Source organism: Thunnus maccoyii, chromosome 5, assembly GCF_910596095.1.
Source record: "Thunnus maccoyii chromosome 5, fThuMac1.1, whole genome shotgun sequence".
NCBI classification, from domain to species: domain Eukaryota; kingdom Metazoa; phylum Chordata; class Actinopteri; order Scombriformes; family Scombridae; genus Thunnus; species Thunnus maccoyii.
In genome coordinates, this window is record NC_056537.1 from 17,398,258 (window position 1) to 17,686,615 (window position 288,358).

Sequence of the window (288,358 nt, forward strand, 5' to 3'; positions counted from 1 at the left end):
CGAAAGAAGAAGAAGAAAAAAAAAACACCACCATCAAAAAAGTATTTGAGTAAATGCCATAAAAGTGTGGCAGTCCTTGGTGGAATGTTATGTGTCTGATTTACCTGTTCCTCACAGGGCTGAGAACATCACTGTTCTCATTAGAAACTGTTTCTGTGCTGTCTCATAGCAACCTAAAAATAGAAAATGTCCCTATTAGGTTGTATAGCTGTGATGGCTGCTACAAGTTTTGGCCTCTTTAATTGTGCAGTAAATATATATATATGAAACATTTATTGCTCCATCTCTTAATTTATTGAGCAGTGAAACATGACAATCAGACTCACATGTGGCTGGAGGTTTGCAGCTTATTACAAATGAGATCAAATTATTAACTGATTGTTATGTTATAGGAAAAATATGATTTCTGATTGGGATCTGTAAGGAAGCCCATGAATGCACCATTCTGGCATTTCCTGCAGGGATAGCAGTGTGATGGTGATCCAAAACAGATTCCTTTGTCACATTTGTCACAGCTGGATTGTCTTCGCTGTGGCAGATAGGAAGACTGCCTTTATTCTCACATAGACACTGATGTTCCAGACTGCAGGAAGATTAAATCTTATTTATAGCATTGACTTACTATCTCAGGCATTGATTCACAAATAGAAACTGCATAAGTAAGCTATAACCACTCTCAAAATCTAAATTCAAAATTACCTCATTTACATCATGTGTATGGCTCATAACTGCATGTCCAATGCTTTCATTTACAAGTTGTCCTTTTGAAATAATTACAACAAAATACACACACGCGGAGCATTTACATGTATTTGACTGGTTAACACTCGTTTTGTTTGTGTCCTGCAGATATGAAGATCAAGACAGAGGTTTTTCATCAGACGCAATTTATTTTGGTCGACTCTGACGTCAAGAGAATACACGTTTCATTCAACAAGCAAGGAAGTAAGTTATTTATAACCCGCAGCATCTCCAGGTTATGATCCTTGAGTGCGCAGTGAAAGGAATACTCCCTATTGGACTGATGTAGTGTGCCTTCATAACAAAAGCCACACAGCTCATGTGCTATGGTGCCAGAGAGGTACGGCACCCTTTACCCTAAACTAGGACGCATCCATGGGAACAGTCACGGCTGAAAAATAGGAATATTGCGAAGAACAGCAACAAACTTTCTGTTTTGAATCATAAATTATCCCCGATTTTTCCCCCCCTCGTATGACAAAGCACCGAGTACTTTGAGCATGGAGAACCTGTCCTCTGACCAGGTAAGATAATTAGCAGACACAAAGTTGCTCTGAGAAATTATTAGCAAATACAAATTTATTGAAAATTAAGGTTAATTAATTGAACTTTATGTCGTTATCTTGCGTCGCTGTTTTCTTCATCTTGGAGAAGGCTGGTTAAGATAGATGAGCCTACTCCTTTAGATGTGTGGTTAATGTTTGCAAATGAATCTTTACAGTATAAATATATTTATAGGCAGGATTTAACGAGAAATGAGACGACCAATTGAACAATTTGTAATGGAGCGCGTCTCTGTCGCCAAGTTCTCCAAAATGAGAACCATGGACAGCGACTCTTACATCTCAATGTGCTGTTATTTAATGTCGCCTGTCCAAACGAATGTTTTTATTATCCCTCTTTTTAATTTAGATATCACAAAAATGACATTGAGGTGCCATGACTTAGACATATTTTTGTTTTGAGAAAAAATGGACACATCTGGCGTCACTTGCGCACTTATAGGTTCAGGGTTGCTTTTGTTGATCGCTTCCATAAATATGGAAATAGACACAGACAAGCTTATGTCTTGGCGAGACTAAAAAGAGAAACTTTAAATTTTAATATCCAAATATCACCGCCTAAGCATTAATCCATAGTGTTTGTGAATGTAACAGGTGTAGTTACCATTTTGTCTCCTCTGCATGGATGATTTTTGAACATGGGCATGACATGTTCCATTTAGAAAATTACATTTTGTACATTTTATACACAACCTTCATCTGAGTTATAATGTATTTCATATGTCAGAAATCTGTAGTAATAAGTTGAATGAATAACCTTTATGTTGTAACAGACTGCCACCTGCTGGTGATTATTTAGAAAAACAGAGGAATAAACACATTATGAGTCTTTGATTATAGGTTATAGATTTTGCAGTGTAAGCTGAACTATTTCCATGATTTGTTCAAAGGGCTGTGAACTGTAAGTTCAACGCTGAGAAGATCTGTGATTGGCTGGGAGATGGCAGATATTCTGGAGTTGCGGACAGATGGAAACTCACTCCTGAAGGCAGTATGGCTCAAACGCCTGAGACTCACCAGGCTCCTGTTGGAGGGAGGCGCATATATCAACGAGAGCAATGAACGTGGAGAGACGCCACTTATGGTGGCCTGCATGTCCACACACACTGACCAGCAGAGTGTAAGCAAGTCCAAGCTGGTGAAATATTTACTGGACAACCAGGCGGACCCCAACATCCAGGACAAGGGAGGTAAGACAGCCCTAATGCACGCCTGCATCCACAAGGCAGGACATGAGGTGGTGGATCACCTGCTGAGCAACGGAGCTGATCCCAGTCTGGAGGACAGGAGTGGGGCCTCAGCTTTGGTCTACGCCATCAATGCAGATGATAAGCAGACACTGAAACTGCTCCTGGATGCATGCAAAGCTAAAGGCAAGGAGGTCATCATAATCACCACAGACAAGTCACCATTTGGTACTAAAACTACCAAACAGTACCTAAATGTCCCCCCTTCACCAGAGCTGGATGAGAGGTCCACCCCGGCATACTGCACCTCTCCTTCTGATATTAATGTTACTGCATCTCCCACACCTGAGCAAGAGCAACAAAACACAGTCTTCAGTTTCCAGACCAAGCTGAAAACCTCTAGTTCAGCTGCGAAGCTCGCCAACGGGCCTTCATCTCCAACACGTCGTCCTGTGAACCCCAAGCGTGCACGTTTACCTCAGCTGAAGCGGCTGCAGTCAGAGCCTTGGGGGTTGATTGCTCCGTCCGTCCTGGCTGCGGCCACCGCCCATGAGGAGAGCAAGAAAGCCAGCTCTGATGAGGACGTTGTCGCAGGCGTAAACGGACTCTCTCTGAGTAAGAGGTCGGCTTTATCTCGACAGAACAGTGTGGATGGTAAAGACAGCCTATTCCCATTAGTGGGTGAACAACCCTGCAAAATGACAACTTCACTATCAATTCCTCCAACATCTAAAGCATCATATGAGAGATCTCTAGGCCAGCACCAGCCACTAGCAAGGCGCAGCACTGTGCCCACAGAGCAGGAGGGTAGCAGCTGCAACAGTGGACTAGTCGGTTTGAGAGACACAGTGCACAGGAGACGTCTGGGGAACGATCACTATGACTCAGACTCACAGCTCTATTCAGACTCTGGCATGTTAGACTCTCCTAAGGTCCCAGTGGAGCGAAGGAAACTAAACACCTCTCCCCTAGCAATGCTGACCAGCTCCAGAGAATCCCTCGACAGCAATGCCAGCACATCCTCTCCCAGCACAGCACGCAGGCGTGCACCAGGCCTCCTGGAAAGGAGAGGCTCAGGCACCCTGCTGCTAGATCACATCTCCCACACCAGGCCTGGCCACCTGCCCCCTCTCAACGTTAACCCCAACCCTCCCATTCCTGACATCGGGGCTAGTAGCAAGCCTTCCTCACCTCTGGCCACAGGTATTAGATCTATAGCTCCAGTGGCACCAAACACACCAAAGAGAGGCGGCCTCAAGTCCAAGAAGAAACTAGTGAGAAGGCACTCTATGCAAGTGGAGCAGATGAAACAGCTTTCTGATTTTGAAGAGCTGGCTCATTAGTTAGTTATTGGTGTTTATGCAGCACATATTGTGAAAGTAGAAATGTTAACACCATAAACTGTCAGGAAGCACATCCATAGGTTCAGTTGTGTAGACTCACAGCCGTCTAGATGTTGAATAATGTATAATTTATTTTAAAAAAAATCATATTGAAACTGAGCAATATAGATAGCTTTTCTCCCTGTGTTACACCCAACCTTAAGGATTATTATCTTTTGATGTCACAAAATCTGCTGTATATGTATTACAGTTTTGAATGTAAATGCCAAGATATGGTACTTTTCCTCTGAACTAGCTCTTACATGATGATGTAATGTGTAGAGAACATACTGGGTCCATTTGTAGCCAACAGACCACTTGGGTGCACTTTGTGCATATGTAATTAACACCATTAATGGACTTTACTTTGGATAAGAAAAAAATGTGATGCACTTGTCTGAGATGTAGCTTTGAGTAAGATAATATTTGACTGTTTGTAGCAAATTTGTACAAAGTGCCTTCAAGATAAAGAAACCTGAAAAAAAGAGTGGACAGATACATTTACTGTATTAGAACCATTTTAAATTTATGATGATGTAACCAAAATGTGTTTATTTCAATATTGTTGGTCTCACATGGAGCAAAATGAATTGTACATGTGATGTGAATGAATGAACAATATGCCTTAAAAAAAAAAAAAACAGGTAAAATGATGGGATATGTTTAACGGCACTTTATTGGCCAGGAGGAGAAAAAGAAAGAGAAATGTTGCTATTAATAGTGTTACAAAAACTTTCAAAGCACATGTAATATCTGGTGAATTAAAGTGACATTGAAGGACATTACAGCCCTTAGTCCAAACAAACATTGGTGAAACTTGTCAATTAAATGTCATTTCACGCTAATGGCAATCAAAACTAAAGATCATACAGCTTCCATGTAACTTACCTGTGAAGCACTGCTTCTGTTTAAGAAAAAAAAAACATAATCCATAGTATTTTTGCAAGTAGTTTGTTGTATATTCAGAATAAATGTCTATCACTTGTGATTTCTGTTTTCTGTTTGTTTACTTATTCACCGCATTAAGCAGGAGCTCAGCTGATAGTAGCCAGACAGATGCTCATTAGAGAGGGCATCACTCCTTCCTCAGGCCACTTGGCAGTCCATTGGAACTGTGATCATGATTATCATCATCATCATCGATGTCACTGTGATAATGTCAGACCAACCATAGAGGCACTCAGATCCCACAGCTTCTTGGCAGCTTCATCATCCCAACCCTGAGGGGCAGCTGTTTTAGGGGCGCAGTCACTGTAATCAGAGCAGAATTCAGAGTGAAACACATGACTCGATCCGCTCCTACTGTGCTGATTTAGTCACAAGAAGAAGTTCAGGATACAATCGTGAATAAAGGATGGAACCACAGGGTAACTTACAAAAGACTACTATCACAGTATTATTCAAGATATTGATGGTATTACAGGCAATTCTGTGATACATATTGAGTCTACAACATAATGTCTGGGTCTCTCAAGAGGAAAATATACCACAAAAAAAAAATCACAAAGAAGGAATCAATCATTATTTTGTATTTACTCACTCTATTATGAAGAAATTTCATTTTAGATTTAGAGGCAGCAGAGATTAAACTGTGTGTGAAAAGGTGCACAGAGGCTTTTTATTACATGTAAAGCAAGATGAATACGTCAAACAGCCATTAACTGGAAAAACAGGCTGAAAGCAGAGCTCTCCAGAGTTCAGATAATGTCTTCAGCACTGTAGCCAATGCTAGATTACCAACCAGACAAAGTGAGCAACTGCCCCAAGGGTCCCAAAAGCCCCAGGTTCACTGCTCATTTGTGGCAAGTGGTTTGTAGTAATTAGTGTGTATTATGAATACAAACTAATGCATTATATACTGACATGACAGGGTCCTTAAATGGGTCCTGGTTTATTATCTCATCTTCAGGCCCTGTCTTGAGGAGCGTCCCTGTGTCAATATCTAATTTTAAAGCTGCACTGATCAATGTTTTATATTAAAAATTGACTATCAAATCACAATGTATAATTTGAAAGGGGTTGCTGTAGTGGCAAACCCAGAAGACTATCCCCCTTAGCTCTACAGATGTTTTTTTAAAATCTATTTTAGATGATCTTTTTGGTTTTCCAGCCTACAACTCTGATCTTATCAACTTACTTTCTACCTGCAGCTCTAATAAGGCTACTTTATGCCACCTGCCACTAAGTGGCAGGCAGACAAAGTTAGCAACTAGCTGGTGAACATACTGGACTACAAATGAACGTTAATGTTTCTCCGAGTCTGCTTGATGTGTTTTCTAGATCTGTTTTGGTGCAGATATTGACCTTAACAAGCAGATTACATATTGGCCATGATGTGAATGATCCAGTTTGTTTGTCTTTAATTCTTTGCTTCTCCTTATAATTATTCATTGATTCTTGGTGGTGGTAACTCAGATTTTAGTGCCACAGCTATCCCTGGCCTCATGTTACCTGACATGAAAATGATTCCAAGGTATTGGATGCGGTATAATGAGAGAAAAAGTAAATCGGTGCATCACTAACATGTTTCCAAACATGTTCATCATATCAAGTAAAGGTGATTATATGATAACGTTGTTTTCACTTTGTTCCACTGCCCCCAAGTGGCCGACCAAATCAATTAATGAAGCTTGAAAGTGATAGTGAAACTGTACTTACGTGGTGCAAATTCCAAAATAAATGTGTCTTAAATCAAATTACCACTTAGCAAACCTGGGGCTTTATAATATTCCAGCATAGGAGCACTATAGTCAGGGGGGAGGAGCCGGAGTTATTAGCTGCTCAGCAACTCGTTTTTGCTAGGGGGTCCCAAACTGAATCAATCCAACCATGATTGACACTGTATCATTTGTACTGATATTGACTGTTTAACCTCCAATCATGGACCCGCCATCTATAGATTTACTGACCTGTAATAGAGTCCACTCTGGCTCTGCAGGCTTTCCTCCACAGTGCAGTAGATGGTGGTTTGAGCCCCTTCTGTTGGAGACTTGATAAATAACCAGAATGGTGTATATAAAATTCTCTTCCACAGGGGCACTGTGGGCCAAAAGTGTCGGACAAGCTCAGTCCAGATTACTCCAGGGTGGAGGCTGTACGTTGTAACTCCAGTACATGTAAAATGACAAAATACAGAGCATGATGCGTTCACTTTTTCACATAAAACGTAAAGTAGACACAGTTTTTGAAATACTCTATAATGTCTGGTATGAAATATAAAAATTAATATTTTTTTTTACCTTGTAGCCTGTTGGCCAGCTCCCTTGTAAAGAGGATGTTAGCTAGCTTACTTTGGGAATAGCTTTTAAAAGGAGAGTAATCTTGTCCTGATTTATGTCATCAAAATACATTTGACCTGTTGAGTGAAAGCACGACATTCTTATTCACAGATGTGGTTTTTAATATTAAATGACATTGAAAGGATGGCATTCCCTGAAGAAACAAAAAATCCACATCTGTTCAAGTGAAAGAAAGCTGCACCTCTTTCAGGAACTAAACTGGCGACGTTGACGATGCGGCTCGGAGATGACTTCTTCAGGAGATCCAACAGACACAAGAGGGAGTGGCCCAGGTGGTTCACACCAATCTGCATTTCAAAACCATCTTCAGTCTGCCATTTTGGACAGCTCATAACACCTGAAAGTAAGAAAATCAGTGGACATCAATTTGTGTAACACCTCCCACCTGTTTAGGTAATAATGTGCACTGTTGGAACATGATATATCACACAACTAGGAGACAGATGACGGTGATTTATACATCTACCTGCATTATTGATGAGAACATCCAGCCTCTCTTCACTTGCTAGGATCTCTTTGGCAAATTGCGGTACTGACTGTCGAGATGCCAAGTCCAACTTTTTGACAATCACGTTGTCATTTTGACTTCTGCAGCCTTATTAGCTCTGTCCATGTCCCTACGGGCCAGAATGACCCTTGTGCCTGTAACACAGCAGCAAATCCTTAATTGAAATCGGATATTTAAAGGCTGGAATATGAAAGCCAGATACATCACAAACCCCTTTTAGCCAAGTCGACAGCTGTTTCTTTGCCGATCCCAGTGTTGCCTCCAGTGATCAAGCAGTTTTTATGTCCAGCCGCGTTTTGCTTTGACACACCCCACTTGCTATCCATTTTTTCACACCAAAAAGTCCCACTCCTGTAAAAAAGTACACACAGTTACAGTTATTAATCTCCACTAATTATAAAAGGCCTTTCATAGAGAACTAACAAAACAGTTTCTATCTTTCTATCTATCAAGAGGCAGACCCTTTAGCTTGGCCAACAAAATGAATGTCATATTACTGAAATACAGACTTCATATCGAAAAGATTTTTAATTCAGAGTTAGCTCACAAGACCTTTAAACTTCATAATTTAACTAAAGCTGAAACATTCATTGATTAGTCAATCGATTTACTCTGCAACTATTTTACAAACCATTTTTCAAGCAAAAATACTTGCTTGATTTTTTCTGCATAAATGTATGTTTTTTCTGTTATATCACTGCAAATTGAGTATGTCTGAGGTTTTGGACTGATGGTCAGACAAAACAAGACATTTTAAGACGTCACCTTTGGCTCTGGGAATTATTGATGGCATTTGTTTACAATTTTTAGGACTAAACGTTTCTTCGATTCATCCAACAACAGAAGTTGTTGGATGAATCACTAATGAAAATAAAATTAATACCTAGTTGCAGCCCTAATATTCATGTGTTTAATTCAATGAATTAAACAGTTTTGTAAGCTACTTCAAAAGAACATAGCCAACATTGCATAAAGCTGTCAAAATTGCCCAACATGAAGCGCAATCAAAGCAAGCACGTAAATGCATTATAATTATAATGCAAGATCACATTATTCACTTAAACAGCGTGCAGGTAAATATATACTAATGTTGCACCTGTGCTCTACTGCTGCAGCTATAAAAACAACAAAGCAAAATTGCTTTGCATTTTCAATAATGAAGCTGTGACTGTTTTACAAAGTCACTGCAGCAACATGTTACTTTTGGCAACATGAAACTTTAGAAAACTGTCATTTTGCAAGCATGCAATCCCACTCACTGCTTACAGGTGAGTGAGTGACAATACAGACTAAGCTAGATTTAACATTTTTGTCTAAATAACGTGTGTCAATGCATAAATTACCTGTCGCTGCGACCAGAGTGAGAGTTTCAGGATGGTGGGAAACAAATGACTTTAAGGTCTCCATGATCCCTCTATTGTTTATACAGCTGATTATAAACCGATTACAGCGTTCCTCCTGTATTCGGCTCAATCGTGGTTCCTCTCTGCTGTGCTGCACAACCACTGCAAACTAACCACAACAAAATGCTCTTCAGTGACAGCTCACATGTCGATAGAGTTACATAACACACAGCCTGCCATCAGGAAGTACCGCCTACCTTCATACATAGAGGAATCCTATTGGTTCTTCTTATTAAAGATCTGTTAAATGCTGTGAGGCTGTGAACAGGTTGTTTGCCTTGTGCATCAAACTATTCAAAGGTCTTATATTGTAAGTTGGTTCATTTTTGTAGATGGAAATAATAAATTAGAGATTAATGTAATGAAGTGACTCAAGATGTTCCAGCTGATTATGATGAGTCCTCCATACAGTTAACCATAGCTGATGATGTTTTAACCACTGATAATTGGGAATTATGATGATGGTGGATTGACTGCAGGTTTTATGTTATACTCTCATTTGATATACAATATAAGTGAGCTTGTGTGTGATGTGTTAAGCATAATACGTTTTTATTTGCAAAAAACAAGAACAAGAACAAAAACAAAGTCCTTTGTCTTTCCCAGATGACCTGAAAGTTCCAAATATGGAAAATAGCTTTCAGTTTCAGTTTCAGTACACGTCTGAAACAAGCTTTCAGAAAACACAAGGTCCACTCAGACTCTCCTTCTGTTTGCCATTGACTTATTAAATAAAATTTAGGACTATTCATTGATATCTTGCACTGCACTGTAACTACACTGTATACTTTACTCTTCTGTTTGATCTGTTTTATTCAGTTTATCATCTTACCCTTTTAAAATCCAATTTATTGGTCTTTTTTAAAAATATCTTGTCTTAATGCCTTTTTATGTCTTATCTTCAGCATCTTCCACTGCTTTTTTGTTAAAAGGTGCTATACTGCACAAATGAACTGGCCTTTCCTTATGTATTTAATCATGTTATCTTATGTCCGATAATTTTTTTCTCTGAGGACAGTAACACTGAAGTGAGGAGATCCTAATTATAACATCACTAGATAATGTTGGTGGATGAACAAATCCATAATTTGAAAACAATTTCCACAAATCCTCCAGCAGAGGTTCCCGTAGTCTCACCGACACAGTCCAGGTGTCTTCAGAAGGAGTCCAGTAGGTGGAGCAAATACATAGAGTTTTATTTACAACAGTTACCAAGTCTAAGAACACTGGAAAAGTACTTTATATAGCATCAAATTAAATCCTAAACTCCTACAAGCAAATTAAGATGTGTCTCTGCTGTTGTATGAGCAGACAAAAGAGGAAACCCATCAGCAGCGCCAATATAAATAATAATAATAATCGCAGTAATAATAGCATTAAACCCTCGGATCTAAATCACGGCCTGATCAGAGCTGCAGCTGAACAACTAACTGGTGAAAGGAAACTTTAAGATTCTAGCTTATTGATGACAGTAAAGTTTTAATGTGTCAGATCAATAAGCTAAAAGTCGCAGCCCTTTCGCTGAACTCTCGAGCACAAAGGAGTAGTCTAACATTAAAACAGCTTTGACCTTGGGGTTTACAGGGTGACATCTGAGAGGCACTGCTTTCACTGTGGGAAAGCTGCTGAGTGTCTGTGAAGGTGAGCCGCATGTGGAGACTGTTTACATACCAAGAGTTCAAAGGTTGCTGTGGAAAGTCAGAAGATTATGTAATTGCCACTGTCTTCTGTCTGACTGCATACCTACAGTCTGTATTACAGTCTATCTTTACATATGCAGGACAAAAGAGTGCACTTCAGGGACAAAAACAGCTGACCTTCACTGAATCTCTTGACCACTTTATCAGCTGAAAACACAACTTGAGGAATGTTACTTTTCATGAACATACTGTCTTTTTTTTTTTTTTAGATATTACTATATTTTTATTAGGTCTTGGCAGTTCTGACCTTTTTCAATGCAGGCCCCCTATTCTCACAGTACTTCAGAGGTGACCTGGCTGTCTCATTTACTGGCTCACCATCAAGTCTGTCATGTGACTGCACTGCACACTTCCCAATCTTTCTCCCAGTATGGTAACCTTCCCCTGCTAAAATTAGAGGGCCCTCTGCTGAGACATTTTGGAATGTGACTATCCCGTACCCATCCAACAGATGATTTCGTATCTCAATAAATGTCTCTGTGTCTGACAGTTTTTCTTCTCTTGAGCTAACTCCTCCACCTTAAGAAGAAGCTTCTGGACTCTTCTTGATATAAAAACAAACTGTAAGGTTTTGCTTTTTAAAGGATATTGCTCTAGGCAAATCTCTTCATTAGCCTGCAGTTTCTGATCTGAATGTACTGTATATATTTGTGCATTATCTTCTCATTTCTATTTATCTTCTGCATGGTCACAGACATACATTCTGTCTATGCTAAATCTATAAATGTGTCCGTTAAAGGTCAATAAAAAAAATGTACATTTGTGCCTCTGCACACTGACACTCTGTCTAGATTTAAACTAGTAACGCACACATTCATCCATATCTGCAAGTTCTGCATAGAGTTTATTTACAACATGCTTTTGCACCCAAATAAACATTTTACATACATTATGTATGACGTTGATGTTATGTTTTCTTGTTGTTGTCTTGTGACACATATAGATTTTTCATTCTTATTTCTTTTCATCATGTTCTTTGTCTGTGGACTACATGATTTGATACTCTTATTGTAAATCTGTACACTGGTAATCATATACTTCATTAGATCAACATTTTCATTCAGACATTTGGGCATTATTATCATTATGACTACCATTATGGTTATGACTATTGTTATTTGTTATGATTATAATAATTTGTACATTTTTTATTGCTTTATCATAATGGTACGCTGGTGTACTGACATAATTTCACAGGGCTCTCATCAATTTTTATTGACTTGTAAATTCTATATAGGATTGGATGTTGACCTCATTTCAGTTCAGATCTTTATTGGCCCACAAGAGGACATCATTTTTGTGACTAGGCAGCATAAAACCACAAACACATGAAACAGAAAACAATAAAAATACAATAAAACAACTGCACACATTAAAAGTGCTGGAGCTACTTATGCATGCAATTCAGAATTTTTTTAAAAAGGATTTATGTTAAAAGCAAGGAAAACAGCAGGGGAAACAAGGGGCTAAGCTGTGTGAAGAACCAGGAGGAGATTTAACATGTTTGATCTACAAATAACTGAATAGTTTTAATTCATTCAATCATAATATTTCTACAGACACAAAACTGAGTATCACAGATGACATAAGACCAGCAGGAAATGTACTGTCAACCTTTTTGAAGTACTTTTTAAAGTGGTCTTTTGAGTTTGGGTTTCACGCCTTCAGTTTGTGTCAATGTGACAAATTTCTTTCCATGCGTGTGAGAAGGCAAGACATCGATAGCCTTCAGCATGATGATTAAATGTATTTGTATTTGAGATAGAAACCTGACATCAGAGGTCAGAGTTCACCGTGCTGTCACCGAGTCTGGTCGGTACCGGGGTTCTGTTTTGTTTCAGTCCCTCCTCTTGTCTGGGTGCTCTGACGTAGCGCTCGGCGTGTCCCGCCGGGGAGGGGAAGGGCGGTGCTGTGGCTGCCTATATTGCCGAGCGCTCCGAAGTGTTTTGCCCCCTCTTTGCTTTGAGTTTCGACGAGTGTTAATCGCAAAGTGATCCGGGCCGGGGGAGACATGGCTGGATATTTGAAAGTCCTCAGCACTCTTTCGAGGTCTGCCGGTGCTGCTTTCTCCAAAAACCCCGCGGTGCTTGCGCCGGCTGCAAACTGCCAGACTTTGCAACAAAGAAACTGTGAGTGAGAGAGAGATAACTGGGGGTCATCCTCAGCATCATTATTGTTTTGACTGTTAACTGCTGCTTGACCTGGTTCTGTGTTAAAATGGCGCCTTTTAATATAACTGAGATTACACTTGCCAAGCTGATATTATGCCCGTACGACAAAATCAGCCAACCTTTGACGCCGAGGAACAGCAGCCATGTTAGCCAACTTGATTGTGATGCTAGCCAACTGGGATGCTGTTAATAGCTTTAATGGCTTTCCAGAGATTAGAAGCAACGATGCTCTGGACGCTCCCCGGTGTCCTAATGGTAGTTTTATGGCAGGTCGAGTGCGGGTTGTTTTAGATAATAAGGACGACTGTTAGCGCCGAGATAATAGGGGACGAAGTAGCTGGGGGACCGCCGTCTTTGTCTTCCCCATCCGAAGTTTGAGGAACACTGAACGGCAACGTAAAGATACGACGTCAAGAAAGGAAAAGTAACGTCAACGGTCAAAAATCCAGCTACAAAACAGACGTGGCAGGGAAAGTTCACATCCCGATTTTCCTCGAAAGAAGAAAGAAATCAGGGAGAAAAAAAACTGGCAGCAAATGAATTGAATTTTCTTTTTTTTCTTTTTTGTAAAGCTGTGCAGAAATATCATCATTGCTCGGCATTTGGCGCTAAAATACAACAAGTGTCACTCAAAAATGAAGTTGAGTCACTTGTTTGAATGGAAACTGGTGCTCAGCTCGCTGTTCTTCATCTTGTTAGTGCGACACAGACTTAGAAAACTTTTCTTCCAAGGTCAGCCGCCGCATACGAGACTCAGCTATAGAGAGTAATGGCTGCCGGTGCTCCGGCTGTGTCCTACATAATGTTTTCCATCTGGGTTACATTGCAGACTGAAGCTCAGAGCTGCACAATTTCACCACTTCTGACCCTGCCGCTTGACTGTAAAACCCTGTGCGGTTTGTTACTTTTATGTTGGCTCTAATTGTTTACAAATTAAATTTTTTTTATTGTTTGTTTTAGAGAGAAGTGCCAGGACACAAACCAAAGTCTGTTGCTTTTGCTTTCTGTCTGTCTGATTTGGAGCAAAGATCCAGATTGATCACGTGGTCTGTGCAGACAACCCAAATTTCATAAAGCAGGAACCTGAAAAACTCTGCAAGCTCTGGTGTTGTAGTTACATGTCTCCCTGCAAACCAAGTGAGCGTTTATAAAGTCAGCTCAAGGACACTTTGGCTCATTGGTGTGATTGATTGTTAGTGGTGAGCACTATCAGGAATCTACCAGATAGATAAAAAAAAAACAACAGTCATGCTGTTAAAGTTTCTTCCTTTTTAAAGCGAGCATACTTGCAACAGGTCTTGTTACAACATAGATGGTGTTATGATTGCTTTTAGTTTAGTGTTTAATTCAGAATAATCTTGGATATTGGAGCACTGTTCCTATCTTTAAGACAAAGCCAAGATTTTTAGATTGACCAGTGCTTTTTTTTTTCCTTGTTTTTTATATCGCGGTCACGAGTTGAATTGTCCTTTTTCTAGCAAAGATAGTTCAACTGGGGTAATTACATGCCCTTTTTAAATTTCATAGTGCTCGTAAAATTGGCCAACATGCTATTCTTGGCAGTGGATTTGACAAAGAAAAGGTGTAACCTATTTTTATACGGTCTATGGGTGTAATGCTCCCATGAGCCTCCAACTTTAGTTTAACCTCAAAGCCTCAAATTTGTCACAACTTCCTCTTGTCAACATTCCAAATACAGTTAAAGAGTTCATTAACTGACCTTTTGACAAACAGCTGCAGCTTGATTTTAGTTATTTTAACATATTGAATGACTTTTCTTGGGATAGGATCAATACCCAAGTGATTCTCTGTTGAAAGTTAACCAGAAAGGACACTTAACCGAAGGTTACTGGGGTCATCTTGACATGGCAGGCATTGTTTTACTTTCAGTTGAGCAAATGTGTCTGCAGCATATGAAGGGTATTTAAATCTGCTTAATACTGAAATTTGGCACCGAATGCTAGTGTAATCTTGTTTATGTATTATTTCATCAGATAAATCCTGATTTTATAAATTCTCATTGTTATTATGACATTTATAGAGTATTTATGCAATGTTTTTTGTAGAGCAGAGAGAAATACAAAAAAACCCAAAACTTTATTTATTTATTTATTTAAATGTTTATCCTCAAAGACAACAAAAACTAAAAAAGCATTGTTTGTATCAGCACTGAATCCCAGATATCATACTGGCACTGCTATCGAAAAATTTGAACAGTACCAAACTCTATTCAACAATTATGTCTAAACTGAAAGTAATTGTTGACTTGTTTTTTGAATTCTGCATTTTCATAAAGGTCTGATAAAACCTCCTGTGCAGCGCTTCAGTTCTACAGAATTATGCCTGGTTGGTGAATATTTCTGTTTAGTTTGAAACTACATGTAGGGGAAAGGTCTTGCGAGCCTATCCCTAATGCATATGTGAATGATGTGGCAGGCAGGCCCACATGACTTTGTTTCAGCTCGCCCTTCAGCGTCCAGTTTGTTGATACACTCAGATGTTATATAACCTACTAAACTCCCCTCCCCCTGCACTGATAGTAGAGTCCTGTTTTAGTAGATTTAGGTTAGAGTAGTAAGAAATGATGCCAAACAGTAGTTATTAATGACTTTTCCCACGATGCACTGCAGCAGACACACTACAGTTCCGGTAGTAGATGGAGAGGAACAACGTCTGGTATCAAATTCACAAAAATCCAGTTCTTAATTTTAGATCTTCACTGCTTGTGAGTTGTTTAACTTGCCAGGATCTTTGTCATAAACATGAGTGTATTGGTTACAGTGCAAGTTGGGGTCACTGTAAAATTAGGGAAAATTAGTCAAAAATTTCAAAAGGGTTAAAAGTTTTGGGTGTTTGGAAGTTTAGGTTTGCTGCTGTGAGTGTGTTCAGTCATCAGTTTGGACAAATTTAAAGTAAAGTTGATGACAAAATGATTCTTATTGTTGCCTCACATGATAAGTGTCTTGATAAGTGCTATGATGCTATTGCATAACATAATATAAAGGTCACAACTGCCTTTGCTATGAGTTTATTTTCAGTGCTTCATGGTCACCATGTGTCTCTAGTCGGCAGGCCTCGTGTCGAGTTTTGACAGGTGCCACTATGGCTTTCATAGTCCCAACTAGGTCAAAAGTCTTCTCAAAGCCAAGTGGAGTTTTGATTTTTTTTTTTATTAGGCTAAATGGATTTAAAGGTCTTGTATATTAAGAAATATTGGTTGCATAACAATTGCACCAGACTCTTTATGCTGCATTATTGTGGGAAAGCTTTGGTTGCAGTGGGGGGAGCATTAACTTGGCTGGGAAATCTGAGAGTCACTTGATCCTCTGCACCTCCCCCTGTACTTCTCTATTCACTGCAATGGTCCTGCTGGCAGGCTTCTCACACGCTGAGTAGAATGAGAGCAGATATGATTAAAGACACTAATCTAGGTTGATCCGACAGGAGAAAAGAAGTTAAGAGACCACTCTCAAAAGTCAGTGTTGGCATGAAAGTAAAATACACTCTGAGTAATTAAAGTTTTGATGTTTTTGAAAACACCACCTTGGAAATGTTATGCTTTTTAAACACAAAATAATAGTCCACATGGATTTTTTTAGAAAACTACATTTAAATTCCCAAGTGGATGTTTTTCCTTCTAGTAATTTATTTCTTTATTTGAGTAAAACTGGACTGTGTTCATATATTTCGTAAAACCAACAAAATCTGTTTTAGCAAGGACGTAATTTTAGACCTTGTATTGTTATTTTTGGAAGGGTCAATTGTGAGTTATAAGTAGGGTTGCAACTACAAATTAAAGGTACCCTATGGGGATTCTGGCAACTAGTAGTGCTATGGGGCAATGTTTTTGTGAGCAGGTCTCAGTTTGTTTGTATCTCATGCACAAGACATACTTTCCTGCGACCTGATTCATTTCTAACAAAGTTCAGGCAACTAGACTGCTAGCAAACATGAATGTAAACAATGCAAGTTTAAAGATCCCCTTCAGACATGTTTTAAGATATATAAAAATAGTCTTCTTTGAATAATTTGTCTGATATGCTTTTCTACAAAAAAAAAAAATCCAAATTACCTCATTAAAATCTTTAAAATGACATCTTTCTCCCTCACTGAAAAATCTAGAATCAATAAATATGTAAATATTGTTTATTTCAAAAGTTTAACTGCTGGGCACAAGATGTCTCCTACTTCAGTATAAAGTCCATTCTCAGTGTTTGTGCACTGGAGGCTTCAAGTTTCCACACCACACTTGTCTAAGGGCAATACTGGACCATGATTGGCTCAACACTTGTTGTGATGTCACAAATCATGCTCATAGGCCCGCCCCTTAAAAATCAGATTTTAAATGAGCACAGAGAAACTTTCTACTTTCAGCAGATGAATGTGAAAACAGCCTTTTAGTGTCAAACTGCACAAACATCATTCTGCACAATGAAGCTCAAACATCCAACTGAAACAACAAGAAGCAAAACACATTTTTGAGTGGAGTGGGTGCATTCAACATGTTTGTTTGTAAGAAACACTGAATGTAAACATACATTTGTTTGTTTACAAGAAAACCTCACAGGGTACCTTTTTTTTAAATGATATTTATATACAGATGAATGATTTTAAAAATCCAAATAAAACAAAAGTCCATCACAAGTGACCAGACCTTAAAATTCATTATTTTGTCTGACTGGCAGTCAGAAAACCCAAAGGTGAACACAAGAAGAAAAGCAAGCAAATGCTCATATTTTAGAAGCTATAGCCAGCAAATGTTTGATATTTTACTGACATGAATGTATTAGTTTGAAAGATTATTATGATGTACTGTAATTGCAAGACATTCTTGAAGATAGAATATTTGCTGGCAAATGATGAGGAAACAGGAAACACACCGGTTCCTGTGCTCTACAAATTGCCTCAGAACAGGATCTCTTTTTTTTCCCTCCCAATCCATGTAGCTTCCTGTGTTTTTTGATTGTTGCTCAGCAGTACGACCATCAGACAAAAAAAGCATTTTGTTGTGACCTCTTCTATACGTGATTGGCAGATGCCGACAAACGCATCAAAGTGGCCCAGCCAGTGGTGGAGATGGACGGAGACGAGATGACCAGGATCATCTGGGAGTTCATCAAAGAGAAGGTGATAAAGTGGCGTCTGGGGGTGGAAGGGTAAACACACAAACACCGGGGTGGGTGTGTGTGTGTGTGTGTTTTTCAGAGGAGGGCAGGCCTACGCTGTCTGACTATTTTTATTCTACAGACTGACACGTGGTTGTGAGGGGAGGGTTTGGTGGAGGAGGGCAGGAAAATTATGTATGTATGATGTGGGGGAGGGGCTTTTGTGATGTTTCATTCAGTCACTGGCTGATCGCCTCCAGAGAGAGCAGATGGTGCGTTGGCTCAGGAAGAAAACATAGAGAAGCATGAGATAAAATCCCTTAATGTTTTCTGATATTTGATGAGTTGTGTTCTTCCAACAGTACATAATATACATAAATCCTATAGCTATACATATTTTAAACCAAACGCATATAAAGTAGATTTAGCTACATTTTTTAGATTCTTTTATTTTTCATACACGACACACAACTTAAGTTTAACGTCTCCTTTTAAGAATCTCAATGATCCAAGAATGTATAACATGAAAAGTTGTGTGAGTTAGTAGATGCTTATTCTTGTCCCTGTGTGTGTTTTTGTGGTCCTTAAGCTCATCCTGTCTAATGTTGACGTCGAGCTGAAGTATTATGACCTGGGTCTGCCATACCGTGACCAGACTGATGACCAGGTCACCATCGACTCTGCCCTGGCTACTAAGAAGTACCATGTGGCGGTTAAATGTGCCACCATCACACCAGACGAAGCCAGAGTGGAAGGTATATATTTGTAATTTCAGAGCAGTTTAGATTTACTGTAACATTCACTACCGGGCAAACATTTTGGAACAGTAGATGCTAACATTGTGCACATACTTAGACTAATAAAGTCCCATTGGGATCTCAAAGCCTGTCATTGTCAGTCCTTCAATACAAAGATTCACAATGGTTTCAACAGTCATCAGAGGCAAATGTAGAGAAAAAACAAAGTATTACAAGCTTTAAGGTACATGGAAGAACTAGCTTTTCAGCAAAATCAGAAGTCCTGTTCAGCCAGTCAGACCTTACTCTAGGAAGCAAGGCTCTAAAACTTAGATTAAGACATTTCAGGGGCTAAAAGTCTGGTTTGAGTAAGAAAGAGATGGCGTAAGAAACAGGCTTTAAAAAATAAAACATAAGGGACTCATTTGAAATGATTTAATGCACAGATGTTTTCAGCAAAGGCCCTTCTTTGTACAAATTTGCAACAAGCATTCTGTGTTTTTAACCTGCAATGCTGAAAAGTGGGCTGTTGAGAAACCTGTTGACTGGAAATGTACATAAAGATGAACTGATGTTTTGTAGGTCTGTGGTATTTTTCTGTCTTACCATAACTTCTGTTTTTTATATGTAGAGTTCAACCTGAAGAAGATGTGGAAGAGTCCCAACGGAACCATCAGGAACATCCTGGGCGGCACCGTCTTCCGTGAGCCAATCATCTGTAAGAACATTCCCAGGCTCGTTCCAGGCTGGACACAGCCCATCACTATTGGCAGACACGCCTTTGGTGATCAGGTGAGTCCCATCTAAAGGTTCAAGAACATGTAGTGGCCCAAAGTCAAATCTTTTGAAGTGAATTAAATTTAACATGCTTCTCCCACAGTACAGAGCAACAGACTTTGTTGTGAACAAGCCCGGCAAATTCAAGATCATCTTCTCGCCTGCTGATGGTAGCGCAGGCAAGGAATGGGAGGTCTATGACTTCCCTGCTGGTGGCTGTGGAATGGGCATGTACAACACAGATGAGGTGAGCATATGTGCTTCTATTTAAAGGTTTACACATAAAGTGTTTTATAGAGACAGACAGAAGGTTCTGTACACCTGAGGAACGTGCTTGTCAGATTGAAATGTTGTCTGTTGATGTGTAGATGTAAACGTTGGACAATTTGAGACCTTTTCTTTGTATTTGACACTTCGACAATATTTATGCATCGCTGAGAAGAATATAAAATAATAAGAACCTGCTTTATTGTTGCAGTTAATTTCTCAATCTCTACCCATTAAGGCTTATGGATTGACAGTACTTACACAGTTGTCACTTATTACTTTACTGTGAAATTTTGATGTCTAAACTTTGCATTTTAAAAGATTCACTCTTAAAGAAAACAGTGCTGTTAAATTCCGCCTGAGGCTTTTTGTAAAATTGTCACAGCAGTGACTGTAGTAGACTCACCTCTTTTTAAACCCGCTTTGCTACTGTTTTGTTTGCCTTCATCGGTGCAGGTCTGTTTGATTTAACAACATCAGAGGTCATAGATGACTTTCAGCTTGTCATGGGGAAGGTTGTTAACCTCTGTATTGCTGATAAAAAGCTACAGCAGTCATGAACTGTTTGTTTTTCTTCTCATCAGTCTATTACAGGCTTTGCACACAGCTGCTTCCAGTACGCTATTGGCAAGAAGTGGCCACTGTACATGAGCACAAAGAACACCATTCTTAAAGCTTATGATGGCAGATTTAAGGATATCTTCGAGGATATCTTTCAGAAGTGAGTGTTGTTTGTCTTAATGTTTGGTTTTTTAGCCTTTCAGATTTAATGCACACATAGACTGATACAAGATTTTCTGTAACTATCTTTTATTCTAATATACGGACAGACAATTAGGACTTGGATTAGAAAATGAATCCACTTGTAGGGCATAAATGTTGTAGAACAAGGCAAAGTTGTAAAAAGTAGCTTTTAAGTTAATTGTTTTGTTTGTGTTTACTACAGGCACTATAAGCCTGAGTTTGACAAACTGAAGATCTGGTATGAGCACAGGCTTATTGACGATATGGTTGCCCAAGTGCTGAAGTCCTCTGGAGCCTTTGTGTGGGCTTGCAAGAACTACGACGGAGATGTTCAGTCTGATATCCTTGCACAGGGTGAGATATTTATAAACATTCCTACCACTTCCTGGGAAATTATGTTTGCATTTGAGATGCTTTTCATTTTTTTCGAGCAGATGATTGGTTGCATTAAAGGAGTATCTGCATTTTTTTCATTTCTTGTTTTTCAGGTTTTGGCTCTCTGGGACTGATGACATCAGTTCTGGTGTGCCCTGATGGCAAGACTATTGAGGCTGAGGCTGCCCACGGCACTGTGACCAGGCACTACCGCGAGCACCAGAAGGTTAATAACCTTATTAAGATTACTGAAAAACATTTCAACTGGGCAATGAAACAGCAAATGTGTGAAGCCAAATCACGGCCTTGCAAACAGACTGTGTAATATGTGGACTTATACTGCCATCATGTGGTGGAAATAAGCTTATACGCCTAAAACTGATGTTTGTATACAGCACTAAAGGAATGGAAAACCAAAATTAATGTAGTTCTGTAAGTTTTTAAAGCTCTAATTTAATCCTCAACTCTGATTTCAGGGAAGACCAACCAGCACAAACCCCATTGCCAGCATCTTTGCCTGGACCAGAGGCCTGGAGCATCGCGGGAAACTCGATGGCAACCCTGACCTTATCAAGTAAGAGACGTATAATGTTGTAGGAAACATACTGCAACGTGTATGAAATGTGCCTTTTCTAAACGTCTTTGTTGATCTGCAGGTTCTCCCAGACTCTGGAGAGAGTGTGTGTTGAGACTGTTGAGAGCGGAACGATGACCAAGGACCTTGCAGGCTGCATCCATGGCCTGTCCCAGTACGTTCCTTAATAAATATGCATTAACATATATACTTTTTGATGGATCTTTGACCACACTCTATAAATAATCTGGTATGAGGTAGTAGATACATCTAGTTGCTAGTAGTAGTTTCCAGATCAGCCTGAGTTCTCCATTGATTCAACAAGGTGATGGAAATATTTACCAGGGCTGTTGTCCCTGCTGATGTGATAGTGTCTTGCAGCACATTCATACTACAAACGCTCAAGGTAAATATCTTGGGGGCGGCTACTGCATGGTTATATAAACATGTTGCACCTGGGAGGCTTCTGAAGGTTTCAGGAAGGGTTTGGCCTTGGAGACCACTAAAATTTAAGAGGAGTGGGAAAAGGGGGAATTCAAAGCAGAGCTGAAACGATTAGTCAGTCGATCTACAGGAAACGAATCAGCAACTTTTGTAATTATCAATTAATTGTTGAAGTAATTTTTTCTTCTCTTAAACTTTCAATGAAAATGTTCCCCATGATCAAACTATCACCATCAGTCTGTAACACGGACATAAGACAGCGTATTATTTTCCCTGATTCTGACTTGCTAGCTTGTAATACAGGTTGGGAACTCAAAACCTCGTCCCAAACATGCCCTGATCTTGTTTTTACCAGACAAGATTTCGAATATGATCTTCTGTAGCCAAGGAAGTAATGCTCTCGTTCCTGTTTTGTTCATCATAAATACTTATGAAACCATTTGTTTTTGGTGCAAATCCAAATGTGGATCCAGGCATTTTTAGAATTTCTTAACATTGTGAAATATTAAGAAGGAACAACTTCAGTTACATGAAAGATTGTGGGGGGGGGGATCATCCACCCGGATCTAGATGCAGATAAAGGATTTCTAAAAATTTTATTTAACATACTTATTAAGGATTGTGTTGCTCTGGCAGAGGTATGTGGTCTCTTATCGGACTTCTGCACATCACTTGTCCTGATGTTAGTTGCAATGGCTCACTTTCTTTTTTTAAACATTTCGCATCCATGAAGCACAGCTCACACATCTGCCATTGATTGGATGTTATTTTTGTCATTGAAGGCGCTACTCTCAGGAAAACTAGAGCTACATAAAGATACAGGGGGCAGCCATTTTTGAATAATACAACTGACATATGATATTAAATCTTAGCTTGTTTAAAGTTTTTCATATCATAATTTCTCTAATGTTAATATTAATGATGATGCTATTATTAACCAACAACATTAATTAATGCTAAACCCTAGAGATAAAAATAATAAAAGTTAATGATCGGTATTGTATTTTTTGTCTTGTTTCTTGTGATAGAGTGATATTGAATTCTCTGCTCTGTCTTGTCTTACCTTCTCAGTGTCAAGCTGAACGAGCACTATGTCAATACTACAGACTTCCTCGACGCCATCAAGACAAATCTGGATAAAGCCCTCGGCAAGTGAAGGACTTGAAAGAATATAGTTAGCCTGGAGATGGCAATGTCACTCTTCTGTTTTTTGTACCTCATTTTTAACTTGAAAGGTCAATCAATCCACTTGCATTTCTGAAGGACAAAAACTGTGCTGTCTATAGGAGTATGTAGTGTTCTATAAGGTTATTAAACGGTTGAGCGCTGTCTTTCCACCTGATGTCTCCCTAACTATCTGTCCCGTTATTTGCAAGGTTTTATTTTTGTAATGTGAAGTACTGTATTCAATACTGTGTAATGCCTTGGGCAAGACTGAAGCCTGTGTCAAACATACTTGCCAATAAAACCCCTTGTTTGACCCACTGTTATATTTTTCTTGTTTTAAAACAAACAATAAAAGGTTAGCCGCCTCTTTAAAGGTAAATAAATTTATTATTTTACAGTTTTGTCTGGTACACAACATTGTACATACATTGCTATCCACATTATCTCCACACTAATGTCTAATACAGAAAGCCATTTAAGCTGAACATCTTCCCCTTTATTTCATCACTAAAACAGTGATGGATTGAACACAGAAGCTGAAGAACTCAAAAAAATTAGCTTTTTTTTTTTTATTATTTTAAATGCGCTATATCAACATCGCGCTTGTTTGCAGGTTACAAGTTTGAAAAGCTAAGCACTGGGAAACAGAATATATTGAGCATTTCCCAAATCATTTTCCATGAGGTCCACGGCCCTGTCACATGTTGGGAGGTTGTCGTTCATCACTTGAGACCAGTGTACAGCATGATGGATGGCATGCTCTCGCAGACACACTGGGGCACTTAATATTTCTGTCCGAGTTTTTTGGGACAATTCTTGTTGAGATTCATCCATAAAAAAAATACAAAAAAACAGAACTGCAATACAAATGCAGGGTTTGCATTGCTTTTGAAAAATGCTGCAGTCTTTTCTCATGAAGGCCTGGACTGGGGTGGGAAATGGTGAGGTTTGTTGAAAGAGAAGCTGTACCACAGTCTGTTCTCTGTGGTGATGGGTGGGAGGGGAACCTGAATGTAATTTCATGAGGTCTGCGATTGGACCTTTTAAGAAATCCAATGTCCCAGCTCGACACAACAGCAAGGAAAAGAGACTGACAGTGCCCGTAGCTGCAAGATTTGATCCAATTCTTTGGTAAAGGGGTCCTACCGGTTTAAAAAGGTTATTTTGATTTTCTTTTCATTAGCGTCTTAAAACATTCCACAGAAACAATTACATTCATAGACTAGAGATCAATACAGGGGGATGCTTGTTAATGCAGAAACCTAAAAAGTAGACACAGTGGCCCTCAGTGCAAAGCACTGATTACAGTACCAGCCAACATACAAGAGGACTGATACATTCTGTACAATAATATACAATAAAACATGGATTTCAAATCCAATGGAACTGAAGTCATTTTGCAGACCTCAGATTTAATTTGTCACAGTATAAATCAAAGTGAATCATTAACCTCTGCAACTTGATAAGCTTTGGCAAGTGAAATGAGCAGTAACACTTGTTCCCTTCTCCAACCCTTCACATTGGTTTACCACAGCAGACTGAGAGAGACTGGGATTGTCTGAATGAGTAAGTGCAGTATAACATCACCATATGCTTTTATGCTTATAGCTAAAAATGTGCTTTTCAGATTAGGCTCAGATGATGTTCCTGTTGTTAAGCAACTGACAACATATGTATTTATATAGATTTTTTTTTTAAACTTAAATTTCCATATTGTAGATAGTCCACTTTTCTCAAATATAATATATTTATTCAGTAGGTTTGCAGTTTTTTAACAATGAAAAATATGTAATTAGGTAAAAACTATGCATTTCCAAATTGTGAAGCATTACGAGTGATTCCAGTGCATATGAATGTGCGGTTTTGCTGGGTTTCTTCACATCTTTGAAGAATAACCCAAGCACAATGCCTTTAACAGCAAAAAACAAAACCAAAAAAAAAAAAAAATCCCGTTTTCATTAGTTCACACTTATATTCAATTTGGGGTCATTTTAATAATTCATGCAGTGCTGAAGCGCCCCGCGCCCTTCCCATAGGTGCTGTAATACTCCATTTGAGATAGTTTAGCAATGTCTGGTGTGTTGTTGTTGTTAGCCCGGTTTTCTCGCTCACTGAATTCAAAGCTCTCCTCTTCATAATCCTCCTGGCCTTCTGGGTCTTGGGGGGGCTCTGAAGAAGGAAGCAAAAGACACAAATATGATTCCACTCTGTCCTCAATAACACTCACTCACACATACTCACTCACACACATACACACACACAGAACTCTTCCTAAAGACACATGGCCTCATTGAGGACAGCCAGTAGATCGCCCCTCCTCCTCTGCCTCAGTATCAGTCTCCACTGATAGAGACAGGCATGTCTAATCCAGGCACTGCTATATTTACTAAACACACAGGGAGGGAGTGACAGAGAAACATCAAAACACTTGGCCACCAGATTACACTACATGCTGAGTCAAAGTGCATTAGGGACAGATTGAGTGACAATAATGCGACATGAAGCCCACCAAGCGGTTCCAACAGGAAATTTGCCACACATAACCCGCCAACAAATTCAAATATTATCAAGAAATTTCATCTCTTTCAAAACAGAGAGTGTAATTAAGGACATCTGCTAGAGCAACTCACCTTGTCCATCTATCGAGGTGTCCATGATGCCGTGTTTGACCTTCATGTGTCGGCTGAGGTTGCCCTTCAGGTTAAACTTGCTGGTGCAGTAAGGGCACTTGAAGGGCTTGCTGCCGGCGTGGAGATGCATGTGGCCGAGGAGGTTGTACATTCTGTTGAACGACTTTCCGCACACCTGAGAGACAGAAGCACAACAGTGAGGACCCCTTCCCGCTCCATCACCCCTTGTCTTTGAGTTAAGTCCGCTTGCCTCACTCACCTTGCATTTGAACGGCTTGACCGGCAGATGGACAATCATGTGCGTTTTAAGGGTCTGCTTTTGGACGAAGGTCTTGAAGCAGACGTGGCACTGGAAGGGCCTCACACTGGCATGAATCAACATGTGTCTCTTCAGGTTGGCAGACAGGGTGAACTCTCTGGCACAGACGTCACATTTGAATTCTTTCATACCCTGGGGAAACAAAAAAAAAATGTTTGGTCCTTTTAATTAATTTGGCTCAATTTATGGTTTAGAGGAAAATAAATAATGAGTCATAGGGAGAAACACACAGGGAGTTTGCGTGTGTGTGCATGTGAGCATTTGTATTCTGGCTTTTGATCCCTGTCATGTAGTTTACATTAGCCCCCCCAAGTGTTTAAAGACAGTGTGGACAGAGACAGAGTGGAAAAAGCTTAACAATGGAAAGAATAAACTTTTTCTTTCTTTTAGTTTCAACATTTATTTAACTTTTATTCTAATATTTAACAAAAGCAAATGTCGCAAAAATAAATGTTTTTTTTTTTTCCTATAGAATAAAACTGACTATGTAATGAAATGGAGGGAGAGAATCACTTGAGGGAAGTAGCTCTGTGAACGGCACACAACACAAAACACATGCAAGTGGGGGGTTGAGCTACACAAAAAACTCAAGGCCTTTGAAGGCTATGTTTACAAAGCAACTGGTTTTAGAAAAAAGGCTGTGATGCAAGTGTGCAATATACCCCTCAGTTTTCTATGAGAATTCATACAGCAGATGTTGAGTGAATAGAGCACAAATATTTCCTTTTTCTTGATAATGCTGTTTTTATATTTTAAACTCATGTCTATCTTAATAATTGTGCGGTTGGATGAGGCCAGCCTACTCTGGGTTTTGTTTTGAACACATAAACTGGTTGACAAAATTCAGGCACATCATTTGGTTTCAGTACCTTACGTGCGAGGGCGTGCGCTGCCAGTACCTTGTGAGTGAGAGCGTGTTGCCGAAGGTGGTGGATCTGGACAAACTCCATGCCGCACTCGGGGCAAACGTAGGGCCGCACGTTCTGGTGCTTCATTAAGTGGTTCTGCAGCTGGCTGCGGTAGGCGAAGGACTTGTGGCATTCTGTGCATTGGTATGTAGTGGGGCCCTGATGGCTGGTCAGGTGGCGTTTCAGGTGCGCGTAGGTTGGGAACTCCATACCACACTGGGTGCAGACATGGCACTGACCATTCTCATGTTTGTTCTCGTGGGTCCGCAGCTCACTGGGGTAGGCGAAGCCACGGCCACAGAAGCGACAGCTGTAGGGCTTGACGTCCGAATGCTGTAGCATGTGCCTCTTCAGGTGGCTGGTCTGTGTGAAGGCTTTCTCACAAACGGTGCACTTGTGAGGTCGGGTTCCCTGGTGGGTGAGCAGGTGAGTCTGAAGGTGGCTTGGCTGCTTGAAGAGCTTTCCACAGTGTAGACATTCGTGGGGCTTAATTCCATTATGGCCCAGGATATGTGTGACGAGGTTATATTTGGATGTGTATGATTTCTCACACATGCGGCACTTCCAGCGCTTCAGACCCTCTCCTACATCTACGCAGTAAGACTCATCTATCTGTACGTTGATGTCCAGCCGGTCAATCTGCATTCGCCTGGCAAGGCCCTCCGGGTCTGACCACAACATGGCCTGGCCATTCTCCTCGTACTCTCCTGGCAGCGCCATATCAGCAGACTCATAGGCCACCTCATTGGACTCATAATACCGGTTCTCCAGAGGACTACCAGTATCTCCACTAGTTTTGAGGTTTAGTGCCTCCTCCTCTTCTTCTTCCTCCACCACCAGCTCCTCTTCCTCCCTGTCTTTTTCTCTACCACTGCTTTCTTCTTGTTCCTGCTCTGGCTGTCCATCTGATTGTGGCCTGGATGTGTCTCTTGCACATGAGGGACAGTTTCCGCAGGCCTGCTCCTCTTTTAGAGAACCTTGTTGCGTGGTGTGATCCTCTTGCTTGCCAGGGCTACGCCTGCTGTTTATGTGAATGCAGGAAGATGGCGTATCAGACTCAAGCCGTTCACCTTTAACCTGAGCCTGTGGACTTGATACTTTGTGAGGGTGACCCACTAATTCTCCATCACTCTTGGGCCTCTTGGTCCTCCCACGGGGCCCCGGCCGTCTTCTCTCACTGCAGTGTGGCTGAGGCTCCGGTTCCCCAGCAGGCTCAGCCAGGTAGTCCCCGTTGGCCCCTATCAGCTGGTCAGCGTACTCATACTCCATTGCCTCAGGCTGAGGAGGGGGACACTCTCTGGGCTCTCCTGTGTAAAAGCCATTAGGAGCGATGGTGGCCCCAAAGATTTCATTCTGGGAGATGAGGCCAAGAACAGCTGCCTGAGCCAGAGATAGCACCACCACAGGCTCTGTCTGTGTGGCCACATCCACGTGGCCCTCAGTCATCTTGGGGTAGGTCCGCACCAAGCGGCCACTCTCCTCCTCCTGGAAGAAAACACATAAAACATACAGCGTAAGTGAGAAAAAAATGAAGTAGAAGCAATAATACATCTGTGTGTGTTTTTTATAATTCCGTTGTTACAAAACCTGCCTTACACAATGTTTCCTCATATAACGTCATTTCCCCATTGTAGCCTCATGATATTGGTAATCTTCCCATTAATACAAACAACATCTTTGTGTAAGAGTGATATAAAAATGATCATATGATTGAGTTTAAAGATTGAATTCCAGATTGACAACAGACAACTCCAGGAGAGTATTTAGACAATGTTTTTCAGGTTTACTCTGTGAGAGCCGCATTCGGACTACGCCTTGTTTCTTTGCTCTGAATCCACAGAACATTAGATTGAGGAGATAAGGCAGATCTGTGTTAGCACCCCGCTTCCTTCCTTGACAGGCTTTAGAATAATAAAGAACACAACAAGGGATGCAGGTCCAGCCAGGAAGTTGACTTCCGTGGACTGTCCTCAGCACTTCCTGTGGGGTCCCGGGGCAGCCTGGCTGACCAAAGTCAGCTCATCACTGGAGCTATCTGTCCCATTCATGAGGAGCAAAGCATCTCGGCTCTACACTGAGAGACTCTCGCCGTAGCCGACTTCATAATGCCTGCCACACCGGGCTTCCTTAACAAGATGATATATGCCGGCAGGCAGTCTCATATCCATAACAGACATTCGATTGAGCTTCGAGCTCATTCTGTATTCCAGACCGATGCATAAGACTCGCTAACATAATTGTATGGTTCGGAAGTGTTTCAGACCCACATGCACATGTTTACCCTGCTGCCTGTAAAAGCGGAACAGTGAAACTATGGGGAAGAAATTGTGGTATGACCAAACTGGCTCTCTGTGGTAAAAGAGAAGCGAGTATTGTAGGCCGCTGGTTTCAGGTTATTTCTCAGCATAGATCTGACTGGTGTAAATGTATAGAGAAGCTCTGACCCCTGGTTTCTTTTCAGACTGCAAACTAGTCTCCACTCTGTACCATACAAGCAAGAGCTGCTTCCTTTCTTGACACAATACTGAGAGAAAAGAAAAAAGTGGATGGAGAAAAGGGAAAAGGGAAGAGGAGATAGAGCAGGAATAAAGGTGTGTGTGCGTCTGTGTGTGTGCGTGCATGTGTGTGAGTTTGAGTGTGTGTGTGTTGGGAGAGGGGAGTAGACCTGGATGCCCTGATAACCACGTCATTTATAATTACTGCTTTTAAAGTAGTCAGACAGAGACAGACTGTGTGTTTGTGAGAAAGAAAAGGAAAGAGACTGGGTGTGTGTTTGAAAGCGTGTGTGTGAGTGTGTGTATGTGTGTGTGCGAGTGAGAGAGAAAAGAGAGGGAGGGAGGTATGGAGAGAAGGAGAAAGAGCTGTGGGCGGGGGAGGAGTGGAGGGAGGGAGACGGAGAGAGAAATGAGATGGAGGGGCTGAAAGATAAAGAAAGAGGGGAGGAGAGGGAGGGAAGGGAAGGGGAACGAGAGATTGAGTGAGCATGTGAGAGGAGGGAAGAGAGAAAGGAAAAGGAGAGGGAGGGGGTGTGCAGGAGGAGGGGGGGGGGGGGGGGGGGGGGGGGGGGGGGGGGCCGGAGAGAGACAGAAAGACAGAGTGAGTGAGTGAGTGAGAGAGAAAGAGGGGAAGGAGGGAGGGAGGGAGGGGAGCCAGAGAGAGAAGAAAAAGCACAGCAAAATGAAAGGCTGACAAAATGAAAGAGAAAAAGACAAATGACAAGGAGAGAGAGAGGAAGGGTAGTAATTGCAAGAGTCCGTACTTTTACATTTAAAGTTGCAACTGAAAGACACCTAAGGACAAACAATTAGAGCAGTAACAGAAAATGTTTGGCAGAGAGAGAAACACAACAGTTAAGTCTACTCTTATCTTTTGAAAAGATGTTCCCACTGCGGTACTCATATGAATGTGAAAAGTAATCTTGCTTCCTCTCACACTTACACACACACACACACACACACACACACACGCACACAAACACACAGACACGAGTGCAAATAGCTCACTAACAAACTGCAAAACAAGTAAACCCCCCCCCCCCCCCAAAAAAAAAAAAAACCTGAACGGCAACACATCTTTCTCCATCTTTAGGTTACAAACTCACCACATTGTTCCTGGAGTGATGTTTGAGGTGTTTCAGGGATCTCATCCTTCAGGAGAAATGAGTGGAGTAAAAAAATCCACCTCCTATTTATATCTGTGGGAGAGTGGGGCGGTCCCACGGCTCATCCTCCTCCTACTGTTGCTGTTATCAGAACTGACTGTGCCTGCCCCCCCTCCTCCCCCCCACCCCTCAGCCCTCCACCCCACCACACACACACACACACACGCACACACACAGACACACACACAGCATCACCCCATTTCTTTCTCTTCCTCCCACCCTCTCTTTCCCATCTCACTTCTCTTTCTCTCCTCTTTTCTCTTACAAACACACACACACACACACACAGACACACACACACACATCTTATCTCCCTTTCTCACTACATACAATCCAGCATGACCCTTCAACACACATTTCTCTTTAAGGCGCACAGAGACACAAGCTCTATCTTTTCTTGATCACACTTTATACTTTGCATTTCCTTTTTTATGTGCGTGTGCTCAAACGCACAAACAATTATAAAATCTAATCAGTAGTTCCTCTGTGTGCGCGCAGACAGATATATGTGAATTAACACACGTACAAACATGTTAATATATATGTATGTATGCCGGCATACATAGAGGCACGTACACACTTTCTCTGACACACGCACAAACACTCAGAGACTATGGGTGGAGGTGCGTCTGTCAATAGCAAAACAGTCAGACAGATAATGTCTGAGAAATGCTAAAATTTTAACTTTCCAGAGACCGTGTTTAGTTTGCTGCCATTATTTCTAGATTCAAACTAATTAACTATTGAGACAGCCTGAAGTATACTGTCTGAGAAATTCAGAGGAAAAAAAATTGAGTGACAAAAGAAAAGAGAAGGAGAAAGAAAGGAGAGAAAAGCAGTTAGAAGAGAGGGAGGGAGGGAGACAGACGTGGGGGAGAAAGAATAAGGAAGAAAGAAGCAGAGGGAGGGGGAGTAAAGCTGAGTGGAGGAAGAGGCGGAGGAGGGGGGTGGGGTGGGGGGGGTGTGGGGGGGGTGAGAGAGACAGAAAGAAAAAGGGAGAGAGGAAGGAGGGCGGGGGTGGGGGAGGGAAGAAGAGAATGCAGCAAAAAGGAAGAAGAAGGGAAAGGAGAGACGTGGGGGTGGTGGGGGGGGGGGGGGGGGGTTGTGGGGGGGGGGGGGTGTGTGGGGGGGGGGGGGGGGGGGGGTGACTGAGGCATAAGAAAGGATGTGGCAAAAGAAAGAGAAAGAAAGAATAAAAGAGAGAGAAAAAAGAAAGAGGGGAGGGGGAGTGGTGGAGAGGGGGTGGGGATGGGAAGAGAGATAGAGGGAGGGTTGAAAGAAAATGCAGTGAAAGAGAGGGGGGGGCTGGAGGAAAGAAGGAGAGAGAAAAAGAGAGAAGAAAAAAGGGGGATGGTGGAGTGTGAAAATAAAAAAGAAGAGTCCATCAGCAAGAGAAAAGAGAAAGGGGGGGGGGGGTGCAGAATGAAGGAGAGGAGGAGGAGGTGGTGGAGGAGGGAGGGAAGGAGGGAGGGAGGGGGGGGGGGTGAGAGCAAAGGGAATGGAGAGAGGAAAGGAGATAGAGAGACGGAGAGAGTGAGGAAAAGGAAAAACAGCAAGGGAAGACATTAACTATTGAACTTCCAGATTTCTTTCAGGCTGTGTTGAGAAACAGTGCGGCAGAATACCTGCGGGCTAAGTACAGGTTGTGTGCTTAAGTAGTCGGCACTGAAGATGATCCTGATAATTAGACAGGTATTCTATTATAACAGAGCTTACCTTTCCTTTTAACTAGTAAACACATGGGGGGAAATGTATAGAAAAAAAAAAAGTGCGTCTGAGATGTATGGTATAGGTGCGGATGAGCGCGTCAAATACTGTGTGGACACATGCCAATTGTGACTGTAAGGCTGAGGACTGTGCATAAACACTTCCTACTAAATAACAGGAAAGGGCAAACCTTGAAAACCTTGATCAATCATCAGCGGCTGGGAGTGCTGCGAGAATGAGAAAGATAGAGAGAAAGGGGAGCGGAGGGGTGGTGGTGGTGGTGGGGGGGTGGGGGGGGGGTGGTGGATGGGGGGGAGGAGGGAGAGATAGGGAATGAGAGTGAGCGTGAGGGAGGGGGAGAGAGAGAAAGAGAAAGAGATTGAGTGAGGGTGTGAGTGAGGGGGAGAGATAGCAGGAAGTCAAGGGAGAGAATGGGAGAGAAAATAGAAGGAGAGCAAGGGAAGAAACAAAGAGATAAGAGGCTGAAAGACAAAGAAACCACATGGAAGAAACAACAAGGGACACGTACATAAAACAACACAGAACTAGCCTATGGGGAAAATGAAAAAGACACAGACAACAAAAGTTTGGGGAAGAAATACACTGGCTCCTTTCCAGGCCTGAAAATTCATAACAGCAAAACCTGCTCGCTTGTCCATTTACTTTGGGTACGTTTGCATGCGTAAGGCTACGGAAAACTAATAGTGGAGAAGGCTACAATGGATAATAAGCGTAAAATTTCATTCAGTTCTTAGCTTTCTACAGGTTCCTATGTGCATATGAGACAGTGAGAGAGAGAGAGAGAGAGAGAGAGAGAGCGAGTAAGGGAAGTAAGCCATTGCCCAGCTCTCATGTGTACTAACCCTCAACTGGGATTTCAAATGTGTGTTTGTGCGTGCACATTTGTCTGATGTCTGAGATCAGGGACAAGCACACACACACACACACACGCACACCACTGACTCCAACATGCTTTCAGTTCCCCACAGCCCTGAAACAACACACTTCTGACACGGGTGTCCGTATGACTTACTGTATTTCTACCAGCGACTGCTTGTCTGTTTCCAAAAACTGTTTCTGGTTTTGTGTTGTTTATCTATAGGAGGACAACCATGCAGTGCAGTGTCACATCCTCTCTGTGATACAGGTCAAAGTTATAACTTTTTTTTTTTCCCAGTAAAAGGAAGAGAACAAGCCAAAAAGAGAAGAGAAGAGAACAGAGTGAGTGAAAAAAAGGGAGATTCAGATATCAGTGGTCTGTTTTACCCCTGAGAAAAGCTCAATGAATCATAAAACTGCAGAGGACTCATTGATGACAACTCCCTGTTTTCTTTCTTTTTTTCTTTTTGTTAGCGTGAGCACACATTCTGCATAATGCAAATCATAATATACTGGAGTTGTGTATCAGTCTTTCGCTTAGTCTCTCTACATACATCCCTCTGCTTGTGCTGTGAGCTCACATTGTCAGTGTTGTTTCTTCATCCAGCCCAGTGACAGGCTGCATACAGCCCGAGTTTGCTTCGACTGTGTGTGAGACGTTGTGCTAGGTGATGGTTATAATTCAACATCCTTTCACTGTCAGGCAAACTGGAAGCGGTGTAGGTTTGTGTATAGGGTTGTTATAGCTACAGCGTTGAGGTGAGGATTTTCTTATGATCAGAAAAAGAGAAGAGAAGAATCAGTCTGCTCTGTGTTTTTTTTTTTAACTTTTAGTTATTGGACTGATGTTGATGTTTTAGCTGGCCATTCCTCTCAGACCTGTGTCTAAGGCAGCGAGCCCACACACCTTCTGTTATTTCCAGTGCTGGATCAGTCTCACCTCTGCACGGCATGCTGATATAATAGTAAGTCTCAAGCATGATTAGCTGCTGTAATTAAGCTTTCACCAAAAAAAAAAAAGAAAAAAAAAAAAGAAGCACAGCAGGCTTTTTTCATAAGCACAGAACAGACAATCACACAGCTTGAATCTAAGCAATGCAGATGGAATATAGCAAAAGTGTATAAAAGCAGCCACACCCTAGTTGTACGCCTCCAGCTTCTTCCATTAAGGTCAGTAAGAACAGACTGGACACACCGACAGAACACAAACTGGGGGAAAAAAAACAAACAAACAAAGCTTCAGTCCTTATCACTAATGCCTCACTCACTGCTGCGAAAGAGAGCAACTTTAAATGTGATGATTAGACATGAATGACATGATCAGACTATAGGTGAATCTGCAACTTCCAGCGAATAAACAGACAAGAATCTGCAGCAGAATCTTTCATTTCTGATTCAGTACAGATGCTTCTTATGTTTGCTTGTCTTTTCCCTTTTTTTTTTTTTTTTTGTTCTGTATATTTGAACAAATCAAGTCTTAAATTCACTCAACAAATCATTCTTACAACAAACCACAGGACAGGATGCAGAGATGGCCAGAGCAAAAAACCCTAAATAAAAGATTACTCTCTTCATTTTGTAGTGGGGTACTAAATGGAAAGACGGAATATTAGCAATGAAATAGCTCTGCTTGGAGACAACATTGGAGAAAGGAGTGGGGAGAGCTTGAAAAAAAAAGACTGAATATAAAGGAGAAAAGACAGAGTTGAGGGAGGAGAGGAGAAGAGCATTCAGCAAGGAGGATATAAAAGGAACAGAGAGGGGGGCGAGGGAGTGAGACAGAGCGCTATGGAAGGAAAGAGAGAAAGAGAAGGGAGAGAGAGAGCATAAGAGAGCGAGAAAAAGAGGGGGGCATGGGAGAGCAAGAGAGAGAGATCAGGAGAAAGAGGGAGGAGGAGGGAGGGAGGGGAGGGGAGGGGAGGGGGAGCGAGTGAGAGAAACAGAGACAGAGGACGAAAGAGAAAAGACAGAGAGGAGAGAAAAACAGAGAGGGGGAAGGGAGAAAGAGGGATAGCCACAAGAGACTCAAAAACCACAGAATAAAAACCCTCTGTCTGTCTGTAACTCTATATAGATATACAAATATGAATCCTAATATACGGGCACATTGCATTTATTCAACGGGAAAGGATAGTCAACAGCACAGAATTCAACATGCACCTCAAGTTCATTCAATAAGTCAGCAAACACAATGTAGGACCATGGAGAACTCACATCTCCTTATCAGGAATGCAGTTTTTCATTGCAGTAAGGTGGGAGAGGAATTTTTACCAAGGTACTTTATCCTATTTTAGTCGCTCTGAAGTCTCTTCCTGCTATGTGATTCATGGAAAAGTATGCTTAGAAAATATACATACTGTACAATCTCACCACATCCTCTCTGTCGGTGCTTAAGTCTCTCTACGTTTGACAGATATATACATAAAGGAAACATGATTTTGTCAATCTTGCAAGTGTCCTACATAGTGAAATGGCCCCAGATTTACTCAAGGTGAGGCCCACAATGAACCACAGAAGCCTATTAACACTAGAGGTCTCTGGAGTGCCTTATATACTGGTTAAAGGCGACCACATTCAAACTGGCTATAGCAGACAGTGAGGACACAGCTACTGTCCCTCTATGGCCGTCACTCCTTTGTATTATTCCTCCATCTCCTGGTAACAAATTTCAGTCGGAATTACTTTTCTTTCGTCCAAGTTTCATTCTTTTAAATCAAACCCTTTGTCTATCTCTTCTTTTGTACCTTCCTCCTGTTTCCATGGTTACCTCTCTCTCTGCTCTGTACACTATCTATCTCTTCCTCCGTTTCCCTCTCTGTCTCTCTCACTCTGTTCTTATCTTTCTCATTTTGCTTTCATCTCTGCCTCCCTTCCTCCTGCTTTATCCCACACCCTCCTCACTCCGGCTTTTATCTCTCTTCACTTTCATCTGTCTTTCACCTTTCTCTCCCCTTCAAGCCTGCCATTCCATCATGCTGGTTTTTGGTTCTTACTTATAGAGAGAAAGTTTTATCGGTTTCCCTGTCAATTCTGCATTTTTAATCATTTCCAATTTATCCAACCCACTTTCAATGCCATTGAGTCATGCATTAAATTGTCTTGGGCAGAATGTGAGTGCGTGTGTGACTGTGAGATGGAAACCATAGGTGCAGGGGCTGTAGTCTTTTTTCCTATCATAAAGAAAGAGGAATGATTTCTGTCATGATATCTGGAGATTAACTGGCTGCTGTGGTTTTGTCTTGCAGGAGTGCAGTAATGGATTTTTTTTCCCCTTCGTGTTTTTTTCCTATTTCCATATCAACAGCTACTGTACATCACCAAATTTACAAACCAGCACTTATGATTTTATTGTTTTTGATTTACTTGTGGACTGCATTCATGCTTATCTGAGTGAAGTCCCACCGAGACCGAAGCCATTGAGGAGGTAGTGCTCCTCGACATGGGGCTGCCTCCTGTAAGGTAGCCTGTCATTTCTCTGCAGTGATGAAGATGTTCTTGTGAAGCACAAATGCCTCCCTCTACGCACCTCAGCTGGGAGATAATCATATTCACACACAGCTGTGGTTGGTTTAACGCACCACCACATCATGTGTCACCATGTGATACTGCACACTGAACTAACACCGCTTAACCACAAACAGTGACTGGGACACAGAGGCTTTTCACAACATGCCCCATTGATATTTAAGAGGACAATTGTCAGTGTAGGACATGTGTGTGTGTCTGTTGGCCTGATACCAATTCACCGTAGGGTTGTCATCCATGGTGGTATACATAGGAGGGGGAGTGTGTCTTCAAGTCAGTGACAAACTCATTCCAAGAGACACTGCATGTGGTGTGGGAGGAAGTTTTGTTCTGCAGCTTTGACTGAAACTAACCTCCCTCCCCTCTCCCTCGCCTTCCCCTTCCCCTTAAAGTACCACAACTATTCAGAAAAGAGAATAAAGAAATCCTGAATAGAGGAAGAGAAAAAATGGGGTCCCTAGGCGAGAAAGAAAAGAAAAACAATGAAAGAAAACAGAATGAAAAGCAGCCAAAGAAAAAAAAGTGAAGGAGAGAAAGAAGGACAGAGGGAGGGAGGGGAGACAGAAAAAGATACAGAGCACAAGGAGCATAAAGCAGGGAGAGAAAAGCATAGCAAAGAAAAAAAAAGAAAGAAAAAACACTGAAAGCTGTAAAAGACAGAAACATTTCAGTGGAAATAAATTTTAAGAAGAAAATAAGGGAAGTAGTACACTGGAAAGGAAAAGGTTTATTCGGAATTGGCCAAAATGGGTTTGAAAAATCGATAATTACACAAGAGATTTTATAATTAAAAAGGATACTAGAGACCATAAGCTATTTTGATTTGCATGAAATAAACATTCACACTAAATTCGACTGGCTGTTCTTTTGTCATAATAAGAAAACACACAGAGCAGACAAACCTATACAAATGATCTGAGTGCTATTTGAAACAGTCATGTCAAGCAGAGAACCAAACAAATCTGACCTTTTAAACTGACGACATAATTTGTCCTCTCTGTGTTTTATTTGACATTACTCATCATCAGTGTCTCTCCCAGAACACTTGGAGTTTCATTATTATCATTAGTTCAAGGTGCATTTAGACTAGAAAGAAGGAATGCATGAGGTAGATACAGTTTATGTTGCAAAAATCATTCAATCTTAACATGTGTTGTAATTACATTTGAAAAATAAATTGACAGTATTTGTGTGTGAACAGATTTTGTCCGTTCATTTACTGATCGAAATCATATAACATTTCATAATTTCCATTATTTTGGCATGTGGACTATTTGGACTACATAGTCTATACTTTTCATAATTATATATTATCTATCTCTCTCTATATATATCATCACATTGCAATGCTTGACAAAGACAATGATCAGTAAAAATGTCTTGTAGTTTTCATGACAAATAAAGGTGAGATTCATTCGTTCTTTCATGCACGTTGCATGAAACAAATTGGCCAAAATAACTTCAAGATGCAATTCAACATTTAAAGCCATTTCCTTATTAAACATAGATTTCCATTAAAACTTAGAAACTAATTTGTTTTTGTTATGACACATTAAATACTACCATGAAAAATACCATGTCCACAGGGTAATTATTCAGATTCAGATTCAGATTTATGATTATGTAGCTACAGCCAGCAGTCGCTTAGCTTAGCTTAGCATAGCATAAAGACTGGAAACAGCTAGCTTGGCTCTGCCTGAAGATAACAAATTCTGCCTACAAGCACCTCTAAAACTCACGAACTAACATGTTATATCTCATTTGTTTTGCAATCCCTGTAAGGTTGCCAGGCAACCAGTGGTGACTTCAGGAAGTCATGTGGAAGTTATGTCCTGGAGAGAAATAGTCCAGCACATAAGGCCCTGTAAAACTACAACTTGTTATTACACTTTAGTTTTTGTACAAATTAAACAAATGAGATGTAACAATGTAATAAGTAAGCTTTAGGGGTGCTGGTAGGCAGATTTTGTTACCTATGGCTAGAGCCATGCTAGCTGTTTCCTCATTTCCAGTCTTTGTGCAAGGCTAAGCTAACTGGATGCTGGCTTCACTTTATATGTAATGGACAAACAATGAAAATGATGCCTATCATCTCATCCAACTCTCAGCAAGAAAGGAATAAGCATCCTAACACACTGAACTACTCCTATTACTAACCATTTTTAGAAATTGGTGGTTGCATTTTGTACAAATAATTTAGGACGCTGAGACAATTGGGCATATTTTTCTTAACTGTCTCTTAACAACTAGAATGCTGTGAGAAGAAAATATGGAAACGTGTAGATTATGTCTATAATGTGCTTTTGAGATATTGTTATACATTACACTTATCCCTGAAATAAAAATTACATGAGTAATTAATGTAATTAATTAATAATGTAATTAACTTTATGTATGTGATCGCAGCCACTTTGACTGAGGTGAGCTTATGTGGTCTGCAGGAGGTTAACTCTGTCCACGGGCACCAGTGATGTCATGATCAGAAATCTGATACTGGGTATCAGCAATACAATCTGTAATTGAAAACACTGACCTTCCAGCTCTACTCTGGCAAAGATGCACGTGACAAACAATAATAATTGTGTTGGCCAATATGAAAGATCATGTAATGAGTGGCTAAAGCTAGATGTACCTTCAGCACAGTGTACTCGTAATCTACATTTTAGTCCAACATCACCCTATGTGTGAGTGGTAAGGATGCTGAAGAGTTTCTTCTCACTTTGTTTTAATGGAGACTGTATGTACACAGTCAGTCAATATGGGAGTATAGCTTAAAACATAAAGCATGTGAGAATTTTCCCATAAACTTAAAGCCATTCAAGTTTCAATTGCAATCACAATTTCTATTTGTTACCACGTGTCTGAATCACTAAATTTTGGTCATTACAAGAAAAATATCCTTAAATATCACATGTATCAATGAATTTACAGGACCATATTGGTGCTGCACTGCATCAAGATAGCTTGGGTATAGAAACAGTATGGTCCATTATATTCAAATATTGCAAACATTGTGGTCAGTTTATTATGCATCCCCACCCAATTTTACCTGCAGAAAAGATCTAGAATTTTTTGAGGCATACATTTGTAAAAAAAAAAAAAAAAAAAAAAAAAAAGGATTTTGGTCCATCATTCAGATCCTGCAGAATTTTGAAGGCATCTTTATACTGTAAAAATACCCAACCTCATTTCAAAAGGCTTGTTGTGTTGGGGCTGTACAGGACTCTGAATTAAACTCAGTAGTATTGTTATGTTTTCTAAAACATATTTTAGGATGTGTGCCTTGCAACAGTATTCTAGTTGAAAAATCCATTTGAAAAATGGTAAACAGTGACAATAAGAGATGAACATCAGACACAACAATCAGTGAGTTTACATGAGCATGTGACTTCTTCACAGTTTACCTAGACTAAGGTAATCTATTTCTTTACATGGTTCACAGAAATAATGGTTCCTAAATAACCTGAGTTGAATAAATGTCTGGAAGAATGTGTATTAGCCAACAGGTTAACAAGGCTAACAGGACATAAGAGTATAGTAGTAAAGTAGAGGACATTGATGATTGTTATTTATAATTATGTATCTGTGTACCCTAATGCAAGCCTTAAGGGTTGGTTAAGTTTGGCATAAACATAACTTGGTCAGGGTAAGATCATGATTTGGGTTAAAAAACTACTTAAGGTTAGGGGGGCTTTGTCGTCATAGTTACAATAACAACCATTTGCCTTACAATGGTCATAGTTTTTAAAAAAAGATTGATTTTTGGTTGAGAATGGGAAGTGAGCGGTTGTCTCCTAAAAAGTTCAATATTTTGTATACAGACTTGTGTGTGACTCTATAACATCATACTATTTCCTCCTTTGCTCATGATAGACAACAGTCATAATTCCTAGTCTACAATTGCTAATCCTGATATTAGTGATCTTTTTGACCACAGGACCTTAATTTAAATAGCAATAAAGTAATGTTATCTGTCAGATAACACCAAATCAAATGCTTAGTATTATTTTTTTGCAGCATGTTATGTGTGAAAGAAGCACTCGACTAAATTTGTCAGTTTTAATGTAGCTAATGTTAGTCATGCAGTTGAAAATTGCTTGTTAGATAACATTTGGAAATTTGAAATAAATACTATGCTAAATCAGTGTAGTCAATGTTAGCCTGTTTGTCAAGGTAACATTCACATTAGTCCAGGACCATTAAACCATGTGCCATGGATTATATGTTTCTTGTCTGAGGTAAAACTAAAAACATAATTTCATTTTTTACAAGTTATCTTTTGTAGACTACACTGACAACCAGATTTCTAACTGAAATGTGATGTAAAAAATAAATTTTCATCATGTTTAATACTGATTGCAGTACATGTTTTAACTTACCAAAGCCCCTATGTGTATATTTTTTTGTGATTATAATAGTTAAAGCCATTCTAATGGCAAAGTTTTGTTTGTAGAAAAATGACACAATTCTGGTGAAAATGGGTTCAGTCTGTTTCTTTCAGCCCATGAATTTTCAACCGGCATGGATCAGATCAAGAGGCTGAGGTGAGTCCCACTTGTAGGAATCAGTAATGTTCCCAAGGAACAATGGGCCTCATACAAAAACCACCCATAGGAACAAATTTGTTTAACCAAAATATAATATATAACTAAGACAAACTTAATGCAAAATTAATACTCTGTTCACCATATCATCATCATCATGATTCGTCAATTTACTGAGAAGTGGTTTAGATTTTATGATATTTATTAATATTTTGGCACAGAAAATTATAAATTTCAGTAGTTTTTAGGAAAAATCTTTCACTCAAGCAGTAGTATCATGTTCTGTTGCACCTGACAGCATAGCATCACCCACTGTAGGCTATAATATTCTCTTGTCTAATATCGCTGTGACTGACACATCCCTTGACCAACTCCAACCATGGAGTACTTTGATGACAATATTTTGAATATTTCTAGTTGTTTCAGGTCCCCTACTACTGACACTTTTAAATCTGTTATATTTTGGTCTGCTAATTTCCAAAAGCATGACTTTAAACTCTGTGGTGTGTATCATTACCCCTTTCTGACACTTGAATGAAACTCCACATATGGAGTGGAACATGTAACCTTACATGGCACCTCATGAACAGGTGGCATTCATCAGGCTGAAATGAGCGATTTACAACAAACTTATGCAGTTAAAAGATGAGACTGGCAATTTTCTATATTTTTTCTTATTGTCAACAAATCTAATGTGCAGAGCCAAACCAACAATGAACTGATCCTACCTTGAAGTACTGAAGCTCCCTCAGAAATTTACAATGTAGCATACAGTCAAGAGGTTGTGATATGCAGCACAACAAGCTGTAAACAGAATTGCATTCCTACACATGTGCAGTGGCGTCTGCCATACACGGAACTACTCTCCTGAGACTGAAAATGTGATAGCTGTAATTAGACTTTTGAGCCATTCCTAAACAAACTACACTGACCATTGTCTTTGTGGCGATGTAATGTGTCACCCGGTGCAATGGTGTGGCTCTATGATGTGTTTTAGTCTTAGTTTTTGGAAAACAACAGGAGGTCTACAGCACAGAGGAATACGAGGCTTTGGATACATACATAATACTTGAGATTTGTTGACAGTAAGAAAAATATAGAAAACCACCAACCTTAGGGTCTTTTCAGACAGTAATCGACACTCTGCCTGCATACCCACTTGGATCCACGGGGTCTTACTGTGCGCCTCATGTGAATAGACAGGCAGACAAGCGCTCTGTGAGTAAACGCCAGGCGCTCTATGCGTGGTAACCATGGAAATGGCTTCTGTGCACTACTGCCTGCTGGTACAACTGTATTTTCTTTATAGGTTATAGCAACATATTAAAATATATCTTCCAGAAAAAAAGTCTATAACTAAAAACCATAACTAACTTTCAATTTAGTTCAGTTTACTATTGAGCCTAGCTTAAGTTAAAACTATATGTAATGTTCCCTGATACACTCAGTGTTGCGCCAATGCTATGCCATGTGAAAGCCCTCCTGTTTATGTTCAGATAACCGTTTAGAAATCAGTTATATATCACAAGGAACCCACAAATGGCAAGGATCGGTCTTTTGTCCATTGATTTGCATTACGCGTTGCATAGAAAAAAAGTTCAAGACAATTCAACTCTGGCAGCGGGTGGGTGTCTGCGTGAGATGAGCACAACTTCAACAGTTTCACAGGATTGTGCCCACTTTTGCTCCGCCTGTCAGGTTGCCCGCACCTCCCTACCTGCCTGCCTGCCTCTCATTGAAAATAAATTACTAAGGCACGTTAATCGCTCCCCATCTGAAAAAACCATTATCCTTTAAGAGAGTTTGGTGAATCTGACTTGGAACATGTCCAAGCAAACCTCACAGAAAAAAAGTAAGAGGTTTCGGATAAGAATATGAAAATGTTCTGACATTAGGCCCGATGTTTCAAGAGGGGAGATGTTTAGATAGGCCCTCTTCTATCACACATGCTGTATTTAGGGTAGAGGAGTATTATGTCTAAAACAGAAAAAACATCATCTAACTAAATTTGCAACCAAGTTGCATCTGTTCTTGTTTTGACATGATCACCTGATTTGTCAAACAAAGCAGATGAAAGGATGCAGCTTTATCCTTAAGTGTTTACCTCTTGTGCAGTGACCTGTGTTATGCTGTATGGAGGGCTCAATATAACCTTTTGAATATAAACTTTTGTTTCCTTTCTCAGCAGGACCGAATTTGTTTAGTGGTTAAGTGGCCAACTACTAACACTAAGTCTTCTGTTTTTCCTAGAAGTAAATGAACAACTGATTTTGCCTAAAGGTTAGTCAATCTCAAGGGAAGAGTTGTTGTAGGAAGATCCAAGTGATTCAACATTGAAAGATCTTTTCAATTGAGATCTTGTTTGCAGTGTTGCCTCATGGATCACAGAGGTGCCTCACTTGTAGCAACAGGAAACATACTCTTGGGTGTTAACTTCCAGAACCACCAGATGTGCTGTCTCAAGAAAGCCATTGTGTGGCTGGTACTCGGATGGCAAGTGGCAGCTTGTATAGCAAGCTGGAGGCAATGAAGAAGCTCATAGATGGAGCTTCTGATCCATGCCTGAATGCTGGAAGAAGACAGCTTCCATCCCCACAACAGGAGCATTACTTGATTAACAAACTAGAAGGCTGGATCAGGGTGGATCAGGACATGAGCTAAGATAAATTGCTCCTTGAGGTCCTGGATGGCCAGTTGGCTTTTGATGACCCATTGGTGGAGTGGAGGGCAACTGCATCAAGGGGATGACTCTAGATCTTGTGCTTATTTATGAATAACCTGCAGGAATTTGCAAAACCTTGGACCCTATGAGAGGAGGGTGCTGGCCCAATGGAGACAAGATTGAGACTGTGGAGACATAAAGGCAGGGAGGACAGACATTCCTGAAGAAGAGGGGTGCTGAGGATGAGATCCGTGGCACAACTGTAGGAAAGGTATGGAGGCAGCAATATGACTTGGGTTGATGTAAACCTTGTTTAGTTCCATATATTCAGTAGTAACCCCAAAGAGGTCTGGGGACTAAGGAAGGTGGGGGCCGAGCAGACAGGCACAGAAAATGAAAGGTGCCTCTACAGTCCAAACTGGTGCTAGAGCACCAGTCTATATCAGAGTTATACATCTGAAACCAAGGAAACCTGAGTATTGTGAGTTCAGCAAATGGAATTGTATAGTCTAATAGTGGTAGCCTGACATACCTAAGCATAGGTATGGAGTCTTGTGGGTTTTGCAGCTGAGCAGACAACCATCCAGGGCAGTGGCCTCCAGAGACATTTTTCTGCAACTCAGACAATAGGCCAAGCTGGGCAGCAAGAATGGAGTCCATAAAAACTTTCAGCAGTCCCCAAATCAATGAAGACTGAAACTGAAAGAGACCGATCAGACAGGCTTAACCCTCTGGAGTCCTATGATGAACATATAGCAAAGTTAGAGAGGGAATTTGGGTATTTGGGAATTCGGCCAATCAGAACCTTCTCCTTTACTGGTAAGCCCCTCCTTGAAGACAATTTAGATGGTGGGATACTCTCCCCATGACAGGTTGATGGGGAAGTTAGCCCTTTCTGGCTCTTACATTCCCTCAGGTGGTTGTCAGTCCAGATGGTTTGAGTCTTAGTAGCCAATACTCTTCTGTTTAGAAGGGAGATGATGTACAGTATGCTACTTGAGACCTCTCTGTAGACGAAGAATTAAGTTGAAGTTCAAAAATCAGCAAACATTGGAATGGACAGCGTGCTCATAGACCACAAGATCACAGTGTTTGATAAACCTAGATGGTCATTTAAAAACACTTACTGTCATTCTGAATGTATTTCCAGATTTCCCAAAGACTCTTCTAACCATCTGGATGAAAAAAGCTAAGTTGCTCTATGGTTTCTGAACCAAAACAAAGATGGCAGCCTGCCAGCCAACTGGATAGGAAACAGAGTCGCAAATTGGGAAAGAGGTTAAAAATCTTTTTCATTGTGCAGTGGACAAAATATTTATTTCTTGCAGATGGTTAGATGAAAATACCACCAGAACAGCAGTACGTATTGTTATACAATCTTCTGGGTTTTTCGAACATCATTGGTAAATCATCTTTTAGAGAAACTGATGGTTACTTCTGTGACCTGAATGTATGCTAATGCATGAGAGTCACAAACTAAGGAGACTGATTGGGGAACCAAAGAGCAGGAGAGGAAGCAATTGGAGAAGTAAACGCAGACTGTGGAGCTGGAGGTGAGGTGGTGTTGCAGCTCTTTGATAGACCTAAGATATATTGGGGTTTTTTGGGAGTGTAGGAGAGTTTTGTATGCACAACACAAAATTAATCTGATGAACTACAAGCTGAAGAGGAAAGAAAGGAAAATGGGGCACCTTTTGGTATGACAGCCCCTTGCTGGCAGAGGAATGAAACTTATTAGAACTGTCTTTTGCAGTGTATCCACTACTCTTTCTCCCTGTATGCTTCCCAACTGAACTGTCTGAATAAATAAAAATACTCAACATAAGTGCTCATCCTGCTTAAAAAATTAAAAACACCACATAAAGTCATATTTTTGAGCTCTTAAAATTGTGAATAAAGAACATATTCTGATGTTTGATGTCTTAAATTGTTTTGAGGTTTTTATTCTAAGCATTAACTGACATCTGAAATCATTTGGATTAGACCCTCAGCCTTCCCCAAAACAGGGTACAAAAGTACTTGGATTATGCATGAGCCACCACCAGACTCTTATTTGCTTTTCAAACAATTTAGCATCTCACCATATTTCTACAAGAACTTGGTTTTGACTCTACATTAAATTACTGTGTCATAGTCATTAAATCATTATCACATCAATCAAATCTTAATCACTGGCTGCTGGTACAGAGCCTTTTTTATCAAATCTATCTGGCAGTAGGAATTTGTTTTCTTATGTCCAGAGAGAATCCTGGGCATGTTTCATAAACTATCTCTTACTATATGTAATGTCAGACTGTTGACAAATTTTTGTAATTTAACTCCCTCCTCTAAAGCCTGTTATTCATCACAATGCATAGTGTGTCCAATATTTGTGTACTCAATGATAACATTTGCTAATACAAAATGGTGGCTTTACAGACATTCTATCATTAGTGTCAAATGTAGTATAGTTCTGGAGATATTGGCTGAGCTTTAAAAAAGATTAAGTAATAATAGTAAACAAGTCCACAGATAATGTAATACATGGTTGTCAATGTAATTCATCTTTCAGATTTCATTTCACTTTCACATTTTGTTGTGTCAACTTTACTGCATTAGACTCGCTAAATAATAAGGGGAAATTGTTAGTATATTAGTGTTAAAATCACATTTAAAAAGGAAAACCTCCAAAGGTAAAGTCATGCATGCATAATGATGCCATATACTGTATACTATATTATGGTGTTTCTTAAATATCATATTACAATATGTTTCAGGTGGTTTCACAGCCTAAAATTAACCCCTAACTGGGCAGCTACAATTTAAAAAGGGCTATCTATAAATATAGTCCCATGCCAACCAATCATGAGCTCATTCACATAATTAGCACTCTGCCAGTCAGTGTTGTTTATGGACTGTGTCTGAAATCACACTATTGTCTACATCATAAATGCTCAATAGTGTATCCTATAGTGAGCAGTAAATTGAGATTTCAGACACTGTTGAATCTCCATCATTTTGCACCTCACTGATAGTAGTGTTGTATGATGGTAATTTAGACATCTATCAAATGTGAAGAGTTGCATTGAAGGATTTTAGCAGTGTGCATGCTGTGGATACTACATTTCTCATTCTATAGCACTTTTTCACTGCAGATATTTTGACTTGTCATAGTAGGAAAAGCACAGATGTTACTTATAACATTAACGATGGCTCTGTTACCATGACAGTGTTACAATGAACCAGCATACACAACACCAAGACCTGAAACTGACGCAGCTAAATGGAATTCAACTACTGTTAATTGTTATTTACACCTGTGCTTTTTCTACTATGACATGTCAAATGTATTTCGAGAGAAAAGCCTATTGTGGGAATGTTTAAGGGAACTATATAGTGCATATATTTTACATTTAGAATTTTGACTCTCAAATAAAAGAGGGTGCAGTAATTGTGGAGCAAGTTAGGTACTGTAGCTTGGCTGGCTAAAGCTACCCTGGGGCATACATTTTTTTTATTTTAACATTTAATTATGATGCAAATACATACACCTATAAATTCACCAAATCACACCATTTAGTTGTGACAGAATTTGAGTGCATTTTCTACCTGACAAAACATTTGCAAGGCTTTAATGTTTTAAAACGTGTGTTGTTTACATCAGCTTACAACTTACTGGATTTATTTCTCATTGCTACCTATTTTGGTGCAGTATCGGCATCATCTGTTACCTCCCTGTGCAGTCAAAATGTGTACAGTATTACATCACATGTTCATTGCGTGCAGGTACTTTCTTGTGCACTTGGTGGTACAACATAAGATACAAAAAATACAGGCCAATACCCCCAGTTAAGGGTTCATTTTAAGCTGAAGAACAACCTTAAACATATCCTAAAATGATATAAAACCCCTCCAAGATCTCTCATAAAGCACTCTAAGACCGGATATTGAACTGTGTGGCAAATTTCCAGCATACTGGATTCAGTAATAAATCTCACTTATATAATATACCTATTGGTCTAATTTATCTGACTCAAAATGAATGAAGATTAATTGAATGCTTCAATCCAAGTGTGTACATTTATAATAGAAACATGTCACATATTTTAGTGTATATTTAACAAATCCTAGTCAAAATGTGATTACTAAATGCCATGTTTTTTGGTTCTTTTGGTCTGATTAAAAACTTTTAGCTAAATTTGTCTCTTTTGCTCATAGTTTCCCATACAAAATTAAGATTGTTTAATTTTTTACATGTAGTAATTTAAATTTATTGTATAGCCTACTTTACCTTGTAAGGGTTTTTAACTCTCAATTGATTAACTGTAAATTGCACAACCAGATCTTGATGATTTCTCATCTAAAACCATAATTAGATCAACATTTTTCTGCTGTTGCCTCAAAGGAAAAAGAAAATGAGTTCATTTATGGGGTTCCAGTCTCAGTCTTGACCTGCTAACTCTGCCTGCACTTTTGCAGGTTTGCTTTATGACTTTCTGCTCTGACAATAGCTCCAGACACCCAGTTATTATGTATATAAAAGAGGGCAATATTACCATAGGTTCACAGGGTTTTACAAAAGCATTGTGTCAGAAGTGAGCAAAATGTGGACTTACATGTAAACATAAAAATTAACATAGAAAGTAATCAGTAAATTTTGATAAGTACTGCACACAGAGATATTTACATTTCGTTCTTATTATATATCTCTAAATCTTATGATAGTGACAATAAATATAGTGGAAGCTACATTTAGCTAAAATGTACAGTATATGCTAGGCCATTTAAAGTGCAGCAATGTTTTTTTTTTTGCTTTTCATAAAATCTCTTGATTACAGACATTTAATCACTTGCTCGACCTCTTATTGATTTACATTTCATTGGTCATTTAGCATGTTATGTTGTAGATGACCTCCTGTAATACTCTGCTTAGCCAGTGCTCCCTCAGAGAGGTGCTGTTCCCCTAGGATTCACACAAAGAGAAAAAGGAAAAAACGTTTCTACTATTGGTTGAACATGACAGGGCTGCCAACTCTCACCCACTGAGTGTGAGATACACCAAAATGGCTTAGATCCCCCAATCTTGCTCTGTGCCTCTTGTTCATGCAGAGAATTGCAAAATATAGGGGTCTGCAGTATTTTATCTGAAATATATATATATATAACTATGTTTCCCAAAAATGGAAACACCCAGCTCAGTCTTGTCCAGTTAACTACCACTAAATATACACTTGTCACCTTCACAAATGAGCGAGCAAATATTTAAATGAACACTTTCTTTGTTATTTTGGCAACATTTTCTCATGAATAACTTACTCTATGACACTGCAATGGATATAATTGGTGATCAAATAAACCTACAGAGAAATAACATTGATAATTTGTTAATAAATACATTAATTATTCTGTGGCCCACAAAGAACTATTGAAACACACCTCTTCAAAGCTTGGCATGTCGTACATTATTCCTGTTTCCATGAGGGTTGTGTGCTTCTTTAGCCATTTCCAATAAGGTGTTGTCAATCCCTGTAAAGTAATGATGAAGGGAGGTGGGAGATTAGTTCTTTGAAGGTCTGGAGAGATGCTTCCCCCTCAAGATAAAACATACAGGCTCTAAAATTATTATTTGTGGCCCAACTGAAAACACATTTGTTGTATGGGACTCTGCAGTTATGATAGGCCTAAAAGGGATTTTAAGAGCTGTACAATACTTTTATCTAGTGAGTTACTATATGATTTGATTTGACAAGAATAAGGATGCTTACCCTGTACATTGTGTGTGTTTTAGAGGAGTAGCTTGTTGAAATTCAATACACCTCTCTGCTCATTCTGCTTTTTTTAAATTAGTAATTCTACCTTCCTTGAACTTGTGCTCAGGCTATGTATCAAAGGACTCTGAATTAAAGAATAAAAAAAAATCTACATCAAGCAACAGTACAAAGAATATATTCATGACCCAGTATTTTATTTTGATATCTCCTGTAGGTTATAGAGATGACAGTATTTTGTACCAATTCAATTTATAAAACAAATATTAATTTTAAACAGATGTATGTAAATGTTTGTGCTCGTGTTCTCGGGCTCCCAATGTTTTCAGCTGACTGAAAACTCTGAAACTCTGACTAAATTACTGCATTATAAAGACTTGAATTCTATTCTAATTACCACAAGGTCTAAACATAAAAAGCTTATCATCGACAACTGTCGATTATTTTTCAGCAGCATCACCTTGATTTATGACTAAGTGATACATTTACATTACCCCCCCTATAGATTTTTTACAATTTCAATCTTCATTGCTGGTAGAGTTAAAATATTACTTAAATGGTTGAAGTAAACATTATTCTCTCTGCTACGATGGCTGTAGAATTGAGGACAGAAGAAAGATAATTTGATCTCAGCCTTAGTCTTAGGTGCCGATGTGAACATGTGTTTTCAAAAATATTCCAGTAGATGGCACTGGTGCTTTGTTTTAACAAAATGCACTTGGCTGACTGGATGTTAAGGACCTTAAAGATTAGACTGCAGCATTGATAACAGCATAAATAACTTCTCCCCCCAAACCCATGATGAGATGAAGAGGAAAGAATGACTTCTAGATGTCCTGGTAGATAGATAGATAGATAGATAGATAGATAGATAGATAGATGAAGATAATTTCCTTTCTAATATGTTGTTTCCCAGCTAGTGTGAAGCTGGTTTCTATTAGAGACAGAGACAGGCAGACTACATTTGATGGAGGGATGTCATCATCTTCCTGTACATTCATGGACCACTGATAGGCCTTCAGTCAGTAATTACCTGGTTTTGTTGAGAGGTGCAGGGTGTGTGGCCTCACATAACGTTAAGATATCTAGTTAGGTGTTTGAGGGTCAGAAAATATCTCCAACATGTAAATTAAGCTTGGTGCTTGTTTAACCACAATGTAATTTAGCTGTGAAGTTAGCTAACCTAAGCTGAGTATGGAAAGTAAAGTAACCAGTAAAGTAAGTAAGTACTTTTATGTCTAGTTATTCGTAAAGTAATAAAGGTTAAATACGTTTTCAATGGGTATTATGTACTGAGTAACTAATTACATTTAAGTAATTTGCCCAACACAAATACATTTTCAGGTAGGGTCACAATGACTGAAGACACAAGTCACTTCCGGCTGCCATCTTTGTTTTAGTGAAGAAACGGAAAATGTTTTTCTAAAAAAAAATATGTCTGCCCTGTAGTTAGCTGACGGATATTTTCCCGTTGGAGAAGAATTAGCGAGAAACCTGAAAATGTCTTCAGAAGTGACAAACAACTGGTAAGTGACAAATGACCTCCAAATGTTTAAAATTATGGCTTTGTGTTAAGAAAAATAGATGCTTACTGTTTAGCAAAGTTAGCTTAGCTTTTCGACTCCTTTGTTACGTTACTCATGGAAATTTCTCAAACGTAAGAAACGATGAGGTACAAACTACCACCCTGTCAGCTTACTGGTAGACAGATATGTTAGCTAAAGTGTGGTTACAAAGGGAGATGCCAATGTAGTGCTAACTTACTTCATATTTGATAATGAATTGTCATGTTGACACCTACGGCGTTTTTTTTTCTGTTTGACAATAGTAAATTAACGGTTAACCAGTGATGGAAGAACTATTTACTTACGTAACGTTACAGTGATTTAAATTATTTTAAAAAAGATTAAAATGCTCCATTACAAGCAAAAGTCCTGCATGAAAAATACCAACTTAAGTAAAAGTAACAGTTACATGAGTATTAGAAGTGAAATGTTCTTAAAGTGTCAAAAAAGTAAAATGTCTCCTGTGACTAATATAGCTATATATACACGACATCATTAGATTGTTAATACTAATCCATCAAGCGAGGGGTTGGCAGCTCCAAATGGTCACCAGATAAATCTGATGGGTTGTGAGATGATTAATGGGAGAGAATAGAAGAAAAAATAAATTTCTGATATTGAAATGAAACCAGATGAGAAGTTTAGAGGGAGAAATCACTATTTGGTTGAGCTGTTAACAACACATAGACATCTAAAATGTGACCCCGACTACACACTGCTTTTTGTAAGACTTCAAAAGCCAAAAAGATTGGAAGCCACTGATTTCAGGTTTAACAATGTGTTGTATTTTAAAAGCCTCTTCATCTGAAAAGTAACTAAAGCTGTCAAATAAATGTAGTGGAGTTGAAAGCACAGTAGTGGAGTGGATGTATAAAATGGCCTAAAAATACTCAAATACATAAAAGGGAAATACTCAAGTAAAATACAAGTATCCCAAAAATTGTACTTAAGTACAGTACTTGAGTAAATGTATTAGTTACTTTCCACCACTGTGTTTAACGATAGCAATGTTACATTTTCCATACCATTAAGTTACTGTATCTTTGTCAAGGTTAGGTCAGGTGAATAGATACTTGAATCAGTTATCCTCTGTCTCCTGCTGGTAAGTGATTGGATGCCATATTATTGAGAAATAGAGAGATATGCTTTTTTTTGTTTTTGCGGGGGGGTTCTACCTATTTTTACTATTTCAATTTATTTCCAGGCCTGAACCCTTCCAGTACTCCAGTACTATTAAGGAAAATTGGCGCCAATACGTAATCCTGTGAATTTTAGTTATATAGGCCTACTTAACAGAAGACATTTTGACATGTCACAGAAGGAAAAGCCCAGGCGTAAATAATAAAATAAATGGTGGATGAATCCCATTTCACTGCTTCAGTTTCAAGGTCCTGGTATCCTGTATGCTGGCTCTCTGTCACACTGTCATGACTTACTGGGACACTTGAATAGAACTTATACATCATCAATGTTATTAGTAACACCTGCACTTAAACTACAATGACAAGTCAAAATATCTGCTGTATAAAATGGCCTATTCCTAAAGGTCCACTTTTCCACTTATGGAAGTTTTTGCTTCAGGTCAAATCTTGCAGTTTTGTTCAAAAAGGCATCAAAAGGGTTTTGAAATGATAACTCCATCTCCATCACAATATCATTTCCCTGGAAAAGACTATTTTTCACAATTTATGTTAAAATGATCTGGCAGTATTTTCCCAGTGAAATGACTTTCCTTTGCTGTTCCTCATATGCCAACCCTAAGCAGTTTACTACTGAGCTAGCCAAGAGATGAAATGGTATGAAAATTTCATATCACGACCATAGTGAGCAAAATTATCACGGTTATCAGTATTATCGCGGTTTTGTCAAAATGTGCTGAAAATGTTCAAAAAGCACTGATGCACATACTGAAATAATAAGTTTTATATTGAAAACCACAAATAAAATTAGCAGAACTATGCACTTTTTGTTTGCATAAACATGAAAATAATAACATAGCCAATACCTCATGTGAACATCTGAAAACCATATCCAATGTGCATTAACATGAGGTAACTGCACTTTGCACTGCAGCAAACAGGAATGCCTGTCTCGTCTACTGTGTCCTATTGTATTCCTATTCTCATTAAGCTGTCGCAACACACAGGAATTTCTCAGCTGCATTCAGACTGAAAACAGTCCTGTGTAAAACAATACATGGGGCTGTGTTGGTGTGGGTGTTTTGTTAAGTGCTGGTGAGACAATGACAGCAAGTCCGGTTGGAACAGATTATTGCTTTTAAAGGATGATCAGAAAAACACAGTGGTTTGTAATAATAACAGACTGGATTTTGCAACTCTGTAAAGTTATCATGCTGCAACCCTATTTACTAGCAGGCGAAACATGTCTGTGTCCTTGGACGTCCAAAAAAAGTATGAATGGAACCGCTTGCACGTCCATAAACCCGCAGCTTCCACTAAGGGCAAAGGCTGAAAAAACTCCAGAGCACTGTCAATGCCTTTTGCAATGTTTTCATTGACACAAAACAAACTCAAGTTGCATGCTGCGCCTACGTCTCAGAGACTGTTGCTAACTTTGGTCGATGCTTGACAGTATTCACCATGTGTTTTTCAAAGCGCGGTAATCAAACATGGTTTTAATGATAATTAAAATTTGAAAACGGTAATACTGTTGGGAATTTTACCATGGCTTATTGTGAAACTGGTAATCGTTTCATCCCTAAGCTAGCCTGATAGCACACTGCCATTTAATATAGCTGCTCATTCAAGATGTGGAGCCGTACAGCCTGTAATAAATGCAAAACTTTCTCTCAAGATATAATATTTTCAACTCAAGTAGATGTGTTTTTGCCATGATTTGCACCTTGAAGGCAATTGGGTCATTCTGTGCCAACACACCCAGAATTCAGAACTTTTCCCAGTTCATGTCATGGATTTTCTCAAAAGAATTAATGTTAGAAACTTCTATTAAATTCATGGGACCTTGCTAAAACATATAGCTCTACTCCATATACTTTTTTAGTTATGAATTTTTGAAGTTCAGCCCTCGGAGCTAAATGTCATCATTTTTGCAATTCTTTGTATGTGTATTTTAAGCCTCACCGATTGCTTATTTTTCACTGGATTGGGTTAAATTTGCACTGAACATCCAAGAAACCTTAAAGATAATTTGCAATGAGTATTCATGTAAATAGTTGTTGCTGAATGTTTTACAGTAATCAAATTAATAAAAAACCTAAATAATTTTTTACCCGAACAAAGAATGTTTGATTTTCAGAAATTAATATCTCCACTAGTTTTTACTTTCTTGTGACCAAGTTTTGATTCTGTGTAGTATTAATATAGTTCTATCACATAGAAGTTATTTGTTCCTGCATAAAAAAATTAGTGCCACAGATCTTGCTAAATATAGCTTCAGAGCTGAATAATCCAATTTTTTGGATTACCATTAATTGCAGATAAATAAAAAATTTAAAGATGTTATATTATTCCTTCATCATTTAATAATTTTTTGAAAATAGCTAATTTTTCGTACTTTTCACTGGCTGTAATATTACATTCTGTGTGATACGCGTTGAGTCTGTTTTTCATTGGGTTCAGGAAATTTGCAAGTTACAGCTTGTAATGACTTGGTTTGTTGTATACTAGATGTCATCTTGTTTCGTGTGTCTGGACAAATATTAATCTATTCACATTTTTAAACTTTTCTGAATTATTATATATTATAATTTCTGACATCATCAACTAGTAGCATTAGAAAACAAGAAAGCAAGTCTGGGCTAATCCCACCGGAATTAGGTTTGGGTGGATTATTGCCAAATGGATTGCAACATACCCTGAAATATATAAAAGAATGCAATCATAATTCATTTCATCATTAAATAGTTTGATGCGATAGTTAGATCATGGAGCCCTGCTCTATTAGAGAAAGCCTAGAAGAAGAAGTCAACTGTCACAAGACAGCCTACACTAATGGAAAAGTTGATCTTTCAAGTTTGGCTGAGTTTGTAAACAGACAAGGAACTATTGAAGTTGAGAAATGGATGTTCTGACTTGATAGATGATGCCACAGTTTGTTTGCATCACCTTTTAGTGAAATGTAGCTTTCTTCAGAAACAGTGTCGTGATCCCTTCAACTTGCATTTCAACAGCAAACGGAGTAGCTCATTGAGGATCATACATACAGAAAAAGCAAGGGAGCTTACAACATGCTCAGGAAGGTCTATCAAGCCTGGACAGACGTACTGTCCCCTGTGTGTGATAAAGAACTTAGAATTCATTCTAAAGCCGACAATGGTGATACCTGTCACATCATCAGTGTGTATAATCAGCAACTACTTACAACTTTCTACTACATCAGTGCATCATTTTTAATGGGAAGCTCTTTTGTACTTGCAAGAAATATATCCAAATTTTTCTAAAGTGTACTACTTTTCAGATGATGCTGCATAACAATTCAAAAATTTTAAGAATTTCAGTAATCTTGTACACCAGTCACCATCACCAGTAGGACTTTGGCTTCACAGATGAGTGGCACTTCTTTGCCACCAGCCACGGCAAGAATGTCTGTGATGGCAATGGGGGTACCATAAAACGAGAAGCAGCAAAAGCTAGTCTCCAGGCTGTTTGATTGGGGATGTAGCCGCATACAAAATGTGAAGTTCTTCTTTGTTTCAAGTGAGGATGTACTTCAGCACGATGATCAACTGAAATCCACATATCTCAGTGCAGAAACAGTCAGTGGCACCCACAGACACCACTGTTAGTACATTCCAACTGCTGAGAAAACTCTGCAAGTCATAAGGATATCTGGAGATGACCCTTCTTTTACAGCTTAGGTATTGAAAACATCAACTTTAGCATCAGCAGCTGAGTTGAGGATTTCTGATGTACACCAGTGTGGTCCAGGAAAACATGCTTGTACATATGATGGGAAGTGGTGGCTTGGATCTGTCATGGAAACATCTGATGATGATGATGATGATGATGAAGAAATCCTGGTCAATTTCTTGCATCCATATGGGCCAGCGAATCCTTCCACTGGCCGGCAAGACAGGACACAGGTTGGGTACCCCTGCAGGAAGTGATGTGCATCACTGATCCCCCCACCTACAAGAAATGGAAGACAATACTGCCTGTCTAAGAGTGATAAAGGAAAACTGGACCATCACAATTTCATGTTTCTCCTCTTAAAATGCAAGAAATGCTCTTGTACAGAAAATTATTAAATGATGAAGTAATACAACATCTGTAATTTATCTGCAATGAATATTAACACTTTCCCATAAAAAAAATGTTTCAAGGAAATTAAAATAATCCTTCTTGGGAAAATATACAATCAAATTATCTTAAGAAGTATGTTATTCAGCTCCGAGTTTTAGTTTTTCAGCTTTTTACTTTTAGTTTCAAGGAAATTAAAATAATCCTTCCTGGGAAAATATACAGTCAAAATATCTTAAGAAGTGTGTTTTTCAGCTCAGCTATTTAGCAAGATCTGTGGCACTAAATTTTTTATGCAGGACCAAATAACTTCTATGTGATAGAACTATATTAATACTACACAGAATCAATTTGGTTGCAAGAAAGTGAAAACTAGTGGAGATATTTTTGAAAGTTAAAGATTCTTCGTTAGGGTAAAAATGATTTATTTTTGTTAATTTGATTACTGTAAAACATCCAGCCACAACTATTTATATGAATACATGTTGCAAATTATCCTCACCAGTGTTTCCCCTGAGCAAAACTCAGGAGACTCAGCAGCCACAGATTTCTCTGTTCTCTGTTACTTTATTTAGCGTCATCAAGTTAGGCTAACTCATTGTTGCTAACATTTTTTCGCTAACCCCCTTCACTTTTCCAGCAGTTGGAGAAACAACAGATGAGAATTTTCTTGGTGTTGAGAAGCTGCAGCATTTATTAACTGAAACACTGTAGCCTGCTTACTTACAAACTTACTGCTAACCTTTTTCTCTGCTCTGCTCACATTCACCGTCACTTTTCTGCTGCTCACTCTCTCTCTCTCTCTCTCTCTCTCTCAACCACTCACTCGCTACGCACACACATTACGCGCTGCCCTATTCCTTAAAAGGAGCTATGCTACCAGGAGTTTCCCAGGCAGTGACACAGAGGTTAAGTCACGTTTTGGAACAGCACTGCAAAGAGCCCCCACTATGCTATTGATTTCTGAATGAATGGATATTATTTTTGGCATTAAAAATATGGCCCACCAGGCCTGTACAATTATAGGGGAAACACTGCTTAGGGTTTCTTGGATGTTCAGTACAAATTTCAAGCCAATCCAGTGAAAAATAAGCAATTGGTGAGGCTTAGAATACACAGAACAGAATCGCAAAAATGTAAAAAAGTATTTGGAGTAGAGCTATAGGATTTTGCAAGGTCCCATGAATTAAACAGAAGTTTTCACATGATTTTTTTTCAAGAAACTCCATGACATCATCACAACTGGGAGGTCCTAGGTGAGTTGGTATGGAATGACCCCCATTGTATCGCTTCTAAAATTAGCTTTGTGTTCTTTCTGAGCACACCTTAACACTTGCCACATATCTCCTCCTCTACACATGCCAGCTGCTTCTTTTCACAGCCAAATGTGTTTGTTGGAACGCACATCCAAGCTGGAGTCACGGCTGCTTGAAATTGCACCCGCCTGGTCTTTGTGGTGGTGAGCAAATGCTGTACCCCTGTAACGCCTGTTTCTGCGCCAACCTTGCTGTGTTTACTGAACTCACCAAGCCAGTGTCACTTTGTTCAAAGACTGTTAGCTAATGATTGCACACTTGTCTTTCTGTGTTTCGGGACAGTAGTAATATGGTTGTACTGCTCATCTGCAAGACAGTATTGAGGGCATTGAGGATTTCATACACCCTCTAAGCTCCAATGTGTGTGTGAGTGTTACAGTTTAGCTGCATGCCCTCCTTCCTACTTTTATCTTAATAAGCTAATTAAATGATGGTAAGTGGTGCAGTCAGTTGGTCTTATTACTACAAACTAATACATCAGATTTGGTATGTAATTAACTTTAACAGCCTCATAGACCTTTTAATTACACAACAGTTGAGAATTGATATATTGAGATGGAATCAAAAAACGGCCATATTTTTTCCATTATTAATTAATCTATTGATTTTTTTGAGTAATTGATTAAGTTATTTTTAACAGTACTGAGAAATGCCCCTCAGCAGTTCCCAGAGCCCAAAGAAATGGGCAGTGTGCTTTTTTTTTTTTTGGCAAACAGATGCAGAATCCTGCTAGCCTTTATTTAATTTACAATGACATGAAGCAGAGAAAAGCAGCACAGCCACTCACTGGGACCATCTATGTCTGAAAGAAAACATCCAAGTTGCCGTCAGATGTGTGTTCAGGAGGCCACTAGGGGGAACCCAATCCATCATCATATGGCGTAACTCACTGCAGTCTACTTTGAGGTGTGGGTGCAGCATAAGATGGTAAGACTGCATCTTGCAGGGGTGGACAGAATAAAAGCAACAGCCGAACAATTCAATGTAATCTAATTCAATAGCTGTGCGATGAATACTACCTTTCTGAGGCCTGATTTTTAAATTGTAGTTAAAGATTTGATCACACAGGCAATGTTTAAGGTCTGTGGTAATTTTTCCAATAATCGTGTCCCCCTGGGGATAAAATATAAGACATACATTACTTTAAAATAATGCAATCCCATCTAACACAAACTATGGCCTCAGTAATTTCCTTAGAGGGGAATCAGTTCCTCTCTGACACAGTATTGATCAAAATTTGATTCTTTTTTTTTTTATTGTTCAGATGTTGCTAAAGGTTGCATTTATGTCACTCATTAATAACACCAGGCAAAAGCAGGATGTGGATGTTACATTTGAAAGTGGATGATTGTTTGAATGATTTTGCTGTCTTTATTTGTAATGTTTCACAGTACATATTAGTGTCTAATCTCATTATAAAAATACAAATTTAATGTCATTCGGGCCTGTTTGAGCAGCCCAATAAGTGTTTTTTTTTCCTCTAAATGATTTAAAGTGTTTTTGTGTGTTAGTATTCAGTACTCCAATCATATTTCAGGTAATCTGTTACTCTCTCTCATTTCTTGACTTCAGCCTTGAAACGTTTTAATCATTTAGTCCAGACAACAGGGGTGAAGAATTCAAATTTTCGTTAGCTGCATCTACAAATTCAGAGAGGCATAGATAACCTCTGTGTGCTTTTCATGATTGATGTGTTTAGGGAGGCTTTGGTATACATGAGACACTACTGAGATTGACATTGAACAGATGAGGCCGGAGAAAAGTAGAAAATTCATTGGTCTCTCTGCTCTCAAGATGCAGCGCTGCATGAAAGTGTAACACTAACTTTGACAGAAAACTATTGGACAAATGAAAACAGCCAACATTTTGTGCTACTGCTTGAAAATGTATCATTAAGGAGAAGAAAAAGATGAAATACTTACAAGCTGCAGAGCTGTTTTTGTAAGAGAGTAAGGCTGGTGTGGACCATGCCCCTTTAGGCTGGTAGTGCTCACAACAGGGCTGTCAGGGGATTGTATTACCCTGCATGATGTCATGGCCTCAAGCACCCAGCTGTACAGGTGCAGACCTGTCCTGGCCGGGACTTTGTTGTTGATTTAATTCTTTTGTTCTCAGAGGAGCTAATGCCTTAAAGCTTAATGCAATATTTACGATCATAGTGTCAGGGACTTTTTTTGAACTACACACATGGGGGCAATGAGCTAATAAACCCACCTGCTGGAAAATAAGTTGTCAATACAAGCGGAGTTAGGCCATGTCCACACTAAGTTTGAAAATGCACGTTTTCCTCACTGTTTTGGCCTTTCATCTATCTGCATTTTTTCAAACAATATTTAGAGTGGATAAATCTGAAAATGCTAGTCTTGCATTTTAGTAAGGAGGTGCAAAATTAAGATTTAACAAAACAATAATCACTCAGATACAGTGGATATAGTCCTACGTAAACACTGAGGAGGTAGTTATAACAACACCATGAAGTCCAAAACTGGATGATGTTACAATGCTTCTTGTCTAACCTTGTGTTATAATGCAATGAGCAATGTGAGTAATACATGATTGTATTCTGTGAAAATAGTCTATTGCTGTGTTGTCTCCCTGTTGACTCGGTTGGATGGACCATTGTTTCAGCCAGCAGAATGATGGACAGTTTTAGGGGGGAAAAACTGGCTGACTGTTGGTGCTATAAATACCCAACTGGGTTTGAGCTTGGTTCATTACTTACACTGTATGTTACAGTGGTGGTTACAGTACATGTCAGTTGGATTTTGCAGTATTCAAGAAAATGACACAGTGTGGGAGCACCTCCTTGCTTAGCTTACATGTCACAGCTTTTAGGTCTCACAAATTCAGATTTTTTGATTTAATTAAATTTGACCAAAGGATAAGGCTGGCAATATTCTGTATTTTTCTTACTCCCGACAAATCCCATGAATAGACCAAAAACAACACTGAACTGACCAACAGATATTACCTGTGAAGCCAAAGCCTGATGTAACTTATTCCTCAGGGCAGAAGACCTCAATTATTGTCCAAAAACACATAAATGAGCCACACTGTGCAAACTGGATGACATTTTCCTTCATTACCATGAACACTGGCACTATAGTTTTATTTTGAATCAATCAACCATCCTGCTGCTGTAAATACTCATAGAGCAGCTGAAAATAGTCCTCAATAAATGTACCATTTACTCCTGTTGTTTGCTAAAAACTACAGTGCCCAGCTGTTTTAGGAAATTCCTGAGGCTTTTTAAAAATTGAAACAATACATTTGTGGCCTATTTTAAAAGATTAACATCTGTAGTTGGAATGAATGGGCTTGGATCTGAGTGCCACAGACAGGGTAGCAAAGTCGGAAAGTATTTAGAAATGTACTAACACGTTGTTGGTTTTGGTCTTTTCATGGGATTTGCTGGTAAAGCATATAATGGCACCAGTCACATCATGTAAACTTTACACTGTGAATATTGTATTGCTTTTTTTTAAATCACCTTTTATGTCACAATCTCAATTTTAAATCTCACTATTTCAAATTGACTGTGATGTTGTCCTGATTGATTTACTTCTTTAATTGATTTGTTAGGTCATGCTCTTTATCTGAGCTGAAGTTGATCAAGCATCGGAAATCACCTTTATTACAGTACATTACTTTCTTGGTCCTTGACAGTAGATTTGATTTATTTGTTTGTATTTGGCATTCACTCATGTCTTTTAACTCTCTTTGCTTTTAAACATGAGGCTAGATTTATCATTTCAGGCTTCGACTTGATTTTTGTGGTGACCGGCCAAGTAACAGACACTGAGCTTTTGTCTGTACCCTTCCGATTTAATCTAGCACCTGTTTGCTATGCAAAGCCTCAAGAAGGGCTCTTTGATATAGGGGTGTGTGTATGTGTGTGCATGTGTGTGAGTCTGATCCTATCAATTATATGCACTCACTAATCCATACTCCAAGGGTGGTCGTGAGTCCTTGATTTTACGTATTTATTTCCTAAGATAGTATAGAATAGCTTTATGGATAATTCCAAACTGGATCACACTAATCTGTTCCAGATTAGCCTATTTGCTAATCAGACCATGACTTGAAAAGAATAAATAATAAATCATAGACTTAAAATTAAGACTTTGGCTGACAACATTAAACAAATCTTGTAGCTATCTTTTCACAATGAAATGTTGAAAAAATGATAATTCTATTAATGCTTTTTCTATCTTATCCGCATATTGAAATCATTCACAATATTTTGAAACTCTCAAATGACAACACAGACAATAAGAAATGCCTTGTCTGTACAGGTCAAGGAGTAATTGATTCAGTTCAAATTCATACCGTGTGTTCTGCAGGTGTTCTTTAGGTATTTGTCTGTCTGTTGAGTTATCTACTGTAGTTCAACCCACGAAGAACAGTGTTGCAGGCTGTGCAGCTATAGTAGCAACAGTTGCAATTACTCAGCCTGTTTGTGATGACAGTCATTGCAAAAGATGGCTATAAGGCAAATTATAACATTTACTAAGCATCACACATTGAAAGCCAACAAGAGCAATTCATTACGACTGTTTCATGCCACTTGTGTGTGGGCAGTCGGCTGTCTCTGCCAGAGAAAGACACTATGGTGAGTATGATATGGGTCCAAAAATGCAGGAACCTGAAGAACACTTTTGGCATATCTGCCTGGAGAGCAACTTTTATTGAAATGAAGGGGTGCCATCCTGGAGCACCAGAGCAGTTTTAGCAGTACATTCGTGATCTAATTAACTAGCCAGTCTTGTTAAAATCCCCCAAAATAATGAGAGGGAGTTTGGTTGTAGTGGCTTCATATTGAGTCTGTGGTCAGCCAGGTGCATCACATGGCTCACACAGACTCCAGGACATTGACACCAACATGAATTAAGGAGAAAACCCACTATGGTAAATAAAATTGTTTACAATTAATAAAGAGTTAGGGCAACACATTTTCTTAAACATTGTAACATCAGTGCAGCATCCTTTGATAACGTATTTTCGTAAATACCATGTTTTCTGAAATGTCATGTTATTGGAAATATGTTTTTCATATTGTTGATTTGTTTTCTGAAATGCTGTCATGTGTACACTATTTAAATAAGCTATTTAAACACAGATTTATAGGACTCTTGATTTGAAGCAGCGGAGGTGGTTTTCTTCAGATGCAGCAACTGCTCATCTGATTGACAACCTGGCTCTGGACAAACCAGAAATGCAAACATAAAGGTAGCAGCCAGATGAGAGATAAGTCATCAGTGATGACTGCTCACATGAGCATGGGCTGATAACTAAAACTGCTTTTATATAACTTATTTAACATTTTTTACATTTAAACATGAACAGTTTAGAAATCGCAAGATCTGGCCAACAGTGACAGGCACACAGTACCCAGGAAATTTTAAGGGGAAGAACAGCCGGATTTTGTGGTTTATTCTTATTTCCTTTACATCCCTGCTTTTAAATCTTCTCATTTTGATTTACATGTCAAGGGCAGTGTTGGTTACACTTTGTGTTACTTAATGGACCACAAAAAGACAGGCAGGTCTGGGAACTTCAAAGATGTGGTTGAAATTTTTTGGGCTCAACATTTGTACAAGGCAAGCACTTAACCTGTATCAGGACATATTTCTACTCCCTTTTCTTTGGCCAGTTTGAGTGTGCCTGAAATCTGGTCAAACAGAAACTATTTTGTTTGATCTGAATACAGCCCTGTAAGTGGATATGTGTTGTATCCAAAATCCACAACCAGAGACTAAAGGCAAATATCTCCAAGTGTCTTGTACTTTGGTTGTACTTTGTACTCTGATTCTGACTGAAACTCCTTCACAAGGCCCCTTCAGGCTACAGATAGTCAATAGGCTTAGGTGCTATGTGTGATGTTGTGCTGCAGGCCTAATTCTTGTCTTTGATAAGCTATTCAGTTACTCCAGAACATATCAGTTTCAGTTTTTGTCATGTGTAAATCCTTCGTAAAATCCCTGTTTTCTTTTTGTAGTCATTGTTATTCATCCAGTATTTTTAGTTGTTATGGCCCCTTGCTATGGTAGAAAAAGTGTAATGAAATTAAGACACAAGGATGATATTTTGTTTTCTCAGGGAAATATCAGATCAGTCTTTTGACTTTCTATAGTAGCCTAAGGACACAAGAAGAAAGGGCCATTTGATTGAATACAAGTTACACAGCAACACACAGTGTTAAGTACTTTGATATTTGAGTTTTGACACAGGTCCTCTGAACATTTGTTCCACCTGTGTGTGACACATCATATGAGACTGCTGCCACAAGTTAAACCATGACATGACTGTTCACAAGGTCGCGAGTCTTGTGACAGCAGTTCCTTACACATTACTGGTTAATCATTAAATTATACAGGACTACAAAAATCAAAACCACATTACATAATTACCAGATGAAGTTCCGTTTCACTTTCAATTCTCTCTGCACTTGCTCTCTCTTGCGCTCTGTCTCTCTTTTACTCTATCTTTAGATGAGTCAAGTAGTAGGTTAAATGTCTTTTAAATGTCCATAACATTCAATTTAAAGGTGCAGTCTGCATCTAGTGGAATGGACTTGGTAGAAATAGAATATAATATTCTTAAGTATGTTTTAATTAGTGTATAATCCCTTGAAAATAAGAATCGTTGTGTTTTCGTTACCTTAGAATGAGCCCTTTATATCTACATATTTATATCTTCCACGGAGGCCATCATGTTGCACCGCCATGTTTCTACAGTAGCCCAGAATGGACAAACCAAACACTGGCTCCAGAGAGGGCCACTCGCTTTTTTTGCGAGTGTCGTGGTCACCATAGATTCTCCTACATGCTTGGAAGTGGAGGGGGAGGGGAGGGCTATTCAATTGGTTGCAATCTGCAGCATCTCTGCTAGATGCCACTAAATCCTACACATTGGATCTTTAATTAGGCTACTCAACTGAAAAGCTGAGCTTTCTTTAAATTGTAATTACAGGTTACCTTGCAGTATATATAATTCAGTGATGATATTTCTAAAGACGAAGATGTTTTCATTCATATCTTCTTGGTTAAGTTGTGGAATGATAGTTTCATAAACATTTTAGCTTTGAAGTAGGATTCTTCTATGCTGTGCTGTAAATATTTTGTATTATTTACATCGTGTCATGGATGATCCTAAAAGTTTGAAATTTGTTTGGAAGCTTCCTTATGTGGTTACTTTGATTTTATCATAGTTATTATTGTTCCAATGTTATACCCAGGAACAAAAATGCTCAAACACCTGTTCTTTATTTATGGACTCAAAGAAAACAGACCATACCCGTAGCTGTTGAAGCTGCAAGAAGCAGATTTGGCTTTATGGCTGTCTCAGCTTTTCTTTTAAAGGCAACAGAGTTGTCATTATAACCCCTATCATATCATGCAGCTGGATCTGTGCATGGCCTTTTGTAGTACAGTGAATGCACTTTGTGGAGGTTTTTCAGCTTGACTGACACTTCAGTGATAGATGTGGTATCATCAAAGCTTTGCCAGTAACTCATACTTCACCATCTTCTCACATGACAAGTTGTCAAGTTGTACCTGAGATTACAAAACAAATTAGCGAGATGGGGCACGTAACAATGTGTGGACATGGCAATATAGTACTCCCATTTATGATGTAATATTAGAAATACTGTATGTTGCAGAATTGTTTCCAGTCTTTGAGTCTTTGCAGTGACTTTGTACCCATTTTAGGGAAACAATGATAGGCTGATTCACCATGGACAGGGTTCAGAATTGGATAGTGGATCAGACTGAAACTAGAATACTTCCTCCACACGTACAATGAATGTGTTACTTACAGTATATCCAGATTGATGGAGGTTTTCTACCATTGCATACTCTTTGAAATAAAATCAAGGCTTTAGTTTTTTAAATTGATTTTCCAAATTTTTAATATTCAAAATGAATACTGAAAAAATGTGTTTTTTGAAAAGTAAAACCAATCATAATGAGCCCTAGTTTTAATGCATACAATTCTTAAAATCCTGATCTTATCTTTGTGACGCCTATAATGATCAGGTATTGTGTGATAGAGGTGTTGAGTCAACTGGATGGACAATGTAGTTTGTGGTGTGTTGGACTGTGTTACATTGAAAGGTATAAGTAATATTTGGTTAGGTTCCACCACTTATAGACATGGATTATTTTTAACCTTGAGAAAGGAGAACTGGTTTATGAATAGGGGTAAGTGTGCGTGCATGGATCTGTAATTGCGCTATAGCGTGGCAACATCTGTGGGCCTGTAGGACTGAGTGTGAGAGGTGCTAAAATTATTTAAAAAAAGGAACCCCCTGAAATCATCTCTGCAGGCTGTTGACAGACGTCAGAACTAATCCTAGCAGGTTGAGTCCTGTGTTGTCAAAATATATATATTCAAAGGATTCATCATAGGGTGATTTTAGCAACACCAGAGGCAATATACATAGGAGGTGCTAATATCACAAGGGCCCTCTGCAACAGATGGTCAGAAACTACACTGACCAGGCTAGATCACAGCATGCACCAGGTCTTTCTCTGTCTCTGTGTCAAATACTGTAGCGTTCATCTGATGAGCTGTTTTCAATCTCCTAGGCACTGGGCTATTTCTAGCTTGATATGTTACAGTTTGTATTGTACATGCTTGCACCCAAGATGTCTTGCAGGCATGACATGACTTATATGTGATGACATGACTACAGCTACTTATTTGATATATAGTAACCCTCTGTGTCGTACACCTCCGTTGTTGTCAAAAACGTGTCAGTGAACCACACTGTTGTAGTGGGTGACATGTTCCTTCACCCCGAAGGCAATGGTTGTGGTAGTTTGTTTGACGGTTGTTTGTTGACAATAAGAAAAGTATAGAAAAATGCCAGCCTTATCCTTTAACTTGTGTCTTCTCTTAGTGATACTGTTGCTAATGTATTTCTGTGTTTTTCTACTGGATGCTAACGAGCTTGCTTTTCCTCTCTGTAACCTCTCAGCTGTGTTCCAGGACTATGAACTGCCCCATTTGTCGCAAATGTTTTGTCTGAGAGAGAGTACTTCTATTTTAAAAAGCACTGAGAGGTCAGACTAAGGCCATGCAGTGCTTTTTGCAGCTCAGTCTAGGTATAAATGCGAAGGAAAAGGTACAGCATTTCCCTTCTCTGTCTATTTCCTGTAGCCACACATCAGTGAATAGAACAGTATGTTAGCATGGCTGAACAGACCTGACATTGTTTTTGTTTAATCTGGGATTCAGGTGCGTCTTATTTCTGCTGAGTCAGTAATTGTGATTAATTGGTCACTCAGTTAAGAACTAAAAACAGTGTTTGCTCTCTTAAGCCATAATGTAGGGCTTCCTGACTTAGACCTGGGTATACAGAGTGCCGGTCGTCATGGCAATGTTAATGCCCTTGGCAAGTTCACGCAGTGCACTTTACAGCTGACAGGAATTGTAAATCTAACACTTTGGAAATCAGTTCTGGAAGAATAAATGTTCATATAGCATGTAGACATTGTGATCATGAAGAACTGTTCACTATATAAATAAAGCTTGCTTACTTGATTTACTGACATTCATCAAGTACAGATAAGCTTTTGAATCTCGCTGTTGCTGAACTGAGGTAAAGACATCGCTCTAAAACGTACTTGAGCACTGAGCATTTCCTTATAGCAAAGTCCTTTTTCTCCTCCAGTCATGTTAATGCAAAACAGAGAGTGAATTGAGTCTGTAAAGAGGAACAATTGCAAATATCTCAAAATATTTGTCCACCAAGTTCCACCTTCTGAAATCACTTTTGCATGGCAGTTCTATTTGTTGCTGCACACAAATTGATCTTGGAGCTTGGCAGAGCCAGATACTGATGCTACATTGATGATGATGATACACCGGGTTAACACCATTGATATTCCAGCACATTGTTTATGCAGTGCACATGTCCTCCCATCCTGTGTCGTGTGCCAAAAAATCTGTCCACTCGACTACAGAGTCATCAATTCTGTTCAACACACATCAACCTTCAAAGTTCCCTGCAGATGGTTACGTGATTCTTTATTAATTAGAATGGCAGGATCAATGTCAAACACCAGTCAGACAGCATGCAAAAGCCCATTCATTTGTGGGTTAGGGCTGACCTCAGAGAGCTAGCGCTGGCAAACTTTGAAACTGTTGAAACTGTCTTCTGGCCTCAGCATGACCCAGAAATGAGTCTTGGAAACTGTGTTTGACAACTTCCTCTTGTAGCAATTGGTCTGTTTAGTATTGATCAGGTATCCAAGCTAGCCTAGAAGGTTATTATATTGTATTTCCTCATGGGATAAAACAAGAATGACTTGTTCAAGGTGGTGGCAATAATAAGAGGATGTTGTCCACACATGGTTTGACTTGTCCACCACGGACAGACAGACCTGTGTAATTGGAGCCTCTGTAGTTATTCATTCCACAGCGATTGCCTCTCTGAAACTTATTACTCTGAAAATTATTCTGAGTTGACAAGAGTTAGGCTAACTGGGGGATTGTTTGTTTGGGCTAGGATCCAAAACCATTACCGTCAATTTTATGGGTATTGAAATACATTGTGAAACACACAAAGTTATGTTTTATTGACACCAAATTAAATGAAAAAAGAGTAAAATTACTATAGAAAATTTTGTTCTGCAGCCTCTTCAACTTTGACCATTTGACCATGACCAAATTTGATACGCACATCTGTAGAGAAATGAAGAATTTCACCCTCACTGACTGATGTGAACTTAGCTCTTGAAGATTCATGTGCCTTGTCAACCATGTTATGGTTAAAAATAAAAAAAAAAAAAACAGTCTTTAATAATTATGTAATTCCTCAACCCTTAGTCACTGACACAGTATTCTCTCCTTGTTTCCTGTCATCTAGAGGTCTTGGCTACTGCTCATACTCGTGGGGATTTAAATAGTAGTTGCGGTTCGATGCTGTCCATGGTATTGCCTGAGAATGTAAGCAGTTGTCACATATCTTTGCACTTTGAGGCAAAGCCACGCGACCCAGCAGAAGGCAGACATCCTCTGATCTGGTCTGTTTCTGGGCTGAGCTAAGTTTAGCGGCCTGCAGAGAGGAGTGACCTGAGAGGATTTCTGGGTGAGGCACAGAAATGGAGGCCTCAACTGGTGTATTGGCTGAGCCCTGCATGCTCCGGTCAGCGTATTATTAGGCCTGGCATGGGACTAAAGTTTGCACACACTGCATAATTCAACTAAGTGTCTGGCTTAACTTCAGTAAACTGAGGACTACTGTTTGTTTCTATGTGCCCTTTAAACAGTGAGTCAACAGAGTCAAACTTCAGGAATGTGGAAAAAAATGTGGAAAAAATAATGGGAGAAGTTGTTGGACTATTTTCCAAAAGCTCACAAAATAATATGTATATATTTTTTTTTAATTTTTAGCTTTTTCTTTTTTATAGAGTTCTTTATTTATATCATGTGATTTCCAGCTCATGAATGTGTTATGGGAGTAGGGCCTACTTTCTAAATCCGTTATTCAGAACAGAAGTGTCCAAATTATTTACTATGAAGGTCCACAAACTAAATGTGGACGGAGGGCCATGGGCCAAAAATAAATGTTGATGTTATGTGAAAGTACATAACATTAAAATGTATTATATTTTATAGAAAATTAACATTCTAAGTCTAAAATAAAATTTCAAAATAATAAAAACGCTACTCTGCTTTACAGTAACTTTATTCATTTGGAGAGATGATTGTCAAAAACATAAATGCTTCTTTTTGGGAGCATAAACATATTTAAAAGGAAAGACACCTTTCTGACAGAAAGTGCATGCAGCTCAAGATGCTTTAGAAAATTAAGTTGAAAACAGCTGTGTTATCCACCTTTGTCATCAAGAGTGGGAATTTGACTTCAGTTTGAAAAATTCACAAAAATATAAAGTTAAACATCATAGTGACAACACTGAATAACAAATCAGTAAGCCTATTGGATATTAAGTTTACATTGAGCAATGTTAAGTCACACATCATCACAAAATGCTCCCATATTATGGACCTTGTATAACATTCTTCAGTGCCTTTTACAGTCATTCATCACTCGCAATATCGGTGGGAGACATGAAGCTTGTCTTTGTTTTTCAAAAGTCTTTCAACATTAGGCTCCAGCTGACTTACTGACAGAGTGAGAATGTCATGGTGGTGAGAGTCAGTGAGTTTCTCAGCTTACACTTGTTTAGATTCATCAGACTGAAAGCCTGCTCACAAAGTTAGGTTCTTCCAAAGAGGGACAGTGTTACCTGTGCGTGTTTGCAGATCTTCACATACCTGTCTGCTGGAACACATCTGTAGAAGTCCAGTAAGGGAAGAGCTCTGAATTTGTTTTAGAGTTGTGAATAGAGATGTTAACAGTTAACCATAACCGCCGAGAATATTTTTTAAACTGTTATGCATGTTGGTCTAAAGGTTATTTTTCATACTAGGGTTGGGTACTGAACTTGTTACTTCACGTTATTCACATTAGTTCAATTGGTGCCAAATTTCGGTACTTTCCAGGACTGAGATTGAGCACAGCCCCGAAATAAGTTTTAAAAACACATTTACTGACTGAAGCGTCTCACATTCAGGCTCCAACACTGACAGGAGCACCAACTTACAGATTCAAAGAGATGTGACGGATCCATTTTACCAACCTGTATGGTGGTTAGCTGCTAGTTACCATGGCTAGCATCATTATTATATATTATATTGTGCAACATTAGTATAGCCGCGCCGTGCTGTGTGTAGCCCATGACTGCATAAAAGTTAGGTGTAGCTGTGGTGTCTCCAGTTTAACAGCACCATACTGGGCAGGTGACAGGTGTGTTTACAATGTTTGTGTGCTCTAAAAGACTTCACGGTGCAGATTATAAAGTTACACAGCTGACGGACTGTTAGCCTAGCATGCTAATCCCATGGTCTATCTGTAATAACAACTTAGGTGTTACTTTGTTGTTAGACCATCACCATCACCCAGTTGGTGTGCCGAATGACCGATATGCTGCCAATCAGTGTGGTAGAAGGCGAGGGATTGAAAAAGCTAGTTCGGTACCTCAAGCCTGAGTATGTTATGCCATCAAGACCTACTGTGACTTGGAAACACTTTGAGGTGAAGAGGGATGAACTAAAAGTCAAACTAACCAGCGCAGACAAGCTAGCTCTGACCACTGACTGCTGGACAGCTCACGCAAACGAAAGCTACATCACAACTTTTCTTAAAAATTAACTGGTTAGTTACCAGTTTATGGGTGGTGGTCTATTGAGAGCAAAGTTAACTGAAACTGACATCCCTAGTTGTGAATCAGACTGGAGTTCAATTCGTTCCATTTGAAGCACCTCACTGACTGTGTTCCGCATTAACAGCAAAGGGCTGAGCAAATAGCTCAAAGACTGTTGCATTGTCTCTTCAAAGCGTCTGTCAAACTACAGCACAAGATTGTTGAGAATATATATTTGGGTGCATTCTCTTCATCAAGCCTATCTCTCTTAGACTGAGGAAATGGGCCAAATATCCTGAATGTAGAGACGAGAAAAAGAGAAGAACAGTGTAAGAATTATGGGCATAAAAAACATAAGCATGCAAAAGCTGAGGGGGGAAAACTGGCCAGGAGTAAATTAAACTATGGTAATTTATTATAGATAATAAAATACTTAAAACTTGATTAACAAAAATACAAAAGGCCCCACAATTAGATGCATACTAAGTACAATTAATAATATTTATACTTAATAATTACTTCACGTTATATTATTTTTTGTGATCATTTGAATGTTATAAGTACGCCTGCTGAGAGACGTCTGCTGAGCAGTAGTAGTTTCTGCTTGAAGGCTCTGATGTGATCAAACAGTTAGCTTATTATCTAGTCCTTCCCTTGGAGCTGAAGATTCAAAACATTGAGCAGCTCTTTGACGTCCAGCAGAAAAGCCAGGTCGACAATACATCGCTTATCCGTGGGCACTTGAATGTTACCTTCCTTTCTTGCTTGAAACACCCTGTTCTCATCACGCAGCTCAAAAAAATGACTTTCCCTCAGCTCAGCCATCTCATCTCCTGGTGGTACAGCACATCACCATACTGTGCATCCATCTCATCCAGCAGAGCCTTGAACTGACGGTGAGAAAGCGCCTTGGAACATGTATCATTGACAATAGAGACAACATCATGCATCACATTCTTAGGCCCGACTGATTTGGCACACAGCTGTTCTTGGTGTAAAATACACTGGTATTTTAAAACTTTTCCTCCCACATTGATGGACTTTCTCTGACACCAGCATAGCAAGATTTCTTCTCTCCCATTGCCGGGGCTCCATCAGTTGTAATGCCAGTCAGATTCGCCCACTTCAGATTGTTCTTTTCCAGAACTCTTATTCACTGCCAAAAAAATATCCACTCCTTTCGTCGTACCTGAAAATGTCTCGATACTAGCCAGCTCCTGCAAGACTTCAAAATGTTCACCGACTCCACGCAAAAACACCAACAACTGTGCAGAATCGGATATATCAGTGCTCTTGTCACAAGCTGGAAAAGGTGGAACATCCACTTGCTTTATCTCTGATTTGCTCACAGATGTCTTGAACCATGTCCTTGATGCAGCGGATAACGGTGTTCTAGGACAAGCTGATTTGGGAGAGAGCCTGTGTCTGATTAGGGTACACAGTTTCAGCAGCCACAGTCAGGCACTGTTTCACAAAGTCTTCACATGAAAAAGCTTGTCCACTCTTTGTAATCAGTGTGGACATCTGATAACTTGCGTGGGTTGCATTCTCTTGTGCTAATGACGGCTGCAACAAAGTACGCTGCTGAGAGTTAAGTTTAGCTAGCAGGTCACTTGCTGTCTTCTTATGGTCCACGCTGCTGTACTTTGAAAAAAGCAAGGGAATGTTTGATTTCGTATTGACGACGGATATTATATTCCTTCAAAACAGCCACTCTCTGTGTGCAAATGAGATAAACTGCTGCTGCTGAATTTATTTCTGTAAAATATAGTCATCTCGCCAATTTTTCTAAATTTCCCTTTTATCAGTGTGCCACTGTTTTGGTCGCTCTATCTTGACTAACTGACTCAAAGCCAGCGACGTAAGATACATGCACCGCACGTGAGCATTGCTTAACAAATAACAATATTAAAATACCCTCTATGATTCAGATGAGCAATATTTTATGATTATCACTCCCTTCTATTGTTGTGTAAAAATTATATTGAAACAAAATATTAAAAATGAAAAACAGAGGTGAAAGACAGAGAATACTGTAATTCTTCATAGATAAGACTTATATAATTTAATAGGGAAGCTTCACAGCACTGTGAAGTACATTGCCGTAAAACGGTAAAAATTAAGATTTTACGTCACTTTCAAAATAAGAAGAGAATAAACATGAGCTTGTCAAATGCCATGGTGGCCCAAAACAAAGGGAGCGCGGGCCAAATGTGGCTTGCGGGCCCCAAAGTGGGCAGCCCTGCTCTAGAACGACTGTCTTGAAATTACGTAGGTGTGTGAATTCTACATGGAACTATTTTCATTTAGGAGCTTATAATAGTTACAGTGAATGTCAGGATAATATCTTATCAGTCTCCTGATGCATTAAAATTCTATCTTTCTAGTCCCTGTGGTCTCTAGTGTGATGTATCCAGACAGTAAAAACAATCCTGTGTATGACAAAATTTAGAAAACTAGAAGTCAGGTTGAAGCTAACAAATTAAAGCATATATGACAATTCTGACAAGTCCTTTAGTTTTTTGTTATTATTGAACACTATGCTATTTCTTTTTGGGCCAGAGAGGACAGAAAGGATTACATGATACATTTTCATAACTCTTTCTGTAAACAGATAAAAAACCTTAATGATGTAAAAAGTCAATATTATGTTTACTTAGAAATTATTACAAATAAAAAAAATGTTTTACGTTGACCTATGATCAGATCTCTTTTGCACACCAAAATAAGATTGAGCAACATTTTTAAATGAAGTGACAGACATATAATTATTATAATAATAATTATTCCCCTCTAAACCTTTCCAATTGTATTCTCTTTATTCTGTTACCTAGATCTATCTGTATCAATTGATTAGCTATATTTTTAATAAAACTATATATTTTTTTACCTTGCACTGTAGTTAAAATAGGTTTTATTTTAATTTCTGAAATTGTTGACTTCTCAAAAATATGCCACTCAACAGAAACCAGTAATGTGAAACATACCTTTTATTTCTCCTCAAATGCGACTCTCATCTACCTGATGTGACTGAAGTATGTACTTGTGCCTGCACCACTGTTAGCATGCATCACATCCTAAATATTTCATGAAATGACTCAGGGTGGACTGATGATGAAGCCACTCTGAAGCTTATTGAAGCCCTCTGCACAGTCCTCTGCTGCATATACTGTATTATTATAGCAGTCTGTCTCAACATTCAGCTTGAGTGTTTGTCTCAACTCATTTCATTAAAGTGGATCACTGGGGTTTAATATTTATATATAGAAGGCCTATAGAAGACTCTACAGTTATTACTTAGTGTAATATGGCCTTTATTTTACACTGCGATAATCTGTACTGTTCTTATCTGGATAAATAAAATGAATATTGCTAAAATGAAATATTGGAAGGTGTAAATTCACTTGACAAATTTGACATTTGAAATGCATGAATCTATACATTAGATAAGATTAACTTAATAAGACTAACTGTGAAATTTGTAATTATATCCTCAGATGATCAGCTGTTTTAGGGGGTTGTTGTGTAAATTATACTGTAGCTAAACTGGAACTGTTTAAATGGACAGAGAACAGAGGAATCCTCTTAGGTGTTGATCAGAAGCACGCCCGCTGTGATCTTCAACTTAAAGTCGAGGACGCAGATTTGCTGTTTTATTGGATTCCTACCCTGTCATTAGAAGTGCGGCAGACAGACGCTTGCAGCAAATAAGCAGACTAGCAGTGTGCTTACAGTTCACTGTGCTCCTGACATACTTACTTTTTAAGTTGAGCCTTCAAATTACCATTGCTCAAATGGCTCATCTTAGACAGAGACAGAAAAACAGAATAATGTGTAGTTTGTGAAGGAGGGTTGACTCTGAATGTGGAGTAGGACTATTTAATCTTAGGGAATATTTAACCTGGAGGTCATCTGTTGTTGGTTCCTAGTTTGGACAAAAACAACTGTGAAAGCAGCTTAGTGGTCAGTGTCAGATGACCATCTGATGCTGATTTTATATTACTGATTTTACTTAATACAAAGACAGATACGATGGACAGATAAAATTAGCTATAACTTATCCTATTAGATTCACATTACCTGTGGACATAACAACAGTTTCTGACAGTGTAATTAGATCAGTTGAAATTGTGGCAATCCATTTTCACATTTGCTAGTGCTGACATGTTGACACTAAATGTTAAAGGCAGAAACGAAATTAATTGTGCATGCTAATTTAAAACCTGATTTGAATGATGTCTCGCAATTAAATTGTAAAGTTCCACCTGATTTTGGAAGAGCTTTTGCTCTTATCAACCTCTGCTCTAATGATAATAAGGATGAAATTCACTAAATTGGGTGGTTTTACCTCTAAATGTTGTATATTAATATGCAAGAGTGTATTAATATTCCAATATAGTAAAGGGAATTTATACAAATGTTATATTTAAATTATTTTTGACATTTCTATCTGCTGCATCGTGATGATCAAATGGTCAGGAGAGAGAAATAACATGCCAGTAAAATTCACATTCACTTTTATTTAAAGGAACTCTACTCTACTCAGTCACATGGCTTAAAAAAAAAGTCTTTTAAATTTCCATATCTTTTTTCAAATCCATAAACATGGTGATCTGTTTGATGTTGCCTGTTTCACCTTGCCGAGGGGCTCTTGGCTTTCTTTAGATCAGCCTAACAATGCTTATTGTAATATGCCTGCTTTGTCAACTCAGTGTGGTGACAAGAAGAGTGTTTCTTGGGGGGACGAGAGTGGGACGTGAATGGAGAGGCGAACATAATCGCAGTGTTGCCGAGGTAACGTAGAACATGATACTGCAGAGAGAGTCAGTAAACAAGGTGACTAGTTAGGCAGTGCTGTAACAGAGGAGCACAAAGTAGATACCTGTAGCCTTTTGACTCAGCATCAGAGAGGACAGATCTGCAATTCATGTAGTATTACACTAATATCAGGGGTTTCCAGAAAGTTGATCCATAATGGGTGTAAATTCATTCATATGGAGGAGGCAATGCTCCACATATCACTGCTATCCCCCAATACAAATAAGAAACTGTCCACATGTTTATGGCAAAATTATAATTATAGACAAACAAAAATGCAACAAGGTCAAGAGCCATATAAGTGTGCCATTCCCTCCCTTAGCCCCGTATCCTCATAATAATACACCTGTTTCAACTATGTCTGCTGACCAAAGCAAACTATATTAGGAAATGAAAACACCCAGTGACATCCATCACTAACTTCGGAGCTCTCGTTGGGTAAGGACAGCAAAATATTCATGTTTATAGTTTGCTGTCTGTAGTCAGCCTCAATAAAACGCATGGTCAAATACCAAAGAGTGGCATGATGGGACTGTGAATGTCCTACATTGTACCAGAGCTTTATCGGAGCAGCTGTGCCAGAGCCCCTGAGATCCTGGAGAAGGGTGCCAAGGGCGGGGCTCCGTTATCTCTCAGCTGTAAGCGCTATATGCTAGAGGATTAAGAAGACTATTCCAAGACATAGTAATAAGATGCAACTGCAGCTCTTCTTTTCTTCTTTTTACTGATGGCAGCATCTGCACAGGCTTCACTGCCTTATATAAGTTAGAGGCTAGAAATAAAGTTCCGATAAGCAATATTTGTATATCAAATGACACCCTTGCTGGTACTACCATTCCCAATAAGAATCAACACTCCACTTAATATTCCTTTGTAAAACGTATAAGGCAATAGTGTGATGGTTGTAAGCTAGGAGGTGTAGTGATGTGCACATTGATGTAGTCAGAGTTAACAAGAAAGACGGGGGTTTTACAAAAGAAAACGTTTATTCACAAAGGTGAGTGAAATCAGCTGCTCAGACAGCCAACATTTATTATCTGTGGTTGATAGAACAAACTGATTAGAGTCTGAAGGAAAGCTACAGTAACAGTAGTTTATCAAAAGTCACAAAAATTACAAAAGGGCAACATTTGACATGATTTGCTGATTACATTATTGTATGGATCACTCAGTTTTATGCAAATATGAGAAATAATTTCATCAGTTTATTGACCTTTTAAAGAAAAAGTATTTTTGTCTTTTGTAAATCATCATATAAAATGATACCCATGTTATATGTTAGCATTAATTAATATCTGTAGTTTGCATGTGCAAGACCAGTAGTAGTGTAAAGTATTAATCTGGCTGTTCTGATTAATATCATAAAAAATATTGGGGTATGTCTGTGCATTGCATTAACCGTTTCACCTTAAATGTCGTAGTTTTTTCCTGCAAAAAGCATGTGTTTCAGGCTTGGCGTGCTGCGCTAATACTAATATCACTCTAGACCCTCTACTGCGTGCGACACACAATGGTAATTTGTATGCCATGATGGTTGATTGTCCCTGCTGATCTTCAATGTCTACAGAGGGTGACAGTCAATAACCTTTGACCTTTTAATTTCAGAAGTAGTCTCCAGGGTTGGGGAAGGGGTGGGGGGAGGGGATTGAGGATGCTGCTGCTGTATGTTCAATCAACACCATGTATCACAGTTGACTACTTCTTCCTGCATGTGTTAAATCTGAATAATTCACTGACACCTAACCCTTTAGGGCATGTTTTCTCAAATTGGATTATGGAAATAGATTGCCTCTGTGGCTTTTGAGAAGACTTCTAGGCATGGGCGTAAACATTTCAATGTTCATAAGTGGTTAATTTTTGAGCATTTCATGTTTTTGTTAAATTTTCAGTTTTGTATTCTTTATTTTGTTTATATTTTGTTATATTTCTAAGTATTGTTGGACACTATTTTTATTAGTAATAGAAGTGGTAGTACTATAGATTCTAGAAGTAGTAAAAGTGTTGAACCATTTAGCCCAAAAGAGTTTAGCCATTATGATTTTTTTTTTGAATTTTCAGTCAGTGCTTGTATTGGTAGCATAACAATGCTTCAGATTGAATAAATGAATCATAAAAATGTATCCTAAATGCATTCCATGGAGCTGTGGTGAGGAATTTTTCAGAGATAATGAACATGTTGTAATGGGCACATCAATCAAAGTGTTGCCACATCTGTGTTTTTTATCTGATATCATAGTTAGTGGTTCAAAATTTCACATCCAGTTTTGTGTTGTAATGCCTACATTCAGTGTGTCTTTTGTCGTTTTTATTTAAAACCGCAGAAATAGCTTTTTGTATTCTTTGAAAGTATGATAGTCAAGGTCACACCCTTGTCTTACAATACTGCCATTGTTTTCTTCTTTTGCAATAAAGTACTTGAATCCATTTACAACTTTGAATCAGAGCAGCTCTTTGGGAAAGAAGCTTTTTTTTCATTGGGGAAGTAGAATGATGGTCTGTGTGCTGCCGCAATAATATCTCAAGGCTGTTGTCCCCTGCGGTTGTCAGGGGTTCAGCCAATTTGTGTTAGCAAAGGTCAGCTCCATTTTACTGTTTACATTCTGGGGTACCCTCCTTCCTCAGGCGTCATCCGCTGAATAGTGTCACACACACTGAAAATCACACTACATTGTCCGAGTACAGTCCGCATTCCAATCATCCTACAATACTTGGCATGCTGGGAATGTTTTATGCTCCATTTTAAAAATGAGAGACGGACAAAAGAGCAGTTGGACTGATTTTGTTGCCTTCACTGTCACACTTATTAAGGTCTTTGCCGTGCATACAGTGCTCCTTTATTTTCTCCCTCTATCGGGGTGTATTGTAACTGAGATGATATTGTTACTGTTTTTGTGAAGGTCACATCTGAAAGTTATGATGGTGGATCTCTATTCTGAGTTAGCTGGACTGTGAACAAAACAACACTTGGATTCAATACTTTTTTTTAAGTTTTAGGCCTATTTATTTTTTTTCAGCATACACAATACAACAACTTTTTCAGTTTCCATTTGTACAGGGAACATGACAGAGCACAGACTACAGATGGCAGATGTAAGTTGTCCATGGACATTATATGGGCCAGGCTCCATTCTTTAGCCGGCCATCAGGCCTTAAATTAGAGGTCTCTGTGGTCTGTCATTGCCGCCCTCCAGGGCAAGCTGTGTCATCCTCACTGCAGTTTTAACTGGTAACCTTCATTTGGACTTGACTGCCAAAACGTGCTGTGGCAGCTGTCCTTCAAGCTCAGGTTAAAAGCTTGTTTTCTTATAGTAAGTCGATCATTTGTCAGGTTTAGTCTGAAGTCTTGACTGGATGGTCATGAAAACCCATGGGTCAAAAGATATACATCAAAGCATGACAATAATAGATTATTTTTAAGTTTCGTTGCTGGTTATTACTATCTAGAATTGTAAAACCATACCTGTAAATCTGTGGCTGAGAAGGAAATCACACTTTGAAAACGATTTCAAAGTGTCCTTTAAAGTGGCAGATTTGTTAAAAATATGGCCAAATCATGTTCATCTGCTCTTCATCAGAGTCTGCTTACCTGTGGTGAGTCTAAAACTGGACCAGGAGCTAATACTTGGGCAGAGCTACAAAACATATTACAGTTTGATTTTTTTATATTATTTACTACGTTATTTACTTGAACATTTTGCTTGCTTGCTATGAACAATAGATCTATATCTTTCCGTAAACTGTTTATCTAATAGCTAGTCTAAATTGTTTGGGTTGTGACAAATGTCTCACTATATGAGAGAATGCAGCTACAGCCCATTTACACAATGCTTTACAGTCTGTTTCACTTAATCTTCAACTGGTGATCCTCTGCATACATTATATTTTGCAGATGGAATTATTATTAGTTGTAGTAATAACACAAATAATAACAAGTGGTCGGTCTTGCTTTAGTATGTTCACCAGCAAGCTTTGTATGTGCTCAGCAATTTGCGTACAATGGGTTTATTAGAGTTTGTGCTGGAAATGGCTGCTGACAGGGATTCTTTGGAACAGCTGAGATTCAAACATACAATAAAGGTGCAATGTATTTATTTGCAGATACTTTTATTGAAAGCAACATACAAATGAAGTACAATCCCGTCCACTGTCGATCAAGAAGAAGCCAATGTAAGCAAAGCAAAGAGCTAAAAAAGCTCTGAAGAGGTCTAAATTTGGTCAATATATCTCCATGATTTTAGTACCACAAGAGACCCCTTTCACATCATAGGATTTGTTTGTTTCAATGATAATATCAAAATATGTGCAGGTTTAAGTGCTTTCTGTTTACAAAAAAAAAGATCTCCTGCTCAAGTTGATTTACTTAGTCAATTTTTCTTCCAATCTCTGCGTACAATGACAGTTAGTCAGAAAATCCAAATTAGACACAAGATTTTTGCACTGTGAACACAACGGTTGATGTAGCTGGCAAAGGGAACACTGTCACTTTCTGCTGTTTGACTGAATGTACAGTATTTGGTTGAGCCTGGATCACCAATGTGTGTTCTTTTGACAGCATGTACATACTTGTGGGCGTGTGCTTGTATTTGTCAGGAAGTGTTTAGATCATGAGGTTCTGACTAACCATTGTTGTGAGTATTGTTGTCAGTGATGGTGGTCTGTGGTTCACCACTGTGTAGGTGGTTAGCAGCTGACCATTGGGTAAAGGCGACCATTACATCTGACCCATTATGGTCGGATGCTGCTTCCCATATGTGCTCAAAGCATCACCCTCTGAAAAAATTTGTCGTGACAACCCAGTTTAAATGTAATCTTTGCGAGCAGATGTAAAGTCCTGACAGTTGTACCTATCCATTTGCAACTGCCGCAAGGAATCTCAGTTGACCTTTTTCATAGGTTGAATATCAGCATGCTTAGTGAGCACTGGTAAGCAAGCACTGGTCACGCAATCAAATTACTTCACAGAACAGACATTATGTGGACTGCCATGCCCTGGACACACAGACATAGACATACACACACTCACACACACAGTCTTTGCCCCAAAGGGATAAGCCACATTATAGTGTACATCGTATTATATCCATTGTGACAACAAACCCAAGAGACGGTACAGATTTAAAAACAGTTGATGTAATTATTTCATAGGTCTGGCTCTAACCACTGAGGGCATTTTATAGTTATCAGATCATCAATATTAAATTTGGACTTGTGCGTGCACTGAAAGGAGCTCAGCAATGACAGAGAGAGTGCTGCTACAAGGAGCACCTCCTTTCCTCCGTCCACTCCTCTCCCACCCTTCCACAGAGGCAGCCTATGATGTAATGCTCCTGCTGCTGATAGAGCAACCCCCTCTCCTGCTTTTTTTTTTTTTTTTATATATTTTCTCCCCTCCCCTTCTGATTCGCTACTGCTGCCGCTACTGCTCTCGCTGGTGGTGATAGTGGTGGTGGATGCGTGCGTGCGGTGCCGGTTCAGCTGCATCCCTGGGCATCTCTCGGGATCCCTGCAGAGCTTCTTTTCCTCTGTCACCACTCGACCGAGAGCCACTCCTACTGAGCACTGCAAGTCCTCTGCTGATAAAAGGTAATTCTTCTGGCTCATGACAAAAGAAATTCATTGTAAAAGAGAGGGAAAAGGGAGTAGAGAGAGTAAAATAGGGAGTGATAGACAGAGGGTTGAGTGAGTGTCCAGTTAGCTGCTGAGTAAATTGGTCTGGTCGCTGAAAGCTTCTTGTCGCCACGGCGCTGGATGCCATGGAAATTGCTCCCTCAGTGTGTGTGCATGTACTGTAGTATGATGTTGGTTTCCATGGTAAAGATGAGACGGATCTCCATGCTGGCTGAGAGGTAATTCAGCATGTCTTGCGGTGCGCTACAATTACCTTTGGTGTGAAGTGATTTTTTTTTAAATGCATATTGTGAGTGAGATTTTTTTGTTCACTTCTGTTAGTATTTGTTAAAGATCACAGCTCTGTTGTACTTTTTTTTGTTTTTAGAAAAATAGATCAAATTAATTCTCACTTGAAACATATGTTGATTTTTTTTTTTTTTTTTCCCCCGCACTCTACAAAAACCGGGCATGTACAAAGACAGTCATGTAGCCGAGATGAATGATGCAGTGGGTGTTATCTGCATGCAGATTTTTGACTGCTTCAGAAATAGGAGATGATTTACGGTGCGTTACGTAGATGCTTAATCAGACACTTTTCCTTCACCGTCACTGACTTTTAACGGGATATGTAGTTGTAGCACAGGACCACAGTGGGTTTGCTGAGTTTTCAGGAGTTGCTTTACCTTAACTCTTGCTCTATATCAGATGCCAAGTTAATATTTTATGTCTCGTCTGCCCCACATGTAGATGGGGTCATAATTTATTAATCCTCAGGATTTTCCCTGGGTTTAAATCATCACTCATTTCTACTTCCTTTTGTTTAATGCCATCCTTTCATCTGTTTAGTTACAATGTATTGTAATTTCTCTCAGTCTAGTGTAGATTGGGAGTATATGACACACCTCTTTTGCTGTAGTTGGCTTGATGAATTAACACTTATCTAAATCACAATCTCATTAGTCCTTTGGGATCAGGATGTATTCTGCAGAACAGTCCTTGCTTGGATTAAGCCAAGGGAAACCATGTGGTAATATTAGGGTCATTTTATGATTTCCCCATGGGGTAGGGGTCATGTTTACAGTGAAGGTAATTGGTCTCAGAGACACAGCGAGTACAGAGCATATTATCCTTGAGGCCATTATTCTTCTGCATTTGCTGAAAAATAGGCTTTGTAGCCACAGCATGTACGTATGTAATTAATAGACAGCTGAAACTAAAGGCAAACGTTCCGCTTGTCAGTTTCACCTTCGTCAGCATCACCAGAAAGACAAGGTGACGACACCAGTGGAGTATTATTATGTACTGCAAATGTATTGAAAATACCTACTGAGGATGATAAAACCATTGGGACTGTGTCAGATATTGGCAGTGGTCTTTGTCTTGTCTTTGTGTTTGACTTTAACCACCTTTTCTTCCATTCTCTTTGTAAAGTAAATATTCTTTTTCATTTTTCTGTATTTCGGATATGTGACAGGTAAATGTGGTAAATCTCTTCTTTAATCTGCTCTGAGCATTTTTGGTCCTAGTGGGGGTAGAATTCCTCTGACTGCTGTCGTGATGGGTGATATCTATCCTTTCCTCCATTAGCTATATCCACTTATTCTTTAGAGGGTTGTGTGGGGGCTGGAGTCGATCCCAGCTGACATTGGGTGAGAGGCGGGGTACACTCTGGACAGGTGGCCGGTCAATCACAGGGCTGACACACACAGACAGACAACTATTAAATGACAGTGATTCATCAATTCATCCTTTGGTCTATAAAACATTGGGAAATAGTGAAAAACACCCATTACAATTTCTCAAAAGCCCAAAGTTACATAAAAAAATGTAAATCTTGTTTTGTCTGACGAACAGTCCAAAAATTCCAAGATAGTTCATTTATTATAATGTAAAGCAGAAGTAAAAGCAGCAAATTCTCAGCTTAGAGAAGCTGGAATCACCAAATATTTGGCTTTTTTGCTTGAAATGATTCATTATCAAATTTATTTTCTGTCGGTCAACTTATCTTGTCATTGCAGCTTTAATATCGTGAAGGTACACCTACCACAGTATAAAGAGTATAGAAAAATCTTTTAGGGTTGACAAATTTATATTGCCTCATGGTAAGGTCATATTGCCTACCCCTAGTTGAAACATTTCAGCACACATATATATGCCATTAGGTTTGAGAAATTATGTTGTTGGATTGGTGAATCAAGTTTCATGAAACAAATCTTGATTAAATTCCCCTGCTGCTGGACAGAGACATGGTTGCTACTGTATGTGGTAGTGGGGTGTGTATGTGTGGGGGAGGGGGACCTGAGGTACGAATTACAGGAAAGTTGAGCTGCTGCCATGGACATGGTGGGCCACCTGAGGAGCATCCGAGCTGTTCCTCTTGCTCTGTCTGTTGAATTTCAAGCAGGCCTACTTCCTTTGGAGCTGTGCCATTGGCTCTGGTTTGACAAATGGGTAATCCAATAAATAGTTTGGCAATCAAAACTACTTTGTGCTACAAACATTTGTCTCTTCATAAAGATAAACACAGGGATTGAAGGGGAAAAAATCCACATGCAGCGCAAGCTCACTACAGAGAGCATGATGTGATAAGTCACACATACAGTATGATGATGCATTGGACATGTGACAGGCAGTGCTGGGAACTCCAGTCCGACTTGTGAGTAACAGGATGATGACATAGAGAAAATGAGCATGTATGCAACAGTGTAATAAAAGGGGCAGAGGTGAGTCACATACATGGTTGAAAAGCTCTCACACACAAACACACCCCAGGGATTGTTCATTGGCATCACCTGCTTGCCATAGGGCACTCATCCCACAAACCAGCTTTGCGAGAGAGCTACTGTGTCCGAGGTGGAGGAGTAATGTTTTTGGTTGTGTCATGTCGTGCCATCACAGCATCATTTTTTCCCCAAAAGACAAAGCACAGGATCAGCAACCTCATCATCCCCCATACACCAGACCATCTGATAGGAGTGTGATTGATCATATGCTGGGTGTACTTTACACCATCCAACGTGCCGAAAAAGTCGATGCCAAAATGAGTCACTCACCTCAATTGCGGGTCACACTGTGCCACATCAGCTAGTCCTTTTTTTCAGCTCATTCACCTTCTCAGTATAATTAAAAATGGTAAGTTTAAAATTAGATTCAAAGTTTTTTGTTCAGTAGAATTACAGGACAAACCCATGGTTTGGGAAAAGTTTAACATAGGGCTGCAACTTCCTCTGAATGTTTCCACTGTCAATCATAAATCATTTGGTTTTTAAATGTCAGAAAAGTCCCAACATAGTGAAGAATACCCATTATAATTGCTAAGCCCAAGGTGACAACAAATGCCTTTTTTGTCCGAGCAGCACTCCAAAACCTAAAAATATTAATTTTAAGATCACATAAAACAAAGAAAAGCAGCAAATGGTGACAGTTGGGAAGCCAGAATAAGGGAATTTGTGGAATTTTGTACTTAAATGATAAATTAGTGTAAAGATAATCCAAAATGTTTCAGGACATCCTAAGAATAAGTTACCTGAATGTTGAATATTTGTGATAAGTCCATTATTGCCTTAATAAAAAGCAGTGGCACTCTGGCGCGTCAGTTATTACTCGCTCTCGCTGTGTAGCTAAACATTGTTCAAACCTCCAAAACCTATTTTTAAATTCTAGGGGAGATCCCAAAGTTTCCAAAGTTTGGGGAAATGTGTATGAAGTGTTTCCATTTGATGGCATGTGCGTAACAAAAACCGAGGCTGGGGTTTGAATCCAAAAAAACGACGATGAGTGTGCATTTCAGAGAGGAAAAACTGGGTGCTCAACCACAAAAATATGAATCAGTGATCAAAATAGAAAAAGGTAGCACACCATCAAAGCTTGGGTTTTAATATTTCTCTCAGTTTAAACATCATTCAGCTTCAATGAAGAGTTGTAACAAGCTGATACTGTCAGACAATGTGGAATATGATGATTTTAACAACATTAAAGCTACTTAAGAGTGTATCTTAAGAAGACTTCATACAAATAATAGCACATCAGTGTTTTACAGTGACTTGGCATTATATTAAGATTGAGATGAACCCTAACCCAAAGGACAAATGGAAGTGGTGTGAGGACAAAGTAAGCCCTTTACTGAGTAGTTTTGACTGTGAAAGGTGTTTTGGTTTAGAACTCAGTTAGTTTGTTTGCTGGGATTTTCCTTTTAGCTGTTTGCGCTGAACAGATGCTTGAATTAAGTGCCAACCATGGCCCTGCTGTTACTACGCAACTACCGACAACCTGTAAGATGCACAACAGTGTTTTGCTAAAAGGTGAAATATTTTTAATTTGTTCACAGTGATTTTAATGTGGTTTCTTCCTGCTGGAAAAAAAATACAAGGAAAAGAGGTCGGCACTTCAAGGGAAACTATTGGTTGCCACAAGGCCATATGTAGCCTCAGCATGGAAAGGCAGAGTACATTATCTTAAAATGTGCAGTTTTTTGTACATTACTCTGATAAATCTATAGCTGCTAAGATGAAAGCAAGCGTTAAAGAGGAAGTGAGCAAGGTTTGTTTTTGTCTGTCACATTTAACTAGCACATGAATCACAAAATTACAGTGTTTCAACACGTTGGACAGGGCCGTGATAACACATGATTACAATAAAACTGAGATTCATCTTGATGACACAGCCAAACAGAAGAAATAGAGGTGATAACATGAAGCTGAGAGTTAGGCGCTAGTGTTGCTAAGTTGTCTTCAGTGCTTCTGTCAGCCTCAGTGACTCTAAGTAGCCGAGTGCTGCTATCTGGCGTGTTTCCATTAAGCTAATATGTGAAACAGGAGGGCTTATCGCAGCGCTGTAATTCCTAGACTGTTATTCATTTATATAGAATGACCTGTCAGCACTTCTGCCAGCTGTGAATGAAACACGCAGCAGAGAATGATCAAACTAGCACTTTCATGTTATGTTACTGGAGTCTCAAAAGCTTGGAGTACACCACAAGCTTAAGTGTAGCCTAAATGTAATTGTAAATCGTTTGCAACTACTGGACATTTCTGCTTTTTCTAATTGTAACTGGTAGGGTGCTCTTTGTGTGGAAGTCACGCTGAATGGAGGCAATGAAAAGCGACATTTTGAGAACAGCCACATTAACAGGGTCACAAGCAATGAAAAAGGCCAGGCTTCATCTGTTTGACTGGTCTGAGCCACGTGTTTAGACGTCTGCCGGAGGGGGTTTTTATGTTCTATGGATTGTTTACAAAAGGTCGTCTGCATGGCAGTAGCAGGTGGTCGCACTCAACTAGAGGTGTGTTACCAGTGCAAGGCAGCGGGTCTTTTGATAGGGACAGAGGTATCTGACTGACTGTAAATAAGACATCCACAGAGTATCTTTACTGTGGCCTGAGTGTGTCTCAGGTGACTGAGAGGAATCTTGAGTCTGCACAGATACACTGAGCCGACATTCAGAATCCTAACACTTCAAACTTGGCATTGCGTCTCCCTCCTTAGCAGTTGCCTAAAGTGTATAATTAGCATCTGCTATTTTAGAAACAGGCGTCCCCGTCTCAACGCCCCGCTATCTTATGCTTCTCTCTATTTACCCTGGAAATATTTTCGGAGAAGGCATGTGAAGTTATTTGGTAACACTTCGCTTTAAAAGGACTTTTTAAACACTCTGTGGTATATTCTTTAAAATATGCATGCACATCACCTTTTCTTTCTATAATAACACTAGAATAAATGCATATGAAACATTTTATTAACAAACTCAAGATAGTTTTATTATTTTTGAGATACAAGTAACAAATCAATCTATGGTTTGTTTATCAAAATGAAGAGCCTTTATGTGGTTCATTGAAGCTGAGTGTCCCGTTTTCAGTTCATGAATCAGCCCCTTCTGAGACTTTGTTGCATCCGTTCTGTTGTACTTTCAGTGTCGTGGCCTGAAAACGTTGTCCTTGCCCGTATTTTGTGATTTGACATTGGACATTGCAGTAAGTCATAGAATACTACATACTGTGTAAATGGTACCACATTTGAATTTTGCTTTGTTTGAAGAAATATTTGCAACTGCAACTTTAAAATGTTAAATGTGCAAGAAATATTTAAGCATTCGTTCTATTTTACCACAGGGAGTTTATGTTTAAATTACAGTTTGAGACTTTAATCAGGTTGCTGTATCTGCAATGTTACAAATTAACATGTAAAATGTAAAAAAAAAAAAAAAATCCCTATGAAGAAGTAAAAATGTTAAAAATGAATGTACAGTATGAGTGAATGTACCAACATTTTTTACAGATGGGCAGTAATGGGCCCCTGTGAAACCAGATGTGTACTTTTTGATCCAACAAAAATATCAATGTAGTGATAGTTAAAGGCTGAAATAAAAGGCGCCGTACCAACCTTACAGCCTGCAGTAGGTGTGGTGATAGAAGGTTTATTTTTTCAGTGAGTATTCAGCACTATCTCATGTTTAGTAATCAGGTGCAAAAGGTTTGAAAGGGATTTTTCTCAAGTTCAAAAATGTTGTTGGAATATTGCTGGTGCCTATTAGTTGAAAAGGATACCTTAAAACATTTGTATGTTTTTGTACTTTTGATGGTGCAAGTAGTCGGGGTACAAAAAGAAAGAATATCATATTGTACCTGTGGAGAGTACTGCCCTAGTGATGAGCTTTTGAGAGGTATAGTTCTGGTCGTCTTTTTTGATAGTGTTGGTGGTGATTTTACATGTTGTAAAAAGTTTAAAAAACAAAGTGAATGAAATCATTTATTGATTTCAAGCTCACAAATCATTCCCAGCATGAAAATCCACGTCCTCTGATAGCAGAATTGAAGTTTTAGGGTCTGATTAGTGCGAACAGTCCATTATACTCAGAAACTTTTTGTCAAAACAGACTTTTATGAAGGTTTAACTTTCAAGATGTTTAACTTCCCTCTGATAATAAATACACAGAAAATGATTAGTTGATGACCGGGATTTTAAGACTGAAAGATTTGGTTTATTTTTCCGGTGGCTTGAAGTTACTGGTAATTACAATCATTAAAGTAGTCAGTCTTTATAGGGGTGCAAACAGCTGGCTGAGAATCAAACATCTGCAGTCCATAACAAGGGAACCAAGCCTCAGGAGAGCAACAACAAAAAAAAAAAGAAAAAGCTCCAAGGCTACTTTCAATATGATTATGCCTTTGTCTCACTTAGTGGCTGCTTACGTAATTTCAGCTAAGTCATGGTATGTTGCATGAGCGTTTTTCTTGTGCGACCTCAAAATGTGGCTTTAGCGCAAGGTTGTGGTGATTTCTCCAATTAAACAGTCAGCAGTCTTGTGACCAGAAAATCATAGGATGAGATTTTTTTAAAAATATATTATTTGCTTGCTATAATGTTGTAAAGGGGGAGAAAAAAGCTCAAAACAGCTCATTGATTACCTTATTGATCTATAGGTTCTTTAGGGTTTATGCTACAGTCTTAAAAAAAACTAAATGATCAAACAGAGTCATAAAGTCTTGTTTTGTTTTGTTCTTTTTATGAGGACACTTGGTTCTTATTGTTCCTCTGCCCTGAACCCTCTGAAATAGTTTCCTAATTATATTGTGTCAAATACCCTTTAAAACATAATGATGCTCCAGAATATTTAAACTTGCACATTGGCAGTTAAAGTCAATCATGAGTAAAGATCATGCTGATGTGTACCTCCCTTCTGCTCCTCCCTCCTTCTCTGATCGTGTGTAATGGGAGGAGCTCCAGTGTGTTGAGTGGCAGAGGCGGGCTGTAGTACGACACGGTGTCAGGGAGAGCGAGAGTGTGGACTTGCGGACTCAGAGCAGTCATCTCCCAGAGCTTTCAACTCTGCTGTTTCTGTGGATTTTCTTTTGACACTTCCTGGAGGACGACTCATTCTGTCTGTGTCACCTGTGGGAAACCTTTTTTTTAGATCCAAAGAGAGTTTTGGTTTCACGGCTGAGTGGGACAGAGCGTAAGTACTGGTGTTACAGAGACTACCCTTGTGTTCATTAACTGTGCAGTGCCTTGGCATCATGAATCATTGATGTGAGTACACTGCAGCTCCGGTTACCTTTTGAAATGAAGCCAGGATAACCTGTCGTTTTCTTGTTAGAGAATTATAAACTCTTTATGACTGAGCCTGCTTGAGGTTTGTTGTTAGTTTCCCTCCTTTAAAGGGAAAAGTGGGTGTGAGCTGACACGAAACAGCCCTCAGTCCCCTCCAGTAGGTCTTTATCACAAGGTGATAGCAGGGCAAGGGGGTCATTAAAGATCCAGTCTGAGTGCAAGCTTCTTTGTGTGTTTGTGTGTGTGTCTCATGCTTGTATTTGTGGGTGATTGTGTATGTGTAGGAGCTACCCTTGCATTATGAGATGTTGGTCTTGGAGTCATTTTCTTTGGAAACACAGCTATTAACCTGGGTGTGTTTGTATTTTTAGGCTTTCTAGCTTGTGTGTGTCTTAAGTAATGCAGCAAAAAAAGAAAAGAAGTAAAAAAACAGAGGATGGCCCTGACTCTTCAAGCTAAAGCACAACTTAAGAGTGAGCCTGTCACTGGGAGTGGGGGCCTCTCTCCACAGATAGAAGTTAGTCAGTGCGGCGGCCGGTGCACCCACATCCTCCACCAGTTAACAAAACTCTCTGTGCACCTAGAGGAGTGTGGAAAAGCTGAACCAGGAACAAACATAAACATGAGCACAAAGTTCTAGTTGGTGCGTCTGTTTGTGATGGTTGAGAGCCAGCTCAGTAAAACTGGTGAAGTTTTTGTGTCGTGACACTAATAAGGAGTTCATGATGTGATGTTAGCAGCTACAAACATAAGCATCAGGTGTTTTGTGTGTTTGTGTGAAATTCAGATCTCACCCACACGCTGCTGGCAGCGCGGTTGAGAATAATGCCAAATTGTTAGATGTGTGGGTGGTAGTTAATGGGTAGAAACCATAAATGGAAAAGTTTGTTGAAAGTCAATGAGGAGGTCAAGCCAAGATTTTTATTTACTCTCGTCGCTTACTCTTGACTGAGCACTGCCAAGTACCTTTTACTTGAAAAGTGCTCAAGCTCCTTTTCCTGTGTCATTAGACTTTGACAGAGCAAACAGTGCTCTGAAGCAATAAGAGAATATGTTTTTTTCCATCAAGCATGTGGGCTTCGGTTTTATTAGCTGCACATAGTTTCCCAAGAGGAAAATCAGCATCAGTGACATCTTATATACTGAACATACCCTCAGGGCAGCTCGATATCCCTCTCAAAAGCCTGTCTAGCTTGTACTTAATAACAGGGCAGCTGGACATGTGAGATAACCCTCCCAACCAAGCTTTTCACACAGACACAGATACTCAAATTAGCAACAAACACCCAACAGTGCTTGAATAAATAGGAGCTTTCATGAATTTTTGAGAATGGCTGATTACTCCACAAGAGGGTGGAATAATCAACCGAGCTATCTCGTTTACGACAGAGAGAGTTTTTGTTTCATGTCCTCGTATATGGAGATTCATCTGTCCGCTGTAGGAGAAAAGCCTGTCTGTGCTGACCTTGGCCTGCTGTTTTCTTTTGGTTTGATCCACAAAGAAAACAGCTGGCAGTTGCATTCTGGATACCGGCGGCCGTGACAATGAACTGCCTGTATGATGCTGTCAGAAAAGCTTTGGCTCGTTGGTAAAGCATGGTGCCTGTTATATCAATATCTAAAATCCAGACCTCATCACAAAAATAGATTCCATGACATGTTGCTAGTGACTTGCAGAGGATTCCTGTATTCAGTCAGTGTTGCAGAGTTTAACTGGAACACTGAAACATTTTTTTTTTTTTTTTTAGAGTGAAAAATGTATTGATGCAGCGCTGTTCTGGATCAAGTTTGCTGAAAGGAATGTAGCAAAAGGATAAAATTATGCTTTTGTGTTGTGAAGCAGCTCAAAGCAGTGAGCAACCTGTTGCAGATTACTAAATCTGTTCAGAGGAAAAAAAAGACAAAGAAGAAATAAATCATACTCATCACACAGTTTTATCACAGCTTAATCCCCTATGCTGGCCCCATATGCACATGTTTCCATTTTGTCAGCATATCCCAAGGGCATTTTCTCAGCATTAGGCTACTCTGATCCTTCTTCTTCATCTGTTTATATAGTCAGGTTGACTCTGTCATTGTGTGTGTGTGTGTGTGTGTGTGTGTGTGTGTGTGTGTGTGTGTGTGTGTGTGTGTGTGAGAGAGAGATTTTTCCTTTTTGACTTTTTTTATGCACCGTTTTTCCCTAAATGATGGTTTGGTGTCACAAATGTGACGTTTAGATGTCATGCCACAATAACACAAGTTTAAACAAAGCATACATTCAATTACAGGCTACAATTTATATGACAAGAGCATAGCTGAACTGGATCATAGTTTCGATTATACCATTATTTATTTTAGAAAAATCCAGGTATGCAGTTTAACTTTAGACAAAATGTTGCTTGCTGACTTCAAAGACAAATGCTGTTCTCACTGTGATAACACATCATAGACCAAATAAAAACAGCTTCTCCTAAAATAAGAATTTGTCTTCACTAATTACTCTGCAGAACAGAGAAATGGTATAGATATTTTTTTTTTTTGTTAATTTTAGTTATGTAGAAACCTGCTCACCATATTAAGTTGGCATCAAATTTGTAAATGTGTAGAATGCAGAAAGGAAAGTCGTCAAAAATGTGGTTTAGGTCATTTCTGCTATATTAGTGTGTGTGACTTGTGTCAGTTTAACTCTGGGGATGGTAATGAGTGATGCTGGTAAAATGTTTCCCTGACAAAATAACCTCACAATGTCTTGTTCTGCAGATTTTTGATCATATCACATGATCTTCATTCTTCATTTTCATGCTGTAATTGGAGATGTTAAGATTTCCATTTTTTCTCAACATTTTAAGGGCCTCTCATTTGTGTTACCTCAAAAATTGAAATTCTGAGTTTATTCTTGACCTTGGAAACAGCAGTTGACAAAGCAATCTTTCAGTCACATAATCTTTAGATCTTGTGATTTGATCTGACTTCTTTTCTGTTTCTGTTTGTGCTGACTAAAATGAGCGAGAAAAGGGTTAATAGCAGAGGCAGAGGAGGGGTGGGCTGTGGAGTGGCCAGCCACTTGTAACCTAAAGGTTAAATACAGGCCTTCAGGGAGTCCTATTACTGTGTACTCACTGATGGGAACTCTGCAAACATGCATTCTGGGAGCACAGCGGGCTCCTCTGTTTATTCCCAGTCCAGCACTGTGCCACGATGTGGGAAATGACTGTGGACATGGAACATGGCCAGATCGCTGTGTTTGCTCCAGTGTCACAGAGACCCCTCAGATTTGACGTATAACCCGTACAAAACACACACCAAAACATGTCACATACGTATGAAGAGCTCCGGGGCCTCGTCTCTATTCACGCAGTCTCATTTTAACTGTACACAAGCCTGTGAAACAACCATGTGGAGTATGTTTACACGTATGTCAGCGTTTCTCATGTGCTGGTGTAAGAATTACAAAATTGTCTTTTCAGGGTGTGTTTCCATCACCCTTCATCTCACACCTGTTCCTCTTGCATGTTACATGTTTAATAATAAAGTTCTATTTTAATCCTCAAAGCTATGTGAGCATCTACACTCCTGACACTTGACCTGAGGGACAACTATGAGGCGTCACATGCAGCAAACGTGCGTCAGGTTGTTGTTAGCTGTCGGATATGTATGCGTGCTTCTTGACATGAGAACGAGAGTAGGTCTGATTAATGGAATCAGCCTCCAACTCAGCCTTGTTTAGCAGGCTGTCCCTCCCCCACCACTGTGATTTGATATCTCTGAGCATTCCAGGTTGTGCCCTTTACTCTGCTAATGGTGCTACTGACCCTTTCAGGCATTCCTGCCGTAACTCTCTGATCACAGGCGTCTAATTGCCTCACTGTAAACAAGTTGTTCTGTCTTTTAGTGTTATCGCACAGTACCATCCTTTCTTAAGAGGTATGTTACAGGGAGATATTTGATTCACATTGATTAGTTGAAACTTTTCACTCCACTGACTGACAAACGCACTTGTTCTTAGCTAACCTTGGACACAAATAGTGCTGGGTGTTTCACATGCTTTTCATTCAGACATCCTTGCTGAAAGTTATGAATGAGAAATGTGCAAAGGAGGATGACAGGAAGGTGGAGAGATGAGGGTATTTAGTCATTTCATGCTCAGCTGAGATCCATAAACAGTGCAAGGTGGGTGTAGTGAGCGTGCACAATTTATACTCCATCAACACTCCTCACTTTGGCAGTCTGGAAGTTTGTAATGCCACCTTTTTTGTGTTGTGCATGGTGTCCCCCCCTTGCGTGATGTAACCCTGGAGCCTCTTGCCCCAAAGTCAAAGGCTTTGCTCAGATCTGCTTTTTTTATGGTAAAATCTGACTTTAGTTAGCAGAGTGTTGGCTTGTGCATAGCTGTGAGTATGCTTCATCCGAAGTGCTTGACAGGTGTTGAACAGCCTCTGAAACTCCCTGCCCCCCACACCTTTACAACATCAGAAGAGGGGGAGTTGTGTCTGAACATTTTTGTAACTTTCTGAAACTGACAAAGCAACAAGCCTGCCCACTTCATGCAGTGATTGGCCATGAGAGAAAGTGGAGATAGGAAATATAATAGAATATAATAAAATATAACTTCACTCCTAAGGTCTTCTTTTTCCACACAACTATTTCTGTCACTTTTCCTTTGTACAAATGAGTCACGTTGCTCCCCTCTCTATGATGGCCAGCTTTTCACTCCCTTCAAGTGTAACCATTTGGAACAGCTCTAAACCCTTTTGCTTGTTGTACAGACTAGTTTCTATCAAGGGTACCCCTGTCCTGACAACTCAAAGATTTGCACGATTGTGGCAAAAAGTACTGGTTTCTTTTCAAAATACATGTTCAGACTGATCTTTATATGACACAGTAACATAATCTCTTTTCCTCAATGCGTTATGCCTCTAGTCTGAGAGATGGAAATAGAGATAGAGAAGGGGGTTAAATGGAACAGACCACAGGACAGCAGCAGACTAAAAGCTTCCTGTGGCAGAACAGAGTGCAGGCCAGACCTGGCAGACAGGCTGGCAGGGCAGATGTTTTAGGTGAGAGGCACAGTAGATAGCACCGTCTGAATAATTCATCAGATTGGATTGAAGATGTGATATATTAAGACACAGCACAAGCCATTTTATGGCCTCTTTCAGCACTTTTTGTGCAGCGTGAGTGGCTGCAGGGCTCAGATCGCTCTCTCTGCTTTCTCTCTGGCAGTTATCCACCAGAGTCTGGGCAGTCGAGGAGACAGTTAGAGATGTGCTGGCTCTGGGTCTAGTGAGGCCTCCAGACATCTGGAGGGGATGAAGCTGTTCAGCATGCAGGTGCAGTTTAAACTCACAGGAACTAACACTGTTGATGTTTTTTTTTCCTCAATATGACTTCTACTTTGGTCAATGAGTCTTACAGGTTTATGGCACAGAGAATGGATACATGCTTCCCAAATACACTGATTGCATGTCAACTTGTGCATAACTACTGTAGAATATGTGCTTGTGTACGATGATTGTACTCTTGTTAAATTCTGAAGTAATGGTGTCAGACCTTTTTAGTTGGAGGTCATTATAGTACTGAAGAAATATGCAGAGGTATTTTCCCAGTATTACTCATAAGATGTCTTGGTGAAATTCAATTCTCTCAGTAATCTTACCTCCTTTCAGTTTATACTAAACAAAAACTTAACTACACAAAACTGCACAAAGCTAATGCCCTCTTGGTGAAGTGCAGATGTATTAAAATTTGCTTTTGATAAAGAGAAATGTGTTCACAGTCTGAATTCTGGCCTTTCTGTTTGTCCATTTCTCCTTTATGTGAAGTTTGTGATATAGTCAATACAAGTCTGTTTATTCCCTTCCTGCTTATGGGTCAGATTAACGTCCCTATAGTTTATAAATAATGTGATGAATCACTTGCTTTCCCTGTGGTAACGTCAGAGAACTGCGTAAGTTGCAGAGAAGGCTATTCGTTTTTGGGAATTTAGTGACGTTAGGATACTTACAAAGTGTAGATGTTTGCTAACATGAGACCTGAATGTTTTCCACTTAACCACTTCATCTTTTTATACGGATATCTTTGTAAGCCTAAGTGGGACTTTGACCCTTTGTACCATTTCTAGTTTATAGGGAAGATGCCTCATCCTTTTGCAAATCTTTTTTTCCAGATCTTCTTGGAAAAAACTACATCTGAAAGTAAAAGGATGATTTATTATTAACTGGAATTTCATAATTCATTGCTTTCTGTCTGTGTAGTTGCAACATAGCTGAATGGCCCTCACCTCTAAGTTGTGAAAGAAGGTGAAGATGTCTGAGGATATGCTACGTGCTCTGATATCACAGTGCGGAGGCTCAGCTTTCTAGTAACACATCATTTCACCTCCATCTCTCCATGACATCAGCTCCCATCTACACGCATCCAGCTGTGGGGGCTGGGGCTCTGTATGGACGTGTCAGGACTCTGATTGCATTTGAAACACACACTGTATGTGTGTAAGTGTGTGTGCTTTTCACTACAAACAAAGAGGTACATGAACTTTAAGGGTCCTTTTGAAGAGAAGCGCCATTCTCCCAGCTAACTCATGAGAGCATTCTGGCAGTGAAAACTGCGTTATTGTTATTTTATCCAAACTTTTTACCTACCTAGAATGAATTAATTCATTTATTCATCTGCACAGTGATTAACAAATCATGTGATGTAGGATATCTGCCCGTATACGTACCTGCAGCCAAGCACACTGAACTCTGTCATCTGATAAGTTGCTAATCCCCTTATTATGCTTGTCTGCTTAAATAGAGCAGCCAGTCAGCCATTAAATCATGTAGCCTAGGGATCAATGTGGCCCCCATAATTTTGTTGTGTGCTAGGTCGTGTACAGTATGATTGAAAGGGAAAATGGGAAAGGGTGCAGGGAAAATGTGAAGTATAAACATAAAATTAGACCTAAATGAGTAACGCTAGCATGACAAATTTGCCCTTGAGTGACTGCATTAGCATGGTGTATAGGCTGATACTCTTGAGTGACAAGAGCTCATCTCCCCCGTATGGTTTTCCTGATACGCTGCCCTCATAGGTCAAATCTGGTTGTCTAGGATATTGGATGTCAATGATTGGAATTTACCCCAAATATCAGTATGGTAAAGGATTCACAAGATGGCTTGGATGACTGGGATACCAAGGCCTAAGTGACTCCTGAAGACTTAGAGTAAAGAATGTGCAGCCTGCTACTGATCTTTGCTAAGTGAGGTCACTGCATGTGGGGGGCAGCTGCCCCACTCTCAGACCCCACATAAAGAGGACAGCCCACTCCCCCAAAGATATTCTAATGTGGCCTATCTGTCAAATAAAGAGGGCAAATAGGGAGGATTTGACTTGTGCTTGATATTTTTAGACATGTGGTTGTGATTGTAGCCAGAGATGAACGAGTACAACCGCAGGCATCAGACAACATCTGTACCGTATTTGTTGCCCCAGGATCAGTTGTTCATTTGTGTTCTCTATCTCATGAACTTGATTTGGAGACTATCAGACAGGCAATCTTTTCGCTATCAACCTATTTTGAAATTCCCTCGTTATGCTCACAGAGCACTATATGCCATCTGTATCCCCTAAAAGTTGTCTTCTGTCTTTTATCTGAGTGTAATGTGACTACAAATGAAAGGAAATCTATAATGGCACTTTGAGCGTTGTGGCTACTTAAATTAGTTTTAGCAATATGCAAATAATGACCCCAAGCAAAAGACATAGCCTATCCTAAAATACATTAATATCTAAAAAATTACAAATAAGGAGCTACAGAAATTTTATTGTCCCTCTGATGGTCTGGCAAGGCTCGCTAGGCATTTGCTTGAACTCTCTGCGTCATAAATCAAAATCACTTTTCACACAGCTGGATCAGTATTCAACCCGTTCTCACAGGTGTCATTTTAAGTAGACTGCACGTATGATTGAGGAGTGAACATGAACCTGATTCTACATGCAAAGATGAACACACAGCTCCCTAGACTATAATTGATCTTTGCTTGTAATTTTCAAAATGGTGAAAAAAAAAAAACATGACAGTTTCTCTGGAAACATCCAATTTTTGCTTAATTCTCTGCCAAAATCTGTTCCTGAATATACTGTATTGTCTGCAGCAGTTTGTTTAAATAGTATTTCACAAGGTTTTCGCAAGTAGTCAGTGAGTCGCATCATCAACACCCCCCATAGTTCTCAGCGGCCAGGCTCAACTGATTCTGAATGGATTTTTAACACACTAAAAAGTGAAAATCTGAGCCGATGAAATTTAACCTGCTTTTTGTTGAGGCTTAATGGAGCTTACAGTAGCAAGATCATTATTAGTGCTGATATGATTAGTTTATTAATCCATTAGTCCTTTGACAGACAGTTAGTGGATCACATTTTGCGAGTACATAATATTCTAGTTTAGAAATGCATCGCTACTCTTTATAGTAAGCACTTGAGAGTAGTTGTGTGAGACTTGGGTACTCTTGAGCAGCGTGTCACTCACTGGTTTGTGTGACTTGGTGTTACGATGTGCTTTGTAGACCCGGAGAAACTCCGTAGTTGAGTTTAAGGCGTGTCCGTGGCTTGTGTTGTTGATGGGCATGAGGAGAAGTGGACATTCTGAGCCTTTTATCGGACTTACACAGTGATGGATGTGTTCAGCTCTTTGCCCAATGGCCTATAGCCTGAGCTGCTGTCTAAGCCTCTAAGCTATTGGAATGCGTGCAGCTTCTTGCTGTGGACATCAAGGGAGAACGGCCACGCCGCTTTGTTTACAGCCTTTCATGGATGCCACACCAGTCTAATCAATTTCAAAGAGGATAAATATTTCAGTGCATTGCTACTGATTGAATGGTCCATGAATTAACGTGGGCCGCAAATATGAATGCAGTGCATTTCTTTTCACTTGAAGGTTCCAAGTGTTATATAGAGTTACATAGTATTGTCTTTTTAATGATTAAATCAAAGTAGGGCTGCAATTGATGATTATTTTCATTATCCATTAATCTGCAGGATATTTTGTCCATATAAATGGACTTGTCATTTTGTCTACAAAATGTCAGAAAATAGTGAAAAATGCCCTTTATAATTTCCCTCAGCCCAAGTTGATATCCTCAATTGTCTTGTTTCGTCCAGTCAACGGTCCAAAACCCAAAGAAATTCAGTTTACCATCACAGAAGACAGAAAAACATAAAATCCTCACATTTAAGAAGTTGGAACCAGCAAATGTTTGGCATTTTTGCTTAAATATGACTAAAAAAATGATTTGATTATCACAATAGTTGCCCAATTTACTTCTATTTTCGATTAATCAACTAATTGTCGTAGCTCTAAATCAAAGGTTCTATTTGTGATATATTTCCCTCGAAGCAATTTGTGTTTTAGAAATACTCACACACATCTGGTTTTATCAAGTGATTCAATTCTATTTAGCAATAAACTTCAACATATTATATTTGACATACAAAAGTTGTTGCTAATCTTGGTATATTTTAGTTTCTTAGTGTTTGATATGTGCAGTAGTGGCACAATAAAAGTCCAAGCAGTGCACAATATACTACATGTATTTAAACAACAGCCTCAGCATACTGTTGTTTTTATTGTAGACTTATCTATTGTAGCTAATCAAGTTTGTGAAGGTAAACAAGAACAAGAGAGATAAAGCACTCCAGGATGATGCCATGTTATCAGTCTTCTCTCTATCAGGGTCAATATTTCACTCCAGTAAATGCAGACAGATTTATATGGCAAACAAGTGGAGACATTTAAAATGGGAGTGAGTGTTTCAACAGGCCTGACCTACTTACAGCAGCCAGAGCTGAAACAGCTCCTCACCTGTGTCTGGCAGACGCCAGGACCCCTCATAAAAAGACAGGCCCTCGATATCTTAAGCAGCGCACTGAACAGTATAATACTGTATATTTTTTATTTCTCTCATAAAATAGTCCTTGACAAATTTGTTGCTTTTGCTGGACTAGACTACATATGGTTACACTTTCTTTGACTTGTCCAAACTGTTACACTGCTTGCCATCTGGTTACTACTCTATGTGACAGTAAAAGTCCTGCTTAGGTTCAATGTGAGCAAGCACTAACCCAAGACTTGAAGGTGTGGTTAGGCTAAAGTTCATGTTAGTTACTAGAGTCTAAAGAACTCTTTGTTGAATATTTACTTCATATCACCTAATACATTTTGGACATTGAACGGTCTAAACAAAATGTTACCTGGTATAAATGTATTTTAAAGGCTTCTTCTTTAAGGTTAGTGTGAAGTCAGTGAACTCATTATTGATTCTGAAAGCATTTGCTCCGTATGTGTAATGGAAAAGAGAAATGGAAAGACGTTTCCACACTGTAATTTCATGGCAAAGGCTTCATCTGTGCATCTCATCACAGCCCGCACGCAGTAAAGGTATTTTTCCCTTTCAGCAGAAGACTGACACAATGTAGAAAAGCTCTGAGAAATGTCACCCCCCCCATCCTAATACCGCAGCATTAACACATGTGAGGTGGCAATCATTTAGTTTACTGGTGAGCATGATTGTGTTGAGGGCAGAGAGAGGTGATTTGAATTTTCCACCAGCAGCTAATGTGAGTGTGGGAGATTTAACATTCATTAATATGCAGGTGAAGTCAGATTTATCAACACATATAACACTCAGAATTTCTTTGACATGTTCTTGAAGGGGATTAGTAAAAAAAATACATGTACTAACGCCCAAACTCAACTGTCGAGACTGTTGAGAAAGAAGAAACCAGAGCTGCAACAAAAAGATGGACCAACAACCTTACAGTACAACTTTAACTGAGTTGTCAGTGAAATATTGCTTTATTTCTCTTTAATACAAATACAAAAAAACCCACTGACATTGATTACATAGTGTTCTTGTTCCTTTTATGAGCAATATTTATTATAGTATACATATTTATCATGGTATAAACAATAGTATAAACAATTGTGATGTAGACGGCAGCAGTGTCCTCTAGTACGCCAATGACTTTGTTGTTGCAGGAAATGTCAAGATGTATTATTTAACCCATAAAAGAAGAAAGTTCTTCTCTGGAGGTTGCAGATCAGTAGTGATAGTACAGATACATTTGTTTTGTAAACATGAATATCTGGGCATTATATCACCTAATGTATACACTAAGGGATCATGTGCACATAATGGGTCAATAGACTAAGGGGTTCAAAAGGCTAATAAAAGGAGATAATATACAAAAAGACGACAGATTACAGAAAGATGTTACACAAGAAGTTCAGTTTATTTGTCCTGAGGAGTTCTGCTTAGCCTGTTTATAAATTCTGAGAAAATAACCCTGATGATGTCCTTAGTTTAGGGAGGAGGGTCTTACATAAGATGCTGCTGCATTATTGGAAATGTAAGATCCAGCATTTTTGGTAAATGACGCATACTGGAGACTAGACGTTAAGATATCTTGTTCTTTGTTGCTTTGTTGTTGACCTTCTTTTGGAAATGTCTCTTACTAGTTTGTGGAAAAGCAACACTAATTTAATGATTGCAACAATTGACAAATGGCGTGTTAAAACGGGTTACCAACATAGTATTAGTGTCTGAAAGTTGTATCAAATGATACAACTCTCAATACTCTCAAAGATGTGGGTGTTCCCTTTCTCAGTAAATGGTGTGACAACAGTACAACAGGCTGTAGAAAAGAAATAGGCCATTTCAGCAAGATCAACTAGGCAGGCTTCCTAAAAGTGGATCAGCTTACACTGGATTGTTGAAAACTGAAAAGAGTGCACACAGAGAGACGTTCAAACTTCTGCCAGGTTCTCTTCAGTGTTTACCATGTTTGAAAGTGTATTAATGACAGCACATGAATAGTTTTAATCTAGGTTTATGCCCTGTCTGATGTGTTTTGCTCAGGAATAAAAAATAAAAAGTCGTGGCACAAAGCCACGACTCTCACACAGTAATAAAGACCCCATTGAGTCTAGTATTTGTCTGGTGAGATTAGTTACTTTCAGGTGATTTTCCATCTCCTTACAAGTACCAAGAAATAAAGCATAGCATCAGTTCAGGAAGAGCACTGAAGTTGTGCTTGTATTGGCTGATTGGCATCAGCTGTTTCCAATATGCTTCACAATCACTGGCTCATTCACAGCTGTGTGACCAGTAACATCCAATCATAATCATGCAGGTAAACAGCATGGACATTATAACTTGACACGCCAAAAATGTTCCGTGCTGGAGTTTCTTCCACCACCAACAAACTCCTCCTTATGTGGTATTTATTCTTTGTTATTGTTGATTTAACTAAGATCTAATGTTCATAAAGGGGAATTAATTCTCCCTGCATAAATCCTCTTCGCTACTCAAAGCTTTTTGAGAACAAAGCCTTTTCTGCCAAATCTAACCATATGCAATGAATCTCACTTACTTGACGCACGTGTCGTTGACTTAAATACATTTGAGTTTGATGAGGTGAGTAGAAATACTTATTAGCACCTTCAGCGTCTTTGCCCTTTCATTTGCTTCTCTTGGTCTCTTTCCCCTCTCCATATATTAAAGCACTTTTCTGTCTGTCGTGGAGCCCCCGTTGCTCTTCTTTCACCCACTTCGGCCCTGATAGTGATAGCAGGCCTGGCGACAGACCTAGCTCAGCTACTTTACATTTCATCAGCAAGCTGCTTCTGCTGGCTCCACATCTGTTATGGAAATTTGCTCAGAGGGGAAATGGAATGAAATGGAATATGATTTTGAATATTTTCACTTCTGGGAACGGGTTGATTTAGGCACTTGTATAGGTTTCAAAGACAGAGGTGATGAAATATGCTCATTCACTTTCACAGCCATATATTACATTAATCTATCAATACATTCTTAGTGACTGATAGCTTCAAATTCAGGATGTTTTAAGAAGTCAGCACTTGTGATAATATTCACAACCTCTGACCGTGTGTCGGAAGCCCCTGAGGAGAAGCTAGCTTGATGAATTTAACTCCCCTGAACCTTAAGTTCAAAATGTCCCCTATCTCTGTTCAATATTTTAATAAGATTTTAATTAGGCAATTAAAAGTCTTTGGAAAAGCATATGGTCATAATTACTGCTGTATGGTTCACTCAGGGATGAATGAGCCATTAATTACTCTTAGCTGGGTCTAGGGATTGGACTTAAAGTGGGTCGAGCAGAAGAGAGGGTATTTCTTCAGACGCCACTGTCCCCTAATCAGAAATGCAGACTTTCAAATTTCAATCCACTGGTGAACTAGACTGGACCAGCTATTTGGAAATCCATGACTAAGTTTGTGTTTAAAGTCCTTTCTAAGTTCTTAGTAAATATTAGTTAGTTCCCAACTAGTATTTCACAAATTCAGTTGAACCATTAAAAATGTAAACGGATAGTCAGACATTTTGGGAAATGCACTTATCCGCTTCCTTGCTGAGAGTTAAATGAGAAGATCAATATCAATCTCATGTCTGTAAAATATAAAAAATACAGCCAGTAACCAGTTAGCTTAGCTTAGCACAAAGCTTGGAAACTTGAGGGAACACATGTTTATACTGTTTGTTAATTTAGCTCAGTGACAGTTGAACCTGGAAGTTACTGGGTGTAAATATTAAGAAACAACTTATCTATGTGATTTATTTATTTATTGAATGGGACAGTGTGCAGTTTGAAACATTAAAGATGCACTGCACAAGAGTTAGCTTGAAACTAATTTGCATCTGTAGTCCCCAACAAAAAACATACAACAGTACAACAACAAACAGTAAAAAGCAACCCCCCCCCCCAAGAAAAACAAACAAACAAAAAAAAACACACAGAACACACCATACAGAATACAAAGGTACACACAGCACATCACATACACCTACAACAAAATGTACAAACTAGTTTGGGCGGTGCAACTGTTTTAATTAAGTGATGCGTAAATCTCCATTTTGCAATAACTTATGTTGCAACAATATTAAGCACTTATGAAAAGCTGGTACAATCTCTCTTTACAGGAAACACCAAATTAGTTCATGGAAGCAATGTGATAATACCTTAAAATTCCTGTATTTGCTTTGTCAGAACTCATTTTGACCTGATACGTGAGATTGGTGATGGTGCTGTCACATCTTACTCATAGATAGGTATCTTTAGTCCTGGATGAATAGTTGCAAAATAACCTGGAGGCAGTAGGACTGGTACAGAACTGTGTCAACACTGCACTCCCACACCGCTCACCCGGTGATTCAGCCACTCTGTCCATATGTGCGGGCGTGCTCCGCCATTAAAGCCTCTCCTGACAGATGATATCCTCCACATCTCGCATCTGCTCCTTCACACATCTGAGAGCCCTTCAGTGGCGTGGAGGTGTCGAGGGGGCAGGAGGGGGAAGTGCTGATCGCAGGTTGAAGGCCACATCTGGGAGCACGTGACCCAGGTTGTCCGAGGGGCATCATGTAGGTGTCCAGTGTGTGTGTGTGTGTGTGTACAGGTGGCTTCCTGAGATGACAGGCATGCCAAAAGGTCGTATTTATCCGTCAACACTTTCCAGTCAACAGGCTGTGTATGTAATCCAAGAAACCTTGACCCCCTCCTACTCTACTCGAATGGCAAAAGCTAATGTTGGTGCCACCTGTTTGAGCAGTGCTGCTATTTATAATACTCACAGAGTCTTATAAGTAGTGCTGTCAGTGGACAGTCTTTGCCATTTGGTGATATATAGTGATAGTTCTACTATATGGCTGGAGCTGTATTTCAGGAAATGACTGGCAAAACTGCTGGGAATCTCACTGTTTGGTTAAATATAAAACTAATTTCCTCTTTTGTGACATACTGCACTGTGACATACAGTGTTTTGACAATGCAGGAAAGATAATGTCCAAAGATTGATTCTCACTTGTTTTATATAGTAAATTCCACTTTGCTTTTCAGGTTGAGCTTATTCTGAAAGCTTTCAATTTGATGTTGACAATGTTGGGATTTTTATCCTTATTACAACCAGATGTGTTAATGAATCAGTTTTTCTCTTGTGTGGAATTCACTCTCTGTTCCCAGCAGAGCTTCTTATTGCTTCATTTAATGGTCTCTTCCCTTCTTCGGGTAATTGTTTTCACCGCATAGACTGTCAAAACTATTCTTGTTACTTATATGGATGATGGAGCCAGTGAGCTGATGCCTATGCACCATCAATCAAATAGTGACAACTCTTCATGCCACTTACTTCCTATCCAAAAGCATAAGATATTTCAATTTCCAGTGGGGATGCCCCCTCTCTCTTTTCAAAGCACTAATTTTGACAGTTTTTACAGTTTCACTTTTGATTTATTCACTAATATCTTTCTCAGTATCAGTATTTCTCAATATCAGCGTCCTCATTGTGTCCAGACGTCATTATTCAGGTGAGAAAATCTCTGAGTAGATAAAAATATTGATACATTCTTCTCAGTCGCCTTCAATTATTAACTTGCGCTCGCAGTAATATAAATTTTGTAAACAGTGGTGAGTGCCTGTGGAACTTTTTCAAAGGCTGCCCTGATCTTCTGGTTTTGTGGGCTGTGAGGGAGCCTGAAAGGAAACTCTTCAGACATTACTCAGGATTCAAAAAGCTACTCACCCTCCGCACTGTTCCTGAGACACGGATTGATTTTATGTGGCTAAAACTTTATTTCAGGCTTGAAGTCTTTGTGTGCTTTATTTAAATGTTTGTGGTTTGTGGTTAGAGATGCAAATACAGCATTGTCTCAGTTTCTATCAGTTCTTTATCAGTTAAACGACATATAATCTTCAAGTTGACTGCATTAATGATAAAGAAATAATAGGCCACATTTTTCATTCTTTTGTTATGAAATGCATAAATATCAATTTCATCATACTGTGTTTTTGATTGGTTTATATACATGTATATGAATAAATAATACTTGCTTAGGTCAAGGAACCAAAGATCTATTACCCCCCCACTAATGAAACCAAACCTGATTAGACTATTGACTTTCTAATGATCTGTAGTTAATGACATGTACAGTGATTATGTCAAACTGATAATACTGATATGTTGCTGGAGGGGAAATAGAGAGAAACTCTAAAGATTTTAGAGGAGATCATAGAGAGAGAGAGAGAGATGGGTGAGGATTATCCATATCCAGAGCACACTATCACGTCTGTGTAGGGAGTGAAAGGGATGATTCAGTTTATGCATCATGCAGGAGAGAGCAGTGAAGTGCAGAGTTGCATATAGATTTCTTTGCTGTCAGAGGGGCCCTTGTTCTCTCGCTCGCGCCAACTTGAGCTCTCTCTACGTACCTCAGTTGGATTCAGCTTGATGCATACGGGTCTCTTTTTCGGACTGTCACACAAACCCAGAATTGATGGTAGCTCCGCTGCTTGTTGGTCAAGTGGTGTCTCACTTTGAATTGTCCCACACAAAGGATACTAATGATGCTTATGGCCGCCCTTCTTGTCTATTACATGTTACAGTCCACTGGCATCACGTAGGCTGCTGGCAGGGGGGTACTGGCCAAAACTTCAGACGTTTAAAAGCAGAAGTCTTTCATAACCTCATCTGCTATTGTCATCATGATCATTAAGAGTCACAATCCCACTGCTGTAGGCCTAAATTCTTCAGTGTCCAGACACCCTTGATTATTTTTCCTTTAATATCTTTTACTGTACAAATCTAGACAGTGTACTTGTGGTAAAGGTATGACAGATCTCCTGTAATGGGATCCTTTTTAATATTTGAGAGTTAATGAAACGGCTTGTTTCGAACAACTCTTTTTGAATTTGTCCTTTGCTGTGTTATTCCTCATTTCTTAGACTAAATGGACAGAACAGAGTCTGCCTGTATTTCTCCTATTCAAGTCCCATCTGTGTGTCACTACTGCTGTAGAAATAACCCTCTTTGTGTCTTGTTCTCTGGCCTTTATCATGGCCTTCCTCCTCCTCCAAATGTCATCTTCCCAGCTCAGATTTTGGAGATGTCTGTGTTTGCAGCTCACGTCAGACTGCTTATTGACTAAGAGTCAGGATCCCCTTGATAGAAACCAGGAATAGCTTCACTCTCTACCTTTTGCTATTGATTGCCATACCTCAGATGAAACTGAATCTCCTGTTGGTTTCATTTAATGAAGTGCTCCCTGTGGCAACTGTAATGGAGTGTTTGCAGTTGTAACTGGTATGTCTGTATTGAATTTCCCTTCACGTCTCACTACGTTCAGTTAATCACCATCAGTGAATTGCCCCATAACTCCATTACTGGTATAATAGTTGTCTTGTGGCTTTTTTTTCTGATATTTTCTTAAGAATTGTTGTAAAAGTTCTGGACAAAGGAGTTAGCCAGTGTCAACTATTAAATGACAAAAACAACTCAAATTTAATAGTGATTTTTATAGATTTGAGGAGAATGGAAGCAGTAGGCCTACGCAAATATTTAACCAAGATTGGACACTTTTATCTCCATTAATTTGTCATCACAACTGAAAACAGGCAGGACCGAAGTCTTCTAGGACCTGTGGGAATCAAAACATTGTACAGAATTAGTGGCGATAGTGTATCACCCCTGTCATTTTTTTCCCACTCAGTAATAAATCAATGTTTAAGCCAAAGAAAACTGTGGGACAGCAACTCCTGTCAGTCCTGTAATATGAGCCGTTATCTGGGCGACACACCTTTTCATTGTCTTTGAGCTTTAGTTAAGACTTCCAAGAAGTCTGTTGTTGTTGCTGTTTTCTTTTCATTCCAGAGCAGTGAGCAATAGAGCAGGTATGAGGAGTTCAGATGTGCAGATTGCAGCTTTTGGGAGCGTGAGGTTGTTTGTCAGTAGGCGACACTATGAAATTAACTTGACCTGAGCTTTTGGGTGTAGACAAACACACCATCAAGGCTCATTCATATAGTCTTCTCTTAACGATCAATACAGTGATAAAACTTTCTTACCCCTCTGAACAGAAACTGAAAGCAATACCATAAAACCTGATGTGTAGTGTGTAGTTAAAAGGTCAGCATGAACCTCACTGAAGGAGAAAGTAGACTAGATTTAATTACTTAATTGCCTATAATATGAAAGACAAAAAAATCCATCATACGTTTTCCACAGTTGCAAATGACAAAGAAAAGCAGCAAATCATCACTACTGAGAGAATGTTTTCCTTTTTACTTGAACATTTCTTAAACAATTAATCGATTATCAAAATAATTTATTTTTCTGTCATTTGACTAATGGATTAATCCGTTAATTGTTCCAGCTCTAATATTGTTTTTTTGCATCCTCACAGATCTCAGCTGAGACCCTGCGGTGTCGTGTACGCATGGAGGCTGATCGGTGGAGGCTTTCTGTCTTGATCTAGAGGTTGTAGTTCATCATTTCAAACCAGCATCGTCTGCAGGCCTGACGGAGCGCCACGGCTTCTCAACAGAGCATAGACCTTCTATTCAAGGAGCCTGGAGCTGCACGAACAGAAAGAGAGAGGGAGAGGGGGAGAGAGAAAATAAACACGGGTTAAAAAAAGACGCTCTTCATGAATTCCCCAAAAACTTGAAAGGCAAATACTGCAACTTGGCTGGCGATCCTGAGGAGGCATGCGGACAATGAGTATGGCTTTGCTCTGTCTCCCAGCCTACACTTTTCTACTTGTTGGTTGCTTTCATATAGCTGCCACAGAAAGTGATGTCACCCCACGCCTCACCTTCTCCTACAGTAAGTTTTATCAACTTCTTCACTATATGACTACCATGCCATTGCAGAAATACAGTTGTGTGTGGTGTTTCTTTCATATAAGGTTACATGGAGTATTGGCATCACATACATATATATATATAAATAAATCACTTGAGTGCAAGGTAGCTGACTCATCAGGCTGTTATATATCTGTAAAGAAAGTGCAGCTTCAGGTAGTTCCACTAAACTAGGGGTGCCTTGGGCTTCAGTTTGAGGTTTGTGAGATCATTTGCATGAAGAGCAGAACCTGGCGAACTTAATAAACTGTCAGAAAGAATCAAAAAAGAGCACGGCTGTTGTTTTCTTAGTCGTGGCTCTGTGTAGTAGCGCTGCTGCGTGCTCACAGCTGGCCAGATGAAACTTTACACAAATGCAAAATGTTTGATCTTTTATATTACAGGGGAAGAATAACTTGTATATCACGAGTGGTCAACAAAAAAAGCAGCCACATTCTGTCAGATCATTTATTAATGGTTGATTTTAAGAAATTATACCTCTAACATCCTGCCTACAGGACTCATTATGTAATTCCCAGTGGTGTCCCCACTCATTAACTCTGCCCACGTAAAAAAAAAAAAAATCAGTACACTTCATATGTGTCCATTGTAAGAGCTAAAAGGATTTAGATGGGTGAAATGGTGTTTGTCTACACCATAATGATTGAAAATCCATGTAAATCCGTACTGTGAACGGCAGCTCCATCGAGGTGTCTCTGTCGAGTACCTACAGGTCAGACGCAATTACAAAATGAACAGGCCCATTGTGCTGCGACTTACTGAGGGCAGTCTGACTTAGTCTCACAAGCACTGAGAGGTATTGCTCTTATATAAGCTGTACTTCTTTGTTTGCTTGCAGAATAACATACCATCCAGCCAGCTTAGTAACAATATGTCATATTTGACCATTAAAATATGTTGAGGACATTGTTAAATTAGCCTTTTTTGGATTTCTGTGCAGCATTATTTGTTGTTCACTCTTCATTGATGCTGCCATGGTCACCAGTGCCAAGCAGTGATTGTATCATCACTGATTTAATTATTCAAATGAAGTACTAGTGCACATGAGATGACAAGTTGGATTTAAACATTTTGCGTGCTTTAGTATGTCTGTTGAAAATTAAACAAAATAATGGATTATGAGATCAATGCAGGCTTTCGATGATTGAACTGCAGTTAGTGACTCACGTTAAGGCATCATTAGAGTCTTAATGTCAGGGCGGATTGTGTTGATAGAGATGTACTTGTGATCTATTATAGACACAGATAAAACTTCCAACATTGGGCTAATTTCGAGGCAGGGAAGCTCCGAAATAGGTCAGCCATCTTTCCTGTCTGAGCTTGTTCGTTCCCTCATGTAGAACCTCTATACCAACAGGTAATCTCTCTCACCTGCCAGCCTCAACAAAGCCCACAGCTCGGCCCTGGTGGAGCGTTTCACAACAACACACAACATCAATCACTCATTGAAAAGAAGCATCACGTTCACACTTCTCCCTGTTTTGATGGAAAGATTTGTTTTTAGGGCGTTCAGCCAAGGTTGAACACCACCATAAAACATGTAAAACGCAAAAGTCAGAGGCTCAGAAGACTAGACTGTACATATGCTATACATTCAGTATAGGTGAGACTAAGCAAGGAAGGTTGTCTTTTCTATTTCGTGTCTTTCTTAGTAATATTACTGGAGCTAACCTAAGGCTCAGTCATCACTTGTTTTGCAATAGCTTTTATGTTGCTGTAACTTCAACCCCACTGATAAGCTTTGACCTTTCCATGAGGGGTCCTGTAGGAAATAACACAGCTTTAACAACAGAATTAGTTATGATGACCCCATAAAACCTAACAAGGGGTCATCTTGACATGGAGTCATTATATCAGGTCTTACTGACCCATCTTGACATGGTTAAGAGGAATTTACCAGCTTATGTAGTAAGTCTGACAAAAGGTACTGAACTGGACAGACTTTAGCAAGATGTTGGTGTTTGCCAGTTTTTAAGTTTTAGATAGTGAAAAGCCATGTTTCATCCTGCTGGTGCAGGTTAGCTGGGCCTGGTGATATAAGTTGTCTTGTTGTTGTAATGTCGGTTTTACTACGCTGACATTTCCCAGCCTCCCACAGAAGAGCTTTGTCACATTGTGTTTACAGTATCAAAGCAGAATGCAGAGCTGCGGGCCTCTGGGACCTGAACTTTATACAGGAGAAACCGCCTGGCCTTGTCATGCTTTCTAGTCCTCTATTTGGATGCCAGTTAGCTCGATGGCTTGCATGCTTTAACCTCAGTAGCGTAGGCTGGCCAGAGCCCTGCTTGGCTGCTCCTCATCCGGTAACATTTTCGCAGACCAACTTCCCCTCCTCTTCCCTCTTGCTCTCTCTGTGTCCCGCGGTCCCCGCCTCTGCCTTAATGAAGAGGGTAATCTGCCATGAATAATGAATGGGGATTTGTATGTGTTATGGTGTGAACACTTGTCTGGTTCTCATTATGCGCCTATCAGGACGGATCATGGGTTCAGGGAGTAGAGCCTGCATCTGCTTTTCTCTCTGCTTTTGTTCCAGGCTTTAATGCAGACCATGCTGAATGGCTTACTGTGTTGGAAAACTATTTAAAGGCACACCTATAAGCCATTTACGTTGCCTGTCTTTGCCTGTTGATCTGCTCAACCCTCCGTTAGACATCATGTGTGTGGACAGTCATGCTATAATGTTGTTTAGAGGCCATGCCCACAGCCACACTGGGAGTAAAGCGTTATTAATTATTCAAAAGCTGTCATGTCTCGACCAGTTGAATCAACCACTCTCAAGTAATTCACAATGACAGCAGTGTCAAGTGAGATAACAGCTTTTCGATACTGTTTCGCTGCCACATAGCTGAACGTCGGCTCTTCCTGGTATGAATGCTTAATCGTGATTCACTTGATCACTTGTTAAAAGAAGAGTGTACCAGTGATGTTACAACTTAGTATTATTTTATTATGATTTAGTTCATTGATTATAGTTTTGGTTAACTGAATAATCAAAAAATGGTGATCAGGACCCATCAAAAATTAATAGACCCCAAAGTGAAGTTATAAATCGTACAGTTGAAATGATCAGTTAATTATTCAATTAGTTGATTGACAGAAAATTAATCTGGGACAATTTTGATAATTGACTAAAAATGACTCTCTGGCTCTTGTATGACAATTAAATATTTTTGGGTCATAGATATTTTAGTTGAACAAAACAAGTAATTTGAAGATGTCGCTTTGGGCTCATGGAGATAGTGATTAGCATTTTGTGACTATTATAGTATTTGGAGTATTACAGTATTCAAATTATAATGTGAAACTGAATCTCTTATGTGAAGCAATTTATTTTGATATTCCTACTTGATAAGATACCAAACTTAAGTTTTCTGTTTCATAGATTGCATTGAAATGTAAAAGAAAGCTATATGTTATTATTGTTTTATAGATTTCACCTGTATCACAGTAATACTTTATTTAAATGTAAATATACAGCAGTAAATAGAACAGATGGTGATTTTATGACGTTGCAACATCTGTACTCCATAATGTACTGTATGTTTGACTGATCAGTGTCCATCTTAGTCATAGTTTTCAATCCATCATCAGAAGACAGATAATTGGTCCTGACACTGCTTGACACCCACTCTGTCCAATCCACCAGGGAGGGGGACATACATCAAACTCAACAGACCCTGTAAAAACACTCTCATCACTCTGCACGTTCATTCTCCAGGTGTTATGAGGACTTTTTCTCTGCTGGTACTGTAATTACACAACGTGGTGTCAAAGTGCTGCTGTACAGTTAGAAACATGTCATGACCTCATGTACAGTCCCCGTGTTTTTGATGTTACCTCTGGAGGAAAGGGGTCATGGTGAGTTCCTGATGAACCAGCAGCTGCTTTACATTATTGTGGTTAATCTGGGGTCAGGCCTTGTTGCTCCCTGACCAACACATTGCCCTATCAACATTTTCCATGGGAAAAGGAGGATCCCCTAGAGTTGGAGGCTCTATTAATAGTTTTAAGAGATTTGTTTTATTTAAATGTTAACAGATTAATTTGTTTCTATCCTCCAATAAATTGCCCCACCATAGCCTGTTACTGCTCATCCCTGCTGTGTGAATACGTAATGCGCATATTTTATCTCTCTCTTTTAATGCTCTACTCTATAATTTCTTCGGCATTTGGAGAATTTGCAGCATTTACAATGTGACTTTCCAACCTCTGTTTCCTGAAGTTGTGTTCAAAATTGCCACCAATCTCAGCATCAGCATGGTGCAGTGGAGACAATATCCTACTAACAAGATGCAGCCACACAAGTTACCAATACAAACAGCAGGCTCACAGCTTTCCTAATGAATCTCCTGGTGAATTGACCCTCTTGGCCTGTTTCCTTAATGCATTCCAGATGCGTCAGTCTCTGTCCTTCTATTTCCCAGGTCTAGTTTCCCACACAATTACCCATCTAGCTTTTAATAGCTAGTTTATAACAACTTGGGATAATTTAGTTAGAGCTTTAGTGTGGCCTGTTTTCTGTCTTTCTGTCACCAGACAATGTGACAATAGTGGGAGTTCTGGCGTTGCTCCGCCACCGACCCAGTGGCACTGTGGCTTCCTGTCACAGCAGTCAATGCCTCGCTCTCAGCAGAGGGTGTTAATCACTTCTTCTCAGAGCAATTGGATTTACGCGGGTTCATCTTTTCTATCCTGAGGAAAGTCCTTGAACAAGTACGGTAGGCAGATAAAGACAAAGAAAAGAGATTTGTTCCTGTGTCTCTTTACGCTGCCTGAGTAGCTTCTTCCTCACTTCTCTAAAGTATCATTTCTGTCTTGTGTCTTTATTTTCAAAAGCTGAACTATCACACGTCATTTCTACTACATCAGACATCTGACATCAAAGATTTAGTTTAAATGAAAACTGATATAATATTACCAGAATTTGGATATCTCAATATGTTTTTCTATTGTTTTACTTTTTAACAAATTGATTTTTGTATTTTGAATCCGTGTCATTGTCTTTTATCTTGATAGAGACAGAGAGTTGATGGACTGTGTAAAAAGTGACAGTGATAGAAAATTGATTGAATCCATGTGCAACGTACTCATATAATAATGTGGTTAAATTTAGTTAAGTTACATAGCTTCATGACTTTCTTCCTAGGTTTGTTAGTTTAATATAATAAAAAAATAAAACATGATCAATCTCGTCAAGGTACACTTCATGGAACTTCTTTACATTCAGCTCTATTTAACCTCTTCCACTCCCACCCCCCTACCATAGACCCTTTTTGGGTTTCGGGAGAGATAGCAGGTCATATGCCACATAGAAATGGTATATATCATCTGAAAGCTGAGAGCCTGAAGATTAATTTGAGATGCAGCTCAGCACTGTGTGTTTTTCCAGTAATAAATCTGTAATGAACGTTGTGTTTTGGTTAGGTACCTATTCAAATTTTGAAAGTTTAGAGCCTCTAAGGGCTCAGAACACTATGATGGAAGTATATGATGTCCATTCTCATGCTCCATTATGTCTCATAAGTTGGTGCACCAATTTTTGGGTTGATACCATTTGTTACACAGATTTGGTGCAAAATTTAACCATTTTTTACCACTTGAGAATTGATAAAAATCGTCAGAAATCTCTCCAAAATACCACATTAAGACACAAAGACCTTGAGGAACAAAATAGAAAAATAAATTCATGCAGTAATTTGACACAAATACTTTTGACATTTGGAGATTTCTGTAAGAATTGCATTTTTCAGCGATTGGATGGCGAGCACTTCTGTTCTGGAAATTGCTCAGGGACCCCCGTTGTTGTCAATATACCTAGGAAAGCCATATGTCCTCTGAATGTCCCAGGTCTCTAGTTTGTGGCTGTTAAGTTTCATGATGCTGTGATTATCCTAGAGGTCACAACAGGTCATTTTATACAGTGCAGTCAAGTTTCAAAAAAGGGTCTCACTACAATGAAATGGTTACTATGGAGTCTAATATCATCACACATGAATACAATTGGGCTCATTGAATCCACAAGAGTCTCAGCTTTCCAGTCATACCAAATTTATGCAATTCCAAGACTGTTTAGGGACCCCAGTATGCAGAAATATTCAAATACACCATTTTTAGAATAGGCGAAAATAACACATTTATACTGCATGCAAAGAACTTTGTTTTTTTGCCCAAAACTGCATGGGATTAGCATAAAGTGGACATGTCTGTAAAGGGGAGAATCGTGGGTAAACATAGAACACATTTTCATTCAGATGTCTTGAGGTGAGAGGTCAAGGACCCCTTTGAAAATGGCTGTGCCAGTTTCTCCTTCGCCAAAATTTAGCCGAACTTTCAAGTGTTATTTAGCTGAGCCTGCTACAGCCTCTAAAAAACAGTAATGTCAACTGCGGATGCCGGCGTCCTCGGGGAGGTTAAAATGAAAGTAGTTCTGGTGAGACTATTGGTTACCAGCATCCTTCAGAGATGAGAATGTAGTTGTGTTTATGGTCACAAGACTGGAAGTGGGCCTTCTGACGTCCCTGAAAGATGAGCCATAATGAGTCTTTGCTTGCCTTTGAACTCAGTAAAGACAGGCGGCCATTTTTTTTCAGGTCATCTACTGGTTGACTTTGACCTCCTGCACTAATCTTTATGAACTTACAAACTGCTAAGAAGTCATTTTAGATTTAATATCAGGTCCTGCTCCTTGTCTTTAATGGTGACAGTAATCTGCGTTTCCCAGCCTGTCTTGTTTGCAAGTACAAATAATGTAAATACAAATGAACAGATTTTGCCACTCATATACAGTAATCGTCATATTTTCTTGAGGTTCTGTAGTAAGTAAACAAGAACGGGTGCTTTAAATGAAGTATGCAACCTTCTGATCTCCTGAACATACAGCTGTAAGAGCTGATAAAGGCAGTCCCTTCATAAGAGAGTGCACTGATTGAATCAGCCTGTTATAGATGCCCTACAAAAGAAGGCACTTAGATCTCTGTCACCAAAGAACAAATTACTCTACAGTTCCCCTCTAGAGGGGATATTTCAAGCTTTTAATTATCGTTGGACTTTTTTGGACACAGACTCATCAGGAAATCAGCAGCAAAAGTGTAGAAGGATTCCTTTAAGTCCGATATAATTAATTTCCCCTCTAAATAGATTAGCAAGCCAGTCTAGACAAGTATTTCAAACCATTTAGCAGTGTCATTTGAAGAAATGACTCTTAATTACATAATAATGGCAATGATCTCATATTGCTTACAGCTGCGAGAGGTTGAACCACTGAGTGCTCTGTTCATGCACTTCTATGAGAGGTCACAGAAGTGCTCTGAACCAGACAAAGCTGCTCTCTCAGATACAGCGAGGTGTAAAGCCCTCCAGCTCTGCCCGCTGGTTTCTCTCGTTGTTTAGTGTTTTCAGTTGGACAGAGGGTCGTCTTTCTGCTTGACTCATGTTTCCGTCATCAGACCAGCAGAGACAGGAGAGTGGAGAGTAGTTTGGTTTTGTTTAGTTTTTCTTACATATTTTACATGATATAAATTCAACCGTTTGTTACTACCAGTTCACTTAAAATATAAAAAACCCCTAATGGTATCAAGCCATGCAGATTATTTTGGTTTTATGTGCTGAGGTTTTAAGATATCTGCCCCTGAAAATACAAATAATACAGTGGAGGTGAATAAAATATTGTTTGTGGTGTTTAAAGTATTGAACAATTATATTTAAAACATTCAACAGTAATATGCCTTTCCAAAAAACGATTTCCCAGTTATTGAGGATAATCCACAGACCTCGCTGTGGACAGTTTTCACACTATTTCTTCAATAGAAAGTTGTTCCTGTGAAACATTTTGACAGTAAGTATTTAAGAGAGGAATTGTTTGTGGAAAGACATGCACCTGTTAAGCCTTTCAAATGTAACTTTTAAATGTGAGAACCATAGATTCAATATCTGAAAATCAAGGTAAAACACATTTATGCATGACTAGATATTATTACAGGAAGAAACTGGTGACAAATTAAGAGAAAAACCAACATCAAGTCTTATATTAAAGTGCTCGTCCATTATAAGACCCTCAGTGCACTTTGGCATGGCTTCTCCGGTGTTTGTAACTCTACTGGAGGGATTAACATTGTTACAAAATGTTCATCACTTTCTATTTTGGTGGCAGACATGTGGCAGACATTGCCGTAGCACACAGTATGATTCACATCATTTTCATATTCATCAAACCAGTCAGTGACACCTGTATAGAAGCATCTTCGCTCATTTATCTGCATTTTTTCTTTAGTTTTCTCTTTAGTTTTGTCTTTAGTTTTTGTAATTTGGATGAACTGATCCTTTAAATATTACTCAAAAGGCTAACTTCTGTTAAAAGTTACTCAAGTAATTAGGGCTGCAACTAACGATTATTTTTCATTATCAATTACTTTTTTACTAATCAATAAGTAGGTTTCCCAAAGCTCAATGTGATGTCTTAAATGTAACATAATCGGCATGTTTTTTGTCCCAATCAACAGTCCATAACCCAAAGATATTTAGTTTACTATCGTAGAAGACTAACTAAACCAGAAAATATTCACATTTGAGTAGATGGAATCAGATAATTTGGACCTTTTTTCTTAAGAAATTACTCAAAACAATGAACTGATTTCGGAAATTAATTTTCTGTCATTCATGTAATTGGGGAGGGATGGCTGTTTTGTTGTTTTTATCTATTTCTTTCAGTTTTTCTTTTCTTTTTCCCTTCTTTTCTGTTACCATTATTTTTCCTCTTGGATACTGATTGTGCACACTGTTGTTATTCATTACAAGTTGACTGTTGTTTTTCTATTGCTGAATATCATGAAACAAATGTCACTGATTGTTAATTAAAGGAAATATTTGATCACAAAAAAAGTAATTGTTGTAGCTCTACAAGAAATAGTTTATATGTAGCTCTTTGAATTATTACCCTGAGAAACAGTTGCTTACACATAGTCACAGTGAAAGGGCACATGTGGCAACCTGATCATAACCACTTCAATATAAATATACCCTAAAAATAAATTCCTCCAGTACAGCAATGCACTTCAGAGGAGTGGCCATTTATTCTTCATAAGAAAGCTCTCTCAAAGGTTATGTTATAAGAGAAAAGCAAGACACGAGGACAAGGATGAACCTCTATAGTACATGTTGTACTGTTGTTATGACCCAGTCTAGTGGTCTAGGGGTTTATGTACCTCTTCAGTAGTGACATGATGGCCACTTGGCTGCCCTCTCTGATACTCTGTCTCTTTGGCTCCAGCTCCAGATACAAGCTGGTCTTCTCTCTACTCTTAAGTGCTTCGTCTGAATCATCTTGTCTGTTTCTCTCTTCCTGATACACACCACAACATTTCTGGGGCTGCATTGTCATGAGTGGCCCCTCAGGAATCAACCTCAGGCAGTCAAACAACAATAGAGGGGATTCTTTAAGAGACTGCGGTGTATGAGGAGGTGAATTTAGGACGAGTTCATCTAGGATACACTCATGCTTATTATGTAGTTTTGAGGGTAACACTCTGCACAGTGTTTGACCTCCAGTAGTTATCATATCCTGGTTTTGTGGTCTCAGGACTGTGTTGCTGACCGTTCCAAAATGTCTGAGAGTCAGTTCAAGTACATACTAATTTATTTTAATTATTTTATTCTGTGAAATGTCAGAATATAGTGGAACATGAAAATCATAATTTCCCATAGACTTTACTTCAATCTCAGAACCCATCGGCTATCTGTCTGACAACAATTTAGCCTCTGGGGGCAACAGCCAATATTTCAGGGATTCTGGTGTAGCAAGTGGATATCCGGATAATGGCTATCTGGGCCAAGACTTCCTCTTCCGTGCGCCGGCCATTATTTACAGTCTGATAAGCAACTTGAGACAGTCCAGACCATATTTTGGCTAATCTCTATAAACAGATATATGCATATGAATGTAGATACATTTAAAAAGCTGAATCGTCGTCAGACATTAGCCGATGGGTTCGAAGATTGCATTTCAGCCAATGTGTTCCTCCTCTTTTGCTCTCCACATGGACTGTTTACCTGCATGCAACCAAAGCCTGCTCAAAATGATGATGATTGGTCTACTCAGACTACAAACGGAAACCAAAACGCTTCCAGTACCAAAATCTTGTCCGGTTGCCTGCAGATTCTGAATTCATATTCAGATATCTGTTTATAGAGATTAACTTTAGGATGACGTTGCACACTTTAAAATTTATTTTTCTGGGTTGTTGAACGTTTTGTAAATATAAAACCTGTCCTGACAAAGGTTTTGGTGGTACTGTGAGTGGCCACCAGGGTAAGTTTGCAGCAAGGCTGAGTCAGTCTTTATACATCTGTGGTAGAGACACATTAAAGCTAAAGACTACAACTGTAATCCTGATTTTCTGATATCATGAGAAAGGTTGATTTCTTTTTGTTGTCTTGCATCTTTTCTTGGTATATATTATTGCTATCTAGTCTTCAAATTACAGGTTAAGTTACCAGTAAAAGTAAATATTGTTGAAGGTGATGAAGCTAGATGGCTTTGTTAAAATGTTTCTATAATGATGCAATTTGTGATGTCAGAATATATTTATGGGTAGATTTTGGCAGTGATTTTTTTTTTTTTTGTCAACGTGTTCATTTTTTAAGCATACAGTTTTATTAATAAAGAACATATACAAAACACGCTATTTTCATATACCATTTAACAATTACCAACCTCTCAGAGGAATAACCAATCAGTCTTTACCGAAAGACGAATTATGGTTTCCTGAAATTATAAATGGAAAGCTTTCTACCATTGAAAACCCTCCTGGATTTCTTTAATGATACTCAATTAGGGGCCCTTTTGTTTTTCTCCGTCAGTTGTGGTCGTTAAGTATGACAGTGGTGATCTGACTCCAGAGAATAATTGTGTAGATATCCTCCTCTATGAAAATCCCTCAAAGCATTTGTTATGGTTCAGGCTTTGGCCTTTGTCTTTCTCTGTGTAAATCACAGTTAAACTTGCCTAAGGCTCTGTGGGGAGGAAAAAAAAGGGAGGGAAACGGTACCGGCACAGGGCAGCACTCCATTTATCCTGTAATGATAGTGAAAAGGAGAGAGAACAGCCCCAATGGGTCCATGTACAGTACGCAGAGCAGAGCCTCTCGTGGTTTTACAGACAGATTTAACTACAGTAAGGCTCTCTGTTGCTGTGGTGATGGACTGCTATTAACATGTTGTTTTCCCAAGGGAGAGGAAGTGTCTCAACCTCCTGTACCTACCCAGGGAGGTGAGGTTATATCAGGTCACATGTACTGCAGGGTATGCACCACATCGTGTGCTTATTATCAATTGAACTTAATGACACCTTACTCTGTCTGGACTGGATTAGTTTTATGCAGGGAAGTGCCATAATTGTAATTATTACCACCAGCATCTGTGGTTTTAATCCAGTGTGAATCTGCCAAGCCTGTGATTCTTAGTCTGAAAGTGAAAATACAGTGAAAACTAAACATCTGACAATAATAAAACTGAAATGACTTTTACTTAATATGCATTATGGTTTTGTCGGCTCGCTTAATTTTATTGTATCTAAGGGGCTGTACAGAAATTATTGGTGGGGATGATCACGAAAGAGGGGGGGTTATGTATTTTTTCTTTTTGCTGAAGGAAGGATGGTCTATACTTCTTGGGAGAGCAAGAGAAGGAATTTTCTTTTCTCTTCTCACCCCATATTTATATTTTATTTCAGCCTTCTGTGGAAAGATTTTTTTAAAAAAAGATCAAATTGTTGTAAATGATGGCTTTAGTTTGCACAATGGATCATAAAGTTGCCATATGTGCAGGACAGCAATTCTGTTTGTTTTCCTGTCATAATTACAGAGAAACACAGAATCACTGGATCTTTTTGGATATACTGAATGTGATTAAACAACAAATGTCATTCCCATCTTCACAAAAAGGAAAAAAAAGAGTTAAATGTGTAAAATAAAATCAGCCAAGTTCACAATGACACATTGAGCCCACTTCATTCATTCAGTGGCAGTAATAACTGTTTGCTCAACAGTTCCTTATTAAAATATAAAGTGACTAGTATTCTAATATTGACCAGTTTATAATGTTAAATTTGGCATTTGCTATTAAAGTTTTAACATTTTCAATGTAAATTTAAGTTATTAATAATGAAATTAGCTGAACAGTTGAGAATTTTTTCATATTGGAAGAAGGGTGCTGCAGTCAAGGGGAGTGTCCAAAGAAAATATTAATTCTGGGGAAGGGTCTTGCTTTTTTTTTTTTTTTTCATAATGTTCAGCTCCCCTCCCCTGTATCTTTTGTCAGTGCCTTAGAGCAGTAGTTTATGTATAAATCACAGAGACCAACACTCCTTTACCGCAGGAAATTACATTATTAAAACAATATTAGAGGAACTTCCTCAATAAAATAAAGTTCTTTCAGCCGTTATTTTTTCCTTATTGCACATTCGTCACATTACAGGAGCAAAGGTCGTGTATCAGAACTTCACTCACTTCACGTTTCCATCAGCTCCCGGCTTCTGTTTATGCTGGCATGCAATTAAGGCAAGTTGTTCAAGCTGGGCCAGCAGCGAAAGCCTCCAGGCTTCTGCAAATCTGAGACACACATGGGCTTTTAAAGCAGTGATTAGGAGAGCTGATGATTTAACCCCTGGCTTCAGTCAGGAGGTGTTAATGTGGTTGGAACAAAGCCATTCACTTACGGTAGGAGAAATATGAGGAATTTGCTCTTCCTGTTTCTGTTCTACTTCTTCATCTCTCTGTGATGAAAGGCCGACAGCCGACGCACAAACACAGACACATTGATTATGTTCTTTAGTGTTTTTTGGTGTATCAAATACTGCATGAGGCCCAGACTCTTAGTTGTCCTGTAGTAAAAAAGTCAAAGTCCAATAACAGTATGATCTTATCATCATCATGTTAGTCACTAGTCGCACTGTTATTGGACTTTGACTTTTTTTTATCTAGATGGTAATATGGTGGTATATAAAAGGGTGTTTCTGGAGCATCTTTGCGCCATCACCTTTGATATCAAGGTCATCCCTGTCTCATAATTTCCTGTCAGCTCTCCACTGTGTGCTGTCTAATGAAGTCAAAAATGCCAGGAAGAAATTCTTAAAAATTGTTGTTTGTGCATAGGTAGATGATGTCATTTAAGACAATTTATGGGTGTATTTTTGTTTTTTCACGGAATCTAAACTTGTCAAAATCTTTCATCAACATGAAAACACCCAAAAAGTCACCGAATGAGAAAACAGACTTTGTGATGTGCTTCTGAGGAGTGATACATTGTGCTGCTGTGTCTAATTAAGACACAGTATCTGCAGTATATCTGTGAGGTGCATCACATTTTTGACCACACACAGAAACGTGTTCAAAACGCAGTCATTTGCATATCTAAGTGAATTTTCTGTCTACAACAGCTTATAATGGCTTGTAACAGTCATAATGTACTGTGCAATATCCTCTTCATATTCATCATTGGCAGATTAATTAATGAATTCTACCTTTTATGTGTCTGTTTCTGTTCAGATGCGAAGGAGAGAACAACTAGAAGTTTCTCAGTCGACGGGGTCTTCAACTACACCTCTCTCCTCCTCAGTAAAGAAGACAACATGCTGTACGTCGGAGCTCGGGAGATTCTCTTTGCTCTCAACCTCTCTGATATCAGTGCAGTCAAGCTACAAAGAAATGTAAGAGCCAATGTGCAAGAATCTGTAAACTACAGCACCATAGACAGTATGCTGTATCAATATGAATGCATTTATAATGTGATCCCAGAGTTGCTGTATGAATATGGATATAAATATATGATCCCAGAAGTCCAGTGTGAATATAACACACCCAGTTATATTATGCCTGCAGTCTGACTGTGTATCTGTACTGCAGCTCACATGGAAAACTCCAGAGAGGAAGAGAGAAGAGTGCAGTTTCAAAGGGAAAGACCTGCAGGTGAGAGAACGGCTGGTGTGAAGCTCAGATGGCTCAAACATTATTTACATGACTGCAGGTTTTCCTCGTTGGTTAAGTTGACCATTGTTGCAGTAAACTTTGGAAACAGACTCAGGGCAGAACCTTGGAAATTTCCTGTCAAGTTGTAACTTTCCATTCTCTAACAATGGATTTTCCCTTCCTTTCAAGCAAACTTTTCCTGCATTCCCTTTTTCTTTTGTCAGCCTGCTCCATTACCATTTGCACATGTACACATTCAGACTTTTAACCTTGTGAGTTTGTGATTAGCTATGCGTCATGAGGGAACATGTCAGCAGGAGTTCATCAGTGTTTGTTTTGAATATTAAAAACTGATTAAAAGTTGATAGATGAAAAAGAATAATTGGCACAAAAATATTGGTGGAAATTTGATTATAAACCTGCATTGCAGAACTTTTACATATAAATGAACGTCTGTTACATTCACACCCTTGCAAAATGAGTTCACACAATGCTGATTAAGCCTGTCACCGCCAGGTAAATCTCTCTGTATTTCACAGTATACAGAGTTTTTAAATCTGGTGTTGGTGGCGACATTCCCGCCTGGCTGGATGAATGCATACTAGAGCATCCGTACCAGAGACTTTGGCTAACTTCTAGTTAGTCCTCTGCTAACTTGAATGGGGCAAACCAGTTCAGTGAGTTTAAAATAATTTAACACGATTTCTTCTCGTCTAGACTTCTAGGCTACCGCGGAGCCTATGATGTAAGCATATGTTGACAGTGTTTTTGTAATTACTCTCACTGCCAGAAGGGCAGTGAGGCGCACTTCAGCTTTAATAAAACTATTTGCAGTGCAAACACTGTAGTTTCACAATTTGTTGGGGTTTTTTTGTAATTTCTTTTCCAGACTGTGGTGCAAAATCTCCAAATCATTTTATGTTTTCTCTCCATTTTTATCTTTACTGGCAGGAAATGAAACATCCTTTGGGTGATGGGTTAAAAATAAAATAGAGCGGAAATCCATTTAAGCTGATTTTTTTTATGTGTATTCTTTGTGATAATTGGCAACATCTTTTATATTTAAGCTTTACATATCTAAATAAATACAGCTTATTAACCACATATCTTAGTATTTGTAAAGAAAACAAAGTAGGGAAATTCATTTTCAACCATTTTATGACATTCTTGCCTGTGTTTCTATTACAGACGGATTGCTTCAACTACATCAAGATTTTGCTACATATGAACAGCACTCATCTGTATGTGTGTGGAACATACGCCTTCAGCCCCATCTGTGCTTACATAGTAAGTGTTTATACAGTATGAAACAGTCACATCTACTGCAGTGACCTGCTGTGTGCAGCTGGACTCTACCTGCGCATCTGTTGTAGAAGAATCTGAAAGGTTGTCAGTCGGTGCACATTGTTTTAAAAGAGGTGGAGAAATTTATATGTGGTGTTTATTTATTAGACCATAGAGGAAGAGCATCTAAGATCTGATGTTTGCTGCTTCCTGCTCTCAGCTCACTTAGCAGTCTGACTGAGGCTCGGCCCAGATAGAAGATGCATAATTTTATTATCTCCTGCTGCGAAAGGAAATGGATCAAAATATTTAATGCTTGTAATCAGATTATACTATATGAAGAATCGATTCAGTTTTCAATCCTTCTCCATATCCTTTAAAGCCTTTTAGAACAATCCATAACAAACATACTGGGATGACCTGTGCTTCAACCTTGCCCGAGGACTGACTGACCACCTCTTCACAGTGGGATAGACTGACAGCGGTCACTGTCAGAGCAGGTTGCAGATGTACTTTTCAACTTGACATGTGGTGTGTGTGTTTTCTGCAGAACACTGCAGACTTCTCCCTCGTCAAGAGCAATACTGGTGAGATTGTCACAGAGGACGGACGAAGCCGCTGTCCCTTCAACCCTGAATACAAGTCCACTGCCATCATGGCTGGTAGGTCCCAGAATAGCTGTCAGCTGTCAGTGAAATCAAGCTTTGTTTAAATGTTATAGACACCACTCTGGGAAACAGCAACGTAACTAGATACAGGTGGTTGATATGGAGACAAATTGGGGCATAACCTCTGGATTTCGTAACAGTGTATGACGCAGAGGCCCATTCCCTCGTGGTAAATACTGTGATTATACTGGTCTTCTTTATTGCGTTGCAGATGGAGAGCTGTACGCCGGTACAGTCAGTAATTTCCAAGGAAATGAACCCATCATTTACAAGAGTCTAAGCCAAGGAACTGCTCTAAAAACAGAAAACTCACTGAACTGGCTTCAAGGTATGGTGGTAGCAATACTTTTCACTATATTCCTCATATAATAAAGATCCTATTAATTTTTAAATCACATTTTATATGAGATAAATCGCATTTTTAAAACTGTCAAATATGCTGTATGAGAAGTCCAGATTTTGACACTTGTTACAATTGGATTTTTTTTATTTAGTATGACGTCACAGGGAATAGGGACGTCTTTCTCTGGATGCCAGAATTTCATATCCTGTAAGTTGACAGTATTGTTCATGTTGCGTTTCTTTCAGACCCGGCCTTTGTCGGCTCTGCCTACATACAGGAGAGCCTGCCCAAGGGCAACCTAGTGGGCGATGATGATAAGATTTACTTCTTCTTCAGTGAAGCGGGAAAGGAGTTTGATTTCTTTGACAACACCATTGTGTCACGCATCGCTCGCGTGTGTAAGGTGAGTGATGCTTGAAGGCAGATAGTCAATCTAAAGGGGCCTTTGTACCCTTCAGCAACACATCCTGACACCCAGTACTGGAATCTATCAGACCGAGAAAAGGGTGTTTGTTTGTGTGTTTGTTCATTGTATGCGTGTCCCTGTACAGCATGGGCTCCTATACATCACATATGAAATCTTCTGAAAGCTGCTTACAGCTTAAATATGATGAGTATTGCTCACAGTCCTTCTGGGCAGTGACGCAGGAAACGCATTCCTCTTACGTGTTTCTCTGTGTTTGATTCTTTTTCCTCTTGATCTTCTCCTCCCTCTATTCTTATCATGTTTCACCATATATTTGTGTTGAGACAGGACTCGGTAGCCAACTCAAAATGGTTTAGGATTACTGTAGCACAAGATCCATGCACAGAAATGGATTATCACCTGCTGAAGTACTTCAGCTCAGGGCTTTTAAACTAAAATGCAGACCTCACAAAGTAAAGTTAATATTTTTTCAGGGTCCTCTCAGTGCTGTAAAATCAGTTCTCCAGATCAGGCTGCTGCTCGTCTCTGTGAAAAGAGAATCATGTTTATCACTGTCCCAGGAGAATGAGAAATAGTAGCTGACAGTTTGACGTTCACCTCAGAGAAAACATGACAAGTTAGAGCTGCCGTTTGAGGACAGCAAACAATTTTTTTTTTTCTATTCCAAACTTGTCCTGGGACACCATCTAAAATGTGTCTTATTTTAAGTATGGTTAATCACAACTTTTTAGGAATCTACATGGAAAGCTAGTATCTGTCTTTTTTCAGGCCTTGACTGTCTCCAGGTCTGTGTCCTGACAGTCACCCTACTGTCAGATAAAGGCACGACACCAGCTCCAGTTTGTGCATCAGATATAAACCCCAAGGTGGTTGGAGGCCCAGCTGTGAATCACAGGGCTTTTTCAGTCAGACACCGCCCACAGCGTTATACTTTTTCATCTTCCTGTAATTGTTTGCTCAGTTTTTCCATATATCCAATTAAAAACATCATTCCAGTTAACAGAGTTATATAAATACTGATTCATGTAGCGTGTTAATAATGGGTTTCATCACTGAGGAAGGAAGTTATTAAAAATGTGTCGCTTGGGAGTTAGATTCCCAAACAAAAATAAAACAAAAAATGGTTTAAAAAGTGTAAAATGTTAAACATTAACAAAGATTTCAAATCTGGTGAATGCTCAGATGTAGGGTTTTGTTTCCTTTTAGTTTTATGGTATAGTGATTCCTTTTCAAAGAAATTATTACTTTAGGTTTGATTCTGTCCCTGTCTCTCTAAATCCCCTGTTTGACTTAATTATGCTGGCTGCAGTCTCCTCTTTGTTGCTTATTGAGGTGTTAAGTACACAGGTTCCACTTCATCGAGGCTAACTATAGAATGATAAACAACGTTTTGCTTGAAACAAACAAAACAAAGCATGTTCTCATTTGCAGGATTTCCCAGAGAGAAGCCATTACTGGCTCCCATGTTCATGGCTTTTTGAACAGCCCTTGAAAGGGATGCTTTTACAAGGGATTAATGAATGGGATGCATTTGCTTCAATTATTCATAAGTCAGTTTAAGTACAGAGTGGCATTAAATTATAAACCTAGGTTCAGCGAGGAGGTCCATGGAAAATACTGTATGTTGCTCATTATCTGCCTGGGTTACTACAATAAGTAATTGCCTCAGAAGCTCAGTATTGGTCATGTGTCATTTCCCCTCCCCATCCTGTGCGGTCATTTCCTCTAATTAATGTAATACTAAAGTGGACTCAATTGAAGCTTCATGTTAAAGGGTTTTATGTAGTTTAGCTCATTTAGTATTTCTCTCTGGTCCTCTGCTCTGCACATTTTGAAAACTAGTTATTTCCCCTAACGGCCAGCTTTCATCTCGTTAGACCTATGCCTATAAAAAACTGGGATAAGTGTTGCCATGGACTGAATGTAAACAGAATCCCAGGTCCTTTTCACAAAACCAGAATAGCATCTTGTACAGTATATAGTTGTACATATAACGTCTATAGTCACCTTCCTAATGCCTAGAACTCCCTGTGGGTCATGTTTAACAGTTATACATGAAATACTGTAAATCACTTTCACACTGAGGTTTAAATCTGCAGTTGCTCTCCAATTTGCACACATATCATATCGTACAATCTCTGCAGCCAAATTAGCCTGCTTGTCGAGGAGGTCTCGTGCCACACATCACTTTGAAGGCTAGCGCCAAAGGCACCGAATCACAGCAATAGTGTCAAGTGAAGAGTTATTGTCGGAGAGCAATGCTTCTTTTTCTTTTTGATTTAAAAGCATTTGCCCTCCTCAAAGCCCTGAGTGTTTTTTATCTAAGCCAGTTGTGATGATGTATATTGTTTTCATGACCTAGAAGTCTGCTGCCTCAGGGTACAGTATATCTGTGTTACAGGCGCAATTGATTTAGCTCATTATGCTGTTACTATAGGAGGTTAATGTTTTTCAATTACGTCAATTCAAACAGCTTCACCTTTTGGCACAGCGCTGTCTTTGTTTTCAGTCACACAAGTAAATTACAGAATTATTTGCCTAAAATGATATACCATGACGTAAAGTGTATGTTATGGTATTTAAGGTATGTTATGGAAATGTACCATATGGTGCACATTATCATTTCATGCCTTTTACAAGCCTGTCAGATCCCATCATATCACACTTGTGCATCAATCTGTGTGTGCAGCAGCATTGTCAACAGTCACCACTGCAGACAGGTGTCAGTATTATATTGTTGCACCCTCTACTGGCCACACGTTAAACAACTCCAACCAACAAATATTAACCTGTGTTGCAGGGTGACTTGGGAGGCGAGAGGGTTCTGCAGAAGAAATGGACAACCTTCCTGAAGGCTCAACTCTTGTGCTCTCTGCCCGATGACGGCTTCCCCTTCAACATCATCCAAGACATGTTTGTGCTGACACCGAGCCCCGAGGACTGGAAGAACACTGTGTTTTATGGAGTGTTCACATCTCAATGGTGAGGACTAACTTTTACTGCTTTGACACAACACCAAACAAATGAAGTGACTTCTTAAGATATATTGTTCAGATCTGACACACACAAGAAATAAATGTCTCTTTGTCTAAGGTATGGAAATGAAATTGAGTTTATAATGTACAGTTACACACACATAACACTTGTTGGGGTTTTTAAGGTTGATTTTTTTGAGTAAATATCTATAAAATAATCCTTTTTACACACAAAAAAAGAAATAGAATGGAAGTACAGTATTAATGAAGGCTAGACTACGAGGATATAAGATAAAATTTACAGAAAATATAAATGAACATGACCATGTACAAAAAACATTTATCTCAAACGAGAAGAGAAGACAAGTGGTGCTTTGTAACAAGTTTAGCCACTGGTTTTTTTTTTCCATCTGCAGGTAAGTATGACCGCAGTATTTCTACAATCCTGGCCACAGCCCTGAATACAAGATTACAGTTAATCTCTACACAGAGTTGGTTAGGCATTCAGCGTAAAACATCCCCTCTATAATGTTACAAAGAGCTTTTTTCAAGCTTATCTAAGCTCAGAATAAAATAATTTATCAATCAGTTTTGTTGAGATGCTTGTTTATGTCTTTGAAGGTACAAGGGTGCTTCAGGAAGCTCTGCAGTGTGTTCCTTCACTATGGACCAGGTAGAAAAAGCGTTCAATGGCCGATACCGCGAGGTCAACAGAGAAACACAGCAGTGGTACACATACAACCATCCAGTCCCAGAGCCTCGACCTGGAGCGGTGAGTACCTACCTACTGCCCTCTGCTGGAGAACCAGTAGACACATGTCAGTGCTCAACAGTATGTCAGCTGTATGAGGAGTCTCATATGTTCCTGTCTTTCATCAGTCGCACGATCAAGGCTTAAGCAGATATCTGTCGGGCTGGCGTCACGCACCACCTCTCTTCCTAAACATGATTCTTATCAAACTACTGTCGTTTTCATTTCCTGGCTTATCACAGTTGGATCAGTGGGGGGGAGAAGGAAAACAAAGCAGTACTGTGCAGCTGCAGTTGGTGTCATTATACATTGTGTGAGCGAATGTATTCAAAAACATGACTTATGTTGCCTTCACAGTGTATCACAAATGCTGCCAGAGAGCAGGGCATCTCGTCCTCACTACACATGCCGGACAAGGTGCTGAATTTTGTGAAAGACCGCTTCCTGATGGACAACGTGATCCGCAGCCAGCCTCTCCTGCTGAAACGTAATGTCCGCTACACGCAGATCGCTGTCCATCGAGTCTGGGCAGCACACAAGGCTTATAATGTGCTCTTTATTGGCACAGGTAAATAACGACACACACATTCACACTCATCAGTCTCCATGATCTTGTTATCCATTTCTTGCATTTCTTCACATTTAATCTAATTTTAAGTTAAACTGTGTCTTCTCTAGATGATGGGAGACTTCATAAAGCCATCAATGTCAACAACAAGATGCACATCATCGAGGAGATGGTGCTCTTCCGTGACTCCCAACCAGTGCAGCACATTGAACTGGACTCTGAAAAGGTACAGTACTCCGCTGAGAGAGGGAATGAAAACGCTTTCTCATGATGGGGAGTAATAACAAGCTCACTAAATGCATTTATTGGCAGTTTAGAGATTCTGTGAGCCATGAAGAGTCACAGCCTAGAGGAGACCTCATGTTAAATGAGCTAATTATAACTATGCAACTCTCTCTCAGGGAACTGCAAACAGCTGGGGTTGTAACAGCTGGAAATGTGACACTTCCTGAATCCTGGCTTGTTTTTGCTACTCTATTTAGATTTGTACATGAAATTCCTATAAAACCGATAAGTGTGATAAGAACTGAAAAGCTATGTGTTCTGTATTTAGATCAGGGTCAGACAAGGAAGATTCTGGATGAAAATAGTAACCCAGTAACTGTATTTGGGGCACTTCCTTCCTGTCCCCTGCTTTGTCATCTCTCCTCCACAGGGTCAGCTTTATGTTTCCTCTTTCTCTGAACTGGTGGAGGTCCCAGTAGCTAACTGCACTAATTATCAGAGCTGCGGGGAGTGCATCCTCTCCAGGGATCCTTACTGTGCCTGGAACGGGAGGCAATGTGTTGATGTCAGACAGGCTCCACCAAACAAGTATGTTATCCCTCTGCACTGTAATCTACAAACTATGAGCAGCTAAAGCTTTTAGGCTGTCATTTCTGTAATATGTAAATATAAGATGGTGAAAGCCTGCATTTAAAAAGCCCACTTTCTGATTAAATATATGTGTTTCAGTGCGTGGCAGCAGGATGTAGATGAAGCAGACACATCAGCTATTTGCAACAAGACAGTGCCTAGCCCACGGTTTGCTAAACCTCCACCTACACGTAAGTGAACTCTTCTCTTCACTGTCATAGATTTACAGCAGCACTCTGCTGTAGATTTTTCCATGCTTTGCATTTCAATTTGAGTCTTGATTAAAATTGTGTTCATTGTGTCAAATCATTTATTATTCTGAATTCTGCACCAGATAGGGTGGTACAGCCTATTTCATGTAATATCTGACTCCATCTATGTCTCCGCTATGTCTTTCCACAGGAATGTCTTCATGCCAGGTGATCATTATCCCAGCCAACACATTCAAAGTACTGCCTTGCAAGCTGCGCTCTAATTTGGCTGAAAGGAAGTGGGAGTTCAGTGAGAGCGCAGGTCACTTCCATTACCCCAGCCCAGAGGGGGGGCTGGTAGTGGTAGCTCAAGCTGACAAACAGGAAACCTACGAGTGCTGGTCAGTGGAAGAAGGCTTCAGACAGCTGCTGGCAAACTACTGTGTGAGGGGCGAGGCCAAGCAAGAGAGCACCACCCTGACAGGCCGTTCACATACGCCACAGATCTCCCAGGATGAGTTCATCATCCTGCCTGGCAAAGCCCGCTCACCGCAGATCAACACCAAGACCTACTGGAATGAGCTCATCGTGGTGTGTGCCCTCCTGGCGTTTTCTCTGGTGGTCTTCTCCCTATTCGTGGTCTACAGGAACCGCGACCACATGAAGTCCATGCTCAAGGAGGGCGAGTGCCCCAACATACAGCAGAAGAAGCCCAGAATAGTAGGGAAACCGGCTGAGAACTTGCCACTCAACGGCAACACAGTCACAGCATCAGCGTCAGATCACAAGGGCTACCAGACCCTTAACGACAACTACATCTGCAGCACTCCGCCGCACGAGTGCTCATCGCCCGACAACAGCAAGAGCTTCTCAGAGTCAGAGAAGAGGCCTCTGAACTTGAAGGAGAGCCATGTAGAGATATCTCCCACGTGCCCACGGCCACGAGTGAGGCTGGGCTCTGAGATTAAAGACTCTATAGTGTGAGGCCGGCTTCATGTTATGTGGAGTGACTCAAATTAAACTGAAAAGAAAGAGTGCACTTGCTGAGAAAGACAAACCCTGATACGAAGGAAAACTGAGGAACACATCAGACTCTTCATAGAGGGACATTTCATTACACAGATTTTGCACTTTGTCTTACTTTTGTTCTGTTCCTGTGGTCCATGTACATTTCTTTTTATTTTCCTGTCACTGCCCCTCATTCAAGTGCATTCGAGGCATGCTGAAGAAGTTCCAGTTTGCCTTCAGACTTTTTTTTGCATTTTTTCACGTATGGCTCACAGATAGAATGTAACAAACGTATGGTAGAGGTGGTATCGCAACATGATTAAATAATTGAATTTCATTGCATTGCCACTCAGTCCGTCCATAAAATCCTAATGGTAATGCTTTGAAAGGCAGAGTGATTTTCAAACATGTTCCCACTAACAGCTTACACAGTGTTGGCTGTTTTTTTTTTATTCTGTCATCTGGTAAGAGCCTACCTTTCGCTGAGGCTATGCACTATGTACTGTACTGTAGCAAGGTAAACACTCACACCAGAATAGACGTTAACATGTCAGTTGGCATGCAAGAGAGAGAGAGAAAAAAAAAGTCCTGTTACACAGTTTCTTAGATAGCCAGTGTGCATTCACAGAAATATACTCATTGTTTAGGCTTCAATAAAATAAGGACAGATGCTGAATTCAGAGAAGAAGAGCTGTGCTGAGAGATTAAATAGTTGATCAAAAAGATTTATTAAGTGGAAGAAAAACAAAAACAAGAAATCACCTCAGCAGAAATGTTGTAGAGACTCTCACCACCTCAATCACTACACACCAAAAATAGATTATTATATACAGTAGTCATAAATGAAGACTGACAAATATTTTTTAGTATTGGTATTATTAGTCGATACAAATATTTCTCTGTTGAAGCTTCACTTTCAGCAGAGTTGTTGTCTTTTTCACCAAATGTGATAAAAGGGAGAAAAAAAAAAAAAGAGAAGCCCATTCCAGGTATTTTCATGCTGTTCTTCATGAGATAGGCAGTCTATGCAAAGCAAATAATGTGAAGTGAGGTAAACACCAAGAAAAACCTCACCTCGAGACTGAGTAAGCACAAAGGTGTTGGCGCTGTTAATTACTTTAGGATCAGTGGCACTGCAAACACACACCCAAGCCCACACGCATACACACACATATTCACTCTCATTACACTAACTGTAAGTATGCAAGAGATTTTAGCCATTCTGGTGGAACAGGAAGATAATAAAACTCTCTGAAAGACGTGGCGTCACAAAAAAACAGACGATAAGAGACGAGGGTCCAGTATAATAATATAATTCTTTGGCTGCTGATTTATCTCAACATGGTAAATGATTATAAATATTTATTATAACTATGTGGCCAAAAGTGTCTTTTACAGAGACATTTTTTTTTCATAATCATTCTTTAATGTTTGAAATATCTTTCGCTGTTCACAAAGGGAAATAACAATAAATATAAATACACCTGTTCATAGTCTGATTTTAAATAACACACATCTGTACAGCCTTGACTTTTTTCTTGTTCATGAATGGAAGAAAATTACATCTGCTTGCTTAAATGGTTTTAAAGTCAACCATAAAAGCAATAACTTTCATTCTCATCCAGTAATAAGCATAAGAGTTATGCCTTTTAATGATAATCTTTCCTTACAATGTAATAATTATAAACCATGATCCAACAACTGTATGAGTGCAAGCTTTCTCAGCAGTGTGTCAGTGTAACATGAAAGCATTTTTAAAACTCATGCAACATTATTTAAGTCCCATTTGGCTCTAGTATTGTATGAAGATCAAAGTTTCACAAATGAGAGATGGCATACTGCTCAACTCAGAATGCATAAGATTTTGCACATGATGTTCGAAAAGCCTTAGTCTAATGCAGGTCACAGATTTGATAACAATTCTGCCTTTGGGGAAAATGGATAATGCCTTCTGAAACAATAATCAAGAGATGTGCCTCTTGGGGATAATAAACTAACCAGGTAATAGTGCTGTGGAGTACAATGCTATATATCGTAGGGATGACAGGACTGGCCATGCTCAGAAACCAGAGTGAATACATGTAATTTGATACTGTCAGCATTGTATAGTATGTGCTTATGAGTTGTTGTTTTTTATGTTATTTTTTGTTACAGTGGCTCAGTCAGGGACTAAATTGTATTCTTTAAGGTGTAGCACATTAAAAAAAACCACTGGCTGATTTTGATATATTAAAACATAGATAAGCATAGTATTACATTTGTTATAAATGGCACTGCAAAACTGGCTCTGTGTGAATTTCAAAGACTGGTCGGCTATCATCAATCATGCAGTATGAAATTATTCATGCTTTGACTGTTATTAAAAAAAACATAAACAAATGGCAGCTTTTTTGGTGAAGTGGCTGTCATCAGAACAATATTAAATTTGCTAAGTGCAGAACAAACACAAAGTGGCAGTGATTTAGTAAAAATATGTGCAGGTACTGAACATGCTTTTATCTGAGTACAAGCCTAAACTACTCTATTGGTTCATAATACTCTGAATGCCACAGTAAACGTATCGTCATGTGAGCTGTCTCAATGAACCACTATAGTCAGGCCTTCTATTTGTGACAGTACAAGTTGCTCACTCTTGTCAACATGTATTGTAAGTAAAAGAGTTTTTATGTAAATTTGTTTTGTAAATTCAGCTGCCAATGTAAAAAAATATTGTGAATTGTATTTTTTTGTATGATACATCACTACTGTTTTTTTCTTTTTTTTGTATTGTATATAAAAAGCACTTTATTTTAATTTTTCAAATAAAGATCAAACAGATACTTTTTTATTTGAATGGTTCTTGTTTTGAACCTCCTCCTCATGGCACAGGGTAGGAAGTGTTTGCTTAAATGTGTGCATATGAATGTAACTGCTTGCCCACAATGTTAGGATTTTTGAGGGTTTTTTAATCATATTTGTACAGTTTTAATCTCTTGGGGTGGAGACAGGAACGCACACTGCAAACTTAAGCGGAACAAAGAGTAGTGTGTCTGATAAAACTCTCACATGCACCACACACACCTTAATGGTAAATAGAGCCAAGCGCTTGCACATCTGTCGCTTTTCTATTGTATTACAGCTCAACTGCACGCATGGATGACATCTAACTCGGGATGAAACCAAATAATTAGAAAGTTAGGCTCCTGCAACGGTAACTGGTGGATCCAGGTAGGAAGTGACACATTGGGTCCATTGATTCGGATGATACCCGCCTACACTGAGACCTGGACCAATCACTGGCTCTTAAGTACCTCCGTGGGACCTTAATTGAGACTAAACAGACCTTTTTCGGTACGTGGGAGAAGCGGGGTTACATTTTAACTGTGCGCCAACATTTTTAAATGCTTTGAATGTGCTTTTAAACGCAAACTATGGACCGACCCAGCCTTCGGAGACTATTCTCTGCTTGTGATGTGGACAAGTCCGGTAAGATTGAGTACGAGGACTTCATGGTTGTCTGCCGGGAGCTCAACGTCCCCGAAACCGAGATCAAAACTCTGTTTCACAAGTTCGACGTGGACGACGACGGATACATCGACTACAGCAAGTTTTCGTCCAGGTTCCAGGAGGTTTCACAGTCTATGGACCTGGCGGCTTTTGGCGCTGGGTCGTCTCAAAACCAAGACTGTCCGTGGGAAGAGTTTGTGGGCAGGTTAGATGCGGAGTCTCTCTTCTCTGAAAGGTAAAGTCACATCCGGCTGACCCCTCCGTGTTAACCAGGATTTAGCTAGCCAACGGCTACCACTGCTTCTACAACGTTATTTAACGTCCGTTCAACGTTTGCTAGTTAACGTCAACGGCTGCGTTATCAACTATTTCCCCATGATAACCTGCTTAATACTAACTTTTCCTTATTTCATCTAGCCAGACATGGGTTTTTAGTTATATTTACAAGTCTGTCAGATAGTTCTCGTGACTCATGCAGTACACAGATAGATAACGTAACAAACTTAATGTAAATAGTGCTTCACGGGTTCCGCCCCGCCTCACCGTTAAGTACAGGTGTATCGGTGACGTTAAAGCTAGCTCAGGTTAACCGTACTGTTGGTTGTCTACTTTGTTGAAGAGAATAACAGTTGTTTTGTTCTAAATTTGCTATATGTTCATATATGAGAAACAAAACTAACAACTGATAATAAACAAAACCTTTTGCGGAGCTTCAATTGCTCTTCATGGTCTTCCCAGGCTAATGGAATTTGCCCGGTTGTTATGGAGACGTCTCAGTTACGCAATGTGGCCCAAGTTTGGAACTTTAGTCACGTGATAGCAGGTGGTCATACATATATGGGCTATCTCCATGACAACTGGCCGAACTCCATCACTGATGAAGACCGTAAGAAGCGATTAACAGTTCCAGAAAAAGCTAGTAAATGGACCATGAGTCAGTATTTTTTGTTTTGCCAAACTAGTTTGATTAATCTACCCTTATCCATATAAATATAAATATTAGAAACACCTCAGTAGAAACTGTAGCCTCATAAAATTGAATTAATACCTCTCTAAAACAGTTTCAACAAAAACTGATTATAATTTTTATGACGGTAGAATTTATTGCAGGGCTGTTTAGACTGCAGGAGAAATACAGCTTTAAAAGGGCTTTAAAAAGTAGTTACCGGTGGTAAAAAAAATTTAAAAAAAAAAAAAGCTTGTTATTAATCTAAAATCTATGACATACATTAATTCTGTATGGAAGTGTATTAATGACAGGTGACGAGTGATGAATCACAAAACAAATTCAAGCTGTTGCAGATCTACAAGTTGAATATGTGAGAGTGGCATGGACAGATTGTAAAAAAATTTTAATTTGAAAATCTTGATTTTGTTTGCATAATTGTTCCTTTTTTCTCTCCAGTTGTTTTAACAAATGAATCCCTGAATGAATTAAAGGTTCCCCTTCTTAATACGTTCATCTAACTCGTTGTTCAGGTCATTTACAGAATATATTCACAGTTATGTCTTTAAAATTATAAGTGAACTTCATATACATTCGCCTGTAGTAAAGTGCTGAGCCAAACCATGTGATGCTGATGATCCTTTGTAGAGTTTAAACACAATATTTTTTGTTTGTTTAATTAAGTATTGTTACTGTCTACTGAGTATCTCCAAATTTGGTGATTTATACATATGTTTAACTCCACAAAATATGATGTAATATACGGCTTCAGTTTGTTTCATTTACATTAAAACTTTTACTTACATGAGCAACTAATGAAGTAAAGTAGAAGTTTTTCAAACACACATACTGTGCAGTGGACTATGTTGCAGGGGTGGTGTGAAAAGTTTCTGTTGATCTTTAAGAGTTGCTATGAAACTACCAGAAACAGCCACCTTTCCAGGCCCTCGGAGGTGGAAGCATTTGATACTAGAAAAATAGATTTTGGGCGGAGTATGACTTAAAGAAAATGGCACCGACTTGTTCATTGATGGTAGTAGCGTGACTATTTGTTCTCCTCCCACAGTCTCAGGGAGCAGCTGGCCGATCTTTACCAGACCATTCACTCCTCTGCAAACATGACTGTGCTGCAGCAGTATGAGGAAATCATCCGCTCTCTGATCAGTCAAAGTCTGGACAACAGACGAGAATGTGAACAGCTGGAGACAAGCTTGAAGCGGTAAGAACAAAAGTGTGGTCAAAACATCTGCCCCTGTGAAGTAGAAAGAAACAGGATGTTTAAAATCTCACAGATCATAGTTCAAGCAAGAAATCACATCATATGTTATATAATGATGAAAGATACTGGGTTTCAGGGGCTACAATGTATGTAATTAGCACTCAGTAGTAGCATTTTATGTGAAATTAGAAATTCAGGGTTTGTTTGTTTTTTGAGTAACAGATCAAATAATCATAACTGTTGTCACTGAAACCAAAGAGTTTGAAGAATTTGTTTCACTAATGAGCCGTGGTGATCTGCTGCCCTCTTGTGGCTGAAAACCATGGAGACAGTGGATAAATCAAGGACCTTTTAGTGCCTTGGCACCAACTCCACTGCATCAACAGGGTCAGGGAGAGACTGCTCAGCTTAAAACTACATCCATTGATTTTTTTTTTTTTTCTTTCCCACTTGTGGCTGAAGAACAACAATAGAGGCTGACCAATACCCAACTCATATAGTGGTCACGTTCAGTCAGCGTGTTCATAAAAAGTACACATCCAGCAGGCGCAGACCAGCATTAGCCTTCATTTTGAGTCATGTTTCTGGCAACCTGACAAATGTGAATCTAATTTTCACTCTATTTCTACCAACTCTCAAGAAAATGTTTCTTTCAGCTTCTAAGTGTTCAGCTTTCTTTTACCAGCTAATCGCCAACTTTGTCTGTCTGTGGTGCTGCGCAGTGAGAGCCCAGTAGGTTTATCAGAGGTTTTCTACTAAAACAGTTGTCTGTGGGAACGTGTAGTAATAGTTTCCTAAAAACAATAAGTTGGTAGTTAGCCTAATTCAGTGTAATTTGAGCAATCCTTAACAGAAATATTGATTTAAGTTTAAATGTCATGAGCCCATCTGGTGTTGCTGCAATTTAATGTGCCACCTGTCTGCTGGTTCACTAGTTACTATACTGACATAGACATGGAAATATACTAAAGCATCTCTGGGACTTTTTAAATTTGTCAGTCCGTATCAATGGCGTGCAAAGGATTAACCCGAACCACACCCTGCTCTTTGTCTCGGGTGCCACATTCTTCTTTTGAAAGAGAAAAAATATTTACAAAATGATAACAGTTCATTTACCACGTTTTAAAATGTTTTAATTGTAAAATGTAAAATTGTAAATGTTTTGAAGATCTAAGATACTGTATTTCAAAGATTAATCTGCTGAATATTTTTTTGAATAATTTGATTAGTTGTTTTGTCTATGAAATGTCAGAAAATTTCCCGCATTTCCCAAAGAAAACCATAAAATCTCACATTTGACAAGTTGGAACCAGCAAATGTTTGTCATTTTTGCATAAAAAATGATAAAACAATTATCAAAATAGTTGCCAATAAATGTTCTGTCAATCAACTAATCATTGCAGCTCTAGATTTATCACAGTAGTTAGTGATATATTCAGGCTGAACAAAAGCACTGTAAGTATTGCAGGTTGTATTTTAAAGGCTGAAGTCTTTTAATGATTAGTTTTGAATCTGTGAAATGACACATAGTACCTTGAATTAAATATTGAATCTCAGCCCTACACATGGGAAGATGTTGTGTCTTTAAACTGTGTTTGTTTCTTTCTACGATTCAGTAACAAAGTGTGAGAAAGGTGACATTCCATGTTCAAGGAAGTAGGAAGACTTAAATGTGCTGCCCTGCCCGTTTTTGGAATCCCTTTTTAAAACTGGATATTCGGATCTATAGTTTCATTACTGGCTGAAATAAACTTACCTTTTTAAAATCTTAAACTAAAACAAGCTAACGTTAAGCATGTACGTGAGGTCTTATTGAAAAATCTCACTCAGAGATCAGTGTGCACCTGTGGAATCCGCTTTTCAAAGGCCGTCCCTCCCTTGTCTCTGGTTGGTTTGGGTGTTGTCTGACGAAAGCAGGTCAGTCACAACTGCAGCATGTTTCAAGTTAAATCAGTCAAGTAGACTTTATACATAGGCAGGAGGTGGATTTGTATTTTAATACTTGCTATATTAATCTTTTGGACCATTGTTGGAGAATCTGCTTTGATTCAGCAGTAGTGAGGCTGCTGCCACAAACTTGAAGCACATATTTCTGTTCAAACAGAACTGAGGAGATGAACAACAGTCAGCTGGCAGAACTGGAGGACGATATACAGCAGCAAATTGCCAGAACAGAGGAGAGAGCGAGAGCTGAGGTGAGTGTGACATCTGCAGTATTTATAGTGGACTACTACTCCTGTGATTCACTTGAACATTTATAGAAATTTTAAGTTAAATGTATCAAATAAGATGAATTGGCTGCATTTAATGAATAAACAATATACATAGAAATAGGCTAAAATAACTACCTTTATCTCATAGTGAAGTGAAAGGACCTACACATTCTTCAGTAGTTCTCGTGAGCTACCTGCATATTTGTGGTGCAGCACACAGCAGCAGGTTACACGTCTCACAAAGAGCCTCTGTAAAGTCAGATGAAAGCCCCTCTTCAAGGCCTGGCTAGTGAGCACCTCTAACTGCTTTGGTTTCATGTATGTAGGAGCGCAAGAAAATGGAGGGGATTATGTCTACCATGCAGAGGAAGCATGAGAATGAGGTAGCAGACCTGCATGCTACTGTGGACAGACTGTTAAAGGTAGGTTTCACCACACAACATGCAAGCTGAGTTTATTCTCCCTGTTCGTTCAAAGGGAACACATTGTATGTAGATGGTATAACATTTCCTTATAACGTGAAATAGAGAGGAGAAAGATATTACAAAAGCTTGACGAAAATCTGGCGAAAACCCTGCTGCACCAGACAGACAGACAGATTTCTCAGAGAGATTTCTCACATTTCTAGAGCAGGGTGCTCTCTGCCTAATTAACTCAAAGGCAGGCCACCTTTGTATTATTGGCCACCACCTTTTGATGAAAATTCTGGCATGTGATGTTGACGGAACGAGAAAGGCGGAACTCAACTGCAAGGACAGTGCAGCATCTGGACAGTCTACAGCGCGCACACACTAGAGTTATCTTGTGATTCATTTTCAAAAAAGGCAGCAGTTGCAAGAATATTTTGACTTAATGACTAAAAAATTACCTTTGCAAGATGAATTTGAAATATATTGTGAACTTTCCACGCTGTCACTCAGAGACTAACATTAGTGGAGTGGAGCAGCGATCAGAAGTAACAGACGAGACCAGCTGACCAACACACACTGCAGCATTTAACAACTTCAACCAACTCTGAGATGAAGAAAATAACTCGGTGCTTAGACTGTTTCACCTCAAAAACCCTGTGCTCGCTCAGCGTGTTGGACAGCGATTTGTTTCCCTGGAGCTAACAGTGCAGCAGAGAGGCTGCTCTCCACTGCTGGAGACATGACGTTAATAATAACACAGCGGAGCACTCTGCCTCCCCCTCAGTTTGTTACTCTCATACAGACAGGAGACTGTAAGATGCTTTCAAATTCATTCATTCATTCATTAATGCAGTTAACTTTTTAAAATTAAAAGGTTGGGGACCATTTACCTTATCTGCCAGTTATGTTTCATATTGAATTTCAGTGGAATAAGGACACCAGTGGATGGTTTGGTACACAGTACACTGGAGCAAGAGACTGAAAATAGTTCCCCTTTTTCTATTCATTCAGTCGAAAATCAGTTTTGAATCGAGGATCGATTCTGAATCAAATTGGCACCCAAGTATTGTGATATTATAAGCATATCATAGGCATATCATCCCAGGCCTAAAAAGTCAATGCCGTCATTTGTCACAACTTTTATTGTTCATCTTTTTGTTCCACCTTGGCATAAGAATTTAATCCCTATGGATACTTTTGTCTCTCAAATCATGATTTTTTTTCACTTAAGCATACACTGCACCACACACGTTCTCGAGCCTTTGCCACCTTTGTCTCAAAAAAAATCCAGGGAAAACCCTGTAGAGTTATGGTCAAAGAGCACCTTTGAGACTCGTTTAAGATCTAACATTTTGCATCTAAATACACATACAGTATACAACAATATGCCAAGATCCAGCTGAGAAATAATCAGTCACAGCAATAGAATATGTCTCAAATGCGTCTCAAGTAACCCCTTGTGATCAGATTTTGCCTCTCCACTCTGCAGAAAAATGTGACTACTACTAAACTGAAAACTACACAATTGTGCTTTGCTCTGCTGTTTACATAATGAATAAAATTGCACAAAAAATTCAAAATGATAAAGAGAACTGTGGAAACTAGGAAAGGCTATATTTTCTTTTTTAATCACTATAGTCTTTATTGCCTTTATACACAAGTAAAACAAAAACATAACATCGACACAAACAACTGAAAAGAGGAGGTTACAGTTTACAACTGGTAATGCAGTTTACAGTACTATTTGCTAATTAAAACTCCGTACAATAATTTACATTATTGTTAATAAAATTATAGAGTGCTGATGTCTATTTCTAAACCTAATCCGTTTTCCCATTTTCTGTTAAACTCATCTTCTTTCACTCTTAGAGAATAAGTCATTTTTTCCATCACATATGATAATAATAAAAATAATATTTCCTGTACTTTATCTAACCGCTGTCTATGTCTGGGTGGGTCTGTTTCAAGCCAGTTTCTTATAATGGCCTTCCTGCTAGCAGTGAGTAGAATCTTGACCAAGTAATTATCTTCCTTCAGCACCACTTTAGTTATATAACTCAGGTATAAAATGGAACACTTCTTGGAGATTATATACCCTAATACCTCATTCATTGCTGAATTCACTCCATCCCAAAGTGGCTCTATTTTAGGGCAACTCCATAAGATAGTATGTAGAAGTTATTTGCTGTTTATGTTAGCTGTAATAAAGAGACAAATTAGCTTTTTCCAATTAATCCTCTCCATTTATGTGACTTTGTGGATGTCTGTAGTGTTTCACACATATGATGCCATTCTCCTTCTGAAATTGTGATGTTCAGTTCCTTTTCCCACTTAAGTTTTACATAAAACGTAGTTTAAGCTTCACATTCTATTAAACTATGATAAAGTTTAGAAATAATCCTCAGTGTTTTTTGATGATAAGCATTGACCATCACTCCTACTGCTAAATTCTTTTCTTCTGGTGCCTCCCTTTTTACTTTGTTGTTGTGATATTCTCTTGACTGAAGATATCTAAACATTGTCTTGCTTCATAAGTGCTAATCTGTCCTTCTCTTGAAATCTTGAAAACTTCAAAGTCCCTGTTTTCAGTAACAATACAAAATGCAGTCATTCCTTCTTTCATCCATTCTTTAAATGTTGAATCATACATCCTTGGTTTAAATTCGTTTTAAGAGTGAACCAGATTTCTAATGTTATTATTGTCATTGGGTCAATCATACTCATGATATCTCCAGGAAGAGCTTTTTCTCTCAAGTGCTTGGATATGGTAGTCAGGGATTATTTCTCAGTCTCTTTCCATCTAGCTATAAAGCTGTCATCACACCAAATAATTAGTGGTCAAAGTTGGGCTGCATAGAATATATCTTAAAATTTGTAAGTGCCATTCTACTTTTATCCTTTGGCAACTGGAGTTTAGTGTATCAGACTCTGGCTTTCTTCCCTCCCCAAAAACATTTAGATACTAATTTATCCCATTCTGTGAAATGTTTTGGTGATGCCTCTTTTGACAGGGATTGAAATAAATACAGTAACCTTGATAAATGTTCATTTTTCCCCACATGTATCTTGCTACAGAAATCCATTGGGTATCTGGACCATCTCATTTCTTGTTATATACATCCCAAGGCATCTGATTAATTTTGAATCCCATTTAATATTATGCTTTTGCTTGATCTCTCCTGAAAGTGCATAATTGAATAGGAGAGTTTGGGTTTTTGAAAAATTCAGTTTACATCCTGCATAGTAATTACATTTCTCTATGATCCCCATCATCCTTGGGAAGGAGGCGTTGACATCCGTGAGATATATCATCACGTCATCTGCAAAAAGGCCAATTCTATGTTCCCTGTCCTCTATAGCTACTCCTCTCAGTTCCCTATCTTGATGGATTGCTTGGGCCAATGGTTCAATATAGATAGCAAACAGAGTAGGACTAAGACAACATCCCTGTCTCGTTCCTCTTCCTAACACAAATCTCTCAGATAAGGAACTATACACCTTTACCCTTGTAGTAGGTTGCTGGTAAATTGCTTTGATTCACTGAATTGAATCCTCGGCAAAGCCAAATCTTTATGTTTGATATAATAATTCCCAATTAACCCTATCAAAGGCCTTTTCTTTATCAAGGCTGACCAGGGCTGCGCATGTACTTTCCTTTTGAATCCTGTGTATTGTATGTAGAGTTCTTCTAATATTGTCTTGTGTTTGTCAGACTGTTTATAAACCTAGTCTGGTCTTCATCAATTAAATCTGGCAGGAAAGTTCCAAATAGTTTGGAAATAATTGAAGTTTATAACTTATAGTCCACATTAAGAATTGATATGTGTCTGTAGTTGTTACAGTTTTCCTTGTCTTTGTTCTCTTTGGGGATTAGTGTTATGATCGCCTCTTTCTTGGAATGTCTTACCTTTTTTGATAATACAGTCAAAGGTTCTTAGAAGAAGTAGGTTAAACTCATTCTGAAATATTTTGTACCATTCTGTAGTGAGGCACTGACGGTTTCTGGGAAACCGTCACTGCCTGGGGCCTCGTTTGTTTTTAACCTTCTCTATCTCCTCCAGTGATATTTCTGCTGTGATTGTCTTATTTTGTATCTTTCCAATACAGAGTAGATCTAGTGCACTTAAAAAAAATCCTCATTGATTTCCCATCTACTGTAGAGGTTTGTGTATATAATTCTTTATAATACTCTTGGAAGATGTGTTCTATTTCTTTTGGCTCACTCTTCAATTTATGTGTACAGGGGTCTTTAATTCTGTGAATGGTGTTGTCAGCCTGTTGTTTGCGTATCCTCTGGACAAGTAATTTAGTGGATTTAGGGCCCAGCTCAGATTTATAAACGCCTGTTTTATAAATCTTGTTTTTTTCTCTGCCTCTTGACCCAATATCTCATCCATTTGTCCCCTCAAATCTTGTATTTGTTTATGACTCTTCTGGTCCTTGTTATTTTTATACTTCTGTTCTAAATCCTTCAGATCGAAGATCAACTTATTATATGTTTCTATTCTGGTCTTCTTAATATGTGTTGTCCTAGCCATTAACCTACGTCATATTACAGCCTTCAGTATGTCCCATAGTATGGATGGATATATCTCACCATTGTCATTCTTAAGATATCTTTTGATTTCCAGTTTAATGTCATTAACACTTTTGTTGTTCAGTGTCCCATCATTTAATAGTCACACTGTTGTTATGTTAGTAGTTTAAGGGAAACCTGGACACAACATGCTTAGAGCCCCTGCTGTTCCCAATCCCAAGCATGGTCAGCCCAACAACAATCAAAGTTCACAATGAAGCAGGTTATTTGCAAAAGCTACGGAGTTGAGCAATCCCCAAAACAACAACAAAAAAAATCCACTAATCCCAACCCTCAACTTCCCTGACAAAAAAATAAAGTTCCAACCGAACTCCTAATTGGAAAAACAGCAGAAAAATGGTTTACAAAAAGAGGAAAGAAAAGGGCTTCTCACTCCTACTGCCTACCTTGGTTTTAAATATTTACAGTGTATAATGATCTACACATCTGATGGTAAGAAAGTTGCCTAACACACTTTGTAGGTTTTGGACACATCTTTAAGTCCAAAACCTACTAAAACCACTCAAATCCACTCGGCTAACACACAGCTCTAAGATAACAGAGTTAACAGGAGTGGAGGAAGCCAGCATCAGCTGGTGTTTAAATCATCTGCATTTGTCAATCAGCCAACAGCTATCCTGTCACCTGAGCCAATTAGGGAACACCACCTGCAACTCATCTCTCTCTCTCGCTCACACACACGCATGCACACACACACTGACTGCACTAAGGAGGGGAGGGGAGGGGGGAGAGAGAGAGAAAGAGAGAGCGGTTAACACAGGACCAAAAACAACTAAATGGCCAAGGGTCATAAGACTGTGTCCTTCCCTCTACTGTCCATTTAAATTGTGTATTGCATTATGGTCTGATACATAAGCCATGCAAGTCTGCAATCTGTTACCATATAACAGTCTCCTTTCTGCATTAAAAATAGTCTATTCTAGAGTAAACTGTGTGCTGTATGTAGTAGTGTGTATTGTCTCTCTCTAGAGGATGAAAATTCCTCCAGACATCATCAAAGCTAATTTCTTCACAGGTAGTGTTGAGTAGTTTTGTTAACGGGTTCTTATTCTTCTTTTTGCTTGTTGTATCTAGATTGTGATACAAATTCCTTCTGCTTCCATTGCAATAATATCAAATAGGAATTTGAGGAAAAAGTTTATTGCTATCGGGAAGTGCATAGATATTCACCAGTGTCAGGACATTATTTTCCACCTTACCCTTTTACTATGCTATATACCTCACTTCTTTGTCTTTTATTTCTTTTATAGTTTTCAAATTTAACTGGGTTCAAGTATGAGTCACAAGTATGTGAGCTATAATATGTGTTTTTATAACCAAATCTTTTAGTTTCTCATGCTCTTGTTGTGATAAATGGGTTTCTTGTAGAAAAGTAATAGGCATCTTTTCTTTTTTCAATTTTGTAATACCTACCTTGGCCCTTTCAATCGGATTACCCAAAACCATTAACATTTAAAGACATCAGCTTAAGTCTGTGATATTGCATCATTACACTTGATGTGATTGATTTCACTGTTTCCCCTCATTGCAACACCAGAATAGTTCTGAACAATGAACCAGAACATGTTAACAAACAAAAATGTTTTGCTTTAGATCCCGCATCCCTTTATAAGTTGAGGGGGAAGGCCTAGCTCTAAGAAAGAGCCCCCTCCTAGATATGGGGAATAACCTGCTATGGATCCCCCCACTCATCTAGCTTTAATATTTTGCTAGTCTCTCTATCAGTCAGAGTCATCTGGCATGTAACAAATTGCCATTAATTACACTCACATGTAGTCTGTAAAGCTTGGTGATATTCTTTGAATCAGGATTATAGCTGACGGATATGTGTATATCCATGCAGCTGTGTCATGCTTGTAAACCTAAATGTTCAATAACTTTAAGAACTCCATGAACCACGTCCATGTGTACCTTCATATCTCAGTTCAAGCATATCTCAGTTCTTTTGTTGAAATTCTTAGAGTTGCTCCCGTGCCCGTCTGTCTGTCTCTGATTCTCTGTGTCTCCTGACGTGCTGCCACGTCACCGTTTGAAGAAGCTGTTCAAGCAGTGGTGGCACGTCGATTTCTCCCTGTGGCTCTTGTACTACAGCTGTAATATAGTCAAGGTCAAAAGACTGCATTCGTTCTCCAAGATGGATCTTCTGTTGCCCTGCCTTTTTGAGAAGCATCTCTTTAACATTATACTGGAGAAAATTGACAAGGATGGATCTCGGCAGTGAGCTGGGCCTCTTTTTTTGGCAGTTTCTGATGCAGGTGATGGTTTAGAATGAAGCATCGAGCAGTGATCTTCTCCTTTTCAGTAACAGACATCTAGCAAAACCATTTCCACAGTAAAGCTGGCAGCATCTCTTGTTCATTAGCGAGATTAACTTTCCTATTGTCGCTCTGCATCAGAGTAAATAAAACAATGTACACACAATAACTGTGGGATATACAATTAGAGGCCATATGCCCTGATCATGTAAGATCATACGTCAGGTGTTACAGTGGTGATATTAGCAGGTGAAGAGAGTACTATGTGTCAATCTACACAAAAGGTTTAATAACAGCAACATTTATAGTTGAAATATGCAGCACCAAAGACAGAACTTTGTCTACAGATGCAACATTTTGTATTTGTCTTTGGACAAATAAAGTCATGTCTGTCTTCTCCCTTTTCAACAGTCCAAGAGGACTAACAATGAGACCCAAGAGTAGTGTGAACAGACAGAAAATTAATTGCCAACTATTTTAATTAATTGTTTTGAGTCATTTATAAAGAAAAAATGCAAAATATCTATTGTTCCTTCTTCTTATATGTGAATTTTCTGGTTTCTTTAGTCTTCTATGATAGTAAACTGAATATCTTTAGGTTGTGAATGTTGGTTGAGACAAAACTTGATAATGCATTTTGGGTTTTGTCAAACATTGATCGCCATTTTTCACAATTTTCTGACATTTTTAAAGACCAAGCAACTAATCGATTAATTGAGAAAATAATCGACAGATTAATTGATAATGAAAATAATTGTTAGATAATTTATTATTATTATTATTATTATTACATTATTACTTTTCTTGCCTGTAGATGGTGCACATTGACAGTAGAGCTACACCTGTGAATTGGTTAGCCTACAATATATTGGCTTATTGCAGATACCGTATATTGGTATTGGTGTATATGTTGGCTGATAACAATAGAAACAAACTGCAGTACGGAAATGAAATGAAATTTTTCTCAGAGAGCACTGAAATTTTTTCAACTGTAAAATCCCCCAAATCAACTTATTTAAGGGATCCTCCTCAAAGTGTTTGTATTCATTATGTTTTCATGAAGAATGTCAGCAGATACTTGTGTTAAAAACTCTCAAACTTTGTATCAGAAGTCCAGTATTGGTCGGGTTACACTTACCATGTCTACATCCGCAGGTATAAAACTGCTGCTCTTTGCAAACAAATGGAACTGTGGGTCTATTAATGTGCTTTTTTATTTTATTAAAATATATTGCCATATAAATGTCTAAAACTGCTTAACAAAATGTTCATGTCTGTTCTCAAGAGCCAAGAGGACTCTGAATTCAACCATTCAAGGGAGGAGTTAGTCAGACTGAACAAACAAACCAGTGATCTCTCACAGGTAAGTTATTATCTTGGCAGTAATTGTTTTTAAAAAACGACATTCCAGCTGTACAGAATGGTTCCAATTATTTAGCGTCTCTCCTCAGGAAAACGAGCAGCTGCGCGCCTCTTTGCTGCAAGCCCAGACAAACATCGCCATCCTGCACTCAGAGCTGGACAAGCTGAAAAACATGTATTCAGATCAGAAAGCTCAACATGAAAGGTGAGGCACTGTTCTTAAGCTCAGCTGAGCTCACGTCTGATAGACACAAAATGATGATTCAACATGTGCATATCATGACAGAGAAAAAGAGGATTTGAAGGGGATGGTGATGGAATACCAGTCTTACTCCAGTCAGATCCAGATTCTCCAGTGAGTATGTCTTCCAACTGATAATGTTGTTCTAGTTTGGACATTTAGTGAATGATGTTGGTGTCTTAATAACTTTTCTTGACAGTTACCCACTGTTGCATTCTTGATTTTTGTACACCTTTCTGTCAGGGAGGTCAAAATGCCAACTTTTTCCAGGAATTACAAAAAGTTACATATTCTCTTGGCAACAGGAATTTATAGATTATAATCTTAATTTGTTTTAACCAACTTGGATAAGCAGAAGAACGGGGTACAGCGTATTTAATGGACAGTGCTCACTGTATAAAGTTAATTGTCAAGCAGAACAGGTGTAATACTTTGACCTTCATCTGTATTATTATTATTATTTACTGTATCACTCATCCGTTATATGAAAGTAAATGTTTGCACATGTATCTGACCTTTTTCTTGTATTTCCATGTACACACTGGTAGGGAAATGAACAAAAAGCTGTATGACAGTAACGACGGGCTGCGCTCTGAGTTGGCCAGTGAAGTGGTTGCAGCTAAAAGGAGGGTAAGTCCCGTGTTTGCTGATGACTTAGTTCCTCATACGCACCGGCTCTACAGCAGATAGTAGAAAACAGAACACAGTAAATTGTTTTCAATAGTTTAAGAAGTGTAAAAAAAAGAAAAGTTTACTGCCTGACATCCTTAATCTGTCCAACAGCTGTCTCCCCAAAATGAAATCCCAGCTCGCAGGATGAAACCCTTCCGACAAAGCACACTCAAGCACGGCAGGTATATCAAGTTTTTTTTACACAACTCTGTGAATCTACGGATTGATCTCAGTGAATTAAATTGTCACAGCTAAAGCCAGCGTGTGTGTGTCGGTGCTTTGGTGCAGCTCAGAGGAGGTTTCCAGCAAGTCGACCTATTCTCATGTGGCCTCCTGGGCTGATAGGTACCTGGACAGTGGAGTGTCCCTGCAGATGGACACAGCCGAGAACTCAGGCAGCGATTACGACAGCGATGACAGTAGAGGCTCAGTGGAAACGGTTCACTACAGTTACTCGTATGTCGCGTCTGATGTTGAGGTCAGAAGAAACGTCAGGTCAAATAGTGGATCAAATAAAATACCAGAATCCTGCTGATCTGTTAAATGTTTAAAGTCGTATTTTTCTGGTCTGTTACAGATATCAGAAGTCAAATCTGAGGCTGCAGTGTCAGTGGCTCCTAGCAAAGCAAGTTCCGTTGCATCGTCCATACGAAGACGTTTGTCTGCCTTTTCCATGAAGGTAAAATGTCCTCTCCAGTAGGCATTGATCTGGTGATATAGAGGTCTCAATACATCTGCATATTTCTAGGTTAAAACTGGACTAAATGTGTTTTGAAAATGTAAAGTCTTCAACATATAACCATTGTTTCAACAGCACCTCAAAAAATATATTTCAACATGTGGGTAAGAGCTGCCACAGATGGAAATATAGACATTTAAATGCTGTTGAAGCAATGTAATATGTAACCTTGACATTGAAAAACACATTTTCAACCTGCAAAACCAAATGTCTTGGCACTAAATTTTTCTGAAACCACATCTCACGGTCTTCATGAGTGGAGGGAGTTTGCTCAGTTGTCATGGGGATAGATTACACCATGACAACTGAGCTAAGTATGGATCATGTGATTATATGGGATGAAGACTGTGTGATGTGGTGGAAATCTCCAGGAAAAAAAGCTAGTAAGAGGTGGACCTTGAGTTAACATTTATTTATCTTTGGGTCAAATATTTATTTTACGGGTCAAAGTCAAAAATGTACTTTCATGTTCAACTAAATCACTGTTAATCCTGTTTTGTTTTGTTTTTTTAATATATACAATAAATACCACAAATTAAAATAATTTCCACATGATTTTGTGTACGCTTGTTGTTTTTGTTGTGTTTTTGAAGCCATTAGAAGCCGACATAGAAGAAACGGAAGAACCCGCTCCGATGTACCGCCTCGTTTTAGCTGGAGACGCAGGAGCAGGAAAATCCAGCTTCCTGCTGAGACTGACGCTCAACGAGTTTAGAGGAGACATTCAGACAACTCTGGGTGGGTACCACCTTAAACATATCACATTTTATAAAACACTGACTGACTGACAGTATGTTGATTTTCAGACATTAAATCTGCTTTTTGCTTCTCAGGAGTGGATTTCCAAATGAAGAGGATGCTAGTAGACGGAGAGAAGACGAGCCTGCAGATATGGGACACCGCTGGGCAGGAGAGGTACTGCACTGACTCTGTGTTTCTCAAGGAAGTAGTGACGGGAAAAGCATAGTGTTTACAATAAATTACATTAGGCAACATGTTCCTTTTTAATTATGTAGCAATGAGGAAGACACTTGTCTAAAAATAGCGCTGTCTGTCTTCACTGCAGGTTCCGCAGTATTGCCAGGTCTTATTTCCGTAAAGCTCACGGAGTCCTGTTACTCTATGATGTTACTTCAGAAAGCAGCTTCCTTAACGTCAGAGCATGGGTGGATCAGATTCAGGTAATTATGGAAATGCTGACTGACCAACAAAGAAAATCCCTCTGCCAATAAATAAAGTGAACAATGTCCTTTGTTTTTATAAAGGATTCAGCGGAGGAGAAAATCCCCATGTGTGTTATTGGAAACAAGGTGGACCTCCGAGAGCAGCTTCCAGAGGGAAGCTGTGTGAGTAGTTTGCATGGAGAGAAGTTGGCCAAGGTGTGTAACTTTTCATTCCACCTGATGGAAAAATGTTTATACACAGACGCCTGGCCTCCCAGGTATCTAAATAAACCGACTGCAGTCACGTTGATACTTTGCTTGCAGGCATACGGTGCCTTGTTCTGCGAGACGAGTGCCAAAGAGGGAACCAACGTCGTCGAGGCTGTGCTTCATCTAGCGAGGTAGGAGGCCGGAGAGAAAGAGAGTTTGAATTTAAAATTGTTATTCCTTCACAAACCATGGCAACACTTAGACCTTTTCCTTTCTCACAGAGAAGTAAAGAAAAATGTCAAACTGAGGCGGCAGTCAGATTCTGAGGTTAGACTGAGTCAATCCAACCCGAAGAAGACTCTAAACAGCTGCTGCGGACTGTAGACACTGATGCACGAAGATATGACACTTTTACAGAGCAATGAAGGACAACAAAGTGATTTTTATTTTATGATGAAGGACATTACATTTGCAAAAACATTGTCTTACATGTTTTAAGCTTTGAAATATTTAACCCCCAAGCCTTGAATATATTTTCATATATCTCTGATCAAAATGAAGGTTTCTATTGCTGGGAAATTGCACAATGTACAAATATCAATGCGTTTAATGCAGTCATGCTTATACTCTTACATTTTATATTTATTTGGTAGTAAATGTAATTTTATTAAATAAATAAATAAGGCAAATTGATGCCTCAATTCCAGTTAAATAACATTTAATGAAAAACTGATGGGTTTGAGTTAATGTATGTTTTTTTTAAATGGAGGTCAGACCTGTGACAGAGGAGCAGAAAGGGAAAAAAAAGCATATTTTTGAAACATTTTATTAAGCATCAGTGTAAGCAATATTACATTGCAGTTTCAATACCTCCACTTATTGAGCACTGATCAAATCTTTCAGAGTGTTATTCATTTCCTTAAGTTACTCTTTGTAGTTTGGTTTCAGGTTCACTTATTTTTTTTATTTGAGTATCTGTGATACCAGAAGATTTTTCCAGGACCCATTTTTTATGACAAAAAGAATGTGATCCTTTTCCAAATAAAACACCAAACAGACTCCACCTGAAATATGTGCGACTATAACTTCTGTCTTATCGATCAGCAGAAATCTGCTGGTATTATCAGTTCATCCGATACTGCAATATCCTCACTTTCATAAAAACTGCACACTTCCAGTGAAACATTATTCTACCATCTGAAACTCACATAAATACAACTTTAGGATCAGTGCTGCTGCAGCTTTTAAGCATCTTGCACAGGATACCTTCTCCTCTTTATAGTAAAAAACTCTTCAACTGAACTGACTAAAAAGGGCTGGAGAGCAGACGCGATGATGATGATGAAGAGAAGGAGGAGGAGGAGGATGGTTGTAATGAGGATTTACAAAGTGCCCACTGCAGAGGACGTCAGTTTCTCGCAGTCAGAATGACTGACGTCACTAAGCTGCCCAAGGCCACCACCAGAGCTCCAAGTATTAACTTCCAGGAAATTCCCTAAAACACCACAACAAAAGGCACATATAAAACGTAGTCTTGGATATCGGAATAGAAGACATTAACAGTTTCTAGCTGGTGATATTTCTGTTAGAGCTTACAGATGGCTTCTTCTTAGAGGGAATCAGAAAAGGTGCGATATTGTCTCCAAGCATCTCCGCAGGTTTAGCTTTCCACTCCTGGGTGTCGTTGCCTCCTGATTGCCTTTTGACGAGTTTGGACAGCTCAACATGGATCGCCTGGAAAACCAGAAGGGGAAAAAACATTTTGTTGAACATCTACGCTCTATAGATCTAATGTTTGGAAGGAGGAATTTTTCCTTTTTCTTTGAGGAAGAAGTGAAGTTGTAGTGTTGAAAATGTCCAGCAGGTGAGAGCAGAGGTCTGAAACTTAAAGCCTTACAAAGTAGTCTCATATGGCTGATGGCCAAAGTTTGTTTGAACAAACATGAGAAGCCAACAACAAATGAAAATTTTTCCTTTAGCCTTTAAAAATATTTTAACCTCAAGCTCAATTTTTCATACAAGGGCTTTAAAACATGCAGCGGAATATTTATGGGGGTTGTTCCTTCTCATTAAATGCATAAAAATAATACACAGTATGCCATCTTTTACAGTTCTTAACTACATACAGTATGCCTCGTCTTTTTATGTCATCATCACCAACAGACAGAGGTACAATAATGTTTTCACAGTGCAGCTAAACCAGGTTTCTCCTATTTTATCCAGCATTGAGAGACTAGGGTGTAATTACCGACGCAGCAGATATTTTCGTTTTGTCTAGACAAGACCAGACATATTTGTGACTGTGGCAGTGTGCCTTATAGGTCAGGTCATTGTAATACTGGCAACACTGTGTCGTAAACAGCTGATGGAAATGTACTCCTCACACCGTATAACCTTTGCTAATTTAAACCCAGGCTCCAGTGAGTGAAAGCAGGCGTTAAGCTACTAAAATAATGTTAAACTGAGATTATTGTTCATTGTTTGTTACGATAAACTGTTTTCCAGAGTAGTTGTCTTAATTATACAGTGTGGAGTCTATAAAGTAACTGGAAAGGATGACTCAGTTTCCTTTCTTACCTTCAGTTCACTACTTTTAGAGCTTGGGGCTTCAGAGTGACAATATTTAGCCCTTGTAAGTGTTTTTTGTTTTTTTTTACCGAGTTTGCTGGACAACTCTGAGCAGTGTGGTCACAATTGTAGACTGCCAGATGTGAAGTTTGTCAGATCCTCTGTGGAGGATTTGGCAGATTAGACTAACCACACAAAACAAGACAGAACAGGCCATCTCTCTTCTGGAGGCTCATGTATGGATAACTTTGTTTTAAACTTTCATATTGAACATGAGGTTTGTTTTTTGTTTTTGTGTTCTTTTTCATGATAAGGAGGTGGTGTGCGCAGTCTCCAGAAATATTTGTGGTAACTGAAAAGATGCAATAAAAGCAGGGAGTTGCATGATACAGAGTGGTGAAGATGAGAACACTGGGAACATTGTGACCTTTACTTGAGGTGCAAAAACAACATTAATTTTATCTTCTGTCTTTTTTTATATTATGATTTGTGGTGTTCAAAAAAATGTTCAAGATTTAGATTTGACAAGAATGCAAGGTGGAGCTTTAATTGAGTAACTTTTTGTTTTTGCATTTTCTGAATATATTTCTGAATCTTAGAACAGGAGAAAAAAATAGTGATCAGATAAATAAAAGCTCCATACTTTATGTGGATTATAGACTATATATTGTTTATTCATGAACTGAATTAGACATAATGTGCTAACTGACAGTGAAGTGGTGCAAAATGTAAATGTGTACATTTGGATTTTTCTGTTTTTAAGTGAAATGCCTCGACAACTATTGGATGAATTGTCATTTGATTATGATACAGACATAAAGAAAGGCTGCAGACTGTTGGTTTGTGTCTACGTCACCCACATCATGAGGGATGGATCATGTAAAGACACGAGAATTATTAGCAATAAAAAAACAATAAAATAACTGATTCATTAAAATGATTTCCTGTTAATACAACAGTGTTTCTTTAGCCTTAAAATGTTCTAAATTTACTTTTAATCTTTTATAATGACACAATCGGGAGGTCTTTTGGAATAAAAACAAATTTAGTGAGTACCCATCATTTTGTACTGATTTCAGCAGCTTTAGTAATATTAGAAGGCTAATTTTAAAACGACCTTCCTTGCATGTGAGGGACGGGTAGGTGGATGGATTTGGAGGACACGTTGCGAGGGGATGGACAGGCTCACCCACATAATCTCACCTTGGTGGCCGGCTCCAGTTTCAAGGCCTTTTTTAACACCTCCATTGCCTCTTTGTACTCAGCCATGTCTGACAGGAGCTGAAAGAGATTACAGTGAAAACAGAGCCGGAGGACCCATAAATCAAAACAGGCAGAGAGCACATAGCAATAATGTAGCTGCTATTTATTCCTCAAAAATAATTAAAACTAATCCCATATTAAACAAATTCATTTTCCTTCCAGGAACTGTCCCTCCAATAATCATTTATGGTCTGATAAGGATCAAATGAGACGCTCCTCCTCGCAGTCACAGTGATGTCTCTCAGTAATAACACTATAGGGTGGACCCTCACCTTTCCCGTCCTGAAAAGCGCCTTGACGTTGTTTGGCTCGAGGGCCAGAACGTCCCGGCTGGTGTGCAACGCCTCGTTGTACTGCTCCAGTTTGAGCTGAGAGGCGGCCAGGTTGTTTAAACACTTCACCCGGTAGTCGTGCACCTCCTCCTCCTCTGCCTCCACGCCACCATCGTTACCATCTGTACAGACACATAGCCATACCGCCTCTGACATTTCATGTGGAGTTGAGTCTTTTTATTCTTGACATAAACACACTGTGGACACAAAGAAGCTGAGATGTTCGACTGGATTAGTCACAATATTTAATCCTGGAGAGCAGTTCTAGGAAATATTATTGAAACCAGTTGGACTTTCAAGGAGAAACATCCATTGGGTGTCATTATGAAGACAGTTCATGCTCCTTTTTTTCAATCAGCTGGATACTATATCACCGCCCCCTCTGTAATAACAGCATGGTTTCATCATCAAACCCAAACATGTCCAGCTGAATACGGCAGTGACCCGAGTAATGAGCACTTGTTAGTGGTGAGGAATTTTCATACTTGGCCCTGAACATGATGGGTGATAAATGTTAGAAAATCAGGGAGCACATCTGTCTTTTTATTACTTGTCATATCTTAAATTTACGGTTGAATTTCATTCAGCCAATTTTATTTGGATTCAAAGTTGGATTCTTTAAACCAGATTTTTTTGGCCACCTGGAGGCAAAACTGTAAACACAACACTAACATCTTATCAAGCCGGTACCGTGAACGTGATAGCAAAGAGTAGCCCAACTGCACATCTAGCAGACATGGAGCAACATTTTCATTTATTTGGAGTCGTGTTCCTGATAACCTGAAGAATGGATGATCCATGTTTACTCTCTAGTAGCTCTGTTTTGATCTCCACCAACTCTTTAGGTAAACATCTGGCTCTTTAGCTATGAATGCTCCACTATGAGCACCAGCTGATCGTAGAGTTTGTCTGCTGTTTGGTGCTGGGCAGGTAGTGTACAGTGAGTTTGTCAGAATTTTTTGGCTTTTTTGGCTGAAAACGATGCTAATGAGAGCGGTGAGTGAGTCAAAACAGTAGAATTGTGGACTGTAAAGCCAAAACAATGAGTTAAAAGATGCTAAAAAAAACTCCATAGAGCTCAGGGAAACTGCAGAGTTGGTGATAATTCTCTGTGTGTTCATCATTTGGAGCGACCACTCTCATATTACACATAATCATTTGATTCATTGATATAAAAATATTGATGCAATACAGCTATAAGCTCCAAATCTCTGGAATCCATTTAGCTATTTAGCCTGATAGCAATATGATAATGTACATCCATCACACAAATTTAAAGTTTTCTTACTTAAAATTAAACCAAAACAAAAATAAACCTAAATATTGAGCAAGAAAGTTCATTCTTGACCTTGAAAATAGAAAAAAGAACTCAAAGTCCTCTTACTTGCCTTTTCCATAGCTTTCAACCACATCTCCTGGTTAAACAGCTCATTTCTAATGTTTGTGTTTGTGCATGACTACCAGTTAATTGATTAGAATGATTTATAATCTCCACGTGTCATGAATTGTATTTGTAAAATGATAGGCCTAAAATGACCCTAAAAGAGTAACGTGTTAGCGTCTCTGCATTATTATTATTATTTCCTGGTCATCTTCTCATCCGCTAATTACGCGATCTTGATGCCCTGATAAACTCGTCTCTTCAGTGTTGCGGTGAGTTCACTCACCGCTCAGCCATCATTGATACATTATGAAGCAGTCCATGTTTTTCTCTTCACCGACTCATTCAGTCACACTGTCCTCTCGGGCCCACCCTGCCTCGTCAATGATTAAAGCGATTAAGAAGGTGGAAATGATATGAAAGTTGATTAGCTCTGATTATGCAAAAGAATTAAGCAAAAACATTTACGGTGGCACTCGGCTCAGATGGATGTGCCTCTGCATCGTGATGGCGTGATTAGTGTGATGGCGGACTGGAGCAGAGTGCTAAACTCTTATGTCATTTAGGGCCGAGATTGATGTGGAAATGTCGTGTCTGAGATCTGCATCAAGTGGTCTGTTTTCGTGTTTGTGTCACTTTTTGTTGTCTTTCCATTTTCACCCTTTTCCCGGGGAGGTAATGCTCACATCAACTACTGTGACACTTTCCTGGTATAGCCGACAGTATGGAAATATTTTCTATGAATAAATTCAGATTTTGATGCTGGGTTACCTCTGCTGCGTGTGGTTAGCACATCCAGAGCCATACAATAGGCTCTTGCAGCCATGCTGTATTCCTCCCTCTGGAAATGAAAGTTTCCTCTCTCTCGCTTCTGGTTGCCGATGCGGATGCGGTCGGCTACAGGGAGAGTTAGTGGGTCTGGTTTCTCTCTAACGTCCAGCAGCTGGAGCTGGTAGAGTAAAGGAGCCCAGGCGGGAATATCAGGCTCCCTGCAAACAAACAAACACACACATAATCAATATCATCACAGGGCAAGGAGTAACTTAGAGTTAACTCTGCGTCAGATGTCTTGTGAAATCCTCCAGAGAACACATTTTAAAATCAATCAAGAAATCAATCAGTTATCATGTGAAACTCAGCTTCAAGAAAAGCAGAAACAAACATCCTGCACCCCAAACTTTGTAGCTCACACATGAAACCTGATCATGTTCATAATACAGTTTGAGCTGAGCAGTATTGTATGTTATAAAAAGTATAAAATATTTGTATAACAATAGTCCAAAATGAAATATAGTGTGTATAAACAGTAAAATCAAAACCAAACTTTACATTTATTCTTGACCGTTTTAAGTAATGATAATAAGTCCAATATGATTGCCTACATGGTTTCACACTGACAGTAAACACAACTACAACAACAACATTTCAACAGAGATATGACAGGTCGTTAATCTCGGACAATTAACTCTGCTTTCATCAACACACCTCAGAAATCCACAACCGCTGCCAGCAAACTATTTGTAATCCACAAATTCAAACATTCTGTGCACCTCTTGACCTCCTACTGCTGCTCCATAAATTACAGCTCCACCTGTTTCTTTATTATCTGTCTAACTGTCTCCAATAAGAACAATTTATGAATATTTTCTGTATGTCTTATGTGCACTGTGGAAAATCATCCCCTCAAATGACGTTGGGAATTTAACTGCCTGTCAGTGTGGAATTGGAAAGTGGGAAACCTGGAAATTATTTCTCTGCGCTTATATGATTCTCTAAGATGCATCTACCCGATGTCTCGATAACAAATGATACAGAGAGTGAAAATGATCAACAACTATTTTATTCATCAAGAATCTGTCAGGAGGTATTTGCATCTATGACACATTATAACAAATTTCAAACTCGAGAAAATGAAGCGAGTGCATGATAATCAAGAACAGCTCGGTTTTAATACTGGACACAAACTGAAACTAGAAACACTTAACTTTGCAGGATTAGTTAACCTTTTGATACTTTCGATATTAAACAATTTAAAATTAAACCTTGTTTGATCTAATATAGAGCTTCAACAATTAGTTAATCAATTAGTCAATAGACATAAAATCAAATGACAACTATTCTGAATATTGATTAATCGTTTCAGTCATTTTTCAAGCAAAACTGCTAAATGTTTTCTGGTTCCAGCTTCTCTACTGTGAGGATTTGCTGCTTGTCTTTTTCATGAATAACAGAATTGAATATCTTTAAGTTGGATTGTTGGTTGGACAAAACAAGCAAATTGAAGACAACACTGTGAGCTCTAAGAAATTTTGAATGGTGTTTTTTCACTATTTTTTAACATTTCATCAACTGTGTGATTCATCAAGACAATTATCTGTAGATTAATCAATAAGAAGAAATAATCATTGCAGCTCTCATGTTTATTTCTGTCTTGAAAACAATCTCCTGTGCTTTTGTTTACATGTAGTACAGTTCACTCATTACACAGCATTATCTTTAACATGTTTACATTCCTCAAGATAAGCTTGTTAGGACTGAATCTAAATTTAGATTCACCATATTTCAAAGCCAGCATAACTAGCTGGTATTACCAAACACGTGCAACATAACAGTTAATCTCACAGGCAACCATGTATGTTTTTCTGAAACAGAGATTTTTGTTGGGGATTTTTAATTTCAGAATTTGTAAAACAGCTACAGCTTCTCTGTCACACTCAGACATTATGGGCAGCCATATCAGTGCATCTGCTGCAGTTTTATAAATAAATAAATAAATTTAAAAAAAAAACAAGAAAGCCTTGAGGAAGTACGTTCTTTGAAGTGAAGTAATGACTCGGTTGAGCACAAGATTTTCCAATTTGATGTGAAGTTGATGCTCTCCCGTCAGCACAACATGAGTGGCGGCACTGAGTAGTTCAGGGCTTCTTCTTGAGTATTTTGAACAAACACATGCAAACACAGTCTATGAGGGAAGCAACAAAAGATCAGTGACACCAGAATATCTAAACAAACTGAAGATACATCATGTTTTTTGACGATATATTTTACTTTTTTCACAAGCTTTCACAGCTGCTCTCTGTGTGTAGATTGAATTTCACTGTACTCAACAGCTCACACACCTTTAAAAAGCAACACCTTTTAAAAGACGTCTGAGTGATTCCGGCTCGTTTAAGCAGACAAGAATTTGAAACTGGTATGAACCTGTGAGCTGTTGACAGCTTCAGCTTATTCAAGAGTCACTCAGAAGGAAAGTTAATTTGGTTTTCAATCATCTGGCTCCTGTGACCACACGGCACACAATGGTCCATTATCAGTTACTCTGTGGAGGCTCTGATTCCAAAGGTGTGTGTTTCTGTGCATGTGTGTGTGTGTGAGAAAGAGAAAGAGAGAGAGAGAGAGAGAGAGATGGTAAATGAGTTCAGTAACAGCTTGACTACATTTGACAAAGCTCATGTTGGAAGGAAGTACAGCTTCCCACAGACCCCACCCAGTGACTGTTTTCTGCGAAGTGATAGTACTGGGAGTTGTGTCATGTCATGAATTATTTAAACTGGTTGTGTCAATGACACAATTTATGTCTGTCTAACAGAATTAGTTGTATCCCCCAGTTACTGGGAGGCTGTGTCAGCAGGTGGGATCAGATTACCCTTTCACCTCTCCTCTCTGGAGACCACGTCCGCTGTCACAGGACACACAGGAGTGTGAAATCTGCAGCTGAGCCGAGGCCTCAGAAACCTGAGCCTCTATCCCTGCGCTCAGGACTGTAGGAAGTAGCGATCAGAGACATTATCGTTCAGGGTTGGGAATATGTAGATGCAGGTCTTTTAAAAGCCAGTCTGAACTATTTTTGACAGCAGCGTTTAGTCCTGTCGACTTGTTTTTGCATACCGCTGCATGTTTACGAGGATCAGAGAGTGATCAGCCGAGTTGTGTAACAGGCGTTTAGGAGCAGCAGAGAAAAGAGAGACAGTTGATTCATGTATGAAGAACGTACAGCGCATGGGTTGGGTTGCACTGGGTAATGTTAGTCTTTCAGGCCTCATACTGTACATCTGAGCATTAGAGGTGGATCCTTTCCTGCTAATGTCATGCATTTTGCCGGCATACTAAGAATGTGACACCATCACCAAATGATTCACTGCACAGTTTGTACAGTGCATGAACATACTGCAGCTATTGGTTGTCCTCGCATACTTTCTCTACTCTTATCTGGAAATATTACACAATATTCTGAAGGCTGCGTATTATGTAACAGTGCACGGAGTATAACAATAATACACACAGTGTCCTGCCTACTGTGCCCTACTAGTGCCTGGTTCCAGATTAAATGGACTTCACAGAATTCATCTTTGAACTCCTGAAAATTTTGTTTTTTACACTACTGAAGAGATACCGGTGCACACTGAAAGTCCAAATAACTGTTCTGCACCATTCTGATGGCTCACTGTGAAACATGTTTAAAGTGAGCTTGATTTCTTTATCAGTGCAAACACAGTGGAATGAGAAACCTGCCTCGGAGTCGTTCTAGTCACTTGTTATGTCACAGTTCACAGATAATGTCCCAGATACTAATTATGAAGCAAAGTCTGAAATTACTTCCTCGCTCACTCATTCATTACTCCCTGTGCAGTGGTGGAGGAAGTATTCATATACTTTAGTAAACAACAATGCAAAAAGTATCAAAAGTAAAAGTACTAAATGTAGAAAAGTGTCCCCTGTGATTGTTATACTTTTGTTATTATTATTACAGATGCATCACAGTTTACTGCTGTAGTGGGTCGAGGTGGAGCGTCTTTTATATTTTGTTGAGTAGTTTTGTCTACAACAATGCATCAGATTTCATAAACTCATCAAATGTTTTGTATGTGAAATATGAATTAGTGCAGTAACTATTGCTGTCAGATAAATGTAGCGGAGTAAAGAGAGAAAGTCCAATATTTCCCTCTGAACTGTATCAGAGCTGTTTGGAGTCCCAAAGTGTTTGGTGGAGAAAATAGGGACAGATACAAGATTAAACTTCTCCGTTCTAACGCCAAAAAAGATAGAAAAATTAAGGATTTGAAAAATAAATTGAGCAAGTAAAAGGTAAATAAAAGAATAAGATAAAGTTTTATTTAATGTCATCAGCTGATAGCTTTTTTACCAACTGATTAGAGGTTAAAGGAGGTCAATTCCTTTTTACACTCAATTTAATTACTTAACTAACAGTATTATTTGTTGATATATTCACATATATTTCTTACTTGATAATCTTTTTCTATCTTCTGTTATTTTGAGGCTCCATAGAGTAGAACTATAAAGCAACATAAAATAGAAATAATCAAGTAAAGTACATTTACCTCAACTTTTAAATACAAAAACTTTAATGTACTCGTTTACATTCTACAACTATCATGGAAAAGACATTCAATAATTCACTCTGTTATGAGCAGTAAATTGAGATGGTGTGCACTTAACAATCATCATCATCATTTTGCATCATAACTTTAAGATTTAGTGTCGCACGACTGTAATTTCACATCTGTTTTTCATTCTATTGAGGGAATTTTTGAGGGCGCTGTGTGGTGCATTAATTTAACACTCAAAATTGTGAAGGATAAATATAGCGCATAATTTAGTAAATAGAGTGATGTTGGAAACACTCAACATATCAGACTAAAGTAGCTTTACAGATATCTGTTCTACCTTACATGACCTCTTAAGAGTAGTTTATAATGTATATCGGCCTTTTATCAACAACAGAAAAACTACAAAAACAATCTACATCTATATATCACCACCTAAGGCAACAGGTCAAACTGATTTACTGTACGTCTCATTAAAAAGAGGAAGGAAACAGGATATTTGATCAGGTCACAGTTGTGTCAAACAGATGTCATGATAGTGAGCTGAACAGTGTTTGGTTAGTAAATAACCCAACAGTAAAAACTCTTTACTCGGTGTGTTATTTGATATTGATTTTTGTTTTCTTTCAGAGGAAACACACCCACTCCGCTGCTCATGACTCACACAGATTGGGACACATTAGATGAGTCGTGATGAGTCATTTCTTATTAATCGATGCAGGTACAGCTGCCTCAGTGTTAACTGTACAAACTAAATGCACCACGTCAAAACTTAATGAATCCCAAATGATGCGTTACCCTACACACTCACTCACGGACAGCTTACAGCCTGAAAAGAAGCAGCCTCTCACTCGCAGGATTCAACGGGTGACCTTTGAGACGTAATGTCATTAAGTTCAGCAGCTGATATGCTCAAGCAGTAACAGCCTGCTGCACTCTAACTAAGGATTTATGTTCAAAACACTGAAGACTAATGTGAATAACTGAGCATGAGTATTAAACATAATCGGCATGACTGGCGAGCCGTTGACTGTAATCTGAGAATGCAGCGTGCTGACAGATCTATAAGGTCTACGGTGTCATGTGGGTCACTGGTGATTAGCGCCACAGCAGTTAGCTGCTGCGCTGAGCTCAGCCAATGAGCCCCCGGGGTCTTATTAGTGCAAACAGGAAGCAGAGGCTGGTCAGCGGGGTAAGATCCCAGTGAAATCTGAAGCTGCCAGTTTAGCTCCGGTCCAAGTCCTGAAAACTGGGCTGTCAGTCTCTCTGCTGCTCGTGAAGCGACTCGTACACCGATCACAAAAAGATGATGTTTAGTTTTCAAGACTGCCATAAGAATGACACAGCTTGTTGTGTTATTGTTGTTTTACAGCACAACATGGGAATTAGTGTTGTGTAATGCTGTAAGAGTCGCTACTGTCTTTACTTTCTCAGCCTCGGTAACCTCCCGTTATTCCGACTTTGGAAGTGTTCACGCATTATTCCATTATTACCCGCCACTGTTGGGGGTCACGCCATTTAAACAGCTTTAATGAGCCACTTTTGCTGTGTTACATATTTGGAGTGGTTCATTATAGTTTATATTAAAGAGCCACATCTTCAACACATTTTACATTTTAAATTTGCTGTAACAATCATATTAGTGTTAGAGCTGGAATGCAGGACTTTCACATATAAATGAACATCCGTTACATTCAAGCCTTTGCTAAATGAGTTCACACAATTCTGATTAAGTCTATCACTGCCAGGTAAATCTCTCTGTATGTCGCAGTATACCAGAGTTTTTAAATCTGGTGCCTGTGGTGACTTTCCCGCACTGGTGCAGCAGTAGTGATGCGTTTTATGTAAACCAGCAATGATTGGTTTACGACTGTCAACCAGGGCAGACTGTTCTCAGTCAGCCCCAACCGCGTCACCAGGGCGGGGACCAGTTCACATAAAAAGTGTCAGGGGTCTGCAGCGATGACATCGACAGTGTTTGTCTCAAAACCAGCAGGAGGAGACAAAAGTTCCGCACTGCAGGTTTAATATCGGATTTTATTTAGATACCAATGATGATGGCTTAATTTGCAGCCATTTTTAGTTTGTCGCCACGTCTGTAGTTCTTTTCACCAAGTGGGAGACGTCATAGTGAATGTTTTTTCCGACTCAGCAACTCATAAGCACAATCTGAACAAAATAACGCAAGTTTATTGCTAACGTCAGCATGCTAACATCAAAACTGCAATGTTAAAATGCTGATGTTTACACCATTTGCATTCTGTTCACCAGGTTCACCATCTTAGTTTAGCGTGTTACCATGCTAACATTTGCTAATTAACACAAAGTACAATTGAGGTTAATGGTAATATCATTAGTTTTGCAGGTAGAACTGGACAAATTTAAATTTTGAGCTGATGATGACCATAGAGGGAAAGTCAGGAGAACAATGAGATGAATCATCCAGGCAACATTAAAGTCTGTACAAAAAGACTTTTCAGATATTTCAGTGTGAACCCAAGTTGAGGCCAGACTGAATCCCTGGAGCCATGTCTCTGGCGTGGCTAAGAATGGGCTCATCGGTCAGAGAAGGTTGAGAAACTCTGAATGATCCTGTAATAATAACAAAAAAAAGTCTTCTGAGTCATGAAATGTTCTGTTCATCAAAGCATTATGTTGTATGTATTTTTGTGGGTTTATTCGAAAATGAAAGAGTATTTTTTCCTTATTTTCAAACCATCTTGCAGAGAAATGACCCTGCTAGTTGTCACATGACCCGAACCAGAGTAAAGGTCAGTGAGAAAAGACACAGAGGGATTTTTTGGTCGTCAGCAGCAGGATAGAGCCTGAGGGGGGGGGTGAGACTGAGGGATGAGCTAAGTTAAAGATGTGAGACATTTGATGAGGCAGCAGCTCTGACAGGTTCAGGTCTTGGTCTCAGCTCACGTATACAGACTTTCTTTGCCCACATTTATGGTAAAGTTTACTGCAGGTCACTGAGGAAACCATGACTAACTATACACTGACAAATAGCTGGTTAGACATTATACAAATTTCAGCAAACATATCAAAAGTTGTTATAAATAGTAACAAGAATGAATGTAATATAATTAAAAATAAAAGTTCATGTCAGGATTTTTAAACTATATTTTTTAAATGGGTTTCAGGCTGCTTGTTCATCTTCACTGTAGCTACCTCAGCAGCTAACGGTTGCCAGAAGCAGTTAAATTAACATTTGTCACGATGATCGGAGATGTATGCCGATTTCAGAGTTGTTATGCTGTACAACTTTGTCAATCTCATCCATGCTTGTCACCATTTTTGTGGCCATTTTTCTGTTGCCGGTGTTCTGGCTGTAGCACAGGAAGATGAGGCCCCTGTTTTTAATCACGCTAAACCTCTGAGTGGCTTGGTTGTTTCTCGCACTGCAGGGAAAAGTCATAAATGAGCACAACAACGAAAACATCTGAGATTCAAGAACGTTCAAGAAGTGATTCAAGAAGTTTCGAAACAGACATAAACCTAACTATAATATACAACAATATAAACCCTTTTCAGGATCATAATTTCTTTATATTTATTGCTCCCTGCCATCAAAAAAGTCAAAAGCATCTCAGTATTTTAAAAGGTAAAATGAAAGAAATGTTGTCCTCAAAGGTATCATGTTTTGCAGTGACCTTACACCACAACTCAAGTTGTTTGTCATTCAGCAGAGTGTTAATAGTCTGGCATTTGTGTGACGCCATTGTATTTCTTGTATTGTGACAGTAAACAGATCAGATTAAAAGGCTTTCCATCCAGCGTTTGTATGAATGGTGTGATAAGGAGTACTGTCTCTTCCCCTCTTGTGTCATGGGAAGTTATGCATTCATTATAGATGCATTCAATTCATGTGTTGCAGTTCAGCCACTTCCTCATTAAGCTGTATGATAGTGCTGCTGACTCACCCTGTTATCTGTCATGCGGACCCCTCGCTGCTCTGAATGAAAGGAAAAACTCCCTCAGAGGGAAAACAGTGGTCACTTTGACGTCATGCTCTCCGCTTTAAATGATGGAAAGGCCAGCGACGTACCTCTCTCTGGTTTCTATGGTTACAACCTCAGATAGTACACTAATATACTGTCATAAATGTGGTGTGCAGCTTGTATGATAATACCAAAGCCAAGAGGATTTATGAGCTTGTTTATTATTTTTTTTACAGCGGTGAAAACAGGTCTTTTGCTGTTGTCATTCAGTGTTGTGTCTGTTTTGACTCTTGGATGGACATACAGCACCAGTACAGCCGTGCAAAGGAGCTTAGTTTTAATCCTGCCATTGGTGAGACGTCACAGCTGTTTTTCCTCGCCTGCTGCCACACTAGTTAATTTGCAGCAAAACAGCCTCCTATTACAGTCAGAGATCTAGAAACTAACAGTGTAAGGCCTTTCAACTGCTTTCCTCTCCTATTTGTTTTTATTTCCTCCTCTGGCAATGAGCCAATGAAACTGTGCTCGCAGGGATCAAGGGCAGCTACTGCCTAGATCCTGGTTGTTGAGCTCCTCAAAAGTCCCCATATAATCTACAGCAGATACCTAGGGAGAGGCAGGGAGACAATAAATAAAACCAGTGGCTAATTAAGTTGCTATAGCAACTGTGTTAGCAAATAATTCTGTACTTATGGTGTGTTCAGACAGATTGTGAGGGAATTTTCACTTTGCATCATTGGCGCGTATTTGACTGCCAGGCCTGTTCACACCAGCTGTACATTAGCGTAAGCTAGCTAGCAACAGACGCACCGACCGTGTCTGTGGGAGTGTCTGTGTTTTTGTGTTCAGTTCAGCCTCTAACTGAACTCAGAGTTCACCAGAGACTCCTGATTTTTTTCTGTTATTTCCCTCCAGTCTCTCTCCTTTCCCCTCTCGTCTCTGTACATTCATGAAGCAGATTCATAAAGCTCCGGGATACATGCAAAATTTTTGCTCCAGTTGAAACTCGCGGGGATGCCTATACTTGCGTTTTTGAATTGACTTTATATGTAGTCGTACCACTTTGCGTTCCGTCTGAACACACAGTTAGAATTACTGTTTTTCTGGCCACCTGACTACTGTCTAATATTCACTGAAGTTTTAGCTCTGGCTTGGTCTTCACCAACTATTGAGAAAAATACCTGTCTCTAGCTTGCTAGATGTTCGACTTTATTTACGAGTTACTTCTTAACTTTGTATCTTTGCTGTTTTTCATGTTTGGGAGGTGGCTGCTGAAACTGTCCGATGAGAGCTATAAGACTCAATGATACAGCCAGTGTGCAGCCAAGTAGCCAAAATGATGAGCTAAAAGTAGCTAAAAGCTGCATAGAGCTGGCTGTTCTTAGTGGTTTCAGCGCTTCAGGTCACCCTGTCACATCATTTAGTGTGGAAAAAAAAATAATCACTTAATGGAGCATAAAACAATAAATCCTCATATAACTGAACACGTGAACAAGTGTGATGAATAATAAAGATGTTTATACATCACAACAAGCTTATTATTATCAAATACTTTACACCTTGTGTTAAATCAATTTCACATAAAACTAAATTTAACAATTTAATTACCCTTTTTGTCAGCTGTGAGCTCCATCTCTAACTCCTCCCTGCAGTGAATGAGTGAATATTAAAAATAATCAAAGTTCAAGTCTGTTACACAAAACAACAGCTTTACTCTGACTCACAGGTGAGAACAAGTTTCAGATTCTACCTTATGCAACAATCTGAAATCTCTCAAACGTCTGGGTTTTGATGTGTGCAACCATCAAGATGAATAATTCCTCAAAAAAAAAAGAAGAGTTCAAAGCTTTTGGTGAGAGATAAGTGTGGATGAGAGCAATCTGTCTTACACAGAAATATATCACCAGGGGTCATTACCTGCCTCACTGTTATCTATAGAAGATATCTTATCCCAGGATTGACTCTAAATCCATAATCAATCAATATGAACACACTGAAGTCTCTGAGGTGTGCACGGTGCGGTCAAGTGGCAATTTCTCATGCAGCCCCAGGGACTGAGGTTTAGTTTCAGCGGATTCTCAGTGAGGCAAATGTGAAGCTGTAGTTAACGGCAATGACAGCTCAGTTCTTTCTTTGCACAGACGTTATGTCTACTGATTATATAAACCGAATCTCTGCCAGTTTTGGATTTCACTTTTGAACATCAAAGCTTTCTAAGTTACGACAAATTCTGAACGAGGAGCCAAAAATCCTGCTCTTTGACAGATGAAAGCCTCCTCTTGCATTACTGTTATACTTCACACACGTCTGCCTACTTCAATGGACAGACTGTTGCAAGAATTTTTTTTTTTGTTTAGATGAGTAATTCAATTTATAGTCAGATCAAAGTTTTTTTTTCTCTAAAAGTGTGATTTGGGCATTAAATATGGGTGGGACATCAATTATCATTCAACAAGGTTGCTGTTTGCCTCCCTCTGTGGTTGTGAACATTATAACGTCGGTGACCACAAGCTGCTCATTGCTTTATGTATGACATTCTGGCAGGGGAATAAATGTCATAAAGAGATATTGATCAGAAATTAATTTCCCTTCTAAGTCCGAGCTGTCACACATGCATGTGCTGAAACCAGATAACTCCCGCCGAGAAAATGTCACCGTTTCTGGAATATCATTTTGCAAATTGAGCACACAACAAACGGACAGCAGCTATCATGCTTTCCAAATGTTTATCAAATCAGATGTAACATTAAAGCTGTTGCTAATGTATACAGCTGCACCTGGCCTTCATGTCTTTAACGTTAGACATGTTTTAAGGGTAATTTACAAGCACAAACATAATGCGTACATGTAGATTTTTTTGAAGTTGCGCAGTGTGTACTTTGAACAAAAACACAATGATTGTCATTCACTGTTGCCCTCCTGTTATATCGCTGTCAGAGAGAAATATGACTGCCTCAGTGAGTGCGTTCTTTAATCTAACCGAAGATCCAAGATCCAGCTTCCTTTCAGCAGCAGCCGGCTCTGCTTCCCTCTGCAGCCTGTGAATCAATAGCAGCACACTGAACACCTGACTTATTAGTCAGGTTGTCACAGAGGAGCAGCCTGCTTCTGCCGGCTGAGTAGAGCAAATTTAGTGGGCCATTAGCACAATCCTTTGGTCTCTCTCTGATGGCCGTGCGGAGGTATGAGACCCGAAGCATCAATCATGAGTCAAACAGCCACATTTCTTAGGAAGAAGGGCTTGACTTTACTTGACCAAAGCCAGTGGCAATGTCATAGGTCAGTCTCATCACAGAGAGCTCAGGGAGCAAACACAGGCAGTCTATTTACAAGGAATTTCTGCCTGTTTTTGCTCATATTGTATTGGCAAACAGTTGTTTTCTTGCACAGATAATGCAGTGTTTTGCTATACACAAGCTCACTTGTATTGTTCTTCACCATCTGGAAAGACAATATTAAACATTAACACAGCGCAACTAATTCCATCAGCTCTATCAAGCAACTGAGATTGTTTAATTTATAATGAGATCTCCAAAATTAATCCCTAAAGCTTAAACACTGCACATCTGATTTTGATTTTGCAGCAAGGATGTAAGTGGGAGCCTGCCAGTCATTAACTTTGAGTGGAATATATTGAAAGTCTATTGTACGTGTCTGCATGAGTGTGTGCCTGTGATAGACTGCTGCAGACGACTGATGACGGAGCACTGACGTCTCACCAAGATGAGTCACACTCTACATCCCCACTGACGGTACTTCTTCATACCCACCACACACACACACACACACACACAAACACACGCAGACACACACACACACACACACACAGACACACACACACACCAGTGCCACTTGTCACTCTGCTACAGATCTCTTTCCTCCAGGCTCCCAGGCAACACCTCGTCACCTCACATCGCTACACAGCAGCAGCACCAGACTGCTGTACAGACAACCAGCACAAAGCTTATTTTCTCAGATACATTGTTGTCTCTTCTCCTGCCAGAGTACATGATACATTCAGCATGTTAACCGGTACTGATTGTGTGTGGTATAGCCTGACTGATACAGAATTTTTTAGGCTGATGCTGATATTGATATTTGGGAGTTTATAAAAAAAAAAAAAAAAAAAAAAAGTGTATATATATATATATATATATATACATATATATATACATATATACGCAGTTTTGATAAGGTTCTCTTTAAGGATGAGGCTGGTGATTTTCTATATTTTTCTTATTGTCAACAATTCTCATGTGTAGAGTCAAACCAACAATGACCTCATCCTACTTACAAGTATGTGTGTGTGTGTATCCAAAACCTGATATATCTTATTCCTCTGTGCCGCAGACCTCTGTTGTTGTCCTAAAACTATTAAAAACACGTCAATGAGCCACACAGCTGCACTGAGTGCCATGTTCATTTGTCCCTGAAGAGAGCAGTCACCGTAGTTTGTTTAGAAACAGCTCCAAAGAGTAGTAACAGTGATAAGATTGTAACTTGCAGGAGAGAGGTTCTTAGTACGGCAGGCATTTCGCTAGCTTGGTGTGCTACATATCACAACGTCTTGACTTTATACTACATTATAACTTTCTTTAAGAACAATACAAAGTCATTGTCATCAATACATATGAGTACAAGAGTTTTGTACTCATATGGCAATTTATATAAACTTAGCACAAAAAATAAGGAAATTTGTGTTTGGTAGATTATTTCTTTGTTGTAACAATGCTTCTTGGCAATAAATCTTATACCGTTGGAAAGCCTGTTTATTTCCCTTTTAATGGTGCCACATTTGTAAGGAATATGCATTTGTGGGATGAGCAGCAGAGCTGAGTATGTGGCTTGCGCCCATGAAAAATCTTCTCCGTCAATGCCAAACAGCTTATTTTGCTGTTGCTATTGACTCTTGTTTTGAGCTTCTGGTACCCCAGGTGCCTGAATGGCACCTGATTGGCAGCATCCCAAGAAGACGACACCCCAAGAAGACCGTTTCCTCACCCTGTCAGCACTTAGGTACCATAGGCTGTCTTCTACAGATTTGCAGTCAAGGTTTGCAGGACAATATGGCCGACGGCTCTCTGCCCAGACAATCCAGAACAGACTGCACGCAGCCAATCTCCGGTCTCATAGGGCTGCCAGGAGGCCTGCCATGACTACCCTTCACCGTCAGGCCCGTTTGCACTGGTGTCAGCAACACATGCACTGGAACTTGAACATGTGGAGGAACGTTATGTTCAGCGATGAGTCCAGATTCTGCCTACAGCAGTTGGATTGTAGGGTCAAAGTCTGGAGAAGACGCAGAGAACGCTATGCTGATTGCTGCACCGTTAGAGTAAGAACTTTTGGTGGAGGCAGTGTGATGGTGTGGGGTGGCATCTCCCTCACTGGAAAAATGAGGCTTGTCATCATTGGAGGCAATCTCAATGCAGAGAGATATTGAGATGAGATTCTGCAACCAGTGGCAATCCCATATCTCCACAGTCTGGGACCGAACTCTAGCCTCCAAGATGACAACGCTTGCCCCCACAGAGCGGGGTTTATCAGAGACTACCTCCAGAATTTGGGAGTGGAGAGGATGAAATGGCCTACCAGCAGTCCTGACCTCAACCCCATTGAACACTTGTGGGATCAGCTTGGGCGTGCTGCTCATGCCAGAGTGACCAACACAACCACGTTGGCTGACTTGCGACAAATGCTGGTTAAAGAATGGGATGCCATCCCACAGCAGTGTGTGACCAGACCGGTGACCAGCATGAGGAGGAGGTGCCAGGCTGTTGTGGCTGTGTAAGATTCTTCCACACACTATGGAGGCTCCTGTTTGTTAAATGAATAAATTGTTAAATTGACAATATGTCTTGTTTCTTCAAACTTCAATCATCCAATCCACCAAACACCAAACAAGAGTCAATGGCAGAATAAGCTGTTTGGCATTGGCAGAGAAGATTTGGCAAATTTTTCATGGGCGCAACCCACATACTCAGCTCTGCTGCTCATCCCACAAATGCATGTTCCTTACAAATGTGGCACCATTTAAAAGGGAAATAAACAGGCTTTCCAGAGGTATAAGATTCATTGCCACAAAGCATTGTTACAACAAAGAAATAATCTACCAAAGACAAATTTAATATTTAATATTAATATTTATTTATATTCATATGGAGGTCTACGGCATAGAGGAATACGATATATAAGGCTTTGGATACACATGTAATACTTGTAAGTAGATCATTGTTGGTTTGACTCTGCACATGAGATTTGTTGACAATAAGAAAAATATAGAAAATCACCAGCCAAATCCTTCAAATTTGTTTTTTTCATAGTTGCATCCCAGGAATATTCTGAGCAGAATGCTTTACACTTGAAAAATAAACTCTTTTTGACACTACTACTCTTTGTTGAACAAACTATAAAATGATGACACAAAACAAAGCATTTCTGCTCTTCAATTTCTTGTCATTTATTGGCTGACATGTCTGCCAATACTGATATATCTGCAATGAGCTGATATCAGCTGCTATATCAGCCTGACCGATTTATCTGTCAGGCTCTAGTATGCACACAACAAGTGTCAGTGTGTCATCAGTAAGTAACAGCTTGCCCCTCCACTGTCCCATCTGCTTCCATTCTGCTGGAGTTACAAATGAGCAGAATGTATAAAGTGGGTTCATGAGTTGCCCAGCAACTCCATGTCTGTTATCACCAGACAGTCTGTCTGAGCTTATGCTGCCGGAAAGTTGCATTCTTTTGAACTTTGAAACATCTATGCAGAATTGTAAAAATCGTAATAAGAAGTGACTTCTCTGAGCAACAAGTGACGAGTGGGACTGGGTGGTCCAGTGAGTCAAAGAATCCCAGAAACTGCTTCTGTGCTTGAGCAATGACAAGGGAGATTGAAAGCAGCTATGAACACAAAGTCAAGGGTACATAACACAGGAGAGTCAAGGCTGGCTTATGCCTGAATCAAACAAGTTAGTATGTCTTTGTGTTTATAGCTGTTCTGAAGGCGGATAGAAAATCCTGCCATCAGAGAGGGGGTGAGATCTGATAATTGTTCAAATACAGGGATATGGCACACACGTTTATACAGTCTTTACTCTAAGGCCTTCATAGTCTAACTTGCACACCTGGTCAATCGCTGCGTGAAGTAGCCATTGAACTATTGATTTTGGAAATTTACATAAATTGTTGAACACAGCCCTACCAAATATCGCCATCGAAAGGGTGTGGAGGGGGAGGGGATTTCAGACACAGTTTGTCAATCTGACAAGCACTCTGATTGAAGCACACAAGGTGAAGGTTTTGAAATAATGACATTGTTTTCATGGAGTGCTCTTATATTTTACTTTAGAAACTAAATATTTAAGACAAACACATCAAACTGATGACACAGAACAGAGCATGCTTGCCTGTAAATAAAAGCACATTAGGTTTACTTTTGAAACCAGTTTTGTGTAGCCATCTATTCTTCGTCATGCTCTACTAATCTTCTCCCTCTGTGGGTGCGTATTGTGCACAGCAGGCATGGATGATTTGAGAAAAAAAAAAAAAAAAAGTGGCTGGCATGGGTAAGAAAGGTGCTGGTAGTGCTGAAGTGCCGTCTCACGTGTGTTCCTCCCGTGTGTCCCTCTTGCACGCCACGCTCTGGAAAACAGACTCTGTCGCAACATCGTGGTTATACAACACAGCACAGCTAGTGGCATAGTGGACGAGAGGTGATGACAGTGAAGCATGACTGTCTTGTCAGTGCTCCAGCATGTTTAGACGCCAACTTATGAGAGTTACACATCTATGATAATAAGACAGAAGTCATTGTTTTTGGCCCCCCTAACACCACTGGGAGTATAGCTAGTCACATACGGACGTTGACATCGAACCTTCATGCCCATGCCAGGAATCTTGGTGTCATCTTTGACTCGGCACTGAAATCTGACAAACAGATCAACTCTGTGGTGAAAGGTTCTATTTTCAGCTGAGAAACATTGCCAAACTAAAGTCCATCCTCTCTCTCAATGATATGAAGACTGTTACCACCGCTGTTACCATCATCATCAATCATCATCAATCATCAAGGCTGGGTTACTGGAACTCACTGTACCGGGGTGTTGGCCAGTCCCATTTGCCTAACCAGCAATGAGACTCCTAACTGGCGCCAGAAAAAGAGACAGCATTACACCTGTACTAGCGTCCCTGCACTGGCTACCTGTCAAATACAGGATTGAATTCAAGGTTCTTTTATTTGTTTTTAAAGCCGTACATGGGCTGGCATCCCTGTACATTTCAGAACTCCTCTGCCTATACTCCAACTCTAGGCCTCTAATATCCTCAGATTGCTTTTTAAGTGGGAAAGGGAGATCATGTCAAAACTTTGGAATAGATAAATTTCCCCCTCCATTGATACTTTTAAGACAAAACTCAAGATGTACATGTTTTCAATGGCCTTTGGTTGCTCTTAGCGGTTTTAGTATATTAGTATTTTTTTAAACTATTTGTTTTCTTTTTATTATGAATTGATATTGCAAGTTTTATTCTGTTTTACATTTGTGCACATATTTTGATATTGCCTTGTATTTTATCATTGCCATTCATTGTTGTTGTTTGTGCCTTTTTGCTACTGATGTCCTTTCACTCGCTACTGTTGTGCCTTTTGCTTTAATTTGTTCAGCACTTTGGTCAACTCCAGTTGTTTTTAAAACGTGCTATAAAGGTAAACGTGATGTGATTTGATATCAGAGGTGAAGGCAGGAGAGCAGGTACAGATTTTAGCCTCTCTGATATGGAGCTTATCAAGATAACATAATCCCTGGTGTGGAGTACTATTTATTATCATAATGGAAAACATCTTAAGAGAAAATCCAGTCTATATTTTTGGAAACAAGCAGCTATTAACAGCAACAGGTATCATGAGGATCGAGCCTGATAAATAAGAAAAACATGAACTTTAAAAGTCATCTCAGTGGAGGCCGGAGATCTCTTCATGAAGGGCCAAGGTGCTCACAAATTTTTTTCAATTTTCATTTTTTAATCTTACATTTTAACCTAATTTTACCAAAGATTATATTTATAAACTATATCTTTATATTACATTTTCAAAGATATCAAAAATGGAAGAAGAATACAATAAGTATCCAAATCACTATCTTAAAAAGCCTGTTAACCCTGCAGTTATTCAGCAGCTAATGACAAGCAAAAAATGACAGCCAAAGTTTCACTTATCAAAACAAACGCCATACTTGTGACCCACGCATCAGGATTCAAGAGCTGTGAAGGACCTGCTAACAAAGGACAAGGACTGCAGTGCAAGGAACTGGGCATTCCAAACTGGCTAAAAGCGTGGACAAAAAAAAAGAATCCGCAAAAATAAATAAAAACTCTTAAAAAGTCATGTAAATTAAAATTAAGTAACTGAAAAATGAAACTGTACAAGACTAACAAAGCTATAACCACTGGTGGTCACGCAATACAAATCCAGCTTTACTCCACTATCTGCTGTAAAAATATGCTATCTATCTAAAATTCAATAGAAGCACATTTCAGTTGAGGAGATTTACTGTCTTACTAAATACCCCCTGACCACGGAAAGCAGAAGTAGATATAACTGAGGGTAGTGCTATATTACAACCAAGGCTGTGTCGATGAGAGAGATAAGCCTCCTAGCAGTAGGGGAAAAAGGTAAACATCCAGGGAGATTAGATGAGGGACATGCACAGTTCAAACACTGGTCTGAGTGGCAAAATACTGCTGTGGCGCCAAAACAACCCACAATCTAGTTTTTACAGGTAAAACAAAGAGTCTATTCTGGTCGGAATTAATTCATACTTTTTAGTTTTAGGTCAACTCGTCAATGCGTCAAACTAATGTGGCAGTGGTTGTGGCAAGCAGAAAAGTGCATGCTGATTGAGAGCTGGCCTGATCTTATCTGGAACGTGCTACAGCTGTCAGAGCTTGCTGGTCTGCTCCAGGAGCATGAGGTCTGGGTGTGGTTTCTAGTTCTTGTGTTGTGCCGGGAAAGAGACGCACGGGGACCGAAAGCTACAGTAAAACTTGTTTAGGTCACGTGACCACACTGCCAAGAGTTCAGTTGTTTGTTTTGTTCACATCTGCCGCTGGAATCCTTCATTGAGGACAAACAGTGAAACAAAGAAATATGTTCTTCATGCTGGTGTCAGTTGCCCCAGACAGGCAATCGTTTGCTTAACTCATTTTGTACAGAGAGGAGACACTAATTTGGAGAAGAATGGTTTAAATTCATCATTGTGCTTTCCACAAAGGAGCGTCTCAAAGGTCACATTATTCATTTCACCCAGGTAGGTCTGCAGGGTGAGTCATGGCAGCTTCAACACAGAGAGGAACTCCACCTCACAGATTTTCTGAGTGGACATCATGCTTACGTATCTAGACACAGGGAAGGAGGGTGTGTGGGCATAAAAGTGACAGACACCAGTACTATCCCGCGTTGTGTGAGTCAGTGTACCTGTCTACTGGCAAGTAACAAGGGTAATGAAAAGCAGAACTGCCAGTTCTTGGCTGTATCATATTACATTGGGTGATAAAAACATTGAGATTGGTTTGTAAGTAGAGGAAGAACACACACATAAAAATCACAAATGGACCCCTGTAATTCATAATAGAGATGAAGAAAGACACTGAGACCAAGTGTGCTATATATCAATTTCTCACGTCTGTCAAAGGTAGCCCATAAGTATCCTTACTCATTGTAAGATCCCATTAATCACATTTCTGGCTTGACACATTCTCTGTGAATCTCTTGGTCTGCATGCCTGTCTGTTCTGAGAAATGTCACTGTTACCTTTTACAGTTGCATTCCCTGCTGGATATAGGTGTGCCCCAGAGGCCACGGGGGAAAGGCTTCTGCACTTGCCAAGTTCTTCAAGAGCGTCAACAAAGATTCCCCTTGAGCACATTCCCAAGAAAAGGTTTCAAAAGGTCAATGCACGTTATCTATTAGTTCTGGGTAAACATTTGATATTGTATGTCAAACATAAGGTCTGCACATGGACTCCAATCAAATATTTTATGTTACAGTTGGTTTCCTTTCTGTTTCCTGCTTCTGCAGGTCAAAACTGTGACCTGATGCTGTCATTTTGACCTGATGACAACCCACCCTGGAGGAAAACACTGTGTGATATAATGGTTACATAAAAAAGAAAAATGTGCAGGCGCTTATCTATGATGACCTTTCATAACCATACAATACTTATCTAGGATTCTCTTTATTGCCTGCGTCCTGAAAGAAAATTATTGATTGTTTGTTCATATGATTAAATTAGTTCCTTTTTCAGTTCTTATTCTCTAATATTTCTTTATGTCAGACATTGAATGCCTGTCTTGATGAAGCGTGGTGGATGGATAGACAATGATCGAAATAAGTTCAGGACTTTATTATTCTGTCCCTTGCAAAGTCTGATATGTTGTATTTTATAAATATATTATAATGTTGTCAATATCCCAAATCAAATCAAAAATCCATGTATTGCATTCATCTTGATGTATTTATGTATACACTATTATAAACATGAGACACTGGTCACTATTTACCTGCACACTCTGACAGCCCAGCAGAAGGAACAAGAAAACAACACAAGGTCAAATTAAACCACACAGCCTACTAACATGATGAATATTATGCAATAACTGTCAGTCATGACGGTGAGAGTTACACTGCTTTCCCATGAACTGAAGCTTCATTCAGCTCGCTCCACCCTGCCACTACACAGCCAGATCAGTGAGACTGGTGTAATCAAGGCTCCAGCAGCCATCAAACCCACTTCCCCCGGGATCAAAGTGAGGGAGATTCCTCCCTCACTTCCCACAGTAGAACTTGTTTGTTTTTCTCCCTTCGGAAACGGACAATGATAGCCATCTGGTGTGTCTTCACAGTGTCTCTACTGTTCCATTAAAGGATATTTGTTTAGTATGTGATTATCTACTTGCATGTTGTGGTTCACAGTCTCTGCAGGTAATCTGTTGGTTTGGAGTTACTGAAGGTAATTCATTATCAGTGTTACTCCATGAGGGATACCTCTGGGTTTAGTCCTGGGTCCCTTATTGTTCTCTCTATAGATGCTACTACTATGAAATAGGGCTGTCGCAATAACTGCAATATTGCAATACGGTGCAATAGACGCAAGCTAACTTGGCACCCAGCCCTCATAACAGAGCCGGGCTCAGGGTGAGCTGACTGGGGGTCAGTGCTAATGGTTTTATGTTGAAATTCTCCCAGGTCACCGCGCAGTCCAGCAGGCTGCCATTTAACATGTGAGGTAAAGTAGGTTTCCACCAATCATACAATCTACAGGTGCGTCCTGCCAGACTCCATTCATAAATCTCAGGTTAAACGGGATTCAGCTATAGGCCGACGTTGTTTCCTGCGACGACACGATTTAAAACATTTTCCTTGTCTGTCAGGTACTGCTGCCCAATTATGGCGCTTATACCACATACTGCACCTTTGAGCCACCCTAAATCTCCACAGGGGAAATTCCTTCACTGCAACAGCCCTACTATGAAAATTATTATTATAACAATACAAAATCAGTTTTCATTGCTATGCAGATGACATTCAAATATATTTCCCAATAAAACCCAGTGACCTAGCTCAGCTGATCACACTGACATACAACTTACTGAAAATAAAACTTTTCAGTAAGAGATTTTATTATTTGGACATCAATCTACCAGTGATGTCATAACTGAGAACCTGGATCACATGTCTAAATACATCAGACCACATGCCCCAATACTGTGATATTTGTGAATGTTGTAAATTTTGACAGACAAATACATTCAGGTTTTGATTTAATTATTTTCCAACTTTTTATATTAAATTAGGAACTTCCTACCCACAACTGACCTGGTGTACAGTTGTTCATGCACTAACATCATATTATCATGACTTAACTACTGCAGCAAATAATATTTTCATAATTTTCCAGATTGATAATTCTTTCTCCAATTAGTGCAGAATGCTGCTGCTACACTGTTTCCCAGATATTAAAGGATGTTAAGAGTCTAGAGCCATGCTAGCAGTTATTAACCTGACCCTGACCTCTTTGGTCCACATCTCTGCTTTTTAAATTCTTACCTTTTGTTTTTTAAAGTGCTGTTTGTGTTACAGATGTATTTACTCCCCATATTACCAACACGCCCCTTAGATCCTTCTAACATGGTTTGTTAATCATCCCACAGCACAGTCAGCTTTTTCATTTTTGAACCTTCTGTAGACTGTGGATTAATTTGATGATTGATTCCCTTTTAATGCTGGTTTACATTTTTAACTGTTTCTGTAGGTTTAATGTGGTTGATTTACACTGAATATAGCCTAGCCTTTCTTTGTTTAAAAAATGAACAAAAATTAGTTTGTTGCCTTTGTTTGTCCTGTGTGTATATTGATGTGCTTATGTCTGCATACAGTACATTTTTTCTTTTGTGTAAAGCACTTTTCTACAAACTTATTTTGTTTATGAATCACTATATAAATGAACTTGAACTGGAGTACTAATCGTAAACAGCACACAATCCCCTTTTGACACATTGACGCAACACTACAGTGATTAACTGGCTGACATTGTCCATCTGGACTATTAATTTAACTATGACACATCCCAGTGGTCTAATTAACTCCACTTCAACATGTGCCGGTAAGGTAGTTCGAAGTCGTGCAGAGAGAAAAAGTACGCTAACACCTTCGCTGCCAGAAACGGGATTTGAGCTGTTTATGTTTGTTGACAGCCAGCCAACGTAACCTTACGGTGCACCATTTCAGACTGAAGAAGTTCTTAAATGCAGCATGTAGCTAGAAACACATGTATAGACTGTACATAATGCAGACTTGTTTAACTGTGGTTTCTTCTTTGGCGAGTTTAGCTTTATTCAGATGAAAATAAAGCAGCTGCTAGTGAGACTTAACGTTGTTGACTTTGGGGTTGTGCAGGGCTGAAGAGGCAGACTCTCGCTGGCCCCTGGAGGTTTTATGAGTGTTAAAGTTGCGCCCGTCCAGAGATCAACAGATGTTGGTTTCCACTGCTCTCTGATAATGACTTGCTGACTGAAGGGATGCAGTCTGTGTCTCTGACTAAATAGTATCTCTCAGTGAGGAATAGTTTTGACATGTCTGCTGTTCCTCGGAAAGGTCAGAGCAAAGGAGTATTTCGTCACATCTCGTCTTTCAAAGTCTCTGGGCTTTAATGTCTCCCTGGAAAAACATCATTGTTTCTTATAGTCGATTCAGTCACGACCAGTGTATCTGTTGTAATCAATCATGGAAATGCTCCAGACTTTTCCAGCAGTGTTCATTATCCTTCTATTCACCTTTTTTTTAAACTTGCAGGTTTGATCCATTGACTGTATATAAAGATGGACGTCATGACAGCTCCCCAAAAGTGAAGCCAAAACATCTCGATCACCCCCTGGTAGCTGGCTACAGTATAGGTCATAAATCCCATCCCCTCCATGTTAGCAGATGGGACATGAGCCAAACTAAAATATCAAATACATTTTTCCCAAAGATGGTTTCTGTCATATTAGGTAGTTCTTATCACGCTGATATTTGTCCAAGTGCTCATTTTTCTGATAAGTTTGTTTTTAATTAGTCATTTGACAACATAAAAAGAGGGTGTGACATCATGATTGACAGCTGTGACAGCCGCTCTTAAACCTCTGTCACGCGGCGGGACGGCTGAGGGAGTGTGTCATCCCACCGCCCAACTCTACTGCGCAGACTCTGGCGGCAAATGATGTGACATAAGCGAGATGGCAGCTCCCAGAAAGGAGATATTTTGGCTTCACTTTTGTATAGTGGTAGGAATTGGAGACGTGTTGTCCATATTTATATACAGTCAATGGTCTGATTACATGCAGCCAGCCCATCACCCACACACTGAGCAACAGACCACTCCACTGTGCTGTGTTGAATCATACAGTCTGACCAGCTTTGCACACTGCTCTGATAAATAACTGTGAAGTGCTCTTAGCGGCACTGTTTGCAACAGGCGACTGACAGAGTTCAATCAATGCATGCACCAGGAAAACACGGAGAGACTAATGAGATTTTCCCTCATTGTGTGTCCCTCATTTTACAGCACAGACATGCTGAGGCTGTCAAATCTACTTTGACAGCAGTCAACATGCAGTCTGTCAGGGCTAGTAATTGTTATTTTTGTCTGCTTATTTTTTTCAAATATTTCTTTTTGTTAAATACTTTCGTAATAGACTTTAACAGGCATGTTTAGTAGATGAGCTTATCCAGAGAAACATACCATGAATGATAAGGAGAGGGTTCATTGTCTTGCTCAAAGCCCTTCAGGGATTGGAGACCTAATGAGTTTTCCATTACTGGATGGTCTGCCCTGCTGCTGGAGTATGTTCAGTTAAGTTTGTAACATACTGTTTCTTTACATAATTTCTTGATTTTCTCATCTGTCTCACCAAATCACCAGCAAATGTATTTAACTTCAGTGACTGAAGAAAGTCAGATTCAGGGCAATACGCAACCTCAGTAACTTAATCATGTTTAAAGAACTGACACGAAGCTCTGATTGTCTACCTTATGGTACAGCTAAATTTGACTCCACAGCACACAACCCTAATCAGCTGCATCAAAACAATCATTAACTAACCTCCCGTTGCCTCCCCCGTTCTCTGCCTCCTTCTAAACACGGAGGCCGAGACTCGAGACAACAACTCAGAGACTCCTCGCTCATATCCCATCAAACCCTTCACAGAGCTCCATAACACAAACAGGACGTCACACAGACACACAGACTTACAGGAAAAACACAAAGTTCAGTACATCTGAACATCATGTTGCCAACAGTGTTCAGATGTACAGTAGCTTGTTGTAGTTTTAGACTGACAAACGGATTCAGAACATAAATTTAGCCCTACACTCTGCACCTTTTCATGCTTTTACAGCCACATGATAATTCTGGGTGCATGTTCATGTTTGTTTTTGTGCATTACTCCTCTGTACAGCTGCTCTGTTAATGGTACACCATGTTCTACATAACCATTCTGATATCACGGCCGAGCACATAACCAAAAAAAATCTGGTAAGCGTCTCATTTTAGAGTTTTATTCAGCTTTTATATCAACAACATGTGAGTTTCAGTTGACAATAACTGATTGGAGAACTGCTGTCCACTCTGAGCACATATTGCTGAAGGCTGAGTGTTTGAAATGGTGTAATAATGTTTCATTTGCTCTAATGGGTGTGGGCTTATTACACTGGCACAGAGTTGATATTTTCACTTTCAGAATTAAATTAATGGTCACAATTTTGCCGTTTATGAAATTGCTTAATATACAGCGTATTACTGCCTGTCTAAAGAGCCAAGTAGGACAGAAAGTAATTTGCTAATCAACCAAATCAAAAATTTAATTACATTACGCACATTTCCTATTAAGTTTTGCCTCTCTCTCTCCCCTAAAACATTTAAAAATATGTATTTTTTTCCCATGTATTTTCATTGATATTTTAGTATCACAGCACAAGTCACCCTGGTGCATTATTGTCTCATCCTCGTAGCTAAAGTATACATGAAACTGGTGTTCATCAGTGACTCACCAATCTCTTCTGTGTTTATACTGGCTCTTTAATGGTGTAAAGGTTATAAACCTAATCCATTGGCTGTAATACGAGTGGTGTCCTCCCATAGGTTGGGAGGTTACAAACACACCATTGATAGGCCGCCTCTGAATAGTGTTAGGAGGAAGCCATCTGCTCCTGTTTATGGTTCATTAACCCTGCTACCCTGGAAAACCAGGCTGCCCCCACAGCAACAGGTACAAGAGGTCAGAGACACAGATATCACTTCTATGAATAAACTGACAAGTGTGTGTTTCTGCCTCTGTGTGCTTCTTAATTCAGATGTTTACCATTCAACAGCAATAACTGGAAAATCCTTACTTAATCCTTACCTTCCCAGAAGTCCATAGGCATACTGTGAATCTGCCAGCAGCAATGTGATCTCGCCCTTCTGCATGGATATGACACACTCCTCCAGGGCCTGCAGGTGTCAAAAGTGTGTGTTAGAGGGCTGAATGAGCACGTTGGTAATGTTTTATTTCATGGATGTGTAATTTCCGAATAATTTCGAATAATTTCCAAGTTTCCTGAAAAGAACAATGTAATTTGGCGCTAATTATGGGGGAAATAGAGGGTGTTCGGTTTGCAGACATCCATTTAATTCATTCCAATTAATTTCTAGTGCAACTGAGAAAGTCAGTGCAGCAGGTCAGCTAAACTTGAAAAAATGCAAATTTTGTCTACATTTCAAGATAAATTGAGAATAAAGTTTCCAATAATTAACAAATATTTGCAAAGATTTTTTTTTTTCTCTTGTAATTACTACTAAATTACAATTATTTCCTGGAAACTTCCTGGAAAATTATGGACCTGTAAAATAAAGTGTTACTTGCATGTTTTATGTGAAGCTTTTACAAATCAACAGAACTGTGTATTGTGCATTTTAATGTATTTTATTGACTCAAACATTAGTTAATGAATCTTTATCATCCATCTACCAGCTTTTTGCCTATTTTCACAGTCTTGGAAGTGTGACGCACCACAACAGCTGCTCTACTAAAGAGGCTGAAGAGTCAAAAGCTTTTACCTGGTTCACATCTCCCTCTCCAATAACAAAGACAAGCTTGCAGTCCTTCTCCACCACAGTACGGTCCTCCAGGACACACTGCATCTTCACAGTAACCTCCTGGCCCCAGGTGGGCTGCGGGGCGGACGGGTCCCCGCACTCCAGCACTTTCTTCCTCAGCAGCCGGTCATCTGCGTGTAGCAAGGAGAGGTCATGTTGAGGGAAAGGAGGTTAATCTGCTTGTTGTTAGCAAACATGTGCTCAGAAATAGCCACAAACACGCCAACCTTCATCTCAGTATCGTTTTGGCCATTTTTCCTCTTTTGTGGTTACAATTCAAAATGATATGTGATGGTGAGTTCAATACATGAAGTTAGTGGTATATGTTGCAAGATTAGATCTACCTACCAATATCATGTGTAAAATGTGTCTCTACCTGTAATATCTTCTATAGTGATGCATCCTCAGGCCTACCTGTAATGTCCTGCCAATCTTCTTTCACGAACAGCTCCTCAAAGGTCGAGGAAGTCCATTCCTCCATTGCATATTCTGGAAAGAGACTCTCTGCTGAGCTGTCCCTCTCCAAAACCTCGTCATCTGTTGATGGGTCTTGGAATCGCACCATCTTCCAGCTGTTTGTTTTTCTCAGTTTCCTACGTTCTTTGCATTCTGTCTCTCCTGTTTCTTGCTCCGGCTCAGTGGGGCTTTTTATCTCAGTGCTTTTAGTCTCTCCTGCACAGCTCTCTGTTTCAACCTGCTCTTTCTCACACGGCTCCTGGCTTTCCTCTGCAGGCCCACAGGGCAGCTCGGTGTGACCGTCCCTGTCAGCAGGCTCAGAAGTGGCGTCTCTTACCTCAGGCTCTGTAGGCTCCACTACGGGGTCCTTATGGTCTTCACAGCATGGCTCCTCCATTTTACCACAGAGAGCGATGGACACCATCTGCATTAGTCTCCAAAAGGGATGATCCTTCTTGTCCAACCTATGCTCCACTTAGGTGCAGGTTAATAGTTCTGTTTTGAATCAAACTCTGCCGCCTACGCTCTGGAAAAAAACTGAAATATCTCCATGATATAATATTTACAAAGATCCATGTTGTGTTTCATTAAATCCAACTCAGAACACATCCCTAAATCCTGACTTCCTCTTCAGTTTTTTTTTTAAAACCTTCGTCCCGCCCGCAGCTGCGTAGTTTCTGCAGTTCTGTTGCACTTTGACCTCCTCTCTCTCCTACTTGTGTCCGTTCAAGTCTGCACAGTCCAGTGATGTGGCTGCAACAAAAAATGATCAATGTAAAGAAACTGTGCAGTGCAACGAAGCACTCTCAGCCAGCAGGCTTGTGCAGTGGTAATCTGCAGGATTAGAAGAGAAAAACCTAATCTGCCAGAACGTCTGTAAGCTTCTTAATGACTTCACTGTCGTGCTCCATAACGCAGTTTCCATGAATGCAATCTACCAACAAGATTTCAGCACATACAAGCTCTAACTTAATTTGCTTTGAGCTACGTTGGGAGATTTTTATTTTCACTTTTTAAGAAGAGCTACAACACTCATAGAATAGCTGTAGCAACCTGCGGGATGTAACTGGATTACAGATTACATACAGTGTGTTTATGGTATGAAACATTTCATATCATGTGCATAATTCATTTGGGGGTATTTAACACTATTCTTAAATTGAAAGAAGTTTTTGAGCCAATCCAACTTCTTTTTAACAGAGAAACAAAATGATGCCGCCTTAAAATGGACACAAATGTTAAAATGTAAATACTTAATAAGGAAGAGTTTGTTCTTTTCAGTGGTGCATATTTAATTTTGCAACTTTGTTGACCAGTAAATTCAGCAGACTTGGGTCTGTAGACTTTGAACTAAATGGATATAAGCAACATTTTGGGGTAAAATTAGGATTTATATAACAAACTCCTAATAGGATTTATCTCATCTAAAAGCACTGCAGCCATAAATAAACTTAAAGGCTTACTTAAAAAGAGATGTGTTACCTAAAAAACATTCACTTGTTTACAGAGCCTTTAAGATGTTAGAAAATCTATCATTCTCAGGAAAGGAGCAGCACAGAAAACATTCTCCACTTGTTATACGGCCGCATCACTGATAAATGATCCACTTCACATTTTATCAAAACAAAACTGATCTTTGAGGGAAACTTGAAGATACAGTTTATGAAGGCAACAGCAGTATTGCGGGAGAAGACGGGACTGATGCAACACTAATAATAGACAGACATCAACATCCTCCAGGCCATATTGTAAATAAACACTGCATTATTGACTGTGAGGCTGCTCTTTAATCCACAGCCAAAGCATGTTGTCCGTCAAGGATTAAATTAATCCAAATCCCATATTTGTCGTTTAATTTCTCTGACACACAGAAATTATACAAATACTGCACTGTGGAAAAAAGCTCCTTTTTGGCATTTGTTTGGAGTTTCTTATTTTACTATTTACAGTGGTGGGATGTAAGTAAGTACATTTACTTACTAGTGATTTGCTTAAGTACAATTTTGAGATACTTTACCTGAATATTTCCATATAATGCTACTGTTTTACTTCTACTCCAGTTTTGGGTTAATATTTTCATTCAAAACATATGATGATCTTATAAAATATATGCTGCGTTATCATAGAAAAAACTATTATACAAACAGTGTACAAACTTAAAATGAGCTCAACCTTGGCCGGCTACAATATTCAGATTCTGCTTACATGTCAATGAGTCAGAAATAATAATCCAATTTGACATATTATATAATAATTAGAGCTGAAATGATGAGTCAACGACCTGTCCAGGGCGTACCCCGCCTCTCGCACAATGTCAGCTGAGACTGGCTCCAACTCCCCTGCAACCGTCTAGAGGATAAGCGGTAAAGAAAATAGATGGATGGATGGATGATTAGTCAATTAATTGATTAATCCAGTGACAGAAAATTAATCAGCACCTATTCTGATATTCAATTAAGTGTTTTAGTCATAGTTCAAGCAATATGCCAGATATTTGCTGGTTCAGGCTTCCCAAAGGTTTCTATGCTTTTCTTTGTCTAATATGAAAGTAAACTGAATTTCAGTTTTCAGACAAAAGAAGCTAAATTAATCTCACTTTTTGCTCTTGGAAAATGTGATGAGCAATTTCACATTTTTTGACATTTTATAGACAAAATGTTGATTAATCAATAAAGGAAATAATTGCTGGTTGAAGCCTAAATAACAATATAACAAAAAAGTACTTTTACTTTTGATACTTTGAGTATATTTTGCTTATAAAACTTGTGTAGTTTTACTCAAGTAAAGGATCTAAATACTTCTTCCACCACAGACTATCTGTTCAGGAATAAATAAAGTTTTTCATTCAATTTCTATACAAAGTTTCTCTGCAGTGCACAAGTACATCTGTCATACAATTGTCTGCAGGTGAATTTGTACTTTCTTGTGTGCGTATGTGTGTGTGTGTGTGTGTGTACTGCAAAAATACACAAAATGCACTGACCAAAATCAAGTTAGTGGAGTGCAGCTTGGGCCAAATCCAGAGCAAAAAATAGATCAAAGACAAGATAAATACCAGCTGGAAACTCTGAGGGCACAAGTGGCCGAGTGTGACCTGGAAACCGAAAGCTAAAAAAAAAAAAATTTCTTTACTTCATACTTCAGGTGTGTGTGTGTGTGTGTGTGTGTGTGTGTGTGTGTGTGTGTGTATGCGTACGTGTGTGTTGGTGTGTTATGTGTGTGTGTTAGCCCCGCCCACACGCTCTCTCCTCCGTGACGTCTCAGGGAGAATGTCGCCAATAGCCTTCAGTTGTAGAAATGGCAGCGCTGAGACAGGAGCATCGGTATGGGCTCTCCTGTGGCAAAATCAACAAAAACACCCCAAATCAAACTCTTTATCACGTCAAACTCACTGACACTGCCATCCGGACCCTCGAAGCCTACCAGAACCTGAAGGTAAGAAAAAATTATCGGCTTGAACTTTGTCGCTTGTGTGTGTCTGTATGTGTATGTAGCCTGTGTGTGTGTGCGTGTGTGTGTTTTTTCCCATCTATATTTTCTTTTTTTTTTTTTCCTCGATCGCCTCCCAACTCCGGGAACTGTAAAAAATCCCTGTTCGGAAACACAGGAAATAAAAAAAAGTAAATAAAATAGTTTAGTAGCTTTGCGGACTGCTCATAAATCATCGAGGAAAGAATTAGTGGCAGATAAATGTAGGCTGTGTTGGTTTATTCTGGCTCTGTTACAGTAGAAGGAAGCTTGATTTATTGTGATCATAACAGGCAATTCAATAGACTTTGATGAATGAAGGGATTTCATTAAATTCTCCTATAAGCCCTGAGTAGAGTTTGTTTTGAGCGAGGGGGGGGAGCCGAGGTTATTTTGACTTGTGCATGTTTACCAAAGCGTAATCTCCCGAAAAACCCATAAAGTTCCCATATGACAGAGGTTTGTGATTATGCCCTGAGCTTTAAAAGCCTGCTGTTTTCTCGGTTTTTTTCCATGCATACATTACAGCTGAAATTCATTATTTAGATTATGGGCGAATACAGATGATTGTCAGTCATTACATTTTTTAGAGGCTGTTTTTTTCCTGCTGGTTTCGCTCTCGGGAATAAATTAATGAACAAACTATCAAGCAAATTATTCGACTCCTCTGATACTGGGGACTGTTTTATTGCTTTGGATAGCTTTTACGGTCCATTAGATTAGACCGAGATAATTTAGTCTATCCAAATGGTCCTTCCCAGAGCGACGCTTGATAAGACAGTTAGCCCCACAGTTATGACTGTAGCAGGAGGCTCGTTTGCTTGAGTTTTCTTCTGAGCCGTCAAAACAAATAAGTCTTATTTGCGTATGCGCCACAGTCCCGGGCCTTATTAAAGCTAGTCCTAGATGTGGGAATCGGTGGTTTAAGCGTTTGATTCCGCATTTTGTGTGGCAGGGCTCGGTAAAAGTTGTTGCTGGGCTCTTGTGTATTATTGTTTTTTGCCCTTTACGCGGCTGGAAGCCCGCCCAGCTCCGGAGCTCATTGGACAGCCTGACAGCTTCCTCCAGGCCACAGCAGGCAGGAGAGGTTACTGCCAAGTTTTCCAAGTCAAAGACCACCCCAGATAACACAGTTTTAGACTCCCACTGTGGTGTGTGTGGGCAAGATTTTGTCCACAGGAATCTCCCAACCTGAGAGAGTTTCTGTTATTAGATTTTATTTATGAATTGCATGTCTGTGTTGTAGGTGTGCAACCTCAAAAGTCATCATTATACATCATATACTAGGCCATAGCCTTTATGTCAGATTAGGGCTGCAACTAAGGATTATTCTGATTATTGTTTTCTCAGTTATGTGTTTGGTTGTAAAAAAAAAAAGACAAAGTAATAAAAAAATACAATGATTAAATTTCCCAAAAGCCTAGACCGATGCCTTCATGTTGCTCGTTTTCTACAAGCAGCAGTCCAAAACCTAAAGATATTCTTTCTTTCTTTCTTTATTAGGATTCCCTTTAGCACCAGCATTAGCATTGACTATTTTTCCATACAGTCATACACATTTATACACACTATAGCCACATAAACACAACAAGCAAATTAACAATCGAGTACATACAGAAGGAAAACAAAATTGTCATCCTTTCAACAGACATTAAGCCAAAAGCACAATTATAAATCAATCACAATTCCTCAAGAATTCATAGAAAATTAGATTTTTTTTCTTCTTCCTACAAATAAATAGTCATTCCTAATGAACATAAATCCTTGTCTGAATGACCTTCTTAAATTATATATTTATCCATCCTGCGCTTTCACACATTTCGCCTTTCACCATTTTTCCTAGTTTACACACACAGTTTGATTATGGTTCCCGAAATATTTTGAGATACTGTTTTAACAAAATTTTTAACTGATCTTTAGTATTATCATGAACAATATGCACTGGCAATGAATCCTGACCTGGCTCTGTACATGTATCATACTTGTTTTCGCTTTAGGTAGCATGAACCTTCTTTCTGTTGCATATCGTGTTTGATAATTGTGTTGAGCAAACTAAGAGAATAACCTTTCATATAATAACTTTGGGATTGTGTCACCAGTACATTTCTGACAAACCTAACAAAGAATGGGTGGATCTCTGACTGACAGTTAGTCAACTCAGACTGTCATGCATGTCTATTACATCAGTTCTGTAAGAGCACTGTAGAGCACAATGTGCTGCTTTAATTTGAGCTACTTGTAATTTTTTTTTTTTATCTCTCTCATTGAAGCACTGAAGACCAAATCATGAAACCGTAAACAAGCTGTGACAGAAAGCATTGAACCTGTCTAATGACTAATAATCTGGTGGCATAAATTTTAAAACTCTTCTCACAACTTACACAACCCTCTCCATTTTACTCACAATGTTATCAATTTGTTAATTTGATAATTAATAATCCATGGTTCCTATCTAAGGCTAAAACCAGCAGTTTTGTCTCTTATACTTGTTCAATAGGTATAATGTTTACATTTATTTTCAGTGTTGGTTCAGCTTTTAACTGATACTTTAATCCTATTATAATAGACTTTGTTGCTTGTTACCCATTCTACCACTAACTTGAACTCCTTATGTAAAATGGTATTCAGCTTTCCTGTTGATGACGCAGCTGCATATATTGTTGAGTCATTATTGAGCCTTTTCTAAAACTAATGGAAGATCATTGGCAAAGACAGAAAACAATAGTGGCCCTAAACAGCTACCTTGAGGTACTCCACAAGTAACATGTCTGATCTTTGACAAATTGCCATTAAAGAAAACTGTCTGCCTCCTATTTGACAGGTAGCTCTACATCCACTTTAATGCAGTAAAAGTGAAGCCATACAGTTTCAGTATATCTAACGACAAAGAATGATCTATAACATCAAACGCTGAACTGAAATCAAGTAAAACTGAACCCAATAACTTCCTATTATCTTGCTCACTTAGCCAATCATCTGTCATTTGTGTCGGAGCCGTGCATGTACAATGACCAGGCCTATAAGCATGTTGATAATCTGCGTTTAAGTTATTAACATCAAAATGAGTTTGTATTTGTTCAGTAATTCTCTCCATTACTTTTCCTAAAGCAGGTAACAAACTTACAGGGCTGCTGTTTGTACCACAAAATGGTGCAGCCAGATTCTTTGAATGTGGAATAATATGACAGACAGGAACAGCAATTAAATTGGCAACAATTCTAAGAAATTTAATATCTAGATTATCTACACCTGGTGGTCTGTCCTTGCATTTATTAAGCACACACTCAACATCTGTTATTGTAACTTTTACAATTAAAAAGTGGACCAAGAAGTTGGCGGCAATTAAATTTCTGGCAATTTTGTTTAAAAATGACTTAAATAACTATTCATTTATCAAAATAGTTGCTGATTATTTTTTAATTAGTCAACCAATCACTTTTTTAATAAGGACCTTTATAAAGGGTTTATAGTTGGTGACAAATGGATTTATTAATCGTTTCAGTCAATTACTAAAGCTTAATAGATCGGTTAGAAGCCATTGATAACAATAACTTCTGGGTTGCCAGGTTGTGAAAAAGCCTCTCTACTTGGCTTATAATACAGTTATAAATGTTGAATAAACCTATCATAAATACTCATGGGTTTTTTTCACTTTCTAATAAACCATAAAATCTAAGGTTTTAAATGCTGATATGTTGTTAATAAATATTGTCGTCCAGATTATTCAGCTGAAGGAGGATAAACACCAGCCAAAGGGAATTTTTTTACGACATTGCAGCCCAAAACCTCTTATTAATGGCTTATAACTGATCTATAAAGCATTAGTAAATTATGTATTAATGTTTATAAAGCTATTAGTTGCAGCTTATAAAGCTCCATAAAGGGTACCTTATTAGAAAGTGGCACCATTTAGAGGACTAATTGTTTCAGCATTATATCTGATTGTGGTTACTTCAAGTGAATACTACAAAAATATAAATTGCAGGTATTCTCATGTAAATATTCTCTGCTTTTGATTTCTCATACAAGCATTAAGCTGCTTTATTTTCCTTCTTAAAATTTCCCTTCTTATTTTCCTTCTAAAAGCCAAATTTTGACCATTAACAAGTTTTATTTAGCCCTAAGGCAGTGTTTGTAATATGTAACAAACATTTTATGCTGTAAAATGTATTATTACATTCAATATGAAAAGCTAACTGGTGGTGAAGAAAATCAGAACAATACTCCTTAATAGGGAAGACATTTCCCAAAACCATTAATAATAAATTAAGAGCCCTGTCAATCACGGGCACAGCTGTACTTCACAGATAATAGTCTCCATCTATTAACCATGTATCATGTTGCCTCAAAGGCAGACATTTTTTTTAATGATTTTAATATTTTTTATCAGTAGGGGGGAAAGAAACAATGATATTTGGGATCTTAAGCCTGGTATGCTGTGGTCTTGGAGAACAGTGCCGTTTTTACAAACCACAGCATGAAGTACTTATAAAAGTACCTTTTTAAAGAAATATAATTGTTTTCAGAGGGAGTTTTGTTTTTCCTCTGGGATCTGTCATAGCCTTTACTCATTTAATCATTTAAAGGAAAAATCAGCTGAAACACTCACCACCCCTCCCCCGCACACAAACACGCTCAGCAAAGTGACTGACATGAGCAAAGTTTTCTGTAGGCTATAGATTGGTTAATCACACACATTCCTCTGAAGATTAGGGTCAGAAACCCTTGAACTGTAGGCTTAATGATATTGAAAGATGACCGTATTTCATCAGGGCAAAGCCTGATGGGAAATGGCAATTATGGCAACGTTTTGGCATTTAATGAGGAAAGTTTACCTGGCTTGTCTCATCGAGCCAGAGTGCTGTCATCAAAGAAAAATCCACAGTGTAGAGCTGAAACAATGGCAATATATTTGAACATGATTACTGAATCAGTGACCAATTTCTTCTTTTTTTTCTCTCCTGTAGGCATCACTATCAAATCAGCCGGCGATTTGCTTCAAGGGGAGCCAGGGGGTAAGATGTTTTGCATACTCTCTCTAATGCCTCAGAAATTGAATGCTCTAATTAGTTCTGATTTGCTGTGGTGCACACTTGTGACAGTTCCTCTGCACATCTTATTTGATTCTTAAGCATCCAATAAGCTCTTGCATGCATCCCAAGGTGAGCCCTAGGAGGTCAGCCTTGTGACTTTCCAAATGTCGTTGTGATTTTGGTGTTGCTGGTTTTCCTTGCGCTGGACTGTTCTATTTCTTAAAACATCGAAACTGAAAGATCCGGTGGTCCACATGGAGAATATGGCTGCTGTGAACGCACTGGTGCCCAAAGCCTGATGGAAAGGTGTCATTGGTTTGCTCAGTTATTCTATGTTGCGTCAAATATCTCGGACTGTGTATGTATATACAGAGGCGAGGTACATAATCTACAAAAACACTTGGCAATGAAAGCAAGAGAGCATTCCTGTGAAATGGCTGTAAAGAAAGATGCCTGTGTCCAGCCAGATTAGGCCAGCCACTATTACACCCTTCCCAGCTCTGCCTGCTAGGCTACTACACATTTACCACACAATCAGCCCTGTCTAAAAGGAGCTGTTCTAATCCCTGCAAGAGCCGATTGCATTGACGAAAGTGACTTTGCTCTGTACACAAATGCTGGCCCTGTGTGCTCACACGGGCCCTGGAAGCCCTAAGACAGGGTACGCTATACCCCCAGGCTGCTAGCCAGGTTACTGGGTCAGGCTTGCAACTGGGGAGGCTTTGTTCAGGGAGGGGGAGGAGGTAGGGGAACTGGCGAACCCCAGGGAGCCCCATGTCTCCATGCCTGTTGTCTCTGTGTAGACATGAAAGGTTTGAAATACAGGAATGGTACACGAGCGGTGGAATTCTTATCTGGAGAGCACTTAAAAATGTGCAAAATGTATCCGAAACACAAATAATATATGTAAACATGTAATGAAACATCTGTAAGATGAACAGCAGATTAGCCTGCTTATAAGAGTCTTTCTGTGAAGAAATGTTAAGTGAGTGCAATTTAAGTGTGCTTTAATCACTGAATAGGATTTGGTGATTATATCTCGGCTGGCACATTACATATTCAAATTGCTTTGCGGAATTCAAGCATGGGCTCCCTCCCCCTCCGACAATAGTCCCCGAGCTGGACGATTGGGCATTAATGAGGTAGCTGCAACCATTGGTGGGGGAGGCCAGATTAAGCCGTTAGTGGGGGAAGGTTGTTGGTGAACATGGCAGTCTGGCATACAACAGACCGAGAGGATAACCAGTATCTATGTCTCCAGGTTGAAGGGTTTCAGCATCACAGATGTAGTTATTCCCCTACACTTTCTCATCCTGCATTTGCTGGATGAGTATTTGTTGACGCTCATCCCTTCCCCAAAAGCAGCACGAGGTTCAAGAGGTCACATGTTGCGAGCGAGGAAGCTTGTGTCCGCTGACAGTTGCCAGCTGTAGAGCTCGATCACAGAAGCCATGACTGCTCCTTCTGATCTTTGTCCTCGCACGCTCATGTCACATTTCCTGTAAAGGGGCACTTCCAGGGCCACAAAAACCAGAGGAATTCTTCAAATCACTGTCCTGGCGTCACTCCAGGGCTCAGTGGTATCAGGGGCCAGGGCTCCTATCAAGAAATAGCACGCTGAGGTTTTCGCCAGCCTTTCTTTCTGACCCTGCGGCATTTAGCCCGACTATTGTAAATTGTCTGCCAGGCTTGTGATCATGCGATGAAAGACACAGACGTTCAGATTGCTTTTCAAGGCAACTGTGAAACTTACAAATCACAAAAAGAATCTGCTTATAAATCTTGCTAACCTCTTCTTTTACTACACTATCTTGGGTATAAACATACTTAAAAATGGATGATATTTGTGGAAAATGAACTAGATTGGTTGGATCAATAACTATCACCTGCAGCAATGAAAGAAAAGAAAAGAAAAGACGGGAATGTGATGCAACTATATAGAAATAAGAGAAGCAGAGAGATATTCTGTTCACATTTCGTAAAAGCTTGAAGTAGAAAAGAAATCAGATTCTGGATTACTTTGAAATCATCACCGGGGATTAAGGAATATATTCAGAGCTGGTCTGGGTTCCCATGGCCAGGAATTTCACATCCTAGTGCTTATTTTCCTTTAGTGCTGGCAACGCCACCTGCTTGTTGGCATGATCTATATCCATTTAGTAAGAGCGGATAGTAGAAATGTTAGTTCTTATTTATTAGATCCATGCTGTAGTTAAAATATTGATAAGGAATTCAACCACAATACCATTTTATTTCTTGATTGTCCTCTTTTAAATACTGTATCTCACCTATTACACCACAAAGTTGTTGCATACCATTCAATATTATAATTGTACCATTGAATAAAGGTTTTATGAGAGTAATATTGTAGTAAACATGGACGTTACATTTAAATAGTGTATGTTATGCTGTGTCAGGTGTGACATCTGTTTTATTCCCCTCCTCAGTTCATAAATGTTGAATTGCAGTTGCCAGTGTAATTGTTTTTGTTTATGGCCCTTTCTGCTTTTATGTGCACAGTTGTCACATAAAGGCAGCGGCGTTGGGATGAGGGGAATGTAGAGGTGCTCTTAGAGATATTCTCATGACGACTGTGTGTGAATGCTTAGCTTCCCCTGCGCTCCCTCCCACCTGCCCTCTTGATTATTGTGCCATTTCACCCCATGCCTTGGCTGAATCCTTGGGAGACATCAGGGCCTCTATCTCACACACGGCTGCTCTGACTCTACCCCCCGCCACCACGCCGCTTTGCTTCGCCTCCCGCTCACACTGCAAATAAGCTTTTGCAGTGTGCGAGTGTGTGTATGTGTGCATGCACACATCATTTTTTTTTCCCCTTTTTTTTTCTTGAAGCTAATCAGAATAACAATAACAGGAATGTGGTTTGAGAGCCGTCCTCTCCCAGTGGCATAGCAGTGAGAGGGAGAGTTGTCCCACGTGTTTCTGAAAGGGCACACGCCGCTCTATTCATCCAGATGTGTTAAGCGAGGCCAAAGTCCCTGTGCTCTCTGCTCGTCTGAGGCCCACTGTTTTTATGCAGAGGCAGTTGGCCTTAGGATTTTTAGATCATACAGTATATTTTAAGAATAAGCCTCACGAGATCCTACAGTTAAAAGGGACTTTTCTTTAGTTAGCTCCTCTGTCATTTTTGTGTTCTATAGCTTTAAACAAGGGATTTCGAAAGACGCCATGGTGACTGGGGCAGTATTTTAAGAGTGTTTTATGGCTACAAGAGTGCTGTAAAAGATCAGAAATCAATGGCACAGACTGGCCAGGCAGTGTCACTAAAGGTGACGACAAACATATAACCAACTTGAATTTACCGGAATAAGAAACCCAGTGCTGCACAATTCCACAAACAGAGTTGTGTGTTCTTGTTGCGGCTTTGTGTTGTTTATTTACATTCCAAGCTTATCCAGAACCATTAGGACTAAAGATGTCACCGTCACTCTGGGAAACTGGAAGTAGCAGTGAGAAAAAACATACAACAACAACACTACTTACTGCTATGAAATGTAAATGTAAAAATGTACCTTCTAAACTATTTGGATATTGGCATCACAATCTAAATTATTTGACTGACCAAAGTTTGAGTTTTCTTCTTCATTGTGTTGTCATAAAAATGTTTAAGTATGCTATAATACGCATTTCCCAATTTTCTCTCTTTTTTTTTTTATAAACAGTTATTTAATTTCAGCACAATCTTATATAAATCTATGAGAATTAAGCCTCATTTGGCAGGCTAAATATGTTCAAATCCAGAATCATTAAGATCAAATATAAAGATAATTACAAGGAAGTCACCATTTAAATTACCTTTGAATATTGTCATTTCCCTGTGCAAAGTTGTTAATTAGTAATCATTGATCAGTTGTTTGGTATTGTAAAAATAGAACAAAGTTGACAATAAGGAAATACCGGCCTTGGAGGAGTCTTATCGCAAACTTTTTTTTTCTTCTTGGATTTAAAAATGCAGCACAACAGGATATGAGGAACACTCTAAGTAAACACGGGCAGTGTTTTTGTGTACAGTAGTGAGGAGTCTTTAAAGCTTAAACCCAAGAGATTGAAACCAACACCAGAGAGCTATTGTTTAACCTACGGACAGGAGGCTTTAACAGGCTTATGTAATCCTTGATTGCTTTGAGGTAGAAGATACACACTGCATTAAAGTTTGTATTTTCACTTCATTTTGAAACAGTTTTCTTACTCATACCTAGATTTAAACATGGAATTTAGATTTTCCCCAAAATTGATTTTACGTAAGCAGCAGAGATACTACTTCCCTGTAAATGTCTGCAGATGCATCAAAAATCCCTGTATTTTCTGGCATATAGCGGCATGTTATTTGCGATCGACAATCAAAGCACACAGAGTGTTACTTGGCTTACCTCTTACCTCTTCAATCCATGCAACCTGATTTTACATGACACATCTTGGTGCATGTTTTGGATTTTCCCCTCTTTTTCCAAGTTTCCCTGCAAGTTAATCAGGTTTGGACATACTTTCCAACGCACAATCTGTGAATTGTTAAAGGATTACAGACTGCCTGCCTGCGTGGAGAGAAAAGTCCAGTAATGGGAGTATAGTGCGTCTCTCCAAGTGGTTTGTGGGATTGCTCCAGTGAAACAGCGAGGTATCAACAAGGGAAAACACACATTACTGGTGTCAGTGCATCTGAGGTCTAATAACCACAGTGTGAAGGGAATTTCCTAACTTCCAAACAATGTCACCATCTAATACAAATTAGCCAAGGCTTAAAGGAGGAGAATCCATTTACAGGAAAACACAGTCTGAGTGTGTCTCTGTGGTGTAATTGATTTTTTTAAAAATGTAGTTTTAGTTTACATATTGCAATGAGAGAAAACTGGCCTACCACTCACATATAATATAATTGTGGGCTTCTAAAACCGAGGCAGCACTGTTGTCTCTATTCCTCTGTGTATTAAGAGGAAGGCACCTACAGTAAGGAGGGGTGGGCTGTCGGGGGTGGGGAGATTGAGTGTGTTTGTTGAGGTTGACAGATTAGCCCCAGCTTCTTGGAAAAAGACTGATTCTGCTTGGCATAACAGGCAGTACCTTGGGGGATGCTCGACAGTTGCCCATCCCCATATCCCCACACTACTCCCGTCAGTCTCCCCCCCCCCCCCTTCTTTTGCTTTCCTGTCTCTACCAACCCCCCTCAATGAATAGATCATCAAGAACAGGAACCACCACATCCACCCAGGCTCACTGAAAGCATAATTTAGACTCAAAGAGGTGATGTCACACATTTTGTTTTCAATAAATGAGTCACGGTGGAATCACAGATCAGGCTGTACAAAGCTTGAGGACAGTGAATAGGAATAATTAATTTGACCCCTGCGTTTCTCTGAGATGCTGTTTGCTAACATCACTGCGCTTGCCTGACTGCATGTGTCACTGAAACACAGCTGACTTGAATGTTATCTACTGTCAGACCAGTGGCTCAACTTGTAGAGTCCAGTAAATGACGTATGATCTCTACTTTGCAATAACATATCCGCCTAAACAGAGAGAGAATCAGGAACACATACACTTGCTCAAAAGCAGCATCCATCCCCCTCCTCTGTGCCGAATTGCTCGACACATTCCTAAAGGAAGACTATTTAGGGCCATCCCTCACGTGCTGGCTTTACTGGGAGCCACTGGCACCCCCCACCTCCCCACACACACACACACACACACACACACACACACACACACACACACACACACACCCAAACCCCCAATCCCTCCTTTTACCCCCCAACAACACACAGCCACACGTCCCCGCTGTTCATGAATAATCCAGGCGGGCCGACAGGCCATTGCACTCAGCTTTGTGGGGGAAGAAGCTAGAACAAAAGACGGGCAGCTCACAGAGCAGCTATGGCTGAGTAGGCTCAGATGAGAAGACAATGGTAACTAGTGTCAGTACAGACAGGGGCAGGAGGCAAAGACTTCAGAGTAAATCACATATCCAGGCGCCTGCTCCCATCTCAGTGCTGCCATGCCAAATACCAGAGCTGGGAACCTTGCCTTCTCGCCTTCATCTGCAGAGCAAAAGAAAGGAAGACAGAAAGAGAAACTATCCTCTCATCTTTCCCTGCAGATGTTTGGCTTGCAAAAGCACGGGACGGGGAAAAAGCAGATCTCTTAAGTGAAGCTATTTTTTCCTTCCTGACCAAATAGCAGGGTTAAGAACTTTGTTTAACCCCATCAAAGATGAGCAGTTTAAATATGCTTGGGGACTTAAAGATGGAGTTTTACAAGGACATCACCGATGGTGCCCTTTGTCCTTGTTCAACTGCTGAGCCCCCTGCCAAGATTTTCTGTTCCAGTCCAGTTCACACCTTACAACAGCTTGAAAGTATTTGACATCTCCAAACACACAGGCCCTGGAGGAGCAGATGTGGCTGGGCCGCGGCCACAGAGGCAGTTATTGTATCAGCCTGTACGCTCCATGGGGGGCTGCGCTGACAAGGTGCTAAGGATTGCCGTTCTGATGCTGTTTGGTTGCTGTGTCTGTAACAGTCCAACGGCTAAACTTTACTCATATGATGATGATAGGCAGTTACTGCACACACGCTGCTGTGTGTGTTTCTTTTATGAAGCAGAAGAATTTTATTAAACTGACACATGTTAATAGTATACTCTGATGATAATAATACCCCATTAAGCTTTTCTCTGATTAATTAATCATCAGATTAAATTACTATGGAGCATAAGCTTTTTAATGAATTCTTTCCCTCGTTCTGAGCTGGACAAATAACACTGATTTAATAATTATGTCCAGGACTTCTACAGCAGGAATTACAAATTTAAATTACACATCAGAAAAATACTTAAATATAGCTGAAAATGTAAATAAATATATAATTTAATAATTACACTGGAATATAAACTCTAAATCAGAAGAACATTTTCCTGGCTGGCTCTTTGTGTAAGTGAAGGGTCATTAGCAGCATTCAGCTTATTCATCATAGGATAAGTCACATTTTGTGCCTCAGAGTACCAGATCACTATCAACATTTATCTGTGTGCTGTAGTGCAGATGTAAATGCAATTTTGGCATAATATAGTAATATAAACAAATACCAAGCAGTTTTAAAATACACAGATTTGCCGATAAAACTGCACGTAGTTAGTGCACATTTGGTGGACACATGTAACCAGAGACTCTGGCTGTTACACGAATGTGCACGGGTGACTCACAGTTAAACCAGTTCTTGACCCAGTAGCGCTGGAGCCATATTTTTCTATGAGCTGTCATTAGCCGTCTGAACTCTGTCAGTACATTTTAAAAACTTAAAAAACCTCCAGCATGTACTTTTTATAACTCATTTACCATTTTGTTCATGTTTTAAATTGAGGATTGTGTTTCTGTTTCTATTTTTGATTGTTAATTGATGACTGTACATGACTTGTCCCCCAGAGCTTGACTGATTATAATCTCTTTCTGGTGAGACTGTGAGCCACGGTGCACCTAAGGATATCTGACCTCTCTCCCTGCATGTAACCTGTGAGAGTGTGAGCCTTCTGATGCCTAAAAAAAGACAAAACAGCAACTCACACACAACCACACACACAGGGAAGGGAGCAGATCGAAGCTCCATATGGAGATGTCTATGACTCAGCGTCTCTATGTAAATCTACACCTACTACTTGACTGACAGCAGCTCCAGGATCACAAACCTGTCGGTACAAGTGGTGTCACTAACTAAACACATCAAAAGTCAGAGTTAATTGCATCAGACTGGGTGGGTTGATGACATAGGTGGCTTTGCATGAATTGGCTGTGATGATTAATGTTTTCTGCAGTCATTTGCAGTCACTGTTTTAAGTTGCAACATGTAACTTCCTGGTTGTTCAGCAAAGTTGTTAAGTTGGTTGTTGGTATGCAACTTAAATGTCATCGACTTACCAGGTAACATAATTGTGAATATGTTTACACTGAAGTGATAAAGATAGAAAGTAGTGGCAGTGTCAACCAGAGACTCAATAGCCAAGTGAAGAGAGCGTCTCCAACCACAGTAAACACACAGTTCTTAGTGTTTCACCTCCACCGTACAGTACATGTAGTGATATATTAATTAAAAAACTTTTTTAAATTCTAAAATTTGTACTTTAAAATGTACACACCTACTGTATTGTTGTGACAGTTGAATTCAGATCATTGAAGCGACTGTAAAACATTCTTTAACTGATAACTTAGAAGCAAAATAATGTACCATTGCTGCTACAACTTGACTTGGTCTGGTACCGGTAGCCTTTGGTGGCTAACAAGCATTATGTTACTGGATTTTTGAGGTTGATACTAATATTGATATTTGAGTCTTAAAAAAATCCAATAATGATATATTGGCATACATTTATATTACACAACATTTAACATAAACTGTTTTGATAATGATTTTATCAAAAATGTCATTTTCATTTATGAACACTGTAAGATTGGGAATTGTCAGTGTTTTCAGGTTATATTTTATGGAGTTTCTAAATGACCTAAAACATATTTTTTGGCATCTCAGTCCATGACATTTCTTATTACTTATGGGCAAACATTTACTCCACTACTGAAATATCTGTATTAGTTTATTTCATCCAATATAAAGGCTGATACATAATTGGTTAAGCTCTTGTAGCTAATGTTAGCTACTGTTAGCAAATTTAGGTTAAATTTTACTGTGTAACTGACATTACTGAGTCAGTTTGCCGACTTTTAGCAAATGGCTTCATAATTATCATACAGACATGAGTGGTATCGATATCGGTTTTTATCTAATTCTTGGCAAGAAAGCGAATAAGCGCATATGTTTCAAATTTAGCATCCCATGTTTTTGAGTTATTTTTATTCAACACTTTTGAGGTTAAATTTGTGGTCCTGAGGTGAAACAGACTCTCAGGCTTTCCTTTAGGAGTAAGGAACTGGGAACTAATGGGTTAAATGACATATGGTTATGAAGCTTGAGAAGGATGCTGTGAATAAAACGGGGGCGACCTCTGAACAGTCTGACCTGAGTGACATTGATTAGAATTAGAATGTGAAGTGTGCACGGTGGCATGGATGGGGGTGACAGGCAAATCTAATGCATGGCTGGAGGGGGCTCATACTGCTGCCATCGACTGAAAGAGGGGACATGGTGGCACTATTGCAATGCTAAATGTGTAAATGTGCACACTCATCTTATATCAAGCTAACCTCTGTTTAGCAATGCTCCTGTTAAAAACAAATCCAAATGCTTCTGTGTGCCTTTCACTACATCAATAAACCTGTTTTTAGTGACTTGTTGCTTCTAATTTTGGTCAAGGCGGCTACTACTCTACTATTTACTCTCTTAAAGTAATAGGTCCTGAGGACATGGCTCGCCTCTTGGTCCCACTCACTTTGATGCTTTTGTGGTTGATTGTTCATAATTAGCGTAAATCCCAGAGCAGACATATGCAGGGCTCCGCTTTACCACTTCATGTGAACGGTCAGACATAAATAGGTCAGAATTAATGGTCAGCTGTGTGTCTCAAGTGTCCATGGCCTTGTGGGCTGCTTTGCGTTTTGTGTTGACATGGGTGGGCCATGCGCATGAAGGAAAGCTAGGGGCTGATGGGGGTAGGGTGAATGGCATGCTTTGGGTTGCAGAAGAGGAGGAGGAGGGGTGTCGCGAGAGGAGCTGTTCATTGGCTCCGTGTGCTCCAAAAAACACTGCTTATGGCTTTGCTGCATGACTGGGCATTTGTGACAGCTATAGTCCTGCCTGCCACATCTGCCAGGGGCACTGTGCTCTCAGCCAGTCAGCTTATAATCAATCACTTACGACTGATGACTAAAGAGGCAGCTTCAAGTCCATCTGACTGACATTTGTTTTTCTTGAGAACCAGCAGTTAAAAAAGCCTGTGCGTTTTGGACTGAGGTGGTACCGCGCGCTACAAAAAGAGCACAGAGAACTGAGGCCAAAGAGAGAAAAATGTGAGCTGCTGCAGCAAACTCACATTTAATATGGGAAAACAGTACTCAATGCTACCCATCAGTAAACATGTGTTCATGCTTGTAAAGGATGGGTGATAATCATTGGGCGTCTCCTGAATCTAGGACATTCTATCAACAAAAGTACTAAACTCTCCTTTTTCAGGCTGAAACACAGCTGCAGGCAGTGTAGTAGAGAGCCGCTGCCCAATGTGTTTTAAAGGACATATTACCTGTTGGTTAATGACTTTCTATGTTGAACTGTCCTTTTAGTGGAAGTAGGTTTTTGGGTCATTTTATGTAACAGGTTTCTGACAGAGATAGATTTCACCCTGCTGGCTTGTTTGTTGCTAGGGAGCCATGGACAGCCGATGACAGAGGAGGTTATCACCCAAGAGAAAAAGCTGTCCGTTATACTATTGTAATGTTTTGCCTTTCAGACAGCCTCCTCCCATGACTGGCTACAGGTCATCATCCCTGACCTGGGAGGTACCATGTGGCCTCTGTGACTGGCCCAAGTTGGAGATTATTTAGGTCACATTTATTGCATGAAAAAAAAAAGAAAAGAAACCAGCGAGTCAAGATCGCTCTCATGAGGTTTAATAAAAGAAGTTGCATCCAGTGTTTTTCTACTTTGATATATATTACATTAAATCAGATCAGGCTACATCTGGGAGAGATAAAACATGCTCATTACATAACACACCACTCAAATTAGCAATGCTAGCAGATACACTCAAGCATGTCAGAGTGTACTAGAGGGAACACTAAAATTGTTAAAGGTTAAAAATGACCATGACTTGCTTTTATAAAGATAAATGAAGAACTGGCTTGGTGTTAACCTCTCATTAAAAATGTTTTATTCCTCTAAACAATGTTTCTAATAATTTCATATTTTTTGTCTTGATTAGTACGTGAAGATCCCAGCGCCGACCCCTGAATCCCCCGATGGACTCAGAGTCTTCTCGTTCTACCTTTCCAGTGACAGCAAAGACAAACCTCAGTCCAGCTTCGACTGCATTCACCAGTATGTCTCAGGGTAAGCAGCACACATAACTATTTCAACAGTCAACCACGAATGGAATTCGTAGTAAATTTGGTGTCAGACTGCGACCGCAGGGCCTTACCAGACAGTGGCCTCTCTCTTAGACACTACAACAACAGACAGTACACTGTCTGGCTATATTCAAACAAGGCTACAATAACACCCAAAGGCCGTCATGCCACAAGTAACCTGAAAGGTGTGTCCAGTAATAATTGAGAACAGAGAGGTAGTGTTTGTGGCCATGCAGGGTCAAAGGGTGACATTAGAGCTGCTTTATTTCTCCTGGAGTATTTTACCCTTTTAACTGCACACTTGTTGTTTAAAGTTATGTTTTATAAGACAGGACTAGAATCTGCATGCAGAAACAAGTCACAGAACCAGTTATGTGTGTGTCAGACAACACCACATATTACAAAATTACAACAGCTAGTATCTCTAATGCTTGTTTTTGACAAACAGCCAGCTGATTGAGCTGAGCCAGAGAATTTGTAAGCTTAAACCCTAAAATCTTCTCTCTCTCCTCTACAAAGGGAGGGCAGGGATCACCTGGAGGGCCAGGGCAGCATTCAGGACAAGATCACAGTTTGTGCCACAGACGACTCCTACCAGACGACACGGGAGCGCATGTCTCAGGTGGAGAAGGACATCTGGAGCCGCTCAGCAATTGAGATCAAACCAGGGCCAAGTAAGCTATCGTCCAATAGCTGTATCTACATTCTATTGTACGCTCCTGCATCAGTTTTACGAGGCAGCCTTGAAGCACGTAGGGATCAAGGACAGATAACCGGAGAGTTTTCATGTTCCCAGAAAGCTTCTAAACTATTGCCTCTCACCATTTCATCCTGCTGATAATTGCCATATGGTGTGGAAGTTATCACATAATTGATCAAAGCACTGTGTTGCAATTATTCATGCAAGAGGGATGCATCTTTCTTGTAATTTTCCTTTCATTTTGACCAGATTGCTCAGGCACCGTGCCAGCTTGCCTGCCAGCACCATTAATGTGATTGAGTTTGCCAGAAGTATGTGCTAGTAACAAGTCTCATGCTGATCAGGTTGTGCCTAAAAATGTAATTACAGTGACTGGGATTTAATTCACTTTCACTTGATAAAATACCTCTAAGTATCATCTAAGGAGAGGCCACAGTTAACCTGGAGTGGTCTTGGCCTGAAATGAAGAACATCCATTTTGCTATTAATTTTCTTCTTTCACTAACCATCTCCATGCCTGAGCTGTGGTTTTAGTGTCATTGTCAATTAAAAAAACCATGCTGGGTCTTTATAAATGATCTGGCCATGAGGCTTCATGACATTTAGAGATCCTGTGTGAGTTTAAATGCTTGTGTTGATTATATTTTATGAATGGAAACCCGCTGTGCAGACCATCACTATAACATAATGTTTAAAGGTTTTGCTGTACAAGCCAGCTGTTGGGACCAGTTTCTACACATTACATGCCACACTTTGCTGCAGAAAGAGTCTCTCAGAGACTTTTACAAAAGAAATGTAATATATCTGGCACATTTATACATCTAGTAAATGCTGGGAAAGACATGGGAGTTCCTGGTTAGAAACATGCACTTAAAGGATATGCCATTTTATCTTTCAAGCATATAACTGTCCTCCTCTACTCTTGGACAGCAGAAAGTGAAATAAATGGGTTATGGATCACAGTATGTGCTATATGCAGTGGAGAGCACACGGTTGTTTTGTGGTGACTGACTGTCTTTTTATGGTACAGTAATGCTACACTCATCAGAAAAAAGTCAATTTACCAACTCACAATTATAGGCTGCAGAGCAGAAAAATGTCCACAATTTAGACAATAATGTATGATTTAAAAATTCAGCAGTATTCATAGGAAAAGAAGAACTGACGAATAGGAATCTGAAATTTATGCACACGTGGTGTTGGAAACATTTGGTTTTTTTGAAATTAAAAAGTTATGAAGTTGTCCAATATATTATTTTAGTATTTAATGTTGATACTCTGTTGCTAACAGTTGCTTTCTCATGGCTCATTTACATACAACGCTCACCACACTGTAAAGCATGTCAGTTATTCTAAGTAAAACATCACTGCCGTCGTGGTAAGTGTCATTCCACAAAAACTGCCTTGAGACTCATAAAAACTTCCCCTAAGCTGCATTAATTTATTACCCTCAATGGGTGTAGTTGCTGCGTGTTTGAAATGTGGCAATACAGGCTGTTTCAGTGCAGGGAGGATATTTGCCTAAAATCTTCACGACTTAGTCCAAGGCAGATGTTGAAACATGCTCCTGCAAGACTGTAGCAAATTTGCGAAGCAGATATAACAAGTCTCCTTTTGAATCTGAAGAAATGCTGTACACTGCTTTCAAATGTGAAATACAGCAAATTGTCTACAGCTTAAACATTGGTGCTGTAAGTACATGTGCAATGAAACTATGAAAACTAAACGTATGACAGTCTACCATGTTGTCCTTTAAGTGCTGTTAGTCTGCGACCTATAGCAACCTCCAAAGTATGGCTTAAAGTTGTAATGAGATTACGGTCTGCAGATATCTATAAGCACTGCTTGAAACTGAATTAGTTCTGCAACAGGAAGAAAGGGCCTCTGTGTGTTAGTTGCTTTAGTTTCCATGCTCCTCTGTTTACTCAGCAGTGGGCTAACCCTACTGTCAACCCTTTCACTGTTTTCCACTCGTAGCAACACTGCCTTTGCACACCAACACAAACGTGCATGAGCACAGTACCATTCAAGGTATTTATGTATGTAAATTGCTTTTTCAGATTGGGCAGAAAGTGCTACACATACTGTATCTGTTACGTTTGCATAAAGCAGGTTGCATGACAATTGAGAGATATAATGAAGATAAAACGTATTAGGTTGTCTCTTGTGCGTAGGCCTGTCTTTCAAAATCAGGGTGTGATTTGTATAACTGTCCAGAGGACTGGATTAGGAATGATATGTTGGCTTGGCTATTATAAGATACAGTCAACGTAAGTGAATCCTGTTATCAGATCAGTTATAATCTCTTTGCTCCTCTTTAGTTTTGTGTAGGGTAGGGACTGTATGGCCATCCAAAAACAGCTTTAGATTACTGCTGTGATAACGTCTTGATTCAGTATCACTGACCGAAGCAACCTGCACTTATCTTTCAGAAAATGTCATGTTTAAACTTTGCTGTGTGTCCCTTTTGTTTTGATCTTAGGTAAGTGCGTGAAGGTCCAGAGGAAGCAGGGTTTGGTATCAGGCTCAGATAGCAGCAACAAGCACTCCCCCAGCAACAAGAGGAGCCTGGTTCCCAGCCCTGTGGCACACAGGCCCTTGAGGGATCGTATCATTCATCTCCTGGCCTTAAAGCCATACAGGAAACCTGAGCTGCTACTGTGGTTGGAGAGGGAGCGGGCAAGTCCAAAGGACAAGTCTGACCTGACCTCAGTACTGGATGAGGTGAGACATCTGGCACATTGCTATGTAAACACATTGTCGACTAATGATAAATAACCTCAAATGCAACAAGTAGAAGAAAATACCAAAATGTTCTGTTATTGTAAGTTTATATGAAATAATCTTAAAAAAAACATAATTTGAGAAAAAAAGAAATGAGACATCAACATCTGTGTAAAAAGATTCTTAATAAGTGTGACTGGAGTCGGTTAAAACTTCAAACACAAACTAGTCCCTCATTTGCCATTTTTCTAATGATACTAATGAACAGAGCACTGCTGTACAGCTTAAAACTATGATCTGAAAATGTGATGTCAGTGAGTTTATTTCAGGCATATTTCCTGTGTTCACAATGTTTGAGTGTCCCACTGCAGTCATCAAGAGGGACTGTGCCGCCGCTGGTAGCTGTAATTAGGGCTGTGCTTTAATTATCTTTGGAGGAAAAGATTGTGTTTTGACAGGAGAGGGGTGGGGTGTCTCTAGCTGGGATCTGGCTACTTTCAGAATTGAAAGTGGTTGGTTTGGGTAGATTTGTATCCGCAGGATTAAGTTGTAGAAGGGCAGGGTTAAACTGTTTACCATGGAAACAATTCTGACCCATTGATTTGCAAACAGGTCTTGTTTTATTTAGACATAAGGTGGAGTTGCAGCACTGCAGGTTAAAGGGGACCTATTATGCATTTCCTTATTTTCAGTCATATGTATAATGTTACAATGTCGGATGTTCATATTAATCGTGGCCAAAGTTTCAAATAATGAGGTAAATGTACGTAGAAGTAATCCCTGTGAGTAAAAAGCACCGGCTTCAGACTGTTCTGAATGCTCGGTTTCCAAAAGTTTTTTCTACTTTCAAACCAAGCTGATGTCAACTCCATTTCTTTATATGGCAGTGTTTCCTCTAGAATTTTTTCAGGCCTAGTGGTATGCACTGGAAAAAACCCATAAAGAGATGAGGCACTCACATCACGTCAAGAGTTTCCTAGGCAATGACACAGAGGTTGACTCACGTTTCAGAATAGTGCTGCACAGAGGCTCCCAAAGGCAAATGATTATTGATTTCCAAATGAATGGATATTTGGCGTTTTTTTTAGCATTCAAGAAAATATTTTATGGCCCGGTGAGGCCTCTCGTTGGCCTGGTGGCCCACCAGGCCTGTACAATTGTAGGGGAAACACTGTATGGTCATCTGCTGCAGCACTTCAGCATGTGTCAGCTGCTCTCATTGGGAGTTCACTGCTCCGGTCCGCTAACATTATGGCATTTATGTGGCTGTTTCCTCTTGTACTATTCCTCCTTGCATTATTTCTAACTGATCTGCTGAACAAAGAGCTCCAAATATCTCCAGATCTTGTTGTGTCGACTGGTTTTATCAGAAGAATAGCGCCGCTAACGAAGCTCTGCTAAAACAGTGGATAACATTTAATTTCCTGTAAATTCTTCACAAAAGCTTTTAATATGAAGCACCAAAAGCAGGAAATGTGGGGTTTTAATCAGCAGTAACTTCATACGACTCTGATATGGCTGAAAGCAATCAGCAAACAGTAAAATAAGGCAGATATCTAAAAGTACAAACAGGAACACAGAGAGAAATTAAACTTCAAAGCACAGAGATTCAGTTAGAAGCTACAAAAGTACTGAGAGCTGAACACAGATAGGATAAAGATGTCAGACAATAAGCAGGTAATGAGCCTTACCAAACAGAGACATCCTGCTGTAATCTTTGTTGCTGCGGATGTTCACGCTGTCCACTCACATATTTCAGATCAGATTTCAGCTCCAACAAGTATGGATGTACTTGAGAAGTTTATATTTTGAGTAAAGAACGAGAACAAGAAGCGAAATCTGACTTCTATAGTTTGTTTATGCTGCCTTCAGAGCTGGAGGAAGCTTCCTGAAGCTGGCCAATCAGAACACAGTGGGATTTTAGGGAGTGGGGCAGAGGAGAGAGGAATCCAAAACGGCCTGTTTCGGAAAAAAAAGGAACTCTGAAGCTGCATAAAGGGCCAGTATAAAATAAATAATGAGTTTTTTGAACTATGAATCATACAAAGCTACTCTAGTGGAGTCCAAAAATAAAAATATAGAGCTGGACATGAGCATAATAGGTCCCCTTTAACAGTGTTTGGTGCTTTAACAGCCTCAGCTGATCTGTTTTCCTGAGGACTGTCCCCGTTCCGTTGCTTTATTAATATTGGGAATTATTGGTTTTTCAGGTTGGTAAGCTGAACCCTAAAGACCACAGCTACTCTCTGAAGGATGAGCTCTATAGACACGTCCAGAGAGACTGGCCTGGCTATTTAGAGGAGGAGAAGCAACTCATCCATAGGCTCCTTATCAGGTGGGTATCAAGTTAGCCATAAAACACAAAAATGAAAGTCATACAGACTCTTTAATGCTTTGCTCCACTGAGAGACTTAAAAATGTGTAAAACAATGTTCTACTGACTTTTTGAAAGGAATAGTTCAACATTTTGGGAAATATGCTTATTTGTTTTCTTGCCAAGCTTACTGCCTGGGGCCTGGCTGTTTCACCCTGGTTTCGATCTTTGTGGTAAGCTAAGGAAGTTATTGGCTCTAGCCTTGTATTTAACAGATACAAGAGCGATATTGATCTTCTCATCTAACCATCAGCAAGACAGGAAATAAGTGTATTTCCCAAAATGTTGAACTATGCTTCAAAGTTCCTTTAGACTTTTAGAGACCCATTTGGGCAGATGACATAGAAAAGACTAAGGGATGGATGCATTTTGACAGTGTTGGCTTAAATACAGAAAGGCCACTGAATTAATGTAGAAGTCTGCTGTGATCATGCTGAAAGTGAAGCTTCTAAATGACTCCTTCTCTGCACTGATGAATCTCTTAATGGACACATCAAAGCAGAAGAAAATATTCCCGGCACTGTGTTGCCAAATAGCATTAGCATGGAAGGTTCAGAGTAGCAAGGCAGAGCTTTTCAGGGTGAGTTTCCTCCCTCGTACGTTTCCTCTGCCTGCCAGTAAACATGCAGGCCATGTGCTTCATGAGCATTTTGGAAAAAGTACAAGTCTTGTTGGCTGATTGCACAACCCCCTCTGTTCACAACCCCTGCTAAGTGTAAAAAGCTGGAAAATTGAAGTCATCAAATTGTTTGCCAAGTGTGATAAAACTGCGATAGCCTGTAAATTATCCTTTCTGGCTAACTCTGGCATATTTTCAGAAATGTTATTAATATGCACTATCCCTGTCAAATAAAGTAATAAAATGAAAAAAAAAAAATACTGTAAACTCTAGATCTCTTTTTCTTGTTGTTTATACTTGTCACAGTGGGTTCATCTTATTCAGGCTTTCTCACTACTGTTATTTAATTGATGTTAATGTTAAAATGGTTCCGAATTTCACACTAACTGTATGATTAAGAGAGCTGCGTAAATCCACTGGGAGGGGAGTGACTTGTTGTAGTGGCGTCCGTATGAGGAAGGAGCTGTAGGAAGCAGATTAACAGAGAAGAGGGTTTGGTCATACAGAGGTTAAATCTGCTGCTATTGTTCTGTTCACTGGACTGTGTTCAGTCTTTGTGGTTGCCTCCTGTAGATTGTATCACCAGAGACACAAAACAAAAAACATACCAGAGAAACATGCAAAAAGCTTTGATTAAATAAAAGTCTGCCCGTTTTGTGTTGTAATGATCAGTTATTCTTTGGAAAAACTGCCACTTCTGCCTTTTCTCGGAAAGCCATGTCATTATAGAAGATAATTGCTCATCCACTTGCTCATCATAAATCTGCCAAAGCAAGCTTTATGACCTACATACTCCCTCTTCCTGTTTAGCTTCACAGCCCATTTACCTCGCAGTTACTGTCCAACTGAAGGTGCTGTGTTCTTAATCTTTCTGCAGGAAACTTCAGCCACTCCACAGTAGCCAGTTGAAGAGTCCTCAGTCCAACCATTCATTCCACAAAACTCCTGGGGACTCTCCTTCACGACTCAGTCCTGCCAAGAGTCTCTCTGTGGTAATTATTCACCTTGAATGAATTGAATTTTCCCCTACTGCCTCTTTCTCAAAAACTGAGAATAGATAGGGAATCTTCTATTGCAGATACACATTTGAATAAAGCTATTTTTTTGCTAAATCTTTCTATAATTACATTAAGTAGCTTGAGACTAAATACAGCTCAGACTGGAATTAAAGGAATAGTTCTTTCCTGCCAGGAGTTAGATGAAATAATCGATACCACTCTTGTGTCTGTATGGTAACTTTGTAGCCGGAGTCTGCATCTGATTAGCTTAGCTTAGCTTAGCATGTAAACTGGAAAATTGTCGTTTTACCCTTAATTTTTTGTACGGATTAAACAAACAAGATATACAGTGTTAATTAGTGAGCTTTAGAGATGCTTTAGGTGGATTTTCTTGTCTTTGGACAGAGCCAGGTTAGCTGTTTTCTCCTGTTTCCAGTGTTTTTGCTATGCTAAGCTAACAGCTGCTGGTTCTAGCTACATATGCTCTGTACAGACATGAGGGTGGTATTGATTTTCTCTTAAATTTAATCTAATTTAATTAGTCGTTTAAAGTAAAAAAATCTATTTATGCTCATGCTAAAGGCACTTTTGGCACATTGTGTAATATCCTAATCATGAATGCCAAAAAAATCACTGTGTTATTTTTACCTCTAGAAACGCCCACTGCCCTCGGATCCATCCAACTGTCAGACCCCCAAAAAGCAAAGACTATTAGACCACTGCTTGCCTCTGCAGTCGCCCTCTCATGGAGACTATGGGACCAATGGGGCTCATAGCTCCTCTAGTCACGGAAACACTAGTGTACACATCAAAATGGAGTTCGACAAAACCAACAATCATCTCCAGGGGTGCCCAAATGGTCTGTACTCACCGCACAAACTCAGCGGGTCATCTGCTGTTCCCAAACTGGAGAGGACAGGGCCAGCTCCTACTGCACCCAGCCCCAAGCCCCCACACACTGACAGCTCCATTTGCACTGACCAACAGTTCACCAACGGTCAACATAAAAAGAAAAGGTCCAAAAAGCACAAAGACAAGGAACGAGAGCGCTTAAAACCAGACTGGATAGAGACCAGTCCAGACCTGAAGCAGAACCAAGAAAATCTCAAAGGTAAATGGCAATAAAACTATAAAACTGTCTTCTTTGTAGGATTTTGTCACACTTCATGTATCCAATTGTGTTGTCATGAATCTGTTTTATATCATTTCCTCTGGCCAAGACATTATCAGCTTTCATTCAGCAGAAAGGAAAACATCCTCAAGTTTCAGGGTCCAAGGTTGAGTTACAGTTCTTGCTAGATGCCCACAAAAAGCAATTCATATAGTTTCATTATAGAGCTCAGTGAGTGTTGTTAGGACTGTAACACTTTCTCCGGCCTCCTGTCCTCATCCCCGGTCTAGTCTGTTGATGATTGACTGTGGAACAGCTGGGTGACCTACGGTCGAGCGAGTCAGCAGGCGGCATTGCCTCCTACTCTGGGCTGCTGACGTCACTGCCTGCCTTGGATCAGATCTCTTATCAGAGACAGTGATAAATGATTCTATCAGCCTTGATATGATGGGTGCATTATCGCATTTGCATTGACGGATTGCTTTAACTCTTTTTTTTCAATGTGTATGTGTTTTCTTCTACAGACCACAAAGGAGAGAAAACACCCGTCAATCGAACCGCAACAGAGGAACTGCCCGACTATTTATTGTGAGTTTTAATACACATTGGGTCCCCAATTGTTCATATGTTATATTCCCAGATACTGAAAGGTTTTCTGATTCAGGGATGGAAGTTCAAAAAATTGTCACAACATCAGTGGGTCCACATGAGTTGTTGTCAATATCATCTGTCACTGGGGAGTTTAGGTTTCAGAGTCTAACCCACTGTTGTTGAGAAAAGAAACCGACTTGTCCCAAAAGGGTTAGGTTCAGCTTCAAAACATTGACATAAATAGAGGGAAGTAGAACACATGTCTAAATGAGCTGTCACAAAGCTTCACTGAGAATGACTTTGAAAACAAATAATCTTATGTCTTATATTTATACATCTGGTCAACACATCATGCTTTTGAATCAGTGACGTGTCAGAAGTCTCGCTCCATCATTCTGCAGTGCCATCTACTGGAAGATGTAGGGAAACAACTAAAGACCACTTCTGCTTTTAAATGACAGCTTTCAGTAAGTTAATGTTTTCCTCTTTCAGAAAATACAGCACCATAACAGCAGTGGAGCAGCGTCAACAGTATAAGGACGACTTCTGTTCTGAGTATGACGAATACAGAGCGCTTCATGACCGGATTGGGGCTATCACAGAGATGTTTGTTCAGTTGGGCTCAAAGATCAACACACTCTCACCGGGAACACAAGAGTACAAGGTACTGTTAGCACCAGAGGCCTATGGCTCCATTTTTAGTAAAACACCAAACAGAAAACAGATCAGATACATTGCACTTGTAACACCTTTTTTTGTATCTTTTCAGCTTATGGAGGACCAAATACTACAAAAGTACAAAAAGTATAAGAAAGTAAGAATTATTTAAACTTTCAATTTCAATTTCATGTAACACTTGGAGCATCATACATTGGGCCTCATGCGAGAACCACTTTTATGAACGTATTCATTCTTAAGTTGCATGTACAAGGGATTTAAGAGAACTATATAAAATAAATTTTCTTCTCGGGAATGTACAAAATTTGCTAGCAGTCCAGGTCTGTTTTTACGAGTCATGTAGATAGTCTGCCTTTCTCATACTGCTTTAATATAAAATAATTTGGAGTTTAAATGTGTTAGGGAATCAACAAAGGAAAAAATTCAAGATTAAAATAGACGCAGATGTAAAATTTATATTCATGTGTGCATCGTGGCTTGCCAATGTACTGAAAGGTTCATCAGCAGCTTTTCTTTTTAGGTTTTATTGGCATTAGAATTTTGACAATTTACAATACATCTCAACAGTTGTTGTAATGTCACCTGAACTGGAATTTATTCTCTTGTCCATCTCCATGACTGTTATGTCCCCTTGACCATATTTTGGATGTCTAACTTGTCAAACCATTCCTTCTTTATTTTTTTCACAGTATGGCTTTGTAACATCACAGCATTGACTGCTGCAGAAATATTTTCTCATTTTTTGAGTAATACTACAAGCCTACTGACACAACTACATTTGCTACGTATTCATCTTGAAACTTGTCCAGAAATGGAGCAAAACATGTAGCCTTATATAACAATTTGGGAGTGTAGACTATGCTGATGATCATTTCTCAAGAGCACACCTACTCTATTCATGAACAGCGGCATTCGTGAGGTTGAAACAAGCAATTTAAGACAGTTTGCATACTTGGAAACTGAAAAAAGTAAGAGAAGTTTAGGATAGAAAATATGATAATGTTCTTGCATGAGGCCCATTGTGCTGGATTTTGATGTGTGTTACTGAAAGTTCACAAGTGCCTCTTTTCTTTTTCTCTCTTTTAGAAGTTTCCTGGGTATCGGGAAGAGAAGAAGCGATGCGAGTACCTCCATCAGAAACTGTCGCATATCAAAGGTCTGATCACAGATTATGACCGAGCACAGGAACTCTCCTAGTAACTGGCCTCTACCTTCAGCAGGGTGTAATATGACTGGACCAAAAGACTCGTACTAGACCCAAAGACTGCCCAGCTGGGTCCTAGAGTCGCTGAAACACTATTCACTTTACCCCTCCGAGTGTTAATGGAGTCGAGGAGCGAGGTTGTCTTTCAAAAATGAGCTAAGACCACTGACTCGTGATCAAATGTTGCCCTTTAACAGTATGGTTTTCAACAATGATTATCGCTGTAATGGCTGGATATTGTTCTGCTGTAGAAAAGGCCAGATGACACAGTGAAAGCCAAATCCATTTTTTCTGAAATGCAAAACAGATGCGATCCTTCCTGCCTAATTGCATTTTTATTCTATTCTTTATCTTGTCAGAACTAAAAAGTGTGGATTTATAAAAAGTATTAAATTGATGGTACAATCAATCTTAGGGGAAACAAATGCTACTAAAGTCTTTATATTTAACAAACAAAGGAATCTGTTTATTTGCTGTGTGTTGATAGAAAGTCACATGTTGACACAACACATTCAATCACATTATTAATGAATTAGTTACAATAAAGGTCACATAATGACAGTAATATGGTCAAGCCATAAATTTTGATTTCATCTTGTGAAGGCAACACAAAATTTGTCATCCATACAAAACCTATATTTCAGCAGGACTAAGACACTTCAAAGGTTTATCTCAGTGTATTACTACGATCACAAAATGCAGAACATGCATTTTGTGGATAGGACCAGTTTCTTTGGACTTTGATCATAAGGATTGTTATCATGTAGCTTTCTGCCATTGTCCTGTTCATTTCTAAGAAATGTTGGAATGCCACAAAACCACTCCTCCCAGTGCCGTCATGCTGGTTTCAAGATAGTGCTCGTGCACAATTAGTGTCAATTTCACCCACATGTAGCCTACCAAGAATTGCCTTTTCATTATGTAAGGAAAAAACATTATCAACTTGCGTTTTTCTCTCGTCTTGTGCTTACAAACAGGTTTGTTTTGTAAATGAATGACTACAAGTTGCTCTATGAAACACACTTTTTCACTTTACATGCAGTTTTAAAACCTTACGTGTTTTTTTTTTGGTAATCAACCTAGTCCAAACGTTTTCATTTAGTATGATTCTGCTTTGGTTGAAGTCTTGATGATATTTAATATGGGATTTAGTTGAATGACGGTAATTCACTTCAGTGAGTGTTACATTTTGATGTTATTCTGCTGAATGTGATAAAGATGCCTTTCACAAATTGGACTGTGTAATTTTTAGCCCCACAGAGAAAGCGTGGGGAGGATGTCGGCCTGCTGTCGGCTAGGTCACTCGGTTCAAACCACTTTGGTTCAGTTGGGTGTAAGAAGCAGGCCGACCTCTAGGGGCTGCTAATGAGGCTTTTAGACTTTCTGAAATGATTTGTACCCAAGCAGGGACATCTGAATAACCACATGTATTTTTATTTCACCTTAATTAGCTGTGGCCTAAAGTAGAAGATAGTGATCAGATTTCAGTGTTCTCTCAACCTTTGCATCATGTAGCTGTACTCACAACTGTTGTCTTAATAATTGCTTGAAATGGGAAAATGAAGCTAATATTTGCCTTAACATGTATGTCAGACATTTCCAAGATTCTGGTACCCCTGTTTTGAAATGCTCTTCGTTTAACCTGCACAATTTAAAGTATTCTCACACTATTTGTTTAAATGTCTTCTAGTTTGAAGGAAAATTCAGTTACTGGATAGTTGTTCTGTTTTTTTTTTCTCTGTACATCTTAATAATGTTACAATTCTTCCTATTTTGTCTCTGTCAGATAATCATGAACTGTAGAGGAATTTAATTCACTGTCCAATCCTATCAAGCGCCACTATCAAAAGAAAGAATTATCGCAGAAATCTATACAAAATAATTGACTTTGCTTCTCTTGATTACTCAGTGCAAATACTGAGTGGGCTTTCTGTCACATATTTAGCAGCTCTTTATGCATTTGAACATTTTTCTTTCTGTATTCTGGGATGTTTGAAGGATTTGAGACTAGCATCAGTTGCTCTGTCTTGGCACATATGAAAGTTTCCAAGAAAGGAATATTTATTAGCACTGACTATTGGAAAATGATAATTGTAAGTCCAGATTCCATTTCTGAGCATTAAATGGCCTGAAAGCTTAAAAAAACAAAGCTGGATTCTTAAAGCTCTGGTACACTTAATGGCATGTTTTCATTATTCTGGCTGTTTGGATCTCTTCTCAGGACCAGACCTCTTACTCTTTTGATTCTTTTGGCAATACGATTTTGATGAGCTTAGCAAATGTGCTACATACTGTCGCTCCACCCAACTTGAGAAAATGTCTGATCAGTCAACATAACTGAAAACACCTGTGTTTTGTTTTGTTCTGGTACTGGAACTGGAAATCAACAGTTCATTTGTATCAGAAGACAAGAGTGCAAGGCCAGCTCAGAAACACAAAACAATTTATTTCACAAAGGAATTTGTTTTCATCCTAAACAGAAAGGTACTGACACATTTTTAAAAGTCATGGCAGGATGGAAATGTCTACAAAACACTCTTTAGACCTTCAAAGAAACAATTTAAAAGAAAGAAAAATCAGATTAAGGGCTTCCCATTTACCACTAGAGTGATACTGATCAACTGTACGCTAAATATGTAATCAGACAAACTGCATCGTGGGGAAAATATCAGTAATTGTAAGATGATCATCGTACCAGTCGTGTTAACTTGTTGTTTTTGGGAAACCACACCCTTGGTGAAAGGGGCTTCTCAAGTGCTAACTGTGATGTTTTTTACTGTTGCAGGAGCTAACTACTGGAGGTGCCTTTTCATTCAGAAAGCAGAGCAACTCTGCATGTAACTATCATTGGTATTCTGGAAAAAAGAACTTGGGCTAGCAGTATTTACACAACTGTAGTTTCACACTGTTGCCACTATTCAAAGTGCGTGGAGTTGATATCAGATTCCTTGTATAAAGTGTAAAAAGTACAGGGACATGATATCATATTTAATTAGAGCAATTTTCCAGTTATGAAAGTTTGGCATTTTAAAAATGCAAGGTTTTCCAGGACACCAATTAAACTGCATCTAATGTTAGCTACTTACATACATGTATGTTTGAAAGAATGGCCTGGATTTTATTTTTATTTTTTACTTGCAGCCTAGCAAACTGTTTCCACATGTTTCTTACAGGTGCGCTTAATTGGTTTGTTGGTACTGGAAAAGCAAGTCCTAAATGGAAATGTGAAATCAAACATTTTGTCTATTATAAATCACTGCAATTGATCTACCTAGGAGAACAAATTTCTTTATTTATTGCTTTGTATGTGTTTGTTCTTTTATGGGATTCGTCTTTGCATAGTTTGTTCATTCTTTTCACAGCGAAACTCAAAGTATGGTGAAAGGGAAATGGAATATATTTTTGCAATTTTTGATGGTGGATGCTTTATCACAATGTCATCCTCTTGAGAAAAGCTTTCAGAAAAAAAATGTATTGTTGTCTCAGTAAAATTGAAAATAAAGCTCTTTTCAATTTGACAATGTGCCATGTTTCCCCAAGAGGGCAGCGTTACTCTTCTGATAAACTGAACAACTGTTTTCCATTCATCACTACACAGACAGCATTAAATATATGAATAAGTTGTTTGTTTGTTTTTTTTTAAAAAAAACAACAACACAATTCTAAATTATTTTTGTTTATTATTAAGTGTTTTATTAACATTTCAATCAACTGTGACAGTGAAAACATTAACTCATCTGAACTGCAGCTTTTAAGACTGAAGCTGTCGTATTTAGTAGAGGAAGTTGGTAGTTTCTGTGTCACAAAGTTCAAAAAACATACATAAACACACAATTACTAGACAACATGTTAAGAATGTAATTGTAAACACATTATTTAGGTGGATTTGCTCTTAAAACTAGTAACACATTTTGCATAGTTTTTATTTATTTATTTATTTATTTTACAGTCGCAGGATTTTGTACTCAATCAATTCTTTACATTTTTCTTTAAGTTAACATAATTATAACCTGCTGAGTGTCAAAGTCCAGACTTTGAATGGCATTATGAAAAATAAATAACGAGAGGGAATCCCTGAACCCTCTGAAAGAACTTTTGGCTGAGAAGCAGCTTATTCATCACTTGAATCGTACAAGTAAAACTTTTAGCAGCATTTTATCACAAAATAGAGAGCAGTGAAAGACGCTAGATTTAAGATGACTACGCCACCCAGAGAGCAGTGAAAGACGCTAGATTTAAGGTGACTATGCCACCCCGATTAACAACTGAAGTTTTTCTAAAAGAAAGGTGCATCACAGCTTATATCAGTAGGAAGCCCTTATTTTGCAAATACAGTAGTTAGAAAATTGCTGGTGTGATGGACTGTGTGGTGCTGGAGAAGACAGGGATGCAAACAAAAAAATATAAGGCTACTATAAAAACCTGATTTGCTCCCTTTTACCTGGTGTGTAAGTCCATAACTGGTCCCCATTGAATGTCAAGTAAAATTTGTGTCTATTTCAAAAGATCATGTTAAATTTTTTTTCCCAAAACAATTCAGTTAAGTCATTCTCGACACTTGCAAGCCTTCAGTTATTGCTGGCTTGTGTTTGTGTAAAACCTAAATGCCAAGTAAAGCATTGTGCTGCTTAATTACTTTGTGCACCGGGTAAACACCAGTTAACCACTATTACAGCTCCAGCTAGATGACACTAAGTCGTTTTACAAACCAGTATGTTGTCATAAACCTTTTTATCTGCAGCTGGTCAACCTATAATAACCCTCATTATCATGGTTTGATTTTTAACTTGGGCTGTACGAGGGTTACAATCCCAATCAGTGAGGATATCAGGCCACAAAATCCGACCACTCCTGCGTTCGACTGGTATATCCCCAACCTGTCTAAAGGGATGGTGAGATCACAGATATTTTTCACTGCGTCCAAGGCAACAGCGGGATGTGATTTTAGGCTCTCCAACAGCAGAAAAAGAAAAGCATCCAGCTGGGGAATGACAACCTCAGCTACTTCCGGGCTCTCATTGAGATGCAAATCCATTTTCTGTTTAAAGTGTTTATCTCTTGCTCTCTGTACCATTAACTGGGCGATAACATAAACATCTCTGATCACACTCATAACTAGCGAGAAGAGGTAGAAGCGAGAGGCACTTAGACTCCAACGTTCCTTGTCGATATCACGGATAAGGCCGACATTTCTGGCCCAAAGTACATTGTCACAGATAAAGTAGAGGGCGCGGTTGATGTTGGCCACAGTAAGGCACAGGCACAGCACTCGGTCAGAGAGTTGCATGGTTCGCTTAGCAGCCTCAATGGAATTTATTGTATTTCCCAGCCTGAACACTGACAAAAGGAGGAAGAGAAAAGAGGATATTAGAACAGAAATCTTAATATGAAATGTCAGACCAACATTTCATTGTGGCAGAATACAGTTAAGCTACATTTAAACCAAACTACAATTTTATCTGATTAAATTTGTCTCTCTGAGGGAAAGAGATCATTGTCATCGTGTGCCTATATACTGTAATCTATTCTGACTCTTTCTTGCATTCTTTGCTATCTGAACCCTTCAGAAACCAAGTTATTGGCATCATCACAAGCCATTGTCACAAGTCAATTCACCTCTTACAAGCTGTTTTAAACTGTGAGACCAGCATGTCTCTTTCATCCACAATTACTCAAGCCAGGCAGCCCAGGCATAGAGGCAGGAGAGCCCTGTGGCTACAGCTCTGATGAAGAGAGCAGATAATTAAGTGGCGCACCAACAGAGCCTGGCCTAGTTCTGTGGCCCAGACTTGGCCCTGATACAGTTCTACTGCAACAGCATCAACAGGGACAAGGTATTGCCTGACCCTGCTCTAAGGCAGCACCTTATCCTTCATTTTCATGTCAGTCTCTGAGATTTTAAATTCATATTGAAAGCAGAAATTGTGAAAGTTCAAGAAGTTTTAAAATTCACCCTAGGTTGTAAAGTACAGCTATCCTATGAGCTGTCAAGGCCAGTCGTACGGTCATTAGTGTTACAGCCACAGTTGGAAAAAAAACTACAGACTTCAGAAAAAGCGTTGATTTATTGGTGGCATCGTGTATAAAAGGTTTACCGCAGCATTTTATAGTGGAGGAGGGTCCCCTCCCCTGAAATGAAAACCACCTCCATCACGAACATCTTAAAAATGTTTACAATTTCATGAGATAAAATATTAACCTTCAGTGAAAAAAGCTGAGGTGCTTTTTCACACAGCAAATGCTATTTTTTTAAATTATTATTTAGAGTGTGGCTAATGTTTATTCTGTCATCTATTTAATGAGACAAGATATGTAGAATCCGGGTGGCTTGTTAAACAACTTCCTGGGGTAAAATCTAGTGTCGCGGCAATAGGGTTGAAACTTATGCAACAAAGTTTTGCATTTTGCTAACTTCAGACACACATCCTTCTTTAGTTTCATCATTATATAAAATGTCACAACTTTTGCTGACTTTTAATGACTTCATATAATCTTCAAAAACATTTGCGTGTACATGTTCAAATTGTAAAATTTTTCCCTGATTTTCATGACCATGGGAGCCCAGTGCTCTGCAACATGTAACTGTTATGTGAAATAACAGTAAATAAAAGTAGATGTACTTTACCAGTAAATTGCCCTTATGATGAAAGTGGTAGGTTTAATCTATTACATTAAAGAAACAACATTTCCCAGAAAAAAGGTGTCAGTTCCAACATGATTTTCATTAAACGGGTGAGATTATTGAATTACTGACAACAGACTGGGCTTTATGGGATGTGGAGAAAGTCCAACAAGTAAAACTGTGACTCAGCTGCTTTCTCGTTGGCCTTAAAGAGTGGGCCGTCAAGAGCTAATACTGACCTTGTTGACGAGATATTATTGTGTTTACAGAGAAAATCCGCAGTAAGACAGGGTTTTTGAGGGCAATGAAACAGTGGAAAGAAAATTTCAGATCATTATGAGGCAGACCATGGTGTTATGATAATATTATGCAAACGTCAAAGGGATGGACTAATGGAAAAGAAGGGAGCCTTTTTTTCCATTGCATTTGTGCACACAAGACTATAAAATGGTGAATCTGGAGGATAACTTAACTTGACTGAGAGTCAGCAGAGTGGCTCACCACATTATTAACAAAGTAGTGGGAGAGTATCCAGAAAAATTTAGTGAATGAGGCTGTCGCAAGAGACAGAGGGTTGTAAAAATGGAGAGCTAAATTAGTCAAATTATTTTGTTTACTGATAAAATGATCCAACAACAATTTTGATAATAAATCATTTATCAGGCAAAAATGACCAACATTTGCTGGTTCCACCTTCTCAAATATGAGGACTTGCTGCTTTTCTCTGTTTTATAATATGGTAAGTTGATTTTGGACTGTTGATTTAACAAAAACAAGCAATTTGAGGGTGTTATTTTGGGCTTGGGAAACTGTGATGGATATTTTTCAGTTTATAGACTAAACATTGATCAAAAAAATGATCAAGGGATTAATCAATAATGAAAATATTCATTAGTTGCAGCCCCATATGGTCCAGTTATTTAAGGAACTCCTTGTTTGTTTAAAACTTGGATGTGTCAAGATACATATCAGACACTAAAAGAAGAATTTTGAGGGTAGAAGCAGAAGATATAGAAAATGTTTTTAATTTTAGTAACGTTAATGCAGTTATACTCACATTTACGTCCAGCACTCATGTTGGCTTCCAGACTTTTAAGTTTTGCCACCAAGTCCTTTGTTTCTGGGTTGTTTCGGAGTAAGTATCTCGACAGCGCACATGCATATTGGGTTGCCCTGAAATTAAAAAAAAAAAAAAAAAAGTATTTAAAGAAAGAAGTAGAGGGGGGTAGAGAAACTTTGCTCTCTGTCAATCGATATCTCTCAGCTCGTACTGTCTGCGCTCGATACTGTAACTTCACGTCACTTTCTTCTACGAATAAATGAACCAACTAGTACTTAGAACCAAGTCACAAATATTCCAAACAACTTACCTGAAAACACGGTCCCTTCCTTGACTTTGATTTGTAAATTTTACAAACGCGTCCATGGCTGAATCCAACGAGAACAGGTTGTTCTAGTTAGCTTAGGCGGAGGTTGAGTTGCTCCTCGTTGAAACACGGAGACACGTTAAAAATCGTCGCTACCGTTGGCAGATTGTCAGTTACTTGTTTTCAGTTTAAATACCGTCAGCAATGGTGGTTCCTCTAATGTTGTCGATTAAAATTCAAGAAGAGACTCGGGAATTTCGAAACTTCGTCCAAATTACATTAAGCTAATTTCCCAGTCGGTTGTGACGGTATATGTGTGACACCTAAACTTACTTGTTTCACTACGGATATCTTTACAAACGGACCAAAAAGACGAACGGATTTTGTGGACGGACCAAGGTGTTGCTATCGGTTACTATGGCAACTGTAAATTTAATGGTCGCAGAAAGTTCACAAACATGATGAAAATGACCATTATGCAGTTTTAATGGGTTCAGTAAAGCAACAACAAGGAAATTATGTAAATTTAAATAGTTTGCTTGCTTTTTATGTAAATTCCCTTTCCACCATAGCAGTTGTTTTGACTCTTTTATATGCAAAATGTTTAGTTTTAAGAAGGCAAAACACCATTATAATTGTTGTATTTATTTGGACAATGTACAGTTTTAAACATAAATGTTAACATTTGATGTACTGCACCAGAGTTAGCTTAAAGCTAATTTTCATCTGCAGTCCCTTATAATTAAAACATATATCAGCACAATAACAAACAGTACAAAGCAAAAAAAAACACACAGGACACATTATACAAAATACAAGGCGGAAGGCGGAAATAATACCTTCTACTTCAGTGTGTTCCGACTTCTGTTGGGGAAAAAACTTCTGTGTTACCTTTCAAAAGAAACCAAAACCATGCATGTACTCCAAATGGTTCAAGAGCAGTTTTCAATTTACTTTGGGTAAGCCTGGGACAGGCGTTTTAGCCTAATTTTACAGGAATTTACAGGAATGGTAAGGGGTTAAGTACAAGAAAATGCACGTTTGTCAAGATATAAACAAAACAAATGTAGACAATGCTACACAAAAAGCTTACTGTAAACTAGCTACTGATTACCACCGACATATTAAGCCCATAAAGATGTATTACAGGGATTTTACAGAGAGTTTTTGGGATGCTTGGAGGAGAAATTAACGTTTGCATACACGATGAAAAACTGTGATATATGTACCTACATGTTTTAAACGGAAGGGGGCAATGTGGCAATTCTTAAACGGGTGCAGTCATAGATAGTCCAGTCAAAGAATCCGTTTTTTTTTTCAACTTTTGCTTTTATACCACGTTTTCATGTTGGACTTTCTCATAATAGTTGGGACTTGTGGTACAGTGGTAGCCTACAGAATAAAGATAGTACTACTTTTAATAAACTAGCTTATATTCAAAGAAGAGGATATGTCTTCACGTCTAGAATGATGGATTTAAGACTATATGTTGAAAAATATATACTTGTAATTATTCTTAAAACATACAATGATAAGATAAGATACACTTTATTATCCCCTCAGGGAAATTTATCTCGGGCTCAGCATTACTGCATCACAAAACATTTATCTCTCAAACATACTTACTTTCTTACATACCTTACATCACTCATACAAAAACAAACAAACAAACAAACAAACAAAACACAATAAAACCAATGGCATTGATAAAAATCACTACAGCTTATAATAACAGGAAAGTAATATTGCACCAGTATTGCACATTGTAGTAGGATATTGCACATTCAACATACGACCAACAACTGAAGTATTGCACATGTTAGTGTACACATTAATAACTGATGATTACAATGAACTGTTGGTTACTTATTGTGGATAATGATGACAACACAAGTTTGACACAGACATTTTTCTGACCTACTATTAGTCAAATAAGCAGGTATTTGTTTCCCAAACGTAATAATATTCCATTTAGCAATAAAAACATTTTTTAAAAAGTTGAAGCTTTTGAGATTGGCTGCATCTTCTGACAATATAACAGTAAAACACTCACTCAGTAAGGATCATTAAGGTTAATACAATCCACTATTCCACCACTGCCAATTCAGCCCCTGCCACATGGCCCCTGTCTTTCCAAAGGCAGAGATTCATTTCTGTATATGACTCATAATAATCTAATATCTGAGCAGAGATTAGTGACAGTTCACATGAATTGAATGAATGAGGCTCTCTACTGTGAACTGGGGGCTCACAGCTTGCATGTCTAAAGGTTGGAGGACAGCCTATATTTAACTTACATGCACCATTTTCAGTGACATCTCCAGTGTCCCTCTTTTTATATTATAATAAGGGTAAAATATTACCTGCCAATCAACCACAGAGGGTGACTGCTATTGTCCCAGCATGAATGGCATCCATAATCCGTATTTTTCAAGTCTGATTCTTTACAGTTCAGATGGCTGGAAAGGAATTTTTAATGGTCATCAGAGTGTTTGTTATATATTGTTTTAATGAAAATGACCATCAGCTTTAATTATTTCACATTTGTTCCAGAGAAATCATTCACTGTTGTATGTCATGTGGCTCAAATATACGACGATACCCATGAGCCTCAGATGCTGTTGCTATTGAGACCATTGAACCCCGGATAGTATAGACTATATAGCCAAAAAATCTCCGGTCCCCTTTGTCTGGTGAATACCTCATAATACTCCAAAACTGGATTAGCTAGCTAACATTGAAAAGTAATATTGAAATTAAATAGTTTTCTTGTGACTCAAACACAATTGGGAGAGAATGAGAAAAGTCAGTTAAGTTGAGAGGTAGACACTGGTGCCTAAACACTTTAGAGGCTTAAGTTGGTCATGTGCAACCCCTCAAGTCACCTCCACAGAGAAGCTGTGAAACCATGAATACATTTTTTTGAGCGCCACAACCCCGCAAAATGACTCATTTTATTATCAGAGTTTGATCCATTCAGTCCAATAGCATTTGGAAAGTCTAGAAGAGCCGCACAATTAAATTATTTTATCCCCATTCAAGTTAGCTCAGAGCCAACCAGAAGGTGATTTTTTGGCTCTATGCGCCTCTGAGCAACTTTCATAGAAATGAATGCACCTCCATCTTTGGTTTGAAAAGGTTTGAAAAATACAGAAGGTCGTTTAACAACACTTACCGCTGTTCTTTAAGTATCTCCACAATCCTCCAAGACTCTTTTATCCATGTAGATAAAAAAATATTTCTTCTGCTGCCTGAGTAAAAAAATGTTTTAACCTTTTCATATTTCAAAGAGAGCTGGAAATGATACATGTCCTTGCTCAGTTTTTGTCTATATTGATGTTACTTTCTATGATTCCATATTTTCATTTGGAAATCATTTTCTTTTGTTGCACAAAACAAGCAATGACATGTCATTTTTGGCTGTACGTGAGAGCAGGGCTGCAACTATTTTATTTTCATTATTGATGAATCTGTTAATCTATTATTTTGTCAATTAATCAAAAAGTTGTTCGGTCCATAAAAGGGTGAAAAATGTCATTCACGGCTTCCCAAAGCCCTGGTGATGCCTTCAAATGTCCTGTTTAGCCCACAACGCAAAGATATTCAGTTTACTGTCATAAAAGACTAAAGAAACCAGAAAATATTCACATTTGAGAAGCTGGAATCAGAGAAATCAGATTTTTTTCTTAAATAATGACTCAAAGCGATTATCAAAATAGTTGGTGATTAACTCAATAGTTGGCAGCTAATCGACCATTGCAGCTCTGCATGAGAGACACAAACTCGGACAATGATGCACATAGCCTACTTTCAGTGACTCCAGCTGCTTCAAAATACATTTTTTTTTATATTAGGAGGAGCTGTCATTTCAACACTGGTAGTTTAAATGTATGTCTAAGAGATAAGACCCAGGAAATGTATCCATATTTCTGTAAAAATTACTTTGGTGCTGTCACAGCAGGCTACAAAGCTAATCTCCTATTTATTGGCAAAGAAGCAGCTCCAGAATCTGTTATTTGACAACAATAACAAGAGTTTCTCTCTCTGGATTCTAGCTTTGCGAGACAGTTGTGCTTGTACTGTGAATTTTTATCTTTTTACACTTCTGCTTCAAGGTGTTGGACTTCAGTGGTTGATTGATTTATTAATGTTAGGTTGCCTCGATGGGGTATGAAATCACACAAGGCAGTTGTGGAAAAATCAGAAAATAACCTTTCATTTCAGTTAAAACTCTTTGCTGAGCAAGATTATCTATCCTCCTTATTATTTTAGTATTTTTATATCATAACTACATCCTTTATTATCTTTAACGTCTACGTATCTTCGGATGTTTGCTGCTCTGATGATCCAATTTTCCTGTGAGGCTCAATGAACAAGCTCATCAAGTTAAGGCGTATAGAGTTGTTAAAGGATACTTTTCTTGGGTTGCTTTAATACCTAATTTTCTAGGTCAGAAATACTGTATGACACCCACTATTGCAGCAGTTCCAAACAATAACAGCATGCAAACAGGGTTTGACTAGCGTGGGTTTTTTCTTATTGATGTTGCAGATAGCGGATATACTTAGAAAGATTTTCTGTGATTATCCAACAGCAAAGTCAAGGTTTACCAGTATAATAAGTCTGATATGCAGTCACAAAGTGGACATACCCTGCCATGTAATGGGATCTAATTTGAAATAGCTTTAATCTGTGCAAACTAAACAAAACAGTTTTGCATAACAGCCCAATTAATTGCTTTGTTTATGTTTGTGTTTATTTTAAGTAAAACAAAACAAGAATAACAAATAAAATGAACAGTAAACATATATTGCAAACTCTCATAAACAACATAAATAAACAACATAAATAAATATTACATGTTCAAAAAGGAGTAGGAAGAAGTGCACACTTACATGGTCTTACCTCTTCTTTATAACTCAAACAATTAACTCAAAATTTATCTTATATACAACTCACAACCACCTACTCCACTGCTATTATGTACAACCCAAATATCCACCCAGTGTCAATCAGATATAGTTTAGACAGTTACCTCAACATTCATCCTACCAACCCTTCCTCATCACTATACCTCTTCAAAATTATTTTTTGTGCATATTCTTCAATTGATTTATAATTGGATTTTGCTTGAGTTCTGTACCCAAACCATTCCACAAATTTACCCTGCAAATTGAAATACACGTACTCTTCAGAGTGGTATGAACTAAATTAAACTTTTCTCTTAATTTATAACACCCCTCAGTATCTAAGAACATTTTTTGTTACCTGGAAGTAAATTGTTTCTTGATTTATACGTTATTTGTGCCCTCTTGAATTATACAAGATCCATGAACTTCAAAACACTGACTTTAAAAACAGCATGTTAGTGTGTTCACAATGTCCTACATTGTTAACTATCCTTTTAGCTCTTTGTGTAAGTTGCTTTTGTACATGTTACCCCAAACCTCCACACAATAATCCAGCTACGGTAATACAAGTGAACAATACAGAGTGTACAATGCTTTATGATCCAGAGTGTGTCTTGTTTTTCCCAGAACTGCATCTCTCCTTGCCAACTTTGCTCACACATATCTTATACAAGGTTTCCAGCAGATTTTGTGGTCTAATATCACACCCAGAAATTTATTTTCATATTCTTTCTATGTTAACAGTGTCTACCATCACTTATGTGTGTTTGTTTTACAATTTCTGAACAGCATAATCTTTGTTTTGTTCAAATTTGTTTAAGTCAAACCACCATTTTAATTTACTAATTTCTGTTGTGATCACCTCCAAAAGCTGCTGTGAATTCTCCCCAGAACAAAAAATATTTGTGTTGTCCGCAAATAAAACAAATTTCAGTATTTTTGATACTATACATATTGATACTCTGTATATGTCATTTATGTAAAAAATGAACAATTTCAGGCCTGATACTGACCCCTGAGGGACTCCACAAGTAATATCCATGTTGATTTATCCTCACCTATCTTTACAAATTGTTGCCAGTTATTTAAGTAGCTTCTCAACCAATTCAGCACAATCCATCTAATACTGTACCTTTCCAATTTATCTAGTAATATATCACAATCAATGGTATCAACACCCAGTGCATACTTTTTGTGGTCTATGGAATTAGTAATTTCTTCTATTAATTCAGTTGTTGTGCATCATAAACAAATAAGCTATCACTGAAATGGAAAATGACCTCATTCTTCAGAAATGAAGAGAGGCAGCTCCACCAGTCACACCAGCAACAATAAATAAATCATGAAAAGAGCTTAAACGATGACATCTTATTTCAAAGTTACTGATGACATTAGTCTGTTGAAGTAATGAAAACATATAGATTTAGATACAAAGTACTGAGCTGACGATGTTATAATATGCACTACCCTGTTCTATTGCATGTGATTTAAGTCTTTTTCATTACATCAAGAAATGAGGGATATGTGAAAGGCAGGTTTGGGTGAATTTCTTGGTTGGCTTGGTTAGATGATTACGATTTGATGCAATACTTGGAAAATATTGTGGGCTTCTAATATATTGTGTTTGTCCACAGCCCATGTGTCAACTACCAAATGAGCTGTCAGAAAATCCACATAATGATCCCAGTATTATGAATGTGTTTGAAAGTCAAGCTCAGATGTCGCGTTTCCAAATCCCCTGAGCTCTTTGTAGATGAGGTCAATCTGTATTGTAATATTAGCTGGACTCATTTCCATAGAAGTGAAGCCATGGCAGTGGTGGCCAGGGGTAGTAAAAGTGACCTTGACAGAATTTCTTATGCATGCCCCCTTTTGATAAACATTTTCTCATATACCATATATCTTCAATTATATTTTAATTTTATAGAATTAATGTATAACCTATTTGAAGAAAACTTCAGAGTAAGGCCTTGGACAACATTTCAGGTTGGCCTGTCAATCAATACATTTGCCATATACCTAGTTACCAACATTAAACATTTGGTAAAAGATGAGAGGACTTTCAGAGTGTTTGTATGGACTTACAGTGTTTCCACTGACTTGCAAAGTTAATTTTGCAATCAGTTCTTAAAAGAATTGGATGAAAAACAGAATTAACAAGATCAGCCAATTAATCAATTAGTTGATTGTCAGGAAAATAATTCGAAACAATTTTGATAATTGATTTATCATTTATTCATCAGGCAACATTTCCAAACATTTTCTGGTTTCATCTTCTCAAATATGAACATTTAAAGATGTCTTTGGTTTATATGGTTCGTAATTGACTTTCTTTGGGTTTTGGGCTTCACAGCTCTCTCTGGGCAATACAAAACCAATCATTTTAAGATAATTTAAAGATCTTCTTAGCTTCCTGGAATAACCTTCACTATTTTCTGACATATTATAGACTTCACGATTAATTTATTAATTGAAAAATGTACACTGGGTAAAATGATTTAATATCAGGGCAATTTAAAATGAAATAACATTCAATAATACTGATCAACTATAGAAACCTGTTTTCTCTAAATACAGAAAAACAAAACATGAAAGCAAAACTCAACTCAATAAAACAAAACAGTTCATTCAAAACAATCTATTAGAAGATTAAATTCAGTTCCTGCTAAAAATTTTTAAAGGTTGACAAAAGCTTGAGGTAAACTTAGGGTTAGGCAGGTGTACTCAAAGCAATGAGCTCTACCAAAATATGTGTTACAACCACTCAGGAGTTTAAAAATTGACATATTGTGAATTGTAGAGAGAGATGGTCTTTTGCTGTTTGGATCAGAGATTCTAAACACAAAAAACTTTATATCATCGGCTGTCAGCAGCCTTGTTTCTGGATTGATTTCCATTATATTTTCATCCATACACCAAAACACATTACAGTCACGTTGTGTTTCATACATACATGATTTATGTACATACACAAAACATGCATTTCAACTTGCCAACAGCAAATCCTTGAGTTTCAGCTGTTACACTTTTACACTGAATATCACAATAGATAAAGTACCATAAAGTCATACACAAGCACTCTCACTTGACCTCAGTGTTCCTCAATGTGGCATTTAACTATTTCAAAATGAGTACCGACTAACAACCAATTCCCCTTCAATTCAATGCTTCACACAGAGGTTACTATCATTCCTGTATACAAAGCCTCCTAAAGATTGCCTAAGATGTTAAAAAACTAGGATAGAATATCCTCATGATTTTGCAAAAAAAAACATAACTGTAGGCTAATCTGTAATTCTTATCTTTTCCAAAGCAGCTGAGTATAAAATGTCATCAAAAATCCATTTGGAGTGAAAGTAGAATTACTGATTTTAGGATGTTCTAAACGTTTAGGAAAATACACATAAAAGCTGTTTTACAACAATTGTTGTACTTCTACTCAGCTCATTTCAGTGTCTGATTAGGACATTATGAAAGGCAGTTTTTCAGGGTTCAAGGCGACTGGTGCTGGGCATAACATCTGTGGTCAGACTTGCCATGGCAATAATATTGTTTTCAACCGTGTAGAGGTGCTTGCAATATGGTCTTATAATAATTTGAGAATCACAAGGGTTTAGCTACACCTTAAAAAACTGTCCTTTGTTTGTCTTCTTCTCTGGTGAGGTAGTCAGGGAAAATGTTTCAGTGCAGGAAAGAAGGACTCACACACAGAAATAAAGAATTCAGACTGAGGTCTGGATTTTAAATATATCTATTAAATTAAATTAAATTAAATTACAGGGCTTTACAGACAGAGAAAAAGAGTGCAAACAGTTCTCTGAGCTCCTCAGTGCAGAATGAGGTATGCAAGATGAGTCACCCTATATGTGGGTTACTCTACAGGTGCACTTAATCAATGATCTAGGGCTTGATTGAACACCCATAGACCCATCAACACACAAAGACACTTTGCAGATAGTAATCATTGCATCAATCACTGTGGCATTGACATGATGACTCCTAACCAGAAATATGGATCAAATTTTACTCCAATGTGACTGCAGATATATCTTTTACCTTAAAATGCTACACCCTAGTGGCTTAAATGAAGAATTAGATATGACCAGTTTTCTGTGACTCTTTCTGTACCAGTCGGTCCCATTCCCAGTATAAAAACTAACATTTGTATATATATATATATATATCAGTATGTGTATGAGAATGTGTTGATGCTGTGGAATTATGTTATCCCGATGTGTTTGCAAAGACCTGATCTGCTCTCAATTGGCTTCATAGGTGGTCAATCAAGCCCTAGATCATTGATTAGGTGCACCTGTAGAGTAACCCACATACAGGGTGACTCATCATGTATCCTCGCTTTGCACTGAGGAGAGTCCAACATGGATTGAAACGTTTGCACTCTATACACTCTATGCACTTTTGCACGTTTTAACTTTCTGTACAGCCCTGTAATGTAAATAACAGAAACATTTCAAATCCAGACTCCAGTCTGAATCCTTTTTTTTTTTTGTTCTCTGTGTGCGAGTCCTTCTTTGCTGCACTGAAACTTAATTAACATAATTTGATAAACTGTGTTCCTCAAAGTGTCTGTTAGATGTAGCCATGTTTTACATTGACAATTTCTTTGGGGCATTAAAAAAGTTGTGTTGATGCACTGTCAATCATGTTGAAGTGCAGTATTAGATAGCACCTAGCCACTGTGGTGTGTCACATGGACACACTGACTCATTGCTATTAGCATATGTTTTATATTTCAGTCCACGTTTATTTCTCAAGTACATTCTAAACCAACAGAAGCTGATTAATGTGCAGGGCCAAAAGCAAGAATAAATGTAGACATGTACAAAAAAATCAATAGACCAGACCGGTGCAACAACCACACACCTACGACACACAGACACATACAACAATGCATTTACAGGCATGTCATGCAGACTCAAAGGTCAAAGGAAAAAAGGGATGTGAAATCATTTTTAAAAGTTTTAGACATGGGAGCAGATCTGACATAGTGTGGGAGGCTGGTCCATAATAGGGGCTGCAACCTCAAACACCCGGTCTCCCACAAGCTTTTGCCTCGAGCGTGGAACAGCTAAAAGGTCTCCCTCAAAGGACCTGAGGGGGCTTGGGGTTGGTTATGAGTGTATAAACCCATTCAAAGCCTTACAAGCAACAGAAACTTAAAATCAATCGGAAAAAAAAAAAAAAAAAAATCAGTGAAGGTGAGCTATTGTGCTGGCTGATATGCTCTGTAACCAGCCAAAAAACCTGATAGCAGCTTTCTCAATATGTTTTTGGCAAAATATTTGTGTTTAGACTTAAGATAGAGAGAGAGATTTGTCAGTGTCTCCAATTCTGTATGAATGATTCCTGATACTCCAATCATAAATCATACCATTGTGTGAGTGCTGTCATGCACTTTTCTCAAAAAGGAAACTGAAGTGATCATACACTGTCTATCTATCTATCTATCTATCTATCTATCTATCTATCTATCTATCTATCTATCTATCTATCTATCTATCCATCTATCCATCTATCTAACTATATTGATATAGATTACGACAAAAGGTATTTTTCATGTTATTCAGCTCATAGAAGCTGATCAATCTGTGAGGCCATATATGGGGGTTAATTATGTCCATCACCACACCTGGGGCAGTGAAGTGGTGAAGTCAACAATTTTCACTGAACCACCAGACACTGTAGCATTATCAATTACATATATAGACCAATGTTAAAACCTGTCTAGTTCAACAATGCCTATTTGTTACCTCTAACTTTAAAGTGACGCACCAGTTTTCAAAATTGCCATTGATTTGATTTGACTGAATATAGTTAAACAGATGCCTAACACCAGTATCAGGCAGTAATCCGTTACTGTTTTTGGGTAACGAGTAGTGGCAGGATTGTGATTTGAAATTCACTCATTACATTAAAGGTGATAATCCCATGAGACCATGACTGTCATCATGTATATATAATACATTATATAACCTCAGAGTTTTTTCATGGTTCAAGAGGGACCGCAGCATTCGGCTTAACTGACCTTTCAACTTCAAAGAGACCCATACAAAGTTAGTTTTCAGCAGATAAAGCATGTACTGCACACAGTATGTATATTGCTGGAAAAAATGTCTGTATTCATACAATACTCCAGCAAGAATCTATGTAATTATGTGTAGAACAAAAGAGTTCCCCTTAAGCTAACATTTTTCATGGAGCACTAGTACTCTGACACTCAAAAAAGGCTCTTAAGATTTGTTCTGAGTAAACCAGCTGGGGGTGATTCTTTGAAATACAGTATGTAGATTCAAATATATAACATGCAAGCCTCCAAACTTAGTGGACATTTCTTTAGTGAATCAAAGGGAGAAACAACATGAAGCTTGTGGGTCTTCACTGAATCCTCACATTGCTATGTTTCTCTGAGCCATCTTTGTCTTGGTCAGTTATTATATATGGTACCACAAGAAGAACCTCCAGCAAGTGAGCTGTCAGTCTATCAACCATTACATTCACCAGATACAGTGTATGACTTAAAGGCAGAAAAGCAATCAAGACAAAGGTTAATGAGAATGAGATCTTCTTCACAGCTACAACTCAGTAACTGTACTATTTCTGTTATATATGAAAACCCATATAAGTCAATTTATAACTTCTCTGATTTTTTTTTTATTAAGATTTCCATATAAACACATCAGTTCAGACTAAAAAATGATTGCTGTAAAGGAGAAATTGCAAATGTGATGGTGCTCAGAGGCGTTTTCATTATTCTTGACCAGATGATGTAGTGTTCTAATCTTATCATACAGATGAAAGAAACGGATGATCTCTATGAGATAAACATGGATAACATTTCAATTCTAGTGCAAATAAAGTAAAACAGGTGGGCACATTGTGTAGGATTATTACCCAGGAGAACTACTCAAAGTCCAAATACTTTTAGACTTATGGTTATTTTCCTGCAATTGGTGATAAACACTATTATCAAAATATTTTAATCCAGTGCTGGCCTCAAACTAACTGCCTGAAAACACAGAGAATTGAACAGTAAGTGAAGAGTTAGGACAAGAAATGACGAGACTTTCTTGTCGTGCTGTTGCTATGGCATGTAGTACAGTTGGAAAGAAATTAACACTCTTGAAAACATAATTTAAAAAGGTGGCTGTCCAGCCAATAATTACTAGGCTAAAATTAACATCAAGAAACACATATTACTCTGTAATTATAATTTTAAATCCAATAACATCTTTTTTTTTATATAAATATCATCACTTTTACTGTGAATTAGCCTCCTGCTTCTCATGCTTGTGAATATATTATTAAAACATCATTAATTAATGTTCCCTGATTTCCCATAAACCTGTTTATAATATTCACCAACAACTTCTGTCATGTATCACATGTTAAATGTAATTTTAGCATTAGTATGATAACCAGTTTATATCTTCAATTGAGTGTTGTGACGTCTACTGATGACTAAGTGACTTTGAGAGCCAGGACAAGAAGGGTTTATTTCATGACAAACCACTGACTCCATCATATTATAATAATTATACAGTATTCTTAAAAGTTGTATGCAAGAGTTCATCTGAAACATGACAGCATTAATGGGTACGTACATTAAAAATGCAAAATTATTGCATGCAATCATAATAGTCCAAGGTTATTATAAATGCAAACATGCCTGAAAGCAATTATGACACACTTGTCATTTGGACTCCCTGTGAACTATTTTGATTACATTTCTTAATAGATGGCGTTTCACTGTTTGCTTAATGCTTGTTTTCGACATCTTTTCTTTTTTACTGTATATGCCAATTGGTTTTAAAGACAAAGCTCAACTTCAGTAAAATCAAGATCATTTCATCACCTTCATGACTTCATCACCACAAAAATGGCTCAGAGGTGGTTCAGAGATGTCACACTCAGACATTTTCATACAGGACCAGTGTGTGCTGTGGTCATTATCAACAGCAATATGCCATCATGGATATTTACAATGATTAAGTGTAAAATGTTCCTTTACACAATTAATGGCACTATTTAGTGCTGCTAAAGAAATTTTTCATTTCTCATGATCCACTGCAATGAATCATTGAATTCATAGGACACGTTTAATTGTATCCTCATTTCAATGCATTTGTGAACTGTGTCTAATTTATTGGCAAAAAAAAATCCAATTACGTGAAAAGATTTTTCCATGTCATGTCACAGCATATGTAACCCAGGTAGCGACTCAGACTGTATTGAGGCTTTACAGACACATAAGTACAGAACCTGGGCACTGTCATAAATATTAGAAATATCTAGACAATCCACCCACAGAGAAAAGTACATCTGTGTTGCTACGTCCACGCTTAGCAGCATAATTTCCATGTATATATGCAAATATATGCACTGAGATTTTGTACTGATTGCACAATGGGAGTGTATAGCCTTTATTCAAATTTGTCATCGGCGGTACAACAATGAACATAATATCAAAATTTCAAAATATTTCTGCATCTTTAAGAAATGTTTAATATTACCAGAAGATGTTGGGTTTCAGACTCTATCAGACTATACTGATAGGATGGTTGAGGTCTATGTTTCAGATATAAACCTATGAATACAAACAGATTTAAATGTAAATCCCCCCCCTTCCAAGTGTGTAGGACAACCTACGGTGGCAGTGAAACTCATGAAAAATGTGAAAGGCCCTCTCTAGAGTTAGTGTTTGGCTTGTCCGTTCTGGGCTACTGTAGAAACATGGTGGTGCAACATGGCAGCCTCCATGGAAGAGGGCCTGCTCCCTATGTAGATATAAAGTGCTCAATCTAAGGTAATGAAAACACAACGATTCTTATTTTCAGGTGATTATACACTAATTAAAACATACTTATGAATATTATATTCCATTTCTGCCATGTCCGTTCTTCTTGATGCCACTAAATTCTACACACTGCACCTTTAAATTCAGAATTTGCCCTAAAAAGAGCTGAAGTGTGTAGTATTGTACTTTCTAGGGAGGAATGTCATACACTTATTCCCATATTATGACACAAATAACATTTTGTTTGTGTGTGTATGCAGATCTCCACGGAAAGTGTGCACCTTATCATACACACACAACAGACATGACAATGGGTACAGAGGAGATGGCATGAAATTGCCATCATGTCAAACTTAATAATAGAATTGGAATGAACTCTTTGTAAGGAGGTGAGTTATTTGTGGGCAAGGAACAAGATGTTCTGAGTCTTCACAAAGTATCTTGTATCCAGACATATCCAGATTGTCTGTGGATCCCACTGTGACAGACTGCAGTCTGCACTTCACTACTGATTTAACAGAGGCTTCCACAAATGTGTTATGAGTCACCACTCTTGATCACATTTCACTTTACTTCCTGCATTTGATTTTATCTTTGGGGAAAGTGTGACTGCTGCCAAACAAGCAAAAGAAAAACAAAGAATGAATCAAACATCACAATAAATAAATAAATTGAAATAAGCATTTGTGCTCAGTCATACAGCTAGACAAGAAGAACAAAGAAGTGATTTGCATACAGAATAACATCACACACAAAAAAATGAGGATGAAAGATGGCGTGACAAGGCAAAGCCAAAGTAAGAGTCAGTTTATGCAGCCAAGTCGCCAGAATAAAATGTTCGCATTGTATGTTTCTGCAAACCGCAGATATGCTGAATATCTACGTTTCAACATGTATAATACGTAGCATATTAACATTTCAACAATACGTATCATATCAATATTTCTAAAGTGACGTAGGTCACATGAGATCTATATGAGCTGACTTTATTATCAGGAGGAAGACGGGTCGGTGGATGGTTAGTAAGTTTGTTGGAAGTTTGTTGGAAGTTTGTTGGGAATCAGTGGAGAGCACAATTCGAGACCACCTCAAAACAAATGCCCGCTTCCTGTTTCAACCGACAAAACCAGGTGTTTTTAGTGAGATGTCGGGACATTTGCAGCTGTTTTTATTTTATTTTTTTATTTTAACCCAAACCATGATCTTTCCCTAAACCTAACCAAAAGGTTGTGTGCCTGAACCCAACCAGACCTTAACCACAGGGTTGTCACATCATAAAACATCATTATTCAACTGATAATGGACAACACTGAAATGTAGACATTACCGTATCTGTGGTTTGCAGAAACGTACAATGTTTTGTTCTGGCGATTGGGTTGGTTTATGCTCCTAAACACTTTTGATCAAAAGGCAGGTGCACTACACATCAGCCATCATAGAGAGAGAGGAAACATCATATCATCTAAATATGGGGATAATTTCTTGTTCACTTTCTCGCCATGCTCTCTCTCTCCATCTTGCACTTTTTAGCTGAAAAGGGTACATTACTTTGTTTTTAATGTCAGTAAGGATTATGAGAAATGTCCACTATCTAGTCCTTATATTAATACAAGTGGCAACCAATGCTTACTTACTGTGTGAACAAAAGCTGTACACAAGTTGTAGCAGCCATGAGGCTTGTTTGTCTAACCAGCAGGACAGCAAACTCCACCCTGATAGTTCCTGGACTTTCCATAGAGTATCACTCCATAGAGTCAGGACCTTGTGCAGGTCAAGAACTAAGTTTAGTTGCTGGTTTCTCCAACTGAAATGCAATAAAAGTTCCTGAGTTCCTAAAGAGGTTTCTGGAAGAGTTCCTGCGGTGGAAAGGGGCTACAAGAGAGAAGAGAAAGATTGTGTCTTTCTTTAGAAAAGAGACTGAGTTGTGTTACAAAGACACTACAGTTAACTGGCTGTCAGTTAGTCCTTTACTGCAGTCAGTGATGCATTTACACACTGAAACTGTGGACAACACTTTCAAACTTGACTGTCGTCCAATGACGCATTTTAAACTGTAGTGAGCTTGTTTTAATATTAGTGACGTAATATCTTACATTTTTACTTACTTAGCAGCTTTTTTTCTTCTTGCTTTTCGATCATAGTAGAATTAGGCAAAGTAATGTTCAATATTGTTGGGGACACGGTGGTCTGTGTGGTTAAAAGAACATCATAAAAATGTTCATTTGGGGTGATTCACTGATCAGTGATGTGTGAATATAATAATCCTTTGTTTGCCACTCTGCTTCTCAATTTATCCAAAAACCTAAATTCCATTATAAATCAGACAGGGGAAGACAAGGTGGAATAAACTTCTGATGTTACCCACAAAAATTAAATGGGTGACAAAATGCATTCCTGCAGCATAATATTTCCGCTACAAGACTGAGTTAGCAAAATGTGTTTTTGCTTAATAGGCTGAGCAAGCAAAACAGATGGGAAGTTTTTTTTTTTGAGGTAGATAAAGCTTACAAAACATTTTTGGCTGAAAGTATCTGTGATACTAAGGAAAGAGCGAAAACATCTGAAGCACAGTAACTCTATAGAGCTTTGTTACAAACAGATGGAGACAAAGCAGCCAATATTGCAAATAGAATTGCATAAGGTCAAGGACATGATGATGTGAGGTTTAAATGCATGTATAAAATGAAAAAGAAACCCTCTTTGTTCTCATTATAAACCTTTTAGCCATGTTGTTGGTTGCAATGACAACAGATGAATGAGCTGTCCCTCTGTGTCTAAAGTGTAATAACTGTGTCCCTGCTTAGTCTCTCTTATAATTAGTCTGTCTGTCTCATTTTATATTACAGACACCACTGATTGGATTTTGAAGACAGAGTAATACAATATTATAATGGTAATATGACACCACAGGAGTCCTGAGGCATTTTTTATCATGCACACAATAATATGTGTGTGTACTTTCTGTCTTTATTTGTCTTTTTGGAGTTGATATTACAGCAGTAAACCAACCTGACTTATCTTCCTTGTAGACACAAAGTTTAATTTCACATCCAGCTATCCTTATTGCCCTGAATCCTGACCTTATACTCTTTGATTACATAGTTTTCAAAATGGAAAAACAACATGATTTCTAAGTGGTAAAATTGTATTTTTCTTGACACTTTGGTTTTCAAATGTAACTTTTTTCAGATACGTTTCTACGTTTCCCAGGAATAAAGAAATATGAAACCTCTTCTGAATAGAACCTGTTGTTGCTCTCAAATGTCATTCTTCATTTAAATTCATTGTTAGCAGCATTGTGATCAGTATTGCTTACCTCTACATCTCTGACTGCTTTCCAATTCATCAGTCGTCACTGTCCATAAATTGTGCAAGAAGGTAAGTGAACAAGAAAATCAGATGGGTTATTGTTCCCATATGACTCATCTCCTCCTTGTAATACATCTTGTGATAAAAATAAATCAGATATTGTGTAACTATTCATGTGTGATCACAGTCTTGTGAAGTTTTAGGTGAAGACATTGGCTGTGACATGATGGTTTTTCACTTTATTTCAGTGTTTAATAACTTAATTTCTATCAATTATCACTGGACAAGTACATATAAGACAACAATTAATGTGTCCTTCTGTGCAAATAATGAAGACAGCCTGACGAGCCTTACAATCAGTAACATGTATATTATGTTGTTTTGAGGTATAGTAGCCAATACCGAGGCAGTCAGTGTAATTTTAGTCCTGAGATGCAATACTTTCCCAACTTCAATCAAAATCCATTCAGTGGTGTCCGTGATATTTTGTGTGGCACACTCTTGGACCAATCAATGTAATTTAGAAAAAGCCACCGCCAGATTGTAAGAAGATAAAATCTAATCGGTGGTGTTTGTGATATTTGCACATGAGACGTGGATGAATAAACAAATAATGTGGTGCTCATTTGTGTCAGTCAGTGCACTTATAAAAAATTAAGATGTGAGATTCATCAATCTGATGAGCAGTGATTGAGATTTTGTTCACGATGGATAAATAATGGTGAATGTGGCATGAAGCATTGACACTGAATGAATGAATTGATCCAGAGTTGCATCGGGGCCCTTTTTGATTTGATTAGTTGTTTCTGACATATTTTATTTGCTGTGTGAATTAACAAACAAACATCGAAACAAACGACCATCTTTGGTCTAATTAGTGTAATTCTGAAAAAGGCAGAATGAAACTTACTTTTCCAAAGTTGTGTCAACATCCAATTTGTGGTTTTGATCCAGTATTATATATATATATTATTAATAGCTCTGGTATTTGTGATTTTAATGATTTATTCAAATACATAATAGACATGTAATGCAACTCAGTTTGGTATGCAAGTAAAACATGAAAGATAAAAAACATGTTAGCCCACCTAAATATATTTAATTTCCTAATATGCCTGAATTAGGGCTTACTATGTTTTGGTTTTTAATAAAACAAATTAGGGAATTTAACCCTGATTATATATAGTTTATCAGAAGAGGACTTTGTTTATGGTTAACTGTGGTGATGTTCATGCAGCAAGGAACACAGGAACACAGCAGCAGTCATGCCACCATCCTCATCCGTTCAAATTTTCTCATCCCCATATGATCAAAACCTTCAAAGCTCCCCACTCCACTGTGATTAGTGATCAGAAGGTCTTTCTGTGGGTTAGTGATTTTGGGCAACAATCAGCTTTGATTGGCTCAGTCTTCTTCTGTTGTGCAAACAATTATTTTTTTCTCTTTCATTCTGTTCTATTTTTTCTGTGATCAGTGAATTGAACTGAATTGTACTAAATGTGTTACAACTGATAATGAGTGATGGGTGGATGGATTGACGTCCTGATAAACTGATGCACTGATTGATGTATTGGTTAATGGATTATGTCAGTGATTGATTTATATAATGACATAGATAGCTTAGGTTTTTTAGTTCAGTGTGGAATGTAGCAGCCCATCATTAATGAGTGGGTTGACAACTGAGTTTAATCTGCTTTAAAAAAGCTTCTAAATGATACTCTCAGTGTGCATTATTGTACGCAGCTTTTTCCAGCCAATGTTGACATATAATTTGACTTGTAGCAGAGGTTTATTTTCACAATTCGTCTCCCAAATCACCCCCTGAAAGGCTGATGTGGCAAACGTAGGAGCGGAGAGAAGAATTATACAGCACTTTACTGAACGTTTTGCTTGCCTAACATGGCACATCAGAGGTGGTGACTGTCCATTTTAATATACGAGTCAAAAGCACAAACAGCGTAGTAGTGAAACTGCACATACTCATCATTCAATCGGCAAAACCACCTCAGAAAATTACATTTTTAAATACTGACAAAATGTATTAAAATATTGAACGGACAGCTTTTAAAAATGTTTTATATCAATTCACTCACTTAATTGAAAGATATCAATGCGTCTCTGGTAAAACTAGAAATGACACAATGAGGGTAGTGTGAAGATGTTTAATTTGTGGTCTGTGTTTCTTTCCAAAATCCTATTTGAACCCTATTTGAATTTGGGTTTGATGATATTAGATGGCACAGACATCCTTTGATGTTTTTCTTTGTATTGCATTTCAGTGGTAAGCTATCAAAAAAGTGGAGCCCAAGCTTTTCTTTGAATTGAGGTCATTTGAACTTGTGTTTTCTACTGCTTTGTAGTGCTCTTTTCATATTCGTGTTAGCACGCTGGTCATCATCAGGTCAGTGGGATGAGTCAGATGGGTCCTTTATATCTCTTTTCAGAGCTTTTGTCTGCTTATTGAATATCCAGTTTATAACAATTTGTATTAACCGAATATAGAAACTAGAAGCTCTTTGGCCATATTAAAAAAACACTTCACCTTCACTATCAGCCTGAACCACAAGTGCTGCAACTCAGAGGACAAGTTGAGAGAGATTTGCCTCAATTCCCTAAATGAAACCCTGGTGTTACTTATCAGCACTAGTATTAAAGTTCCAAAGTGCTCCATCAACAGAAGGTTGTACTCACTGAAGGAGCATGTCAGGTCAGAGGAGTGTGAAATTGAAAACAGTAACCAGTAATGCATCGCTGCCATTCTGCATTGCCAATAAGTGAAGTTTCCGAATGTGGCTTCAGTAATGAATATTCATGCTTCAAGTTACCACAAACATGGATGAGTGAAAAGGATGAGTCTGCCAACTCTGTCATGTAAATAATTTACTGAAAAATATAGCTATTGTGTATTTGTAGTTTAAAATGTACATTTTCCTGAAGGAAGCCAACACAACAAGCTCAAACTTGTTAGACATTTGTAGGTTTTTTGCTGTTTGCTGTAAAACATTCAGTGAGATTTTTTGTTGAAAGAACATAATGAAAGTACTAGTAGACACTAAAAATGAAAGGAGAAAAAAGGATAAATTGAAAAATGACAGCGGTTAACTCTATCCTGCACATCCTCTTGGTGTGTGAAAGGTTCTTAGGCTGAGTTTTTCTTGTTCTATGCGTTTGTTCACTTGTTTTTATCACATTTATCGAGACATTCTTATTCTTATACTCATGATGTACACATTTTCAGTGTCAGCTTTTATTTTCTCTCCACAAATTGAGATGCTTTTTGGAGTATAGGCATAAATAAGTGCAAAGAAATGAACAAATAACCTGTAGCCATTGTTTTAATAGTATTTGGGTTATTTCAATTATTTTAAATACAGGGTTTGTTTTTCTGTTTACTTTGTAGTGTACTACCTCAAACACTGTACAACAGTCAGCCAGAATCTGACTGTGATGAAAACATCTGAGCAGATTAACCTTCACTCTCTCTTCAGACATTTGCAAACTTTGTTCAAAGAAACCTGGGCTTTAATCAAACTGTGGTGCAGATGAAAATTTATATTCACTGCAGATACTGAATCCCCAGAATCAAAGGAAACGCAAGATATTAGATCTGGGGATTGAGATTTCATTGTTGAAATTCCCATTATATTAACTACAGAATAGAATAAATGTCTTGTGATCACTGTTTCCTGCCTTTTTCCACGGGCAGAGACTCTGCAAGTGCATTAAATGGAAAAAGGCAAAGACTCCTCTGTCCGCACAGGAGGCTTTATGGACAGATTCAAAACAGCGGACTGGTCTTTTCTGCATTTTTCAATGATCAGAATCAGATTTATTTGCCAAGTAGGAAGTAGAAGGAATTCAGTGTGGTCCAGATATCAACAGAAAGTGCAATAAACGTGAACATAACAGTGTAAGAAAGAGAGGGACAGTCATTTACAAAGTTTCTGTGTAGTGGTGGTGGACTATGTGCTTGCATATTGATGAAATGATTAAATGATAAAAAATGATGATAAAAACTATGTGTGTGCCAAAAAGCAGAATATAAACAGAAGTATAAGTACCAATGTAAATATAAACTATGTGTGTATTAACAGGTATAAAAATATATGTACAAACAACAATTAAAAAATAAAATCTATATACATCAACACAGTGCAGGACAGACAAAGACACACACACACACATATATATATGTGTGTGTATATATAGTTGAATTTGAATGAGATGTGGGGTGAAGTGGAGTTAGTATGTTTACAGTCTTTTACTGATGGCTATTGCCTGTGGTGGGTGGTCCTAGTTCTGGGGGATCTCAGTGTGATTTTCCTCTGAGAGGGGAGTTTTTGGAAGAGGGGCTGGCAGGGATGAGAAGGGTCAGATATTATCTTACCATTATCCCTTTCTGCCCCAGGAGTCGTAAACATCTGTGAGGGAGGGGAGTGCGAGTCTGATGATCATCTCTGCACACCACACGACACACAGTAGTCCGTATTTAGAGTGCGATGATGCAGAGTATAAGTGCTGCCGGGCCTTCCTGGTGATAGTTGATACGGCTCTGTTCCAGTGACGCTCTGAGATTACTATAATACCATATTTTCAATGTTTCTTGCTCCCTACGGTGCAGCAGAAATGACTGGTGTCTCTGCTCCTGCTGTGCAGAGCAATCTTGTTCTGCTCTATTTTATTTTTGGCACCCTGTTTTTGTATCACACCTTGATAAAAGTTTCTTTAGAAATTAAATTTTAATATTATCACTTCTACTACAACTGCTTCTGTTTCTGTTATGTTTGGGTACAGTGAACTAACATTTTGCCATGTAACTAGTCCACCTGGATAGCCAGACATTCTGCGATTCAATTTCATCCGGAGTGAATTTCTGAAGCAATGCCTCTGTGACAGGCGAGATATCTCCTGCAGGCTTTGGTTTAATAGCGTTACTCGGAAATAACACGCCCTTGAGGTGGATCTGCCGAGATTAATGACCTTGTCATTCACTGTAGCATTTCGTATGTGCTCCAGGTCACTAACGAGTGTTTCACTGTGAATGCCCAAGCATATACTTGTCATCCACATCCTGTCAGTTTTTACACGTTCAGCAATCGTGTCCTCCTGAGAATGAAAGCTGCACTAGACTTTTAATTTATCTGAACAATAAGGGAGGAGATTAATTATTCACTCTTATGTATTCATGAATACTCACAATACTTGTGGTGATTATTTGTGAGACACTGTAAGTAAATGAGATGAATTAAAGTTGTATTCATGGTATACGTATACCACAACCCATTTAGCTCTGCAGTAATTAAAGACGAAGAGTGTTGAACAAGTTTTGGGACTGTAGAATGTAGGGCATAATAAAACACAAGTGGTTCACATCTGGCATATTGAAATGTTCATTTTCACACCATATAACACTTCATTATCCAGATAACAGCTATCTATTTGCAGGAAATGTCATGCAACTTTTCTAAGTTAAGCAGCTTTGCATAATGATGTGCCACAATAGAGTCACACTAGAGATTAACTGATGGTGAATGATAAAATATCTTGACATGATTCCATCTTTTAATACATTATGAACAATGCCCCATGATTGATATAATCCTCTGTACACTTTCATCTAACAAATTCCTCATAATTACTTTTAGAAAAATCACTTTTTTGGCAGTGAACACAGAGGAGAAGATAAGCTTACGATAGTTACAAGGAATGTTAAATCCGACTAAATCCCCAATTAGACAAAGAGAGAGTGGTTGGATATTGTATTCTACCATTGTGTGGCAAGTAATAGCCTTTTAAAGATTATTGGCCAGTCATATTGCCTTATCATATAGTATTATACTTCACAAAGCGTGCAGCTGTTCTTGTACAATACCCTGATCCAGACTTGGATGCTGGTGCTGCAGGATGGTTTCAAAGAATTCACACCTGAAAATGGAACATAGTTGATGTTTAGCCAGTGGCTTTGAAAACTGAAAAAGCAGCGTAATGAAAATGGATAATAGTTGTTTTTGCTGGCATCACCACACAGTGGTGTGCACAGAGTCTGAAAGTTAAAGAAACATAATTCTCAAAAAGGGCATTTTCTGGATTGCTCTGGTGTCCAATCAGCTGCAGTATCCCAAGATGTGTACGTTTAGTCAATGGTTACATCACTGCCTGAACAGAAATACTGTAGCAGGGTTAGAGAGGAGGTTATTGTGGGGGAAATGTTTGAATATCCGCTTTAAAAAAACTTTCAGGTCCTGAAGGTCAGAGTTCATTCTTGATCTTTGAAACAGCAGTTGAGAAAACAATCTCACCACAAGGTCCATTTAGTAGCTTTTGTGGAGCTTTCAATCATATCACATAATCTTGATCAGCAGTTGGAGTTGCTCAGTTGTCAAGAAAGTGTAAATGTTCACATTTCTGGAGTTTTTTTCTTTCTTTTTCTGAGCACTCTAAGGACTACTTGTGCATGTTGGCTTAAAAGTTGAGGTTCAAAGTTCATTCAAGAACAGTTGAGAGAACAATCTCACCACAAGGTCCATTTAGTAGCTTCTCAATCTCTGATCTCAAAATGAATGTTGAACCTCAGCTTTAAAGCCAACATGGACAAGAAGTCCTGGAAGTGTTCAGGAAAAAAATGGAAATTTGAATATCTACAATTATCCATGACCACTGGACAAACTTCATCTGCTGATGAAGAACCTGTGATATGATTGAAATTTCCAAAGCAGCTACTAAATGGACCATGCGGTGAGATTGTTTACTCAACTCCTTTCTGGGATTTTTACATCTACCCTTTGCATTTCTGACGTCTAACCAAGATTTAGACTAAATCTTATGGGAACAATTAATTGAGCAATTATGATATATCACTTCCTGATGCTTTTTTTGTTTTGCAAGATGGTATCCAATTAAATTTTCCATTTAAAAAACATGTTTAAGTCCATGATTTGTTAAACTTTGAATGGCTCTGGCTAATTTAAGAGGGATGTATTGAAACAGAAATGCAGTATTTGGTGGCTCTATAGAATCCTCATTTAAACATCATCAGTTCACAAACACCAGATAAGGTTTTTTAATTCCTGCAGCCAGTTTCAAACAAACAAAATGCTTGTACAACGAATTAAGGTCGTCATCCCAGAACCATAAAGATTTTCTCATTTTCTGTGATTCAACCATTTCCAGCAGTGTGCTTTGATGGTAAATGCACACGATTGAACATTGATTGTGCATTACTTGATACAATAAAATAAAAGGTAGATTTTTTTATTCAACAAATATACACATTGCAAGTATACATTACAGCATTTTGTATAACTTGTACAAGAGAAACAATATGCAAACAAACAAATACTATTGATAACATTTTTGGGGTGGGGGAATGGAAGGGGAACGGGGGTATTGCAACAACATCAGAAAAACAAATTTACTGTAAACTTTACAATATTACAGAAGTTTTAAACTTCAAATTTAAATTAAACTGTTTTCTTTTTTATTTATTTGTTGCAGAAAACAACACCATTCACATCATAAAATACTAATAACACTGTACTAATATAAAATATAAAAATGGTGTGATGAATCAAGGACATTTTACAGAGCTTTTTCTCCAGTGTGATTTTTGTGCAACACACTAAACACAGAACTGATCTTTGACAATTTAAGAGGTCAATAACACATCAACACCATGCTTTGCAGGTACATTCAATACATAATATGCCCTAATGTTTATTTAAAAGGCTGTCATGGTCAACAATGATCATGTAATAACATTCACTTTTGTAATAATACAAATTCACAGTCTTTTATGTTGCACACAAAGCACTATGAGTAACAATTTAGAGCAATTTTCAGTCAATCAGCAATAATTGGTAAGGGACCTTGCCAAAAAAACAGAAAACAACAACATGTAATGAAAATGTAAAAATAAAGAAAAAAGGGTACATACAGCACTTAGTACAGGAAATAATCTACCCACAAAAACTGTGTGTGTGTGTGTGTGTGTGTGTGTGTGTGTGTTGTGGGTGGTCAATTGAAGTTTATTTTTAAACCCACTAATATCAAGAATTGAACTTGAAAATATGGGTTCAAGACATTTCAGTTAATTTATAGTAGATTTATCATTTGCATGACCTGAATTTAAACTTACCCACACGAGTCTTTAAGCTTCATGAAAATACAGATCAGCATTGTGTGAGATATTCTGTGTGATCTGTACAGCATCACCCTCAGCTGATCATGGTTATTTTGTAAATGCTGCAAAAAGACCAGTGACACGCATCACTCTGCAGCGTTTTGTCCAAATCTAATCAGTGGCATCCGAGCTATTATGTGTGACAGACTGCGGGATAAACAAACCAGGGCTGAGCAGTGATACATCATCAATTAGATCAGTGGAACAAAAACTAACAGATTTGTCTGACAAAAGAACAATGATTTTTTTGTGGAGCAACAGCATTTGAAAGCTGTCATCTCCAGAGAAAGACTGAGCTCAATACTGATTAGGAGCTGAGATTCTTTTTATTGGGATTCCTTGAGCCATTATATCTTGCTTACTGGGATGATAGGCTTTGGGCTGCTTTTAATGCTGTTGTTGTCATTTCCTTCCTCTATGTCTGCACTGTGGCTACCTGAGGCAGTCTGCCTGAGAGAGGACAGACGAGTCATGTGCATAAGGCAAGTGTTGTTTTCTGATTTAGTCGGTGTGTTTAAGCTCCGACATCTCTTAAGACCGTGGCGAAGATGAATAGTAAACAGACCATAAGTGATGGGGTCTAGACAGGCGTTAAAGAGGCCAAAAATAAACAGCATATGAGTCAATGAATGAGAGACCGTCTCCTCCATTTTTTCAGGAAACAACCAATACCACAGACCCAGTAGGTAATATGGGGTCCAGCAGATGATGAATGATGTCACAATGACGATACTCATCTTAAGAGTCCTCATCCGAGCTTTAGGGATGTTGTTATGGGAACGGCGAAGATGAACCTCTCTAGACAGCACTGGAAGAGAGGAAAATCACATCTTTGTCACGCACAGCTCCTTTTGTCTCAGGAAACTTATTTTATAGTAGTTTTGTATTATTAAAATGAAGAAACAAGGTCTTTGGGAAAATATCAGAAATGTTCCTTTTTTTTCTCAGTCGACTATAGGGCACGTCAATGGCCCTGTTTACACCTGGCATTAACATCCGTCCGGACAGCTCTAAATACAGGTGTAAACGCACCAAAGATGCATTGAGGACGGATTGAGAGCCAATCACTCAGACCACATTCGGAGGTGGTCTGGGCCGCATGTGGCCACATTCTTTTAGTAGTGTAAACGCAAATGCGTCCTGGGCCACATTGAAGGACCGCAAACTCAACTGACGTCCTCTATTTTCCGGCAAATTAGACACAGGACCCTCTGTCCAAGGCTGTTCAACTTGTTTGATAACAGGATAAACAAATTATTTTGTTTTTCATGTGAATTAAAAACATAATCCACCTCCCGTTTTTTCCTGTTTTTCTTGCTCTCCTAACCGGTTTCCCTCTTCAAATCGACAGTTAGAATAGAAATTAAACCATTAATTTTTCGCTTGTCTGTCTAAACAGATTAAACGTGTCGGAGATTTAAATAATCAATTAAGTTATGCTGCTGTACCTTATGCTTAAATGCGCACGGTGTCTCTGAATGGAGAGATGCAGCTGTGGGGAGATCATTGCATCTCTCTCTCTCTCTCTCTCCCGACGCGGAATATTTATTTATATCCTGAATATTTATCCTGTTATCAAACAAGTTGAACACAGCTTTGGACGAATAACGAACGAATTTGGTCTTGAAAACGGAAATGATGTCCGTGTTTATTTGCATATAGAGTGGGGAAGTGAGATCCGACCACATGTCACTCAGGACGCATGTGGAGACGCATATTAATACCAGGTGTAAACGGGGCCAATGTCCTGTTTGATTGACAGCAGCTGGCAGGCTACCGGTGTTACATACGGGGAGCAGAGACAAAGTAAACAAACTGTTGTAGCTTCAAGTCACGGGCTGACAGAGTGACACTAACAGGGATTTTGAAGAGTGATGACCAAACCAGCATCTAACGGGCCCAAAGTGACATTTTCTGGTATCCTAACATGCAGTGCTGCAGCTAGCTAAGCAGCTATCTAGCCTGCAAACTGACGTTAGCAGTACTTTTCTCCGATGAATGTTTCTTTCTGTAGTTTGTTCAACATCTAAAGTGCAGACAAGATGTGTGCTCATGTTTGTAAGTTGCATAAGAAGACTTTAGCAGGAAAGCTAACGTGGGTTGTTCAGAGTCTGTAGATCTTGTGTTGTGTAGCTGGCTGCTATCAGGCTCAGTGTGACCCTCTGCTATGATAGAACGCCACGTCATTGCTTTATGCAAGATTTGATTTGCTGTATCAAAATAAGGACTCCAGCTATGTAGGCAGATAATGGAAAGGTTTCAATCTCATCAAATTAATGCAAAACTAGAGGGCACCGTCATGAAACCAAGAAATTTAAAATACATATTTCTCCCTTTTGGTTTCTGATATTTTCTCAAGGGTGAACACAGGATGTTATATAAAGAACAGACATGTATGCTGTAGTAGACAAGAAAAATGCAAATTTATTTCAGTTGGACTCAGATGGGACTTACAGTTATTCCGAGCCATGCGGCTGGATATCTCAATAAGGATTCTTGTGTAACAGAAAATCATGATGACCAAAGGCAGGAGGAAGAGGCACACAAAGGTGAACATGTTGTAGAGGGTCTCCTGCCAGTGCTGGACAAAACTGCCATGGGTGGTGCACTGGGTAAAGTTCTCCGGGACTGTGATGGTCACATTGTGAAATATAAACATCTGTATAAAAGGACAAGAACAGTTTTACTTAGCCATATCTCAAAATGAGTGTGCATAGGTGAATAATTATTAAGTACAAAAATCAAACAATGATTCATTATTAACAATTTTTTGTTACAATTTTCAACTTTGTCAACTTTCCCAAACCAACAAGTATGTCCACTTCACACAGTGATTGGCCAGGTGTGTAAAGATGAGAAAGTAGGCAGGAACTGAACCTCTCTTTCAAGCGTTTTTCCTTTTTTACACAACTACGTCCATCACCTTTTGTGTGTACAACCAAGGGAAACGACATATGTGCCTCTGTGGAGTGTCAGTCCCATTTCATTTCAAAAATCATTGCATCTCACTTTTCTCTATCAACACATTTACATGCACTCAAGAAACCAGGTTAATCATAGAAATCAGGTTACACAGGTAACTGGGGAACACATTTACATGCACTTTAGTAACTTGGCTCCTGTATATCCACATATACATGTATATACATTGATCACGTTTCTCCCAAACCCCTAACCTTATTTTGGAAGCATTTTTTACTCAGATTAGTTGAAGTGGTGACAGAATACAATGCCTCTTGACTTGTTTTGTCTTTTTTTTGTGTGTGTGTGTGTGTGTATGTGTGTGTGTTTGTGTTGAAGCTGGCCGATAGTGCCGTGACATGACATATATCTTTTGATCTTGGAGGATAAGTGGGATCAGACCTGGTTAGTTGGCCATAGCACTCTGAGTACGCCTGATCTCGTCCAATCAGAGCACAGCTCTTGTTCCCAGAGCCAAAGTGCCTAAATTTAGCAAATAGTCAAATGTTCAGCGGTGGAAACCTTTTTCCAGAACAAACCACTATGTGAAATGTTCTCTCCTTTTATTCTGTCACTCTGCTGTCACAGCAGTACTTCCCCTGTCTTAAGTCTTTGTCCAGCACACACTCACAAGGAAAATGTAAAAAAGCAGATAAGAAACCCAGTTATCCGTACACATGGCCTGAGTTCTCCAGGAGAAAGCTACCTGGGGAAATCAGGCTTCCCTAATCCCCTACCCCGATTATAGAAATCTGATTTCTAATTTACATTATGTTTAAAGATCCCCTCCAGACCTCTTTTAAGACATATAAAAATAGTCTGTTTTGAATACAATGTGTCTCATATGGTTTTTCTACTAAAGAAAGTTCAATTACCTTGTTAAAATTCTTAAAATGACATATCTTCCTTCGCCTTCATTGAAAAATTCTGAGTAAATGGGTGCATCCCAAGTCTCTTAAATTGCATTCATATTTCCCTCACTTGCATCTTTTCCTTGCGTCTTAGTCCCTCCCACCATGGATGCAAGGAGAGACGCAAGGAAACCAAGCGAGGAGAGAGGAAACGAGGAAATTTGTTTAAAGGGACATGAGACGTGCTTTCCTCTGAAGCATCACGTGAAGCGGTGTTCATTTCTGATGACGGCGACAGCTGATCACAGCTGGATCAGCTGTCAATCGGCTTTAACAGCTATAGAGACTCCTGATGGAGTTTGTGTCTGCACACATGTGCACTGTGCTGACACTAATAAAGGTTCACAGTTATCACCGCTAGAGCAGCTGTTTTCTCTCTGCAGCCTGTTACCTGTTTAACAAACACCTAAATAAAAACCTGCATTCTGCATTCATACTGTGTCCTGCTCAAAGGCACAGGAACCATTTCTACTCGCAGAATGTGTTTATACTATTCATTGATTATTTGCATCTGTATTTTTTGATAATCCTGATAGTGAATTCATCATTCAATAACCCAGTCTTCTGAGTGTGTCTTCTGAACACTGGAAAATATGTATTTGGCTAAATGTTTCAGGGCAAAGGGAAATGATGTAACTCATATCAAACCTGACGTTCAGGAATTTCCAGCCTCACATGTGACTGAAAGGAAATGACGACAAATGATGTAAAATATGAATGTGTTTAACTGTTATTATGGATAAAATTTAAGTCAGGAAGAGTCTTGTCTGTCAGCAAGAAACAGTTTAATGGAGGAAATAACATCATGAAAAAAAAATCTTTCTAATAAATGAAGAAAGTTGTTTATGGTTCTTTTGTTGATCAGACCGACAATTAACAGATCTTTAACTATATGGTGAATCAGAAAACAAATAAAGCATAAAACTTGGGAATGATACACTTACATTTAATCTGTAATATGTCTCCACTTCGGTATGAAACTGCAGTGATGTATCAGATCAGTCTGATCAGGTGCAGCGTCCAATCAATAACTGATATCCAATAAGGGGGCATGTCGGCCGGTAAAAGACTTCCATGAAGGCTGCTCTCGTGTTTCCTTGCTCCTTGCTCCTCAGAGCTGAATAAGAGACTTCAGACGCCTCTCAAAATGGCGCATCAGGAACAACCTCTGGTTCAGGCGAGGAGCGAGGAGCAAGCAGACATAAATTAAGTGAGACTTGAGATGTACCCACAGAATATGCATGTTTTTCATTTCAAAAGTTTAACTGCTGGATACAAGATGCCTCCTACTTCACTAAAAAGTCCAGTCTCAGTGTACATAGGCCGGAATAAGTTGCATCCTGGACCATGATTGGCTCCAAATTAGTTGTGATGTCACAAATCATGTTTGTTGGCACATGCCTTAAACTCAGATTTAAGGTGAACACAGAGAAATTTTTCTCCTTCTGCGGACGAATGTGAAAACAGCCCTTTAAAACTTTGCACTTACATCATTGTGCACGGTGAAGCTTAAACATCAAACTGACTTAACATTAAGCAAAACACATTTCTGAGTTAAGGGGGACTTTAAGAAATCAGTTTACTGATGAAATCCAACTGTTTGCCGCTACTTAAATGCATATATACACTGTGATGGCAGGTTGTCACCCAGCCTTTGGGTGAGGCATGGCCGTACAAAGTAGTTTGTTTCAAGCATACGGTAGGTTACCTATACAGTCATACCTCAGAATGCTGGAAGGAGTTTGACTGTTGGATTAAGTGGATTAACTGTGAAATATATAGTGCAGTACTCTAAATATTGATTGTATCTCATGTTACTGACAATATTCAAGATTCAAGATCTTCATCATCATTTTACAATACAAGGTTGCACAACGAAATGTAGTCTGTACCCTCCCAATAATACACACAAAAAAATGAAACCACACAAATGGACCAACAAACAACAAGTCACAAACACAAAACTGTTTTTTATGTTTTAGTGCAGAGGATGAATTGAGGAGTCTCACAGCCTGAGGAAAGATGCTGCTTGGTAGTCTGGTGGTATGACAGCGGATATTTCTGTATCTCTTGCCAGATGGCAGCAGGGTGAACAAGCTGTGGTTGGGGTGGGTATCCTCACCTCACCGATACCACTGATGCTCGGTAGGTACCGATGATGTTTTAGGTGGTTCTAATCACCTGCTGCAGAGTCTTCCTGTCTTGGGCCGTGCACATCCAATGCCAATCTGTGATGTTTCCAGTCAGGATGTTTTCTATTGGTCCTCTGTAAAAGCTAAGAACTTGAGATGGTAATTTCACCTTCTTACGTTTCCTAAAGAAGTACAATTGTTTCTGAGCTTTGTTTTACTAGGGTGGAGATGTGTGATGTCCATGACAGGTTCTCTGTGATGCTGATGTCTTTGCCTCTTTTTTTCTAAAATCAACAATCAGCTCCTTGGTTTTGTTGACACTGAGCAGTAGGTTGTTCTCTGTGCACCACTCTGCAAGATTGTTGATTGCCTCCCTATATGAACTGTCATATCAAAATACAACTCAAATATGTCTCATAGATGTATTCTGAATGAGTTTAAATCAAACTAAAGTATATCCATATCCACATTCAGCAGTTTCAACACTTGCTCTTTTGAATGTTGATATACTGTATCTAATAGACTGACATAAATGCTAATGTTAATTAAAGCTGCAAGCAGCGTTGAACGGGTCCTCGCACCTCCACGCACATCAAGCTGCAGCGTAGTCAAAGGGCTTCTGTCATGGGCATGTAGATGTCTTCAGACCCGGGCTGTTTTCAGACAGTGCAAGACGGAGATAAACATCACTTCCTTTGTCCACTATTTTGCCTGCTGCTGGGGCTGCTTTGCTGAAATTTCTTAGGGGGCGCTATTCAGCTAGTTTGCATCACTGATGGAATATTGTCATGTAGACGTGTTCAGGCCGGGAGTCTTATCAAACATGTAAAGTTTGGTGCAGACTGGAGTATTTACAATAAAGTTATAGCAACTTCATCTGTCATTGCAAAACATCAAATCTCAACAGTGTGAGGATGAGAATTTTCTGCAGGGTGAGACATGTCTGTCTTGCTCACACCTGTGGCATCAAAATCATGCAAGTTTTGGGCCCATTCACTTGAATTTCAATTAGTAAATTGAAAACTCTTGATGAGTTTGTGTGTAAAACAAATTGATTTCCTACTTTTCATCAAGTCTATTTTTAGAAAAGTAAAGACTTTTAACCCATATGACCTGGTCAAAGTTTGATTGAAATATGTACTGTCAGGTGTGTAGAGACAATAAGTAACTGCAGCTGGACACAGAAAAATACTCATATATTTGAATGGAGAGTGTGAGCGAACCGCTAGGTGCTCGGGCCTTAATAAAGAAAAAACTGCAGTACAGAGCTACAAATTGTAGTTTTGATTTTATTTTTCTGTACCACTTTATCACTAAACTGTCACTCTCACTCAATGAGCTCCATTCAACCCCCACACCCATCTCCCCCCTCCTCCCTCTCAGTTGGAGAGGAGAATGTCACTCTTCTTGTGAAATATCCTCATAAATCCCATGACTTTGGCCAAATCCTACATTAAAAATTACATTTTTTTTGTAGGAAATTTCATCGCAAATCCATTGATACAGGTTTCAAAGTGGTCAGACTTATAGTTTAGACATCAGAGCCATTTGTTTGACACAAAGTCCATGCCTAGAGATTGCCTCCCCATTGGTTTACATTGTAAGGTGTGATGTGGCACTCCAACTTTCAGGGCTTATTATATCTAAACCGTTTGAGTTATTACAAAGTTTTTAACAACTTTTGTTCAGCACAGTGTGATAAGTCATGTATTCAAGTTTGAAGCCGATACCATTAATGCCCTAGGAGGAGATAGCATTTCTTGGGGGTCCAAAATTGGCGCAAAGTTGTACTTTGATGGGCATATTGCGGACTTCCTGTTGGATTTCGGGCGGGGTGTCAGCGTATGATTTGTAGATCTTGAAGAGACGAATAATTGAGTTTTGGTTCGATCTCTCTACGACATTCCTATGGGCCGTGGCAGCCATATTAGATACATAGGTCAAAATAAGGGTTGAAGTGGTGAGATAATAAAGAAAGAAAGAAAGAAAGAAAGAAAGAAAGAAAGAAACAGAACAGATACAAGAGGGTCTTCGCCCCTTTGGGAATCAGGCCCTAATAAAAAGATCTACACTTAACTATTTTCACTGGACACCAAAAGTCTTTGGCTGTGTGCATCTAAGAAGAAACTATATTTATCTTGTAGGAATGACAACCCCATGAGCCATCTGGACTCATGAAGTGCTGCATTCACTATGGATTAAGAACACTCTGTTTATGTAAAGCCTAGTAATTGCAAATTCTTGCAGACAAGTGAAGAAAGCCCCAAAGAAAAAACCCAAGTTGTGGGTTTCCTCTAAAGCACTTAAAGCACATTAATTTGATGCCTAATTGTGTTCTCATAGAATGAGTTCAAAACACAACAGAAACTCAGTGTTCGGTCAAAGGTTCTCCCATGATAATGCTTTCATTACATGAGTTCCTGTGTTTCTCTTATCAGGAACACACATAAATGGGAAAAAATAAATTGAATCTGTAAGTGCAAGAATTATGCTATAAACCGCAAAAACTGCTTTATATACAGTTCTGTAAGTATTCACAATGGTTATGGCATGTTCCTAATGTCAGATCACTTTTATGATGTTTTTTAGGATTAGACATACTATCATTTAACTGGAGGCAGACTCCACAGTGGTGTAAAACCTCACGGGAGCGTCAAACCCCAAGGCTAAAACATGAGTTGAATTTTGAGAATACCTAGCAGCATCTGAGGTGAGAAAATAGATCCAGCAGCAGCCTTGCTCTTGGCTATTTCTTTTTTATCAAAACATTTAGTACAGCTTGCTTGAGGCATACATTATACATCATCAGGATACAACATCTGAAACCATGAATGTCTGTACTAAATTGTGTGCTAATCTATCGAGCAGATGTTGAGATTTTTCAGTCTGACTGACCAACAGACAGATCCACTGGAGCCATGCTACTACTATGGCTATAACTACACAAATGGTCAACATCAAATTAAATACCCATTGAGTGTGTCACATTTATAAAAGGGCCAACCAGTCATCATGTCATGGGTATTGTGTAGAAAGCAACAGGGGAAGGATCCAGATACACTCTATAGAGGCAGGCAGGGATAGTTCAGTGAGTTTACTGTCAAAAGTGAAGATACAAAAGCTCACAGGCATGTCTGACAAGCCCAAACAGTCCAAACAGCAGTAGTATTAAATCCACAGAGTTGTCGGGATGAAACAGAGGAAAATCCAGACAGGCAGGCAAGCAGGTGCAGATATGGTACAGGTCCAGGTAACAGAAAACAGAAGCTTAAAACCACTGACAAAAAACAACACAACTACAACAATCTGACAAGGTAACAAAGGATCTGGGCTGGTATATGAAGTAAGTGGCTGACAAGGGAACGAGATGCAGTTGGAGAGATGGGTGGGGAAGTTTGGGTGAGGGGAATGAGGTGATTGCAGGGCATATGGGAGCGGCAGGATCTGAAAAACAGAGAAAAGTCTGAGGGCATTTGGTGGACTGATGGAGAATGGCAACTAAGGGACCTGGGGAAATGGGAATGCAGAGGAAGGGACATCGAGCCAGACTGTGACACATCACTTATGTGCTTCTCTAAATCAGCATGAAACAACTGAGGCAGCATTTACATCACAATTTTAGGTGTCTGATACTGTATTTTTGTAAAAATGTTTTCTTTAAATAACCCGTATGTGTCTGTGCGTCATATATGACGCTCATGCCAAGAGTTGGGGTTGACATAGCAACACAGAGCCTGATCAAATAATGTTTATTTTGCTGCAATTTGTACCCAGTACAACAAAGATATAGTGGATCTCACATGCAACAGCAGGGTCAGATGGTGTCACTGAACATACTTTGTTGATTTGTAATGTTGAATAAACAGAGAAGTATTCCCAATTAAGAAATGAAAGTGAGTTTTGTTTCTGCTTACACCCTACACAGTGATTTACTATAGATTTATTTTAACCTACAGTGATTTCTCCATAGTTACAATCCATGAATAACAGGCACAGATACTGTATTTAAATTCTAAATATAGGTCTAAATATATTTCAACCTGAAAATCAGTTAATATGAATATGAATAAAAGAATAATTTGGAATCATTGGGTGTAATTAAATCCCATTTTAATATGGAGAATATTGAATAATACATAATTAAAATTAGCACAAATCACATTAGCATCGATCTGATGCCCCTTCTGTATCAGCACGACAACATCTTTGTCAGTGCTTTTCAAAATTGTTACATTTAAAACCTTCTTACATCACTATGATTAAGGTTTGGTAAGGTTTAAGCACCAAAATGACTTGGTTAGGGTTCAGTCAGTGTTTTTTCAGAAACCCACATGCTGATTCTATCATATGCAGTACGCTATATACAGTAACCCACAGTAGCCAACAGACGGACATCAATACCCTTTGCATGGATCAGTGACCCAAAATACACAAATATTGTTGGGCCCATGTTTTGTCCTCAAGTAGTGACACAAAAAACAATAGTCATCTGTATTAAATCCACACGAGACAAAAAGAAATATGATACGAACACTAGAGATGTCCCGTATCAACCCAGTTGCCAGAAGAAAACGTTGGCATTGAACGTTTCTGCAAACCACAGAAACTTGAAGTGTATAAGTTTCAACACGTGAATTACGTATCATATCAACATTTCTAAAAACGTAGCATATTAACATTTCTACCCGTTGAATAATGATGTTTTATGGTGTGACAACGCTGTGGTTAAGGTCTGGTTAGGTTTAGGGAAAGATCATGGTTTGGGTTAATATAAAAATAAAAAATAAAATTAAAAAAAGTCTAAAAAAAAGCCGGTTTTCTCACCATAAAAATGGCTGCAAATGTCCTGATGTCTCGCTAAAAATACCCGCTTTTGTCGGTTGAAACGGGAAGTGGACATTGGTTTTGGTTTCGAGGTGGTCTTGAACCATGTTTGATACTGATTTCCAACTTGCTGCCAACAAACTTACTAACTGTCCACGTGCCCCTCCTCCTATATAGAAAAGATCAACTCATGTAGATCACATGTGAACTACGTCACTTTAGAAATGTTGAGATGATAAGTTTTGTTGAAATGTTAATATGCTACGTATTTCACGTGTTGAAATGTAGATATTCAACATTTCTGTGGTTTGCAGAAACGTACAGTGCCAACGTTTTATTCTGGTGACCAGGCTGCAGATTCAGTAAGCTCCGATGCTAACAGATCTGTTAGTGAATCTTTCATCTCTGCTCTGTCTAGCAAAGAGTCTTGTTAAAAACATTCAATCGGCAGCTTTTAATTTTTTAGCTGGTGCAGACTGCTGCAACAGAAGGTTGCCATTCACATACAGCATAAAGCATCTATTACCATATCAAAATGACATGCAAACATGTATTTATGAATAATGAATATTCTAAACTTTCGTATAAATGCAGCTGCTGAAGTACAGACAGTATACTTCTGAAACGTTTCAAGCTGAAGCTGCGACATGGCGGTGACTGAGCTGGAACAGGGCAGCCAACAATCTCCAGTGTTTTTGTAGTTCCTACAACACAAAGTGAGGAATCTTCTCTGGTGAAACAATTTAGCTGATCACATCACGTCAGTGTCAGGAGTCGCATTCTTAAACTTCTTTATTCATATCACATCAATAATTCAAGCATATTGAGCCAGGACCTCCAGTATTTGGATCAAGTAGCTTGTGAAAATCAAGTGTGCAAAATTAAGCGTGTGCATGTGCCAGATACATATTTAATCAACACTGCATATGTTCTGCTGCTATGCTCTGTATATAAATATTTTACTATGTATACTGACCATTTTTGGTGCAAACATTTATTTTTGAATTAATTAAGTTCTATCGTATCTCATTTCTAAGTTGAATCTTGAGTGTGAACTGGGCGGCTGTGTCATTTAGGTAAAAAGGTGTGTTAAAGGATGTGGATTGGGGCCAGAAGAACTTTAATCAGGAGAGACAAGTGAATGAAGCAAAAAGAATTGTTTATTATACAGATGATACTGATGATTAAGTGTTGACAAAAGTCTTTGGCGCTTAGTCTCTACAGGGAGATTTTGAATTGAGGGACATCAGTCCTGAGCAGCAGCAAGATAAATCCCCCCATGTAGTCTAGACACTGGTGGTGGTGGTGAGACTGATAAGGCCGATGAGGCTGATGAAATGATGTACTGATAAATCTGTCAAGACTAGGTGGTGATGGGGAGGTGGTGGCGTGCACATGATGGCACCATGCAAGCACTATGGCAGAAAGGGAGAAAACATTTTAAAAGACAGACGTAACATAACAGGCTGACAATGAAGGTGTGTCACCATGCTATTGATTAGATGTGACTAGCTGATGTGAACAGCTGACGTCTGAATTGATGCCCAGGGGAATGACAGCAAGTAAATTATGAGTGATTACATGTGAGGGATGGGAATGACAGATGGTTTGAGAAGTAAAACTATAGACCTGAGCATGCAAAAGATCTTCCTGACTGAACTTTTGCTAAGCCTCATTTCATTTGGACATCTCTAATGTACACAGAGAAAAAAATTGTTATGCTCTGGTTATCTGAAGGAAGCCAAAGACAGAGAGCTGTAGATCAGACCAGGATGACACATTATAGCTCAACCTCGAGTATATTAGTGCCTCAATAACTAGCTGTTGAAACAGCTATGAGACAAACAAGCTTAGTGGGAAAGTTTATTTAGGTTCTTCCAAGAAACATTCATCTGTAAAAGTGGCCAGAATATTTCTCCATCTCCTCTGCTCAAGTTTGAACATGCAGTTGGGCAGTAACTCAGAGACGTTTTTGATCTGTGTCCACTTAACAGTCACCACCCATCTGCCTGGAGTGTGGAAACCTGTCTAAGATTTCTACCTACGGCACTGTATGTAGAAAGGACTGTAACTGAAGCAGTTCATGCAGAGCGTAACGTTTCCACACTTCCACACTTCCACACAGGTTTCCTGAAGAAACTTTACACATAAATGAGTTACAGCAGGAACAAGCTGTGAGGGTTATAGCCAGAACCTCGCATTATTCAGGCGTAAAACTTTAATTCCTCTAGGGAGGACATGCTAGAGTAAGTTTGTAAGTTTGTATTTATTTTATTCATACAAAATTAATGGCAACATTTAGCATCTATTTTGCTAAATGCTGCCACTAGTCGTATATCATCCTGAGATAAATCTGTACTCAATAACTATCAGGGTGACTCATGAACATTACTAGTTATAGAGTTCACTTTATCTCGACACATTGTATCTTCTGGAGGTTTAGCGTAATCTTCTGTTACCAGATGACAAAGTTTTCTAAACTTTCTACAATGTCATGGATGGATGTAAAGTGATGAGGAAAATGACAAGAACAGAGTTACTAGATGTAGAGGAGTCACTGCTATGTCTTTTAGATAAACATGCAGTAATTTGGACTCTGTTGGAAGCTTTTCAGATGGAAGAAAAACAATGTTTTAATTTAAAAAGGGTAGAAATTAATAATGGCAGTAATTTGGTGAAACAAAAAAAGCTGAAAGGCATTTACATCATGGCCATGCCCCTTTCTCCCCTTATGTTTCCCCATTACTCCTGTTAAATGTCCGTGTGTTGTCTCTCTCTGTTTGTGTGTGTGTGTTTGTGAGTATGTGTTCCTGCTGCCAACCTGGTTTCCACACACCTACTTGTAATCAGCGCATCGCCTCCTCAGCCAACACACCTGTCATGCATCCGCTAATCACCTCTCCAGGACATCTACCTCAGCGTTCCCCCATTCATTGCCAGATTGTTGCTTCTGCCAGTGTGGTAGTTATACTCCGGTTTCCTTTGCATGTTCATGTTTTCTGAGTTAAGATCTTCGTGCTTTTGCAACTGGATTAATGCCCGTTTTTCTTCTGTGCCTCAGAATCACTGCCAGGCTGCCGCTCTGTTTGCTCACCTGCCTGCATGTTCATTCCCCCTCGTTACCTCCGTTAGCCACGCTGCCTTGCCATCTCCATTCGTCCTGCCTTCGTCAGCCATCCCCAGTATTCTCATCATCTTTTAAAGTACAATGAATCTGTGAAACATCATCTGCCTCTGAGTCTGTGTTCTGCGCTTGGGTCCACTAGTAAACTAATCAATTTAATCTTTAAAGAAATTCAAAGAATATATCTTTCAGATTAAAATTGTTTTAACTGCATTGTAGTGACATGTAAGTGTGAGGAACAACTCACCTGTTCTCAGTCACGTTTCTCCTGTGAGCTTCACGCTGTGACATAACTCAAATACACAGCTGGAAACATTTTGACTGGCTTTTCTAATGCTGCTTCTCCATGAAAGAAAGTCTTGGACAAAATGTTCACTGCTTGAGGGTCTAACTGTCTTTGCCACATGTCACAGGTGGATTCACTGATGAAACATCAATGTCCCCAGTAACACTTGTGATACAGGTGCAAAGCTCAGAATGGAGATGGTTTAGATATACCACTTCCTGTTAATTTTATGATTGTATTCTTCTATCTGATAAAGGAGATAAGCTTTTTTTTTTTAAAGTAGCTGTTAAACCCTTCTATAACAAACACTGCTTTTACATTATTTATAACAGTAGTGTTATTTAGCAGTCCAACATGAACTATTTCTCTTCATATTCTTCTTTTTTGCTAGAATGCAGCCTTATTACAATTGTAAATGCACATTTGATCCTGTAACCATCCACAGTAAAGACAATGACAGTTACTGTATGTGGTTAGAATCCAATATTCAGTCCAGTGCTCCAGCAGCATCTGTATTATGCTGTACTACACCTGCTGGTAATACAGATGACTAAATGTCAGCTGCACAACCCTAAGATCCATTCTAGGCGTCTACATGTGCATAAAAATTTAATCTCAGTCCTCTCTCCTGTTCTTAAGCACAATCCTTTCTAACGAACCTAAAGCCTTGAAAGAAAATTTCAGGAGCATGAATTAGACTGAGTTCAGACCAAGAATAGCTTAGGATGAAAAAAAAACAGAAGGAGCTGCATAGCCGTGGGCTGGTTGCTACAGGTTACTGTTGACAGGATAAGCTATAACCAGTCCTGTTTGGTGACTTATCAGAAGACAATACACAGAAATGTATACTTCTAAGAGAAAAGATTTTAAGTCTAGAGTTACCAAGTGAGCAATAATGTTCTCTTCTGTCTCAAAACTTGCAAGGTGACAAAGTTACAGATTGTTCACCTGCATTGCTAGATGATGTGGTACTCCCCTATTTCTGAGCTGCATTTTTCAGCCCAGTGTCTTAGTGGATGATTAAAGTAGCAGTGTGTCTTTTTTGGATATTGATGGGGAACTTTCATGCAGGGGACTGGAGTTCAGGTCACATACCTCCAAGTTTGCTTTTGTTAACCATAACCACGATTTTTGCCTAACCCTAAACTAATGTTTTAGTTCCCTAAAGGTAAATCAGCATGAATTGTTTTTTTTTGGCCACTTGGGAGCAGCAGAAACACATTGTAAACACAACACTGACATACAGTATGATCATCTTATTAAGCAACTTGTTAGCAAACGTTTGCCTATTTAAACATCCATCGGATACAGAGAAACATTACTATTCATTTGGTGTCATGTTAGAATCCACCTGATGAATGTAAGTCAATATTCACTCTCCTTTTAGCTCTGTTTTGGTGTCCACTAACTCCTGAGGGAAATGTGTCTTTTTAGCTTCTTTTTGTGCCACATATGTTCACCAGCTATTCACTAACTTTCTATGTCTGCTGTTTGGTGCTGGACAGAGAGCACACAGATGATTTATTAGAGCTTTTTCACTGAAAACAGCTGCCTGGGATGCTGATGAAATGTGAGAATGAACCAAAGCAGTATAGCCTAGTTGTGCACTGTAACACCAAATCAATCAGCTGAAAAATGTGAAAAACTTCACATAGAGCTGAGGAGAACTGCAGAGTTGGTGATAATACGCAACACTTTTCACATTACACATAATAGTTTAATCCACTGTTAATGTGAAAATAGTCATCAGGAGCTAATAGCAGCTTATTCTTAGCTGTATTCTAATTGTCATAACCATTATCTTTCCATAACCTCAATCATACCACAGTTGCCATGTGAAAACACTGTATGAAAAAAAAATTCAATGTTTTCAATGATCAATGTTTTGAACAACCTTCAAGCAAGTAATAAGCTGTATAGAAGCCAGATTTCTCATGGTATAGTACAGTAAAACATTTGTTTTTAAACTTAAATTACTAGAGATATGATGGCCATTGTTTGTTGTAGCTCAGCTGATGAAAATGCTGCATCATAAATCAATAAGATCTTTGTTAAAACCAAGTTTAGCTTAATTTCTGAAACTGAAATTACTTTTATTTTAGGTTTATTGAAAATTAGTTATTCAATTATGAAAGCTAGCAAATAATGCAAAAATGCAGTACAAAAAAGTCATGTGTAGAAATGTTCATCTTATCTGTGCATCTAACAAAGGCTCTGGGTTTTATTTTGTTCTGACTGTTGCCTGATGAAAGTTGTAAGACCCAAATACTGCAGCAATACATTTATATGCAAGACAGTGTGCAGGGGCTTGTTCCATTTTTTTTTTTTATCTTTCAAAGCTTCAAAAATAAACAGCAAAAAGGTTTTTGAGATAACTATTTGCCTTTTGAAGAACCTCTGCAGCAGAAAGGTGTTTTTTTCAGAGGTCAATGGTTGTTGGTAGCTCCATACTATGAGAGATTAGAGGTGCAGGAAGAGCATTATGTCAAGAGATAGTAGCACTCATTCGAATATCTGTTAGCCAACACAGTGTGAGGCCGGAGACTACTGGTGGTTATTTAATTTTTGCATTATGAATCATTATAAAAAATAGATGACAGATGCAACATGTGGATAAAGAGGACACTTGTTTTACCCTCTTTATATTTGCAGCCACTGTCTCTGCTGCTGCCTCCACTGCACAGAGAAAAGGCTTCAGATGCACAGCAGCAGCTGAGACTAGGCTGCGTATTCCTTCCTGACTCTTTGAAAAAAAGAAAAGAGAAGCTTTCAAATATTTGTGTCATTGTCTTTTCTGTCACCTCTCCCAGGCGACTTGGTTTATAGATTCAGTAGCTACATCAAGACTGTCAGATGAAGGTTTAAAAAAGTTTAAACCAGGCCACATCACATGTAGGGTAGGTGTAATGTGACAGCCACAAAATCTGCACGATTATAGTGGCCCTGAAAATAATACATAATAACACGTGTTAACACCATGAATCAGCAAACAGTGGCGAATTTTAATTCTAATTCTAATCTCACTGACTGTGGAAAAAGTAAAAATAAAGGTACCTACGACTTATAATTAGTAATTCAAGGTAAAGTCTGACAGTATGTTTTGACTCATTGTTATATAGAATTTTTGAGAACCGTTTGAACAAAAAATTATTAAGGCTCCTCAGTGACTCAGACTGACTTGCATTTCACTAGAAGGTGCAGGAATGCTGCATTAGAGTCAGAATAACTAACGGTATATAGCAACAAAAGAGCATTTATGTTTCAAGGTCATGTACTCATTCTGCTCCAAAGTGACTTGTATAGAGTGACTAATAATCCACTTGTAGGTGCATCACACCACATACTATATTGTATACACAGTTCTGAGCTGAATTTTTCTCCTTTTTTTGGTTAGCTGCGGGTGAGTCATCTCTCCATTTCTGTTTTTTCAAAGGTGCCCTGCATGGGAGAGCCCCAGGACTTTGAGCATTGTACACTACACAGGTGCATCCAGGCTGAAATAATCACCTTCACACACCTGTGGTTGAGAAGAATACTGTCTGGGCCACACAGAGGTCACATAAGGATCATTTCAATGGCACACTACATGAGTGTAACCAACTGTTGAAAACATAAAGTGACTCTGAAATGGTGAGTCATTAGTCTGCTTCATCATGTATGATGACGTCAGGTGTGTTTTCTTATGTTATAAAATGATAATGCCCCAACACCGTTACACAAATAGAAACGGTTTCATTTACACCAGGATGAGGTCAATACCTTGTGCTGCTTCCCCTCATACTGAGGTCATGAGTCCAAATTTCTAGGAAATGTTTGTCTTGAAGCCAAAAAATATGACCTGTACAATATTTATTCATTTCACTGTTCAGCTCCACTTACTGAAAAACACTGTTTCAAAGAACACACACTGTCAGGAATGAAATTCTGGTGGAGAAACACTAAATCCCTTCATTTTATTTTTATTTGACCCAAAGTCATTGTTCCACACTTTGCGAAATATGCATCAAATAAGACTTTTTCTGTATCACTTGTATCACTCCCTACATGTCAAACTGTTGCTCTTTCCTGTGGTGTGCCCCAGGGTTCTGTCTTGGGTCCTATACTATTTGCTCTGTATATGCTTCAATTAAGTCATATTATTAGCAAATTTAAAGGTATCTCTTATCACTGTTATGCTGATGATATTCAGCTGTATGTCTCTTTTAAGCCTGATGTAACTGATAGACAATTGTGCAAAACAGATTTGGACTGGTTGGCAAACAACTTTTTACAACTAAACGCATTATCATTGCTTCAGATAGCATAGCTCCCAAGGTTGCTTAGTGTATTGGGTCCCTTTCTTCAGCTGTACAGTCTAATCTTAGAAACCTTGGTGTTATATTTGATCAGGCAATGCACTTCAATCAATCATGTTCATGTTTCTTTCATCTGAGAAACTTTACCAGACTCAAGTCTGTTGTATCAAAACCTGAGCTAGAGATGATTATTCACTCTTTTATATCATCCCGGCTGGACTACTGCAATTCCCTTTTCACCTGCCTCAGCAAGACGTCCCTGGACTGTCTACAAATGGTCCAGAACGCTGCTGCAAGGCTGTTGACCAGGTCCAGCAGGACAACTCACATCACACCCATCTTATCATCATCTTATTATCTTATTTATTCAAATTGGCCTTTGTCTTGCCTGATGCTGTCTAGTGTTTGTATTTTGTGTGTTATTAAGTTATGTTGTTGTTTATGTTTTATTGTTTCTTTCCTTTATCTTATATTGTACTATCTTGTGAATCGCTTTGTGACCTGTTCTGTGAAATGTGATATATTAAACAAACTTTACTTACTTATTTACATATTAATTATTACTCCATATGTTCAAAGATACGGACTCTTAACCTAATATAATTTCAGTGTAAACTCATCATGACCTCAGTATCCCTAAGTACTCGCAACATATAATTACAGTCTAAAAGGGAAGTTTAATCCATTTCTTGACTCATTTCACCAGTGGTCCACTTCCACTGGTGGAGGCTCAGGAGAGGAAAAAAAAGGTGTCTACACCTGAGTAGGTCCTTGACAAGCATTCCTGATATTTGCAAACCTTCCGAAGGCCTGTTGGATCAATGATCCCCAGACATCATGCAACACCTGATCAGAAATCCAATTTTGCAAGCAGCTGCCTCATTTGTGTTCATCAGTTCAGACCCATTCAAGGACTGTAATGAAATTCTGATATGTTGTTTTGCAACAAGTGAGGAGCTTTTGCTTGTATGTGCTGGAGAAAAATCATATCCACGCAAATTTTAAGGCCTGTGTGGCTTTCTGTAACTTGTAAAAAAAAGAGCTTGAAAACATTTTTAACAATAGAAATCAAATGGATTCAGTTAAATCTGACACCTTGTACAGAGCAGGTAAAGGCAAAGGCATCTTTTTAGTTGCTTTGAGCACAGTGTATAAAAGCAGAGTGTACCTGTTTTAATTCTGTCTGCCACAAACTCCATTGCAAGCTCCAGCATTCAGACTCAGTGAGTCAGATGCATTTTTTATGTCACAGAAAATTTTTGCCTTTAATGTTGTGAATGTTGTGCTCACCTAAGCAGACTTAACAGACAATTCAATTAACCTTAATCTCTCTTTCAGGTAACCTTAACAAGCTTCCTTTTTTTTTAAAAAAAAAAAAAAAAAAAAAAAGAAAGAAAAAAAAAAAGAGGAAAGCACACTCAGTGTATGTAGCAGCTTTCACATCAAGGTTGATGTGAAAGGTGCTCAACCAGCAGCTCTCATGTTCCAGAAACCCTCCAATGAGTACAGGGTGTAGTGAGGTCCATTTGCTGTGAAGTACCAGAATGGCAGGACATACTTAATGGAATTTCTCTTACCTGTGGGAGCGAGAGGATCACACTCATGGTCCAAGCCACAGTCAACATGATTTTGCTTTTCCTTTTGGCCTCACTTATGCCCAGGGGATTGAGTATGGCAGACTGTCTATCCAAGCTAATGACCACAGTTACAAAAGCGCAGGAATACATTGCCACCAATTTCATGAACATCAGAAGCCGGCAGGCGATGTCTCCAGCCTGCCACTGCACCGTGATGTTCCACACAGCATCCACGGGCATGACGATGAAAGTCACCAGCAGGTCGGCTACGGTCAGGTTCATTATGAGGATCCTGACGTGTGACTTGCGCTTGCCGCCGTGGCTGGCAGCCCAGAGCACAACCAAGTTGCATACAGCTGACACTGCGCACAGAGTGAAGGTGATTATGACTCTGACTTTGGCCGCGGTGGAGAAAGTAGGCAGCTGGAGCGCGTCTCCATCAGCGCTCTTGTTGCACACAGAGGTGGCTCCCTGGCAGCTGCCATTCACTGTCTGATCCGTCAGCTGGTGGAACATAATGATGAACACCGGAGTCTGGGTGACGGGAGGAAAAAAATGAAAGCAAGACAATAATCCAGGCTCCTAGGCTGTGTCTTTTTTCTCCATCTGCATCTCCAACTGCAACTTCAACTGTGAAAACTGCGAAAAGAAATCAATTATGTGTCAATTTTCTTGTTTTCTCTTCTATGCGCGACTGGATTTGTGTGTTTTATACATGTGATAGGTGCTGTGTGTTAAGCAATTCCTGGTGCATGCATCTTTCAATAGGCTAAATACATTTCCATACCAGGAGCCAGTTTATACAGCTTATATCTGGTATTCAGAGACAGGCAAAGTGATCACACACACAACCTTAAATAATGACGCGCATAACAAAGAAATAGGGGGAGAGCGTCATAAAATATATTGCTAAACAGAAATGACAAGGGGAAAAATAACTAGAATTACATTTTTGCTGAACTTCTAACCTCCCTTCTCTTTAATTTCCCCACAGTCTTCTAATTAAAGGTAGTTGTCTCATTACTGTGCCGAAGGAAGAGACAGAGCAGAAAGAAATCCAAATTAAACCAATTTTCGATGCAGATAAAAAATAGCTTACCTGCAATTAGGATCGGTGCTGACAGTGAGCGCTAATGAGGATCTCACTGAGAGTATTCCTACTGCAGTCACTGCAGCTGTTGCTTCAACCCGCTTCATTCCTCCGCTCTGACGTGCAAAATGTCAAGCGACTGTATCAGCCGGGCTGGTTGGATGAACTACAGGGCTCCTCTGCTTTGACAGGTGAAACTCTCCAAAATCCCCAAATAGCAATCATCTGAGCCGTAGCTTATGAATTTGTTATAAACGTAATTTCAGAATAGTTTTTTTTAATCTGATGATTTTTGGGGAGGGGTAGATGTATGGAGGGAGGAGGGCGCACAGCAGCCCTCTCCTTTGCTCTTCTCCCTCACTGGAGAAACTTCTCATAAACAATAATAAAATGTATTTGTAGAATTTGTTATTTGCTTGGTCTCACGTAGGGCAAATCAATTGTGACATTTTGTTCCGTTTTTTATTCACTTGAACGCGATCATTCGCTGTGAGTTATTTCAAACAACACTTATTTAAAAAAAAAAACAAAAAAAAAAACAAAACACTTCATTTGTTGTTTACAGGAATTTTGCAGACTTTGACATTGAGTTTTCTCCTCACTTACCAGGAAAGGAAAGGCATTTTTATTTATATTGAACATTTAAAGTCCCCCTCCACTCAAAAATGTGTTTTTCTTCTTGTTACTCAACTTGGATGTTTGAGCTTCACTGTGCAAGGATGATATATGTGCAGAGTTTGACACCAGGAAGCTGTTTTCATATTCATTTCAATATTCACCTTACACAAGTGCGATGTGGAAACTTGTAGTGCACATACACTGAGAATTGACTTTAAAGTGAAGTAGGAGACATCTTGTATCCAGCAGTTAAACTTTTGAAATGGAATAGAGTATATTTGCATATTCAGATTGTGGGATTTTTAATAAGGGAGAAGGAGGAGATGTAATTTCTTTTTAACCTTTATTTATCCAGGGAAGTTTCACTGAGAGGCAGCCTTTCTTTTGCAGGAACGCCCTGATCACATTTGCACAGTTACACACATTCACACCTGGAAGCTGCCCAGTATAACCACAGTCTGATCTGCCAACCACTGAGCAGCTCCACTGTAGCAGTTGGGTTTAAGGGCCTTGCTCAAGGGTGCCTCAGTGGTAATAATGAGGGAGGGGCAAGTAATGCTTTTTCACTTTCCTCCCCCAGATTTATCCTGCCAGTCCGGTGATTGAACCGACAACCTTCCAGTCACAAGGTCGCTTCTCTAACCTTTAGGCCATCGCTTAAGTATTTTAACATGGTAATTATAATATATATATTATACTTGTTTTGTGGAAATTCCCTATCAGACATGCATTATTATTCGAAGCGGAGTATTTTTATGCCTTAATACATGTCTGAAGAGGTTGATATGCTTTACATTGAAATGTGAAACTCACAAAGAGAGTAAGGAAATCACATCTAGACAACAAGACATCAACAGCAAATCAAAAGCCTGAGAAGATGGAAAAGTTTTCAGTTTGCTTTTGAAAATTGACATAGTTGTGACAGATCACATGTCATCAGTTTGTTCAAGTGAACAGGACTAAAGTAGGTAGTAAGAAAGAGGAAGGAAAGATAGAAAATATCATCGAATACGGTTGTCTGCTATTGTCATGCAGAAAAACAACTGAATACATGAGATGAAGCCAACTGTTGAATCATTATCCACTACCGGATCATGAAAAGTGTCTGATATGTATTGTAAGGATGGGTGAAATGGCTGAAATCTATATCTGGATACTATTAGGGATATTTTCCAATATCAATGTGCATCACTAGCTATATTAAAAAGCCCCCAGAGGCAATTTTAAATATTCCCAGATTTGTTTGCCAATATGCATAACTAAATCACAATATCAGCCACTGTATTACAAGTTATAGTTTTTAAAGATTTTGGTTGGTGAGATTAAACTTGATCCCTACTTTTTAAAGCTTGCTGCTCCAATTGTAGTCGGCTACATAACATAAATTTTTAATCTTTCTTTTTTATCTGGTACATTTCCCAAGGTATGGAAGGGTTCTTATGTAACTCCATTACATAAAGGCGTTGGAACAGTCAAGTTCAACAATCAAAGGCCTATCTCTTAATTGTCATGCATAGCAAAAATACTAGAATCTCTTGTAAAGGATCAGCTTAAATAATTCCTCTCGCACATTCTGTTATAAATACACCGATCTGGTTGTAGAGAAAAACACAGCACTATTATTGCCACCACTCTAGTTTTAAATGACATAATTGTAGCATTTGATTGAAAGAAACACTGTGTACCTCTTTTTATTGATTTTTCAAAAGCATTCGATACAGTTGACCATGCATTGCTTTTAAAAAGGCTTCATAGTGTCAGATTTGATGAAATTGCATATAAATGGTTTCAGAGTTACCTCATGGACAGACGGTAGTTTGTGGCTAATGGAACTGTAAAATCTGAATTTGTTCATATTGCAGTTGTGCCACAAGGCTCAGTCCTGGGGCCTGTTCTGTTCACCCTTTACATAAATGATATTGTTTCTGCTGTAATTTGATGTAATATCCATCTTTATGCCGATGACACTATCTTGTATTGCACTGCAGATGTTGTACATTCTGCTGTGAAATCTCTCCAACACTGCTTTGCTGATTTTATATATTTTAATTATAATACTCATCATTGTGAGCTGTATGCTAAGGTTGAGTGGCCCTCCCTCTCTGTAAGGTGTGATAGACACTGGGTTTTATTTATTTATAAAGCCCTTACTGGTTCCCGTCATCCAGTTACGCACTCCAACTGCAAAGAAACTGATGGAGAGCTGGTTAACCCAAAGTGAAGAAGAGCAGAGTTACGGTACAAGTGAAAACACTGCGCAATGCCACTGAATTCTGTGGTCTACTTCTGGACGAGAGAATAAAACCCAAATCCTTACCCTTACTACCTTCAAATAAGGTTATTCTTCACACATCCATGCCTCTATTGGTTATTGAGCTATAAACAAGACACTATGCTGATTAAAGTTAATTGAAGTCACATAGTCTGTACACAAATCACTATCTATTCTAGAGGAGATCAATCTGACCGTCTGCACAAAGCACAACAGATCTCCACCTGACCTTGGTTACCATAGGAGACAGCCAGCCTTTCAAAACAGCTGCTTACCCCAGCCAGCCTCAGGAAACAGAGAGATGAACCGCTCTGAAAGAGACAGGTCATGACCCACTGCTCCCAGCATAGAAAATTACCAGAGAATGACCCGGGGAACACAAATATTTCCCCCACACCAACGCTGAAGACGGGGTTATCAAACTGGACTTTACATTTCACATCCCTCATTTAATCCTTGCTCTTGTCACTTTCATATATTTCAACTAACTGGACTTTAGACTGTGCATTGCATTCAACCTCCTGATATATAATTGAATCATTTATGTCACATTTAATTTTGCTCTTATATTTCATACACTTTATTTCCTTTGTACAGTCAATATTTCACTTCAAGTTTTATATCCCATTTTGAAAATATTACTATTCTATTCTTTAAATAGATTTTAAAATTTTAATTTAATTCTACTATTACTTTGTTTATTTCATTATTATTATTATTACCTTACTTTTGTCTATTTTTATCCTTTTGTGTTGCATTTTTTGGGAGCAAAAGCCAAGACACGTTCTTTGTATGCTTGCATGGGCTAATAAAACAGATTCTGATTGAATGGGCTACTGTATGTTATGCTGACATAAAATCCCAAAACCAAGAATCATAAAGATACAAAAAATCTCCAGGGTTGTGTAAGTAGTAGCCTATGCTTGAAAGAGAATGGGTTGGTCTTTTCAGCCCCAACCCTAACCCAAGCACTTCAGACCTTTCTCCAAGCCTGTAGTAATGCCTTAGATTGTCAGCAGTATTGTAATCTCTGAAGGTGACTCATTTTGGTCACTTTCATTTCCACTGAAAAAGAAAAAGCAAACAAACAAACAAATAAAAAGCTTCATTTTATATATTGAGCCTTCAAAGTGCTCTCAGAAACTGAACCAAACCAAATATATCATTGGAAAGGTCTCCACCTGGAGAGTAATATACTGTATGTCAGTATGAAGATTCTTTGTGGCTCCTGCTTTGAAATACTGACCTTTGAACCTTGACCTCTGTGCATGTTTGAAGGCTTATAATTCAGTAACAAAAGGGGCTGCAGACATGGGACCAACTGTTATAGAGACCTCAGCTATCATGTGAGTATAGTCAACAACTGGGGGCGCTGTCAGATATGGGTAAAATATGGTTAAAATTAATTTTCACCAATTTACCAATTCAAATCAGCACCACAGTTGTAGTTTTTCCGGTTTGCAAAGTAGGGTTGTAAAATTGGGGAGTCGAATGCACACAAGTCTGCCCACAAAACATTGTATGAGCTACATCATCCAACGTTGTGTGTATGTGTGTGTGTGAGTGAATGGGGTGGGGGAGGACTCAATGAATCAGCTGCACACAAAAATCTTAATAATTTTGCAATAAATTCAGTAATTAAGTAAGTATATAGCATATATAATAGTTGATAAAAGTTTTGTAGCATATGCAAAGTGGACTGTCTTCACTCTCCATAACGGTTGATGAGGCTCATGGGTAATGAAGCCGCTTCTGCAATTGAAAACTGACAGAAAAAAAACTTTCTTGCTCAGAATTGAAGGAGAAATCATTAAAACTGATGATTAACCTATCATATTGTTGAGTTATCAAGGACACTTTTGTGTTTTTGTATTGAGAAATGTTTAAGATATCATAAGAAAACCTTAATATGAGAAAAAGTAGTGCGGGTCGGTCCTCTGGTCAGCCAATCACAAAGCTCAAATTCTGGATTTCAAATGGGGTGCTCTAAAATCTATGATTTTTATTGAAAGAACATCATCAAACAGTTACATAGGATAACACAAATAACATGACAGATCAGATAACTACACAATGTAAAGACAATGATTCAAACAGCATGCAACTACGTGGTTTCAGTGATATATGTTGTTTTTGGGCAACTGACATTACAACCTATTGTGTTGTTTTTCATGGGAGGACAGTCTCAAATTACCACTAAAGAGAGGTCAGTGGGGGCCCACAGCAAATTGTTGCCCCCGAGCCCCCTAGTGGGTTAATCCAGCCATGGGTCTAATATTATGTATTGTATGAGACCAAACTTTTCATATGTGTAAAACAGACTACTACAATACGATTACTAATGTTGTTCATTTTTTATTGATGTTCAAAATTATTAATTTAAAAAACAGAAACTCGTAGAATGATAACAATGACAGTTCATCACAATATGATTCTGCTAGTAGTCAATTGGCTACTGGCAATTGGCTTTTGCCGTCTCCATTCACTTTTTTATGTTTGTGGGAAATCCAGAATAACCATCACAGCTTGTAAGACAAACAGCACAATTAAGATTGTTTCAGTCTATGCTCTCTTGAAGCTTTTGGTGTAAAAGCTTATATTTGGCCCACATGTCTCTTTTAACATACACTAACTGATAAACAATGTTATTTTATCCTCTTACAAAAGTCCGCTCTTCCTTTGACGCATTTAGTAAGTAGGGCATGCATCAGGAGCCATTACGGGTACCATACTCTATGGTGTAAAGTTTATACTGTAAACATCGTACATTAGCAACCTAAATGTAGAATGACATCACTGTGAGCAAACAATAGACTCATTAAGATATTTTAACTGTCATATAGTTTTTATTGCACAATATTGACTCAATGATTTAAATGTCATCCTTTTATCCAATCGATTATATCTCGAGGTTATGAGCTGAAATGGAAACAGAGGCCAACTCAGTGGCAGATAATTCCTCACAGTCATACCTGAGGAATGTCGAGCCATCCCTGATGACGTGTACGGGATTACTCTTCTAGATAAATTCACAGACTTGACCAGCATTGATGCAGGTAATCACAGAAAGTTAAAGGACCAATGTGTAAGATTCAGTGGCATCTGGCGGTGAGGTTGCAGATTGAATACACCTCCCCTCACCCTCCCCCTCCAAGTGTGTAGGAGAACCTATGCTGGCCACGAAACTAGCGAAAAACGTGAGTGGCCCTCTCTAGAGCCAGTGTTTGGGATTGTCCGTTCTGGGCTACTGTAGACACATGGCGGTGCAACATGACTGCCTCCATGGAAGAGGACCCTCTCCCTATGTAGATATAAAAGGCTCATTCTAAGGTAACAAGAACACATTCATTATACACTAATTCAAACATACTTCTGAATATTATATACCATTTCTGCCAAGTGTGTTCCACTAGATGCCACTAAATTCTACGCACTGGTCCTTTAAAGCAGCCAGAATGAATGCTGTCACTTGTCTCTCTGGATTTAGTGGAATTTCTTGGTGAATCAACTCCTCTCTCAAAGTAACACACAGCCTCTTGAGTTTACACACACAGGGATAGAGATGGATTGAGGGGGGGAAATGATCCACAATTACTAGAGGGGTAGAAATGATCCACAATTTCATGCATTTTCCATTTTTCACTCTCAATGAGCCACTTCATCCCCTCACAAATCGGTGCGGTACGCCCAAGTTCATCTGAAAAAGAGGATGATCCTACCCATGGGCTACAACATATATTATCAGCTCTGTTTCAACACTGCATCTAGTGTCGCGGGTAGACACACTGATAGCACTTTGCTTCAGGACAGTTATCTCTGTTAATGCAGCCACTTGCAGTACAGTGACTGTATAGATCAAACTGGATACAAACACTTTATTTAAGTTAATTTCCATACATGTTATTGTCATAAATACAGAAACACATAACCTAAGTCTACTACCATCCTCACACAGTTACACGTGATGGCCTTTTCTAGACCTCACAATGTTGTTTTACTGTCTTCATCAGGTGTGGAGTTTGGTCAGTTGTCATGGAGATGGCACGGTCACCATCATGTGACAGAGGTATGATTGGATATCCGTCACATGATAACAGATGGCTGCATACAGGTGGGAATCATGACCCCTGTCCTCTTCAAAGACGGTCTCTGGCATCGGATGTCAGCAGGCTCCCTGATTGTTCTCCAGCTGCCTACTGACTCCCTTCCATTGATGATTTTGACCTCCTCACAATCACTCCTGTGATTGGATTTGGTCTGATGTTCACAGGTAGCTGATGTTGTATATTTTCAGTGTTCATTCAGTCTCTTGTCAAGGGTCCTTGCCTTTTATTAATGTTGTGGTTTCTACAGTTAATGTCATACACCATTCCAGTCTTCCTTTCTCAAGGTCCTTATCCAGTATGTCCGTCTGTTATCACGTGACTGAAATTATATTTGACAAATGAGCAAACTCCAGCTACTGATGAGGAAAAAATACTGTGGTCACTTTTCAGGTGCATCATTAAGAATTCAGTATAGTATTATAGTAAGTGCTATAAAGACTATATCTGTAAATTAAAGGATAAGCTGACTTTTTGTTTTAGTTTTTGATTATTGTAGACAAATTCCATGAAAAGACCAAAACCAACAGTGCGTTAGTCCTCCTCTTAACACTTCTTGACTTCCTTACCCTATCTGTGGCACTTTTCATTTCACTAATGAAAAGTTCAACACACATGCAACAACTCTAGGAATATTTCATCAATCAAACAAGACACTAAATGAACACCAGAAAAACATAAGCTGCCTGTGAACAGCAGACCAAAACCAGTCACAGCATCCACTGGAAAACGGGGTCAAAAGTTGTTGGCCAGAAGTCAGTGAACAGTGGAAAAAGCTCAAGGAGTACATTCGTCTTTGACCAGACACAAGGATACGACCACCTGTTATAAGGCGAGCCTGAGCATAGGTCACGTGATGACAACCGAACAAATGCCATCCTCTGAGGATGTGGTTGAAAGCTCCAGAAAAAAGGAAGTGGTCCTTCAGTCAAGATTTTTTTTTTTTGTCAAACTACAAATACATGTAGAGTTGCATTTTAAAAAAGCTAAATAATTTCATTAAACAGCAGGGGACTGTAGTTTTTACCAATCATTACTCAAACAGGAGTTAATAGTGCATTAATACACATTTGGTGCACTGTTGAGTATTTGCAGCAGCAGAACGGTGTATGTGGGATTGATTCAAAATAAACTACAGTGCCTGTGTTCATTGTAATGATGATCATGTCACCAAATGCAACAATGTGGCTGTTTCTAATATTTTTTGTTAAAAAAAAAAAGTAAAGTATAAAAATAAAGTATATGAAACTTTGGCTACACAGATGATACTTGTTAAAAATCAATTGATTGTTTTGTTGGGAGATTTGTTGACGATGTGATCATTTTTAGCTGCTTTTGCAATATCCTTCATACATCATTGTCACTTGTTATTGTTGTTATTTCATATTTCTATTGGATTTTAATTTCACGTGTTCTACTCTCAGGCATTCAGCCAGGCTGTCTCATTTGTTTACCTGTTTTTAGTAATTATGTTCTGCCCAGTAACTTGTATTATTGTGGTCAAAGCCTCATTAACATTGAAGATGTTTAGATGGAGCAAGAATTATTTCACTGAGTGGCTCATTTATCATGATCAGCTGAGTGAGTCACTGTTTCTCATTGTCACTTTATAAAAAGATCCAGTCTTGGCTCCAGTCCTTCTGTGTGATGTACACAGAAGTGACGAGTATATTTTGAGCAGGTCTGCCTTTTTTAAGGCTTTTGTTGAGAATCAGTAACAAAGGTACAAATTAAATTCTTTGGTCTTTTTTGTAACAGTATATCTGTGGAATTCAGTAACTATCCCATTAAGCGTTTGGTAGGAATGCACTAACATTTTTTTGCTTTTGAGAGGAAAACTAATTGATGCCTGGATTGTGTTCAGTGGGAACATTTTTTCCAATGAAGGAAATGCTACATTTTTATACTGCATGTACAACAAACACGAATTTGTCATGTGTGGTCAGGTTTAAGCAACAAAAGCTCTTTGGTTAAGGTTAGGTTTTTTTGTTCAGTGTTAACAAAGTAAGTAACAAAGTCTTGCTTCAAGGCAGTGTTGACATTTTTGATATTTAATCAAGACCACAAGCATTACCCAGCCTTAACAAAGTGCTGTGAGTGTTCACACACAAGCATAAAAAAGTTTATTTAGTTGCTGTAAGTTTATATTGAAGGGAAAACAAATAAAAAAATCAGTAAACTTTTTGCACCTTTGTCACCTTGGACAAATATATCTTCCAAATCAATAAAGTGTAATAACATGTAATTTAGTCTGTTTCTCTTTGCTACTGTGATGCATTATGTCCACTTATTTTCAGTTTTGAACATCCCTGAGAGTTCACCTTCAAGCATTTTGCAGCTTTTATTGGCTGATGTATATGCAATAATAAGATCAATACAGTGTTTGATTCTTTCAGAAAATTCCTTGATTGATTTAATGATTTTTTTCCTGCATGGAGAGGATGTATTGTATAATTATCTCAATTATATAATGCATCCATTGATTTACATTGTCATTGTAGATCAATAGAATACATATCACACTGAACACCATAATAAACCTCCGTAAGTCTAAAAATAGATTGTTTTCAAGGCATTTCTTGAGACTAATCCTTGTTCTCTGTCAACAACATGCTTTGCCAGTTACTATACTGTAACATCGTCATTGATCTGTTTGAAGAAAGGCTCCGTACATAGAGAAGTTATGTAATGTAGAAAATACCGTTTCGTTGCTCTCTCTCAAAAATCTCTTCTGTTTTTTCTGTTTTTTCTCTTTTTATTTTAACAAAGATGCAACAACAGACAGACACAACAATGAATGAAGAACACAAAGCCAAGAAAATGAATCAGCCAGAGCCTTTGCCAGTTTTATACAAATCATCATAAATGTTGTCTGGGAGCTATAACTATTGGAATGACAGAAAATACATTTTATCCTCTTTTTCATAAACATACTGTACAGATATGTAATGTATACAAATTAATTTCAATATTCTCTCAAATTTGTCTACGATCACAGGGAAATCAACACGTATGAAATTTGAAATGCTTTGTTGTGGTCACCACTCATATAGATGAGAAACTGCATGGTTTATTGTGCAGACACTGTATAGCCCTAATTCTCTATTCCCTGCAGAATTTGAAAAGCAGGAAACCCAATTTGTCCTGATGAATGAAAGTCATTATACCTATAATACCTCAAAATCAATGTAAAACCCACCCTCCTGAAAACCTACTAAAATTATATAGTCTCAGACACCCCTCTACAATTCTTTGCCAATAATAACTGTACTGTATAACAGTTAGAGTACTCATTAGACAGACAACGCATTCACAGTGTCACAGCACATTAGAGATGAAATACACCACATAATCATATTTAATCGCTCCCAGGGATGCACAAAAACTGAGAAAAATGGGTGCTATTAGGATAGAGTGTTTCTTTTATCTTGAACTGCTATTCATTGAACACACTGGTACTTTAGGGTGTGTGAGAGAAAAAAACAGATGTGTGTGGGTTTTGTTGCTAGCCAGAGGAAGTCTTATAAGAGTAGAAGTGAAAGGAGTCTCATCATCTCTGGCTGCTTCATTTCCAGGGTGGCAAAGTAAACATGAGAGATTGGAGACCTATATGAAAGTGAACAAGCTTTAAGGGAGTCACCTGGGAGCCTGGCTCACCTGCACATGCCTTAGACTCATGCCTTAAGTCCTTACATCTAATAATAGCTGTGTGCATGACTCAATTATCAAATTCTCACTACAATTTCATAGTTGATTTAAAACTCTTCTGTTGAGCAAAGCAAAATTTTCTGAATGTATTAAAATTCATGAATGGCACAATTATCAGTCTTCAGCAATATGTAAAGGAACACAATTTTATAATATGCAAATTAATAACACTTCAGGCTCTTTGATGTAATATCTTACAGCTATAATGATTCATGTGTACGCTGGTGGAACATCAAAGAATAGAAAATGAGTGTACAGCTGTTAAGCAGCCTCTTTAATGCGTTTACTACTTGTCTATGGTACAGATAAAATGTGTCTGAAAGAAAAAGGCCATGTGTCATTCATTTTTAATATTAACATTAGTCAGAACCTCCATTTTTCTTTTCAGACAAAGCTTTATACCAGCTAGACTCCAATAAATTACTTTCCCTGGCATTAATCTGACAAAATTGCAATTACCAGAAGTCAATGCAAACAAACTAAACACAAACAAAAAGTGGAATAACATTAAACATCACACAAGAATTTTAAATGTTATTACTTCTTCTGTTGAATCTCTATTTTAAAAGCTTCCAGTCTTCTGTTCCCATTCCTTATCACCAGGCTTATTTTGTATGCTGGTTATTAACTTCATTATGATGCAGATGCAACCTAGAGTGCATGTTGGAGTGGCTGAGACATGGCACTGATCTCTTGAGAGTGCTACTTATCACACAGTCTTGAAGCAGTGAAAGTGGTCATCAGTGAGGGCACATTGTATTGGGTCATTTATTTCAGCTGTACACACACGTCTCGAAATGTGAAAGCTTGTTTGCAGTCATATGAAGATATTCAGGGCTGCAGTGTGACGTAATTCGTACTAAATCGTGTTTGTTCCTGGAACACAGTGGTAATGGACTGCAACAATTTTGAACAGGATGAGGTTGTTTACTTGACAAAATTGTATGGCAATAGTAGTAATGTTTGTCACTCAGGGAGTGAAAGGAGAAGGGAAACTTATCTCAGCAGATCAGTAAGTCAAGAGAGAGTGTTAGGCTAACCTTGTCTCTCTGTATTACTATATTATTTACTGTATGATTATGTAAATACTAATTAGCTTTACCAGTTATGTTTCGAGGGAATTGCTGCCAGGATTATGTTTAGAGTGAATGTTTTGCCAGAGAACAAAACGCAATATTTTTGTATCTCTTGGAAGTCCTAGGGAGGTCATGAGGTGTAAAGTCAGTCTTAAAACAATACTGACATATCCACATGTACATTGAAAGAGATATCAGGTGCTGTAAGTGTTTCTCCTGTTCATATCAGCTGTGAAAAGATCCCTTCCAATGTCTCAGATGGGGGACAAAATCACAGTCCTTGATCTGTACAAAATTTTTAAATTATGGTCTTTTTAAAACAAAATTTCCTCTTTGTGTTACCGTCCCTCCACTGCAACTCATACTATTTTTTTTTACTAAAAAGACTGTAACTCTGGAAGACACTCAATTGATTTTTCTCACTCAGACTGCTGAAGCTGAGCTTTAGAGTGTATTTTTTGCACAGAACAAGGACTGTAGTTCTTCAGTCTCTTGTATCTGAGTTGTTTCAGGAGGGGATTTCATTGCCAGTATGGACAGGAGGAACAATTACAGCGACCAATACTGTAACTGTTTTAATATATATACAGTATGGTTTTGTCAGTATTGATAGACTTAAAAAACATGAACTTATCCTTTAAAGTAAGGGAAGAAAAAATATCTCATGCTTCATATCCTTTTTTTTTTTTTTTTTTTTTAAACTTTTTCAATATTTAACCAAATTCAAAATCTTAACCAAGTGTCTAATTATAACTATAAATATGTTATAATGAGATGAGATGCTTTAGTTATTATGAGCAGATATTACAAGAGTGTATATTGTGGGAAAACAAATGAAGTATGTTGTCAGTGCAATGTCAGTGTCCTAGTTATGTTGATAAAAAACATAATTGGCAGCATTATGTTTCTCCATAAAACCCTTTAGCAACTGCAAGTTAGTAGTGTATAAATATAATTTCTCTGATACAGGTTTGTAATTGGTTCACTAATCAGGTCTGAGATACTGATGAACTAAATAGGTCACAGACATTTTATCACACCTTCAACCCTGTATATCTAACAGGTGTTAGATGATAACAGTTCTCTCATCTCATGCAATATTTGCCAGCGTCATCTTATTAACAGCTTCATAGCATCCAAGCTATATGGCCAAACACCTGCATAGGGATTAGTATTAGTATCTTCCCTTTGGTCTGAAATTCCTGTAAATAGTTGTAGACTGAGGCAGACCCTCCTACATCCTCTAAAACAAAAGTTCCCAACTCCTGGACTGCAGGCCGGTACATTTGTTAACAGACCACAAGGGATTTATGATTCAGATAAATTTATTGGATATTGTAGCTATTTGTGTGGTAATCACTTTGAACTTGACAAGGCCGATCTTCCCTCATCACTCTCTGTCACACCCCCAACAACAGGATACTGACTCTTAACAAAAAGGTCATCAGTAAACACGGTGATCAGTCCATTACATTGACTATTTATATACAGTCAATGGTCCGTCATCATATACTTAGCAACTTGATCTACGTATGCTGTATTAATTTACTACTGCAGTTAACTCACATGAGTAAAAAGCAAAAATACTGAAAGGCCTAATGTGTGAGTTAGCAACTCTCAGTAGTGGGGTGCTTCTGGTAGCTGTGTTGGATAACAGACTGGTGAGATAACGATTATCTTTATAAACCAAGTGCTGGTCTGATGTGATTGAGGAATTAACTAAGATTAATTAACTTATGTACCAGAACTCATTAGAAAAGGCGCTTTTGATTGATAAAGTCCCTTGAAGTCCCTTAAAGTTGTAATACTAAAGATTTCAGTCCTTGTTGATTTGGCATCACCCGTGGTTACGGATGGGTGTCGTATTGTTATGTATCAATGATAAGTGTATACATATGAACTCAGGTGGAGAGCACTGAGGCTGTGTTTGAAATTGCATACTAACGTACTGCCTACTACAAACTCAATATGACGTCATGCTTAAGTCTATTACACACATTATATATTTAGTATGTGATTTCGAACACAGCCTGTGTTTTGACTTGACTGCAATACTTTTACTTCACATTACAGGTCATTACAGCACGTAACCAACTTAACAGCATCCCCACAGGTTAAGTACTAGTTACTTCAAATCCCATCTTTCTTCTTTTTGCTTCTCCTTAACTTAAACAGTTAGCTTTCAGGTCCTCTGTTTTTCTAATTGGTTTATTTTCTAGTCAACATAAACATTTATGCAATGTTACTTTCAACTCAAAACAACCATTTACCCATTGCTACCTGCAATGTAACAATATTAACTGTACAAGTTTACATTTCTCCACTTATTGTAATTTACAGTGAATAACGTTTTGGAGGTTTAATGAGTCTACCAAAGTGTGATGTCTTTACTGGAACTGCTGTAGCCACTTTACATGTTACAGTTTAATTTACAGGGGAAGGAACAGGTGCTGGCATCATCAAGGTGGTCTCTGCTGGTTCACTTGTAAATGCCACAAAGTCTTCCTGATCTGTACTGTGTGGTTCTGGAAAACTGTCCTCTCTGCTCTTCAGCAGGTGTCGTCTGTTTCTCTGAAAGGTTCTGTCTTCCGGTGTTTAGATCACAAAAGACCATGGCTGAACATGGCTATGTGTCACAACTGCTGGCTGCCATGTATCTCCTACTCTGAACCTAACTGTCTTCTAGCCAGGAGTCTGTTTCAGAAAGCAGGTTTAACAACCTCGGAGAAATTTTCGGTTCCAGAAAAACAGATCAGAGTCAGTTCAATCAACTCTGAGTATCTTCACCTTGAGTTAAGCACGTGTGTGATGAATGAAAAAAGTCATCATAAACGGAGCTCTAATACTATGATTTACCATGGCAACAGGTAAATAGATGGCAGAGCCTCCATTTTAATCCAGTGAATGTAGAGATATTAATGCAGGACGGTGCACATTTATCTGCCTGAGTCAGAAGGGAAAAGTGTCAATAAGATAACACAATTAAGTTTTATTCAGTGCCGTCCATTAATTCCTCATTTACCAGACTTACATTTCCTTAATGGATGATAAAGTGGAATCTGACTGTGTATCAGGCTGTAGCTACATTATATTTTAAATATTTTTGTTCAGCTTTAATGTGACGAGGGACAAAACACAGGAGGCAGCAAGTGAAGATGAAAAATGTATCATAAAAAAAAGAAGAACTTCCACTTGCAAAAAGAAGGACATGCAGAGGTTTTATTCTGAGCTGAAGGTGAATTCACGCTGTGTAATATTTGAATGTGAAGACAAAAACTGCTGTTCAAAGAAATGACTGATGCACATAAAAATGTTAACTTTAGAAAGTCCTAGAGTAACAAATTAATATCCAGACACTTAAACCTCCACTAATTAATGCTCTTAATCAGTAATTACCATGGTAACTGACCCTGAGTTTAAGTTAGCTCTCTTTCTGGAACTGAAAACCCAGAGTGTCCCTCATCTCAGGGTTAACAAACTAAACTCGCTTTCTGAAACAGGGCCCAGGTCTCTCGCTCCGTGATCAAAACAGAGTTTTTGTTTCATTTGTCTCTTCTTCATTTGTTCATGAACTTTCCTGGGGTGTATTCCAAAAAGCGGGTTCAGATTATTTCCTTATTCATTCAGTCTGTATCAAAGCACATTAATTAGCGGAGGTTTACTGTATGTCAAAATCCTGGTTGGATATTAGTTTGTTACTCAAGGACAAAGTTATCACTTCTATGTGCATCAGTCATTTCTTTGACAGCATTTTTCACATTCAAATATTACGCAGCATGAATTCAGCCTCAGCTCAGTATAAAACCTCCGCATGTCCTTCTGTTATAACACTTGACGCCTTTTCAAGTGCAAATTACCAAACACATTATCACTGGATCAGACTGTGAGCTTACATTCATGTCTCTGTCTTTGATCTATATATTTTTTTTTTAAATCTTTAACTATCTTTTTCATCTTCAGTTTCTGCCGCTTGTGTTTTGTCCCCCATCAGATTAAAGCTGAACAAATACATTTAACATGTAATGTAGCTACAGCCTGACACACAGTCAGATTCCACTTTATCATCCATTAAGGAAATGTAAGTCTGGTAAATGATGAATTAATGGACAACACTGAATAAAACTTTATTGTGTTAACTTATTGACACTTTCCCTCACTCTGACTCAGGCTCTTTTTTTAAAGATAAGTGTACACCATCTGCATACACATGCATTAATATCTCTACATCCACTGGATTAAAATGGAGGCTCTGCCTTTTATTTCTCTGTTAATTGCGTGGATGTATTACAAGAGCTTTTATAATACATCCATGGTTAATTGAACTGACTCTGGTCAGCTGTTCTGAGATTTCATCAACTCTGAGTTCAGACTCAAAGTTTGTTGAACCTGCTTTCTGGAATGGACCTCTGTACAGCTGTGGCTTTAAAAGCTGAGTAGTTGCAGGCAGTTTTGTTGTCAGTTGCCAACCCATCAACAGTTGAGCAGGAGACAGTTTCACCCCAATCTAAAGGTGTAGAAGATGACGAAGATTTTCGAACATTTTGAAGTGTCCAATATCAAAACAACATGTTGTGTTTGACATTTGAACATTTCATCTTGCAGTGCCTCTGTGCTCCATTTCAGCTACTGTGCAACAGAGCAGAAGTTTAAGAGCAGTACAATTCATTGAGCTATCAGAGAGCAGGGAAATCCATCTTTTGATGCCCCTACATATAGTGTTCATATGGAAGAATTTTACATTAGAAATGTATGTTTTGGAGAGACAATAAAATTGGAACTATGGCTAATGTATTTTTCTTCAACATAGACAGAACATTCAAAAAATTTTCATTGGGACATTTCTTCATTATATGCACTATTGTACCGTTAAGTTTTAGTTCATGTTAGGTGACTAAAACCACTTTATTAAGATTCGGTAAAAACTTACATGGTTATAGTTGAACACTAAAATTTGTCAACAGGATTCAAACCCAGGCTGGCTGTGTCAAAGGGAAATGTTTTTAAGGCTCATTCACTGCCCCTAGTTCATACCCTTACCTGCAAATCCACTTTGTGAATGTACTTGCGTTGGTAATGAACTTGTAAAGTGGTGACACAAAACTGTTGCATATAAATGTAAACAGTATGACATTCCTGTAGTGCACCATGTATATTTGAATACAGAACCCATTTTTCCTTCCTGTACTTACCCCCTCACTGGTGTATCACTCTCAGCTTCTCAATGCAGTGTGTAGTAATCAGCATGACAGTATTCTTCACCATATGTGGCACCTGGACCGACACTCAGACAGGTGGGAAATGAACCACAAACAGATTTCTTGGACGTGTTTCAATATGAGACCAAAATTTAAATGAGTGCAATCAAAAAAAAAACCTCTGGTGCCCCGATCCCTTTCCACACAGATCACATCAACAAACGAAACACAGCTTAATTTCCTAGTATTTAGATAAGCCTAATAGGGATGAAGTTTTTCTTTTTCTGTAACTCAGTTGTGGTGATATTCGGAAATTATATGCAATGAGCATTTCATATTGGTTGTCAGATAGACACACAGACAAAGAGACAGACAGGCAGACTGACTTATAAACAGAATTAGTGCCTTCAGTCAGTAGAAGTGAATTCAATGGGAATGTTTTTTTTGGACACAGCTGCCCTCCTGTGGTTATTCTTAGAAATTCAATGTGTGTGTTTCCACCAGAGCAGTCATTTGTTGTGTGTTTCATAACAATTCATGAACCATACCGGCCATATTTGAAGAAATTACACAGTACATTTAGTACAGTATTTCTTACATTACAAGTTTGCCGTTGTAACATAAGTTTTGGTTGTCAGAGAGAAATTGATTCAACTCATTGGTCAATTTTGAGACTGTAGTTTGTGGTTTGGCTGCACTGAATCTGTTGGTGTTTATGTACACTACTGGTTTTAATAGATGTTTCAATACACCGACATAACATAACATAAAATGTGTTAATAAAGCTTTGCCTTGATCTACAATCTAAGAAATAAATATGAAGTGAATCATAACAGACAGGCAGTCAAAAACAGATAAATACAAATAATACATAATAGTGAGTTTACACCATAAATAATCTGGGATATTAAAAAAATGTAACATTCACATCTTCTTTTTTCTTCTTTCCTACTCTTCTTGTTTATCAGCAATGTTCATGAATTCATGAATGAAGAGCAATTTTTAAAATTAATATTGAAATCATTGAAATGATCCAAAGAGGTTTTGGCACTTTCAACTTATTTGGAAAGTCTTTGTAGACTGAATCTTTGCACATCCGTATAAATGTGAACAAGATGAGTGTTAAATGAATAATGTGGTTGCCAAAATCTGTTGCATAACTCTGAATTTGTTCTGGTTATGTCATGTCCCATCTCATTTAGCCATCATCAGATGTTTTAGCCAATGATGTAAAGTGATGATGGGAGGTAGAGAGTCAGACAGACCCCACTTTTAAATTTCCTGTCCAGCAGTTCAGTGCGATCCATGTTTCTTCCAAAAATCGATTACTTCTGGGGAACAAGAGTCTTCTGGCCTGCCTCCCAGGTCCAAAAGACTTTGGACTCTGGACAGCACTTTGTGCAGTGGAGCTTACGATCAGATGCTTGTCAGCTAGTTCAAGCACACAAACACGAGTTACAGTTTTTTTACGATTGCTTAAGCACAATTTTGAAAACACGGCTCATTTTGTGAAAACACAACACAGAAAACAATTCACACAACCACACACACAAGTACTGTAACACACAAGACCAGTACTGCAAACTGATGAAGATATTTATTTCTCTCCACATTGTAAAATCAGTCAATACATCCGTGCATTTCCAAAGGTTGTATTTCTCACTGAAAATCAGAACAGAACATATCTTAAATAGAGTATAGTTCATAAACACAGCAAAAACATTTGTGGAGACAAAAGAGAAAGCATGGATTCAAAAAAAAATGTAAGCATCATCTCTTCGCCGAGCTGGATCTGGCCCGGGCACTTCGTCCACATCACAGGCGTCATCCTTCATCCAGCGAGGGAAGAATCTTCTTGAATGGCGAATCCATCCTTGCACACACCCTGCATCAGTTTGGTCGCAGGCCTCCTACATGGCTGGAGATCATAAACCTTCCACCACCTTGCCAGAAAAAAAACTCCTCAATGGGGTTAAGGAATGGAGAGTATGGTGGGAGGTAAATTGTGGTTGCTGATGAAACCAGTTTTGGACCAGAGCAGATTGGTGGAAAGATACATTGTCCCAGATGACAATGTATCTCATCTGCTCTAAAAATGTGAGTATGTGGTCTGTGTTGTAAGGACCTAAGCTGGCACAGCGGTGGAGGACCCCATTCTGCATTGATCACCACGTTGGCCCGGGGCATTTGAAATAGCTCTGTGTATTAAACCTAGCCTCATCTATGAAGATAAATTCATGAGGGATTGCATCAGCTTCCATTTGCAAAATTCATTGTGTAGTTCAATATAGCCCTTCTATAAATTTACATGTAAAAAGGTTCTATGTGTAGTGCACGTACTGAACTGTACATTACTTACCTCTATGTATTCATGCTGCAGGTCTTTTACTCCCAGAATTGGCAGTCGGTAGGGTTGTTTCATCTGTATGTGATGTTTTTTAAGGGATTCGCCCCAGTGTTGATAGAGAGTCCTGATGGACATTATTGAAAACTGTGTGGTCATTGAGGATGTTTGTTAGAAGCCTATCGCATTATTAGCCAAAACCGTGTTTACAAACCCTCATTCCTATATAGAGCAATCAAAATACATGTAAAATGTTACAGGACAGCGTACAAGGCATTTCAGGCTGTTTCAAACATGGAATGAAGTGAATGGGTACCAAAAAATACTGATGTAGTGCATATAGTAGGCTACTATACTATACTAAGTACTGATTTTACTGTAGACAGTAAAGAAAAGTTGTTTTTCACCTGTGCTCTTGTCGAAATT

General features: G+C 38.8%; 9 protein-coding genes and 1 pseudogene across 28 annotated transcripts; 5 read left to right on the top strand and 5 right to left on the bottom strand.

Moving 5' to 3' along the window:
- Positions 1-883: 883 nt before the first annotated feature.
- ankrd34c (ankyrin repeat domain 34C) lies at positions 884-3,851 on the top strand. 2 transcript variants are annotated; one of them, XM_042412588.1, is made up of 2 exons: positions 884-945; positions 2,195-3,851. In XM_042412588.1, exon 2 carries the CDS (start codon positions 2,245-2,247, stop codon positions 3,832-3,834), a length of 1,590 nt encoding a protein of 529 aa, XP_042268522.1. In that variant the 5' UTR covers positions 884-945; positions 2,195-2,244; the 3' UTR covers positions 3,835-3,851. The 2 variants fall into 2 exon arrangements, with proteins under 2 accessions (XP_042268522.1, XP_042268521.1); XM_042412587.1 differs by lacking the exon at positions 884-945 and adding an exon at positions 1,192-1,265.
- Positions 3,852-4,525: 674 nt separating this feature from the next.
- LOC121897456 lies at positions 4,526-9,629 on the bottom strand (annotated as a pseudogene).
- Positions 9,630-12,426: 2,797 nt separating this feature from the next.
- Positions 12,427-23,457, top strand: idh2 (isocitrate dehydrogenase (NADP(+)) 2). The gene is made up of 11 exons (XM_042410536.1): positions 12,427-12,912; positions 17,990-18,081; positions 18,649-18,814; positions 19,428-19,588; positions 19,677-19,820; positions 20,425-20,561; positions 20,787-20,938; positions 21,073-21,185; positions 21,436-21,533; positions 21,616-21,708; positions 23,049-23,457. The coding sequence occupies exons 1-11, from the start codon at positions 12,795-12,797 to the stop codon at positions 23,131-23,133; spliced, it is 1,359 nt and encodes a 452-aa protein (XP_042266470.1). The 5' UTR covers positions 12,427-12,794; the 3' UTR covers positions 23,134-23,457.
- Positions 23,458-24,139: 682 nt separating this feature from the next.
- Positions 24,140-51,549, bottom strand: znf710a (zinc finger protein 710a). Of its 6 annotated transcripts, none has more exons than XM_042410532.1 (7): positions 51,491-51,549; positions 49,395-49,484; positions 34,386-34,457; positions 26,963-28,486; positions 26,034-26,225; positions 25,775-25,949; positions 24,140-25,313 (listed from the first exon to the last, which is right to left on the bottom strand). In XM_042410532.1, the coding sequence occupies exons 2-7, from the start codon at positions 49,434-49,436 to the stop codon at positions 25,144-25,146; spliced, it is 2,175 nt and encodes a 724-aa protein (XP_042266466.1). In that variant the 5' UTR covers positions 49,437-49,484; positions 51,491-51,549; the 3' UTR covers positions 24,140-25,143. The 6 variants fall into 6 exon arrangements, with proteins under 6 accessions (XP_042266466.1, XP_042266467.1, XP_042266463.1 ...); XM_042410533.1 differs by lacking the exon at positions 51,491-51,549 and adding an exon at positions 51,319-51,459; XM_042410529.1 differs by lacking the exon at positions 51,491-51,549 and adding an exon at positions 49,724-49,786.
- sema4ba (sema domain, immunoglobulin domain (Ig), transmembrane domain (TM) and short cytoplasmic domain, (semaphorin) 4Ba) lies at positions 50,549-133,954 on the top strand. Of its 8 annotated transcripts, XM_042410522.1 has the most exons (17): positions 51,133-51,252; positions 94,723-94,829; positions 95,754-96,024; positions 107,736-108,157; positions 121,734-121,894; positions 122,091-122,153; positions 123,342-123,440; positions 123,988-124,099; positions 124,317-124,433; positions 124,694-124,851; positions 127,676-127,857; positions 128,472-128,622; positions 128,959-129,169; positions 129,280-129,395; positions 129,825-129,982; positions 130,124-130,215; positions 130,427-133,954. In XM_042410522.1, the coding sequence occupies exons 4-17, from the start codon at positions 108,040-108,042 to the stop codon at positions 131,197-131,199; spliced, it is 2,511 nt and encodes an 836-aa protein (XP_042266456.1). In that variant the 5' UTR covers positions 51,133-51,252; positions 94,723-94,829; positions 95,754-96,024; positions 107,736-108,039; the 3' UTR covers positions 131,200-133,954. The 8 variants fall into 8 exon arrangements, with proteins under 8 accessions (XP_042266458.1, XP_042266456.1, XP_042266455.1 ...); XM_042410524.1 differs by lacking the exons at positions 94,723-94,829; positions 95,754-96,024 and adding an exon at positions 50,549-50,565 and having other exon boundaries at positions 51,176-51,252; XM_042410521.1 differs by lacking the exon at positions 95,754-96,024.
- A 281-nt stretch (positions 133,955-134,235) lies between these two features.
- Positions 134,236-151,799, top strand: zgc:162879 (ras and EF-hand domain-containing protein). Of its 2 annotated transcripts, none has more exons than XM_042412990.1 (17): positions 134,236-134,944; positions 136,722-136,874; positions 138,979-139,069; positions 139,414-139,509; positions 147,635-147,712; positions 147,801-147,916; positions 147,998-148,066; positions 148,501-148,582; positions 148,736-148,806; positions 148,970-149,102; positions 149,202-149,303; positions 149,957-150,101; positions 150,197-150,278; positions 150,430-150,544; positions 150,629-150,742; positions 150,851-150,927; positions 151,018-151,799. In XM_042412990.1, the coding sequence occupies exons 1-17, from the start codon at positions 134,634-134,636 to the stop codon at positions 151,118-151,120; spliced, it is 1,938 nt and encodes a 645-aa protein (XP_042268924.1). In that variant the 5' UTR covers positions 134,236-134,633; the 3' UTR covers positions 151,121-151,799. The 2 variants fall into 2 exon arrangements, with proteins under 2 accessions (XP_042268924.1, XP_042268923.1); XM_042412989.1 differs by having other exon boundaries at positions 134,367-134,944; positions 148,913-149,102.
- fkbp16 (FKBP prolyl isomerase 16) lies at positions 151,547-221,976 on the bottom strand. Of its 6 annotated transcripts, XM_042412993.1 has the most exons (11): positions 221,894-221,972; positions 186,936-187,032; positions 185,979-186,046; positions 183,656-184,450; positions 183,203-183,372; positions 182,508-182,596; positions 157,052-157,269; positions 154,840-155,021; positions 154,508-154,585; positions 152,333-152,470; positions 151,547-152,231 (listed from the first exon to the last, which is right to left on the bottom strand). In XM_042412993.1, exons 4-11 carry the CDS (start codon positions 184,125-184,127, stop codon positions 152,145-152,147), a joined length of 1,434 nt encoding a protein of 477 aa, XP_042268927.1. In that variant the 5' UTR covers positions 184,128-184,450; positions 185,979-186,046; positions 186,936-187,032; positions 221,894-221,972; the 3' UTR covers positions 151,547-152,144. The 6 variants fall into 6 exon arrangements, with proteins under 6 accessions (XP_042268927.1, XP_042268930.1, XP_042268926.1 ...); XM_042412996.1 differs by lacking the exon at positions 186,936-187,032 and having other exon boundaries at positions 221,894-221,948; XM_042412992.1 differs by lacking the exon at positions 221,894-221,972 and having other exon boundaries at positions 186,894-186,982.
- Positions 186,995-217,732, top strand: LOC121898085 (RNA polymerase II elongation factor ELL). Its single transcript, XM_042412991.1, has 12 exons — positions 186,995-187,132; positions 192,133-192,180; positions 203,071-203,198; positions 203,735-203,889; positions 206,398-206,639; positions 208,850-208,974; positions 210,510-210,624; positions 211,285-211,741; positions 212,266-212,329; positions 212,825-212,996; positions 213,102-213,146; positions 214,097-217,732. The coding sequence occupies exons 1-12, from the start codon at positions 186,995-186,997 to the stop codon at positions 214,205-214,207; spliced, it is 1,800 nt and encodes a 599-aa protein (XP_042268925.1). The 3' UTR covers positions 214,208-217,732.
- pex11a (peroxisomal biogenesis factor 11 alpha) lies at positions 217,881-222,588 on the bottom strand. The gene is made up of 3 exons (XM_042412998.1): positions 222,207-222,588; positions 221,894-222,009; positions 217,881-219,551 (listed from the first exon to the last, which is right to left on the bottom strand). The coding sequence occupies exons 1-3, from the start codon at positions 222,260-222,262 to the stop codon at positions 218,983-218,985; spliced, it is 741 nt and encodes a 246-aa protein (XP_042268932.1). The 5' UTR covers positions 222,263-222,588; the 3' UTR covers positions 217,881-218,982.
- A 24,617-nt stretch (positions 222,589-247,205) lies between these two features.
- gnrhr4 (gonadotropin releasing hormone receptor 4) lies at positions 247,206-268,042 on the bottom strand. Its single transcript, XM_042411998.1, has 3 exons — positions 267,527-268,042; positions 249,871-250,075; positions 247,206-248,224 (listed from the first exon to the last, which is right to left on the bottom strand). Exons 1-3 carry the CDS (start codon positions 268,040-268,042, stop codon positions 247,764-247,766), a joined length of 1,182 nt encoding a protein of 393 aa, XP_042267932.1. The 3' UTR covers positions 247,206-247,763.
- Positions 268,043-288,358: the final 20,316 nt, after the last annotated feature.

Excerpts from the sequence above, each read along its gene's own strand:
- pex11a (XM_042412998.1), bottom strand. The coding sequence starts at position 222,262 with ATGGACGCGTTTGTAAAATTTACAAATCAAAGTCAAGGAAGGGACCGT. Across the intron at positions 222,010-222,206 it reads GGAAGGGACCGTGTTTTCAG|GGCAACCCAATATGCATGTG; the intron begins GTAAGTTGTTTG and ends TTTTAATTTCAG. Across the intron at positions 219,552-221,893 it reads CATGAGTGCTGGACGTAAAT|TGTTCAGGCTGGGAAATACA; the intron begins GTGAGTATAACT and ends TCCTTTTGTCAG.
- sema4ba (XM_042410524.1), top strand. The coding sequence starts at position 108,040 with ATGCGGACAATGAGTATGGCTTTGCTCTGTCTCCCAGCCTACACTTTT. Across the intron at positions 123,441-123,987 it reads GCCCCATCTGTGCTTACATA|AACACTGCAGACTTCTCCCT; the intron begins GTAAGTGTTTAT and ends TGTTTTCTGCAG. Across the intron at positions 127,858-128,471 it reads GGAGTGTTCACATCTCAATG|GTACAAGGGTGCTTCAGGAA; the intron begins GTGAGGACTAAC and ends ATGTCTTTGAAG.
- LOC121898085 (XM_042412991.1), top strand. The coding sequence starts at position 186,995 with ATGGCAGCGCTGAGACAGGAGCATCGGTATGGGCTCTCCTGTGGCAAA. Across the intron at positions 211,742-212,265 it reads GAACCAAGAAAATCTCAAAG|ACCACAAAGGAGAGAAAACA; the intron begins GTAAATGGCAAT and ends TTTCTTCTACAG. Across the intron at positions 212,997-213,101 it reads CGGGAACACAAGAGTACAAG|CTTATGGAGGACCAAATACT; the intron begins GTACTGTTAGCA and ends GTATCTTTTCAG.
- fkbp16 (XM_042412997.1), bottom strand. The coding sequence starts at position 184,127 with ATGCAGATGGTGTCCATCGCTCTCTGTGGTAAAATGGAGGAGCCATGC. Across the intron at positions 155,022-157,051 it reads GCTAACCACACGCAGCAGAG|ATGGTAACGATGGTGGCGTG; the intron begins GTAACCCAGCAT and ends GTGTCTGTACAG. Across the intron at positions 154,586-154,839 it reads CGCTTTTCAGGACGGGAAAG|CTCCTGTCAGACATGGCTGA; the intron begins GTGAGGGTCCAC and ends AATCTCTTTCAG.
- znf710a (XM_042410529.1), bottom strand. Across the intron at positions 28,487-34,385 it reads GCTGGAGGCGTACAACTAGG|GAGGAGGAGAGTGGCCGCTT; the intron begins GTGTGGCTGCTT and ends GTTTTCTTCCAG. Across the intron at positions 25,950-26,033 it reads TCAAGCCGTTCAAATGCAAG|GTGTGCGGAAAGTCGTTCAA; the intron begins GTGAGTGAGGCA and ends TCTGTCTCTCAG.
- idh2 (XM_042410536.1), top strand. The coding sequence starts at position 12,795 with ATGGCTGGATATTTGAAAGTCCTCAGCACTCTTTCGAGGTCTGCCGGT. Across the intron at positions 19,589-19,676 it reads GACACGCCTTTGGTGATCAG|TACAGAGCAACAGACTTTGT; the intron begins GTGAGTCCCATC and ends CTTCTCCCACAG. Across the intron at positions 21,534-21,615 it reads GGCAACCCTGACCTTATCAA|GTTCTCCCAGACTCTGGAGA; the intron begins GTAAGAGACGTA and ends GTTGATCTGCAG.
- zgc:162879 (XM_042412989.1), top strand. The coding sequence starts at position 134,634 with ATGGACCGACCCAGCCTTCGGAGACTATTCTCTGCTTGTGATGTGGAC. Across the intron at positions 148,807-148,912 it reads AGCACACTCAAGCACGGCAG|CTCAGAGGAGGTTTCCAGCA; the intron begins GTATATCAAGTT and ends GCTTTGGTGCAG. Across the intron at positions 150,928-151,017 it reads GCTGTGCTTCATCTAGCGAG|AGAAGTAAAGAAAAATGTCA; the intron begins GTAGGAGGCCGG and ends CCTTTCTCACAG.
- gnrhr4 (XM_042411998.1), bottom strand. The coding sequence starts at position 268,042 with ATGTTCCACCAGCTGACGGATCAGACAGTGAATGGCAGCTGCCAGGGA. Across the intron at positions 250,076-267,526 it reads TGATCCTCTCGCTCCCACAG|ATGTTTATATTTCACAATGT; the intron begins GTAAGAGAAATT and ends CCTTTTATACAG. Across the intron at positions 248,225-249,870 it reads CCGCATGGCTCGGAATAACT|TGCTGTCTAGAGAGGTTCAT; the intron begins GTAAGTCCCATC and ends CCTCTCTTCCAG.
- ankrd34c (XM_042412588.1), top strand. The coding sequence starts at position 2,245 with ATGGCAGATATTCTGGAGTTGCGGACAGATGGAAACTCACTCCTGAAG.